This window comes from Bacillus rossius, chromosome 16 (assembly GCF_032445375.1).
Source record: "Bacillus rossius redtenbacheri isolate Brsri chromosome 16, Brsri_v3, whole genome shotgun sequence".
Classification (NCBI taxonomy): domain Eukaryota; kingdom Metazoa; phylum Arthropoda; class Insecta; order Phasmatodea; family Bacillidae; genus Bacillus; species Bacillus rossius.
The window spans coordinates 28106180-28349688 of NC_086343.1; the positions used below are offsets into that span (position 1 = coordinate 28106180).

Here is a 243509-nt window from a genome sequence, read left to right on the forward strand (position 1 = left end):
CTAAAAACATGCGTGGAATTTGTATTTGGAAGAAAGCCTTTATACAAAAACATTTCATTTCTTACACGTGCGTTAGTAATAATCTGCCTATAAAAATCACATTTTATTTTCCGTTTCACAAAAAAATATAAAAATTAGGGTGTTATCTCAATTTTTTCACTAAAATAATTTTACGACAGCGACAAGTTTTGCAGTGGTTGTAGGACCATGCAAAATCTAAAACCACATCCTGAACCCTACGTTCGGTCATACTGTGTTATATAATACTACACTTTACAAATTCAATCATCAAACTACTTTTCTCTTGTGTTCCAAATAAAACTTAAAAAATGATAATTTGTGGTTTATTAACAATATATTACTGATATTAATAAAACTATTACTCATTGATTGCGATGATAATGTACAGTGATTTTCATTATGTGGAGCATACATACGTCCATCAAAAGGCCAAGCTCATTTTATATCCAGTCGTTTATTTATCACTGTCATTAGGTTAAAAAGAACGCGTGTTCACTAACAATGTGGTTAAAGCGTTTTCTGTCGCATTTTGACCTTCATACCGAGCCCCGTTCATATATATTGTGATTACACTATGAGAGAGGGGGACGAGAGATAAAGAGACAGAGAGACACAGAGAAACACATGTACAGACTGAGGCAGAGAAAGAGACAGAGAGAGATAAAGATTATAAAAAGACTAAGAGAGATAAAGATATATAAAGAGACAGAGAGAGATGGACAGATAGATAGAGAGAGACAGAGAGATATATCAACAGAGTAATAGAGAGAGACAGATAGAGATATGGACAGCGAGATAGAGAGAGCCAGAGATATATGGACAGCGAGATAAAGACAGAGAGATATATGGCCAGAGAGATATATAGAGATTTGGACAGTGAGATAGAGAGAGACAGAGTGATATTTGGACATAGAGAGATATATAGAGATCTGAACAGTGAGATAAAGAGAGACAGAGAAAGATATGGACAGAGAGATAGAGAGAGACGGAGAGAGATATGGACAGAAGGAGATAGAGAGAGAGGAGACGCTGATTCTACTGTCGACGGCTGCCACGCAGGGACTGTGATCCACATCGTGGTAACGTTGGTGCGTGGAGGGGGTGGGTGTTTGACTCAACGGTTTCAATTTCAAGACGCGGTCACGATACGGCCAACTCAGCAACAACATGTATATGTTTTTCTAATTCTATATTTCTGAATAAATGAAGAACCTGATCACTAAAGCTATTTTTAATTTTAAAAAAAACACGTGAACGAATCTTTTGGTACTCGCCAGAGATGTGTAACAATCTAACCTCGGTAACGAGCCAATTCATGTGCTCTCATGATGAAAATACACTTATAATACAAAACTCTGGCCTCGGACATGCAATTTAACGTAGATTTTTTTTAAAATAATGCCTAGCATTATAAATATACGCAAATTGTGTTTTGAATTACATCTCTGTACGCGAATCACACGTAGTTTCCGCAACCGCCGCTAGAATTCGCTGCCGGAGCAGCTACGTCGACCATCGAATCAATCGATTTGCAGACTTGAAATTTTAAAACTTTATAATGAAACGGCTCCGATAAAACCGAAAAGACTTGAAAAAAAAAATACTAAACGCCGGCTTTGGACCTGATTTTCGGCAAAACATTTTATTAAAATATTGACTATCTAGTTAACATTAATCAAACAGCTTATACTATAAACTTTCCCTTTGTGAACTTTGGGTTGCGCTATCCCCCACAGACGGCAGCACCGGGTTTACACATTTCCGTTCCATGCGACTTTTGTTCCATTCATAAAATTACTCCTACCAGATGCCGTATGCCGAGATGTTACACTTGAAACATTTTACCTTCTTGGTATGTAAGCGAAATAATTGTGGAGTCACGATAATGCGCCAACAATGACACAGGCTTCACATCGTCGGTGTGGTGAAGCCGTCGTTGGGACTTTGTGCTTCCCTCGCAAAACTGTCCGCAAACCACAAACATGTCCATGCTTGTCGGCTTTTGTCTTGTCTCGAGCACGCAACCACCCCGGCTGGAGATTCGCGGCGCAGACGACGACGGGTTTCTGTGAACAGCACGTTCGCGAAGCATGCCGGAAAGCGACCTCTATGGATTCACCGGTTGCGTTCCATAGCATGCATTACAAGGTGACTTGTGCTCGTCCATGCCGCATCTCATACCTCATACTGCAGTGTGCGTTCAAAATGGGCGTTTACTTTCTCTTTACAATTCACGACTTCTGCTATTAGCACTCACTATTTTTTTCTTTCGGAGTGCCGTGTTGCCAAATGCACGCCATAGAACGCAAATTTTTCAGACTCAACTTTGTAATTTAATGATACATTTGTTTTTAATTTATCGGGAATTTTGTATTTTGAAAGGTGGAAATACAATTTTCTGGTGTATTTCAAGAGTATTATGTGATAGTTTTCATTTTTATTTATTTATAAGAAAATGTAATTAAATAAGCCATTTTCATCTCAAACTTTTTGTTAACATGTGTTTTATATAATTTAGAATAAGGAGTTTGGATCTTTTTCCCAATGCATATACTTTCATTGAATGCCTTGTTATTGATAATGACTGACAGTTACAAATTAATAGTTTCTCCTGTAAATTTATAATTAGCGTTTAACATTTAATTATTTTTCTGTAAGAATGACAACTATAATAATACTGCAAATAGACACTATTTTAATGTCTTAGAAAAATCAAGTAATTGTATAATTTAAATATTGTATTAAAACTTATTACAATTAACGAAGGTATAAGAACTAAGACATTTAATTTTAACAACCCACGTAGTGTCAGTCTGACAACGGTATGCGCCATTTACTGTGTATTGCAATCCAAACGCGACGCAGACTATAGTTGCGTTCTATGAGGTATAAATAAAGTACCGTTTCGTCATTTTAAAAAACTCCTGAGAAAGGTTTTTATTGGCAGTTTTAGTTTACTACATATCTAATTCATTTTTCTCCATAGTTTTGGTAACCCTGCACCAGTTTCTTTAAGCCCTCTGCATAGAAGCTCTCAGCATGTGAATTAAACCGCCAGTAAGTACGGCTACCCGCAGTGCAGACGAGTGGTGCGGGAAGCCAACAGACAGGGGCATTACACAGGGGCAGGTGAGGATCCTTCTACACACAAAAATCTAATCACAACGCTCGTACTCACAGATGACCTGGCTTTCCTTGTAACCCGCGGTGCTGGAGGAGTAGCCACGCCTACCTTTGCGTTTGAAGGATGCCACCGGCTTGGTCGTCGCCCGGGCCCGGGGCGCTACGATAACTGCCCCTGTGAGCTGGCTTCCCGCTTAACTTGCCTGCACTGCGGACAGCCGCGCTTCCCGGCGCGTGAATCGCCTGTTGCCGCTTTGTGGGTGACGATGAGGAACTCAAGACTGCCGTTGTCACCTGTTTCAATTCCCAGATTGGTTAACGAAACGAACGCAGCGTTACGAAAAGTGCTTAGAACTGAATGGAGATTATGTGGGGGAAAAAAATGAAGTAGATATGTAATACACGAAAACTGTCAATACAAACCTCTTTTTTTTCACAAGTTAATTTTATAATGGCCAAAGGGACCTTTATGAATATCCCTCCTACCATCCCGTAACTCATTTAGAACGAATTGTGAAACATTCTGTACACGCGATAAAAATTAAATATTATCTGTAGGTAAGTCCCTTAAAACCAAAAATAAAATAAGGACAAGAAAATTTAACCACCCAAGATAGTGGGAAAGACCATGCTATTAAAAGTATAAAAAAATTGCATATATGTGGTGGAAACTCTACAGACATTAAATAAATAGTACAATTACTTTTGTTTCCTCGATAAATTATTATCTCTTGATTATTTTTTCGTTTGGCTATACCTTATTGCGTAATTAAATTTTAATTCGTAGTGCACCTGATGACAAAGTAGAATTTAACCGAACAATTAAAAAGGGGAAAAAAAAACCATCAACTACTCAAAACCAAGCCTTTGCCGTTTTTGGTGGACCAGTGCATTCGGTCCGCTTGATTAATCATATACTTTTTTTTATCGTATATGCAGCAGAAACAAATATGTCGGTATCCAAGATGGCAGCCTCCAGCAGACCACAAAAAAACAAGATGGCGGACGTATCGTTATCCAAGATGGCGGATCCAAGGTCAAAGTAAGGTCAAATGTCAAGGTTAAGGTCAAAGGTAAAGGGTCAAGGTCAAATGTTAAGGTCATCTAGGATGGCCTCACTGACGTCACAATCCAAGATGGCGGTCTGCTCCTCCGGTTCCTCTCCGGAAACCCAGTCCCCGGATCGGCCAATATATACTACTATTGGTCATTATAAGAATTTAATAGATATTTACCTAAATATTTTTTTATCGTCTGTACGTCACATGAAGGAATCTCTGACTTCAAGTTCCTACAATTCTTTCTTCAACAAGACCCTGATATGCAAGATATGTCTTCCATGATACGTTTTCGCAGCTGCACTATAATTACAGAATCGCCGAAGGTCGTAATTAAAAGGGTAAGAACTTGTTCCTAGTAACAAGTGGAAAAAAAAAAACATATGTTTGGTTGTATCAGTGATATAGTCAAATACAGCAGTGTGTCAAATTTCAGCATTGGTTAATCCTATCTCCTCCCATTTCACTGACTTCTCCTTGGCTGGCATATCATAGAATATGTAAGAATTCCATTACTTTGATTAATAGGAAATTATTTCTACATTTTATATGTTACTTCAAGAATTAAATTTTTTCTATGTAATCGAATAATTCCTAATACTTACTATTCAGTTGTATGTAGTTTATATGCAAATTATATGCTAAGTATACTATTGATCGAAAAAAAAATTGTGTAATGCTTATAATATACATAAAGTAAAGTTAAGCTATGCATGTGTTTTGTTAACTTCTCGATTCCTGGAAGTTTTGTAGATACTTATATAAATGGCTTTATATTGTAGTGTGTGTATATCCACTAACATGTTGATGAATATGTGATTTGTGAACTGGGAATGATGATTGATTCATTTTTTGTCATCTTTAGGTCCATATTTGTAGTTATAGAGAATTGTTATCATTAGTGCTTGTAATTTGTCCAGGCATTTGCATTGGTCGCATACTGATTGCTATTTAAGTAAGAAATTTGTTTCGGAATCTCTATGACAAAATCATTACGAGTATTTTGGTAGTGATAAGGACGATTGAAGTGTATGATGTGTAACGAAAATGGTTTTTTTACTGGCCTTGAAAGTTCAGGTAATGTATTTTGGTGGTTTATGGAAAAGGTTGATATAAATGTGATTTCCATATGTCTTATGGATCGGAGGATCTGAAACTTTTGATTTTTTTTTTTTTGCAGTGAAGACATTGGCTGCTGCAATTTACACTTCAGACGATGTGAAGCAGTCAGTTAAACAAAGTATCAAAAAACTCTGCATGGAGAAAATGAGTACATGAGTAAAGGATCTGCTTGGATGCTGACTTCGGTGAACCTCCTGGAGCTGAGAATTAGTCATATATAAAATATAAATAAAATGAGGAATTTGGTTTGAATTTAATTAAAGTGAATAATTTATTAAAATTAGCTTAATAACTAATATTATAATATTTTCTGTATTTTTTTTTAATTTTGTCTGTTGTATCAGATGTTTGGTGCTTATTCTTTTCGTGGTATGAGCCTACTATCCTTGGTAAAAATTATTTTTAATTAGTATTTAGGATGATCAGATGATGCACTCTTATATTTTATACTCTGCTTGGGTCTTTAGGCAAATGATGAAATAAACAGCACTCTTTAGTATGCTAACCTACTAAATGATGACTATCGAACCAACAGTACTACAAGAACGAATAATACATTAGCATACTCTAGCAGAGAATACAAGTTAATTTTATAGATTATGATTATATAAACAAGTATGATGATTTGAAATGAGTATGAATTAAATACATGTAAATATGATGATAGTGGGTAGAATGGATGTGAGCTATTAAAGATGACTCATAGGTAAAATATGAAAGTAATGAATCATAGGTGGTACTGATGATGCCGTGGGTTAAAGGTCATATGACGAAATACAAGTTGGTGGTGGTGACATCATAGGTTAAAGTTGATGATGACACAGTCGAATATGACGATGGCAGTGACGTAAACCCAGATGGCTGCGGTGGATATGTTATAAGTCAATGTTGATGATGGCATAGTACAAGATGGTGTCGTATGTTAAAGATGATGATAAATAAAAAATGACTGCATTCAGCAGACAAAATCAATATGGCAATGTTACCGTAACGAAAATTGCAACGCACATAATAATGGGTACTCGATGATGTTGTCGTTACGAAAAGTGCAACACATAGGAGAGGGGCACTTGATTACAGTATGATAGGTGTGATTACATAATTCAGAATGGCGGAAAGTTCTAGAAAACCAAATGGTAAATCCAATATGTCAGCAGTGATTTCATAGGTTAAAGATGATGATGAAAATCCAAGATTGTTGCCTCCAGCAGACTAAATCAATATGGCGGTGAAATGAAAAGAGCAACACTCAGGAGTAAGGTGATCGGTTCCGGGGTGGTAGTTTTGATTATATAATTAAAAATAGCGTAATCCAAAATGGTGGAATCTAAAATGGTGGTCGTGGTCGAGGTCATACAAGATGGCGGTGGTAATGTTACTGTAACGAAAAGTGCATTCATAGAAGAATGGGTACCTGATGATGTTATCATAACGAAAAGTGTAACACACAGGAGTGGGGCACTCGATTCCGAGATGGCGGGTGTGGTGTCATATTTCATAATGATAGAATGTTCTAGAATTCGAAATGGCAGTCGGAAGTAACGTAATCTAAGATGGCGTCCGGAAATTACGTAATCCAAGATGGCTACTTATCTGTTTTCCCATTTTGTGGAGTAATCGGGAGTATTCTGCCACACTGGGGAGATTATCATTTCACTGAAATTTTTATAGTTTTAAGGGAAATTTTGTGGAGAAAATGGGGAAATTAGTGGGGAAATGGGACATTTTGAGAAAAAAAAACCAGTAATTCTTTAGGAAATTTGGGGTGAATAGAGAAATTTTCGGGAAAACGTTGACGTTCGAGGTCGATGGTCACGAGTCCTGAATCCTACTCCAGGCTCCTCTGTCCCCGGACCTACTTAATCATACTACTGTCATAACTCTCCAAATAATTTGGCACAACATACTGGAAGATGTTTGAAGCGAAAATTTGACCGTGTGACAGGGCCTTTAACAACCATGGACATTTTAGTCTATGGAGTGGCTGTCTGTTTTTAAGTTGAAGTCAACTCGTGGTCAGCAGTCGGATAGCAATAACAAATCGTAGCTGCATATAGGCCAATATGCAATAAATTTGTTTTGAAAGCTTGAAAAAAAGAACTCGCTAGGAAGAATCGTAAAGATGCCATAATGTGGTGAATATCGCTAAACAAATATAATACCAACACGTCTGCAAGAAATTAGCGTTAATCTTCATCATAAAAAAAATTGGTTGTCTGTAAAGTCGGTTTACGGACGATAGTTTAACGTGACGTCATAACAAAACATTGACGAAATGATTGCATACTTTCATGAATAAACTTGAATCAATTTTATTGAATTATCACTATTTTGTATGGATACAAAATAAAATCTACAATTTAATTGATAAATTTACTTCTATTTGCACTCATTAATTCAAATATGTTTATTACTTTAACGAAGAGATTATTTGAACTATAACTTTTATACATATTCGCTATTTAACTTCTTCCAATCTGTGTTATTCTGTTAAGGATACGACGATGACAGGAAAAGTAGGAAACGAATGGGAGTGTTTCAAGTTGAATGTGCCTCGATAAAGTCAAATCGATGGTTGTTCCAATCGAGTGGAAGAGAGATATATGCGGCGCAAGCGTACAATGAGCGTAACGGGACAATGTGCGTAACGGGACACTTTTTTCTCGCGTGCAGCCGGCGTTCATCGATTTATTAGACGTTGTCACGTCAACAAAAAAAAAAAAAAATTGTTTTGCTGTGCAGATAGGAAAAGAAGGGAGGCGAGGGGTCGTTCTTGTTTCGACTTCGAGAATGAACACGGGCAAAGATTGCACCCGCCAATCAATCCGCTCACTTCTAGCCGCCGCGCCGTGTTCACAGCCCTTCGCCGCTGCTTCGCTGACGTCACCTCGGATGGACGAGGCCGCTTCGGACGGTCAGGACTCAGGACGGATCCCTCTTTGACTGACGCCGCCGGGCCGAGAAGCCACGAATAATCATGTTTGGTCGGCAAACACAAAAGGGTCTCTCTCCCCCACCCCCCTCCGCCCAACAAATCCCGCATCCATTCTGAACGCCCTAAACTCGTGCCTGCCGAAATCGTCGGCGTGAAAAATCGCCGTATCTCCTTTTTTTTTTTTTCCCGTCTGTTCGTCCCGTTTTTTTTTTTGTGCGCCTCGCGATGTCAAAGGTGGTGGTCCCCGGGGAAAAAAAAAAAAAAAAAAAAAATCCCGGTTCTTGTGATACGAACCCTTCTCTAACTCGACTGCCCGAAAAACTATTGAACCAAAGCGAACACGTGTCTAATTATCGATCCTAGGGTCGTCTGTGTCCGACGAGACCAGCAGGGTCGCACGGTAGAGTTACATCAGGAGAGAAGTGAGAATTCCTCACCCCCCCCCCCCCCCATCTGCAATATACCTATACCTCAACTGAAATAACTTTTTTCAGCGAGGCTGAATCGAAATACACACGATGATATGATGCAAATGATGGTTTCCAAACATCTGGTTATACAAGAGTTGAACATTTAGGTTTAAAATGGTTTGGTTCGAAACAGTGGCGTAGCCAGAATTTGTGTATGGGGGGGTGTTAAGAAGCATGCGACCCCCCCCCCCCCCCGTATTAAAACGGGGGGCCCGGGGGTCCTCCCCCGGGAAAATTTGGATTTTAAGGTGTAAAATAGTGCTATTTTAGCAGTTTTCGGCACTTAAATTTAAATATTGTAATGGTAAAAATTTTATTAATTTTAATATTAAATTTTTTGAGTGATGTTGAGTGATGAATAAGAAATTAATTAAAGATTGGGTGCTAGGAGGGGGGGGGGGGTTGTACCCCTTAACCCCCCCCCCCCACCAGGCTACGCCCCTGGTTCGAAATATGTTTTTTTTGTCTTTAAAATTTTTTGACTATTCGAAACACTTTCTAAAGCCACTTCCAACTGAACTCACAGAAATTATTTTTATTTTTTTTTTTAATTTATTGCATTATTTTATTTTTACTTTGCTATTGTTTTAGTATCCAGCTTAAAATTTGTCTTTATCAACACCTTATCTCAAACATAACGTTAATCATTACATTAGTACTCTAAGTTCATTCCATAACGTTGAGTAAACAACTAAACAATTATTATGGATAGTCTTTCGATACAGCAATTGTGAGAACTCTTAAATGAAACAGGTATTCTCTGGAATAAAGTTGAAATTATAGTTACCTACAGTAGACATATATGAAGTAAAATTATGTACGTTAGTTGAATTAAAATAATTTAAATGAAAATAAATAAGTTAATGTACTACCACAAAGTGTCCGTACAGACATTTAATTCTTATTTAAATGTATTTTCAGTATTATTTATATAAATTCCTATTGTTTGAATTAACCTTCTCTCGTGTCAATGCATTTTTACGAGCACGCTATTGTTGTATTGCCTTAACTTGAAAAACACTATAGGTCTAACCTGAAAACAAGAACTTATAATAAGTATTTTGAACCTTATTATTATGAACTTATTTTTCCTATGTATTGTTGGAAGTCCTACTGATTTTTCATGTATGTTTCATCCTGTTCACATTTTTTATTTGGAATCTTATTGTTTTTCGAGATATTACTTACCTGTGATTTAACACTATTGTTGTGACCGAAGGCCATGAGATGCTGCTCTGGATCTCCCAGACAGGGTCTTCACGGGATTCGGCAGCACCGGAACAGGAAGTAGATTAAAAATTAAGTTGGAAGGTTTTTTTTGGGTTACCACGTATAGGCTGAGGCCTAACGCCTTGGTGATTTAAAATCTATAAAATATGGTTTTCTTGTTATTGTTGCTTATATGGTGTAATGTAAAATTGTGCATCTAGACCCAGACATCGACAGTGAGTAAAGTTGTTCTGGAACTAAGGAAATTATTTTAGATGAAAATTGACTTAAGTTTCACTAGTAAAGGTACGCCATAAGCAAATAGCGTCGCCATTGTACTAAGCAAGGGGCTTATAGCAAAAGTGATTTTACGCCCGCGTTAATTGTTGAACTGTACCGTCACGTAAACTATGTAACCTTAAACATTATTTGGAACGAAGATCAAATATTTTTGGCTGTTTTTTAAAGAGAAGTACGTTTTCCGAACACTCAGTGGTCCTTCAGATCGATTAAAAATTGCTTCTACTGAGTAATGCCGTGTACCTTAAGTAACTATTATTTTCTGTTTTCGTTATAACTATCTCTTTGAATTTAAACTGTATTAAAGTATCTACAAACATTTGAAATTTATCTGTGCCTCCGTATCTTCCAATGAGTTTAGCTACAATTAGACTCCAGAAGGGATTGATCACATGTAAATTTTAAATATTCAAAATAATTATAATATATTATTTTTTTTTTGCTCAGAAATAAAGCCTGTAAAATATAATAAATTTTCTACTAATCCTCAATTACGTCATACACCAAAGAGAATTGTAAACTTAATGTAAGATTTTCATGTTTATTAATCTTAATATTGTTTAAGTAAGATTTTGAAGGTTTTCAGTAATAATTATTTGGTTCTGTGTGTCAGTGTTTTGTTGTTAGTGAAAGTGTTTGCTGTGTTTTGCCTCCTGTTTATAGTCATTCTATATACCATTTCCACCTTCACAACTACATTTTCATCCAGACTGCTCTTAATTTTAAATAATAAATCTTCCACCATTAATTTTTTTTTTCATCATAATTCTCTTGTTGTTATTTCTTTTTCTAACTGCATTCCTACCAGTATACTATAGTCTAGGGTTCCATAGCATACTGACCATATCATTTACAGTTTATCAGCAACAGGAGTCATTTGTTGTTGGCTCATTTATTTTAATGTATTTAGTGTTCAAGGGTTTTAGTTCAAATTAGTTTTAAATATGTCAACGAGTCATCAACACCACAGATTAAACATTTTCTTCACCTCTGTGGTATCACCCATCATACTCAAGTATTAATTCTGTAAGCTGAAGTATAAGGTTAAGTTCCGAGCTCAGAAAATAAATAAATATATATATATATATATAGGAGGAGTGGGGACTGCCCATTAAATTAAATCAAATAATTATATAAACGGAGTACCTAAAAACTAGATGCTAATATTCAATGCAAACACATTTAGGTAAATGAAGAATTAACATATTTTTAAAAAGGTGAATTGGAAGCATTTTGATTAATGATTAAATTAGCACAATTATTATTACTGTGAATCATCTCTATAATGGTTTATTATTAGTGTAATATTATGAATATATTAAATAAACTACATTAAAGTAAACAACCAGTTCCCTCGTATCCTTTTAGTTTTATGTAACTAGGGTTTCAGATCCAATCTGGTTTTGTAACAGACAATCATAGGGGGTAGGTCATAGACACATACAGTGAGTTTGTGTCATTTCTCATGTTCATGTTTCTCATGTCCGCCACACGGTCATATAGTAAGATCTGGCGACTTTCTATCCTTCTCCTTGGCGAAACCCACTCGCTTAGTGAAGCTCGCGGCTGCTAGCGAACTAAAGGCGCTAACAACAGTTTAGTTTAGTTTATGGCGTTGACTTGAGTTTGTAACGTTCTATCGTTTGGTGCGTCCGTCACGTTTTGCCTAGGGGTTACCCGCCTTCTCACGAAATGAAGCTAAAGATTGGCGTCTCGGTTTTGCTGATGCGTAGCCTTGTTGCACCGAGATTGTGCAATCGATGGGACTTCAAAATCCAAATTTCCTCTTTTTTTCTCTCCAAGTGTATGTCCTACAGACTTGAAACTCTGTAGTGGCGTTCCTTATGATGTATTTAGCCCGGGCAATGCTGGGTACCTACTTCAGCTAGTATTTTATTATCTAACGTTTACCTTGTTATGGTCCGAAAACGTGTTCATTAGACGTACGAACAAAAATTTGAGCGTATTAAATGATTCAATGTAGTGAAATTATGAAAAATTTAATTTTAACAGGAAATAAGTATTTTCATATTTTTGAAATCTTAACTTATGATTTGTTTAGAAGCTAAACAGATTCATTTGAAAAAATCAATGAATAAAGCGTAATCTAGCTACAGATCTAATTATTGTGCTCAGAGATTATATAATTTAAATAACACAGCACAATTAGTAATTTTTTATAAGAAAATTAAACCCAACCTACACTATACCAAATTTCCGTAATATCTTTTGTTAGCTCGGCGATGCTGAGCTCTTCCGTTTACGTTGCTCCGTGCGACCAATAGAAGCCGAGTACTTGGCTGCGGTGATAGCCATGTTTTTTTTTGTTCGAAATACCTATGTTTCAAATTGTTTCAAGTACAAAAAAATCTGGTGTTCTATTATTACTTATTCATTTATTTTTATTATGTATGTAAATTCTGCCCGTGCTATGTATTAAAAAATATAATAGTAAGTAATTGAAAACATAGAAAAATTATTAATACATTTTCCCTTAAAGCTATATTTGTTTTATTCAATATTCTGTAGTATAAAAAAAATTAAAGTTTCGCAAGTTACTAGATTTGAACCACATCACAATCATTACCTCTATGTCCAAAACAGCATGCTTTTACCTTTGAATATATATACTGTATAGAAGTCGCGAGTGGATAGGATTTACTCTACGTTTTTCAGAAGCGTATGATGAGCAGCTTGGGAACTTCACCGCTGCAGTACGCTGCCGTAACGCCCTGCATCATCTTAGTTGTTATTTACACGTTAGAGCGCAGCTCTGTCGCCCGCTGTCATTCCCCGCACCCCTCACCTATCATTCACTGCAGCTCGTGGTCGTTCAGGGGGTGGGGGAAGGGGTGTTTGAAGAGTTCGACACTTGTCCGCTAGGGACCACCACAAGTCGATGCCCCTAGAGATGGTGGCGATTGCGGCGGTGAATTAACCAACTACCTCAAAACCGTATTAGAAATTTTAACCTGGGCTGGCGACTTCTATACAGTATATATATTCAAAGCTTTTACCAACCAAAATTCTGAGAAAATTATTAAGGTGATTACTTCTTATCAAAAGTGTAATGCCACAGTTTTTTCTTATTATTTTTAATGTGCTCTGGGTGTAACGAAAATAGATTTAATTTTTCTGACGGTGACATAGGTATACATCGTTAGGTAACCTTCATTAAACGCATCGTCTTCCACCTCCATTGTACTCTTTCTACAATCGATATGTAAATAATTGTTAATCACTTGAAAATTTAACCACTCTTCACAAACACTAAACTCATTTAAAGCACATATCAAATTTCTTCAGCAATTTATACAGGATTTATATCAGTTTAAAAATACGATGTTCACGAGAATCAGCCATTTTCTACACTGCGATCTGAACAAGCATTTGCTTGAGCATCGGTCTTGGCAAAGACGAGCTTAGGCTGGGTTCACAATTAAAAAAATTAAGCGAGTGCATAGCAAGCCATGCACACGACATGTGCACACGACCTGTGCGAACTGTGAAATCGGTTCACAATTGAATTCTGACTGTTAATTTCAGCCAATGAAATTTCGCGAACTATGCGACATCTGTTAGCAGTGTTAGTAAATAAACATATTAACTTTCAAAATAACGATAATACTATTATTGTCTCGACATTTTCTTACCACAATATGGTTAATAAATATAAACATATATCTAGTCCCGCCTGCAAAAACACCCTGCTGTTCTCTCATTGGCTGTTGTGCCATGCGTACGCGACCGAAATAAAATATATTCATTTCACTCCAATGCGCACGACCTCGCTCCCATGCACACGACCAACTTTCTGCTATTGTGAATTGTTAGGTTAGGAAACATGGCGTTCATATCCTATGCACACGACCTACTGTTACTGTTACTGTTATTTTTTCAATTGTGAACCCAGCCTTATTCGTTTTGTTAACCACTGTCTCAGCGACTATGAGACAGGAGAATGCCCTCTCAAAAATAAATATGGCACTATCACAAGAGAATCTTTATCACGGTCATATAGATAGGGCTGGCTACTTCCTATCCTTTGTCTTAGCGAGTCCCATCGGCTTAGTGGGCTCAGGAACAATACTTGCTAGGATCTTTGATTTTTTACATTTTCTTCTTTAATTATTCCCTCATAATCAAACTATAAATTACAGAAATTATAATATGGTTAAACAGTTAAATTACATAACCAGGTGGGATTTCGAATAAAATAAACATTTACGAAAATTCTAGCAAGTCATTATCCACTTTGCTTTTTATTGATCATTAGAAGAAACGTTACATTTTGCCACTTTCCAATAAAATAATACGTTTTCAACTGTTTGAATAAAGATCGAACCCGAGCCCGCAGATGATCAGCCCAGGAATGTATTTTACCACTAAACCAAGCCTCTGACTTAACAAATGAATAATCAATATCGGTAAAATATTATTTTTGTTAGATTAGAACTGACAAGTGCGGCAAAGTTACACGTTATTGCTATGTTTTCAAACCATACAAAGCTTCCAAATAAAATTTAAAAAACTAAACTTTACACAACGTTTAAAAAAAAACTTTTTTTTAATATACCTACTTTTATCTACCCATTTAATCCAAGTTTAATAAAGGGGACACCTTTTACTAGTGCTGTTAGTTCACAGACCGCTGCGAGCTTCACTAAGCCGATGGAGAATGACGGTAAGTTGCTAGACCTATCTATATGACCATGTTCTTCATTAATATGCCTTATTTGCAAACACTTGTGAAAATCTCAAGCAAGGTCTATGGCACACTAATATTGAAATAAAATGCATATAAGACATTCTTGAGGAAGAGTACTGCTTAAGTCATAAATATGAATATCAACCAAAGCATCTTTTTTTACAATGAAATCGCCATATTGTAACGCCCAAAACATTGTGGTCATGGTGCTTGACCACTTCTAAGGATGGTTAATAAGGATTAATTCGAATCGCCGTCATTAAATACAGTAAATACCATCCCTTGTTAAAACTGTTTTAACAAGGCAAACACTACACTTCAGCCACTTGAGCATCCAACCAACATGGCACAGACAATAAGCTGATAAAAAGACAATTTTCTACATGGTTACCACGTAATCATGCAGATGTGGCCATCCCCTGCATAACAAACACAGCTCTATGTTGTAGTACTGTATGATGTCATGGAGATAGGAATTGTCAAGAGATGGCAAGCTGTGATATAGTTGAATCACTTTTATACCTCACAATCAACACACTGCAACGTCCAAAATGTTGGTTGACCAAGCCTGATGAAGATTAGTAATAAGTATGAATTATCATTTACAACATTAAAAATTTGACTTAGATTAATTACAGCGCTTTAAAACTGTTTGCAAATGCAAACACTGCACTTGATCCAATGTTCTATGCATCCTGCAAACATGGTGGAGACCATCAGCTGGACAAAAATTGGTTTAATGAAGTATCTGTGTAGTATTGCTTGCATGGACACCCCCTGGATGTAGTAGTAATTTGCTACAGTTGTGACATATATTGATAATTTGCATCCCTTAAAATCCCTTAAATATTAAATTTATTTTTAAAGGCTTGTTTATTTACCTACAAAAAAAATGCTTGTTGAATAGTATAGTGTTCATACTTCATTTATATATTAATATTTTAATATATTTCAAGTTAAATATTTAAATTATGGTTTTGTGAAATATACTACATAATATATTAAATATGTTAGTAAACAAAAGTGTTAAAAATACTTTGGTAATAAAATGTTTAGGGATTCCGGATGCAACTCGCTTTTTCCTGTTATTTAGGTTCCCCCCTAATGATTGTATCCCTCCTAATTAAAATTTTATCTGCGCGACAAATGTAATGCAGATTTGTTTGTTTATGTGGTATATAATGACGTCTACAGCCTGTTCTGGTATCGAGGTGGTGGTGAATCTCAAGGTGTCAACCAGTTTACAGACATTGTGCCTGTGTGTGGTTTATCATAGGTGCGGCAGTATATCGCACTGGTATCAGAGATACCCATGGGGTACGCATGAAATGCAAGATGCAAAATGTTAAATAATTTTGTCCAAATACCTGTTTATAAAACACAAAAATGCGCGCAAATATCTGCTAACTTTCGACTTCTTGTGTTTCGGCTTGCATTTCCACCTTCCACTTTTTAAGTTTAGTATTCCAAATACTTTTAAATACTCAAATTTTATGTGTATAAAGGCTTTGGTGTGGTTTTATTTTATATATATTATGTTTTCACTTTTTAAACTTTCTAAGTAAAAAGAAATAACTCTTCTGTAACAAATTATTTACAGTTTCATATGTTTTCATAACAATATTAGAGCTTTACAAACAATCATGATTTTCTTGTGTTAACTGTAGGTATGTTGCGTTGTTGTGTCCATTGTGTATTTTATAATCCTGGTCCTAGTCCACTAGAAAATGTGCAGAGTAATCTGGCAGAAATAATTTATTTACACGTAGTGTCAATTAAGTGTCAAGTATCTGAAACAGGTAGTGCAGGTCTGGCTACGGAGCTGGTTACCCAAGGTTTGGAGCACTATTACTTTGGACAAGTTGCATGATGCTTCATGCATCCAGCCCTGTCACGAGTTCAGTTAGTATTTACACTCTCTAGCGGGAGATAACTTCACCATAAGGTAGTTTCGGCAGGAGATGAGTATCTATATTAAAATAAGTCTAGGCCATGTTTGCAGAGATTTTATTAATGGTTTATATTGTGACATGTTTTAATTGAGGAATACCTAATAGGTTGTTTCTTATAAGGTAACTCTATAATGTTCATTAAAATCAAACATCCTTAGGAAGATTGTCGCTGAGGTGACAATAGATCCATAACTACATTCGATACTCACTGCTGTGCCGTGTGCATTTCGTCACTTGCACATCACCCACTTTGTTGGAATGGTGATAACACATAATGGTCTGTGCAAGTGGAGGGACAAACCATAGGTTTCACAATATGCTTGTAAATTCTACACCGATTATTTAGTGTAGGCCGATGTAAATATAACTCCATTGGTAATAGAAAAATAATATATATTTTTTGTGACAAATGGCACTGTAACTGTAATTAGGAACACAAGCGACATAAAAAGGGCAAATAAAGCCTTTGCGATTAGTAAAGGAAAATTGTGTGAGGGTTTCTGTGAAGCAGATGAAGTAACAACAATAAATTGTAGAAATTATTTGTTAAGCAAAAAAAAAATCTTATATATTGCCGCCATCCGAATTCTCGTGTTCGAGACAGGGCGTGTATCCTAGCAGAAAACTGGTTCTTATTGAAATTGTGTTCCGGGAGGGCGCCAGGCTAGCTCGGCGTCTAACCTAATTTGGGTTTCGTGGGTGCGTTGCCCCTGCGTGGCCCGCTAGGATCGTCGGCGTAGCTCGTGGTTGGATGGGTCCCTAGCTGGTATCACATCACAGGCCCTGTGCAGCATAATACACTGATTCCTAGCTGGGGCAGGGAGACTCAATACGAACTCGAAATTTATACTGTTGATGACACGTCGCGCACGGAGTGTGCGGAATGGTGGTTTAATCAGGTGGACAGTTACAGTCGCAATTACACTTATATTATCTTGCACGGTGCACAAGGAATTACCCTACAAAATTACACTTGGTTAAAAATAGTGCTCTGATGCACTGTCCCTACTTTAAGCCCACACGCCAGCCGAGGTTAGGGGGCAAGTTGATTGGAGACGGCCAATCCCGAAAGTTGCTAATTTGGCGGCGTCCGTGTTCACCTGTGTGAGTCGCCGTTTCCTCATATGCTCGGCCAGGAGCGTGTGACAGTGATACCAGGAACTCTTATGTTCCCATAACTCGCGGCCCGCAGTTAAATTAGATGAAAAGTTTTTTACACGTAGTTGTCGTCGGCGCCAGTGCACTCGACATTTAGTAAACGTTCGTTGATAGTGGGATTCGGCCCGTGCCGTAAGGTGAACTACCCCGCATAGTGGCTCATGCGGGAAGTTTAAAGTTAAGCGGCTGGGTTAGGCCTGTTATGTATCTATGTGTTTAGTGCATGTATCTATGCACTTCCAGAACATAACAAGGCCCTACACCGTAAAAGAACCGGGGACGCAAGGGGAGTTTACGTAAAACGAATAAAACAGGTTTTGGTTGATGTCTATAATTACCAGAAATACTGCTCAGTGTAGAACAAAGGATGATGGCTCCCAGTGGAACATATGTCCACCCCGGTCCGCGAGTCGCTCGGTACTGGCTTCTGGCCTTGGCGCGAGGGAAGGTATCGGCGTTCTCTCGTGCCAAAGTTGCTGAAGTTCTGTTATTCAAAATTTATTTTAGTAAAAATAAACTGAGAGCAGCTCTAAATTCATACATTAATTATTCTTAATTAATCTGATAGGCAGATGGCCTTTAATAATTATGGTTTATTAATATGAGTAAATTAAGTTTTACTGTTTAGAGTCACACCAGAGACTGTTCGTCGCTTGCTGACAGCTCCAGTGGCTAGTTACACATAAAAAACGGGGAGGTAATATTTTTCGTTAACACAACACTATAATTAATTAAGGCTGAAGGCCGCAAGGGAGACACTCACAAACTTATTATGGCAAGTTCACACATGAGTGACTCGGGCACTCCTGCATCGCACTTTCCCTGGGCGGGGGCTTTAATTAATAGTGGAGTTACCATTAAATTAGGTCTGATTATTAATGAATTGGGGTCGATGTGTTTGATTAATTAGACACGGCCCTTGGTTCTACCTTGTCATCAGGGGCTCGCCTGACTCGGGCAGGGCCATGGCTAGGGGTGCGTTCCGTTAGCGGGGTCGGATACTGGCGGGTGCAGGTTGGGCTTTGGGGTGGCCTTCGGCCAGACGACGTCAAACATGTTCAACGTTTACATATTGTTACACTAACTCTGAACATGTTACATTTGAGGCCATTTCTTATTAAACCGAAAAAGGTTGGCAAAGTAGTTCAGAACGACATATCTTCTACATAAGCCTGTGACTAGCTGTTGAGTGTTTAAAGTACAAACATTACTTTGCGATAATCTCAAGATGGAGTGTATTCCTGGCCCAAGTTAATGTAATATTTTACTGACTGCAACAAATAAAGCTAAACAGGTTAATATTTAATTCTTTTAAAACTGATGCTAATGGTAATTCTCTAACAGACACATATTGCCTTAAATAAGAAGATTTCACAACATATTCAATCAATGACAGTAGACATTCGGTTTTGGAGTTGAACACAAATTAAATCAACTGCCGTGTAACCGTACGTTTTCGCGTTTGTGACATGTTTCCTTAAACCTGTTCACCTGAAGTAGTTCGGCATTCCTTGTGACTACTCTTCAATTTTAAATCATATAGGCTAACCTTTGTTTATAACACTGTCCAGAGTTAAAAGAACTACGTTTGAAAGGACGCAGAGACCACTTTGCAGTAAGTAGTTAGAAATTATAATTATAATCTTTTCTGAACTTTAAAGCTTTTGACAGTTATACCTGAATAAAAATTTCTACAAGAGTTCTATGGTTATATCTAGAGAATATAATTTATTAAATAAAATGGCCGCCAACTAGGGAAATACTGATTCTAAGTTGGTGGAACTGTTTGGGATACAAACCCGCCCAAGATGTTATAAAACATTAAGTTTTTATGCCTTTTAGAGTAGTTTTACATACATTATTTATTAATATACAAAGTGGTTATGAATCCAAGTTGTGGGTGAGAACGTAAACATAAGGAATTCATCACACATCTATTGGAATTTGTGAGTAGAATCGTAGTAATGATAATTCTGACTATACTTCTAGATTTGCTCATTGTTCTAATTTTTAAAAACTCTTATATGATTGTTATTTCTGAGTATATCTGTTTGTAAATGTTATTTTAGTTACGTGTTATTTTTTTTATTTTCGTTTATTTGGATGTAATTATTTTCATAACCTAAACGTATAGATTGAGTGCGCCATTTTGGTTTATCCCTTGCACTTCTTGAGTTTTCGCACGTTTGTTGTGGTTCTTGTTTAATGCGAAACTAAAATTAAATAAGGGCTGTTATTTGGTTTTTGAAATTAAAGGAATTATGCATTCAAGGGCTACATGGTTAAAATTGATTCTTAAATTGCGCTATTATATGCTTTTAGTTTGTGATCATATCGTTGACAGTTTTAACGACGTTAACGATTACAAGAGTTCAACTGACTTGTAGATATGCACATAAATTCATACATTCTAACTTTTAAAGTGAGTGGATTTAACTCCTTGCCAGCCACTCTTAAAAGTTAATCAATTTAAAGCTATAGCTTCTTACCTGCAGATTTATGTCAGAATTTAAATGCTCAAATTTGTTTACATTTGTATTTATACCAATATTTGTATTTAAATTCTTTAGATTTAGCCAAGAATTATAGATTAACTTGTTAAATTGTCAAAATAATGCTAAACACAATCATTACCAACTCTTCTAAGAGCATTGAAATAATTCACTGCAGATTTATGGTGTAGTACATTTAGATAATGATCAGATTAATCTGAAGGAGAGCTTATTTTCTACAAAAAAAAATGTTTTCTTACTCTTTCTCTAAGAGGACATTGTGGACCATTGTAACAAGTGGTTAGATTAAGTTTATATTTTACAAATACTGTGATATTGGGAATTTTTTTTTTGTTTGGTTAGCTACATTAAAATTATGTGAGTGGTTGGTTTGTTTAGCTGGATTAAAAATACTATGTGGTCATTTGAAGTTTTAGCTATGAATTACCTACCAATTAAAATAGTAACCATTGTAACCACACAACACAATTTAAAATTTGTTTAATATACCTAACATAGTATAATCACTTGTTAAAATGATAAACTTCATGGAGTATCACAATACCCTCTTAGGGCCGGTTGCACCATTGAAGATTGCTGGTCGATCTGAGATCATACTATGTAATGAACCAGGATCGACACACAAACGGATTGCACCATTGGAGTTCAACTTTTGACAGAGGATTGAGGTGAAACTCTGTTTGAACCACTGAAATTGATGGTTCAGAGCAGTTGGATCCGAGATCTTGTGTATTTTTCGTTGGTTTGTTGTGTTTTGTATTCGTGTTCGCATATAAACTGGTTTGTTTGCAATTGATATTTTGATGGGCTACAATAGTTTACAGGAAATTTAGGCCAATATATTTTTAGGTATGCCCAAAGTATGGTAATTGTCATCATAACGTTATTTAAAATATGATGCCAATTCTTGCCAAGCTTCTTCCTTCTGCTTACAAAACACGCCATCAGTTCTCTTACACTCTAAAATATCCAGTCTTTCTTGCACCAAATTGACAAGGATGATTTTTTTTTCCAGAGAAAAAAACTTTTTTAGGTACTGAAATTTTCTTTTCCATCATCATGTGTACCCGCGTGTACCCCAGTCAACTCACAACCGACCACAAGTTTGTAATCAATAAACAAATAGGCTTGTATGTAAATATTAAGGCTCTTCCCTTGCACTTCAAGACATTGCGTCTTGAATTCTGTAATCACGATGCCAACATTTACAGCAAGATCTTCAAACATGCTAAAAAATATTCTCTGTGACTAGACGGAATTCAGTAGCCAATAGAAAACTTGCTTTCATTTTACAATCGATCTTTACCAACCTAAACCTAGATCGTGAGATCGAATGTCTGAACTTGTAAGTTCACTTTGGTGCAACACATATACACTGGATCTCAGATTCGACTTGAGATCAGACTGAAACAAAGATCCTACGATCTCGGATCCGAACAGTTATTGGTGCAACCGGCCCTTAGTGAATGATTGTGAAATAAGTGTTGGTAAGTATTTTTTTTTTTATATGGAAGAATCTCTTCTTTCGATGATACGTAATGATAATGTCTTTTGTTCACTGCTGAGTGTGTTGGAAACAACCACACATTCATATGAGGTACTGTGTAAGACAAGGTAACTAAGCGATGGTGTGCTCTTACTTCTTTCTATAGCATATAAGTGATGGGGCACAGCACTCAATCCTGAACTGTTAAACATATAGGTACTTTTAATAAAAAAAAATGGAATGGTATCCAGGTTCGGGGATCATGATCATTGGGCCAAGTTGCAATAACCTGGTCTACAATTCAATTGTAGGTCATGAGAGTCCGATGTTACAGTACAATAAAAATTTTTTATTTAAATTATCCTCGAGAGGGGCACAACTGTAAAAAGTGCAAAGAAAAATCCATAAACACCTTTTTATTTACTATGTGACATTTTATAATTATTATGTAAACATGATTGTAATATTTAAAGTATTGTACCTGTAATTAAGTTTTAATATGGTTATGCTGGTTTAGCTACATTTAAAATAGGTACATACTACAAATTTGTTTGAATGGGCAGTTTTGTTGTCTGTTACATTAATGATGTTTTACCTATTCATTTAAATATTAAATATGTGTTACTAATGTAGCTAACTTTAGCCAACAAACCTTTCTTTATTTACAAGAATCTGCAACACGTGCAATGATATAAATAACCTCAGAAACATATATTAATGAAATCAAACAATCACTACTACAATATACAAACAAAGAAACATTAAATAACTTTCGTAAAGACTTAGGTACAACCATTCACTAATTGCCAATGTTTCATTTCATGGTGGAAATCATAATATGAACGTGCTATTGGAAAATATTTCCTTCTTGGGAAAGGAAATAATATAGTTATAGCTTTGAAGTTTGACAGAATGATTAGAATAAAATGTCAGGAAGTAAAAAAAAAATACATTGTATGCACTCCTTTCCTAGATATTTAGCAAGTTTACTTTTATTTGGTTATAGTTATTGCATCCATTAGATTTTATTTGGGTCTGCAAGTTCAAAAAGATATTGGATAAATTATGTTACATAAAAACACAAAAATACGACCGATTAAATAAGCAAATAAAATATTTCATTTTCTAAACAGCCTTACGTTCTGCAGCATATGTAGCCAATCAACAATTTCTACATTAATAAAAAAAAAGAGAAAATCTATAGTAACACAATTTATAGTACCTTCACATTTTTTTATAAATGTTTGTAAGGACTTATTAACAAATTAGTGCTATGGAATATTACAATTCATCTTGGACAGGAAAAAAGCTGTACTTTTTGCAGTTATTTTTGAATATCCATAGCTAGTAGCTTTGCTGGTTAGTTCCTTGTGTCTCTTCAGTGCTGATTGGTTAATCCTGGCAGTTGAATTTTGTCCCAACATTTCGACTTTATGACTTCTGTTTTGATTAATGATTGTAATTGTAGACAGTGTGAAAGTCATAGTCTTAGTGTTTTATTATCTACCACTGTATCAAGTTGGAGGTCAGAGTGCTGTGCTTGCGACTTTATTCGTGCATTTTCTTCCATGGTTTATTGATTCTTCTCTGTTGGATTAAAGCTATCATTTGACGAGTATTGCTGTAAAGTTATCACAAAGCTCTCTTGGTTTGCCTCAAATTTTCTCAACAGCTATTCACCAAATATAGGTCAAACTTTCCAAGTTTAGCTGGTAATATTCTTACAGGGCAGCTTTTCTGTGAAGTAATAATAAAATTCAGAAAATACTTTTTTCGAACACTATAGACGTTCTTGTATTCACTCTGAAAAGGGGTCTTTATTCCTATTGGTTTCTGAGAAATCACAGTTTATTGCTTACATTACAATACTTGTGCATGGTCGCCACAATTTGTTTACAGTTTATATCTTATAGTAGGTAGCCTGTGCAGTGATGTGGCCACCATAATTTTGTTTTAGCACAGCATCATTATCTTCAAAAAAAAAAAATATATATATATAAGTACGTGTATATTTTGTACTTGGATTTTGTGATGCAGTGGAAGGTAAATAGAAATTTTAAAAAAATATGTGAGTTTCTCCTGAGCATCTAAACCCAAGCAAGAACTGTTGACATAGATTTTTTTTATCAGTATGGAAGCGCGAAGCGCCGACCTGTTACGTGTGACAAGCATGTAACCTGATGCGCAAAAAGGAATTGTTATGTTTGTTACTTGTGATATTTCCTTTTTATGCGTCAACTTACATGCTTTCGCAGGTAACAAGTCAGCGCTTCGGCCTCCATGCTAAGAAAATCCCTGACAAGGGTTGACACTTGAGTTTGGATGCTCAGTTGGGACCCAAATTATTATTATTTTTTAAAATTTTTATTTACCTTCCATTGCATCACAATATCCAAATACAAAATATACACATTATTATGTCCATGAACAACCACAGGATCAGCATTGCAATTAAAGCGCAACATGATGACGGTCAGCTTACTGCATAGGCTATGTAATGTGACCTATAAATGGAAATTTCTCAGAAACCAGTAGGAATTTAGAAATGCTGTTTTCAGGGTAAATACAGGAATGTCTCTGGTTTAAAAAAACGAACGTATTTTTGGAAATTTATTATTATTATTATTATTATTTCACGGTAAAGCCACACTGTAAGAATATTACTGTGTAGTTTTTCCGTGAAAAAAAAAATTGAAAATGGTGTTTTTGTGTTTGACCCGAAAAGGATGGTTTGGAATGCCTCATGAATACTTGAAAACACTGTAACCATTAAGACCAGATATCCTGTGGACTTGATACTGATTGTATGATCGTGTGTACTTTGGTACTGTGGTATGTGATGCTTGCGGTTTTAATTTAGTACTGTCAAACAATCTGGGACATGACAAATACTCAATCATCACAACACAAACAAATTACGTCAGGTCATTATGGATTTAAATTATTTTATTTTATATTCATGTTATTTCACAAGTCTTTGTTATGTCCATGATTTTTTTGTTGTATGAAATTAAAACATTAAGCGTCATGTACCCACAGGAGAAATGCTTACAGAATCATGCCATTAGGATAAAGTGCACAGGATCTCTGGTCTTTCATGTAACATATAATAACAAAACTTCAGCAAATGTTGAACAACGGTTATCTACGTTGGAGGCAGGTACAACATTTTTCATGACCTTTTTAACTGAGTGCTAGGTTTAGTAAAACTATGTCCCATTAAAAAAAAAAAAAAAAAGATTGAAATTACTTGAAATTACTTTTTTTTTTTTTTTCAAAATTTTCTTTCATACTTGAGTCAACAGCTGACATACAAACACACCTCACTACAAAATCACAGTTAATGTTTAAATTTAAATTACATTAGAGTTCCGCTAATCGGAACTAATTGGGGTCGAAACCTGTTTGAATTATCATATTTTCGGATTAGCCAAATAATTACCGAAATACAGGAGTATATAGTAAACTACATATCTCAGAGTTCGTATGACTCCTTAATATCCTCGAAAAGTCCTTAATTTGTCTTTAATTGAATAAGGTTCCTTGAAAATACATAATTTTCATTTATAATCTTTAATAAAGAATGATAGCATGCAATTAAATGATACATGCGGATATATTATTAATGTTACTTGTTTTCTACTTGGCAGCAAACCATGCATGCACAGTTCAATTTGCTAATTTCAAGCCATGTGTTTAGATTTTATGTATTAAAAATGTTTTGAATTAGTTTTTCATAATTAGCATCTCATCTTTAAACTAAAAAGACGTTGTTTACTGTCTTATGTTGAACATATTTATTTTATAACTATGCTTGGGTTATTTTTTGTTGACTATTTATCATTATTTTTGTGAGGTATTTTCTGACATTACAAATGATTTTCTACCTCTGTATAGTCCTTAAAAACTCCTTAATTTTTGGTTGCACAAGAGGGTACGAACCATGTATATCTATAAACATCAAGTTATCATGTAACAAACACGGCCTATAACTCTCTTAAATGCACAAAATCACTTAACATGTTGATAATTGAATTAAGACATCAAAAATATTTTTTAAATACAAAACAAAGTTTTTTTTTGTATCACTTTCACCATAAACTCATTCTAATTAGTGGAATTCTACTGTCTTTACCCAATTTAAGAATGCTTAGGAGGAAGAAACTTTTAACTTCCACTGAATCACACCTAGAACAGACCCATTCACTGACACACACTCTTCGACACTTCCAATAACAATGGCGCTTATCAATGAACAACTCTTTTGAACCGTAAAATAAAATTTATGTCGGGTAATTAACTACTGAGGATTGCAGTGCCCTTCAACTGATACATCTGTGGTAGGAGTAGAAACTAAATAATACCAGTTTCTGATTTTTTATATTTTTTTAACGGTGAAGTACCTAGCAATTGTTAAGGCCGGCCACACACGCTCTGGTTTTCCTCAGAGGTCTGCCTCAAGGCATACCTGAAACAGGGGTTGTGCCCACATGTTCGGGTCTACTAGAGTTACCTTGAGGCGTGTGTGTCAGTAGTATACCTGCAATTATGGCGTGAACAGACGATGCTCTTGCTGTCGTTGGATTGCTTATAGCAATGGGTATAATGAAGACACAGAAAGTGAAACGAAACTTGTGGTGCAAAGACTAGTTAAAAAAAAGACAAAAATATTCACACATAAATTTGTTGAATGAGCTGAGATTCACGCCAAAAGATTGGCTTAATTAATTACTTAAGGATGGATGAAGATACATACTTGAAACTCCTGTCGCTCGTGGCATCAATAATTGGGAAATAGGACATCCAACAGGAAATTAAACAGATGGAAATACCACTATGCCGGCTCATAAACTTCATTGGCACCACTTCCACTATTCTTTGAATTCACTTTTTTCGCTTCTTTGTGTGTGTTGCTTCTAAAATTATTATTTTTTTTTTTAATTACTACATCTTTGTTGGCAGTACACTCTATTTCTTTAATTTTTTCCACTAATCATCCGTATGCAGCCCCCCTCATTCCGCAATCATGATATTCTTTAACTTTACTTATCATAAGCAAGGAGAATCCTTGTACAGATTAATAAATTCCTCCAATACTTTGTGTGTTCGAGAAGAAATGTTTACCACAGAAAGTATTCGGACTGACCTCACTCGCGGATGTAGGGGCAGGCACTGACAGGTCGCCTCAAGGTCTGCCTGATCTCTGGTCCACACGCACCGGAAACGTGTGAGGAAGGGGCGTAACTTGAGGCGAACGAAGGTATTTTCGATCTTCACTCCGGTCGCCTCTTTCCGGGAAACCTCAAGGTACGATAACATACACACACTCCGGTCTACCTTAAGGTTCTGTACCTTGAGGCAGACCTCTGAGGAAAACCGGAATTTGTGTGTGGCCGGCCTAAGTATTACCATATATAATAGAAGTGAAAAGTCTCGCAAGTCTTGGTCTGATCACTTGCTTAACTAATCCCTTAAATAAAGGTACTGATAAGAAAATGAAATAACTACATGGCGTGTGAGACCAGGCCTTAATGTTAAAAATGAATCCAATTTGTGTATAAGTTTAGGGCTTTCATACAACCTAGTTGTATCAGCTGTTTTCATGATTGAACTATTTGCATCACTAATTATACCCTTATCGTGTCCGCATGTTAACCCTTTGTCACACTTTGTCAATTCTTAAGTTATACCTAATTTAAATTTTTTTATTATAGCTAAACAATTTTTTTTAAATATTTTTTTTTTGTGTAGTAATAATTTTATGCTATATTTACAATATTGTGTAATAATTTTATAATAATTAATAAAAGTAAAATAATAGCCATAGCTGTAAAGTATGCGGGTACACCTTAACCCACACATTCAGGGTTTGATAAACTCCATGTATCATTGAGACATAAATATTCCACTTCGGTGGACGAATAGACTGAAAGGTTATAGGTATATTTTTTTATCACATATCTGGGCGCACATATGGTGCGCAGAGCTTCAGAAAAAACCACGCAATTCAAAAAATGCTCAAGCTATCCAAGTGGTGTGTATTTACTAAAATCATTTAAGAATGTCCTGATGTTTGATGTTTAGTTCTATTTCCGTATTTCGTTTTGAAACTGTATTTTGGGGAGAGGGGAAATGGCTTAAAACACATGTTTTCAGAATAAATTTTAGACATGAAATGCCCAGTTCAGATTCTTGAAAGCACTCTAGGATTTTGTATTGCTCCTTTTTTCATTTCTCCGCTATCTGATGTTATGGTTTATGAAAATCAGGAGTCAAGATAATTTATGCAGTCTTGTTCAAATTATTAAGATGCAGTTTTGTGTGATTGATCTGGTATATTTAAAGTTTTTTTTTCATTCAGTTGTAAATCATTTTACAAAAGAGTAATTTCCCTTAAGTACAGTTAAAGAGATAGCATGATAGGGAGAGATATGACCATGTAAAAACATTTTGGGGTAAAACTTTGATGAAAAGGGGTTTTAGATCTCATAGTTGGCCCTCTGCGCGACGAGAAGACTGCGCGCCAGTTCAGAGCCGTGCCCTTAGAGGCGACACCGCGCTAGAAGCACCAGCGAGCGTCGCACGTATCATCCCGTCTCACTTGCGCAGATACATGGATCTCTGACTAGACAGGCCCTGTAAGCAGTGTAAAGTAAAGGTTAAATAGTGTGATTACCTTAATAAGGGGTACTGGCAAATGGCAGAGCATATATTAAGGCCAAATAATATTTTTGGTAGTGATGTGATTGTTAAGACACTTCATTGGTTATCTGTATGCCAGCTATCTGCAGTAACTCAAGCTGATTAAGATAGTCTGGTTAGAAAGTAAACAACTACCTCAAAATTGACAGGAAATACTAGGAAATTTAACAGTCATGAAAAAGTTTTTTTTTATATAATTTCTTAATAACCAACAATTAAAATAATATACTTAAGTTTTAAGTTACATGTGATATTTATGCAGTCAAGTGTTATATGGGAAAAGTTTTTGTAAGTCATATTAAATGGTGTTTCTGTATTCTGTTGAAAGTATTTTTATGGTAAGAATTTTTTTAAATCCTTAGCCTTCCAACTTAGTGGCCAGGAAATAAATAATTAGTGGTTTAATAGTGTAATGGTGAATTCATTGGCATGGCATCATTTAGAAGAATCCAAGTGCTTTTGCTAGTGATCAAGTTTGAGACTGAATTTTTTTGATGATGTGCTATCATTATGTTCATAATGTCTGTTAAGTTTCATCGCTGAGTTTGTTTGCGTGCCTTTGTGTGTTCGGGGTTGCTGTTCTTCTGTATTAACTGTCATTGCAGCTGTCTTTTTGTGGTCAGCCCACGTTGTTCATCCGTGCTGTAATATTTTTCACTAAATTCCTTTTACAGAATCATCTGTGCTGTTTAGGCATGTAAAATTTGGAATCAGATTACATGGGCTGGTTCTCTGTAGGTTTATATATTCACACGTGTGGTCTATTTGTGAGGTTTTTCTATGACAATTATTTTTAATCAGTCTTCACCATTGCAAGAATAATTAAAAAATGTATCCTAGACATGTTTGTCAACTAACATCACCTAGATTTCAGCCCAGCCATGTAGGTACCAAGCCAGCAAAAAAATATGTTAAAATGGCAAAAAAGTATTATAAAAAGTTAGAAACAGAATAATTTAGGCAGTGTGTCACATGTCATGTTGTTTATTTAGTTTTCTTGTAAATTAATCACAAGCTGTAAAATTTAACACAAGTGATCATAGTTATAAAAACTTGTGTGCATTTTTACTGCTATTAGCTACTAGTACATGGACAAATTTTTGGAACAAAACTTTAATTGTAAGAGAGCTATCACAATAAATTCTTAGGTATAGTCCTTAAATAATAGCAATTACAAAAAAAAAAAGGAATTACCAATTACTCCACATGAGATTGAGTCTTAAAATACTACCTATGTAGGAATGTTGCGTGCAAACTAATTAGATAGGTGCTTGAACGCCATTGCTATTTCAAGCTGTAAGTTTTCTGTTATAACTCAACTTGTCAATTTTCAAATGTTGAATCAGGGATTCTCTAGGTATGGAGAATCTAGAAAATGGGGGATATTCAGGACATGGACATCTTATTTACAAAACAGTGTCAGTGATATTTCATACTATACAGAGTCCTAATATCTTAAAACTTGTATATGCCTACTTTAATCATAAATATATATATATATATATATGTATTAGTCCTTTTCTCAGTTTTTACTAACTTTAATTAAACGTGAGTGAAGTCGGTTGACACCATGCAGAGTGATCGATAATGTGTTCAAATTTTAGGTGCTATTTTTTGTGCCTATCACAATTCCAGGCCAGCGACGTAAAAAAAAAAAGCTAAGGACACCATCGCATGATACGCTTTGGCTGATTTGGGAGGATTTGCATGTTTACGTGCTGTTCCGTCGCCCAGCCAGTCGGGAGGGGTTGAAGAGGACTTTTCTGACGCCTTGTTGGGCGCAAGCCAGACTAAATTGGGGAGGTTAGTTAGGCGCCAGCTGCCCTTCCTGTAAAACACCTCTTGTTAGAGAACCCTCGGAACTTGAAAACCTCGACCAGAGCCCGAGACGTGGCAGTTGTTATACAATGGTCAGAGTTTTGTGGCTTCGCGTAGTGCACTCGCTATCCCTGCTTGCCCCCCTTAGCTCTCAGTGCCAAACTAGTGTGTGTAAAAATGAACACACTTTTATGAAATGCACTTCAGTATCTTTCTGAAATTTTGCCAAAGATAGTACAAAGAACTATATATTTATTGACTTGATGTAAGCTTTTGGACATAACGCCATTGCTAAACACATGTATGTCTGTTTTAGAAAACTGTTGTTTGTTTCGTCTTTCCGTTTTGCTGTGTTTATGTCTCGTTTCAACTGTTTTGCTGAATTTTTTGGTTCGGTATTTTTTTTTGTGCTGTCATCATTTGTGGGTTTTTTTTCGTTCTGTTAGTCCATTTTTCTTTGTTTTTCTTTGTTTGTTGACCATATTCCTGTTTTGGAGTATTGTGTGGTGGTTATATCCTGACAACAGCAATTTTTTGCTTAATTTATGTTTTTTGTAGTTTTCTTCTACAGACATACATGTGTTTAGCAATGGCGTATGTCCAAAAGCTTGCATCAAGTCATGCACTCCCATTGCACAAATCTTTCAAATATAATATATATTTATTAGAGTTTCTAGGAATACATACATAAAACTATATAACTTCTTTTTTTTTTATGAAAATCAGGAGTCAAGATAATTTATGCAGTCTTGCTTAAGTGATTGATCTGGTATATTTAAAGTGTTCCCCCCCCCCCCCCCCCTTCAGTTGTAAATCATTTTACAAAAGAGTAATTTCCCTTAAGTACAGTTAAAGAAATAGCATGATAGGGAGAGATGTGACCATGTGAAAACATTTTGTGGTAAAACTTTAATGAAAAATATTTTCCAAAACAGTTTTCATTATTTTCTCACAATCAAATTGGCTAGAATCAGGCATGAACTCAAAAACAGTCTAATGGGGCAAAATCCAAGCAGGTAAATAAAAACGTGAAGATAGCATTTAAAAATAGTTTTACTTTATATGCTTGGAATACTTACCTGTACACATTCTATTTATTAATTGGTAACAATAAAATTACCAAAAATTAAAATAAAATTTATTTATAACACAATAAACATGAATAATGAAATTTTGTTCAAAAACCGTGAAAAAGAAGGAAAATTATCACCATTTTTCATTCATATCTATAGTACAATTTTGCATGTTAATTTTCATATTTATTGCTGAAGGTTAAAGCTTAAAGGAATAGCTTATAACGAACAATCAATGGTTTTGATGTCATTCAAAACTCGGGATTAGATATTTAAACAACTTTAAAAAACCAAGAAGCAGAGTTTATTCAGAGATTTGCACTTAGTCCAATAAAATATTAATAAATTAACACGAGAAGAAAATAAAAAATATATAATTTCGAGGAATGAGGAGGATTTTGTTACTGGCCTGGATAGGCTTTCAAGTAATACTGGGCTCTTGGTGCCAGAGATGGTGCGGGAAACTGCATAGTTACCTGTGCCGTACGAAACACTTCACAAAACGTTAAACTATGACATTAAAGAGACTTTAAAACTGCTCATTTAAAAAAGAGAAAACATTCTTAGTTAGACCCTGGAGAAGAAAACATAAACTGAGTGTATTCGCTTAGATAAAATGGGTGCACATGAGTCACATGTTGGATAGGATTGGCATCAAAGTTTGATCAAAGAAATTGGACAGGTAATTTTATATAAAAACACAATAATTCAATGACAGAAAATTAAAAAAAACACAAAATAGTTTATATTTTATATATTCCTTTTCCTGAAACTACCACTGGTTCTGTAGTGAGTGTAGCTGGTCCATAATCTCCATATGTGGAGAAAAAAAAGTAAAATGTACCAAACACAATTTACAATAAATTATTGATTTATATTGTTTATTGGTTATAACTGGGGATGGACCAATTAAATCCTCAAATACCATATATAGTTCTTAATATTCGAAGGATTAAATATTATTAGAGGAAAAAGATTTGAAGAAAAATATTGGAAGAAATAAAGTTAATTAAAAAAATTTGACACTGATGGCCTCTGAGTTTACTAGGTCATTACTGTATTTTTAACATGTATTCATATTAATAAAGTTACAATACCTGTTGATTCTGGAAACTTAGTTCATGAATGAAACATTTAAATTGTTAATTGTTTCAACACCATAGTTAATATATATATTTTTTTCATTTCTTATGCATTATTTTATTTTTGACCATTGAGACCTAGATTCTGATTTGAGGGGTATATTCAAAGTACTTTTAGGGATTCAAATTCGACATTCAGATTTGAGAAATTTTGGATTTGACACATCACTTATCATACTCTTACGTCAGGGGGAAAGGTTTTTTTAAAAGGATAGCCCAATTAAGTAAGGAATATTTTAATAATTACGAATTAACATTTTCCTCAAATTACAACAGTATAATGTTTATCTAAAAAAAACCTAACTAATCAAATGCTTGTGGTCCATGTCTGCTTACCGTCTACACACTTGTCCACCGCTACTCACGTGCGCTGCAACACTTCACCTCGGTGATATTGCCTCGGGTCTTCTAAGACGCTCGTCGCAGAAGAACTCTCCTGTTCGCTGCCGTTGCCTCGCGGAGAACTTGCTGGCGTCACCAACACAACTTGCACCTCTCGTGCCTTCTGCTCCTTTCTTTCCGCACTTTAACCGTCGTTTTACTGTGATTGTTTTGGTGTGCAGCAAGGTTTATGTTTGATAACGTCATCATGGACCCAAACATATTTGTAGACAGGCTTGAATTGATCAGTAAGATAGCTTTGGTAGACGTACGTACTTCCTTGCTCGGGCATCGAACAGTGAAATGATGTTTGCAGACCTGCCAACTCTCACGATTTTGGTGTGAGGCTCACGATTTTAAGGTCCATCTCACGCCCTCACGTCAAAATAGTGTTTCCTCACGATTTTTTGGGGCCCCAAGATTTTGTTTGTAAAAGTTACAAAACAAGTTTTACGAAAGCTTACAGTAACGAGTTTCCATCAATACTCGAGTCACGTAAAGGAAGCAATTTTGCGTTTTGTAGCGTGTGCCGTGCTGATTTTTCTATCTCGCATAGCGGAAGAGGAGACATTGTGAAACATGTCGCTACAAAAAAAACACAACTAACACGTGAAGTGTATTGCTTCCAATAAAAAAAATAATTTTGCTGTGAACAGTGATAATAGTGTTACACACAAGCAGAGTGTTATTTTACATCTTTTTTTAGTTGCGGCCCTGCGTGATCACTACACGACAGCGCTAAATTATGTTCAACTAAATTAAATCTGCAACCTATAATTTGTTGAGATAAATTTTGAAGCAGAGACCATGTAACATATGTACAGGTATGTCACTTAAATTTCAAGATTCTCATTTGTTGTTTTTTTTATATCTAACCTGCATTTATGGGCCTGGAAATTTTTATCGAGGACCTCATGATTTTTTAAATTTGAATGTTTGGCAGGTCTGTGTTTGAGCGTGAGCGGTGGGATCACTGGCGTCCCGCGAAGGTGACCCGGGGTTGTGTGACGGATGTGCAGATGGAGCAGGCGCGGCAGTGAAGCGAGGGCCGGGAACGCGCGGACCGTCGGGATGGCCCAGAGCAAAGAGCCGTCGCTGCCCGTGGAGAAGTCGTTCGGCCCCGAGGATGCCGGCTGCCTCGAGGATGAAGCGGACGAGCACTGCCAGGCCTCGAAAGGTAAAGTCCTCCTCTTATCACTCGCTGCTCGGCCCATGCAAGTCCCAAAACCAAACCTGTGTTGTAGACACATCTAACGGCTGACATAGATGTGTAGCATTTGGTTGGCAAACAAACAAAATGAATGTTATTCACCTTGCATAATTGGAGGACATTTTCATTGAAGTGGGAGGAGAGATTATCACCAATTGAAATAACTTTTCCTTCCAACCTTTTTGCATGAGGTAGAAATGTGGAAATAAACCAATCATGGAATGTAGCAGAATCAATCCAACCATGCTTGGTTCTGTTGTATCGAAAGCCCCTCGAGCAACATGAATCTGAACAGCAAGGTTTGCCTTTCAACCCTCCTTCTTTCCAAGTGTCATGAAATCCTTCACTCCTATAAATAATGTAAGGTGGCAACAGAATTCCGGAAGCAGAACCACACATCAATACAGTTGTTGCAGATTTTAACTGGATATTTTACACCTCTTCTGTAAATTCCCTTCATCTTACCAGGATCGTCAGAAACATTGGTCTCGTCATGTTACATGGTGGAACATCCTTTAGAGTTTCAACAAGATTTTTAAAATACTTGTTAAGTATTTCCCGGGAAACTTCTGCCTTTGAGGTTTTTAAATTTTATGCCATTCTTTGGCCTACTTTTATCTTTATGTCGCTTTAATAAAGACAGGACCCAATCCTTTCCAGGCACATTATTCTGAAATCTTGGTTCAATGAGCCCTTCAAGATCTAAATGCATTTTAGTAAACATCTGCACATCTTGGACACTCAGTGGAAAACCCCAGTCACTACACGTAAGAAGCCCATTAATAATAGCCAGTTCTTCAATTTCGGAAAACACTATTCTTCGCCCAGGCTTACCTCCGTGCTTTCCATTAAATTATTGTGTAAAGTACCATAAGGAATGTTGAACTCCCTTGAAGCTTGGCGTAACGACATCTTATTATCAGCAACTGCTTCTAAAGCCTCTTCTAACTTCAATTCTTTGTAGTTTTGGTAGCATTTAGAACCTAACTTCCTTTTATAATCACAAGGCATCTTGCCTGTCTTGGCTTGAACTTATGAAAAAAAGCCCTGTAGCCAGATTAAAGTCGGAACCTGAAAGTAGATACAATACCAGTACATAGACATTCTTATTTTTGCCGCACCTAGTTCTTGGTAATACAATTTTACTGTTTTTATTTTAGAAGCCTATTTGTTTAGTTATTTTAACATTGAACAAAAATATGTGTAATAATGCTTACATGGTTTAAATATTATGTTTACAAAAGTACAGTAGGTAGGTACATGTTGTACTTGTCTTCAAACTAAAGTGATCAAAGTAATCCCACAATAAATTATAGGTTATAATAAACATATGGGTATGCATAAATTTGTACAAACCACAAAACTATAACATATATACCATACATTAAACATTTAAACTCTTAAAAAACAGTGAGAACAAGCTAGCAGTATTTATAATACTTAACCTTTTTGGGACAAAAATTAATGTATGAACTGGCTCCCATCAACAAATAGGCATTCCATTTAGAAAACAAAAACAAAATGGCACCAAGAAATGTTATTATGGCCTAGAAAATACTTGTGCTGCCATCTACTATGAAAGCAACACTGCATTCAACTGTTTGGCAATGTTATGGAGCCAATTTAAAATGAGTAGCACCTGATCAAAGAAACCCCTCAATATCAAAGTAACCCCATTCCACGGTAACGCTCGGACCACAGCCACAAAATTCTAACATTAATATGTTATTTGTGAGCCAACGCCCGATACATGACCTCTGCCTCGTTCAGCCAATGACTAAAGAGGCTACGTGCAAATGTGTGCCATCCGGAGGAAGTGGCAGGTGATGGACCTCTCCAGCCAATCACAGCACATCCCTCACAAAATCTTAGCGGAACACAAATTTCCTGCCCCTCGCACCGAGGCTTTTCCAGCAAAAATTACGACAAGAAAATATCACAGATCCTGGTGACATCGTTTTTGGCCAATCGAAAAAATACCTTGAAAAAGTATCAGCCAGTACTGGCGCCATGGCAACAGCACAGAGTCCTTTCTCACTGCCACCGAACTCTGTCTCTGTCTCTCCATTACGCAACTGGCAAACCATCGCACCTGCTCGTTCAAACAAAGGGCCATGGCAAAAAAAAGTACAAAAGAACTTACATTAACACTCATTTACGAATAAAGCTAAAACAAGAAATACTTAAAAAATATATGTTAATAAAGCTCATAAAAAAAACTACAGAAATAAAGAAACAGGTAAAAAAAAAATCTAGGGTCTTATTCACTTCAAAGCAATAAAATCGTCAGAACAACTTAAAAATCATGAAACAATATAAATTATTTTTATGAAACGTATGAAAAAAACAGGCTTACTTCTTATAAGGGATAAAAAGCTGTTATTTAAATATCAGAAAACCTAACCAATGTACTGAATATGATGGGACAACATACGTAATCATTAATGAAACCATTTAAAAAGTGGGGTGGGCAGAAGCCCAGATTGTTCGAAGCGCTGTGCTAAATGAAATCACTTTTCGAGCAAAACCTGTAGAGTTGTTCAAATAACATATAATAATTGTGTGTTAACAAAAAAGAGCGGTATATCCGTAATGAAATGGTGTAATAGAGTAACTATATTAATTTTTATATCTGGACATATGTTTATATAGCATACCACAGGGCGGACCTAGAAATTATCTAGGGCGCACCAGTGCACCGTAACAAACACTTTGAGAATCACTGATGTACAGTGTGATGTATTCAAGCAGTTACTTGTACTTTCCCATGGTTAGAATGGGGATCAAAGTGACAAATGTTTTTTTTACGGATAACGCCACCACGTGTCCATTGAGACAGATTTTTTTTATTTGCATAGCCATTTTGAAGTGGTCAGAAGTGACCTGGTCAGTGCAGTTTTTAGTTAGTTATCAATTGATTCTTTTTGTAATGTGTGACTTTGGGAACATTAGTCTTAACAATTCATTCATGGAAAAATAAACGGTATGTGCAGCAGCCTTTATGTGATTGTTTGACTTGCAAACACCAGTACCTTTTAAGAGAGGATTTATAGTGTGAACCAGAGTGTTGTTTTCAGCGTGAGGATGAGAAGCAAGAGCAGTAAATGGGAGGAAGGGAAAGTAATGGAGGGAATATGCATTAGTGGGGTGCTGCCAAGAAATGTTGGAAAATCTCCTTGGGTACAGCATTTTTCTTCGAGAGCTATACCTGTTCAAAATATGTTAATCATGTAGTGCTTAAAGAGCAATAGTTAGATACACACACACACACACACACACACACACACACACACACACACAGCCACAGGCATCATTACGATGAGGGATGTTTTTAGAACCGTTGAAGTGTAGCCGGGTTGTGTCAAGATTTATTACTCTCTTTCGTAGGGCTTTGTAACATGTTTTGATCGAACTATGGAGCCTAGCTTGCAAGATGTTTAGCCCACACATTCACTGTGTTAAAAATATAACTCTGGAAGTTTTACATTATTGAGGTTGGGTGGGATAACAAAATGGATGTTTTGGTATTTAAGAGCTAAATGTTGCTACATTACAAACTCTTATATTGAGTTGCTTACCTTTGAGGGTTTCCCAACTTAACAGGTCAAATGGCATGTCATTAGCTTTTTGTTTATTTCTGGGAATATGTTAACAAAATCTAACAGCCTGGAATTTAAAAAAAAAGCTGTTTTTTTTACTCCAACCTATTATTTACATTGTCAGAAATATTTTGTATCTCACTCAATCCAAACTATATTTTTAATGCATGTATTGGGCAAAGTCATTCCTAATAACATAGATTGAGGTAGTCTCAGCATTTCTTAATCGTGCATATCTGTGGTAATTGCTGTTTAGTTCTGGTATAAAGCAATTTTCTTAATCTGTGAACCTTATTTTGTGGGTAGCATACTGGCGTAACAATTTTTTTTATGGGACATATGTAAGATTACATGTTTATTCACTATTTCATGATATTAGTATGCTTTATTCATACAGTTAAAACTTATTTGCAAGCTTCATTAATATAGTCAAAGTAGAGAGCCTGTGGTCTTTGACTCGAGTGTGCCAGTCTTAGCTGTCTAGCTGCTTCTGCTTGAAGCTACGTCTCGCCAAGTTTTCTGCCAGACTATTGAGTAAGCAGAATTGAATGAGCTGTATTTCCGATGGGTCATTCGGCACTGCCTTCAAATTGCTTTTCGCGGGTCACAGTGGTTGGGTGTCTGATTATTTATTTCTCACCAAGGCCATCTGGCTGAAGGGCCTTCGAGAGAAACTTAGGACCCAGGGGCAAATAATTTGGTTGATGTACAATTTTCCAAACACAATAATTAAACAAAAATCCTGAAGACTAAACGTTACTGAAGTCGTATATGTAAAAGTGATCTAAAAAGAAATTGCTGAAATTATAAGGTTTCCAATGAATTTTGTAACAGTAGAATTGTAGTTTTTGTTCTGCTATCAGGATAATCATAAGCATAGAAAACATGTTGGAACTCAACTGTGCTCTCCCTAGCACTTGGACCCCAGGAATGCTGCCCGGTAATCCTTCAGTACAGTCGAGCCGGGCCAATTCCTGGTGCGGTCGAACCTCGACTTTGGGGAAGTGAGAAATGTAATGTTGTGTTTTCTTGGCTTACTCCCGTTTTCCCCTCCCGTTCGTTCCGCCGATCCACCATTTCCATCTTGTCACCTCTCTTCTGACTACGTCAACTTGACTTCAGGCTTTAATTAATTAATTTTTGACGTGACAACGTCTAATTAATCGATGAACGCTGCACGCACGAAAAAGTGCCCCGTTACGCTGTGTCCCGTTACGCTCATTGTACGCTTGCGCCGCAACTATCTCTCTTCCACTCGATTGGAACAACCATCGATTTGACTTTTTCGAGGGACATTAAACTTGAAACACTCCCATTCGTTTCCTACTTTTCCTATCATCGTCCTATCCTTAACAGAATAACACAGATTGGAAGAAGTTAAATAGCAAACATGTATAAAAGTTATAGTTAAAATAATCTCTTTGTTAAAGTAATAAACATATTTGAATTAATGAGTGCAAATGAAAGTAAATTTATCAATTAAATTGTAGATTTCATTTCACTCCTTCTTTCTATCCATACAAAATAGTGATAATTCAATAAAAATGATTCAGTTTTATTCATAAAAGTATGCAATCATTTCGTCAATGTTTTGTTATGACGTCACGTTAAACGATCGTCCGTAAACAGACTTTACAGACAACCAATTGATTCTGTTTGGTTTGAAGGTACGTTCAAGATCGACAGCGCCATCAGTTGCAAGTTCAGCAACGGCCGCAGCAGCGAGGAGGCAGAGCTCACCCCGTGGGACGGCGGGGACGGCGAGGATGAAGGCTTCGACCTGGTCGCCAACAGCGAAGCGGTGAGCGAGCTACCTATCGCCCGCGGCAACACCGAAGTCACTTGCTTGATTCAAGCTTTGCCGCCTGTCCTGTGCGGATATCAGTTCTATAGTTTGAATCAGAATATCTCGAATACAAACATCAAGTACATAATAAAATTTTCTTTTTAAACATTTTCATGACATTTCTAAAGTCATGTTTAAAAAATCTCATATGGGTTTTAAATGGCAATTAATATTTCACTTTAATTGTTCCTTTTAATAATACACAGTATGATTTTGAATTTTTAATGATTTTTTTTTCTGGATGTTGCAAACTATTAACTGTTTGCATATTATGAACTTAACCAAAATTTTCAGGTGATAGATTATCCCATAGTCTGAATTCAAACCATTCTGCTGGCCACTGTGCATATGTTACATTAAAATCGTGGTAGTTATATTAGGGTCATTAATATAGTTTAACTGTGTATGTTTTGAGGTAATTGAATATTCGTTATTTGGAACTTTGGATATTTAAAATCGAATCAAATACAAATACTAATTTATTTGTTATGATATTTGATTTTTAAAACATTTGCACAGGCCCAAAAATAATATGTTACAATTTTTTTGTGTGTCGTTATTTACCAATGAAGCAGATGGCTGCGGGTAGATGACCACAGTTAAACTAGGGTGGGCTAGATTAAATGGTTTTACGATGTTTGTCGTTAACTTCTACAGTTTAGAAGGTTCACTGCTGGACAGTTTTAACAGTAGCACTTGAAGAGCTGAGTGCTCTTTGCTGTACATCACAAGAAACAGGGTGGCCACCAAACCGGGAAAACGGGAAAAACCGGGAATATGTCGGGAATTTGAAAGGGCCCGGGTAAAACCGGGAAACTGTCTGGAATTTTATTTCTTTCCTGGGCAAATGCTGCGGTGTAAATGCACACAACTTATATAAGACGTACATCGCGGCGTCTGATAATCACGCGGCAAATCTGTACAGTGTCATGTTGGCAGAGACTGTAGTGTTCCCAGGCGTGTCATGTTTCTTCTTTCCTCATAGACGCAATACGTCACTAAGGTGGGGAGGGGGAGGGGGAATATGAACCGCACTACGGCGTGCAACACGGGGTGTTGTTCTAATTTGTTCTGTTCAGTACAAGTCTTCGAGCGGTTTTAGTCTTACGCTGTGCAGTTTGTTAGGAAGCTATTGCGGCAATGTCTACTAGGTATTTCTGTCGTTATGAGTCTTGAGGTTCCATGGGCGATGCGATGCGAAAGACAGAACTTGTGCGAGATGCAAGATATGCAATAAAAGTTTCAAGATCGATACGATGGGTAGGGGAGCATTTATAAGCCATGCCAAATCTAAGAATTACAATAGAGTTATAAATAACCAATCAAGAAACCTGCAAGTTACAGAATTTTGTTTCCACTCAACCTGCTCAGGATGAAGCCCACGCTTCCTGTAACAAAGTTTTATTAGTACTTTAATTTATACTAGTAGCTTCCAACGGTTTAGCGGTGTTATAAACTACGACGTCTTGTAATCCATCGCTTATCAATAAACTGTCAAATATGTCCAGTAACTAATGACACTGCACGTTTTTTTATGAATATTCGCAGCTGTGCGTTGAGGCCGGCCGATAAACCTTCCGCATTAACTTACCTTTAACGTCGGTAATGCTATGTTCACTTAAAATTTGTAAAATAATAATACTAAACATATAATTATTATGTACACCAGATCCCCGATTTAACGAAGCAGTGATTTTACGAGTACATTCTCGGGAACCGTAAAAAAAAATTGGAAATTTTGACCAAAATGTGAAAATCAGAAAAAAATATTTTTAAAAAAACGCAATGAAAGATCATGTATACAGAATAAAAGCATGTTGGACCTCCTGCGGTCACCAGCAAAGCATAAACACGACCCAATGCGTGGTGCAACTGCTACATCGCTTCGTTATTGCTCGCGCGAGAGGCGAGACGTGGAATGTTAGAAGAAAGGAAGGGGGAAATGCGGGGGATGACAGACAGCAGCCAGTGTGTTTCCTGCGTGGGGAATAAGTGGCGTTGCTCCTTTTTTTATGCTGTGTGAAGCGACCTTTTTCTATACGGGAAAAGATAATTGCTTGAGCTGTCAAAATAAACATAGCTGCGACAGTACAAGACGCGGGCGAGCATCCGGTAGGTCGATGTGTATATCTACTCGAAAAACATATCTCAATTCATGATACTAATAAGATTCCTTATAACTTACACGTATAGCCTGATGTTTTCAGCCTGATCCAAGACAAGCAGAAAAGAACCTCAGGGAACTTAAGGCAAAAAAAGTCAAAACAATGAGTGATGCCTTAAAACAGACCGCTCTCATAGACGAAGAAATTTTAAACACAAAAAAGGTTAAAGTTATGTGGCAAATATATATTTAGTAAACTGCCACCTGTTTTTTTAGTTGGGTATGTATCACATGTTGTGCATTTTTGTTTTATATTTAGTACTATACAGTTCCGTGTTTTAAAATGTGTGCTTTGTATCATGTATTACATAAATAAAAACATGTCATTTTGTATATACAGTAGAACCCTGTTATAATGTTCCTGCATATAATGTTTTCCTGCTTATAATGTCATATTTTAAAAGTCCCAATATTTCCCCCATAAGGACAATGTATTTATTTCCTGCATATAACGTTCATAAATAGTGTAATTTCCTGCTTATAATGTTTGCTTTCTAACATTCAATAAATAGGGAAAAATGTTTTAAAACCAAATTATTCTAACACTTACGATAAAAAGTTTCCTTTATGTATGTTTATGTTTACAATCACTGCCATACAATACAAGAAGTTTGTTAAAATACAATTTTATGCAATATACTGAAGGTACACAATGTTCATAGTTACATGTCAGTTGGCACCCTTAGTCAACTCTTCTCTTCCTTGCCATTCCAGTGGGTATTCAGATGCACGTACATAGTCCTATGATATTTAAGTTGCCAACCATTGAGCGAGGGCATAACTAAAAGTGTTTTCTATTGCTTACAAATAATTTTTTTTTTTTTTTCATTCATACATAGGAATCCCAAAATTAAACATTTTCAGGTAGCGAAGGAGTAGACGTTCTCACTCTTAATGTTGTCATCATGAATCGTGAGACAATTTTACAAAAAATGTGGCAGTGTATCTTTAAAGACAAACAAAATTTAACTAGGGAACAAGATGCAGTTGAAAAATTGTTGGCTTGTTTCAGAAAATTCATGTATCAAGTATACTATCTTTGGTTTTAACATTAAAGTTGTTTACATAGCTTGGTGAGTCCATAGGTATAAAGCTCGAACATTGTTAAGTGCTAAATTGAGATTTCCTGCTTATAACATTTTCCTGCTTATAATGTTTTTTTCTTGTGCTCCCTTGAAAAACATTATAACAGGGTTCTACTGTATATTGCAAAACCTGGAAAATACCTGGAAAAACCTGGAAAAAACCTGGAATTTTTTATCACAAATATAGTGGCCACCCTGAAGAAAGATTTCACGTGTGACAGAATCTTATTATAATTACAGTTTTTATAGCAAAAAATTGGCACTATTGTAGATTTTAATGTAAGAACCATATGTAAATTATAATGTGCTGTTTTAATTTAATAGTTGTTAATTTTTACATCACCGAGGAAGTTGTTTTGAATGTTAGAAAAGTACTACTGTTAAAACTTATTGATCTCTAAGTCTAGAATCATCACAGAAAAACTTCTGAAGAAATGCGAGAGAATAAAATAATGGAAATTTCTAAATTGTAGAGTGAATATAAAATAAGTGTGCTCACAGTCTGTCCGGCAAAACCATTTGTGAGCTCGACATTAAACTGGCTATTGGGCAAATTACCAACTGTGTGTCGTGACAGTTGTAGTTTGGAACTCAATTCGCTGTGCTTTGTGTGTGTAAATTTCCATGTAGAATGTATTTGAAAGTTTTTAAGAACATATAATAAAATAGGTCCTGCATCAAATGTTACTTTATGTCTAATACTATTTTCAAGCTGTATGTATGTTTGTGTACCAAATACATACAGCCCTGGGGTGTTAAAATGAGATGATTTTGACAGATAACTAGCTAATTCTTAAAAATATAATAAACCAAGTAATATTCTCTTGTTTATTATAATTTTTAAAGCCTGTTATTGGAGTTATATTACAGTACAGTTTAAGATACATAATAATAAATATTTAAAAAAATGTTGTTTTAAGTAGCGCTGCAGTAGTTCAATATTTTAGAAAAATTTTGATTTTATAGTCAAAGAAAAAATTGATAAGACATAATTATTGCTAGGCCTACAATTTCTTCTGCTTATATAGATAATTCAAAACAGTTTTTTTAATGCTTTTTCTTGAATATATGTAAAGGAAAAAAAGTCATGTTTCCAGTAATGATTCCAATAAGCTTTAGTCAATGATAATGTTGAAGCCAAAAACACGTAATGGTTAGCATAAAAGATCTATATAAAATAAAGCATTGAATCTGAATAAATATACCACTTTGAGCATGACCACACAGCAACTTAAATATGCATTATAAAATTGTTAACTGTTGTTAATCCAGAATTTCTATTTTTCAAGAGAAATGTGTAGTTTGGGTGTCATGTTGCAATACAGTCCACACATATAGGTATTGTTTTCAACTCTAAGCAAATATGTCTTATATGATGGTGTTTTGAAAAATTATATATTTGCAACAAAACCGGAGGACTAATTTAATTTCACTGAAACACAAATTCAAAGAGATGCCATCTTGAGTTGGACTGCTTTGTAGAGGAAGCCAAGTATGGAACTATTTGCGCGCACCAAATTATTAATGTGTACAAATGTCATTTTTTCATGTGTCCAGATGTTTTCAAAAGCACTGCATATTAAACAGAGGGTTCTTATGCAGCTTTCACATAAGAGTCTGCAGAAATGGTGGTTTTTATGCTGCTGTTGCACAAAGGGAGATGGGAGGAGCAATTAAGAAATGACTTGCCTATCTTCAGCAGCTTTTTACCCATGCATACTTACAACTTGTGCCAGCGGGGTTAGTGTTTTGTATTACACTTACGGTTATAACATGGTCTTTTCTTTTATATGTACAGAATTTAAAAGCAAGATATTTAAAAATCAGTTTTCCACTGTGGTAATGAAACTGCTGGCCGACAAGTTACAGGACTGGCTTTCGCCTTCATTTTTCTGCTAAAGTGCGGTAGAAGGCTGTGTACAGGTCAGGAAGGGCATGAAAAAGCCCAAATAAACCGTTTTAAATAAATCTCTGCTTCTCCAGCCGCCATTACTGCTGTCAAGTGTTGGATCATTATCTGAGAGTGAGCTAGTTGAAGTTGAAAACGATAATCTTTTTTATATCTCCTCTCGTTCACGTAATCTATATACATATATAAAAATCTATGTGTGTATGTATGTTCCCTATGGACTCCAAAACGGCTGGACCGATTTCGATGAAATTTTCAGGCAATCTTTAGATTAGCCCAGTGGATGATAGATCCTGTGAGTCTGGAAGCAATTGGGTCAACAGAAATTTTTTGGTTGTTGATTTTGTGTCATATATTCAATTCAAATTAATACAAAGTCAGATTGTTTTTTTTTTGAACATTCACAATTAAAAGCGATATTAGGGTCGCTAGTTTACTTATAAAATTTGTCCTAAAAATTTGTTAGGTTGCGTGTGGATAAGCCAGATTGTGCTTTTTCCATGCCCAACACTAAATTACCTCATTCTTCTAGGAAGGTGCAAATTCAATTACTGAAAAGTTGAACTCAACTTAAACACACAATACATTTGTATCTAGTCGAGTCCTAGTTGCATGGTATTTGTTAGTGATGGGTAGAGTCAAGATTTTGTGGTGTTATTTTAAGACAAATTTCGGTGTAAAGAAATAAAGATTTCAGTGTTATATGGTTTTATTTTTTTGCTCAAAATACCCACGGCAAAATTTTCTTGCTTTTCTGTACGACATGCAAATTTATTAAAACAAATATTAATATTAATAAACACTAAAACCTCATCATCTAATCACAATTAAGTTCATTTGCAAATTCATAAATTCAAACTTTTAAATAACTACTAAAAATTTCACGACTTAATTACAATCACATACACTACAAAATTACACAATTAAGCACTTCCAAAGTTACTATTAAGATGGTTTTATTGAAATGCTATCATAGTTAAATTTTCCGCATTTTCTGGAGTGAGACGTTGTCTTCTGTCACTAACTACCAGTGAGTACCTGGAAAATGAACGTTCTGCATCAACATTTGATGTTGGGAACAGGATTGCCCTTAAACTGGCTTGAGCAAATTCACTCTAGTCCCCTTTAAGGGAGCACAGTACCTTTGCAACATCAATTTGACTTGTATCTGGCAATGAAAGTTCATTCTCAATTATTTTTTTGAAAGCAACATAGCCATGTATGAATGTATCAATGGGAAGATGGGAAACACAAGGCAAGTTATGCAGAGACTTCTGTAGGTTTGCATCTTCTATGCTAACCCTACTCACATTTCTTGGGTTGAACAGCAAATTAATGGCATTAAAGACTCTAGACAAGGATGTCGTTTAACAGATGAGTTTTGCCTCAAACGCTTATGTCTCTCACTCGCGACATATTTCACAATCGTATCGCGTCTCTCGTAGTCTAGCCTGCAGTTACAGAATTTGCACATTAAAATTTTATCACTGAAATAAAATCCTTCGCTGGAAAATTCTTTTGATCTGTCACTGGCAGAAACCTTCGTTTTAGGCTTTATCAAAACTTTTTAATCACATAGGAAGAATTTAACCTCTTAATATGCAAAAACTTGCCGTGCTGGAAAGATCAAAACAGTGGAGAATAGATGCGAATACAAACGCATACCGAATACCAACATACGTACGTGAAAATTAATACAGACATAACATGTACTATTTGTTATTTACAATCGTTACGTTAAGCAGGGTTAATTTTATTTTCGTACCCTACCTACGTACTTTATTTTAAATAAACAGTAAAAGCAATGCGCTTTAGTGTGTAATATTTTAATTATTAAAAACGTAATCTTAGAAAAACATATTTTGGACGTTTGTTATTTTTGTATTTACAGAAAGTGAACGGCGGCCATTGTATCAATAGTTATCAACATCTTAAATTATTATGGTACACAAGATTACCGGTTGAAAAAAAGTATTACGTTAATTCCGAGACTTCATTTTAAAATCTATAATGAATCACCGTCGCATATAATATATATGGCTGCTAGTTACTGTCAGAAATATTTGATTGTGCTGAAGATAGTGAATTGTCCTTACAGAATGGGAAAAAAAACGTAAATAATCAGGATAGACGAAATTTCGTGACATATCGCGGATTACGTACAATTTCGTTTTATTTCGTGTTTTCAAGTGGTTTTCAGTGTCATTTCGTTTTATCGCGCATTACCATATAATCGTGCCTCTAGTGATGGGTCAAATCTCAATTTTCTCGAATCTGAATCTACGTCTCAAGGATTAAAAAATAAAACTATGCACATGAAAATATATACTAAATGTGTCAAAACATTTACTTCTTGAAATGTTCACTTCAAGAACTAAGTTTTCCGAATCGGTATGTTAATAATTTAGTTAAATACCTCGTTACACATTATAAGTACAATATTATAGCGAATATTAATAATGTAGGTTCAAAGTAAAACACAAATAGACTTAAGTAAAGGTCAAATTTGTCAGAGTGGATTTTTTAATTTACTACTTTTCCTCCAGAATTTTTTTCATATCTGTTTCCTTGAACCTTAAATCTTTCAAATACCTACTAGTGATTCAAGGATTTGACTGGCCCATTTTTGATATATATTACAGTAGAACATTTTTATAATGTTTTTCAAGGGGGCAAAATGAAAAGTTATTATAAACAGGAAATATCAATTGAGCACTTTTCAGTGTTAAAAATTTTTAATGATGGATACAATGGATGTAAATAAATTTTATGTTTAAACCACAGTTGGAAGCCTTAAAGTGGCTTGAATTTGTTTAAACCAAGCCAACAATTTTTGTTCAACACTACCACATTCTTTGAAATTGCCTCACAATTCGCGATGATGGCGTTTAGAGTGGAAATTCTTTAATCACTTGTACGTGTGCATTTTGTGGATTCCTCTCTACGAATGAAATATATCAAACTCTATTATCAATAGAAAATGCTTATTTTTTTTTTGTGCCATTGCAGAATGGTTGACAAACTAAAATATTGCATATCTACATTAGTACATCTGGAAAAAACACCAGAATTGCAAGGAAGAGAAGGATATGTTGTTTTGTTTTCCAATAGGAAGGTGCCAAAATACGTGTAACTGCGAATGTAGCAACCTTCGTAAATATGCGCCACATTAGCCAGCGATAATGTGTAGCGCTAGTGTTCTGGTGCACTTCCATTATGTTTTTGCATACAATTATATCAATGGTAAAACAATGATTGTAAACAAAAAAAACAAGTGTAAAGTAACTTTACAGATGGGATAAGTGTTGGAATAGTTAGGTTTTAAAAAATTATTTTTTGATGTATTGAATTTTATGTTTAGATAGCAAACATTGTGAGCAGGATATGCAATATTTTTGAAACATTATACACAGAAAATAATTACATTGTTTTAATGGGGAAAATGTTGGAACTTAAAAAATATTTTGTTATAAGCAGAAACATTATAACAGGGTTCTATTGTAATGCATTTCCAGTCAGCTTTAAAGTATATATTTTTTTTATCCTGCAAACGTTATTGCTATAACTGCACATTAGTTTTCAAAATGCAGTGAAAGGTCTTGAAACTGGCATTCTGTAGTTCAGTACTAATCAAACCACTCACGTTCAGATAATTTTTTTCGTGGATTCTGCCAGCATTTTTTGTTTGCTCAGAAGTTTAACATTGTTGTCAGTTTACATTTTAGTACAGTGTTTCCTGTTTTCTAGCAGGTAACATTTTACATTTCACATTTAGATATTTTTTGAAGAATAGATCTGAATATGAAATCAGAAAGTAAAGCTGGTATTTTTTCTTTCTGTAGAGAAACTTATTACAACTTGTTTTAGGTGCTATTATACTGTATTGATTTTATTTTGGTATTATTATTTAAAACAACATTGAAGTTTGCTGGTTGGTCGCAATTGCTATTTTTGCACGGCCATGGTCCAGAATGTGCTCGGTTAAAGATCTTTCACTGTACTTTTTGTCTAAAATGTTTAGAATTTTTTTTTTTTTTTTTCATTTACTTTCAGTTGTACAAAATTTCACTGACTGTTTCTGTAGGCTTCACAGTTCAAGTCTAGATGTACATGTGTGTGTCTCTTAGAACGGACTGACTGTTTCTGTAGCTTATTCATTCACAGTCAAGTGAAGATGTACATGCGTGTGTCTCTTAGAACGGACTGACTGTTTCTGTAGCTTATTCATTCACAGTCAAGTCTAGAGGTACATGCGTGTGTCTCTTAGAACGGACTGATTGTTTCTGTAGCTTATTCTTTCGCAGTCAAGTGAAGATGTACATGCGTGTGTCTCTTAGAACGGACTGACTGTTTCTGTAGCTTATTCATTCACAGTCAAGTGAAGATGTACATGCGTGTGTCTCTTAGAACGGACTGACTGTTTCTGTAGCTTATTCATTCACAGTCAAGTCTAGAGGTACATGCGTGTGTCTCTTAGAACGGACTGACTGTTTCTGTAGCTTATTCATTCACAGTCAAGTCTAGAGGTACATGTGTGTGTCTCTTAGAACGGACTGATTGTTTCTGTAGCTTATTCATTCACAGTCAAGTGAAGATGTACATGCGTGTGTCTCTTAGAACGGACTGACTGTTTCTGTAGCTTATTCTTTCGCAGTCAAGTGAAGATGTACATGCGTGTGTCTCTTAGAACGGACTGACTGTTTCTGTAGCTTATTCATTCACAGTCAAGTCTAGAGGTACATGTGTGTGTCTCTTAGAACGGACTGACTGTTTCTGTAGCTTATTCATTCACAGTCAAGTCTAGAGGTACATGCGTGTGTCTCTTAGAACGGACTGACTGTTTCTGTAGCTTATTCTTTCGCAGTCAAGTGAAGATGTACATGCGTGTGTCTCTTAGAACGGACTGACTGTTTCTGTAGCTTATTCATTCACAGTCAAGTCTAGAGGTACATGCGTGTGTCTCTTAGAACGGACTGACTGTTTCTGTAGCTTATTCATTCACAGTCAAGTCTAGAGGTACATGTGTGTGTCTCTTAGAACGGACTGATTGTTTCTGTAGCTTATTCATTCACAGTCAAGTGAAGATGTACATGCGTGTGTCTCTTAGAACGGACTGACTGTTTCTGTAGCTTATTCTTTCGCAGTCAAGTGAAGATGTACATGCGTGTGTCTCTTAGAACGGACTGACTGTTTCTGTAGCTTATTCATTCACAGTCAAGTCTAGAGGTACATGTGTGTGTCTCTTAGAACGGACTGACTGTTTCTGTAGCTTATTCATTCACAGTCAAGTGAAGATGTGCATGCGTGTGTCTCTCAGAACGGCTGGGACCCTCACGACATGTTCTTGAAGAACAAGGTGGAGTACGGGGTGCGCACGTCGTTCCAGCCGTCGCTCGAGGGATACACTGTGCAGCTGCAGAAGGAAGACACGCCAGAGTACAGGTACGGCTCTTGAAGACGGGCGCATGCAAGAGGGGTTATATCCCCCCTAAATCCTAGGCCATCCTGTAAAATCTATCAATCCTCCCCACAAAAGGAAAAAAATAAATTAAAGTGAACAGGTCCAAAGAGGTTCTCTCTCTGTCGCTATCTCTCTATCTCTCTCTATCTCTCTCTATTTCTCTCTATCTCTCTATCTCTCTCTATCTCTATCTATCTATCTATCTCTCTCTCTCTCTCTCTCTCTTCCCCCCCACCCCCTCTTCCTTCCCCCCCACCAAATGAAATTCTTCTTACATTCTTGTCTTGAAATACAGGGAGATAAGATAAACAAGAAATGCTCTTTGATACTACAAACTTTTCTTTGCAGTTCAAGCAGTTGGTATTTATCGTTGTTTGTAGTGGTAGCCTTACTCTAAATAAAGGTAGTTTTGTTTTATTATCTAACTTTACTGTGCTGGTTATATATTTAATTATGATGTATTATATTCAAGGATGTTGTTAAAACATAGGATGTTTTAAGTTTGATATGTACAGCTGGCACACGTAGCTAAGATGATGTTCAAAGTATGTAGTCGTATGAAAAGTGAAATGGGTACTGGTGGATTTTTGGGTTATGACAGGCACTTTAATTTTTAAAATAATATCGGCCGAAAATTAACAAGCATATCGAGAATTGGAAGAAATGCAGAGTCGACTAAATATCAGCAAAATCTGCTTCAGCCAATTTGTATCGGCACAGCTCTAGCTTAAAGTGTCTATGCTTCCCAAAAAAAAAAAAATTAAAAATAAATAACATCTCCATTTAAAAGTTGGATGAGCTTCCAGCTCATTCCAGTCTTTTGAAAGTAGTTGCCAATTGATATTTTACGAACCAAAATTACCAAATTAATTAAAATAAAGTTATTAATAATAAACTAAATAAACTAAACTATAAATGTAATTAAATAAAACTAACATAACTTAAATAATAAACAGAAAATAAGTACAAAAACAAAAATCACAAAATAAAATACAGTGGCAGGCCCATGCCACAGTATGACATGTCGGCTGGTTGGCTTGCCTGCCCGGACGTAACCATAATTTTCCACGACCTTTTCAAACCATCCTTTACGGGCAAACCGATATTACTCTCAGGATATTTACATATTAATTTTTCAAAATTTAAAGTGCTTATTCACGTATCACTGCTTGGTTCACACCAATCCTGCCAGGCCCGTGATATTATTTTTCATTGCACCGTTCATTTAACAACCTTTTCCATGTTAATCATTGTTCATTTCAGTTCCTGTATATGATTCCAACCGCAGGTGTTCGCGTACATACAGTTACCGGCAGAGAAATGGATAGTTTTTGTTTGTGCGTGCTGGCTAGACTGAATTTCATCTCAGTCCGGTCTGTGGCCGGGTGACAACGGTACAGATTCAGCGGCATACGCGCGGACGTAAAAACATTTCGTTCTTTACACTCCATAGTCACAACTGAACTTGCCATAGCTGATGTTTGTACAACAGCCGGAAGCGTAGTCAGACCTGCACGTGCATTTCTTCTTCTGCCTTGGTACATTTGTTGTTTACCGAGTTTAGACTTTGTGGTGTCATGCCCAACTTTTTTTTTTTTGGCCTGTGGTGATTTCCTGCTATCTGAAATCTACAGATGTGCTATTCAAGACTGGGGCAGTAAAATTAACATTGCGCTAAATGAATTCACACAATTTGAAAACGTGTTAAGTGAGGGATTGGTGTACATACTAATATATTATTTTTGTATCTTTGTCTACACTTCAAAATATTTTTCTTCCTATATGTAAAGTTGACCAAAATTTTATAGAAGACAAGTTGTGCTAATTGTAAATCTATGTTGTAGTTTTTCAGAAGATTTACAATTGCCTTACTACTCCTTGAAGTTGTACACTATGAACTTTGAAGCAGGTACCAATATAGACAGACTCTATGAGAAGAATGTGCTGCAGTGAAGGATGTAGAGAAACAATTGGGTGAAAGTGAGTTTATCGTGGAGGAAGAAGAAAAGAAAAATAAATAAATTTTGGCTTTTGTTGGAGGGACATCAAAATGTAAGGGTCGACTAGCGATTGAGGATGGCCTCTATTTCGATGGATACAGTATTTTCGTAGTTTTTTTTTTTTTGCTTGCTATTCTGTGTTCACTATCTTCTAAAATTAGGAACAGATTAGGTCATACGTAAAGCTCTGCTTTGAGATCACAAAACAAAGTGTTCAAGATTAAAGACAATGTAAGTAACTTTCATTGTATGGCAGACTTTATTCGCAAAACTTTTAACGATGAAAGCATACTATCAATCAGCTTTTTTTTATGGATATGGAAATAAAAAAAACAATTATTTGAAGATGTGTAACTAATGGGAAACAGAGAAAATCAAAAATAATTTTTATTTGGCAGGCATTGTGGGGAATGGATTGTCAATTTTCTCTTGGCTTTGTGGATTACTTTTCTAATGATGATGAAGGGTGTGTAGGGTTGTTATTCAGATGTGTGTGGCACAGGAACGCAGAGCAGAAGGCGACGGAGGTGGCCAACGAGATCCTCAGCAACCCCCGGCGGAGGAGTCAGATGGAGACGGTGAACGGCGAGGACGAGGAGGACTGCCACGCGGCGGTGGTGCGTGCCCAGAAGCCGGCGTACCAGCACGGCACGGGCAAGTATCCCCCCGGGAACAAGACCAAGACCTTCAGGCCGACGCCGCCCTCCACGCCCCCGGAGTCCCTGAGGCGCACCACGTCTCCCGGCGGGCGGGGCTACGCCTCGCGCGGCTACCACCACGCGGCGCCGGCGCCGGCCCAGGGCCCCGGCTCCCGGGGCTACTACCCCCGCCACTACTACCACCCGCAGGGTCCCTACGACCCCGCGCGGGGCACCCCGCCGCCGCCGCCGCCGCCCGCCGGCCGGGTGTTCGGGCCCCGCCCCTGCGGCTACCACAACACCCAGCCCCCCGCCCCCCTGCAGGGACAGCTGCCCCCCCTGCCGCAGCGCGAGCCGCGCGTCAATGGCTTGGAGAGGCGGCGCCACCAGCCGAGTGAGTGCCGTGCTAGCTTAGCTTGTTACATTGGTTACATTGCAGATCTGTTTGTCGTGTCTGGTTTAGTCTGATGATTGTACCGTATTTATTGCATTACAATTAATAAAACAAATAGAATAAACTCTTTCAAAATATATTGTGAAGCACAAAGACTAAAATATGTTTATCCAGTTGCATTGTAGTAGTTAAGGACTTTAGATTTATGATGTTAATTTGGAACATTAAAATGAAAACAAAATTTTCACACCGACATCATCATTTTATCACTATTTTTAAATATTCAAGGTCTTCATTTGCCCTATACGATATACGCCCAGTACAAGAATATTCAGGGTGTAGTATGTACAATAATATTGTGCTTGTGCTCTGTGGTTTAAGTTGCAGTGCCTTAACGTTTAATTTGTCCAATATATATATATTTGTTTTTTTACGGTAACTATGGTTCGTGTGTGATAGTTATTGTGCTTCTGCAGTAATTAAGGTGTTTCTACATTAACTAGGTTTTTTTTTATGGTAATTCTGTTATGGAAACTATTGTGTTTGTGCTGTAACTACGTTGCTTCGTCTGTGTTTTTCATGAGTCGTCATTCATTTGTCTTCACATTACATACATGTGCGCTATTTTTATTTTAAGCTAGGCGGATGGTAAAGTAGGTGTTTATTTCGTACGGTTATTTCTTTTCATTAACACGTGGTATGAATCATATTCATTTAGAACAGGATATGCGAAGCAAACTTTCAGAAACAGTGGTTACTGCAGTAAATTCTGCAAACTTTGGAGTATGGCGCTTGCATAGAAATTATATTTATTTTTTGTATTTGTAGTATAGGTTAACATAAACAAAAATGTGAATTAATAAGATTTGTGTTAAGTATGTTTCATGAATGTTTTATTATGTCCCTTAACTAAACAGTTATTTTTTTATTTTTTAAATCGGGATCGGGCCGAGTACTTAAAACTAGACTCAATTCAAAATTTTGAATACTCGTGCACCCCTACTAAATAGAATATTTAACATTAAAGTCCTATATTTTACATTCTGTATAAAGTATAGGTTAGCATACATACAGTATATGTACATAAGTACTTTAATATTTTGATTAGCAATTCATAGTAACATCCAACATTTACAGGTTAAGAATATTAATAAAAAATACAGTATTTAATCATTACACAGCTGCATTTCCTTCAATGATTTCGTGATTTTTCACAACTGTGTTCTTAGTTGAAATAGACACGCCTAACTCTCAGCGAGTGAAACCGGAGTACCTTTGTGCTCATACACGCACTCTAAAATGTTAAGTTTTTCATCAATCGAAAATATTTTTCGTCTTTTACTTGGTGCCATCTCAATAAAATACAGCGAAACCCCTTATTTACGTTACCGTTATTTACGTTTTCCCGTTATTTGCACTATATTCTTCAGGTCCCGTTTGGTTCCCATATAGTCCAATACAATACTTTCCCGCGAATTACGTCTCAAAAATCGAATCAATCCCGCTATTTACGTCACGTAACAACCATAAACAACCAGAAAATACCGTGGAGCTAGTAGGCAATGAACATTTTAAATAGCAAAATATACATATTTTATAACATGAAAAGTTGCTTTTATTTCTAAACATGTAATAATTTAAGCCTAGGCGTGTAAAAGTACGAGTAATTATAGCAGGAGACAATCTAAAATGCACGAGGGAAAAACGTAAACTCATGAATGTACAAACATGGCTGCTTGTAAGTTCTTATACTGTATTTATGTCACAACTTAGCCGAAATACTGGTACGAGACATAAACTTCACAAGATAAAATGAGCGGTGTCTTGGTAACTGTTTTATACGTCTTTTATAATTTGGGAAGTATTGTACAGTTGACGCCATATTTTTTAAACTAACCATTTATTTCTGGGGATCGTAAATAATTAATTATTGGTATCAAGACATCATGATAAACGTAAACTTGAACATGTCACGGCAGCGAGAAAACTGGTGCGTATACCAATAAACTGGTATTAGAACTGGATAAAATTGGTACACGGGAGGTGGAGCTTATATTTTTTTCCGCTAAGCTCGCATCTATTGGTTGGCGGCTGATGGCGTCATGAGTCTGGGCGGAGCATAGAGTGCGCATGCGCCGCCGCGTCGTTACAGCAGCTGACCGAGTACAATGACCTTTCTCCGCGTTTGGCGCGCTATTGACGGTAAATATTCATCAATTTGCGGCCTTTTCTTAAAATTTTTTTTACTGTGAGCAATGTGTATGTAGCCCGTATTTGTTATAAACCCTGCCGGTTGCAACTGTATTTATAATTTGGAGAGGCAAATAATCTCCTTGAACAGCCTAAAAAGCAAGCAGAAGAAAATTTCAAATTTATTTTTTAGGAAGTAATCAGAAAAACATTTTGGCTTTCATTCTTTTTTTATTTTTGTCAAATGTGGTAAATTAATAATTGATTAAATACTAAAGTAAAATTTGTTGTTAGTGTGTTTGTACCTGCATTGTAGTATGTGCTATTAAACAAAAGGAAAAAAATTCTAAATAAGGTAAACTGTACTCCTTTTTATACTTTTCCCTTTATTTACACTTTCCCGCTTTTTACACTTTTTTACTTTGTCCCCATGAAAAGTGCAAATAAGGGGTTTTGCTGTAGGTACAAATAAAAATTCAATATTTACTCACAGTAAAAGACAAAGTTTTATGCTTATCAACATTTAAATTTGTTACAGACCACATTATTTTTAACGGACGTTTGCAAAGATGATTACCATAATTATATGCTACGTAATACTGTATGTATAAGTTACTGATGGAGTGTCAGAATTTCTATTAATAGCATTAGTATCTCGTGCTAACATTTTCACGTTCTGCCATTATCGGGCATGGAAGAGTACATTGAAAAATCCAGGAGTTAAAGCATTAGTGTTCCCAGCAGCATTTTGGATTTGGTATTTCAAAGAAATTGTCATCTTCAGTTCTTCACATGAATTATGTACATGACAAACAAGGGAAATAAAATTTACGTAGGTAAAGCATAAACAAATGGTGCAAATTGCGGTAAGCAAACTGTAGGCATGCTGTAATCAACTGGAATTTATTGCATTATATCAAATGAGGGTTAAACAGGACCAAAATAAAATGGTGCAAATAACGGGAAAAAGTTAAAACCAGTCATCGAAAATCAGGGGTCTGCTGTAGTGCAACAATATCTTAAACAAGTTGTAATAAGCTGTTCTGTTGCAAGAAAAAAATTACATGTGTGTTATTGTTTAAAAACTTACGTAATACCATGTTGCTTTCATTGTCAGCAGTCTCCCAAATATACTTGGAAAAAATCAGAATGAAAGCGGCTCAATTGGTGCCAGATTACAGTAGGTGCCGAACCAAAGAATTTTAATTAAAGAATGCATACTATACAAAGATATTTAATTTTTTTTTTTCACTGAAGTAGCTTGGCTTTTGGATTGTAGCTGCGTCCAAGGCGAATGTATCACCAACATTTTGGTCGACATTACCTACTGTAGTTAACTCTACCCTGATGATGGCGACTGCAATGCCGACTGAAATGTCTGTGATACATCCGCCTCGGATGCGGCTACAACCCAGAAGCCAAGCTACTTCAAGACAATGCCCGCGAAAGCCTGCATTCTTAATTTTTTTTCACTGTTGTTTAAAGTGTTTTTTTTTATAGTTTATATATTTAATTTGGTTGAGTAAACTTTTTCTGTAGGAATAGTTATTGTTAAGAGTAGCATGTAACAAAGAGGGAGTCAAGTCGTATATATCTGAGAGATTTCCCAAGGAGAGTACGATTTGTACCCACTGACATCTAATTTGTGTTAATTTGGTACATATTTTTAGCAAGTTTTTTTGTAATTTATTTTTGGCCTGATAGTTTTTTGAGCTTTAGCCATAAATTAAGAGTGCAAACACATGTTCCCACGTTTCGTGCGTGGAGTGCTACGGTGGTTGACCAGCATGCGAAGAATGTTGCGAAGGCGTGGTTTCAGACGCGCTACCGTCGCCGCCGGACGAAGTGTCTCCTCCCCCGGTGGAGCGGGAAGAGGACGGGAGGAAGGGACAGGACCCCGAGGGTGCCGGGCCGGGCTACCCCCAGCAGTACCCGCAGCTGCCGCGCCCGCACCCGGGCCAGCTGCGGCCGTACCGCGGCCCGCGGCCGGCCTGGCGCCCCCAGGTGCCGCGCTTCGCCCCGCAGCACGAGGCGTTCCAGCCGCCGCCGGCCGCAGTGCAGGTGCCTCTGATGGCGGCCAGCGCCGAGGGCGCGGCCCCCGTCGGCGAGCTCGACGCCAACAAGCAGCGAGGTCAGTCCGACACCATCAGTTTCATTCCCAACCCATACTTACAGAACAATACCCATGAAAAAAGTACCGTATTTGCTCACGTATACGCCCCCCCCCCCCCCTTCCTATTTTTGTAAACATTTTTGAGAAAAAATTTAAAAACGTGTTTTTCTGGGTTTATCTGAGGGCAGAGCAGCTTGGCATGCATCAAACAGCAAGCCACGTATTGTGAGCGGCGGGAGGTGATTTTGTGAACGGCAGTGATACAGAGACTGGTATTACAGTACAACCCTGTTATAACATTCTCCAAGGGACCAACATAAAAAAATGTTATAAGCAGGAAAATGTTATAAGCAGGAAATCATCTTCACTTTGTAAAAATTACGCATGGATTGATTAAATTAAAAAGTATAGGTAAAACAACACAAAATACAGGAGTATTACACTAAGTACAGCAATAGAGTGGAAAATTGGTTAATTTTATTTATAGATAATACCTAATAATATGCTAAAGAAAAAAAAATGTTTTGTACGATACAGTTCAGAGTCGAAACAGAAATATTCAACTGTTTTGCAATCACAACACGCGTTTTGTTGGGGTTCCTGTCCACTTGGTTAATAAACTGAATTTTTTCAGCTACAGAATATATTTTCGCTTATATTTATCGGCCATCATAACCGTACAAAAACCTGAATAAAATTTCAATACGGCGTATTTTAATTAAATACGACCGTGACTACAATAAGTAACTAAAAACCAAATAAAGGTTAACCACAAACAAAAGCGGGAAGCCTACATTTCACAAAGGGTTGAGGACCAACCCGAACATGCCCGAAGACTTCACCTTCGGCCAACTTCGGGACTTTGTTTTTCTTTTAACAAGACGCGCGGGAATTTTGATTAGTGAAGGCCCACCGCCCATACTTAAGGACAGAGGCTATTCCTATCTTGCAGAATCTCGTCACTGTTCAACTATGTAGCAGAACTTAACTGAATTCAACATGTTTCAGGATAATTATTATATTTAGTGTTGTATCTATAGCATGTTTCAATTGTTTTTCATGGAAAATTCAAAATCACCTTTATATATTTACAGCTTAAAAATTTTATTTTCTTTCCGGGAGGGTGCCAGGCTAACTTATGCAGCTGTTTGGTGGGTCGTCGGCCCCAGCTTTGTTCATTAGGATCGTGGCAGTGGTTGAATTACTAACTAGAGAAGTAGTATCACACTCCTCAGGCAGCATGGTTGGCTGATGCCTAACTTAGGTAAGGGGGCACTGGAAATCACTGTCAATTTGTTCTCGCATTTATTGGCATGCTATGCATTGCGGTGTTACACTATGCGTAGAGACATGCAGTTTTGGGGTTTATTTTATAGCAAAATTCGTTGTTATTTACCCTTAAAAGTGGTGTTATCATACATCAAAAGCGGTGTTATTTTTTAAATAGTTTTAGCACTATAAATTAAAAAAATTAAGCTAAGTATACCTTGAAATTTTGGACACATTCTTGCATTGTACAGTTGCACTAGCAGCAGTAATTTACAATCGAATTTACACATCACTTTTTACATACAGTAATTGAAAATATTTTAGTACCTAAACCAGCAAGAATAAATATGAAGTCTCTAAAATAGTGACATAAACACATGGAACAAAATCCTCAAACTTTAGCTCTCGAAAGCAAAAGTAGCCATGATACACAAATTAGCCTCACTTAAATTTGTCCTGCGGTCTGTTAAGACTGTGTTATATGAGGACAAAAATCGTTCACAGTCAACGTTTGCAGAAGGCATCCAGATGTCTTCAAGGCAGCTGGAAGCAAACAATGGCTGTGACAGCTTTACTACATTCAATGACTTCACTACGTCCACTGAATTGTCTGTTTCCATTTGTTTTGTAACAATGTCCTGAAGCTGACCAAAACCAGCTGTTAATTCTTCAGTGCTTATGGAGTAGAGACTATGGACAGTTTTCAGTTTCTGCACCATTTCTGGGTTTAATTTAGCAAGCAACAAACTTTCCTGACTAAAAATTTGAATTGCTTCAAATCTCTTTCTACTTGGGTCAGTTGTCATGAGAGAGTTCAGTTTGGAAAGGGCTTGTGTTGCTGTTCTTGTGATGGACACTTTAGCTTCAGCAGCTTTAGCGGGGGGCATGTTAGACAAAGCTCTACTGGTTGCCTCAAAATAAATGGCACGAGTGATGTTTTCACATTTTTTTTTTATACCTTGCAAGTCCCCATATAGTGAATGGGCAGTTGGATACAAAGAACCTTCAAGTTTCTGTATTAGCTCTACAAGGCTCTTGGAATGCTCTTTCACAAAGACAGCTTGACAAAGAATGAGAGAAATGTCATTTTCTGTGAGTGAACACAGAAACTCAACCCCTGAATTTTGTGTTGCCTTTAGTTCATCTGTTTTTCAGAAATCAACAATGTCATGTATGTAGTCTGCTACATAAAAAACGCTGTTGAACCAGGAATTCCATCTAGTAACAACAGGAAGTGGGAACAATGGACGTTTCTCTCCATGCTTTTCTTCAAGAAAGCTAGCATAGGTGCCTTCTTTTCCTGGTGTTGTTGAACACATTTTTTATTTTGCTCATAGCATTGTTCAACTCAGGCAACTCTTTCACCCAGACATTGCCAACAAGATTTAACTTATGTGCCCAGCACTGGACATGCGTTAACTGGTCTCCAAGGATTACTTCGAGAGTACTAACAGCCTTGGTCATATAACGAGCAGCATCGGTTACTACTGAGAGCACATCACCATACTGTACATTGTACATTTTGAGTGAATCTAAAATTGCCCTCACACAGTTTGTGGCATTAGCAGCTTCAAGAAAGTGAACTCCTGCAACAAATATTTCTGGTTTATCCTGTTGAAGATTCATAATTCTAAATAAAACAACAAATACACACCTACCCATTTTATCTGTTGTTTCGTCGCACAGTATGTCAATTTTTTTGTCCTTTAATGCAGTTTTGGCATCTTCAATTCTGCATTTGGCTATGTCCCCTACATATTTCTCACGGACTGTTCTCGCAAGTGGCATGTCTCCAGCACCTTCGATGTATTTGTTCAGCCATGCCCTGATATTAGGATCATCAAGCTTTTCAAGGGGTATATTTGCCTTTATAAAGGTCTCTGCTGTTTCCTTTATAAATTCCAACTTTTTGTCTTTTTGGACATTATTTTTTGCTGTCTGAAACGCTGAAGATATTGACGACTGGCGTTCAGACGCACTAGATGAGCCTTGCAATGAAGAGAGACGCTTCTTGTGTTTTTCACTGCCTACATGTTTTTCACATGAGTCTTTCCTATCCCAAGAGACGGTGACATTACAGTGACGACAAAAAAGTGTGGTTGAATCACTAGCATAAAGTCCGTGTTGAGAAAATTCAGAGGCTCGCTGTTTTGCAGTTACCGGCACTTTAGGCATTTTAATAGGCCTAATGTTTTAGCCGACCTTTAAATTGTACACCTTTAATTTATTTCACAGACGTTGAAAACTATCTGTAACAAAATTCGACCCGTTAAACTTTAACTTGCGCACAACAGAATGTTACGAATCGTCACCGTGTTTGCATTTTAAATTTGGTATTTGGTTAATAAAAATGGACGCAATGGACAAACAACGCTAAAGACTATATAAGAGAACAACGCTTCGAGAAACAACCTGCTGAAAACACCGTGATAATCGACTGTCCAGGCGAGCCGAATATCAAAATACAGCAAAACCCCTTATTTGCACTTTTCATGGGGACAAAGTAAAAAAGTGTAAAAAGCGGGAAAGTGTAAATAAAGGGAAAAGTAAGAAATACGTTAAAGTTAATTAAAATACAGTCGCATCCTGCAGCGTTCAGAACGGGCTACATTACACAGTAAAAATAAATAAAAAAGGGGCGCAAATTGATGAAAATTTACCGTCAATTGCGCGCCTTGCGCGGAGTAAGGTCATTGTACTCGATCATCTGTTGTTACAGTGCGGCGTCTGTTCTCTGAGCTGCGCATGCGCAGTATAACTCATTCAATGCTCCGCCCAGACTCATGACCTTCCATCAGCAGCCAGCCAATAGAAGCGAGCTTAGCGGAAAAAAATATAAGCTCCACCTCCCGTGTACCAGTTTTGTCCAGTTCTAATACCAGTTTATTGGTATACGCACCCGCTTACTCGCTGCCGTGACATGTTCAAGTTTACGTTCATCTTGATGTCTTGATACCAATAATTAATTATTTACGATCCCCACAAATAAATGGTTAGTTAAAAAAATATGCGTCAACAGTATAATACTTCCGAAATTATATAATACGTATAAAACAGTTACCAAGATTCCACTCATTTTATCTTGTGAAGTTCATGTCTCGTACCAGTATTTCGGCTAAGTTGTGACATAAATACAGTATCGGCACTTACAATGTTACGATCAGCCACGTAATATTTCCGACATTTCCGTTACGTTTCTATATTCGTGAGTTTACGTTTTTCCCTAGTACATTTTAGATTGTCTCCTGCTGTAATTACTCGGACTTTTACACGCCTAGGCTTAAATTGTTACATGTTTAGAAATAAAAGCAACTTTTCATGTTATAAAATACACTGTGTGGGTAGTTATCTTTGGTTTTTTGTTGGTTCACGTTTGTTACTGTATTTACAAATTGAATTGCCGTGTTCGAATGAGGAAAATGTTCTGACTGTTCGCCGAAAATTCAAGGATTTCGCGTTATTATCCAAAATGTGAGAAATTCGCGTTATTCTTAAAAATGTACTCAAATTTGCGTAAAAATTCGTTTTATCGCAATCGCGAAATATGCATGTCTAACTATGCGTTATACCTTATACTTTACCCTGACAAAAGTTTCTGATTGCTTCATTATGTGCTTACGTTACATCTAACAGCAGTCTTATTGGGGATTTGCATGGAGTCGGCCATACCCGTAAGTTTTTGAATTACGACTCGAACAGGCTCTACGAGCCGTGAATCTACAAGTGCTTTAATGTCTTTGTTTGGGCCAGCAGACATATGCACGGCTACATTAAATTAAAACGCTTACCTCTGGAGTCAGCGAGTTCCATAATTGTCGACCCTGCGGCGTGGTCACGTGGCAGGGTTAAATCTAAGGCGGTTGGGATAAGCCCGGCTCCGCAAAGATGACCCAGGGATGTGTGGGTAACGAGAGAAAAAAGATTTAGAGGTGAGAAAGTCTATAAAACATTTACCACAATATTTCAAGACGTGTGTGAAAATGCTGAGAGTTAATATTGTGGTCATTCACTAAAAACTGGTTTCATTATATTTGTGAGGTTCATACTGTGCAGCTATACTGCACGACTATTAAGTAAATTATATAAACAATTATTTTATGCACAAATTACTACAGTATGTTTCTCACCATAAAAGTAATTGTCCATAAAGGTACATACTGAGGTTGTTTAAAACAATAGCATGTTATGAGACTTTGTAGTGTCACCTGATGGTATAATGTAAAGAGGAAATATTACTGTGTAAGCTCTGTGTTGGTAATGCTCAGTATAGAAATTCAGTAATGTATGAGACATTTGCAGCCTAGATTGTCACTAAAGAATATTTTTTTTATGAAAAAAACAAACATAAATATTAAATTTTTTTTGAGTCCACAGTAATCTCTTTCCATTGTATTATTTTATCCGTAACATTCCTGTATAAAAAACCCTATCATTGTAGCTTTCCTAATTGTTCGTTGGTTTACTTGATATGTACCAACACAGTGGGTGAATGTATCTTGAAAGCGATACCACATAAAAGGTTACATGTTACATTTAAATTTATATGTTCACTTTATAAAAAAAAATCATTTGGTATGTGCTGTGGAATGAAAAAAACGAAGACACATTGAATATTTAAACACTAATATTTTAAAGGCATAAAATCTTGCACTTTCTTTCTTGTACATACTAATAACTACAATGTGTTTTAAAGATAACTGACATGTCAAAAGGTAAAATTATTTATTATGAACGTTCAGCAAAAATCTTTACACTTTTCTTTCCTTTAAATGACAGCATTATTTTTTCCATATGAATCACCCAAGTTTGGTAAGTTTTGAAGATAGACAATCATGAAATATAAGGTTGTAAAAATACTCTTTATTTCTCCAAAAAAAAATTTATTTCACTTTCTTAGTTACTATCAATTAACCGGCAATGAAATAAAATTCTAAGTGAAATAAAAAAAGCACTATTAGTAGTATAGGATAGCCGGTCCGAAAACATGGCGCTGGCGCGTGGATTGTGATTGTCGGTCCGCCATATTGGATTGTGACGTCACGGCGGCCATCTTGGATGGTTGTGACCTTGACCTTTGACCTTGACCTTGACCCCGGCGGCCATTTTGGATCCGCCATCTTGGATCCGCCATTTTGGATGACGTAATTGTTTTCTCGAAAATTCCGGCATTGTGTTTTCCGCCATATTGGATGATGACGTCACCATTGCAATTGGGACGCAATCTTTAACTTTTTTATTTATTATCCGATTTTAATGAAATTTTTTTTAAAATTTATAAAAAAATTCAATTAATAAAATTTTAATAAAATATTTATAAAAAACCTACATTAACGACACGGAGTTTGGAGTCCTCGGTTCGAACCTGACGAGGTCAAAAAATTAAAAATGGCGGCCGATCCTTCCTCAATGGTGGGTGCTAGCAGACTGACCCCCACCACTTCTTACCATGTGCATATACGAACTTACACCCCCCCCCCCTCCACCCCCCCCCTTCACCGCCCTCCACCACCTTCCTAAAAAAATTTTTTTTTTTCGCACACGACGACCAACCCCTCCCCTTTTTTAATTTATTATTATTTTTTATCGTAATAGCCACCCCCCTCCACCACTACTCTAGTTTTTTCCCTTCCCTCCCTCACTTTACCGTCATTCCCACCCCTACCCTCCTCCTCACCCCTATTCTACCTTTTAAAGTATAAATACCGGCCGCAGGACCCGGGAGCCGTCAGTTTTTGCCTCAGTTCCTCCTCACCAGCATCGTGGTCCTTGCAGCAACTAACATGTCAACGAAAAAATCAATCTATGACCCATGGATGCTGGAGTCCTCGACGCAAATACGTAGTGACGATATGAGCGATGAAGAAGACGAGGAAACGTACCTTCACAACTGGTATGCCATCGAGTGCTGCAGACGACAGGGACGTCGCTGGTCGCGAGACGAGCCATGGGGTCGATCCCCCGATCGTGACCACTCACCAGTAGAGTCAGTCCGTCAAGTGTTTGGAGAGGTGGGCTCTCGTCAGTTCGTGAACCATGAACCATCACGTGAGGCGTCATTGTCCCACACCACCATTGCTGGTGCTGCCCGAGAGCCTGATACATCTCGTGACGGATCTCCATCTTTGTCATCTCCCACACCGTCGAGACCATTAACGCCACTAACGTCAATTGCATCACGCCGAATGTCAAGTTCTGCAATGTCTACACCGTCACCATCGCTACCTCATCATCATCCCGTGTCGAAGTGTACGGATAACCATCGCTCCATACCAGAGTCCACAGAAGAACAGTGATCTGCGTGACGACAAGTATAGCGTGAAATAGTTACAGTGTTCAAGTTTTGTCACTCCTGTTGCGTCAGTTATTGTTCCGTAGCTATATCAAAACTTTTTATTTGAATCAAGTGTGAACTAAATAATCATAATCAGCAGTGACTCAAAATTACGTGTTATATTTTTTATCACCCATAAAAATTTATATGTGGTGTGTAAGACTATAAAGAAAATATACAATCAGAACTATATGTAATGAACTACACTTCATCATTGTAATGCGTCCTCTGTAATCGTCTGGTACCGGACGGGGAATTGTTGGAAATAAATTTAATCCAATTTATGTGTGTATGTTATATTAATCCGCAATCACTATACTAAATTAAAGTTTTAAAAAAAATATTAAATATTCTTGTTTCACTTTAAATACTATTAGTTATAAAAAAAGTAGCAGGGAAAAGCGTCAATATAAAAGTTATTTACATTTATAAAAAAGTTCATATTTAAAATAATAAAGAGTTACACGTATAAAAAAAATTGATATTTAAAATAATTAGGTGTACATTTATAAAACAAATTTTTTCTACATTTATAAAAACATCTACATGAATACAGTTCAGCAGTGCTAGGAGAGGAAACGAATGTATACCACGCATACGGCGGGTGATGACCACAAAGCACGTGCGTGTGCGTCTTAGGCGGAAGGAGTAGAAATTCGTAAGAGCATTTCCGCTCACCGACGGAAGCGATAGCCCCGCCTGCCCCTCCAGGACCGCATGGAGGGGGAAGCTACTATCATTTCTCCGTTGGACGCGCCAAGAAACACTGCGCGGAGGACACCGCTCTGACCATGCACACAATTTACAGCAATTAAAAAATTTTACTATGTACATGAAACGAACGATCGACACACACATTCAACCATAACAAAAACCACAGGGAAAAAACACGCAATACACACAGGAAACGGAATGTACACACAGGAAAACGGAACGTACACACAGTACACACAGGAAACGGGACGTACACACAGGAAAACGAAATGTACACACAGGAAAACGAAATGTACAAACAGGAAAACGAAATGTACAAACAGGAAAACGAAATGTACACACAGGAAAACGAAATGTACACACAGGAAAACGAAATGTACACACAGGAAAACGAAATGTACAAACAGGAAAACGAAATGTACAAACAGGAAAACGAAATGTACAAACAGGAAAACGAAATGTACAAACAGGAAAACGAAATGTACAAACAGGAAAACGAAATGTACAAACAGGAAAACGAAATGCACAAACAGGAAAACGAAATGTACAAACAGGAAAACGAAATGTACAAACAGGAAAACGAAATGTACACACAGGAAAACGAAATGTACACACAGGAAAACGAAAGTACACACAGGAAATCGGAACGTACACACAGTACACACAGGAAACGGAACGACCACACATACAGTAGCGGAAACACAGACTTATTTGGAAATCAGGATACAAGAAATAAAACATACTTTTTTAAAATATAAATAATTCATTTTATTTTTCATTAGTACACACATGACAGTTAATCAAATGATTAATGTATGGAGCCAGCGTTCCGAAGTTCTTTAAGTATGATCGATACTTCCACGATATGCGAGTAGTTTCCTCTACGAACAGATGCCACCATCAGTCTTAGCCGGTCAACCAATATGTTTGGATCTTTCCATGATGTGGAATCAATCTCTTCTGCCACCATCATCCTTGCACGTTTATTATAAATATTCTGATCTCTGCTGTCCTCCGTTTTAACACCAACCTCAGGGTTACTTTCATCATCGAGCCAGTGATCATCACAAGCTTGATCAGATTTATTTATTATATCACGACGTTTCTATCGCTTCGGTCTCAGGACACCACCACATTCTTCGGTCTTGTCAGCTTTAGGTTCTGCATCACAGTCCTCGATCACGTCGCCAGCTTCAGAGTCACTGTAGCAATCACCGTAGAAGGCATCGTCTTCACCCAGATTACCGTATAAGAACTCGTTATCGTCGATGTCGAAGTGTATGCATTGCCTTCATGCTTCCTTTTTAGGAGTCCATTATTTTTACAAAGTATGGAGTATCTGCTAAATATAGGCTTGAGTGTATTTTCACTTTTCAAGGTGTTGATACTTCCATTAGTTTCAGTCTTCCCGAAACCATCAGCATCCTTCAATATTTGTTTCTCGTCACGATCGACGTGCTACGGCTTCCATCATTTCTATATTAATAATATTATTTGTCTTAAAATCTCCGCGTCCGTGTCACTATCACAGACGTAAAGACATCATATTCGTAGCTGTCATCAATATTGCCATGAGCTGCATCAATATCACTCATTTTATGATATCGTTTCCACATTTCAGTTGTCAGTGATTTACCCGCAATCTATGATCTTGTTAGCTCCATTCTCATTTTCTGTAAAAGCCTATCAGTCCAGTTATATTATTTAATCCTTCAACCCATCATCCCAAACCCAATTAAATCATCTAGGTATATAGAAAAAAATCATCAAAGTTCCTTTCATTTAATCATAGGAACCGCTTCATCCCTTTCACCTTTAGTAGGTATAGTTTCTTGAGCCCAAGAGTCTTTCATTATATACCATGCAGTGTTCTTCAAGAGATGTGGTATACCACCATTTCTACATACATATCCATACTATCATTAATTTGTTTACACAAAAAAAAAACCTTCACGTTAGTTTTACATGTTTTATTAAATTACCACTTTGACTAAAATAATTACCACACATAGTAATTTCTACAAAGGACACTTTGTCCAAGACATTTTAACCAGCATCTGCCTGAAAACAACCATGTCCCATCTATATCACAAAGTAAACGAGGGTTAGTGGAGATAGGTCAAACAAGTGCTAGTCACTCATAGGGTAAGAACCATGTGTTCGATACCTATCTCAGTCATTGTAGCATCTATGTATTTTTCTGACCTCATGTAGAAAAATATGTTCCAATGCATACGAATTTAAACTTATTCACGTGCGACCAGTCAAAAGTACATAAATTCAAGCACGTCAACTGCAAAAAAATTTCTCAAGGGTAGAGGCAGAGACTACACGATCGAGACACACATACCATCACCTGCAAATGAACATTGACCCCTCGCGCAGGAGTTGCAAGCTTGCAGAATGCTGCGGCAGTCATATTTTTGCTCGAGTCATACACACTTCACGACGCTAGTCTTTCCACTCATTTCACGTAAAACTCCAGTGAAATCGTAATCCAGCATACGTAAAGTACTTGCTGGAACCACTTCAAAGTATACATCACTGAACCAGAGCAGAAAATCAGCCTACGAATGTATATCTTGCTACCTACAAAAATAAATGTATAGCACATATACGAGAGGAGTCGATTCCTACATACCATACTCAATACTCTGATAATTATAAGCAGCAAAATATTTTAAATCAAGACCTTAGCCAGTATACTTTTTTTCTGTTATGATGTAAAAATTCATGTTAGTAGTCAGCAACGAAGGAGTGAGTAACTTGGACAAAGAACCGCTTACCAAGTATCCGGAATCTTACTGATACAGCCCATCCAGTGCACCAACATACCCCGAAGTGTGGTCAATTGATAAACATTCTTCAATTTTTTAATATCACCTCCGTAGTGTACACCAATATATGACAGGTTACGATTAAAGACCATAAATTTCCCACAAGTCTGTTAGTTTTATTTCGGGAAGTAATAAATTATTTCTCAAAAAATAATAAATCAAGTTCTTAGTCAGATTTGCTCTAATGCTACGGTATTACCTGTACCAGCACTTTACCAAAACATCTCCCATAAAAAATCTTAAGAATGCAGATGACATACACAGTCAAAAATAATTTTAGCAAAAAAAAAACAGTCTTCATCATTATTGGTAAAACAAAATAATACACACAAACAAGACAAAACGGACATTACAAACCCGACCTAAATTACGTGTCACATGTAGTTTATTACATTAAGATAAACAATGTAGGTTAGGGAAAAATAAAAAAAATTCTTTAATTCTATAATTTATTTAAAATTGTACATTTATACACAATAAAATCTGACATGGTATAAATATCGTATACATTTCTCAGTCCGTGCGACATTCATTTTTATTAAAATAAATTATTATAGTTCGTATTAAGAATGACAAAATACAAATAATTCATACAGATCACGATACATCAGTTCAGGAGTGTAACACCTTAGAGGGCCTGAAATTATGCTAGAGACCTTCCTTTACAAAATTTATAATGTTTTTTCAAGTAAAATTTTCGTGTAACCTGTATACCGCACTTCTCACACAGAAATTTTACACGATCAAGATTTCTTCTGCAGCCATGCTTTTCATGCATGCGTGTACTTCGTAGTCGTTCAAATCGTTTACCACAGTAGCAGCACTCATACAGATATTCATCGCAATTACCATCGCTTCCCCGATGTACAACTTGCAAATGAACTTTGCTTTTACAATGCCTAATCAAATTACTTTTGTTTGTGAAATGTACACCACACAGGTCACACGGAAATGTCACACGATTAGCGTTTCTTCTACAGACATGATTTTCATGTCTTCTTGCATGTTGTCGGTATTTAAAACTTTTGTCACAGTACGTACACAGATGTCTCGTCGTTAGACCTTGAGTCACCGACGGCTCGGAAAGTATCTTACTTTCAATGTGCACTGCTGTTGTAGGCGACGAAGTCCCGTATGTTGCATGAGCTGGAGATTTCCCAGTCGAGATTGACAGATCATCTGTACTGGATGCCAAAGAATCTGATGTATACACGACTGATGCAGAAGCTGGGAATTGCTCACAAAATGTTGTATTTACCAAATGCGATGTAGTTGCAGGTATCGGAGTCTCCTCTGCGTTCGATAATGCACACATTAAAGTCTCTTGGAGTGAAGAGACAGTAGATACAGCCATCATCGGGATCTCTGGAGATGGTAGCCTCGTTACCATCGGAATCTCTGGAGCTGCTCTCATCGTTGTCATCGAGATCTGCTTCGTCATAATCACCTCAGTCGTCAGGGACCCCGGTGAAGACACGAGACCCTCCGTCAAGATCTATGCAGTCGTTGACCCCGCCACCATTGGGATTTGTACCGATGTCGACGTTGCTACCATTGAGTTCGGATACACATCAATATTCATATACAAGACTTTGCAGACAAGCCAAATCATCAGATCTGCACTGCACCACTACAAGAGGTGGACTGAGGGACCTGCTGTCTAAGTCTCGCTTAAATAACCATGTTCGCTTGTATAATACGCAAGTCAATACATCATCCATTGTTATTACTTAAAACAAAATTAGGAATTTCAAGGAATGTGAATTTAAATTATATATACAATCAACTAATCACACATCCTACATACACGGTTAATTTAGACTTAATAGAGGAGCAAGAGTCTGTAATCAATGGAACTTTCACAACCCAAACAAAATTTATAGTAGGTACCCAAATTTAAATATTATGTAGAGCTACACATAACATCCAACTGACTCCAAATGACTACAACACATGACTAAAATAATTTATACGATACCAGACTAGGTCCAAAGTCAATTTTTTTTGTACCTCTCATCTATAGTTCAGAGGACCTTCAGTGTTGATATAGCTACAGCCAAGACATGTCCAGCACCATACATCTTCAAAGCTTTCAAAGTCGATCCTTGTTAAGCCTTACGACAAAAGTCTCCGAAACAAGAGACCTACTCTACAAGTTTACTGGACATTTTAAGCTTGTCATAGCACACATCGATAAAAATCTTCGTAAATAACCCAAAATATTATCAGTTCACTAGCATTCGATTTATGCACATACAGTAGGTCACCAACATATTCGTCAACACATGACCATTCTACATTAAGCTCCTCACTTACTTATATCAGCCTAATCGACTACACTCAGCACACATAAACTAAAAGAAGTCAAATAACATCCTATTATTTATTTACATTCGAATATTTAACAGCATGCCGACTGCTAATTAAATAAGCCTGACAGTGAACATGTTAGCAAAGTTTACTTTTGTATAGGACCAGGAATCCATTGAACCTTCAGAACCGAGCTACACATACACAGTGCTGGATGCAAGGAATTCTACACTCATTTGTCATCACTGACACTCATATTACATCATAGGCACTTGAGTCAACACTCATTTTCCATCATTAACATTCACACAAACGCAAATTAACCACCATCGACACTCAATTCAACACTCACTTTCCATAATCTAAACTCAATTCGGCACTAATTTTCCATCATCGACACTCAATTCAACACTCACTTTCCATAATGTACACTCAATACGGCACTCATTTTCCATAGTCGACACTCAATTCAACACTCATTTTCCATCTTCGACACTCATTTTCCATCATCGTCACTCAATTCCTCACTCATTTTCCATCATCGATACTCAATTCGACACTCATTTTCCATCAACTACACTCAATTCGACACTCATTTTTCATCATAGACACTCAATTCGTCACTCATTTTCCATAATCGACACTCAATTTCCATAATCGACACTCAATTCGACACTCAATTTCCATCATCGACACTCAATTCAACACTCATTTTCCATCGATGACACTCAATTCAACACTCATTTTCCGTCATCGATACTTAATTCTACATACTCCTTCCTTCTTGGACACTCATTTTCCATCATCTACATACAGTAAAATGGAAACTTTCCACACACACACAGAGATATATATTAATATATTCATACTCAACTCAATTATTTAAAGTAGCAAACACATGAACTTTATTAGGGCATGAATAACGACACATTTTAATAACAATTTTTAAAATTATATTTATATCAAAAAATACAAAAGTATAAAAATCCGTCAGTCAATAAACATTACTAACTTATTATATATACCCTGAAATTCTAAGTTCATCAAGAATAGCCCACGTTTCTTTGATAACTGATAAAATTTCGTCATCTTGCGAAACAAGTAAAAGTCGCAACCTGTTCACCAACACGTTCGGGTCTTTCCACGATATATAATCAATTTCACTTGATGACACCATCTTCTTCGATTGTTTGCTGAACATATTCTGAAAATCGTTGTAATAATGATTATGATAATTTGTATCATCATCATCGCTGCTGTCCACATCTTTATCAAACACACTGACATCTTCATCTTGCATATCCCGGTATTTCGAATTTTTTGACATTGGAGTACCGTCATTGGCATCAAGCTTACTTGCTAATTTTCCAAAAAAATATTCCAAAGTCCGTAGAAGTCTACTATAAGACGTCTTGTCACTTTTTCTGGAGATGTTACTTTCATTATCTTCTACCTTACTTATATCTCCAACACCATCTAAGATATATCCTTTCTCAAGACCTGGAGAGATTTTAACACAATAGCTTTTAAGACTAGGTCGATCAATTTCATTGTAAGACATACTGTCCCCGAGCATATCGTCTCCATCTATGTACTTTATCTCCTGAACAAGCTTGGCTTTACAAGTTTTATAGTATCTTTTTAAATTCTCTCTTCGTGTCATCCGCCTACCACACTTGCCACAACTTAGTATTTGACGGAATGGACTTTTAACACAATCGTTCTTTTCATGTCTACGAGCATTATAGCTTTTATCAAAGTATTTGCTACAGTATGTACAATGTCCTTCAGATCGAGATCGATATTTGAGTATCGTACCTTCACTAGACTGTACGTACTCCATAATGGTTGAATAGCCACTAAAAGTATTATTTAGGTACTTCGTATTTTTATGTATGAACATTCATCAATTATTTACGAAAAAAGATTATTTTTTTTCTCATTTTGACTAAAAAACTCATGTTCCACGTAGTTTTACTACCCACCTTCATATTTCCTCATATGTTATGTTGTAAAAGCAGCCAAAGTTGGTTGTAGGTTACGGAATGCTCACTCACGATCTGTTGAAAAAGGTGTGCTTCCCTAGATCTCAAGAGGAAGAACATTGACCTTATTTAAAAATTAGTGAATAATATCATGGCCTAGCAAGAATCACAAGATAATCTATTCACATATTAGCAACCATCATGTATCAGTTGTCTGTATATGCAGTCTCTGTTTTCTGTATAAGTAGTCAATGTTTTGTGTGGGATGCGGGATGCTCCCTAACGATCGCAACAGAAGGAGGGCTTCGCTAGAACTCAAGGGGAAGGGAAATCTTCGTGTGTGATAGCTTTTCCCATTTGTTTCAAGACATAGTAATCGTCTGATTAATGAACTTTGGTTTTTGTGTGATTTCCACCTGTTAAAATTATTTTTTAAGTGTTGATTTGATAATATGACTTCGGAAATTTATACGAAACTCTGAATAAAATTACCTGTCTTAGACACCAAGGACAATACAGTTTGTCTTTCATGTTAATGCTTCTCAGCTGTCTCAAAGCATATTATTTGTCTGAGTAAAGTTATTATTTTTTAAATCCACTTTGATAAAAATATTGTAAGTGCTGATTTATTGACAGAATTTCACTGATTAAATGTAACTCTGAATAGAAATGACATGACTCAGTAAGTAAAAAATTCTTCATGCAGAGATAGATCTCTCACAAATAATCTGAAGCACTCGGTGAAAACCATCAGATGTCTAGTTAGGTATAATAAGAAACACTTGGAGAAAGCCATCAATATAATAACAAGAATAATCTGAAGCACTCGGAGAAATCCATCAGATGTCTAGTTAGGTATAATCAGAAGCACCCAGAGAAAACCATCATAATATTGTCAAGAATAATCAGGAACACACGGAGAAAACCACCATAATATTGACAAGAATAATCAGGAGCACACGGAGAAAACCACCATAATATTAACAATAATAATCGAAAGCACACGGAGAAAACCACCATAATATTGACAAGAATAATCGGAAGCACACGGAGAAAACCACCATAATATTGACAAGAATAATCGGAAGCACACGGAGAAAACCACCATAATATTGACAAGAATAATCGGAAGCACACAGAGAAAACCACCACAAGTTTTCTTTGATTTCATAAAAATACAGAAAAAAAATATTTAAAAATAAAAATAAATTAATAAAAATTTAAATGACAAAAAAAATTTTAAAAAAAATAAACAGATTCTGCTAGCTTGTTAACTTCTCATTATTGAGCAAAGATATAGTTATAGTACAAGCCAGAATTTTATTTTTTTTTAAATTTTTTTTGTCATTTAAATTTTTATTAATTTATTTTTATTTTTAAATATTTTTTTCTGTATTTTTATGAAATCAAAGAAAACTTGTGGTGGTTTTCTCTGTGTGCTTCCGATTATTCTTGTCAATATTATGGTGGTTTTCTCCGTGTGCTTCCGATTATTCTTGTCAATATTATGGTGGTTTTCTCCGTGTGCTTTCGATTATTATTGTTAATATTATGGTGGTTTTCTCCGTGTGCTCCTGATTATTCTTGTCAATATTATGGTGGTTTTCTCCGTGTGTTCCTGATTATTCTTGACAATATTATGATGGTTTTCTCTGGGTGCTTCTGATTATACCTAACTAGACATCTGATGGATTTCTCCGAGTGCTTCAGATTATTCTTGTTATTATATTGATGGCTTTCTCCAAGTGTTTCTTATTATACCTAACTAGACATCTGATGGTTTTCACCGAGTGCTTCAGATTATTTGTGAGAGATCTATCTCTGCATGAAGAATTTTTTACTTACTGAGTCATGTCATTTCTATTCAGAGTTACATTTAATCAGTGAAATTCTGTCAATAAATCAGCACTTACAATATTTTTATCAAAGTGGATTTAAAAAATAATAACTTTACTCAGACAAATAATATGCTTTGAGACAGCTGAGAAGCATTAACATGAAAGACAAACTGTATTGTCCTTGGTGTCTAAGACAGGTAATTTTATTCAGAGTTTCGTATAAATTTCCGAAGTCATATTATCAAATCAACACTTAAAAAATAATTTTAACAGGTGGAAATCACACAAAAACCAAAGTTCATTAATCAGACGATTACTATGTCTTGAAACAAATGGGAAAAGCTATCACACACGAAGATTTCCCTTCCCCTTGAGTTCTAGCGAAGCCCTCCTTCTGTTGCGATCGTTAGGGAGCATCCCGCATCCCACACAAAACATTGACTACTTATACAGAAAACAGAGACTGCATATACAGACAACTGATACATGATGGTTGCTAATATGTGAATAGATTATCTTGTGATTCTTGCTAGGCCATGATATTATTCACTAATTTTTAAATAAGGTCAATGTTCTTCCTCTTGAGATCTAGGGAAGCACACCTTTTTCAACAGATCGTGAGTGAGCATTCCGTAACCTACAACCAACTTTGGCTGCTTTTACAACATAACATATGAGGAAATATGAAGGTGGGTAGTAAAACTACGTGGAACATGAGTTTTTTAGTCAAAATGAGAAAAAAAATAATCTTTTTTCGTAAATAATTGATGAATGTTCATACATAAAAATACGAAGTACCTAAATAATACTTTTAGTGGCTATTCAACCATTATGGAGTACGTACAGTCTAGTGAAGGTACGATACTCAAATATCGATCTCGATCTGAAGGACATTGTACATACTGTAGCAAATACTTTGATAAAAGCTATAATGCTCGTAGACATGAAAAGAACGATTGTGTTAAAAGTCCATTCCGTCAAATACTAAGTTGTGGCAAGTGTGGTAGGCGGATGACACGAAGAGAGAATTTAAAAAGATACTATAAAACTTGTAAAGCCAAGCTTGTTCAGGAGATAAAGTACATAGATGGAGACGATATGCTCGGGGACAGTATGTCTTACAATGAAATTGATCGACCTAGTCTTAAAAGCTATTGTGTTAAAATCTCTCCAGGTCTTGAGAAAGGATATATCTTAGATGGTGTTGGAGATATAAGTAAGGTAGAAGATAATGAAAGTAACATCTCCAGAAAAAGTGACAAGACGTCTTATAGTAGACTTCTACGGACTTTGGAATATTTTTTTGGAAAATTAGCAAGTAAGCTTGATGCCAATGACGGTACTCCAATGTCAAAAAATTCGAAATACCGGGATATGCAAGATGAAGATGTCAGTGTGTTTGATAAAGATGTGGACAGCAGCGATGATGATGATACAAATTATCATAATCATTATTACAACGATTTTCAGAATATGTTCAGCAAACAATCGAAGAAGATGGTGTCATCAAGTGAAATTGATTATATATCGTGGAAAGACCCGAACGTGTTGGTGAACAGGTTGCGACTTTTACTTGTTTCGCAAGATGACGAAATTTTATCAGTTATCAAATAAACGTGGGCTATTCTTGATGAACTTAGAATTTCAGGGTATATATAATAAGTTAGTAATGTTTATTGACTGACGGATTTTTATACTTTTGTATTTTTTGATATAAATATAATTTTAAAAATTGTTATTAAAATGTGTCGTTATTCATGCCCTAATAAAGTTCATGTGTTTGCTACTTTAAATAATTGAGTTGAGTATGAATATATTAATATATATCTCTGTGTGTGTGTGGAAAGTTTCCATTTTACTGTATGTAGATGATGGAAAATGAGTGTCCAAGAAGGAAGGAGTATGTAGAATTAAGTATCGATGACGGAAAATGAGTGTTGAATTGAGTGTCATCGATGGAAAATGAGTGTTGAATTGAGTGTCGATGATGGAAATTGAGTGTCGAATTGAGTGTCGATTATGGAAATTGAGTGTCGATTATGGAAAATGAGTGACGAATTGAGTGTCTATGATGAAAAATGAGTGTCGAATTGAGTGTAGTTGATGGAAAATGAGTGTCGAATTGAGTATCGATGATGGAAAATGAGTGAGGAATTGAGTGACGATGATGGAAAATGAGTGTCGAAGATGGAAAATGAGTGTTGAATTGAGTGTCGACTATGGAAAATGAGTGCCGTATTGAGTGTACATTATGGAAAGTGAGTGTTGAATTGAGTGTCGATGATGGAAAATTAGTGCCGAATTGAGTTTAGATTATGGAAAGTGAGTGTTGAATTGAGTGTCGATGGTGGTTAATTTGCGTTTGTGTGAATGTTAATGATGGAAAATGAGTGTTGACTCAAGTGCCTATGATGTAATATGAGTGTCAGTGATGACAAATGAGTGTAGAATTCCTTGCATCCAGCACTGTGTATGTGTAGCTCGGTTCTGAAGGTTCAATGGATTCCTGGTCCTATACAAAAGTAAACTTTGCTAACATGTTCACTGTCAGGCTTATTTAATTAGCAGTCGGCATGCTGTTAAATATTCGAATGTAAATAAATAATAGGATGTTATTTGACTTCTTTTAGTTTATGTGTGCTGAGTGTAGTCGATTAGGCTGATATAAGTAAGTGAGGAGCTTAATGTAGAATGGTCATGTGTTGACGAATATGTTGGTGACCTACTGTATGTGCATAAATCGAATGCTAGTGAACTGATAATATTTTGGGTTATTTACGAAGATTTTTATCGATGTGTGCTATGACAAGCTTAAAATGTCCAGTAAACTTGTAGAGTAGGTCTCTTGTTTCGGAGACTTTTGTCGTAAGGCTTAACAAGGATCGACTTTGAAAGCTTTGAAGATGTATGGTGCTGGACATGTCTTGGCTGTAGCTATATCAACACTGAAGGTCCTCTGAACTATAGATGAGAGGTACAAAAAAAATTGACTTTGGACCTAGTCTGGTATCGTATAAATTATTTTAGTCATGTGTTGTAGTCATTTGGAGTCAGTTGGATGTTATGTGTAGCTCTACATAATATTTAAATTTGGGTACCTACTTTAAATTTTGTTTGGGTTGTGAAAGTTCCATTGATTACAGACTCTTGCTCCTCTATTAAGTCTAAATTAACCGTGTATGTAGGATGTGTGATTAGTTGATTGTATATATAATTTAAATTCACATTCCTTGAAATTCCTAATTTTGTTTTAAGTAATAACAATGGATGATGTATTGACTTGCGTATTATACAAGCGAACATGGTTATTTAAGCGAGACTTAGACAGCAGGTCCCTCAGTCCACCTCTTGTAGTGGTGCAGTGCAGATCTGATGATTTGGCTTGTCTGCAAAGTCTTGTATATGAATATTGATGTGTATCCGAACTCAATGGTAGCAACGTCGACATCGGTACAAATCCCAATGGTGGCGGGGTCAACGACTGCATAGATCTTGACGGAGGGTCTCGTGTCTTCACCGGGGTCCCTGACGACTGAGGTGATTATGACGAAGCAGATCTCGATGACAACGATGAGAGCAGCTCCAGAGATTCCGATGGTAACGAGGCTACCATCTCCAGAGATCCCGATGATGGCTGTATCTACTGTCTCTTCACTCCAAGAGACTTTAATGTGTGCATTATCGAACGCAGAGGAGACTCCGATACCTGCAACTACATCGCATTTGGTAAATACAACATTTTGTGAGCAATTCCCAGCTTCTGCATCAGTCGTGTATACATCAGATTCTTTGGCATCCAGTACAGATGATCTGTCAATCTCGACTGGGAAATCTCCAGCTCATGCAACATACGGGACTTCGTCGCCTACAACAGCAGTGCACATTGAAAGTAAGATACTTTCCGAGCCGTCGGTGACTCAAGGTCTAACGACGAGACATCTGTGTACGTACTGTGACAAAAGTTTTAAATACCGACAACATGCAAGAAGACATGAAAATCATGTCTGTAGAAGAAACGCTAATCGTGTGACATTTCCGTGTGACCTGTGTGGTGTACATTTCACAAACAAAAGTAATTTGATTAGGCATTGTAAAAGCAAAGTTCATTTGCAAGTTGTACATCGGGGAAGCGATGGTAATTGCGATGAATATCTGTATGAGTGCTGCTACTGTGGTAAACGATTTGAACGACTACGAAGTACACGCATGCATGAAAAGCATGGCTGCAGAAGAAATCTTGATCGTGTAAAATTTCTGTGTGAGAAGTGCGGTATACAGGTTACACGAAAATTTTACTTGAAAAAACATTATAAATTTTGTAAAGGAAGGTCTCTAGCATAATTTCAGGCCCTCTAAGGTGTTACACTCCTGAACTGATGTATCGTGATCTGTATGAATTATTTGTATTTTGTCATTCTTAATACGAACTATAATAATTTATTTTAATAAAAATGAATGTCGCACGGACTGAGAAATGTATACGATATTTATACCATGTCAGATTTTATTGTGTATAAATGTACAATTTTAAATAAATTATAGAATTAAAGAATTTTTTTTATTTTTCCCTAACCTACATTGTTTATCTTAATGTAATAAACTACATGTGACACGTAATTTAGGTCGGGTTTGTAATGTCCGTTTTGTCTTGTTTGTGTGTATTATTTTGTTTTACCAATAATGATGAAGACTGTTTTTTTTTTGCTAAAATTATTTTTGACTGTGTATGTCATCTGCATTCTTAAGATTTTTTATGGGAGATGTTTTGGTAAAGTGCTGGTACAGGTAATACCGTAGCATTAGAGCAAATCTGACTAAGAACTTGATTTATTATTTTTTGAGAAATAATTTATTACTTCCCGAAATAAAACTAACAGACTTGTGGGAAATTTATGGTCTTTAATCGTAACCTGTCATATATTGGTGTACACTACGGAGGTGATATTAAAAAATTGAAGAATGTTTATCAATTGACCACACTTCGGGGAATGTTGGTGCACTGGGTGGGCTGTATCAGTAAGATTCCGGATACTTGGTAAGCGGTTCTTTGTCCAAGTTACTCACTCCTTCGTTGCTGACTACTAACATGAATTTTTACATCATAACAGAAAAAAAGTATACTGGCTAAGGTCTTGATTTAAAATATTTTGCTGCTTATAATTATCAGAGTATTGAGTATGGTATGTAGGAATCGACTCCTCTCGTATATGTGCTATACATTTATTTTTGTAGGTAGCAAGATATACATTCGTAGGCTGATTTTCTGCTCTGGTTCAGTGATGTATACTTTGAAGTGGTTCCAGCAAGTACTTTACGTATGCTGGATTACGATTTCACTGGAGTTTTACGTGAAATGAGTGGAAAGACTAGCGTCGTGAAGTGTGTATGACTCGAGCAAAAATATGACTGCCGCAGCATTCTGCAAGCTTGCAACTCCTGCGCGAGGGGTCAATGTTCATTTGCATGTGATGGTATGTGTGTCTCGATCGTGTAGTCTCTGCCTCTACCCTTGAGAAATTTTTTTGCGGTTGACGTGCTTGAATTTATGTACTTTTGACTGGTCGCACGTGAATAAGTTTAAATTCGTATGCATTGGAACATATTTTTCTACATGAGGTCAGAAAAATACATAGATGCTACAATGACTGAGATAGGTATCGAACACATGGTTCTTACCCTATGAGTGACTAGCACTTGTTTGACCTATCTCCACTAACCCTCGTTTACTTTGTGATATAGATGGGACATGGTTGTTTTCAGGCAGATGCTGGTTAAAATGTCTTGGACAAAGTGTCCTTTGTAGAAATTTCTATGTGTGGTAATTATTTTAGTCAAAGTGGTAATTTAATAAAACATGTAAAACTAACGTGAAGGTTTTTTTTTTGTGTAAACAAATTAATGATAGTATGGATATGTATGTAGAAATGGTGGTATACCACATCTCTTGAAGAACACTGCATGGTATATAATGAAAGACTCTTGGGCTCAAGAAACTATACCTACTAAAGGTGAAAGGGATGAAGCGGTTCCTATGATTAAATGAAAGGAACTTTGATGATTTTTTTCTATATACCTAGATGATTTAATTGGGTTTGGGATGATGGGTTGAAGGATTAAATAATATAACTGGACTGATAGGCTTTTACAGAAAATGAGAATGGAGCTCACAAGATCATAGATTGCGGGTAAATCACTGACAACTGAAATGTGGAAACGATATCATAAAATGAGTGATATTGATGCAGCTCATGGCAATATTGATGACAGCTACGAATATGATGTCTTTACGTCTGTGATAGTGACACGGACGCGGAGATTTTAAGACAAATAATATTATTAATATAGAAATGATGGAAGCCGTAGCACGTCGATCGTGACGAGAAACAAATATTGAAGGATGCTGATGGTTTCGGGAAGACTGAAACTAATGGAAGTATCAACACCTTGAAAAGTGAAAATACACTCAAGCCTATATTTAGCAGATACTCCATACTTTGTAAAAATAATGGACTCCTAAAAAGGAAGCATGAAGGCAATGCATACACTTCGACATCGACGATAACGAGTTCTTATACGGTAATCTGGGTGAAGACGATGCCTTCTACGGTGATTGCTACAGTGACTCTGAAGCTGGCGACGTGATCGAGGACTGTGATGCAGAACCTAAAGCTGACAAGACCGAAGAATGTGGTGGTGTCCTGAGACCGAAGCGATAGAAACGTCGTGATATAATAAATAAATCTGATCAAGCTTGTGATGATCACTGGCTCGATGATGAAAGTAACCCTGAGGTTGGTGTTAAAACGGAGGACAGCAGAGATCAGAATATTTATAATAAACGTGCAAGGATGATGGTGGCAGAAGAGATTGATTCCACATCATGGAAAGATCCAAACATATTGGTTGACCGGCTAAGACTGATGGTGGCATCTGTTCGTAGAGGAAACTACTCGCATATCGTGGAAGTATCGATCATACTTAAAGAACTTCGGAACGCTGGCTCCATACATTAATCATTTGATTAACTGTCATGTGTGTACTAATGAAAAATAAAATGAATTATTTATATTTTAAAAAAGTATGTTTTATTTCTTGTATCCTGATTTCCAAATAAGTCTGTGTTTCCGCTACTGTATGTGTGGTCGTTCCGTTTCCTGTGTGTACTGTGTGTACGTTCCGATTTCCTGTGTGTACTTTCGTTTTCCTGTGTGTACATTTCGTTTTCCTGTGTGTACATTTCGTTTTCCTGTTTGTACATTTCGTTTTCCTGTTTGTACATTTCGTTTTCCTGTTTGTACATTTCGTTTTCCTGTTTGTGCATTTCGTTTTCCTGTTTGTACATTTCGTTTTCCTGTTTGTACATTTCGTTTTCCTGTTTGTACATTTCGTTTTCCTGTTTGTACATTTCGTTTTCCTGTTTGTACATTTCGTTTTCCTGTTTGTACATTTTGTTTTCCTGTGTGTAGATTTCGTTTTCCTGTGTGTACATTTCGTTTTCCTGTTTGTACATTTCGTTTTCCTGTTTGTACATTTCGTTTTCCTGTGTGTACATTTCGTTTTCCTGTGTGTACGTCCCGTTTCCTGTGTGTACTGTGTGTACGTTCCGTTTTCCTGTGTGTACATTCCGTTTCCTGTGTGTATTGCGTGTTTTTTCCCTGTGGTTTTTGTTATGGTTGAATGTGTGTGTCGATCGTTCGTTTCATGTACATAGTAAAATTTTTTAATTGCTGTAAATTGTGTGCATGGTCAGAGCGGTGTCCTCCGCGCAGTGTTTCTTGGCGCGTCCAACGGAGAAATGATAGTAGTTTCCCCCTCCATGCGGTCCTGGAGGGGCAGGCGGGGCTATCGCTTCCGTCGGTGAGCGGAAATGCTCTTACGAATTTCTACTCCTTCCGCCTAAGACGCACACGCACGTGCTTTGTGGTCATCACCCGCCGTATGCGTGGTATACATTCGTTTCCTCTCCTAGCACTGCTGAACTGTATTCATGTAGATGTTTTTATAAATGTAGAAAAAATTTGTTTTATAAATGTACACCTAATTATTTTAAATATCAATTTTTTTTATACGTGTAACTCTTTATTATTTTAAATATGAACTTTTTTATAAATGTAAATAACTTTTATATTGACGCTTTTCCCTGCTACTTTTTTTATAACTAATAGTATTTAAAGTGAAACAAGAATATTTAATATTTTTTTTAAAACTTTAATTTAGTATAGTGATTGCGGATTAATATAACATACACACATAAATTGGATTAAATTTATTTCCAACAATTCCCCGTCCGGTACCAGACGATTACAGAGGACGCATTACAATGATGAAGTGTAGTTCATTACATATAGTTCTGATTGTATATTTTCTTTATAGTCTTACACACCACATATAAATTTTTATGGGTGATAAAAAATATAACACGTAATTTTGAGTCACTGCTGATTATGATTATTTAGTTCACACTTGATTCAAATAAAAAGTTTTGATATAGCTACGGAACAATAACTGACGCAACAGGAGTGACAAAACTTGAACACTGTAACTATTTCACGCTATACTTGTCGTCACGCAGATCACTGTTCTTCTGTGGACTCTGGTATGGAGCGATGGTTATCCGTACACTTCGACACGGGATGATGATGAGGTAGCGATGGTGACGGTGTAGACATTGCAGAACTTGACATTCGGCGTGATGCAATTGACGTTAGTGGCGTTAATGGTCTCGACGGTGTGGGAGATGACAAAGATGGAGATCCGTCACGAGATGTATCAGGCTCTCGGGCAGCACCAGCAATGGTGGTGTGGGACAATGACGCCTCACGTGATGGTTCATGGTTCACGAACTGACGAGAGCCCACCTCTCCAAACACTTGACGGACTGACTCTACTGGTGAGTGGTCACGATCGGGGGATCGACCCCATGGCTCGTCTCGCGACCAGCGACGTCCCTGTCGTCTGCAGCACTCGATGGCATACCAGTTGTGAAGGTACGTTTCCTCGTCTTCTTCATCGCTCATATCGTCACTACGTATTTGCGTCGAGGACTCCAGCATCCATGGGTCATAGATTGATTTTTTCGTTGACATGTTAGTTGCTGCAAGGACCACGATGCTGGTGAGGAGGAACTGAGGCAAAAACTGACGGCTCCCGGGTCCTGCGGCCGGTATTTATACTTTAAAAGGTAGAATAGGGGTGAGGAGGAGGGTAGGGGTGGGAATGACGGTAAAGTGAGGGAGGGAAGGGAAAAAACTAGAGTAGTGGTGGAGGGGGGTGGCTATTACGATAAAAAATAATAATAAATTAAAAAAGGGGAGGGGTTGGTCGTCGTGTGCGAAAAAAAAAATTTTTTTAGGAAGGTGGTGGAGGGCGGTGAAGGGGGGGGGTGGAGGGGGGGGGGGTGTAAGTTCGTATATGCACATGGTAAGAAGTGGTGGGGGTCAGTCTGCTAGCACCCACCATTGAGGAAGGATCGGCCGCCATTTTTAATTTTTTGACCTCGTCGGGTTCGAACCGAGGACTCCAAACTCCGTGTCGTTAATGTAGGTTTTTTATAAATATTTTATTAAAATTTTATTAATTGAATTTTTTTATAAATTTTAAAAAAAATTTCATTAAAATCGGATAATAAATAAAAAAGTTAAAGATTGCGTCCCAATTGCAATGGTGACGTCATCATCCAATATGGCGGAAAACACAATGCCGGAATTTTCGAGAAAACAATTACGTCATCCAAAATGGCGGATCCAAGATGGCGGATCCAAAATGGCCGCCGGGGTAAAGGTCAAGGTCACAACCATCCAAGATGGCCGCCGTGACGTCACAATCCAATATGGCGGACCGACAATCACAATCCACGCGCCAGCGCCATGTTTTCGGACCGGCTATCCTATACTACTACTATTATAACAAAAATTCACAAAATAATTCATTTTCATTGAATGTCCAAAGAATTTAATCTACAAGAAAATGTTCTAATGTCTTCACATGCCAGCATTAAACAGAAAATAATTCTTCCTTTCTATGGAGTGGCCAAAGAGTTTAATGTTTCAGCTCATTTTCTAATTTCCTTACATACCTGCAACAAACAGTAACAATTACAAGTACTGAGAATGTAGAGAATAAGTCATATAAATGGCAATCTGGAGACAAAGTCCATAACAGAAACTGTAGAGCAATAAAGTAATACATAGTATTTAACAGAAACTATATAGCAGAAAAATAATATTCATGGCAACATGATACACACCAGATGGTCAACACATTTCATTTGGTAAGTATATGTATAATTTGATAAGCTCAATAGTTTTGGTAGGCCTATCTTATTTAAATGTATACTGTTCTTCATGTATTCACAGCTTTCAATATTTTTTTTTTTGTTTTTAATATTTGTCAAACATTCAGTTACATAAAAAAATTGGAAATATCGTATACCTACATCACAAAGAGTGTTTGGGTGATTTAATGCAATGGCAAAATTAGCACCTACACACATTAATTTAAAAAAAAAAACTACTACTGCTTATAAATACAAATGGTAACAAAAGTTAACAGCACTTAGCTCTTAATGTTTCTCAGGTAGATGTATAGAATATAAACGTGTGGTGATTGTAGTAGTGACTACATTTTGCGATACTGTATGCTGCAACACTAAGTGAGATTAATGGCAGAACAGTAAATATTTTTTGTGTAAACTTAAGACAAGCAGCCAGAAAAGTAGGTGGTTTATTTTTATGATTTAATAAAATGTTATAGTAATTAAGTAGTAGTGTTTTGTGTTCATTGTAATTTTACAGTTTATCAGATTTTTTGCAAACAAGAAAATAAAAATTACAAAATACCTTTTGCTTCCTGAAATGCTTTGGAATCATTTTGTAAGACAGCACTGTGTTACATCAAGCAGTCTACCAATATTTTTATAGTTTTAACATTCATGATTGCGATATCGCAAGTGCCGCCATGTGCGAGTCCCTGCTGTGCTTGCAAAAAGCTTGCTTCAATAAAAACAAGGGCCTCATAATCAGATTTTGTCACATATGGAGTTATGTGTTTCTTGCTGCAAGTATTGCTCTCTTGGGTAATGACTGAAAAACATATCAGGAAGTAAAAAAAAAAGTTATAATTTTTACTCTTCTTACTTTTCTTGATTAAAACAAACTTAATAAAATCTTGTGCAGTTTTAAAAACGATAAACAACTTAACGTACCTCAACATTCTCTTGGGAAATATTTCGATACATGTCAGGATGTGAGAAAACGTTTTTCAGAATTTTTTCTTTATTCATTTAAAAGCCGCAAAACAATACAATTACTCTGTGCATTTTATTTGCTGTTAGGAGAGAGGTGGGTAATAATCTTACGTTGTGGCTTTTCCACAAACTAAAAAAAAATTAGACAAAAACTTTTTTTGACACTAGTCATAGCCCTGAATTTATCCTGAAAACAGACTTTAAATTTCTACAGGTTAGCAAGTAATCAAAGTTTAAAGCTTACATTATAATACCTGTGCATTCACACATACCTGTACGTTCTTAAAGTACAAACACTGGGAAAAAAACTTTTGGACGGAGGACATTCATATGCTTCTGTTACATCAGATATATATCTTGAGAAATAATAATGAAATGTAATATATCTTCAGTATGGTGTTCTATTATACTAGTACAGGTAGGGCTTGTTCTTAAGTATAGAATATGATACCACAGGTAAAATATATACTGTACTAGGTATGTTCTAAATCTAGAATAAGCATGGCCATAGCATAAAATACGTTACCAGAAAGCTAGTTTAATACACAAACACATTTTGTGCAAAACAAGCATTAGAATACTCCCAAACTAAAACCCCCAATAATCATGCTAGTCACATAATAATGTAGAAATGGTAATGACATAAATGTGCCATGTTAATGTCATCATTAATGTGATAATGATATTGTGATACATACTTGTCCTGAAAGTGAAATTGGTAAAAGTTCCATATAACATATTCAAATTCATCCCTTGATCCAGAAGGCATGATCTTGTATACATTGTTCCTTTGGTACATTTTGCTTGATGTTTTGATTTGGTACATTGAAAGAACATGGGCATACTAACTTGTGTTATTACAATTTATATATGAATGTAAAACAGTTACAAAAGAAATTATTTCACAACACCTGAGATAATTTGTTTGTCTTGTGATGTTCTAGTATTTGTTATGTCCATACTCTTTCGATGTAACAAATTAAAACAGCAAGCATCTTGTACCACAAAACCAAGGGATCAATTTGGACACGTGATACGAAAAAAATTACGTCAACCTAGGCTAAACTTTAAAACCTGTAGAGAGAAAATATGAACTAAATGATGATACATATCTCTTAATTTACACGCAAATCTGAAAGTTAGTTAAAGTTCAGTATCTCATATCCAAGTTTTTCACTTGATCCCGAGGTACATGATGCTTGCTGTTTTAATTTAGTGCGTTGAAAGATCCTGAACATAACGAATACTTGTAATATAACAGTGAATAATAATCTTAAGATTATTACTAAATATGCACTTTCTTTCTATGAATTAAACACTTAACCTCACAATTATTATTAATAAGTGTTTTTGATATCCACCAACATGGTCGTGCTGTTATGAAAATAAAAACAAAGTCACGAAGTTGGCCGAAGGTGAAGTCTTCGGGCATGTTCGGGTTGGTCCTCAACCCTTTGTGAAATGTAGGCTTCCCAACAAAAGCCGTCAATATATCCATAGAACAGTTAACCACCTCAAGGTGTTAAACCTTTGAAACAAAAACCAGCACCATAGACTATAGTAGCACTGTTTCCGACCATGTATCAGTGCACAAAATGTGCATCATACGTATAAAGGAACAAGTCATAGGCTAACAAGCGCGAACAGGACGCCATATTGATAGTCGATCCGGTGCAAGTTGTGGAGTGCGTGTGTACCACGTCTATGGTGAACTACTCAAATGTAAACATCTGATGTTTGTATATGCGTGCTGTATTTTCTAGCTATGGTTTCGCTCTAAATTATGACTTTGAAGGAAGGGATACTGCAAATTGTGGCAGTTATCAAAGCAAATTTGAACGTTAAAGGCGGGAATGTAGAAATTTTAATATTGTTACAGGCGGGAAATTAAAGCATTGTGATAAATGGAGAAATGACGGGACCATGAAATTATGGTGTTATAGGCGGGAAAATGTTAAAAACGGGAATGTTATAACCGGGTTGTACTGTATAGTTTGTCCGTTCTCGGTAGGACTGTCGTGAGGCGTGCCAGACCTAAGCAGTTAGTCCTATCTCAAACGACATAAAGATAAAGAAAGCTGGACTCACGGGCTTGTGTTGATGTGCAGTGTTGTCGGAGAAGAAGAGGGGAAGTAGAGGGGAAGTGAAGGAGGAAGGGAAGTGGGTGGAGCAGGTACCTACACTCCTTTGTCTGGATGCTGGTTAGCTGGCAGGAGGGAGGTTAAGCCACGCCTCTGCCTCTCCCCCCCCGCCACAGCGCTGCCTCTCCACCCTCCGGACTAGCTGCCTCTCTCCCCCTCCTGCGCGTTGCTGCCTCCATTTATTTTTTCCTCCAAATTCACATATAGGCCCCCCCTCCCCTTTTTGGAGTCGAAAATTTGGAAAAAAAGGGGGGCCTTTACGCGAGTAAATACGGTACAATAATATCATCCATTCAGGTTCCATCCATATACCTGTTTATAGTTCTGTAATTTATGACTTTACTTAATAATTTTTTTTTTATTATTATTTAGTCAAACGCATGATGTATATATTGTGCCATGCTTAAATTTTATGCGGTTGAAATCATAATTTCTGTAGTAGGTCGAGCCAAGTTTCAATAATTTGAGCCGAGCTGAAGTTATTCAGGAATTTTTTAAAAATAATTTTATGATACTTGTGTTTGTTATTTTACCATGTAGTTAATAGAATTCTAAAACAGGTGATTTTTTTTTATCAAGGAATAAAATATAACTGTTGAACATACTTATGATTTCTTTCAAACGTGATTACAATAGAACCCTGTTATAATGTTTTTCAAGGGAGCACAAGAAAAAAACATTATAAGCAGGAAAACGTTATAAGCAGGAAATCTCAATTTAGCACTTAACAATGTTCGAGCTTTGTACCAATGGACTCACCAAGCTATGTAAACAACTTTAATGTTAAAACCAAAGATAGTATACTTGATACATGAATTTTCTGAAACAAGCCAACAATTTTTCAACTTTGTCTTGTTCCCTGGTTAAATTTTGTTTGTCCTTAAAGATACACTGCCACATTTTTTGTAAAATTGTCTCACGATTCATGATGACAACATTAAGAGTGAGAACGTCTACACCTTCGCCACCTGAAAATGTTTAATTTTGGGATTCCTACGTATGAATGAAAAAATAAATTATTTGTAAGCAATAGAAAACACTTTTAGTTATGCCCTTGCTCAATGGTTGGCAACTTAAATATCGTAGGACTATGTACGTGCATCTGAATACCCACTGGAATGGCAAGAAAGAGAAGAGTTGACTAAGGATGCCAACTGACACGTAACTATGAACATTGTGTACCTTCAGTATATTGCATAAAATTGTATTTTAACAAACTTCATGTATTGTATGGCAGTGATTGTAAACATAAACATACATAAAGGAAACTTTTTATCGTAAGTGTTGGAATAATTTGGTTTTAAAACATTTTTCCCCATTTATTGAATGTTAGAAAGCAAACATTATAAGCAGGAAATTACACTATTTATGAACGTTATATGCAGGAAATAAATACATTGTCCTTATGGGGGAAATATTGGGACTTTAAAAATATGACATTATAAACAGGAAAACATTATATGCAGGAACATTATAAAAGGGTTCTGCTGTATTTTATTCCCCCTGGATTCTGGAAAACTCGGTATATGTAAATACCTTTGAAGTCAAGGAAAATTGTATGATAATTAAATTTGAGAAAATATTAATAATTACTAGGGGCCGGTAATATTATCATCTTGCTATAGATGGTATTTTTTGCTAATTTCCAACATAATGCTATTTTAGTTAATTTTCTAAATAAATTCTGTTTTAGCTTTTCAGCTAAATATGTTTAAAATGCCCATGATTTGTAAAAATATCCTTTATATAATGCCGTATAACTCCTACATATTTAACAATTTTTAAAATTATTATGCAAAGTAAATATTTTAACATTTAGAAAAAATTATTTTTATTAATATCTCTTACATAAGACTTATCAGCACTTCAGTTAATACACAAACATAACACGCCCACCATCCTTGACCCAGATTGTCTCACCTCACAGACCAAAACAACAGGCTGCACCTCCTTGCATTTTGCTTTAGTGGGAGTGTGCAGTAAACCACAGCAGTACTGCAGGTACTGATATTCCCTGAGATGTTACACTGGTAACTGTTCTCTGCACTAGTTTTCACGACCATCGTGATTCGTGATATTTCCATATCTCTGTGATATCCAAAATAACTTCAATAAAAATGTTTTGCCTAAGCCCTATTATATAAACAATGCAGTACGTGAATGTTTAAAACTTTAAATTTAATTTTAGGTTATTACAGTCAAACCTCATTATTACAAACCTGAAGGGACCATAATTTTAGCACTTTGTAATAACGAGGGTTTGTATTAACCAAACTATTGGGATATCATGACAAAAAAAAATTGATTGAACTTTAAATGCCTATATTTACAACCATAAAGAAAATTATATACACTGTTGGTAGATGGTAGTATAAGCTGGCTTCACTACATGCATAACAATTTGTAAACACTGAAGAAAACAAACATAATGCAACACTTACAGAATAAATCATAATACAAACTTGAATAAACTTCATTCATGACACATTTTCTATTCAAACATTTTAAAAAAGCATCAATTCTGGTTTGCACTATTTTTTTCTTATAGGCATTGTTTACCACATTACAAAGCTTATCAAAGGCCAGAAGTGTTTCAGTGCTAACATCATCAACATTTGAGAGAAAATTTTCCAATGTGGCTACAGCACTGTTGGCAACAAGATTGATGCGATCCTTAAACCGTTGTGATCCTTAAACCGTTGTGGACGACAAGATTGATGCGATCCTTAAACTGTTGTAGCCAGCCATTGCTGAACTTGAAGTCTGAAATTCCTAACCTCAATGCTAGGTAGTCTGCCTTCTTCTAAATCATAGGTCCAGAAATTGGCAAGTTTGCTGCACTCATTTCTTCAAACCACTGCAACAAAGTAGCTTCCATTTCTTGATGTTTTGGGCCTCGCATTATTTTTCTTGTTGATAATCTGCACGAACTCGCTAAAGCCGATTCAATCTTTTTACGATTTTTTAGTATTGTCGACGACGTTTGCGGGATGTTAAATTCTCTCGCAATTTCAGTTTTCGTTCTCTCTCCATTGTCTACTTCTTTGATAATTTTAACTTTATATTGCAATGTAAGGTCGTTGCGTTTACGTTTCGCAATTATATTACAAAACAACTCACACTCAAAATTGAGGTTAAGACACGTGCGTAAACAATGGAAAATATCAGAACTTTTTTCCATAGATTGTTTAAACTTATACGTACGTACACTTCCGACGACTAATATTAATAAGGGATAGAGTACTTTCCTTTTCGTTTTCCGTTTACATGGCATCTTTTCTAGTTTAGTTACTAACATCGCCACTAGAGTTGGACTTTTCATCTTGTTTTTCGACCATTTTGCGCTGTAGGATACATACATCTATCTTTGGAGAAACGTTTGTTTACATGACGGTTATGAAGACGTAATTTACTTTGGACTACGGCGGTGAAATTTGTATTAACCGTTTACTTATACACGTTAACAGCTACTTGAGGGATCAAAACAACTTCGTAATTCATATTAACCGTATTTCGTATTAAAAGTACTGAATAACATAGGAAAGCATACTTTATTTTCTGGGACTGTGAAAGTACTTCACATAAACGGGAATTTCGTACTAAGCGGATTCATATTAATAAGGTTTGACTGTAATCTCTAAATTTATATTTACACCTCTCTCTGTTCGTAGAGACCATTTGGATGCACTGTTTATTCAAAATTGCTACAACTCTAAAATTCAATATAATTTTATCCTTGATAACTCCGGCTTGAGAGCACCTCAATTTAATAGTCGCTTAAAATCCACTTTATGTACTACAGTAAAAGTCCGTTATAACGTAAATTTATAACGGCGCCAAAAGTTTGTTATAGCGAATTTTCGTTATAGCCAAAATTTAAAAAAAAAATCTTATTTTTGAGCATTGTAGAACGTGGTATATTTATTTATTGAAATTGGGCACCTAATTATATGTATATATATGTTTCTCCAGAAATAAACAATTGATTATGATTCGTGTTATTAATATTGTTTTATCCAAGTTATTACACTCATTTGTTCCTGGCTAATTTGTTTCCGCTTACAAGACATGTAAGTGTCTAAAATGTGTAATACGGAAGTGTAGAGTGAATCATAAACTAAATTTTCATTTATGAATTCGATTTGTAAAATGTATATTTTAAAAGTAATGCCAAAGGTTAGGAATTTGGCGTAACTAGTTATACCTTCCAAAATATTAGTGTTTTTTTTATTATCTTGACTTAAATGAACAAGCAAACATAAATGACATCTATTTAGGTGATCAAATAGCCTCAATAACATATATACTATATCAGTGATAGTTATCTGTATGCGGAAATATATTCCTAGAGAGCCAAAAATCTAAGTAAAGGTATTTCATACTAGTAATGTCTCGATTCACGTAACCTTACGTCTAGTTTAGTTGTTCGGAGACACTACAAACTCTGCAGCACTGGACATCTGGATTGTGGTAACCAGAGACAAGGACGTTTTCGACCAGCTGAAAACTACGAATACTACTGTTCTAGTTGTAAAATTAGATGACGGCAGTCCAGCATCCTCCTCTGATCCTGAAAAGTCTTTATAATTAATTTGAAACGATCTCACCGACGTAGACCACATGGAACCTTAGATGTATGGTCGTCATGGTTGTGTCGGAAACTCAGGCCTCAGAATTCTTGCGACAGCGACTGACGGCACCGACCATCGTCCTTCAGGGATGGAAAGTACGAAGATTCGAACCCAGGATGGTCAGGAATGTAGATATCGACCGAAGAGTAAGTTCTTTCTTGAAGTTTGGATAAGTCCATAATTCTGTCAAATTAATGCGGAATTTCATGAACCGAACTTGACGTCTATCAAAATTACGTAACTCCGCTGTAGTCTCTTGTGGGCTGAACGGAAATGTAAAGAGAAGTACGACCCTCACTCAGTACGTATCTTCCTCTCCAGATAATTTTTCCTTATTTTATTTGCTTTTTACACATCCATATTCGAAAAACCACTATCGAACGAATACCTGTTATAGCAACCATAGATGCAATGGCGTATGTCCAAAAACTTACATCAAGTCATGCACTCCCATTGCACAAATCTTTTAAAGATAAAACCATAGATGAATTAACCAAAGCTGGAATTGAAAATCCACAGACTTATGCAAGTAGGAATAACGAGAATTTAAACCGCGCTAAATTATAGTAATGGTTTTATAAATGCATAGATAAAATAGCTTTGCAATAGTATCATTAATTAGATTTGAGGCTCTCTATTCACATCTTCCTCTTACTTTTTTTCAACATAAAACATTTTAAATAAATTACATCAACTTTGCACACATAATCTCATAAAAAAAAAGAAAAAAAAGAAAAACTGTAAACATAGTGACGGTTTACAGCATTTTTAAAATATATTATTTTCTCACTTGTTTTTACTATGGAAATACACAACAAAAGTAAAGGAAATATACATAAAAACTTACTAAACTACATCAGCACTTGCCGACTGCGAAATATGAGACCGCGTGGCCGTGATAAGGCCGTCACGCACATCGTGGCTAAGTGCACAGCTGTTTGTTTACATGGGGACAGGCGGGTGGGGTTGCGCAAGGTCATGCCGGCCGCTTCCTGTCGCTTTGACCGCATCTGGTTTGCTGGAGACATGTGCGCTAAGCTGATGATATCGGGTGCATATTTGCGGAGTTTTGAATACTTACTAACAATACGTAAACTCAAAGATTTAGTGAAATTTATTTTAAAATTTGTCACATTATTACTCACGTTGAGACCTATGAAAAATGTCGAACACAAAAAAAAATTTTAAAAAATCTCCAAGTACGTTGGACAACCATACTAATTATGTAAAATAATTTTTCCGACAATTGGTACGTAACACAAAAATAATCACGCGTACAGACCCTTGGAAAATAACACAAAATTAAAAATCACTTTTTAAAAAATGAATAAATTTTTTTTTGCCTTTATTTCACTGGACTTTCGGACAAAATAAACGACTGGACCTCTTGGAAGTTCATCAAATCTTTCGTCGAAGCATTTGTATGCTGATAAAAACGACTGATTGTGTCAAGTGCCTCCATCATTGACGTTTTCGACGGAACAGATACGTCACTTGGTTCGTTGTAATTATTGTCATCATCTTCAGACGCCGCTTCGTTTTGATTAGAAGAGACGAGCTCTACAAATTCCGTGTAAACAACAATGCGTGTAGTGCCGTACACTGAAACTACACTAGAGCTGTAGCAAACCGTATGTATTCGGTACTGAGTAACGGGTAACGAGTAACGAAACGTTACACATGGCTGGATTTCGTTACTCGCATTTTTCGAATGTTTTACGCATGCGCGCGCATATTCGATGAATTTACGTTACAAAGAACAATATTTATTGGCTTGTAACATTACCTAGTGGTTTGATGAAGGGCTTGAAATATTACAAGTGATATTTATCTGTGAACATTGTCAAGTGGCTTCTAGGAAATAAATAGTAACTAACGGGTTGATTAAGTTAATTAAGCTACATTAATAAAACTTACCTTTTGTTAAAATGGTAATTTACATATTATTATTGTTGCTTACTTAACCTAGCAAACCTTTTTTTTTAGTTCATATTTGCCTTCATTTCCAGAAGCTGAAAATCAACAACCTTAAAAAAAACACACTAAGCCTGTACACGAAAAAATTTGTTTCATTAATTTTAGTGGCGCACCGATATGGCTTTACCGATTACCGATTCGATTACCGATTATGAGAGCAATAATCGGCAGATACCGATTCAGTTACCGATTATAATGAAATAATTTTTTTAAGTGTAATAATGCACACAAAATTTTTATTCCCATGTGAATTTAATTACAAGAGTAGGAAATTGAGAATACAGTTATAATAACAGTATAAAAATATATAAAATACACTATTATGTCATTGCAAAGAGTAAATTAAATTAACTTCTATTGATATCGGTTTTTGTAAACAACTTGAGTCTAATAATTGTAATTTACAATGGGTAAGTTTTTGTTGCGGAAAACTAGCATTATTATTGACTATCACATAAGGTTGCATCGAGAAATTACCGTTTAACAATGTAAACATGTTGCTATATTTTGTTCACTTGAGTTTAAATAAAAATGTTTCCGCACTTCACTTTTTTTTCCCTAGTCGCCATCTCACTATAATTATATAAAAATGACTCAAAACCAATTCTAGCACATGTGATTTTATTAATGTTGACTGAATGTATAAAATTATAAATACTTTTTCACTTTTCACGTCACATACAAATAACACAACAACGGATAATGTTACCAAAGACGCCCATAACGAGTTTGTAAAACGCAGTGATAAACTCTGAAAGGTATCGGGACCACGATTTTGAACCGCTACTACGACTCGAAAAGATCGGTTCTCATAGAATACACTGCAACTGCTTGTGGTATTTTGATTGCGTGCCATCTATTTTACATCTCTGGCTGTAGGTAATGTACAAGGCCACTAAACAAAAGACGAAACGTAAATAAACGTGTTGGAAAAATGTATTTTTTATTGTTAGAGGCAATGAGATTAATTAAACTTAACGAAATATCTGTAATCTTGATATGACTGAGTTAGATGAATTTTGTAATATATACAAATATTACCGTATTTCGTCCTAAAATGTGTAACAAAATGTTACACGGTAAAAACCTACTTAATTACGCCGGGACGTAGATAATCGGCAAAGTAATCGTCAAGATAATCGCCGATTACGATTAATCGGTAAGTACCCATAATCGCCGATTACGATTCATCGGTATCCGCATCGGTGCACCACTAATTAATTTATCTCACATGATTTCAAAAACCTGTACTTTCAACATTTACCCCTATTTTTTACTTTTTATATAGGTAGTTAAATTATGGCTAAACATAATTTGAATTTACATTTAGAATATTATGGCATTTTACAGGATATTTAAAGTCTATGAACAATATTTGGAAACAGATCATGGTGGCAGGCCTGGGTTAGGAGTTATGTTGCCATGGTGTTATTTAGCTGGATATTTATTTACCAGATATATTTATTTGGAGTAGCATTGCCACAATACTAGTGAAATTTATACCTTATAAAGATAGTACAGTACTTTAAACTGAAACATTTTTCCATTGCAAATGTATGATGTTTGGCGGGATTTTAAAAAAAAAGTATATGTTATAGGTGAGAACGTTGTACTGGTATTCTACTGTAGTTGCCGCGTGCACGACAAAAAGACTCGGTTCACAGCCTTGTGCTTAGAAGCGATGCCACGCCGGAAGCGCCAGCGAGCATCGCACTTGTCATCCGGCCTCACTAACACAAATACACCCCTGACTGGGCGGGCTTCTTAAGGGCTTCGCCTACCTGGGCACACATACGGTGCGCAGAGCTTCAGGAAAAACAACGCGATTTCAAAACTACTCAAGATATCCGAGTGGGGCCTATTTACGAATAGCATTTAAGAATTCGCTGAGGGCCGAAAAGTACTTTTAATTTCGGATTAAGTTTTTAAACTGTATTTTTAGAAGAGTTAAAATGCCTAAAACGCATGTTTTCAGAATAATTTTTAGGCATAAAACAATCAGTATAGATTCTTGAAAGCACTTAAGGGACTTGCATAACACCTTTATCTTCATTTCTCATAATGTTACGGTCACAGCTCAAATTTCACAGTTATCCTGTGACGACGAGACGAATGCGCGCCAGTTCAGAGACTTGCGCTTAGAGGCGATACCGCGCTAGTAGCACCATCGAGTGTCGCGCCTATCATCAGGCCTCACTAACACACATACACCCCTGACGGGGCGGGCCCCTTAAGCCCTCGATTCAGTAAATTCGTTGGTCGGAGTCTCCCAGACGCGGAACGGTGTGGCGGCGGTGTTCCAAGCGTGCGGGTGGGTTCCGCAGAGATGGACGACATGAAGAAGTTCAGCCAGGACTTCAAGCTGGCGGCCGGGGCCGGGGACCAGGAGGACGGCAAGGGGCAGTCCTGCCCCGCGCCGCCCCCGCCGCCCCCGGCCGCCCCCGCGGCGCCCGCCCCGCCCGAGCCGGCGGAGGACGTGGCCCCCGTCGCCGACGCCCTCAACAAGTCCACGCTCAACCCCAACGCCAAGGAGTTTGTCTACAACCCGGACCCGAAGCCCGTCGCCAGCGTGCTGAATGACAGGGTGGGTGCTCAGGTATCTGTCTGCAGGTCACTTAGAGGACTGTTCATGAAATTCACAAAAAAAAACACACAGATACAAACAGCGGTGTTGCCGGAAGTCACAAAAACTTAACAACTTCCAGCAGGCGTTTGCTAAGTTGCGATTTGATGTTTTGCTTCAGTTTGTAGTTTAGTTGCATATCTGATATAAATCTTTGAAGACTGTCTAGTGTCTACTTAAATTATATGTGAAATCAAATTATCTTGAAAAAGTCAAGCTTGAAAAGGTAATATTTCTGTAAATCGTAGATTTTTTTAGGTCAGTTTGTACAGATACAGGCTGATTCTGAATTAGACTTAATACTTCTGTAAATCGTAGATTATTTAGGTCATGTTTGTACATAGATACAGGCTGATTCTGAATTAGACTTAATATTTCTGTAAATCGTAGATTATTTAGGTCATGTTTGTACATAGATACAGGCTGATTCTGAATTAGACTTAATATTTCTGTAAATTGTAGATTATTTAGGTCATGTTTGTACATAGGATACAGGCTGATTCTGAATTAGACTGACTAACTTCAGGTGCAGGTTCATCAAGACGTTAAGCGTTTTAATTTAGAGGACTGATGGTCTATAGTGCTTCCCAAGGCTGCTATACGCCTTTGAAGTTGAGGCTGAATAACATTTTTATTGTAAATAACAGAGTATTTAAGATTGTTCATTGAGCATTTTGTCATGATGAACCCGCAGCTGAAGTTTGTCTGCGGAATTCAGAATCAGGTTGTATGCGCACATGTCGTATCTACTTTATAAGAATTGTAAGAATATTTTACTTCAAGGTACTGAAATTTGTTTACCAAGTATTTTTTACACACATTTCAATTGTTTTATTTACAGATACTTGATATGCTGCAATTAGTTGTGTATGCACACAAAGAACTCTAAAGTTTTGTGAATTTATTTGTGTGTGAATAGTGTCTTCTTCTCTCGTGATGGCTTCTATGGAGTCAAAATGAGTGTCTTTAATCTTGTTTTTTCTTAACTTGTGTCTCTTTAGAAGTCTCTACTGTTATTATCAAACCGAGAAAATGTATTTAGGAAAAACATTATTTAATGTGGTGATTTCAAAAAAATCACATTTGAGTGTTAGGTAATTATTGACTATAGGGTATGTACCCGAATCTAAAAGGACCCCCAAACTACAGTCTCATGTTTTCAGGAAAAAAAATTTTTATTGTACATATTAAACACATGCCAACAAATAAGATATAAAATTGAAAATATGAATGTTACAAAGGATTTCAACCACCACTTTTGAAATACTGTTAACAGTTTATGTACAAACAGAAATAAATACCTATATGGCTGCTACTGTAACTGTTGGAAACTGTTAAGAGTTTCATTATGCTGATGCATCATCTTCATTGTTATCAATAAAATAATCACAGCAAGGAAGTACTGTATAACCTAGATTAATGTTTTTGTACAAGAAACTAGTCTATAAGATGGGCGCCGCCCATCTTGTGCTACAGAACGTTCCAAAAACATCGGTCGTAACATGTGCAGCCAATAACTTACTGCACAACCTGAAAACATTGACCCAAAATTGGTATGTTTCCATGAAAATCAGTGTATCTGAATCTAATGCGACCCCTTTTGTTTTGAATGATAATTTATGGTGAAAAATTGTCGTCTTAGATTCGGGTATATGTAGGGATGGGGCGAATCCTGATTTCCTCGAATCCGAATCCTAACTCGAATCCTCGACTGGAATTGCCGAATCTCGAACCCAAACCCGAATCTTTTAATAGATGATGTCCACATATCTAATGTAAGTGAGATGTATTCTGCTTGCACTAAAAGTCCCTTGACTTTATCACATGTAGATTGGTACATTTCTGGTATAAGTATATATAAAGACAACAATTTTTTCTTGAGAAATTTCAGTTTTAGTACAGATTAGCGGTTAGGATTTTTTCTATAAATAAGCTAGAGGTCTGCGAGCCTAAGAATTTTACTTCGAGCCGAGCTCGAGCTTTTGTGGTACAGTTACACTTTTGGGAAATTATTTTTATCTTAAACTTAATATCATGTTTGAATGAAGTATTAAAATGAAGTGGGCTTATTAATTTTGGGTAACTATTTGCAGAGTGTGTTTACATTTTGCACTGCTAGAAAAAAAATAACATTTTTTTTCATTGAATCTTACCTGTTTCGATTTGTTCATTAGTAACTGATATCATCCAACTAACATAACCAAGTAACTTATATGTTTGTGTAAATGTAACATATCTTTGGAAAAATTTCACCCTTGTCAATTTTTCTGGAGTCCTTACTGAGCTTCAACAAACTTAGCACCAAAAATCATGTTGTTTGAAAAGTACATTCACATTGTTTCAACATTTCCACTTTTCAGCACAATAATTCTGAGAGAGATTGTCACAGAGTATTCAATTCTGTTCTTTAATCTATCATTCAGAACAATAATTTGTTCTGCACGTTCAGGAGTTAAATTAGCTCTACGATTGGAGATAGTGTTTCCAGCAAAAGAGAAGCGTCTCTCGCTGGCAACCTGCTTGGCTGGAATGCTTTAGTAAAATTGCTTAACCTCAAAATTAGTATCACAAATATCTGTAACTGGTCATTAAAGTTTAATCAATTGAAAGTAATAAAAATAAAAACATTTTACTTCATTCAATTTACACTTGCAAAAAAAACATACACACAATAAATCTACATGGAAATTAAAGTCTTTTTCAATATCCTGAAGTCTGAAATATGTTTACTCATGTCATCAAATGTAGAGCTGTACTGAAGAAGCCGATTTTGCCAATATTTAGTTGAATCGGCATTTCTGCCGACTTCCGATACAGTACGCTCGTTAATTTTCGGCCGATATTACTGAAAAACGAAAGAGACTGCCATAACCTAAAAATCTACGAGTACCATTTTCACTTTTCGTAGTAGTACTGCATTCTTTCAGATCGCATTATTTCTTAGCAACATGTGCCAACCGTACATATCAAAGTTTAACATCCTTTTTTTTTTTTTTAACAATGTTCTTTAATTTAATATGTCATAAATAAATAATACATTACTATCACGGTAAATATACATCTCAGTTGTTACGGTAACTATAGTGCAAATATGGTAGCTATCATGCTTCTGTAGTAATTATGGTATTCTACAAAGAGTCTTTAGTTCTGTTTATGGTAATTATCTTAAAATAACTATTGGGTTTGTACTGTAGTTATGGTACATCATCCATATTTCTTCGTATGTTGTTGTTCATTTGTCTTTTCTTCATATTTACGTGTGCCATTATTTGAGACAAGAAGTTTCAGAAAAAATTTTAACGGACATTATATCACACATTTAATGGCGTAAATGACGAGACCTCGGGCAATTTAAACGCTTTATACGGAAAAACCTACCATGCGGGACCTCTTAAGCGAGTTTTACTGTATTTTTTTCCCGTAAATAGTGTTAACCGAATCCTTTGACGAATCCTATATCAGACCCGCCGAACCTTCGAATCCCTAGGATTCGGCGGATTCGGCGGATATTGGATTCGGTCGCCCCATCCCTAGGTATATGCGGTAGGTGTGGTCTGGGGGAGTGAGAGGGAGGGGCCTGTGTCTTGTCGGCAGCAGCCGCCCAGCACCCCCACCTCCCCGGGCCAGCGAACCCCGCAGTACACGCCCAGCCCAGGCGTGCCAACGCAGGTGATGCCCCCGTACATCGGTGGCCAGCGGGAGGCGATGTTCGCGTACCAGAACAACTCCCGCACCACCAACAGGTTTCGCAGATGTGAGTCCTGCCGTACGGTGCCCGTCCGCCTCCGTTTACCATGGATAGAGACCTGAAAAAAGTGGGTTTATTTTTTCTCAAAAGTGGTGTTATTTTCCCCAAAATTCGTGATATAAAAGCGAGGTTATTTTATTTAAAATTTATCTTTAATTTGACAACGTGGATGTTTCAAATGAAGTATTCTAAGTATTCTGAAGTATGTCTGATTATTTGATTAAAAAACAGTGTTATTTTTACTTTTGAATACATATGCTGATAACACACAATTGCATAGAAAATAACAAATTTAAATCATCATTTAACAAATTAAGTACTTACTGAATACAAGAAATTTCACTAAAGGAATTTTGTTATAGAGCACTTTAAAAATGGAAAGGCTAGGGTTAGTATAATGCTGCACTATTCTGATAGTGATAATAAATATTTACAAAAAATCATACTGTAAGTTACTTGTTAATTTTGGTCACCAAAAGAAAGCATGGTGAAAATTTCAATGTTTTTTTCTTTAAGGTTTTGTCGTCTGTCTGTTACGACATTATTGTAATGACTAAGCAGTCGCTCACTGTCTACATTGTTTGTGGGTTTCCAGACAGCATGCAGCACTGCCAGTGCAAATTCACTGGACTTAGCACTCAGAGCGGTCAGAACTTGCACAAAATCTATACTCTTTTCAGTCTTGATTATTTCTTGAACCTCTTCTCTTAAAGCTTTGTAACCCTTAAAAAGTTCTGTCTCTTCAATGTTCTTCATTTGAGTGATACTTTTCAAAGTGGAAATAACATTTTCGGTCTGGTTCAGGATTATTTTTTTTTGGGTTGAACAACTTGCTCAAAGTTTTGAAAACTGGAGCTGAGGGGTCACCATTAAATAACATTTGGAGTTTATCCATCGCAAGTGCTGAGGCCTTCTGGCATTTGTGTTTGACGTGAGCTTGCTCACTCGTAGTCAACTTACTCATTGCACTTTCTAGAGATGAATGGAAAATTCCCTTTGAATTAGCTTCAAACCCGCTTTTTACACTTTCCACATCTCCATACAAGGTGTGGGCAGTGGGATACTTCGCTCCTTCCAATTTAGTTAGCAAGTTCACAAGCTCTGATGCATGGTGCTTTATAAAAATACACTGAGCCAAAACTAACTTTAGATCTTTATCAGAAAGTGAGGAAAGGTATCTTATCCCAGTATTGCTAGACACCTGGTCAGACCCCTTGAAAAATGAACTGATGTGAATGAAGTAATCTGCTAGTTAGAACACTGCCTTGAACCAGGCATTCCACCGGGTAACTACTGGCATAGGAAATGGTGTGGCGGGCTGTGGGGTTTCTTCTTCCAGATACTGGAGGTATTGGTGCTTTCTTTTTCTAGTATTTAGAAAAGCCGACTTAACATTCGACACAGCATTGTTAACATCTGTAAGTTCACTACTGAGCACATTCCCTACAAGAGAGAGTTTATGAGCCCAACACTGAATGTAAGACACATGCTCACCAAACAACACTTGTAGACTTTTGATACATTTTGTCATATATCGTGCTGCGTCGGTGACAAGTCCCATGATGTTTTGTTACTGAACACCATACTTCCCCACACATTCTGTGATGACCTGAGCGCAAGTTGTAGCATCTGCCTTCTTCAAGAAATTAACAGACGCCACTACAAGTTTTGGCAATGCAAATACGTCTGTAAACACTTGAAATAATACAACAAAAACACATCTGCCCATGCGGTCTGTCATTTCGTCACAGAGAATGTAGAGACGATTGTCAGATACTACATCTTTGACACTTTTGAAGTGATCTGCTGCTAGTTGGGGTGTGTATTTTTCCCGTAAGTTTTTCACACATGGCAAATCTCCACCACCTAAAACAAAATGAAAACTTTGGGGTAAGTAATTCTGAAGAATAGAGACTTTTGCAAAGTTGGGCTCACTGTCTGTAAAAGGATAGGCCTAGACCTACAATGCTAAATCATTTTATTACATTAGGATTTATTTTTACATTTATTCTGCATTCCAAGAAACCAAATAAGTTAGTGTCAATGTTTGTGGGGTAAAAAAAAAGTAACCTAACCTAAAATGCTACAGAAAAAGTAAGTGGGGCCTAATTACTTTAATACCACAGTAGAGTGGCCTATTAACATCAAGGAAATTAATTCACACACTTTTTGTAAAGAAATTGCGATGACATATTTTTGTACTTTGAGTGATATTTGGTGAGTAATTCACCGAAATAATTTTAGGAAACACTTTTAATACTGCAGGTATGTTGTGTACAGATCGAGGTGGTGTTTTCACACATTGCAAAATGCAAAAAAAGAAACGGAGGAGGGTGGGGAATGAGTTGAGTTATACCCGGCCTCGTGAAAGAAAATAAATTGATGCCTTCAGCTTTTCAATTGGCATTATTTTTATTAAAACAGCGAGTTTCACCGACTCTCCGACATGGTTAGGCCTATGTACTGTAGGACCTAACAATACGTTATTTAATGACCTAGAGTTAATAAATACAGAAGAGCTTAACTCAGAATGCAACGGGGAAAAATCCTACCTTCAACGAACTCATTTAACCATGACTTTAAATGTGGGTCTTCTAATTTCTCCAGCGGTATATTTGCCTTGGCGAATGCCTCTGTCGTTTTCATTGCCATGTGTTCAATGTCGATTTTACGTTGATTTACGCTGCCGAAATTCTCGACAACAGACGTCTGGATTTTCCTTTCAGAAGAACCACTCGTGTATTTTCTTTTAGAGTTGACATGTTTTTCACTTTTTATGTGTTTTAAACGGAATCTTTCCTCTCAAATGCCACTCTGCAGTTGCTGTATTTACACATAAGCGTTGACGCATCTGACGCATAAACACCGGCACTTTTAAATTCGTCGGCTCATTGCCGTACACTGACTGGAAGTTTTGGCATCTTTAAACTTATAATTACGGCATGAAACTTTAGATAAATCACTCGTATGCGACAATCACGTCAAAACCCAAGAAGTGAAATCTTAAATGGCGATAGTTTCGCGTCGCGTGTAGATGTTATACTCCGAATCGATTAGTCGAACTCATTTAGATACAGCGACTAAGAGAACACATATATCAAAAGAAAACGATAAATATCGATGTATTCAATAGGAAATATCGCCAGCTCGTAAATTCGTTAAATGAATCGTGAATAGTTATTTGTTTACAACAAATAAGCGTTATTGACTCAAAACATAAAAAATCGCGTTTCTACTGTGAAATAAAGAAATTCGTGTTATTGTTCGGGTTTATCGCGATCGCGAAATTTTCAGGTCCCTAACCATGGAACATTCTTTTCAGGCCTATGCGGGTATTCAAGTTTTTCGAATACGAATACTAATGTCTTATCATCCGTATTCTATTTGACTTAGAATTCTGACACTTCAGTATAATGAATGTTCAATTAAAAATCAATATTGTACATAGCATATCTTGTGAGTTTGTCATATAGAGTCAGATCTCATTAATACGAATCCTCTTTTACGAATTTCCTGTTTATGCAAAGTACTTTCACAGTCCCAGAAAATGGAAGTTGTGTATGTAAATTACAGCCCAAAATGGTTGGAAAACAAGATGTAAAGTGCAACTCTAGTGGCGATGTTAGTATCTGAATTAGTAAAGATGCCATTTTGTCAACTGAATCTAAAAGGATCGTACTCCATGCCGTATTTGTATTAGTTGTTGGAAGTGCACATATGACAAAGTATAGATAATCTATTATAATAAGTTTGGGTATTTTCTTTTGTTCACACGTTTGCCACAACCTGAAGTTTGTGTGTATGTTGTATTGTAAAATGACTGCAAAATGTAAACGTAATGATCTTACATTGCAAGTTAAAACTAAAATTATCAAAGTAGTCGACAATGGAGAAAAAAAACCAAAACTCTAATCATTAGAGATTTAACACCCCACAATTATCCTTGTCAACATTAAGAAAATAAATTACATATGTTGTGAAAGATTGAATCAGCTTTTGCAGGTTCTTGGGGTTATCCATTATAAAAATTGTCCTAGGTCAAAAAATGAAATATGTGCAGAAAATTTGCCAATTTCTGGATCTATGAACTACCGTGTAATATCACATAATCATTGCTCATTTTGTACTAAAATCAAGTTTATGCAAAAAAAATAAAATAAAATTTGTTAGGCAAAGTTATTCATAAAAACAAAACCCATTCACGGAAAGTACGTTTATTTAAAAAGTGGAGTATAAAAGCACGCCGAACAATTTTAATTGATAAGTCATGCAACTAAAACCTTTCTTCAACTTTAAATAGAAAAACAAAATGCAAATGTGAGCCTGATCTAACGCATAACTATCGTCGTAGTAGACACCACGAAAGAGTGCAGGCCATCAAATGTAGTTAACTCGGCACTCAACAGAGAGAACGCGTTGCATGCACTCGGCGAGATATCGATATTCGACTACGTGTGCGTGTTCTATACGGGAAGCAACATAACCATCATGAATGATGCCAACTAGAGCTGGCTACATTTTCATAAGCGGTACACCACGGCGACGCAGACAAACAGATAAAGGTTATAATGTTTAAATTAAAGTTAGTTTTAAATGTAGGAGAAAAAAAATTTAATATTTTCTTTATTCAAAGAATCTAAAATTTATTTATTCGTGTGGAAAAGAGTTATTTCATTTGAGTTCATACCCGTGTCCTTACTATTCTCAATTATTATCTCTTGTTCTATTAAAAATATTAGTAATTTATCTCTATCTATAACTAATATGCAAGAAGTTTCACTTGTCATGCGTGGACTCCACACACATTTTTTATAACAGACTGCTTGTGTTTTTAACATAGGCTGTGTAAAAATAATGTTATCGAGATTTCCGGTCCAAAATGTTAATTGCTCTACAAAAAAAAAATCCCCAAAGTGTGGTTAGTGCAAGGCAACAAGCCGAGTTTAAAAGTGACGGTGTTTATGCGTCCGATGATGTTACTCTAATGTGTAAATACTGGAACTGCTGAGTTACATTTGAAAGAAATCAAATCAAAATTCCATTGTAAAGCATGTAAAAGGTAACAAATATGTGAATGTCAGGCAAAACTAATCTAGTGGTAATGATGTACAATGACCCTTCCGCACCAGTAGTATTCAGGACTGTAAATAAGCGTTTCAATTAGGGATGGGAAAACCGATTCCCAATTTCATCGATACCTACTGATTCTACTTAAATAATCGAGAATCGAGAATCGATGATAAAAGTCGATTCCCGCATGTAGCAAAAAAAATCATTTCACAACATTGCAAATCTGTCAGATACAATTATTTAACGACTCTTTGAGTGGGGTTATGACTGACTAGACGCATATATAACAGTCATATTTCCCCAAATAAACAATATCTACTGACTAGACGCATATATAACAGTCATATTTCCCCAAATAAACAATATCTAAAACTTGGGTCGATGTTATGCACAAGTCAAAGTACAAAAATTATTTATAAAAAAATTATCACTGCATATTAGTAGGGGCCTGTTCTTTTCGCGATCGCGATTAAACGACGATAAACGCGAATCACAGTAAAATACAGTTTATACGCGAAATCGTCACAACACGGCGTTTTTCCACGAAATTTAGTATTAAAAAGCGAAATCGTAATGTTTTTACAGGAAATTTAAATACTGGGTAAAATACTTGTCTCGTCACTGGTAAAGAAACACCGCAACATGGCCGCCACTGAACATTAATCATACATGCACTAAAGCAAACAAAAGCTTACACACGCTCACATTATAATGTTAAACCCAAAAATATACTGTAAAAATACGCAAAACTACGGCGTTTATTTTTCTTTCCGGCATAATGTTTGGATAGATACGACAAACAGGCGAAGTTTTAAAGCCTACGCACACCGCTCGGGGCACTGACGTCAGCTTGGAACAGCGAAAACGGATAAATACAAAAGCAAGCAGATGATTGGGCGAACGGTGTTTGGAACAGCCTTACGTGAGTGGCCATACCACGTCAGCCGGGGGCGCTGGCATATAGTTGGAACAGCGTCGTAGTATCAAGCAGATGATCGGGCGAATCAGGTACCAGGCTCTGGAAACTCTTATAGGGGACCTTGGGAACTATCTTTACTTCGTCACCCAGCCGTACGGGGCAGCACAAGCATTTTAAATCGCGCCAAAAAGCGGAAAAATATAAACAAACATCCATTTTCGAACGGTGTGACGATGATGATTAGTTGGTCAGTTTTATAGATTTTGTTGGGTCGTTACCACAACGCCGAAATAACAACGAATGAATTTGTGTTTCTTAAATGTAACTTAACTCCGAAATACCACAATCAAGTACAACACTCATTTGCTAGTTCTCTAGTTGTTGCTTAATTTTGTTACTGTTTCATTTCACAAATTTTTTAGTTAATTTGTACCCTTCTCTAAGTTAGGCAAGTTGTATGAACGAAAATAATTTATACTGCTCAAGGAAAGCTTAAATTTTTTTTTATAGTTTATTCCGTATTACAAAACAAATTTTAGATTAGTTGACCCCTTTGACATATGAGCCATTGACTCCTAATGATGTAAACATTTATATGAGTTAATGTTAATAACTTAGTTGTGTACTCAAATTTGATAAATATGAATTTATGATGTATGCTACATCATTAAATGTATTGAAAGATGAACAAAAAATGTTGCAAATAGAATTTGAATTATTTAATATTAAGTTAACTAGGTGAGTATCGAGAATCGAAGGATTTTTTAAGGAATCGATAATCGGGTATCGGAATCAAAAATTTTGGAATCGTCCCATCCCTAATTTCAATCCAAAGAACATCATCCTCAACCAGGCAGAAGATGATATTTCACTAATGAAAACAATTCCCAAACTCCATAATTTTGAGAACACCGAACTTTTCAAGGTTTACGAAGCCCATAAAAAAAATGAGCATGTGATTTGTAAGATAGAAAAGCACATTGACATGATTGAGTATAAACAACAATCATTTACACTAGCAGAGTCCTGTTTGCTGTTTGTAGAACTACGATGTTGAAAGTTAGAGTCTGTGAGTACTCAAAAATTCAGAAATTTAATCAAATTATTGTTAATTCAACATTAATAATTTAATAATTTTCTTAAATTATTTGTTACTCATTGATACTAAACACAACTGTCAATAACAACACATAATAAATCTTGTCCTTGCGGGTAGTAAAATGTCAAAAATAACAATATTATATCTAGAGCTGTACCGATTCACAAAATTTTGCCGATGTGCCGATACAACAACTATTGCCGATTCAGTGATTCTGAACCGGTGCAGGAGAAAACACATTTTGGTTTAAATTAACGATTACATGCAGGGCCGGATTTAGGGGAAGGCAAACCGGGGCGAAAACCCCGGGGCCTCCACAAACAGAGGGCCCCCCACAATAATTTCATATAGGTAATTCTTGTCTCCGATTTATATTTATGTATGTTTTTTTAAATACTAAGAGAATCTACTTGATTTCACAGTATATTATTTATCAGAAAACTCGACTGAAAAAAAATTGTTTGTTTTTATTTGGATAATAATTTGGGGGCCAGGAGGACTGCGCTCCTCTGTTGCCCCCGAGGCCTCCGGACCTCTAGATCCGGCCCGGATTGCATGTGTGTGGTATAGTATTTGATGTGTTGGAGAATTGTTGTCGGTGCGTGACAGGGTGTGGACTGGTGGCGTGTGGTTGCAGACCAGGGGCCCGGGGTGCAGCCACGGCCGACAGCCCTGCCCGTGCCGGCCGTGCACATGGCCGCGGCGCCCGGGGGCCAGCCGCTGGTTCCCATCCCGTCGGCCCTGCAGATGCCCTTCCCGCTGCCCTACGGCCCGCAGCAGCTCATCCCGGCGCAGCCCTACCAGCAGGTGCGGAACTGAACAACTCTGTAATTTTTTTTTTTACTGTGCTTCAAATTTGAAAAAAAAAATTGTTTGCGTAAAATTTGCTGCAACGTGCCACACCACCAGTGGCGTAGCCAGGATTTGTGGATTGGGGGGGGGGGGGGGGGGTTTTAAAGAAACATGGACCCCCCCCCCCCCTGTATTGAAGCGGGGGGGGGGGGGGGTCCTGGGGTCCTTCCCCGGGAAAATTCGGATTTCAAGGTGTAAGATAGTGGTGCTATTTTTTTAGCAGTTTTCGTACTTAAATTTAATATTGTAATGGCATAACTGCCAACCTTTCATGCCAGTCATCAGTAATCACTCGGAGGCATATCCAGGATTCGGTGTGGTTAGATGAGGGGGGGGGGGGGGGGGGGTTTTGCCACGCCATCCCCAACACCCTTGTTAATAACAACACTACAGAACATACATTAAGCTACATTTTTCAGCAAAGGCCTACAGCATTTTGAAATGAAGAAATGCACTCTTTACATAAAACGTCAATGTTGTCTGTGTCATACACTTTAAACTAACATTAAACTCTTTAAGTCAGATGTTTCGTTGCATGTTTTCCAGCCTGCAACTGTTTTTGGGGAAAATGTTTTTTGTGAACAACAACTCTGCATTCGTAACATCCGTATCGTCACTGTTTACAAAAAAAGACGAAATTGATTTATTGTCTGATTTCACTTTCGCATAATCTCGGTGTTTCTTGCAATCAAAATGTCTTCGGCAGTCGTCTCTACTTCCGTGGGCAACCGAAAAATCACTATTACAGACGTTGCAGAATAAGTGATTCTCAGACACAGATGAACGTGAAAAACACGGCCATTCACTTGCATAAATGTCCCGGTATTTTTGTAATAAAGGTGTTCTTTTGCTAGTACTTTCACTCCGCACAGCATCACGCTTCATTGTATTTTCAATGCCACTCTTAAACGGTAAAATAAGTGACGCGTAGCCCACGCAATCCAAACATAACGGCCATGTTTACAGTTAACTCGAAAAGGACGCCAAGACTGCTTGAAAAAATCGCCGCAACAGCGCTACTATTGCAAGATATCGACAGCGATAACTATCGTACTCACAGCGTCACCGATATCGTTCTATAGTAAACAAATATCACTTAACCGGCTTTTTGTGGTTTTTGTAAAAAAAATCCGTAATACTTTCTTACCGACCCGTAATTCAGTAATATATGTCACTACACCGTAATAATTACGGACAATCCGTAATGGTTGGCAGCTATGTAATGGTAAAAAATTTTTTTAATTTTTTAATATGAAATTTGTTTTGAGTGATGAATAAGAAATTTAAATAAAAGATTTGGTTCTAAGGGGGGGGGGGGGGGGGTGTTTGAACCCCTAAACCCCCCCACCCCCCACCCCCCCACCCTTCCTGGCTACGCCCCTGCACACCGTGCCATGTTTCCCATCTCGAAAAACACGGGGTTTGCTTCCACGGGTAATCGAAGTGGGCGAGAGATCCGACTCTGTAGCGAGGCAGTAATATGTGTTCCAGCTGGTGAGCGTGGTGGCGGACCACGGGGGGGCGGCGGGCATGCTCCCCCTGCAGCCGGCGACCATGGGCTACTTCCCGGAGCTGCAGCACCACCACCACCACCACCACCACCTCCCGGCCCAGCCCCCGGCGCCGCCCCCGCCCCCGCCGCCCCCGCAGGTGCTGTGCGCGCTGCCCGCCCAGCACTACCAGTTCCCCCCGCAGCAGCAGCAGCAGCAGCAGCAGCATCAGCATCAGCAGCAGCAGCATCAGCAGCATCAGCAGCAGCAGCAGCGCAGGCAGCAGCCGCCCCCGCCGCAGCACTACCAACACCACCACCACGAGGGCCAGCCCCCGCCGCCCGCCATGGTGCCGTGGCTGCGCCCGGTGCTGCCGCCCTCCATGCAGCCGCACCTCTTCCACCACCAGCACCCGCACCCGCACCACCACCAGCAGTGAGGTGAGCGCAGTGTCCAGGAGAATATTGGAGTGCACATTTAAAATAAAATAATTTTTTTTAATTATTCTTTACCTATATATTAAACAAAGTAACACTCGGTTAAAAAAAAAAAAATATTTTTTTTCTGCAAGGTTATACGTACGAGGTATGTTTAAAAAGTATCAGAAATTTTAGTTTTTTTTTTTTGGAAGAAATTTATTTCTTCATCTATACAGTAAAAGTCCGTTATAACGTAAATTTATAATGTCGCCTAAAGTTTATGTTATAACGAATTTTCGTTATAGCCGAAATTTAAAAAAAAAATCTTTTTTTTTTGTAGCATTTTTAAAATATATTTTCTCGCTTGTTTTTACTATGGAAATTCACAACAAAAGTAAAGGAAATATACATAAAACTTACTAAAATAACATTTTTAAGCTAGATCAGCACTTGCCGACTGCGAAATATGAGACCGCGTGGCCGTGATACGGCCGTCACGCACATCGTGGCTAAGCGCACAGCTGTTTGTTTACATGGAGAAGGGCTGGCGGGGTCACGCAAGGTCATGCCGGCCGTTTCCTGTTGCTTTGACCGCAGCTGGTTTGCTGGAGACATGTAACGCTGATGATATCGGCTGCATATTTGCGGAGTTTTGAATACAAAAAAAAAAAATTAAAAAATCTCTAATTACGTTGGACAACCATACAAATTATATAAAATAATTTTTCCGACAATTGGTCAGTAACACAAAAATAATCACTCGTACAGACCCTTGGAAAATAACACAAAATTAAAAATCACTTTTCAAAAAACTGTGCCGTTTCAGTGCTAATTTCAGGCACAAATGTACGATTTACTTAATTTTACAAAATTTTAAACCTTTTTTTACTTTATCTTCCATATGATGTCCCACTCGTTTTTTTCCCCTCATCGAGATTTGTTCAGTCGAGTGTACTGACAGGTTAGTTTGTTTAGCAGTTCAGTGCTCCCAACGCCGTTCTCAGCGATTAAGGCTGAGGTTTGCTGGCGACATGCTGGGCCAGCGATCGTCTCGTCTGGACCCTGCTAGGTGTCACGCGTCGAGCTGTTCACCCTAGACGGTAGCGTGACCAGAAAAGCTGTTCTCTGCTCCCAAAGATGCTAACTCCTCTTCTCGGAGCTGTGCTGAAGCTAGCTGTCCCTCTCACGAAACGGTGTTCCGTTCATCAGCCCAACAACATGTAGCGTCGTGTCAGACCATCCTGTTCCCAGGCCGGGTCAGTCACCGGTCGTAGGCCCCCCCCCGTTTCTTCTGGTCCACGCAGGTCATAACCCACAGCCGCGCCAATGCCCGGGATGAAGGCCACAGCCCCTCGCGCCCCAGATGGACCACACACGACATCTCGCGGGAGTTTCGATAACTACCGGGCATGATCCCTCGCCTCTCCGCCAGAGGACAGCATAGTCCCCTGCTATCCAAGCCAGCCTTAAGGATCGACTAGTATCCAAGTCGAGAGGTCGTTTAGGGCTTGTAGTTCTGTGCGCACTCGCCAGAACGCGCTAGAGTGCGGCTACTTCAATGGGAATCATTCGGGTTCCCTTTGGGTTTTCCGAAGCCCCTCCCGTGGACAGGCGACCAAAGACAGTTTTAATTAGGCGAGCCAGCGCCATTTTTGACGATTCGGCGGGCACAACGCGGTAAGGGCGAATCTCTCTTCGCAGCCCGAGACAACTCGCTTCTGAAATGTCTTAAACGGCTTTCTCTAAAGCATGTACACTAGAGTCCCGTTATAGCGAGGTGTCACGGTTCCGGGTTTGATCCTCGCTATAACCGTGTCCTCGCTATAACCGAATTGGACAAATTTTGGCCCCCAAAAATTAAAATTAACCGAAAATAGCATAAAAATTGGGTTTAAACCTGTATAATTGGAAAATAACAGGTTATATTAACGAAATCTTAATTTCTGTGAGCAGATGTGTGAATTCTCTTTAAAACGATACCCCATAAGTACGGATTCGATCACCGATTGCGTCAAAATAACCAGAATACCCTACCACGCCACGTAAGTATAGCATCTCAGCCCGCGGCCGACACAGCATTGTCCTGCTATCTATCGTCGACGCGGGCTGTCTGCTGGCGGCCATGTTGGTTCGGGATGTTGCTAACAGGTGGTGCTAGTGTAGCGTGACGATTTAATTCCTTACAAAAAAGCAGGAGTGCGGCTGCGGCAACGCACGTACGCCTCAAACGAAATAGTCGCTGGAAAACTATACTTTTTTTCATTTAAAGAAACCTGTCAACTTTTTTTGAAAATAAATTTGGGATTAAACTCAAACCATCACCACCCCTTTCCCGGACAGATACCGCAACAACTGACCAAAACAAAAGTTACAGGAAAACTGCCCTAGCGATTCGAAAATAAATACGGTAGTGCCTACTAGAGGTGTAAAAGTATCGAAAAAAATGTGTACCCGTATGTATTCGTTACTGTAATTAGTACTCGTTACTATCGTTACGTTACTCGTTACTTCTGATACCACATAACATGCTATGTTATGTTGCAGCAACGAATCCAGTCGTATTGCGTACGCGTACAGTATGCCGTCGCGTAAATTATAATAAATAGAATATAAACAATTAACAATATTTGATAATTAATAGTTTTTGTTAACCAAAAAACAATTAAATCTCATTAGAGCGGCTTTTTAATGTTATCTCTTTTAAGATAACAATCAAAAAAACGTGAAAATACGGGATTATAAAAACAAAAACATATTTCTAATTTGTAAAAAATACTTTCTTACGTTGTTTCTGTTCCAATCTCAAACTTTGTCTACACACGGCATACGGCACAGATAACTAACGGAAGTTGGATAAAAGAAAGAAAGGATGGGATTCTATTTTTAAAGCCACGCACTTAGGTGGCAACTGCACGGCTGAATAATGTGACAGGCGTCAACGGCAAGATGTCTAGTGGCGAGCGAGAGGGGTGGAGATAAAGCAGACAAATAACAAAAGCGCGCTTCAAGCGCTCACGCCGTAAATTCCTCAAAAATACCTCGTTATAGCCGTGTTCTCGCTATTACCGTGCTTGCTATAACGAGATTCTACTGTAGTTGGTTATCGACAAGGCCATGTCCCTTAGCACTAAATTTTTAATTTTTTAGCTGCTTGAAATAGTTTAGTTTTTGAAATAGTTTTTTTTTTTTTTGGTCTTATTATTTTTCATGGCGACCGCGAACTTCCGCGTCGCGCATCACCTGGCCATCTCCAGAGACCGACCTGATCTACTCCACCCCGCAGCTTAGGCGGGGATCAAGAATTAGGACGAGAAATTCCGCTCCAAATTCAACTCCCGAATGTGCAGTTCATGAGTTAGTTCACGAAATTCATCGCCTCCTGCAATAGGAGAATTTCTCAAGAGTTCCAGCTTTCACCATCTTTTTCCCTGAGTGGAAAAACCACAAAATAATTTATAATTCTAAACAACCAGTTTCAGGACACTTTTATTCATTTAACGAGTAAATGTAATTTTTTTTATAATTTGTCTTATGAAGAGCCTGCGCGCTCAATATTCAATGGCCTGTAAAGTTAAGAGACCAAATGACCTTAGATTCAGTCAAGTATAACCATTGTTACTTATTATAATATCTCGCCCCGGGGCCTCCCACTTGGTTTATTGTTTAACAAGATTTAATGTATTAAGTATAGCAAATAAGGTCAACAATTTTCTTGGTATTTTGTTTCGGCTGTAATGCCATGGGTAATCTTCAGTGGAATAATGTTTGTAAAGTCAAAAATACCAGCAACAAAATCATTAAGTAAGATTAAGTAAATGCCTATATAAACCAAACCAGATCTTATTATTTTCTTATCCTTGATCACGATCCACATAACCTTACCAAGTTTTAAGGAGGTTAATCATAAATTTTGTTGTGCGTGCGCTGTGCCCCTATGGGTAATGTGTTTAGTACTGTTTCTGCCTGGCGCTTCCACTGCCAATCTATATTTGTTCTTTAGACGAAATGTCATATTGAGCGCAGCCGCACGTTACAAAACGAATCAATTTTCATTTGCCTTGATTTCACTAGACTTTCGGACAAAATAAACGACTAGACCTCTTGGAAGTTCATCAAATCTTTCGTCGTAGCATTTGATTGCTGATAAAAACGACTGATTGTGTAAAGTGCCTCCATCATTGACGTTATCGCCGGAACAGATACGTCACTTGGTTCGTCGTCATATTGTCATCATCTTCAGACGCCGCTTCGTTTTGATTAGAAAAGACGAGCTCGACAAGTTCCGTGTTCGTCAACTCGTCCCACGCTTACGATGCAAGTGTGAGGTGTGAGACGAGTTATGCGCATTTACGGGCTACAATCGGCGTGATTCTAAATAAGTAATGCTCGTAGCGGGGCCCTGTCTTGCTTTTGTCGTCGCGAGGCAAGCTATGTTCGCTGTGGGGCCCCACCTTGTTTGGTGTTGCCAAGACGGCCACAACATGCGCATTGTTTCGTTTGCCGGATGCGTGGAATTGTGCGAAGCTGTTTTTCATTTATTAAGGAAATTGTAGATGTTTTCTCATTGTTTTAGAGCAAAATTACAGGTGTGTAAACTATCGCTATAGCGAAAATGAGCCCACGCTGCATTTGTTATTTCCGAAATTTTTATCCTACGCAGCATATGCAAAACTGACGGTGCCGATGGCAATTATCATTATAGCAGACTTTACGTTATAGACCGTACTCGCTACAACGGACTTTCACTGTTTTAATGTTATCCCCTTCAAAATAGTCCCCATTAGGTATTTTACACTTATTCCAGCGATTCTTCCAATCCCTGAAACACTTCTGGAACTCGATCTTAGAGACAGCATTTAACTCTTTCAGCAAAGTGCTGTTAATATAACCTAAGCTTGTAAAACCATGGTCCTTTAAGGTTTTCTTTATTTTTGGGAACAGAAAAAAAGTCACATGGGGCCATGTATGACAAATATGGTGGCTGAGGCATTAAACTAAAACTGTCAGTAAAAACATGTTTATAAGTTTTTTTTTAATGACAAAACTACTTGATCCGTCTCGCACCGAGCCCTCTGGGGTGAGAGCCAGGTATCCTGTAGAGAAGGTCGAGCTGGTCTTGCGGCAGGATTCGCAGTTGGCTGGTGAAGGCGAATAGCTAGTGGGGTGAGGGATGGGGCTAGGATATTCATTGAAAATGTTGGTATTTTACAAGGAACTTTTATTGACCTGAATGTCCAAACAGTTCAATTGGTCGCCTGCGTCAGCTTTCACTACATACACAGAATTTATACACGGTACATCCTATCGTCAAGAAAGGGGGGGGGGGGGGGACAAATTCCCTAGGCCGAGATAGGTCCTCGGATGGCCTGGCTCGCGAAGGAGGGGTGCGAGCAGCAGAAAACGGATAGCCATTTGTTCTGCTGCTCCCCCTATGATCGTCCTATGGTCAGTGGGCGGATTCCAGCCTCACTGGCCGTCGGGCCGATCAACTCACTTCAGGTGGATGACCTCGCCTTTATATAGGGAGAAATGCGCGGGAACGAAGAAAGGAAGGGAGGGGCGAATTAACTCCTCTTTGGAAGGGATGAGATGCGCGCGCATGAATCTCGCTGAAATTTCCCTGCCCTGGTGGTGGAAGTATAAACTAGATATTAATAATTAAAAAGAAAAGATAAACTTGACATAAATAATCATATGTACATACATATATATTCAATCCTATGCATTAAAAAGTATTTAAACTTGCTTTCACAACTTAATTTTATACTTTTATAAAATATAAATATAGTTGGTAGATCACCGGTCACATGATGGCGTCCCAATGTACATGTTTAGCTGTGGCAAGAGAAAAATATACATTTGTGTACATAACTCGTCCATATTTACAATTATATTCTGAAGTACATTAATATGTGTGGTTATAGCGACGTAAAAAATAAAGGGCGAAGATGGTTGGTTGCTTTAATGAATTATTCTATTGTTCGTCGCTTTGTTTATAACCTACGACGTCGCACAGATTCCTCGCCGCATATTACGTGAGTAGGCCTACTGCCGAAATACCTTTTTCCGTGAATTGCTTCTGGGCTTATTAAAACTCGTTTTGGGTTTAATTATAACGTAAAGTAACGTGATATTTAATATAGAGAGGGCGGGCATGCGTCATACTGTTGTTACCAAACGACGTGAGGGCTGGCCTTCCTAGTCCTCGTTTTTCCCCCACTCCGTGCTTCATCCCCAAGTCAGGCTTTCCGCTTCTCCCCTCCCTCCAGAAGTTCAACAGCTGTACAGCTTACTATGCGTCCTGAAAGCATTAGACCATCGGTTCAAAGTGCCTTTCGTGTGTTCTTGGTTTGTAAAACCCGATAAAAAAAATGTGTTCTGTTGCAAATAATCCTTCAGTCGACACAAAGTCAAGCTATAACTTATTTGTCATTCCAATATTTAATTTTTCGAATAAATACATTAACACATTGAAGCTCTGCATGAAAAACTGTAGTGATACATTTAGTTTAATAAGTTCAAGCGGTAATGTAATGGTATGACCATTCGTTTTCCAGTTTGGCGATCCGAATAAAATCCACTGCTCTCAAGCCACGCTTTTTAGCTTTGATCAAAACCTCTCCACTCCGTTAAGCTGAGTAAATGTAGAATATATAACAGATATGTTCATACAGCTGTCATAAATCATTTTATAACTAGACTATAACATCCATCACAAACTGGAAACATATATATGTATATATATATATGTGTGTGTGTGTGTGCGTGCGTGCGTGATTATTCGTCACAAGCTTCAACAACACTCATTATTTCTCTTTCCTTGCTATGAATAACTTTCTTAAATCTCTTCGGCCACGCGTTACTTGCCATTGTTCACAGTCCTGTCACTACTGCAGCGCAGACAAAGGTCAATGTGTTTTAAATGGCTCCTAGCGCAGCTTGTAGGGGGAGCCAACTTTCTCTTCTACCCCGACCTCCCCTCGCAAAAGGGTTTCCTTACCCCTGCGCTGGTAGCCCTCATGAGTTCTGGCGACTACAGTAAGTGTACTTTAGAATATTCCACATATTTTAGATACCCTCTTTTATCGCATAATCATCACACGCGCGTAATCATCGCACCTATATTTTGGCCGTCAAAATTGGGATAAAAAAACTTCTTGCTTAAACGTTGAATGATGTTTTTGGTTATGCCGAGCCCTTTGTGTATCTTTTCTGTATGAAACGATGTATTTTAAAGTAGAAATATAATATTTATTTGGAAATTACCACTTACTTATTTAACAGAAATACGAAGTTGTCTGACATTTAAATTTTCTTTTAAAGACTTTTTAAACGTTATTATCTGTATCTGATTGTCTGCATCGCCGCGGTGTACCGGTGTAGATATCTTTTCTGTATAAAACAATGTATTTTAAAGTAGAAATCTAATATTTATTCAAACATTACCACTTACGTATTTAATTAACGGAAATACGAAGTTGTCTGACGTGTAAATTTTCTTTTAAAGATGTTTTTAAACGTTATTTCCTTTATCTGATCATCTGCGTCGCCGCGGTGTACCGCTTATGAACGTGTAGCTAGCACGAGTTGGCATCATTCATGTTTGGTTATGTTGCTTCCCGTATAGAGCGCACGCACCTAGTTGAATATCGATATCTCGCTGATTGTATACAGCGCGCGCTCTCTCTCTCGAGTGCCGAGTTAACTACATTTGATGGCCTGCATTCTTTCGTGGTAAGTGTGTACTACGGCAATAGTTACGCGTTAGTTCACGTCGCAGATTCAAGTGGCTTGCGTTACGGTTTGGGTTTTCTATTTATAAAGTTGAAGAAAGGTTTTTGTTTAATGAATTATTAATATAAATTGTTTGGCGTGCTCTTGTATACTCCACCTTTTTTTTTTTTTTTTAAATAAACGTACTTTCCATGAACTGGTTTTTTATGAATAACTTTACCTAACAAAAAAATTTTCCGCATAATCGTAGCACCCCTCCTTTTCAAACTTGATTTTAGAATGAAATGTGCTACAATTATGCGAGAAAACACTGTATAATCTGTGGTTATGATTCAAAATTCCTAATAATGTAATAATAATAATAATAATAATAATAATAATAATACTAGGCTGTGCGAATATCAGTTTTTTAGTTCGAATCAAGTACCGAATTGTTCTCAATTACGAATTTTGAATTCAAATAATTAAAAAATGCTACCCTCTTTTATTGCATAATCGTCGCACCCATATTTTAGGGCGTCAAAATTTGGATTAAAAAAAACCTCTCGCGTAAACGTTGCTTGATGTTTTTGGTCCTGCTAATAGAATCAGAGTCCTTTTTGTGGGTACCTATTTTTTCCGTATAGAACGATGTATTTTAAAATAGAAATCTAATATTTATTTAGACATTACCTCTTATTTAATTAACGGAAATACGAAGTTGTCTGATGTGTAAATTTTCTTTTAAAGACTTTTTCAACGTTATAACCTTCATCTATTCATCTGCATCGCCGAGGTGTACCACTTACAAAATTGTAGCCAGCGCTCGTTGCAATTATTAATGTTTGGTTATGTTTCTTTCCGTATGGAGCGCGCACACTAGCCAAATATCGATATCATGCAACACAAGCTCTCTTTTTGGTTACGTTACTTCCCGTATAGAGCGCACACACATAGCCGAATATCTATATCTCGCCAAGTGCATGCAGTGCGCACTCTTGTGTCGAGTGCCGAGTTTACGTGTATACGGCGATAGTTACCCATTCGTTCGGCTTGCATTTGGATTACAAATTTTATTTTTCTGTTTAAAGTTGAAAGTTTTTTGTTGCATGACTTATTAATTTAAATTGTTTGGCATGCTCTTTTATACTTCATTTTTTAAATAAACATACTTTCTATGAATGGGTCTTGTTTTTATAAATAACTTTATCTAACAAAAAAATTTTTTTCCAGCATAATCGTCGCACCCCTACTTTTCAAACTTGATTTTAGAATAAAATGTGCGATAATTATGTGCGAAAACACGGTAATTAGAATCCTTCTAAAAAAATTTTCACTTTATGTAACAAATACATAGGGAAAGAAAAATTAAATGTGTAGTGTAGTGGCTTCTGGGAAATATGATAAATAATGCTAAAGTGAAAGGTTGGTTAGGTTAAAAATAGGGATGGGTCGATTCGATTCTCCGATTCCTCGATACCACCGATTATTAAAAAATTTGGGTACTCAGTATCGGGTACTAAAAAAGGGCAAGGTAGGTTAGGAATCGGTTAAGTTAAGAAAATACAGTAGTAATATATTTTCGTCTGAACTTTACTTACTTATTTTAATATATCTTACCTGCCGTATGCGCATTAAATTCCTAATAATCCTCATTATTATTAAATATTAATTTTATACGAATAAAAATAAATAAAAACAATGTTACCGGGCATGTTTAACCTCTAATTAAAACTCCACGATCGAAGAACATTATTCCTCACTCATGTATTAGACGTAAATAAATTGTAAAAAGACTTATTAATTTTATTTGCAGTTAAGAAAAGTCCATTGTTTTTTGTGAAGAAAGTGACGGTTATGAAACGAAATCACATCACGTGTCGTCACCATTTTAGTTGTGAGCCATTCAAGGATGATGGCCTCCACAAAATCTTTGGTGGCCATAAAATATAAAGTCAAGTCGAAACGTATCGATTCGTTGCGTACGGGACAGATTGTATAATGAAAGCAACAATCGATTTTAAAGAATTCTCTGGCCATACCGCCAACAGAGGCTCATGTTTATTTCTTGCAAAGGAAATCCGTAATAATTACTAGAAAAACACTTGAAAATAGTTTTAGCAAAACAATATTTGTGCCAAATAAATAGCATAAATGCGCAACAATTCACAGTAACCTCAATAGCACGACGGTGAATTACGGCGGCGTAATTCACCGTCGTGCTATTGAGGTTACTGTGAATTGTTGCGCATTTATGCTATTTATTTGGCACAAATATTGTTTTGCTAAAACTATTTTCAAGTGTTTTGCTAGTTTGTTAGTAAAAAAATGTTCGCAGACTGTCGTTTCAAATTACGATGCGAATGGTCTGATATTGTATCAACATGTCTAAAGTTTGGGAACATTTTCGCATCAATAGTGAAAATGACAAATATGCAATTTGTAATCATGGTAGTGCGCAAATTTCACGGAGCCGTACTTACAAATCTACAAATAATTTAATGAAGCATTTGAAATCCCGGCACACATTACTACCAGAAAAAATAGTCTTTGAAGAAAAACAAACTTTTGTTTACAGCACTGTCACCAACTAAGTCAAAAGGTACCACAGAAAAAAGTAGTGCTACCTTTGAACCCATTTTGAAAAAAGATGTTATGTTATCGGCGTTATCGCCTGTTAAAGAACCCTGTCTAAATGTTGAACTTCTTTGTGCACAGCCTAGTACTTACTAGCAAACAAACTTTATGTGAAGATGCTTCTTCACTGGTAATTGAAAAAAAAAACCCTCAACATTTAATCCTAAGTTTATAATTATCCTTTATACATGTTATTATCATTATGTAATGCATTAAATTCTTAAGTAGTTTTAATTATGTGACCAGAATTACCAGGAATCGAAAACTGGAATGACTCGGAATCGAGAATCGAAATTTAGGAATCGGTACCGGTATCGGAATCGATAAAAATGTGTACTCAACCCATCCCTGGTTAAAAACTACAATAATTATAAGTAAAATTTTTGTTAAAATATTTAATTTATGAAAAAAAAATTGGGTTTTTAATTATGCTGCCCCTTTCAGTTCCTAATTGCCTTATTTTCCAGAACCTATTACCGTATTTACTCATGTATAGCGCGCCCTCGTGTATAGTGCGCACCACGATTTTTGCAACAAATTCCAAAGAAAAGAAAAATAAAAATTTTTTTCCCATAAATAAATTTTACTAACAGTTTGTGTTACCTATTAAGTAATTACTTATGAAACAAATGATTATTTAAATTGATGTGTGGTGATGCGTCAGGAAAATACTTAAATTCTGCTGTGTAGACGGAAGATAATGAAGCGCTGTATCATCACAACTGGTACGTGGGAGGGAGGGAGGCAGGCAGGAACGGGACTATGACCATCAAGTAACTTTGACAGTTGACAGGACTAAACACCACCACTCCCTGATAGTTAACACATTTTTAGGGACACGCAAAATGAAGCGTGCCACACGAAGGAAGTGGGTGGGGGACTGGTGACAACATTCTCATTCTCTCTCTCACTCTCACTCTCTCTCTCTCTCTCTCTCTCTCTCTTTCTTTTAATTTACTTGCTGCTGTGCTGGCTTTCTGTAGAGGGGGAGGTCTAAAAATAAACAAGAGACCATGATGTGCGAGCTTGCGTGCGCACGTGTGTGTGTGTGTGTGCGCGCGCGTGCGTGTGTGTAAGAGAGAGGCATCGTTGCTTGTGCGTGTGTGTGGGGTCACCCATCACCCGGCAGTAAAAGGGCGCGCTATACACGAGTATATACGGTATTTAACTATTCATACAGAAATTTTTTTGAATTGCAAAATTCCTTGAAATAGAATGCAATCCATTTCATGAAAAATGTAAAAATAATTTTTAAAATGCTGTATTACTAATTAAATGGTTAAATGAGCTCATATTTTCTTATTTACATCCCTGTTATTTACTTGTTTTCTTGTTAACTGCAGTCAAGTAAACTGTATTTTAGTTCAGAAATATTATAAACATATTTCTGCTAATTTCATTTGGAATCCAAAACCATTATTTACTTTTTTATATTTTATTTTTGAGTTGCAATGACTGTTTTATGGCCATAGCAATAATTATTTTTTCCTGCTACAGGTGCGTGTGATGAAACAAATACAAATAATATTTTGTTTTCAAGTTTTAAGTGACAAATTTACCATGGTTTATATCATTCACACAATTTTTCTGTTACTGTTTAGCGAGACAGTAGTGGAAAAAAAAAATACTTTGAATACTTGTTGCATCACTATAAAATATCAGTGATTGGTCATGTTTTGATTATTGAGTCCTATTAAAGCATCAGAAAAGGATATTTATTTCACTTAAACTATTTAACCTCAAAATTGTTATGTATGACAATCTCACAACGTATGTATGATTTATGAAATATTTGTAACTAAATAATGTTTGTTATTTCGAAGTGTTAGTATTTGAAGTTGAATTGAGTACAAATAGCTTATTATTTGTATTAGAAAATTTGAATATCCACATAGGCTGAAATAATACTCTTTATGTTTATGCATGTAATCTGTTTGATCAACAAAACAATTTTCAAACTTAACATATTATGGTTTTAAGAAAAGGCATTGCCAGGATTATTTATTTTCTTTCATTTTATATTCATCTATCATGTTTCCATATACATTTCTCTTTTTATTTATTTTACTTTTTTTTAATTTAATTTTTTATTTTTTTTTTGGATTTGCTACTTGCTGTGTCGTGATAATTAACACGAGTGAGAATACAAAAATGCAACACCCAATGCGATCTATGGTTTCCTCACGCAGTATCACCACCTTTTGTCCTTGTAATAAGGTCTCGGCAGCTTTCACACAGGGAATGTTTCCAGAACCTGCAACATATTGGTCTAACCGTTGTTATTCACATTGTCTTAACATTTATCATCATTCCTCTGTCAAGTGTAAACTCGGGGATTGGAAGAAGCGCATCGCTGAAAGAGTTAAACGCTATCCCTAAGTTTGAGTTCCAGAAGTGAATTCTTCCTGGTTTTTAGCGATGCAATGGAGTTTACTACATAAATTTGTTTTGAGGCAGCATTGGAATCACTATATACTGCTTTCTTTCTTTCGTTTCTGTGTTTATACAGTAAACTCCCGATTATCCGGGGATTATCCACAGATAACAGTAAAAAACAGTTAAAGCAAAGTAAGAAAACTTAATAGAATTTTTTTTATCCCAACTATGTAAACAAACACTGTAACATCCGTCCCTCAAAGTAACACTCTAATTCATTTCAGTAAAACAGAGTGCTAAACAAAACAACATTAGTCAAATACATTTTTTTTCCCCATGAGATGGTATTTAAATCAAAATAATGTTTTCCAAACAGGTAAGTGTGATTTCTGACTACCATTGTAATCAAGACACTACTGCTGTTACAATTAATTTACAGTTCTAATATATATCTAAGTACATTTGAAATAAATAACATTTAGAGATTAAAAAAAAAACTAGGGCTGGGCCGATCACTAAATTTGCCGATCATTCCGATACCGATCATTTCTGCCGATGACCGGCGCCGATCATTGCCGATCACTGATCAGACAAATTAAGAATTATATAGCTTGTTTGATGTTAGTAATAAAAATCTAAAAAAAATTTAATAAAAAAGTTACCTTATGATAACTTACCATTTATTTAACACTTCTGACAAAAAACAATTTGTTCATTGGTTTTTAAAAATGAACAATAATATAATGTAAACTAAGTATTTCCTATTTCTACTATTTCTAGATCTCTCTCTCTCTCCCCCCCCCCCCCCCTTCCCCCCCCAACAAACCAAAGTACCCATACGACACTTTTCACAGGTCTTGAAAATAAGTGCTTTAAAGAATCACTAAAATAGACCAAAGTCACCAAGCCTAAATTAGAAATAAAGAAAAAAATATCAGAAATGTTTGTTTGTTTTTACAAACAACTTTATGCTACAGAACTATTTTCAATAAAATTTTAACTTTAGAAACTTAGAATACAAAACAATCAGATCGTAAGGGAACAATAACAAACAGGTATATTAGTTCAAAGATTAATGAATGCACAAAATATGAGATCCATGCCTTGGTAAAGAGCGTGCGCCGTTTTCATAATCATTGCTAGTTTGCGCCACTAGTCTTGCTTCGGTGCTGGCCATAGATGCTACTAGCGAAGTGCACACTCTTCCTGATGCTAACCATATCTATGGCGCAATAAAGTTATTTTCTTACGTTTGTAAAGGTAAACAATGGACGTTTTTCAAAATAAAAGCATTTAAACGTAGTTTATGAGGAATAAAAAAAAACATTTGTGAATTTTGGGACTTTTTGCTTCGTAAAACCGTATGAAACGGGAAATTAAATATTTTATTAGTGTATGTTCCAGGAAAATAAACCATTGTAAATATATTACTTTCGGCGGGACCAAAATTAATCGGAGTATGACACGGGAAAATGTATGAAACAGGAACGTATCATCGAGGCTCTACTGTACTGTAAATTCGTGTTTTTTTTATACGCGATTGTAGCCCTACCTTATTTAGTTATTTTGTAAGTAAATTTGAAACGTACAACTGTGCATTTTTAAGCTTAATTCAGTATTTATTAATTTTGATTTAGTATGTAATGATCAGCGTTTGGTGATCGGTATATAATTTGCAGATCGGTACCGATGCCGATGTGTTAAAATCGGCCAATTATTGTGATCGGCATCGGCCCAGCCCTAAAAAAAAACCTAAAATGAAATTTTAAAAATCACTTACTGCTTAGTTTCCATAATAGAGCCTGGGCTAACATTTTTTTTTGTCCTATGTAGTCATTACGAACATTTCTGAGTTTCAAAATATCAATTTTATTGATATAGGAGATATATTTCAGTTCTAATAAGAATTTAAAAAGCTTAAACTTAACATTTTCTATTATTAGAAAGATTATTTAACCTGTTAACGTAATTCCCGACTCTGTTTACTAAATGTGATTTTGCCATGATTTGCCACTAGCACATCCTAGTGGCTCAAGATAAACTAGCCCTGAGCGCTTCTGGTTTTTTTCTTCAGAGCTGCTGTTGACATGCAGGATGGCGGAATATAAACGTTTGCTGAACACTTGGGCATTGTCGGAAATAATTATGCAATGAAGGAAGAAAATTATTAATTTGTTGCTTTACTAATTCATTGCATTGTATTTAATGCTACGCAAGTGCCGTTGCCACTGCATGCACGGCAATGTCAAAAATAATATGTCTTTTTATGGTTTATGAAAGTGAAATATGGTACAGTAAATCAGAAAACTGGATAACCTGCATTTTTTTATATTGTTGTAACTGTTATTGATTACTAAGTGTTACTTTACGACCTTAGAACATTTTTCAAATGCAGAAATACTTAACAGTTTTATTTTATTTGTTCTGAAAAGTTATACATGCATATTACAAATCGTTATATTGAGAAAGTGCATCATGTATCAGTCAAAATGGCACTGTTTTGTTAAAATTAATATAATGAAATATTTAAGTATCTTATTTGTTCAGTAATATGCTATGTTTTTTTAATAAACATGTCATAAAAAAAAGTAACACCAAAATCTCCAGATTTAAAAACGAAATTCACTTTAGGAAATAAACAATAAGATTGTGTATCTAGTAATAAGTTGTGAAAACTACAATTTGCAAAACATCATGTCTGAACTAATCCAGATGGCTGTGGTCTCGAACATGCCGGATTAAAGACCTTTTACTGTTTTTCAAATGCTGTTGGTGTTTTCTGCGGAAGATTTTTGTTGGTGGTGGTAATTTTTTTTTTTTGTCATCTTTGTTGCAGGGGTGGCTTTCACATGCAGCAGCTTACGCGCACATGAACACTTGTTATCGCTTTTAAAAAGTTTCTGAGAAGATTTCAAAGCTTCTACTCCTAGCTCCAGGGTTCGCTGTAGAGAGGGCAGATTCTGTGTGATTTTGTTATTGTTCGCGTTTGAAAGTATCGCTCTGCATAAAGTGATCGTTAAAAATTGTGTATACCGTTTGCTTCAGTTTTTTATGCAGAGGAAAGACGTTTTGTTCTACTACTTTGCCATCGCTGGGTTGCTGTTGATACCGAGCATCAGCATGATCTGAACGTTTTTGAAAGCAATAGACATGTGCTTGATGTGCGGTGCTTTGGACGAACTGGGAAGGGTAGTTTGGGTTCAGCATGTCAATTAAATTGGCATACTACCTTATTTCGAGCACAACAGTAAGTTTGAATGCATTTCACACAACTTCTATTTTTAAAATTTTGAAAACAATAAATAAATACAGTTTACCAACAGGGCATACTAGTAACATCAACAGATTATCACAGTAAAAAATTATTTATATTTCCATTATCTGACTTCTCTTAATCTGCAGGTCTTCTATTTTGTACACTCAGTGAGGGAGTTCAAAATCGCCTGTAATTTCACCGTGGTAATAGTTTTTGAAATTCAGAGTAATAAAAAATTATAAAAAAAATATTTATGGTGCAGTAAATTTAAATGCCGGAATAATTAATCATTTGTAATTTTTTTTCAAGCCATCAGTGTGAATGAAAATACTTTCTTTCTTAATGAAGGTTCAATGAAAGTGGTTTTCAGAATGTCTGTGGTGATATCAGTGTTGGCCGATTCCTCTGTCCCCTCCCCTCTTTACCCTCTGTTACTCTTCATTCTTTTCTTTTGCTTTGTGAACATTGAACAGCAGAGCCTGGGCTGCAAACAAAAATCTCTTTCAGATTAACTTTTTTTGCTGGTTTAAGGGGCCCGCCTCGTCAGGAGTGTATCTGTGTCAGTGAGGCGAGGTGATGAGCGCGACGCTCGCTGATGCTTCTAGCGCGGTGTCTCCTTTGAACTGGCGTGCAGTCTTCTCGTCGTCACAGGACAACTGTGAAATTCAAGCGGTGACCGTAACATTATATGGCGGAGAAATGAAGATAAATGAGTGATGCAAGTCCCTTAAGTGCTTTCAAGAATCTGTACTAGTTGTTTTACGCCTAAAAATTACTCTGATATACTCAGCCATTTTAACTCTTCTAAAATAGTTTAAAAACTTAATCAGAATTTAAAAGTACTTTTCAGCCCTCAGTGAATTCTTAAATGCTTTTCGTAAACAGACCCCACTCTGATATCTTGAGTAGTTTTGAAATTGTGTTGTTTTTCCTGAAGCTCTGCACATCGTATGTGCGCCCAGGTAGGCAGAGCTCTTAAGTGGTATTTAAATTCACTCGCCAGAAATGATCTGGCAAACACTCAAAACTTTACACATTTATAAAGAAATGGAAATCTTGATTGGTAGTATCGGTGTCAAGCATTCAAAATTATTTTCCTAGATGCTGTTGGTACCATCAATATCTGCCGATACTGTGGTATCGGGATGATCATTAGACCTAGCCCTAGTTTTCAGCACTATTTGATATAGTGTCGCAGATGTGTGGTATTTGATTATTTAAGTTTTAGCTTGTTATCGAATAGGCACAGTTTTTCTCAGGTTGTAGCTACCATATCCAACTCCAAACTAGACAAAGATTTTTGCATACTCGGAGCTTAAAAAATTCAAATTTGTCTTCAATTCATAATGTTGGTGTATTTTTCCTGCTTGCCACTTGAATTTAATGCCGATGTCAAGTACTATTTTTCTAACTTATGTCAACAATATCTGTGGTATAATTAAATAAAGTTAATTTACATGTGTTTAAATTCATACAAGATAAATAGGTAAAGATGAGTTGAAAAAAGAATAAAAATCCATTTATTTATTTTCATCAATAACCAAATTTGTATTTTATGCAGAGGCATTGCAGTCTTGTAGTGTAAATATGGTACTATAACTGTAAAATAAACAAAGAAATTTACTCATTTTCATCAAAATTAATTCAAGAATATGTTTAAGTAGGCTAAAAGAAAACAGAAACCACTTTATTAGAGATTCAGGTGTGCTTTATATTAAAGTATTAAAATGGTGCAGTATTAAAGTGAGGTTAGAAATGTTGACTGTAATTACCAGGATTTAATTATGTTTTTTTTTCTTCATATTTGCACTTTATTTGTTACAAAAAAATATATCTAAGTTCTTTAAAAATATTTCTACAATTCCCAAATTACGTGACTCAAAAAAAAATTGGTGTGGGTAGCATCACTTCTATACCACAATTTGTTTTGCATGAAAACGTCTGTCGTGGACCATCAGGTATAATTTAAGAGGAAAGAAATTAAGTTTTTTATGAATGTATTTATTTAAATTTTTTCCAGTTAATTTAAAAAGATATTTTACATTTATCTAACTTTCCACCTGATAACACAACCACTGCTGAATTTCGCACGTAGCCGCTCAAGTAGGTCGACTTATGCACAATGTTAACATTTCAAATTCGTTTTAAAGGCATAATCGTCGTGGAGTTACCTGGTCGGGCAGTGTATCATGGACTGAACGTCTGCGGGCACATTTATCACTTGCCCCACAATACTGTAGCTTCCCTAATGGCGTAAACAATGTATTTTCATATAATGAATTCTCTGCTAGATCAGTCGTTCCGTTGTCGGATCAAGCTTGTGTAGATGAACGAGCTCGGGTGGATAGACGTAGCCGTTGGTTCTGCTAATTGTCGGAATGTTGCCTGTTTTGCACAATTTGAGACAGTTGTTGCAGAGCTGAAAGTTGACCACATGTTCACCGGGAAAGTATATGGCAATAAAGGCTGCCACAGTCGTATTCATCAGCTTGAGATCTTTCTTGAACCATAATTTATCGCATATGCTGCACACGTTACTCGAATTCATTCCCTATAAAATGGCACCTAAAATGATTATCAGCACGCTGCCAGAGCGTACGATAGTGGTCCGGACACTCGTATAGAATGAGTTCACTTGGCTGTAGACTTGTTTCAGAATCCCTAAGAATATGAGGTTTCATATTTCCCCGCGTAGCAGCTTGAGGTATTTCATTTGCATAGTTTTCATCCATCTGTATCAGGTCTGCACAGTTTGAGTTGATTTCAGCCGTCCTAGCCTCTGTGCTGGTCGACACAAATGTAGTCTCTGCAACAGCGCCCAATGCTTCAAGTCTACAGCAATCACGAAGGTGCCTCACTTGTTCTGTTGATAAGTTCTGGTGCTATGATTCAGTAAGAACCGGCGTGAGCGCATGAGCCCTTTCCCACCGCCTCTGGTGCTGAATTCTTCTGTAATTTTTTGGCATCACCTGAAACAAGCAATTTTAGAATGTTTTGTAAACTATTTCAACTTTTTACTCGACAACTTATTTTTTTTCTGCCTAGGTAACCTTTTTGAGCACTACTCGTGTAACCCTTTCCGTTGCAGAGTTATGATTAATTCTTTATTTGCGCAGAGTTAATTTCGAGGCCATCTTTCAACCCCTCCTCCCTGCTCAATGACGTGGGCACACAATGGCGTAAGTGTACATACTAACAGGCAACGTACAATTGTCTATTTTCAGAATATATACAACACTTGGCGATACAACCCTTCAGTCACGAGAGATATTAAAATTTTTGGCAACAACAAAAGTATTTCATCATTTCCTCTGGAGGGACCTTAGTATGGAAGCCTTTTTAAAAATTTTCTCATGTTAAAATAAAATTCTCCTGATTAAAGAGTAAACTTAACCCTCATCTTGCATTTGAGTCGCCTTGTATTCAGATAAATGGGGTATGTGAGAGTTGCATATACTTGATAAGCAGCTGGTAGCAGTTTAGAATGTCACAAGCTCAGTTGAGGAAAGGGAGCTAACTATGCTACAAGAACTGAGCCCTTGTGGTTGGCATACACTCAGATAAGTAGAAGAGAATCGCTTGCCGTACTACCTAGAAGAATTTTAGGAACTAGTAGTTATAAAGCAAACTCTGAAAATATTGTATTTTGATCCAGTCAAAATTCATGGAATATGTGTTATCATAAGTTTTTAGAGTTCATGGAAAAAATTTGAATTTTTCTGCTCAAAGCCTATGTTACTTATTTTTTTAAATTTAAATTCTGTGGTTTATTTATGGGGTTCTTTTTTCCATTAATCTACCTTGGAAATTTAGCCATGTATTTATGCTACTGTACTAAGCCCTTAAATGTCTTGTCTCTTAGGACTAAAATTACAAAGCTCAAAAAGCAAAATTAATGTTTGAAACTGCTCTGTTAAGTCATGTGCTGTAGAGTAATACTGTTGTCTGGCCTACTTCATTTCAAATAAAATATTTTAATTAAATATATAATAAACATTTAAGATTGTGCAGTTACTATTTTTTTTGTTATAGACATGAACTAAAATTATTTATCTTGCAACAATCATTGAAATATGCAAGACAGGATTGTAGAACTTATCTCACCCAGTTCTGTTACGTGATGTTTGGACTCATACCGTAAATAACTAATCTTTAAATACGCAAATGTTATTTGATGGTGTATGTTTATCTTTATTTAATGTAGATATTGTTCATTTCCAATAGAAATTAGTACTATGTGAGAATGGAATTTTCAATTTGGGAAATTTTCTGGCAGGAATTAATGTCACCATGTTGAAGTTTAGACTCATAGGGGTAGCTTGGGGCATTGTCTAGCAATACAGTTGCATGGGGTGGTAAGTTTTTTTGATTTCAAATATTTTTTGACAGCCGGAACAAATGCATCCAAAAACCATTCTTTAAACAAATTACCAGTCAAGTACTTTTTTTGAGCTTTGAAACAAACAGGAAGTGCTGACATGTTTTATGTTTTTGAAGGCTCTTGGTTTCTTAGATTTGCCATTTAGAAACAAGGGCAATTTGTAGCCGTCACTTGCATTGCTGCATGTTGCAATGGTCGGCCTGTCCTTTGCTAGTTCGTGCCTATGACTTTCATTCTTTGAGGGAGTATTTAATAGTTTAGCCCCATCTCATCAGTGTTCTATAATTGATCAGCTACAAGTTTATTTTCTGAGACTTTTTTTTTCTTTAAATTTTACAACAAACTCCCTACATGCATCATTATCAGCAGAAAGTTTTTTTTTACCTGAAATAGCAAGTTGCCTAATGCCATGAAGATTTTTCCACCGGTGAAGCCATTCTTCACTTTCTTGGAGTTCGTCTGCTTCACCCCTTAGTTTTTGGTGCAACTAAAAAGGTTTTTCTTTTATGATAGGGCCTGAAAATAGGGTCTCCTTACATCTTTCCCGGTTAAACCAAACCCACATGGCGTCATCCAAGAGCATAATTTTTGGTTTTTTTCAATGGTTTTCTGGTTTTTAAAGCATTTTCTCCATTTGCAGTTAACGAAATAGCTTCCAAGATATTTTCGGTTCTTTTTCTAGTCTTCAATGATTGCCACTCACCCATCCATTTCAGAGGCTTATTTAGTAACTGACTCACCTTGTCAGTCTTTGCAGAACACTTAGTTTCTGTTTGTTTGTGCACACAACACGTTTCCTTTTCTTATTTGTAGCAATTTTTAGTCTCACAGAATCCCTTAAACTTCTTGATCACAACTTAATGAATTGAGCATGCGTGGGGAGCGTGACTTATACGTAAAATAAATGGGTGGACACATGGTGGGATAATCTGAGGAGTTGGTTAATCGAAGGTCTGATAATCAAGGTTCTAGTTTGTATTAATACTAAGTGGAAGTCTATCCCACGAATGAGTGCACTTACTGATAAATAGGGCCATGCAGATTTCGCGAAAAGATTCCGAGATTAGTTATAAGTTAAAACACTGTAGCATCGCCTGTGTTTCGTGATTGGGTGAATTTCTTTCAGGCGCATGCCGATTGTTACAACACCAATCACAGTAATTCAGTGCGGAAGCAAACCCATCCTGAGTGGCTCGGTCAAAAAAAGAAACGACTTCTCTTGCAGACGGCCGCCAATCACAAGGAAGAAACCTCTGGTGCGGGTATACCTTGTTGCAGTCTAAAGGCGTTCAGATTTATTCGCGAAAATTGCCTGCCCCTACTGATAAATGAAGTTGGGTTTGTCGACATTGTCACTCAAAATGGTTTGTTGGGGGGAGGGGGGAGGTGTGGATGAGTTTGAAAGTGGCTCACAGCAACATCTGTCACGTTTCGAGCTTGCGAAACATGTGAGCTGCCTTTGAGCGCACTTCAGGTTTGTGGGAGGCGGGTAATATGCCCCCCCTCAGCCATCGTGACCATTAGTGCATTAGTTTGAGATCTAGTATGAGTGAGTTAAGTTCTGCAAGTAAAAATTTTTAGAATTATAATTGAATAATTGCATATTTGGCTTAACATTTTGGATAGCTTCATTAGCTGTCTTAACTTGCCTGTAACACAACATAAACTCTTTCTGTCAGAAATTTTGAGTTATTTTCTGAAACATGATAAAAACATGCTTTTATATGTAAAAGATAATACAAACAAAAATTATTGAAACTATTTTTTTTTTAATGTATTTTATCAGTACAATCAGCAAAAATTTTTCCATCTTTAAAGTTTGTTCTGGTTTATAATTTTCTTTCATTTTACATTACTCTATTGTGGTTCCATATAAGGTTTATACTGTTCATATTTCTCTCTTTTTATCATACTCTTTTTGGCAACAGTTTTTCTTGGATTCCTCTGAAATACAAAAAAATAAGTTGCACTGTTTATTTAAAATCTATTTGAAATAAAAATTACATTTTTGTGAGTAATTATATATTTGTTTTGAAGTGAAAAAAAACTGCAATCACAGAAGCCTATGAGTGAGTTCGGTCGAGCCAACTTCAGTCACTACTGGTGCCACGCATCAGTCCGTGGTGAGCCGTGCAGTGGTGCCTCAGTACACTGTAGTCAGGCTGTGAATAAATGTAATTTTAAGACCTACGAAGTTACTTAGCGGTAAAAGACCTACTCGTATAACTGAATTTCTAATATTTTTTCTGTCATGCTTCAAAATCACCATCTTTAATTTTATTCTTTCTCTGTAATATGGTTGGTGTTCCTATATTGTGCCTCTTTTAAGACATTCGTGGAAAATTCAATGGTTAGATCATGGAGATATTAATCAATGGAGTTTATGAGGGCTTTCTTGTTAGTGACTGGTTAGCAAAACAAACTAGCTGTATAAAGGCAAATGCTTGAAATGTATTTAATAGCCTGAAAAATAACTCTGTATTAAGAATTGTAAAAATTGCCATCATGAAAAGTCAGATATATATCAGATATCCCTCAAACTCTACTTTAAAATCTTTAAAGAGCTTTTTCTCTCTTCCTAGGGCCCACTCAGGTGAGAGATTTTAGGACGTTGAAAGGGACCCCTACCAGCTTCTAATCACTCAGTTTAAGCCAAATCCGTAAGTCCTTATGAAGCTTTATAACTTAAAATACAATCTTTTGGATACACATATTTTTAATTACTATTCAGCAATGGCTTCAGCCTTCAATTGATAATGTGGTTTAATAGTATTAACGCTAGTCCTTTCTTTTCATAACCTAATCTCGGTCCTTTGCTGTTTTGTTGTATGTTCTTCAGGAAATTGTGTGAATTTTTTTTTGTCTGAAATTGCTTGTTCAGTCACTCAAAGGATGGATTTTCAGCTGATAATACAGAAGCACCTTCCTAAGGAGCTTCCTACATCATTATTTTTTTTGCAAGTTAGTAAATAGTTAACTATTTATTTGTGTGTGTTGACAGTATATTTAATGTGCTGTCTATGCAGTTTAGTTTGCTACTTGTTTCTTTATTTCTCTGCCCTTACTTTTTTTTTACATTTACTTATCTTATTTTTTTCTTGGTTCCAATGCGTCTTTACCTGGGGTTCTGTTTGTAAACAGCAAATTACAGTCACCAAGTGAATTGAAACATGAAGTTGTGTGTGTTCAAAGCTTCTGGTTTGCTGTTGGTGCTCGTTGACTTGAATGTGTCTCGTATCACGTGTCTGTACTTCCAGGGTTTGACCGGTGCTCTGTCGATGCCAGAGGGTGGCGGGAATGATCACAAGGGGCAGGAGGCGGTGCTTGAGGGGTAGGGGGAGTGTTCGGCGAGTGGGTTAGCGGTGCGGACGTGCGAGATAGACTCTCGAGGCGCGGACTGCGACGGTGCTCTGCCCCGGTGCGAGTGTTGTGAGCGGCGGGTGTGAGGGGGACCCCGGAGATCCAGATGATGTTCGCAGGGACTGATGCCATGTGGTCACGCTCGTAAAATTACAACTTTCCTTTCATATCTGTTGATTTTTACTATATTTTGTAACTAGTGTTTTTGAAACTGTCATTTCTGTTTGTCATTGTCTGCTTTCCAGCACGTTTTTCTTGCAGAAAGTGCTATTAAAAAAATTTTTAATTCATGATTTTAGGTAAAAAAAAATTTTTTACTTTTAAGTCTGGTGTTTTTTAGTTTTTAAGAAAACTGTTTAAAGACCCTAATATATTTTCTGTGGAATTGGCAATGCTTATACATATTTTTAAAAGTAATTTTTTTTAACATGTACTGACTTATTGTTGTTACAGTCATTGGCAAGTAGCAATGTTTTAACTTTTATTGAAAATAATTGTTTTCCTGAGAAAGTAAAACTGCAATAATAAGTACCATGATCTGTATGTGTGGTAATCTTGTGTGATAAAGAGTTTAAAGACCTAATTTGCTCAAATTTTCCTCTTGACTGTGCTTGTTTCAGCCATTCCAGTAGAACTTTATGAATATTTGCATTCCATTCATGATTGAGCTTCCTTACACTATGTAGTAGCTTTTGCTAATGTTACTTATGTTATTTTTTAAAATAAATTTTGTTGATTTATTTTAAATTGTTATTTGTTGTACAGTTCACATTGACATGTGTTGTCTGCTACTTTCCAATTATTGTATTGCAGTACATTTGAGACGGAAGGCTCACATGAATCGGGAAGCAGAACAGTCATTAGTTCATTCTGTTATTTAATTCATGCCTCAAATTAAAGGTTGATTGTTCTTAGGATATTATTTTGGTTATTTGTGAGCTAACTTTGCTGATTTTAGCATGCAGAGTTCCAGTTTGATTAAATTCTGTCTGAAAGACTTGGCGAGATTTTAAAATAACTAGGTATTTCCTCAGCTGAAATGTATCTGCTAATCAATACTACAGAAGTTTCCTAGATAATGCAGTTTTTATTTGGAAAGTGTGTACATGACTTCTTAGTGTATGTGGCCCTGAAAAAAAGACATGTAATTTGAGCAAACCTATTATCTGGCAAAATGTGAGAGATATATTATTTTTTTGGTAAAAATTCATTGGCAGTATTCTCAAACCTAGTATCACCTATGAAAACATCTGGACCATAATATCATGTAAAAAGATTATTGTGCATCATTTTATTTCTTATTGAGTTAGTTTTGAACTACATCAATCAAGAGGTTGCAAACTCCCAATGTTTCTTAAAAGATTTCATTTTGATCTGTTTGTTCAAGTCAAGGTATAGGTTTGAATGTTATCTAGCTGATAAGAGCCAGATAGAAGTGTGCAGTTAAGATTCAAACTATGTACAGTATTAAGTTTTTAGATTTTCCATGTTTGAAAAATGATTTTAGTTGGTTTTGAATGTCAGGCAAGGTATTATCGTGATTTTTATGATTATTTTGAGGTCAAAATATGTGGGGTTGGTGCTATCATGACTTGTATTCGCATACAGTGAAATACCGTGGTATTTATTTTTACCCGTAGTTGACATTTTTTTTAGGCCCCAATTACATATCATGAAAATGTAATACAATTACTTCCCCTCTAATTACATCGCAAAAATTACTTTCTTCCTGCCATTCACCTCTCGTAAACAATGTAAGAACTGGTTTTTATTAGCTCAAAACTCATTTCAAACATCCTCACGCATTCAGATTTCCCATCAAATATGATCTAATGTTTCTGTCCCGCCATTTTCTCCATACAATGTATGATTGTACGTCATTATTTCTCATGTTAAAGTTGCCCAAAAACTAGGTTACTTTTTTTTTTTCATTGAAATCCATTATTTTGTAGGAAATTTCCATCTACTTATTTAATTGACAGGAATGCAACATTTTGGGAAGTGTAAATTGTCTTTCAGACACATTTTCCGTTATCAGTTCCATCACCGCTGTGTAGCACACGTGAAAATTTAGCCAGTGCCGAGTTGATACAAAGTAATATTTTAGTTTGATAATATTTGTTTGAGATGTAAATTCTCTTTTGGAAGCTTTTTAATCACCTCAATTTTTTGTATGTTTTTTCAAACCTTATAATACAAGTAAGAATTAATTAAATTAATAATAAATCTAAACATTTTGTTGTTTTTTATGTACTGTATTTTGGGCATGGCTTGAGTAGCATAGTGTATTATTCGGACACATATATTAGATAAGTTCTAGAGTTTTCCCTCAGTTTGCACTTTTCCGTAATTTACATTTTTTCTTTGCTCCCACTGAAAAATGTAAATAATGGGGTTTTGCTGTAGTTTACTTTTAACGTAACCAAATATATTTTTCCAGAAAAATTATGATTGAGACACTGCCGTAAGCGTGGATTGCACAAATCTCTTTCAGATGGAGTGGGTTATGCATCTTGTTTTAGTACTACTCACTGTCTTCATCTCAACCATAGAACTATTGTTTGGCCAAACTAAGCTGAAATTTCCTCATGTTCAAAGGAAACGTGTATCAGTGTGTTGAATTACAAGGGGTTTTACTTACGTTTATTTTCTTTGTAAGCCAGAATCTTTAATCCTTATGAAATGTTCAGAAATGATATATAACTTCTTTCATGATATTTTTCTTCTTATTTTTGTCTTGAATTTTCTCCAAAAAAAAAAAATGTTTTTGTCGGGTATGCTAGACAAGCTGGTCTGCGTAGGTGAACACACATGCCTGCAGTGATACTTGGCTGGCTATAAGCAGTTCTTATTCGTGTCTCCCCCTGGGTTGTCCAACTTGTATCTACAAATACCAACCTTTGAGTACTTGTTTCCCACCCTATACTCTTAAATTTTAATTTATGTAAAATGAGCGAAAATTTTATAATGTTTCCATTTTGTAATGTGTGTTTTTTTTTTATTATAATTTTGGTTAGTCTTGGACATTTTACTATTTGTTTTATATTTTTGTAACAAATATATGCATTCATACTCTACTTGTGGAAAAGAACTCTGCGATTTGAAGCTGAGGTAATCTTTATGTTGAAAATGACCTGTGTGTATCATTAATGCTGTTTTTTTGAACAATGTGATTCTTAGTGACATGAAATAGGAAAATAGTAATAGGCAAGTATTCCATTCAACTGGAAGGAAAATGAATATGAATACCATCACCTGTCACTTAAAAAATTGTTTAGTAATTATGTAATCACATAGTCTTTTAGAGGTGCATATTGTACAAAAGTCCTCATAGCAATTTAAAAGTGATTATAATGGAATTAAGTAGTATTTGCTCTTTATCAGCAGCAGGTATGGATTTTGAGTGTGAAAAAAAAAAGTTCATTTCTGGAGCATATGTGTATTCTGTTACCAGCATTGACTTGATTAGGGAATTACTGTACTCACTATGATAATGAAATTACTGAATTTGCAGCTAAATGTAGTTGTAGATACAGAAGGTTTAAAAAAAAAAAAAAAAATCCTTATGCATATATTAGAGGGCTGTTGCATGGGATTATTTCTCAACCTCTGTGATCAAAATTACAGTGTACTGAGTGGTATACATGAAATATTGTACTCCTATGAACATTTAAGTTTTTGGATCAAGCGTAATTAATGTACAGTATGTTGTAGGGGTGATAAAGTTTTTTTTTAGGGTCTGAATCAAAATTTGAATTTAAAAGTAAATAATCTTTTAATGTTAAATTTAATTTAATTTTAAGGCATAGTAAAAAATTTACTACTGACTGACTACTTGGACAAATTTATTTAAGTAAATGAAATGTGGCCATATAAAAATATTAAATTGGCAGTGTCAGCTATGTGCACGTATTCATTCTTTTTTTTTAATTTTTTTTTTTTTGCAAATTTTGCACACTCTTTTCATAGTTTGTTTACTAAATGAAGCTAAGTATTTTTACTGTTAGTGATATTGATTTTTTAGAACACTAAAACTTTTGGTCATTTTTAGAAATGTCTACATAAATGCTTTTAAAAACTTTGGTGTTCCCTTCAGTTTTGAACAATATGCAACATATTTTAAATTTAAATGGTTTTGCCATTGTTAACTTTGTTCCTCTGTATTTTTTTTTCTTAAAGTTAGAGAAACTTTATAAATGTTGGTAATATCTGTGCTTGTGGACGGGCAGATCTAACATATAGACTTCTGGGGGAGGCATCGGGAGTCTAGACCTAGTATAGTACCGGTTTATTTCCTCAGTAGTACTATTACCCCGTGCAAATCCTGTTGGCTGGATCCACTCTTGCTTGTGGAATATGTATGTTACATTTTCAATAAAGTTGCGTTAGTTAGGGATTCTTTTATAATTGCTACAATTGACATTTTTTTCTTGCAGTACATTATAAGTGTGTTAACTGAGCAACATTATGCTCACAAGATCATAATTTTCTTCCCAAGTTCAGTTTGTTTCACTGGCTTGTACGTTCATTGGCTAAAGTGTTGCACGTGTTTGCTAACGTAGAGCAGAAGTTTTGTAGAAACTATTTTGGCTCTGTTTTTGAGTATTTATGTATTGTGCCATTAGTGTAGGGGTGTGCGGAGATGTTTTGTTTCAGTTCCAATGGAAGTCAAAATTCACATAAATATTTTGTTACGTTATGAAAATTCCATATATACAACTTTTGAGTGCTTAAGTGAGTGTTCTGTCAGTACATTCTGCATATCACACACTGAATAAAAAAAATGTGGGAAACATTTAGCATGGTAGATGCAAATGCTGTTGCATGTAATTAAATAGCAAAAATTATAAAAACAAAAAAAAATCATGATAGTGAGATTAACTTACTTAGCAATATTTTACATGTGAAAACATTACAGTTATTGCCTTTGAATAAGCATATTTTCAAAAGACTCTCTTTGCTGTTGTGCAAATCCTGAAAAACCTTGTTAGGAAATTTGCTTAGTCTCTGTCAATTATATAAGTTTAAAGCATTACCTAAATAAATATAAACAGTGTTAAAATTTGGTATGAAGAATTTTGCCAGTTCTTTTGCTTTTATTTGTGTACAGAGATTACAGATCATATGAACAAAACAATTTTGACAGTTACGTATACTTGGCAGAATCTTACTCTTCTAAACGTCTGTGTTGTTTTTCTGTAGACTGGATAGGTTCATTCCTGATAGAACCCCATAACGTAAGGGTAGTTCTGTCCTCTGACATGTGTTTCCCAGGCACCTGCTGTTGTGTGTAGTACAAGGATTCTCCTTCGTTAGTTGGACTCTTATCCCCCTTCAGATGAGGCATCCAGTTGGGAGAAAGAGAAAGGGAGAGAGGGAGAAATAGCTGTGTCTGAAGTTAAGAGACATAGTTAGTTATTTGTGTATCATTTATAGGATAAGCATTTGGAAGCAATTCATTTCCATCTGTTCCTGTTGCAGGGTCTTACAAATGTAAATCTGGTTCTGTTAGGTAATACAGTGCAAATGACAGAGACAAGCAAATTTACACCACTAGTTTAGTATCTTTTAACATTTGTGGGTTATATTTAGATTTATTAACTAGAGGAGGAAATTAGAAGATAGTAAAAGCTTATCACATTCCTTTGTTTTTTTCCGATGCCTCCACGCTTGTGAAAGGTGCCAACAATTTTTTTTCTCATTGCAATATGTCTGTCATTCAGGTGAGAGAAGATACATATTTGTCAAAAGATAAATATTGCAGGCAGTAATTTTTAGACTTCAGAACCTTCAAGATTTTCGAATATACCCAAAGTAAAAAAAAAAAAAAAATTGTTAAAATAAACTTTGATTTTTTAAAGCTTCGCACACCCTTACATCGGTGAAACAGTGTGTGCAGTTGGACGGTGAAATTATAAGCACAACAGGGTGTCCACATTCTGGAAAGTCTGGACATTTGAAATTGGTCAGGGAAAGTCAGGGATTCACTACTTTAAAATCTGGAAAAGTTGAAGAAATTCCTCAGTGGTAGTAATTTCATTTTGAGGGATTCATGTCATGCTCCGGTATGCCATCTCCCAGACTTTGAGCACAATTTTTTTTCCAGGAGGTAATTATGTGCATGATCATACACACTGTAAAAATGGTGTGTACAAGTTGTTGTTTGAACTATGTCAACTAATTTCTAATTTGAGAAAATTGCGAAATAGGTTAATTATTTTAGAAAATACATCAGGAAAGTTTGTAATTTTGATCATGGAAAGTCGTGGAAATTTTTGTACACGTGTCTGTGGCCACCCTGGAACATTGTCATGTTTCATGATAATGCTGGCAAAGCAGTGTGGATTTTTGTTACACTTAACTTCAGAAACTGGTCATCATCATCATTAGTTGTATTGTGTTTATGTTTACATGTATGGTCTTCAATAATAGAAATGTTTTAAACACATTTTTTTGCTCTTCATAATTGGGTTTTTAAGTTTCAGTATGTTTGATGCTTCCAGAGTGTGAAATAATAACTTTTTGGAGGGGAATATACAACCTTTCACATGAGATGAAAAAAAAACCACTATCAGTACGTAGTAGAATGTAAGGTATTTCCGAGATGTTTGTAGGAGTGTTTTTCATAATGTGTTTTTGGCATTGTTTGGGCAAGGTTGCAGTGGTGATGGTGTTTCTGTTCTGCTGTCCCGAGAAACTATGGCCTGCCACGTCCGAGCCTGTCGCCCGAACTCGCCGAGCACCGAGCACCGAGCCAGCCACCGGGCTTCCGCGACGGTCGAGCTCGAAAAGCGCCCGGGGTCCCCCCCGTCACGTCGGCCGAATGCGTGTGTGTGCTTAAACATATTATTCTCTGTATCCAGCGTGTGTAAAAGTGCCTACCGCGGGCAGGTGTGACCGTTCTCGCTCCGCCGTCCCGGAGCGGACGCGTTCGTCACGACAGTTCTGCCCCCTGGAGCTAGACGCTAGGGTGATGTCTGTGCAGCTGTGAATGTCTGCAATGTGTTGTTGAATGAAGTGAATTGTGCGTTATAATGTTGTACCTAATAAAAGTCTTTTTTTCTATAAGAGGTATTCTGTTTTTCCATCCATTTCCTTAAAAAAAACATCCAGGTTTTCCACAGACAGGCTGAATCTGAAAAACAGGAAAAATCAGGTGTCTTTAAAGCCCAGGAAACTCAAAACTCATGGAAATCATTATCTTAGTTACAAAACTGTATTAGTTATATTATTAACTTGAACGCTATACAAAAAAACTTTGTATTAATACAGGGTTTGTATGCATTAATATCCTTAAAAATCCTTAATTTTTCTTTAATCGAATAGGGGCCCTAAAAGTCCCCAAATTACAATAAGGATCCTTAAAAACTCCTTAATAAAGACTTATAGGTGCAAGTAATGAATAAATGAGGGTATATTAATGTTCTTTTGTTTATGACTTTTCAGCAAACCACACTTTGCAAATGCACAGTTCAATTGGTGAATTTTGGGCCATGTTATATATACATATAAAAAGCTTTTTTAATTAGTTTTTTGTACCTCACCTTTAAATTAAAAGATCAGGTTTACAAATTTCTAATAGGCACTATGCTTGGGTTAGATGTGTGTGTATTCAAGACAATAGGGGCTTATCTGTATATACCAACAACAAAATTATTTTTTGAACATCAACTGTGTAGCATTTTTATTTTCTTGAGGTTTTTGTGATATTACAAATATATATCTAAATCTTGATAGTGAATGAGATGAAGTAAAAGGTTCTTTTCATAAAAAAAATTGATTGCACAAGAGAGTACGAAAAATGTATTTGATGTCTAGTCAAATATCTAAATATAGCATTTCTTCTGATCATGATCAATAATGAATGAATGGGGGACAAGATTATAAATTGAATTACTGAATTGTGATAAAAATGAAAAGCATATCAAAATGCAGTATAACATAAAAATGCAACTTCGGTAATACACCATAGACCATAGAGCACCAAAGTGCAAGTTATATGATGGAATTAAGTAGGGCTGTGCGAATCCTCCATTTTCAGTTCGATTCGATTCAGAGTCTAATCCCTACCAACTATTTGAAATTTGATTCCAATTTCGAATCTTTTCTTTCGTTTTTAAGTTTTATTATCATAATAGTTTGCATTAAGTTTATATACTCATATTACTGAAGGATAAATAGTTTTACAAACAAAAGAATTGACAATATTTTATTACATATAATTTCCAGTTGGCAGTTGTATAAATGATAATTAACTTGAATGTAAGAACTTCTTCAAATGCTATTTGTTACTTTCATATACAACATTCACAGATTTATATAGGCTACACTGCTACAGTTTACATACGAAATAAAACACTTTGACATAAGATTTATGGTAGGCTGTATATACATACATTGAAAAAATGATTTTACAAAAATAAGAATTAGGTAGACATACATGTTAAAGCTACTTATTACTTTCACAAAAAGCTAAAAATATAGGCCTTTTTTTTTTAGAGGTCTGCGAGCCTAAGAATATTAATTCGAGCCGAGCTCTAGCGAGCCTACTTGCAAGTTCTTGAGCTTTGAGCGAGCTCGAGCTTTTGTGGTACAGTTACACTTTTGGGAAATTATTTTTACCTTAAACTTAGTATAATATTTGAAAAAAGTATTAAAATGAAGTGGGCTTATTAATTTTGGGTAACTATTTACAGAGTGAATTTACATTTTGCACTGCTAGGAAAAAAAAAAACATTTTTTCATTGAATCTTACCTGTTTCCATTGGTTCATTAATAACTGATATCATCAAACTAACATAAGCACAGTTTACAAGTATATGTTTGTGTAAATGTAACATATCTTTGGAATAATTTCATCCTTGTCAATTTTTCTGGAGTCCTTACTGAGCTTCAACAAACTTAGCACCAAAAATCATGTTGTTTGAAAAGTACATTCACATTGTTTCATTTACACTTTTTAGCACAACAATTCTGAGAGAGATTGTCATAGAGTATTAAATTCTGTTCTTTAATCTATCATGCAGAAAAATAATGTGTTCTGCACGTTCAGGAGTTAAATTAGCTTTACGATTGGAGATAGTGTTTCCAGCAGAAGAGAAGCATCTCTTGCTGGCAACCTGTGTGGCTGGAATGCTTTAGTAAAATTGCTTAAGAGCGCGTGGGAGATAATATTTTCTCGCGCGCGGTCAGTTGAAGTGGTTCATTTTTTCCTCGTAGGATAGCGCAGCGTTCGGCCACGGGCGTATAGAGCATATCCAATCCAAGTGGAGACCCCGCGAACTAGTAGGAAAACGGAATGTCACCCGTGAGAGGGAGGGGGGGGGGAAGTGAGAGACATGTGGGGACATGTGAGAGACAAGACGAATGTGGGACGGCTGATAGGGGTGGGATGAGTCAGCTCTAGCAGCCAACGCAACGGCTTTGTGATGTGCTGAGAAGCACAAGACGACACTGGACTCATCACGCCCGTTTCATACATAACCAGACAGAGCGGATAGAACATTTTTTTTTTTTTCGTTTAAAGGAACGCCGTTTTTATGCTTAACTGTTTTGGCGCCCGTGGATGTTACTGTGTGATACAACACCACTTCGTTTAAATAAAAACCGTACAACAGTTCTGGTACATAAAATAATACTAAGTAAATTTATCACTCATGTTTATTTTACATTTTACTGCAAGCGAAACAAAAAAAAAATAGAACTTTAGATACAAGGTTACACTACATACCTAATAGTTCAGTATTGTCATCTGCCTGACAACTTCAGAACGAAGCTTCTTATTTATACCTTTTTTAATACACTTGAAGTTTCTGACTCGTGTTTTGTAACAAATGTACCGTTGATTTGTAGAGAATAAAAAACAACATAATTTGTTAATAGTTTGAGAAGATAACAGCATATTAAACTCTGTAAATCGCCGATGTCGGCACTTTCCGCATTACAAAATATTGGCTTGACCTCAACTTTTTCTGCTCTTATCGCGCGAGGTTGCGTTAATACCAATGGCGCGTCCTGATAGGCTGGAACAGTTTTCAGCTCTGTCTGGTCAGCGTTGTCTGGCTGACCCGAATTACTAGGCACTGGTTCGGGCAACTGAAGCTGAACTACTCCAGGAAATATTATTCTAATCAGTTTCTTGTGTACTATTTTCTACATGAACATTTGCTAATTGTTTCTCCAAATTTTGTTTCGAAGTTTAAAAAAAACATGAAGTCCGTATAGTCTACTTTTTTGATTGAAAAGTCAAACAAGAATTTGTCTTTTTTTTCCCCCGCAATGGACCTAGATACTAGTTTCTATATTTTCTCTAAATCCAAATGTCCATACTTTAATTTTAACTTTAATTTAACTTTTATAAATGTATGTTGTGTATAATTAAGATTACCTTTTTTTATCGATCAACATAATATTTGCTCCGTAACCAATTAAGTGAACTTAAAAGTGAATGTTACTGGCAATACAGTATATTACACATAAATTATTATTATTGCAATCACAACTGGTAATCATAATTTAAACAGAACTACTATAATCTATTTCATTGTACGAATTTTGACGTTTAGCTTGTGAGAAAGGTCTCTGTAAACAGGATTGCAAAGATCTTATTTTACCAGAAAACTATTGGACTGCCAGAAACTTTCTAAAAAAGTGAACGTCAAAATTCGGACAACATGAACTTCATCTCAATGGAAGTTATATCTGTTTTTCGAAATTGAATGACAGTTCACTATATAATTATTGTGTTATGTTGAAATTCAGCCAACTTCTCGCTACAGAAAGAAAACTTATGTCTCTTCTCATATAACGTAGTTACGTAGAACATGGTCGTTGTAACTACCCACCTATGTATATACTACCTCTGAAGGTTCAATTACTGAACTCGCATTCGCGTTGGCCTTAGTTTCAATCCTTTTCCAGTGAGTCTTGTTATATTTTAAGTAGTGTATCTATATTGAGGCAAATTTTAGACTAAATTATATGTGTCGTTAAGAGTGTCTATGGTGGAAGGCCGCGGCCTAAGGTATGGGAGGGCTTGCTGCCTGTCGCTCAGTGGCTATTCTGTAATTGAAGCTACGGTATATCTAAATATGATACAGAGACTATAACAGCTAATGAGCGACAGCCATTAACCCTAGCACACCGCAGCCTTCCAATAAAGATGCCCACGAAAGAGCCCATCGAAAATTAATACTGAAACATGTAATTAATTTGAGTGAAAAATTATGTATTACTTCAGATTTATTTTCGTTCATGTTACGTAGCGTTTTCTTTCCATAGGCTAGTCATAGGTTCAGCAACTTAACCAAAGTAAGTTTACTCTTGGTTATTGAGCAGACTATATAAAACATATAAAGTTGACATATATACACAACGAGTATTTAAAACATAAGTACAAACTTCGGCAGGCTGTTTCTGGAAAGAATACAAGACGAAAGCCTAATAACCACTTTACTCATGTCGTGGTTGGCACCCCCTGTGTCACATCACCACAAGTCAGACACCCGTCTGGGAACAGCCTTAAACACTCCACGTAAATTCTTAATCTTTTACAAATTATAATTTTGCGGGCTGCTCCAATAAACGGGTGCCCCAAAATTCTTAAGTAAATTATTCAAAGACCTTTTGGAAAAGGAAGAGAACAGAGTAATAGTATTTAAAACGAGATAGGGGCAAATATTAAAACTAAAATTACGTAGCAGCCATAATTCAAAATTAATTAAAATAAATCTAAAATCAAGTAGCCTTGCCGCCTATGGCCACACTCATAAATCGAGTTACGAACCTCCGAAAATGGAATTTTCTATATCTTGAAATTAACATCATCAGTAAGTAAACTGTGGCATATGATTTTTTAGGAAGGAAACTTTACACCTTGCAAACGTGCTTTGTAATGCCTGCCCTGGTTTATTTTTTTATTTTTTATTAGCTTTTCAGGTGATAAAATTTGCTAAAACAGAAATGCCGTTATATTCATTGAAGGATGTTCATTACAACCCACGTATCTCGTGGTGAACAATTTGTGTTCTACAAAATCATCAGACACAGTGCAAGTTATTCAAGAATAGGAAAATTTTATTTTTGGGGGTTCAAAACTCCGAATCCATTTACGAGAAAAGTATGGTACACAGGTTTTCGTCTTGTATTTTCGCCAGGAATAGTATGCCAGAATTTGTCAGTATGTTTAAGATACACGTTGTACATATATAGAATGCATTAGAAAGTTTACACACACACAAACACACACATATATATAAATAGAATACAGGAAAAAAATTGGTTGTCTGTAAAGTCGGTTTACGGACGATAGTTTAACGTGATAACGTCATAACAAAACATTGATGAAATGATTGCATACTTTTATGAATAAAATTAAATCATTTTTATTGAATTATCACTATTTTGTATGGATACAAAGGAGTGAAATTAAATCTACAATTTAATTGATAAATTGACTTTTATTTGCACTCATTAATTCAAATATTTTTATTACTTTAACAAAGAGATTATTTTAACTATAACGTTTATACATGTTTGCAATTTAACTTCTTTCAATCTGTGTAATTCTCTTAAGAATATGACGATGATATGAAAAGTAGGAAACGAATGGGAGTGTTTCAAGGATGATGTGAAGGAAAATGGCTTACCCAACACCAAGATGCTGTCAAAAATAATATATTTGCACCACGGACTCTGCAGCAATGCTAGGAGGAACGGGTTAGCAAAGAGCAATGAAAATGTTACATTGAAATGCATGAAAACAGATTTACGCCACAGACTCGGTCGCAATGCTAGGAGGTTCAGGTTAGCAAAGAGCAATATAAAATGAGCGTAACGGGACACAGAGAAATGGGACAATGTACGTAACGGGACAACGTGTGTAACGGGACACTTTTTCGTGCGTTCAGCCGGCGTTCATCGATTTATTAGACGTGATCACGTCAAAAATTTTACACATATAATATATAGAATACATTACTAACTTAAAAAATGTATATAGAATACATTAGAAAGTTGACATTCCGTGTTCGGCCCTTGCAAGAATCAAAGTTTTACAATTCGCATCCACAAAATAATAAGTAATGTGTGCAGAAAAGATAAAAGATAAAAGATTATGGAGAATATATTAAGTTAACGATATGAAATGAATTTACAGTAGGATAGGTCTTACAGTAAAGCACACAAAAACACATTTACTATGTACTTCTTGCATCAGAAAATAGCTTTGGCGAAACCTTGTATTCATTCAAACCTTCTTTTGAAAGTTAGCCTATCTTGTGTACATGCATCGTAGTTGAAACAAATTTTTGTTTCAATTTATACCGTTAAAAATAGTAAGGAACATATTCACATATCATTATAATTTAGGTAACTATTCTATATGTAAATTAATCATGAACATACCTTACCAAATGGCGGGTTTTAAAGCATGCTTACTTATTATAGGCCTACTTATACATTTTTATATTGAACCCTAGAATACCGCACATAACATATATTTTGGGTTAAAGTTACAAGAACAGTGAAATACTTAATTACTAACAATATGTAGGTTACACTGATACAATTATGATTGCTACAATGAATATTTCAAACAACATAAAAGAAAACATCTGTTGTTTGATTTAATATGTACACAACTGGCACTTGTCAAAGCTCAACTAACCAAAAAATGTTTTCATAAATCGTACGCATCTAGGTACATAATTACATAACGAAGTAGCCGTTTTATTACATTATTCCACTATAACTGGGAAGTTACTCCACCTGGCTCCACTTGTATTCAAACATGCTAAATGTTACTTTCTTGTGTAACTAGAGAATTTGACTTGGAATAAATTAATGTTGTAGATAAATTCAAACCTATAATGTCGATTTTTAAATAAATTAAATGAAATTATACAGATGCTTTGAATAATAATAGACCATTAGCTTCATTTTGAATACAAATAGTGAACGAACGGTGCGCGATTGTTAAAGTCGCTAGTAGCTAAAGTATTGGCGCCTACGGAGCTGTATTTGATGTTCTGAAACATTGTTAGATAGTGTTATAAAGATAAGTATTAGTAACGGTTGTTCTTAAATTTCATTAAGATCTTCGGGGTATTGAATTGCTTCGAATCTGTAGGTTCCAACAAGTCTTTGAGCGATAAAATACATAAACGTTCAAGTTATTTTCCACCAATAAGTATTTTAAATTTACTATATAAAGTAGGTCAAAATTTATTTTGAAATGAAGCATAATCTTTGTAGAAAACCACATATGATACCACAAATTAACGATTAATTGTTAAAGAAGCTGGAATAGTACTTTAGTAGTCATTGCAATTTGTTTTCTATTCATCTGTTCATGCGTATTTATGAAATTTTTAGACACGTGAGATTTTTTACAATGTTCTCCAGTATCAGTCTCGGTGAAAATTACGATTATTGTAATGTATTCGCACAAAACAGAACAAGGGTACAAAAAGGCTTCACCACCAAAAGTAGTACACATTAAATAATTGAAGCTATAGCATCTCGTAAGATTCGTTTACCGTGCCCAAAAGTTTGAAATACTCCTCACTTACAAATAAGTGTAACTATGTTACACTGCGTACTGATACAAACATTTCGGGACCAATAACATTTTACGATGTAATTATAATATTCTATTAAACTGTACTCCTCCCCCGTACATTCATTTTCCCCTCTGTCAAACCCATAACACCCATTCACTTGCATTTTATGGTAGACACGGTATTTGCTTACAGCGCTACACCTTATCTTTCAGGTCGCACGTCGACCTCGGCCGGCAGCTAGTGCTAGATAGTGAACTAGAAATGCAGTTGTGGCGTATACCTATATTTTGGACGTTTAGTATTTGTTTATACTGTGTTATGTGATGTCAGCAACAATTAACATTAATGTGTGTCCAGATGTAGCAATCCCAAATATGTAATGACCAAAAAGAGACCTGGATAAATGTTTTAAATTCTTTAAACTAATGTTTTTAATAGATGCGATATATAATTGCTATGCTACGCTTATTTGATAAGTTTCCATTCACGTGTGACATTTGAAGAGTAGTATTGCATTAGGCTGTACGAACGTTCGAAATTTCGAACTCGAACCGAACTTTAAAATAGTTCGGTTCAAGTTTGTGTCAACAAATTTGGGTTCAAGTTCGTTTTTTGTGACAACACTAGAATTTGTTAGTTTCCACATTTTAATAATACTAGAACTACGATTTTATGTATGCTCACGGCAAGGGCGCCCATATAGCAGTTTGTAAGGGGGGCCAGACTATAAAATAGTTTGTAAGGGGAGGGGGCAGACCTTCAAAAATTGACAAAAAGTGTCAAAAATTACAATTTGCCAAAAATCCTCAAAAACCCATACATTTTTTCCTCTTCCTGAAAGCTGGGGGAGGCGGCCACAGCCCTACCCTGCTCATGGGTATGGGCGCCCTTGGCTCACGGTTCCAAGGATGGCATTCGTAAAATCGCTGCCTTTGTAAAATCGGGGCTGGCCCATTTGCCCCCCCCCCCCCCCCCTCCTTTTCACACCATTTAATTTCTTTAACTTTTCGAACTAAATATATTTGGTATTACTTGTGTGTATTTTGTCGTTATGAACAACATATAATTAAATATTAACGACTATTACTGCAACGAGCGGGAAAAAACCTCCGGCCGTAGCATGTGAACTAGAGCTGTAGCAAACCGTATGTATTCGTTACTGAGTAACGGGTGCGCCGTCTATATACGAGTAACGAAACGTTACACACATTTCGTTACTCGCATTTTTCGCATGTTTCACGCATGCGCGCGCATATTCGATGAATTTACGTTACAAAGTACGATGGTTGTTTATTAAGTAAAGTATAATTTGGAAATTCGTCGTCCAAGTTTTTTACTGTTTATTAAAGGTATTGTGTGTGTAGACAAAGTTTGAGATTGGAACAGAAACAACGTAAGAAAGTATTTTTCACAAATTAGAAATATGTATGTTTTTGTTTTTTATTATCGCGAATTTTCACGTTTTTTTATTATCTTAAAAGCGATAATATAATAAAGCCGCTCTAATGAGATTTAATTGTTTCTTGGTTAACAAAAACTGTTAATTATCAAATATTGTTAATTGTATATATTCTATTTATTATTATTTACGCGACGTCATACTGTACGCGTACGCAATACGACTTGATTCGTTGCATGTTATGCGGTATCAGAAGTAACGAGTAACGATACGATAGTAACGAGTACTGATTGTTATAGTAACGAATACATACGGGTACGCTTTTTTTGGTTACTTTTACACCTCTAGTGTGAACGTGGAATGCGCACTGGCTTCGCCAGCCCGGCGCCGCCCGCCCTTTCCCGCGCTATCTTCCCACGCTGCGGCCGGTCTCGGATGCTACAGTCTCTGCGCTGCTGTTATTTGAAATATTCAGATACATGGAAAGTGTTATGCAATCGTTTTAAAGATTTTGCAATCAAAAACAAACTAATATCATCAATTTAAAAATAAGTTACCTAACTTTTATTTTTCCGCTTTGCAGAAAGAAGCAGGTTTCCTTTGTCACTATTATTTTTAAAACGCGTCTTATTGCCACCAATTGCAGCGTTTCCCACCTATTTCAATTTAAAAATGAGGCTTCGTGGTAGCGCGATACAAAAAAACAAGTAGTGACGACCTCCGACATGTGCGACATGTTATGTGTTACTGCAATGAACCTCTGCGTGCGGGGTGCCCGACATCTGTGTGTGGACGCGTGAACTACGATTTGTAAAATTCGTTCTTCGTCTGCCGATTACAAAGGTTACGGCGGAACAGATTTTTCAGCTGGTATTGCTTCTAAATGCATCCTGCTGTTTCTAACTCATGCACACATATGTGTTGTAAAATATTTTTATTTTGTTTCCCATTTCCAATCAAATTATACTAGCATTCGTCTACTAAACTTCGCCGTTTTTAGGAATAATTAGTTAATAAAATAAGACTCATACCGAAATTTCGAGTAATAACATTTTTATGATCCATCCTTACTCTGTAAATAATATTTTACCAAAATCCATTTTATGTCATGGCATTTACAGAATCTGCTCCGCCGCGAACGTCGATTTTGCTGCTCGGAACCACATGTATCGCGCACTCTTAACCTCATAATTAGTGTCATATATCTGTAACTTGTCATTAAAGTTTAATAAATTGAAAGTAATAAAAATAGAAGCATTTTACTTAATTCAATTTACACATGCAAAAAAAATATACAATAAACCTACACATGGAAATTAAAGTCTTTTTCAATATCCTGAAGTCTGAAATATGTTTCCTCATGTCTTCAAATGTAGAGCTGTACTGAAGAAGCCGATTTTTCCAATATTTAGTTGAATCTACATTTCTGCCGACTTCCGATATGCTTGTTAATTTTCGGCAGATATTACTGAAAAACGAAAGAGACTGTCATAACCTAAAAATCCACGAGTACCCTTTTCACTTTTCGTAGTAGTACTGCATTCTTTCAGATCACATTATTTCTTAGCAACATGTGCCAACCGTACATATCAAAATTTAACATCCTTTTTTTCTTTAATTTTAATATGTCTTGATATTACTATATAAGACAGGAACTTTCAGAAAAATTTTAAACTGGACTTTATATCACACATTTAATGGCGTAAATGATGAGACCCCGGACAAATTAAACGCTTTATACGGAAAAACCTACCATGCGGGACCTCGTAAGCGAGTTTTAATGTATTTTTTCCCGTAAATAGTAAAACACCGTCACAATGCTTTCTCCCGTAAATAGTAAAACACCGTCACAATTCACAATGCTTTCCGGCCAAATAACATGCTGATGTTGAAGCTCGAAATTTTCGAGCCTAACATTTTTTTCGAGCCGAGCTCGAGCTTGAGGTAAGTACTCAGCTCGAACTCAATTTTCGAGTACTCGCAGACCTCTATTTTTTTTATTTTTTATTCTTATTTTTATTGTTTGGACTCGATGCATTTTGAATCTATTAAAATTAATCGGGGCGAGTTCGGGTATTCATGGAATCGAACCGAAATCGAACATTTCGGGTACCCGCACACCCCTAGAATTAAGTAGCATTTAACCAATACTTAAACTTTTAATCTTTGAAATTCAAGGAGTGTTGTTTATTCTGTACATAAAATTTAACCAAAGTACATGGATCAGAAAATTTAATTTAATGTGTGTTGTTATGCATCTCTTATTGAATCATTTGAAACCACTAATGCTCATATTTTTATTCTGAATGTATTTATTTTTGACCAATATTAAAATTTATTTTATTGTAAAATTCAGCATATAAATTATACCACTATTTTGGTGAAGTAAGTATTATAAAATATATTTTATAAAAATAACACTTCAAACACTTGTCTTTGATAATGAATTGTAAATTTGATGAAATCAATATATTAATTTTGGGTGCACAGTGTTGATGTAATTGGTAACAAGCAATGCAGACTATAAAATTTGGCAGGAATAAATTTTGTAGTCTGTTCTGCACCAAGTGTGTGTGTTTTGTTAACTTTGAAGTACCTATGTCAAGGGAAACAAGGAAGAGGACTGAAGTGATAGTGTGTAATTACCATAACAAGAAAATTGCTACAGGTCTATGAGATCTGGAAAAAATTAAGGGATCCAATTTACACCTAGCTAAAGAACTATAAAAATGTTATAACTTCAAAAAGCTGTACACAAGCCATTAATAAAATAACTACTAGGATCACTGCAACAGCTACCTTCTGAGTGCTGGCGGGGGTGGTCTCAGAACCGGGCTTAGTGTTTATTTCCCCTGACTGTTTCCTGATTTTCCCAGAAATGTATCTTATCCTGAATATTCTAATATTTCTACCATTCACCCTGAATGATAAGACACTGTGCATCACTTGTTAATGGTCCTTCGCCTACCCATTAAAAAATATCATGTTAGGCCATTGATTTGAATGCAGCTACTTAAAAAACACTTTAAAAAATTGAGGATTAATTGAGTAGTATGACAGCATCAAGCTAGGCTTATGTAAAATACTATAATCACTATCATTGTATAAAATTCTGGAATAATAAACAATAGGCTAAACCGTTAAACATTAAAATATTTTTGATCTGTTCTACTGCAGCATGATATGGCTACATAAAAATTAATAGTTATGGTTATGGTGGTGGTCTAAAATGATTTACAGGTTTTAGTTTGCCAAAATTTTTCCACTATGTATTTTTAATTTTTAAAAATATTTTTATAGAACAAGCATCTTTGAGTTTTATAATAAAAAAATCTCTATCGTACTGTCTCGGGACAGTTTGAAATGAGATAACTGAAGTGACCACAAATTTAAGAGAGCATTGTTGTTAAAAATAAAACACAATTCACAACCTTGAACCCGGTTTACGTAGAGAGGCCGAACGGAATGACCCTTCAGCCATAACATTGTCGAGTGTTTGTCTCATTGTCTGGTGCATATCTTTAAATCCTTATCAGTTAGGTTTTCAAAGATAGACAAAGGTAACAAACAAAAAAAAATTAATTTATTAAATGATAACAGATAAATGGAACGTTAACATTGTCGTGAGGAGGGTTTTCGAATCGGAGTATGTTTATACCTTGGGCGCCACCACGTGGACCCGGCTACCGACTCTGTCCCAGGGCCGTGACGTGACCCATGTGGAGCTAGGCTCGACTTGCCCCCACTAGCACTCACCGGCCCGCTCTCAGCGGCGGGCACGCTATGTTACTGCTCGTGGGGTCTTGCGCCCCACACACCTCCGTCTCTGTGCTGGGAAACTCGTGGTCGAGAATTAAGTGCAACGAGTCTACTGAATATTGAGCTTTATTGGCGCCGACACGTACACTCAAGATGCACACAGAAAACAGCACATAGTCCAGGTTTCTTGCTGACCAGGACACCACGTGGCCCGGCTCCGAAAGTATAAGTACGCGATTAATCTAAAACGCTCCGGGGAGCTTTAATTAATTAAGTTAAACAGTCTGCCGCCAGGGTAGGCCTTGAAGGTTGATTAAAAAAGGTTTAAAAAATAGTTACGGCGGCGATGTTAACGGATCGGTTACCTACAAGCAAAAGTTGAAGTCGTCGAGGTGCTGAGATGCGTCCTACCCCGCACTGCGAACGGAAGAGACTGCCTGGGCCCCGGGTGTCATGGCCGCAGGAAGTGCTGAACCTACCGTTAGTACATTAATATTAAATACAATTTGACGCGGGGGGTTCGATCGGTCGGCTTTACGGTGGATTGTTAGTGGGCGCCACCACGTGGTGCGGCACGTGGACCCGGTGAGACTCCTAACTCAGGGCGTGCCGTCGCCCATGTGAGATGTGATATTCCCCCTTGAAAACATCTAGCACTAATTCCTGCCCGCTCTCAGCGTCGGGCACGCTTTTCCCTACGAATTGGGCTCTCAGGCGTCCCACACGCCGTCACTCTCCACGTGGTCACACAGATAGAAAATAAAAGAATAATACGTGAAATTCACACACCTGATTTATTCCGCTAATTCCGCTCACACGTACACGGTTGAAACTATACAAAACGCCCGCGGCACGAGTCGGTTTATAGGTGATGAGCCACCACGTGGTCACATTATAATTACGTAATACGAGGAAAAAGACCGAGACTGGTCGTAAACTAATTAATGAAACAGTCCCCCGACCGAGAGTAGCTCCGAGGACTAAAAGAAAGTGATTGAGACGAAATTAAAGTTAACAGAATTACTTGGCAGAGAATACAAGCCGTGAGGTCCCCGGAGTGCTGATGCGTCTGCTGTTGGTCGTTGATGGCGGAAGACTGGGGCTGTACCTGTCAAGCTGTCATAGAACTACTTACTAGTGGGGTGACTCTGTGGACAGCGCATTAGTGCGCACCGCGCGCTTTACTCAGAGTGTAACTGCAGGAATTATCTCACTTTATAAAAAAGCCGGACATTTTGGAGCATTAAGGAAAATCCGGCCGGACGCAAAAAAATACATAAAAAGGAGGACATGTCCTCCTTTTGCCGGACGTCTGGTAACCCTAGCTGCGATGGCAGCCATGTTTGTTTATATTTCAAAAACCGCTAAAAATCGTTTCAAGCACAGGCATATCTAGAGGTCTAACAATAATGTGTTGTTTATTTTTATTGTTTTATTTTTTTGTTTATCCTGATTGTGTTATGTTCTCGGAGCTCAATATGTATTTTTTTTCAATGTACTTTATTTATATTTCGTTGGTTGCCATTTGTTACGTGAATTGTGTGGGAAGCCTACAACTCACGTAGTTTCGGTTCCCTGCAAAGAATTTCCGAAAATTTCCGAAGTTTTGCGTTTTGGTATTAACGCCACTTCAGCCGCTAAATCAGAAGTTTCCAATGAAAACAAGCATGTTGCGACTGACCTAACCTAACCTAACCCTTCGATTTTTTTAATTTCAATTTTTGAGAGAAAACTGAAGTTGCACGAACGTGGTAGGGAACCGAAACTACGTGAGTTGTAGGCTTCCGGAATTGTGTGTGGGCGGCAGCCGCGATAGTGAAAATGTTCCAGGAGATCCGTGTTCGCCTGCGACGCGGACAGTGGCGCCGCGGTGCGGCGCGCAGAGGAACTAGAGGAGCGCGCACCTCGGGAGCCATCCAGTAGGGGGTGCCCACGGACGTGTTGCGGCGACCCAGCGTCGCGCACAGGTGCGACGACACGCCGAAGTCCACGAGCTTCACGTCGGCGCCCTCCGTCAGCAGGATGTTGTGGCCCTTCACGTCCCTGTGGATGCAGTGGTTGGCGTGCAGGTAGATCAGCGCCTGCAGGGGGAGAACAAACCAAGAAACGAGCTCGTGGTCATGTCTGCGTGATTACACCCGGGCCCCCACATGGCCGGTGCTACCGTTGCTATGGCAACGGGGCCCATGGGTCTAGGGGCCCTGCGAAGGAAAGAAAAAAAAACTTAAAACAAAAAAGGAGACAATTTTAAATGAATCATAGAAAACAATTAAACAGTAAGGCCTAAATTTAGTTACCGATGAAATATTACACCAGAGTAAATATTATTCGGAATATGCTGTGCGTACAGAACGTGTCTGAATCTACAACTGTGAGTAACAAAACCACCACCAATTGACGTGACACCATGTTGACAGTGCAGAACACTTACACTCATTTATTTGCCATTATTCAAAATCAATTTACGTTGACAATCGAAACACTGACTTAAAACTAGTTTAATGTGTTTTAAAAATAATTGTGAAAATGTTTTAAAAAAACTAAAACAATAAGTATACATAAAATAAAAGAAAACATTTTTTTTTATCTCTGTTAGAAAAAAAAAAGGGGGGGGGGGGGGGCATCATGACTTCTAGCAACGGGGCCCACAGGATGATGTGGGGGGTCTGGATTACATGCTAATTATGTGAAGCCATGTTCCAAACTGCAATATACTGTCTGAGGCGCCGCAAGAAAGAAAGAAACTCGTCGCCTGCTGTCAAAGTGTTCTTGTTTTGCTCGGGACGATGCGGCGGTGTCTAAACGGCTTGTTTTAGTTCGCTGTGCCTTTCCTCGTGGCGCTGTCACGCAGTAGTAACGGGAAACCTAAGATGTACATCAAGTTCTGTCCCTGCCCGAACACGCCCGAATATTAACCCTCGGCCAACCTCGGGTTTATTTTATATATATTTATATTTCTCTGTTTATTTTAATGTAGCTATACTAACCTAACTAACCGACCACTTTTAATATTTGAATTCATTTTTCCTGCGCAAAAATAAAACAAATCCCGAGGTTGGCCGAAGGTGAATATTCGGGCAGGGACAGAACTTGATGTACATCTTAGGTTTCCCAGTAGTAACAGTCAGTGGTGCTTACGGGCTTTCACACGGGCGACTTTTTGTCGCTCTTGTCGCAGCAACTTTAAAAGTCGTTCTTGATGTAGCCAATGCTTTCTAACTGATACGTGCACACGAGCGACTTTTTTTTTATTTATTGCCGCGATGAAAAAAAAGTCACACCTGGTTCCATTCCTGTCGCGAGTCGCCCCGTCCACACAATCACAGAGTATATAAGTGAACCAGAGACGAAATAGAGGCGCGGTTTCTTTGATCTTGGCGAACTCGACAGCAGACAGTCGAAAAGTTGGCCGCCATGTTTGTGGCGTGTGCGCTGCTCATAAACACATGTTGGTTGCTACGTTTTCCTGAAGTATGGATCATTATTCCGTAAAATTTCTACTCGACACACAATTATATTCAATTTGCCATTAAGGTTTAATGCGTGGACCATACATAACGAATGCATTCAGTTACGATTCATGCGTAGATTGGCTAGTGGTGAAGTATTATGAGACGGTGATTTTTTGTTGTGTTAGAGCGTGTTTAATTAAGTGACGAGCCTATTTGTCCGTGTGTGACGGCGTGTTTGCATAGGCAACTTACGAAATATTTTATTTGCGTGAAATCAGAGGTTATACAGCACAAAATCCATGACCATATCTGCACACAAGAAAAAAAATAGTGGGAAGACCTATTTCAAATTTGTAGCATTTGATCCTCCAGAAATATTAAAATATCGCCAAAGACAATGAAACAGGCGTGTTCAGACCTGTCCCTCCACACGGGCGACGTAACTGTAGCAGCGACTGCCGCGTCAGTACCGACATGCCAGAAGAGGGTGTTCGTGCCTCGTAGTGCATCGACACGGCTTTCAACAATGAAGGTAGAATCGCAACTGTTACTTTCAGAGGAACTTTATAACTGTGGATTAAAAAAAAAAAAATGACAGTAATTTGAAAATGAATTTGTGGGCAGATATACGTAAGAGTGATATCACAAACGGGAATAACCTGGGTGTACAACATAAGAAAGAGAAAGTAAAAAAAAAAATATTCATCAGACGTTTTAATAAGTCGCTGACTTACTAGCGGATCAACCATTGCAATAATCTTTATTTTTCTTCTTTTAGCACGTACGTTTCGAACAAGGAGTAGGTACAGAAAGGCTTGCCAACTCTACGAAATCAATCCTGATGCTGCGACAGAAAAGACGCTCGTGTGCAAGGTCAAGCGACTGTCGCCTGAAGCTGCGACTTTCTGTTGCTCAGTCGCTGCGACAGAAAGTCGCCCGTGTGTTAAGTGGCCTAGGCCCTTGTCACACTGTCAAACTTTCACTACCAACACCTTCCAATATGTTGTGTCACTGGGGCAACCATGCTTGTTAGACAAGTTGAATGACTTGAGTTCCAATCAAATATTTTGCATATAAGACGGCTTGTAAAATATGTTGGATGTTGCATGCGATCAGCCAATCAAAATCGCGCCTAACGAAAACGGAAATGATGCCCGTTTCCGTGACAACGAATCCTTAAAATGGCGAAGAACACAATAGGTTATCTAGATGAAATCACGAAAAAATATTGTTAGTATGAATGTGTGCGAAATAATTTTTTTGTGCAAAAAGCTAATTACGTGTCTATAACTTTACAAAAAAAAATTATAACATTTATATTATTATGTTACAGGTATTATACGTTTAAAAATGCTCAGAAAACAACAATTTTAAAAAAAAATTCATCCAACAAAGTGATGCATGATCTAATTTCAAAACAGTGGCGGATATGTCTTAAAATTACTAAATATTGTATTTAATCTACTCACACTACACGTAACATCCAACCAGGGGCGCAAAAACAGGGGGGGGGGGCAAGGGTATTTTGCCCCCCCCCCCTTCTCTGAAACCTTGAAATGGGGGCAAACGGGGGCAAAGAAAGTGCTGTGCAATCAATTTTTAGATTATAAAACTGCTTAAATAGCACCATTTTCCACCTTGAAATACAAATTTTCCCGGGGGAGCCCCCCACTTCAATAGGGGGATCGATGATTCTTTATAAAAATGTATATTGCCCCCCCCCCCCCCCCCTTTTGGAAATTTAGTTGTTGCGCCCCTGCATCCAACCACCAGATTTTATGATTCTACAAGAAATTCATTAATTATATTTTAAATATTTTACTAGTTTCAGAAACAATCATTTTTTGTCGGCAATATAAATGCAGCAGACAACTGGTTTTTCGGTGGGGAGGGGGGAGGGGGGGGGGCACTTGCCCCAGGTGCCCCCCCTTGGATCCGCCGCTGTTTCAAGACGAGATGAAAAGTGGAACAGTATGAGATATAACTCAGACAGAAAGTATAAACTCTGATAGTGCGGCACGATGACGGGGAACACTGGAAGGCAAGTATATTCGACTGTGACAGGGCCGAGGTCTCGCCCAGAAGGGCGACGCGCGGTAAGGTACTCACTTCAACGGTCTCCCTCAGGATGTAGGCGATGTGGTCCTCGGACAACCGTGCGCCCCTCTTTTTGAGTCCCTGCACCAGGTCCGTGACTGAACCCCCGGTGCACAGCTGTGGAACACACGGGGGTCCCGGAACCACGTCAGACACTCGGAGGAAATCATATTCTAGGTACAATATCTGGACTATCTAATTATTAAGTCATTTATTCTTAATATCGAAAAAATCGCTTGTTTTTCTGTCGTACCTTTATTTATTTGTCATAATTTTTATATATATAATTTTATAACGTTCTAAAGGATTTCATGTATCTGAAAAAAGCAACGACCTTCATTGGTTTTTTAGGTTTTATTATATACTCTTAGTGCATATGTCCCCCTTTTTCCTCTGCCCAAATTTCAGTATTTTATAAGGCTCTACCAGTACATATATTAAATGATTTTTTGATGCATACAACGTGACAAAAGGTTTTTATAACCCCAGTGTAGTGCTGGCTGAGGTTCCCCACGGATGTTTTTATATATAATTTTTGACGTGACGTCTAATAAATCAATGAACGCCGGCTGCACGCACGAAAAATTGTCCCGTTACGCACATTGTCCCGTTACGCTCATTGTACGCTTGCGCCGCATCTATCTCTCTTCCACTCGATCGGAACAACCATCGATTTGACTTTTTCGAGGCACATTAAACTTGAAACACTCCCATTCGTTTCCTACTTTTCCTATCATCGTCCCATCCTTAACAGAATAACACAGATTGGAAGAAGTTAAATAGCAAACACGTACAAAAGTTATAGTTAAAATAATCTGTTCGTTAAAGTAATGAACATATTTGAATTAATGAGCGCAAATAAAAGTAAATTTTATCAATTAAATTGTAGATTTCATTTCACTCCTTCTTTGAATCCATACAAGATAGTGATAATTCAATAAAAATGATTCAATTTTATTCACAAAAGTATGGAATCGTTTCATCAATGTTTTGTCATGACGTAGCCAGGGCCGGCGCGTCCACACAGGCGAACCAGGCAACCGCCTAGGGCGCCAAGTAGCTGAGGAATATGTTTAACGATTATTGAAACTAGATGAAAATGGATTTTTGTAACAGTTTGGAATGTTTATATTGATATAAGTAATTATTTAAAGTCCACGGTGACCTGTTTATGATTTGTAATAAGTAATACAGTAAAAAAAAAAACAAAAAAAAACACAAGCCTGTTTACATTTGATTGTTGACAGAATCTTAGGCTTACGTGATGTATTTTGAGCAAAGGAATTTTTTTTTGTGTGTCTGGCCCGGGGGGGGGGGGGGAGAGAGAGAGAGAGAGAGAGAGAGAGAGAGAGATTAAGGTTTTTCGCCTAGGGCGCCAATTTACCTTGCACCGGCCCTGGACGTCGTCACGTTAAACTGTCGCCCGTGAACCGACTCCACAGACGACCATGGCCTGACCTCCATGACGAACCACAGCTGGTCCTCCTCGCGCGACGCCCCTCGCCGCAGGAAGAGACCGTGGAAGGCCGGCAGGTTGGGGTGCAGGCTGAGGTCGCGCAGCACCAGGTACTCCTCCTCGATCTCCTCCACGTTGTCCGACACGTTCTCCAGGATCTTGACGGCCACGCGACACGTCATCTCGAGTACCACCCAGCGGCGTAGCAGGCGGGTGGCAGGGATGGCCCCCGCCCGCCAGGGGCGCCGGAGAAGTAGGGTTGCGCGCCTGGGGAAGCCTACAACTCACGTAGTTTCGGTTCCCTGCAGGAACTTCCGAAGATTTCCGAAGTTTTGCGTTTTGGTATTAAGGGGCCCGCCTCGTCAGGGGTGTATGTGTGTTAGTGAGGCGGGATGATAAGCGCGACGCTCGCTGGTGCTTCTAGCGCCGTGTCGCCTCTGGACTGGCGCGCAGTCTTCTCGTCGGCACAGGATAACTGTGGAATCTGAGCGGTGACCGTAACATTATATGGCGGAGAAATGAAGATAAAGGTGTTATGCAAGCCCCTTAAGTGCTTTCAAGAATCTGTACTGATTGTTTTATGCCTAAAAATTACTCTGGAAACACGCGTTTTAGGCATTTTAACGCTTCTAAAAATACAGTTTAAAAACTTAATCCGAAATTAAAAGTACTTTTCGGCCCTCAACGAACTCTTAAATGCTGTTCGTAAATAGGCCCCACTCTGATATCTTGAGTAGTTTTGAAATCGCGTTGTTTTTCCTGAAGCTCTGCACACCGTATGTGTGCCCAGGTAGGCGGGCCCCTTAACGCCACTTAAGCCGCTAAATCAGAAGTTTCCAATGAAAAGAAGCATGTTGTGACTGACCTAAACTAACCTAACCCTTCGATTTTTTTTAATTTCAATTTTTGAGAGAAATCCGAAGTTGCACGAACGTGGTAGGGAACCGAAACTACGTGAGTTGTAGGCTTCCCTTCGCGGTTACTGAACGCTCCCCCCTCCCCACTGTTTTAATCCAAGAAGGGGGCGCCATTTTCAAGTCTGGCCAGGGGCGCCAGTCACCTCAGCTACGCCACTGGTACTACCATACACACACACATATTTATTTTCACGTTCCATTGGCAAATATCGTGATCCGATGCCGGGCCCCAGCTAAGGCCGGGTTTATAAACTACACAAGAATAGCAAGAAATTCAAATAAAAAAACAGTCAAATTAACGAAGATATCAACTAGACGTAAAAAAAAAAAATGTGACGCAAGCATCTACCAACTTACAACTTCTTGCGTTTCGGCATGTATTTCCGCCTTCCATATTATAAGTAAAGTGTTTTGAAAACTTGTCAATACCAGATTTTTTTATTTTTTATAATATGTGGATTTAGTTTTAAGTTGTTAAAACTTTCACACAGTGAGATTAAAAGCATTTATCAGATTCTTAAGCCAATGTAAAAATTGGTACGTATCGTACCAATTTTTTTTTTTTTACGATTTCAAGTTTTAGGTTTGGTTAGGTATTGTTAATTTCGTGCTTTAAAAAACGTCCGTGATTTTCTTGGGTTGGTTACGTGTTGAGTTCTATGCGTGATTGCTTTCCTTGTATAGTTTATAAACTCTTCTGAGCAATATTAGTTGTACCAATTTATTGGTATAAGTACCATACTTTAGGATCCCATACCATGGACCAAGTAAATATTTTGTTGGTAAGTAAAAATGTCAATTTTCTGACGATCAAGAAATGTTTTTATCATTAATTAGGAATAAAATTTAAGTAATTATAATTAACAATTGCCACATCTCATTAAAGTATCGTATAACTTTATTATAATATAATCTATTATCAAATTTAAAAAAAACTGAAAAAAGCCTATCTTTCGTATTTATTTTATTTAATCAATTATTTATTCAAGAAAAATATACAATTTTCAGCACTAGAACATTTTAACAATTTTTTCGTGTTACTACACAATACAAAAAAAAACTGTGATAAATAAAACACGAAAGAGCATAATGCTGACTTACGTGGTGTATCTATGAAGATTTTTCTCCAGCTGTATTTATTATCTTTATCACTTCGAAGTTACTTAAATAAGATATTTGTTTAAATGAGAAAAGCAAGCGGAAAAAGTTTCGTTTAGTGATGTTCTGCAATATAAAATTTTTTATTTGAGGTTAAGATTATTCACTTTACAATTAAAACAGACAACTGGATAGCCGACAGTTCACATGGATGAAAGCCACAACCCAAACAGTTCCGAAGTGTAATGGAATATTTTTTTTTTTTCGGGAGGGTAGGTTTAGATTAGGTATCGTAACTAAAAAGAAAGATTAGTTAGGTTAGGTTAGGTAAGTTTAGGTTAGGTTGGCGTAATTTAAAATACTATATGGCCGTTTTCGCCAGCATTCGGCAAACTTCGGAGAACTTCGGGCGTGGCTCTCACTGCTGCGAACCTTAAAAAAAACTGGGCTCTTATACAAAAGTGTGGCAGTTGTTTTTTTATTTTTTTTTTTTAGCGATACCCGTGAGGGAAGTCTTCTTTTCACAGACGAGAGAGCCAAACTCCCGATCGAGCATCTTGAGGTTTTTTTTTTTGTTCAGTGTAAATAATATTAAAAATTCGGGAATACTTTTATTTTGTGCTACAAAAATTCCTCTATTTAATACAACTTGCGGAGATACGAAATTCCAACACGTTTACGAGAAATCGCCGTTTATTCATTAACATACATCTGTTCATTGGTGCAGCCGCCGCCATATTTTTCGTTTGCCGTGTGTCCGTGAATGTTTATTTTGGACAACTCATGATAACTAATGGTCAATTAGGTTAGGTTAGCTACATTAATGATACTGTGAAATCATGCAAACGGTTTCCTAGCCCTGGATAGCTACATATTAAAAAGTGATTTGCTAAAACAACCATAAAATGATTTTAACAGTATTTTTAATTTAGTTATACTTACCTAATATAACCAACCATCCAAAATGTATTAAAGTATTTATAATGTAGATAACCTATCATATGCTTCTTTTGATTTAAAAAAAAACAGATACCGTTTTATCTTCATTTACTGAATAATTCTTTAAATTACTTCTTGCTAATTCAAAGAATGACATCTTATAAGTTAAACCCGCGCATTTGGAGAATAAATGGCCGCGAATTTTTTTTTTCCACCCAAATAAATACACCTGTTGTGGTACGTAAGAAAAAAAAAACGAGCATGAACTTCGGATAACTTCAGGCGTGGCTCTCATTGCTGCGAACTTAAAAAAAAAAAAAAAAACTGGGCTCTTATACAAGAGTGTGGCAGTTGTTTTTAGCGACACCCGTGCCGAGATGTTCGGGCCGGAGACAGCGGGAGCGGTCGGGAGCGGTCGGGAGCGGTCGGGAGCGGTCGGGAGCGCGGACTCGCCTGGGACTGGTCCTGAGTTCGCTTCGAGCCTTGGCCGAGGACGGACGCGTCAAGCGGAGCTGCGAGATTCCAGGAACAGCCTGTTTACTCGCGCACAGGCCAGGTGGTATTCCCAGGTTTTTTCTAAGAAGTGTAAGCGTGCAAAACAACCCGGGTTGTAGCTAACCCTACAGCCTAGCCACAACCCGGCTTAATACCGGGTGCGTGGTCAGTGGGTGTTAGTGCGTTGTAGGGTGTAACTAGCGACATGACTGACCAGTTAAGTGACGAGCAGGCGATGCAGGAGTGCATCGATGTGCCCCTGCCGAGCGACGACGAACAAGAAATGTCTAGCGACGACGGCTTTACAACAGTCGTCTCAAAAAAACAAAAAACGGGAGGAAAGAACGAAAGACTGCGCCCCCCACTGACGAACCCCGCGATCGCCAGGCAGCAGGCCGAGCGACTTCGCAAGCAGCCCGTCAGAAGGGCAAACAACTCGGCCAATCAAACGGCCGCCAACACGCCCGCAGGTTCGAGCCCTGCCCCGCCAAACCCTGCCCCTCAGGCAAAGAAAATGCAGGTGAAACCCCTGTATGTATTTGTTGATTCTGGCCACAGCTACCCGGCCATTAAAACAGTGCTGGATGCAGCACTGCAGGAGCGCTGGTCGTGCGTCAGTCGCGGCCATGACCAGCTCATGATTCACACTGCCACTGTGGAGGAGTACCACAGGGCAGTGCGTGCACTGGAGCAGGCCGGAGTGCAACACTCTGTGCTGCTGCAACGGGACGAGATCCCGAACAAGTTTGTGTTTTGTCGAGTGCATAGCAGCACCGACAAACAATTCATTCAGGCCGAGTTCGCCGCAATGGGTCTTCCAGTGCAGAACTTCTGGTTTCTGTACAACAGGCAGACAAGGCAGCCTATAAATAAGTTAGTCGTAGAGCTCCCGAAGGCCGTAAATCCAGAAAGGATTTACGGCCTGAAGTCATTCGGAGGCCTCAGCATTCGTGTCGAGGACTATCGACACCCCAAAGGCCCCCTCCAATGTGGCAACTGTCAGAGGTTTGGCCACCCCGCAAAAGGCTGCAGAGCCTCCCCTGTGTGCCGATGGTGCAGCCAAGGGCACAAAATCGAGGTTTGCCCCCAGGGAGGTGACAGGACGAAGGCAAAGTGCGCGCGATGTGAAGGCCCGCATTGCGCCAATTACAGAGGCTGCATGGCCTACAAGAGGGAGAACTGGCGTCACCTCCCGCAACAGGAGCGGAAAGACAGAGAGCTGCAGTCCAAACGCGCATTGCGCGAAAACAAGCGAGCAACAGCCGCGGCTCAAGTCCGCCCGCCCCCACAACAAGCCGGCCCCTCAGGCTACTGCCCCCAGCCCCCAAGGCAGCCGTGGCGAGCCCCGAGCTACCCCGCCCCCCCGCAATGGCAGAGCCCTAATCAATATTCAGTGTTGAGCGATAGACATGAACTGGAGTACCCTGTCTTGGCAAACCCACCCAGGTCTAGAGGCCAGCCCCTGCCCCAGAGGCCCCCGAAGAAACACCATTCGGGGCACAAAAACGGTAAAGGCCGGGCGCAAGGTCAAGTGATGGATCAGCCAGGTACTAAGGCGCCAAGACTGGTAGAGAAGGAGGTTGGCCCGAGATGGCCGGTTTGAGTAACGGTACTTCCAAGGGCTGCTCGTGACGTCACTGCGGCGCAGGAACCGGCCAGCTGAGCTCTCAGCTAAGGGCAAAACCTACATCTTTCACTCGTTTTCACGCCGATACAGCTACTGTGTTGGAACATATATCAAACAGTTTCTTTATATCTCACACAGTTATGTGGCTGTCACAATTTGGAGAGGAAAAATAAATAACTTTGTTACGAGTATATATACATAATAACAGTTTCATGCGCATCGTGTTTCATGCTCGTGCAAGCGATTCGTCGGACAAATTCTAATAATACCTACTCGTATTTGTTTTTTTGTTTGCAAGGTAATTATATTATATTATAATTATACTATGTATGTTTGAAACTTATTTTAAGGATACTCCTAAAGTGACTAAGTGAGCATTTCTGAAGACGGTCATACAAATACCAATAATCTAATAATTTACTATATTGTAGACTAAGACGTTCATTTTTAAGTAGTGTAGAAACTACACGCTATGTTTATTACCAATTCGGCCTTACTGATATGAACACGAGACGGGAGTGCATAAATTGACTAGAAAAAGAAATAAACCATGGCTCGAAAAATGCGCATACCATTGTATATTGCTCATATGCATGCAGTTATAACATTTTGTCACTCAAACAAGCACATTGACGAATATTAATATATCAGTTACCTTAATTTCTGGTTTTCTGAACAAGCTGTGCAAGCTTCTTCTGCCTTTTCTTTTCCGTGCTTGCAATTTTTGCTTGACGATTTAAATGCCGAAGTCTAATAAAAGTTCTGGTTCTTGCAAACTTCATTAAAACTTTTTTGTTAACATCTGGAAAATGTTCTACTAGTTTCACGAAAAAGTTTCGCACAACACCTTTTCCGTTCTGTAATCCTAACCCGTGATGTGTTTTAAATATTTCTTCAGCATGCTGTACAGTTTTCACAAATTTTGATGACGGGACAGTCAATTTTCCGCGACTCAGTATTTCTATCCATCCATCTATAAAAATCAAAACACACAATCCTACAGTAAACAGAGAATAAAATAAAATAAATCATAGCAACAAATAAAATTATGATAATTACCTTTGTTTTCTGTTTCTTCAATACTTTTTAGATTAGCGTCCTCGCTTGCATGAATCAAATATCCAGCTACATATCTTAATGCTTCATTCTCTTCCCATGACGTAGTCAAGGACGTGAACAAATCATCTTGAACCGCCTCGTTTTCTTCGTTCTTGTTTTCTGGAATGTTTAAATTCAATTCGGTGAACATCTGGCTGGTCAGATATGGTTTTTGCTTCAAACTATCGTCTTCAACACATGCGCCTTGTGGCAGAGGAAGTTCAGATCCTAGTAACATTTGTCTGAACCTGTACTTGAAATCTGTTGGTGTAGGGTTATCGTAAGTACCGCCGATGCTTCTGAGGCGCGAAAAAAAACTTTCAAGTAAGTCCTGGTTTAAGCGACAAGTTATGATGTATTTCAGTGAGTTATTTTTCTGAAGATAATTGTGTAGACCAATTACAGATCGCACAGAAATTAATAAACCTTTCTGAAATGGCATCAATGTTTTGTGACCTACGATTCTCATGTTAAGAACCATCGCCTCCATTTCTGTAATTATTGACAATTGTTCTTCAATTCGAAAACCAAAAGCACTGTGCCACGGCTTACATTTATCGTGAATAAATCTTGAATTCATAACATCAAAAAACTTGTCAACTAATTCAAAGAAGTTACAGATTTCTGGATGTTCAGGATATTTCAAGGAAAGCCGTGTCGCTGTGTGATGCGAAAACAGCTGAACAGCAAATTTTACTTTCTGGCGAGTGTTCCCTTTTAGCTGAATATGAAGAGGAGTAAGTTTTGGAGACAATTTCAATTCTGTGTTTTCAATTATGGCTTGCACATGATCTTTCCTAATAACTGTTCCACAAGGGAGCTGTATTCCATAATCCAAAAAATTATTTCTCAACAACTTAATGGCATGTGGCATGTCTGCAAAAACCCACACAGGGTGGCTACTATGGGGATTTTCAAACGTTGTACTAGCTGGTGTTATATTTAGTTCTTTCCACAAGCCTATATTACTTCCGCCCATGTCACTGACCATCGCAACGACACAAAATGACCGTTCCTCGAGCGCTCTTATAACATCGAAAAGAAGATCTTTTGTTATCTTTCTATCGAAGTCGTAAAATATTGGCTGTTTCCACTTTGAAGCTAGTCCTCGAGCCATTATTACTTGTGCGTTTATATCTGGCCCAAGTATTCTATCGTCACTTTGGTCGTAACATTATCTTGAATCTACACTCATCTCGTCAAATGACAGAATTGTTATGCGCTCTGTTTCAGTCATGATTTTAGTCGTAGCTTCAAGGACTGCTAACACTTCAGTTTGAATTCCTGGCATACATTTTAAATTCCTGGTCCATTTTCGAAGAGTTGACAATCCCGGAAGTGGCAAGCCTACTTTATTTTTCATGTAAAGATAGGCTTTCCGAGAAATTGATCTTAGAGTAATTGCTGCTGCTATGTCTTCTTTTCCCCAGCAGCATTTCTTTTTGGTTATGAATCTTTCAATTTGTTTTGGCGTGAAAACATTTTTCAAAATATTCCGCAATTCAGTTTTAACTAATTTTGGACATCGCTTATGCAGAATTTTAATTTTCAATAACTGTTGTTTCAACATTTTGTTTTCCATTTCCAAGCACTTTTCAGATTCTCGCCTCCGTATTATTTAATTTTCCAGGTCAGATACTTTCATTTTTAATATCATTATTTCATTTTCCATGGCTTGCATTTTCGCTGACAAATAAGCCTCTGAGTTCACATCGTCTTCTGCAACTAACTGACAATTCGGAGTTTTTTGTTCATCATGTACAGTGTTACAATGCACCGAATCGTCCGATTTTCGTGCCTTTACAGATTTGTGTAATTCTTCCACAAGCTTCCTCTTCACGCTTCGCGAACGAAGACGTTTTCCTCTATAGTCTGAAGTGCATTCAGTTTTATTAGGTATGTTTGCATGTGGCACAGAACATTTTTTCAAGACTTTTCTTCTCTTCTGACCGGTCAGTTCCGCTTGTAAGTCTCTTTCAAAGTCTTCGGAAACGAAGTGATCCGAACAAATGCTAACATTCCTCGGATTGAACTTGTCTTTTCTCTTGCAAGCTAACACCCACTTTATTGAAATGTCTGGATCTTCAGGAAATCTATAAAAACATAACGCACTGTCACCACGACCTGAAACGTTTCTGCAGGTCGCAACTGCACAAGCGGGCATTTTTATTACACAGTCACATCCACGACGAAGCACGAAAAAAATCCACTACGGCGTGCGACTACTGATCGCAGCAACAAAAAACTCGCAGCTCTCCCGTTTGTGGGGTTGTAATACCATTAAACTCCGAAACATAAGTAGGATAAGGAAACTACTATAAATAAATATAATTTTAAACCACTCAGATCTAACTACGAACTCATGCCGAAGTAAGGCGGGTAAAAATCGCGGTCTGGAACTGGCAATGCGTGGCAGTCAGCCCTAGACTCGGAGAGGGATGCGCCGCGGTGACGTCACGCGCGACCCTCCGGGGTACCGTTACTCAAAACAGGCGAGATGGCCCAACCTTCTTCTCTACCAGTCTTGCTAAGGCGCCACCCAACTCCACCACTCCCCCCAGTGATTCCAAGAAAGTCGCGCCTGGGCAACAACAAGCCAGCCCATTGCAGACTGACTCACCAACAGTAATGCCAACTGCTTCACCGCAGCTAAATCCCGCGGAGAAGCCAGCGATGGACGCGAGCGACTTTCTGAAGCTCGTAGGCCAATCGGATGCCATTACACAGGACCCTAACCTTGCACACGTCCTGGAACCAATGTGCATTTTAATGGCTATTTGGTGTAATCCGTCCAAGTCAATAGAGGACAAAATAAAAGCCACCACGGGCTTCGTGACAGCATTAGCGGCCAGCTTTAATGCCGCACACCCTTAATTTAGGTTCTGCCATTAATACTACCCCCGTAGACAGTAGATTAAGTACCATCCTTTACTGGAATGCACGAGGAATTAGAAATAAAATAATCGAATTTACCGATCATTTAATTAAACATAATATTAGAATCGCGGCGATAAACGAAACACACTTAATTCCAACAGATCGTCTAACTATCTTAAATTACACTATTTATAGGCGCGACCGCGATACCAGAAGTGGAGGGGTTGCCCTACTAATCCACAGAAGTATACAACATAGTGAATTTCATTTACCTGAATTTAATAAATTAGAAGCTGTGGCAATTACTTTTAAAGTCAATAAACAACAAATTGTGCTTATTTCGATGTATGCACCACCGGGCAGGTCACTAACTGAAAACGAGCTGGACATCTTATATGGCTCAGCTCCCACATTCCTAGCAGTCGGCGATATTAATGCCAAACATAAAGACTGGAACTGTCGGAGCAATACAGCCAATGGCCTACTGCTGCAAAGACACGAGTCTAACAAAAATTATCAAGTACATGCTCCCTCAGAGCCCACTCACGATAGCGGAGTACTAAGGCACAACCCCGATATTTTAGATATTGCATTAAATAAGAGAGTTCAAACGGGATTCGAACTCAGAGTCTTTCACGAAATGTCGTCTGACCACTTTCCAGTACATCTACTATTCGATGACGTGGACACTGACATCAGTCCTCCGAGAAAAATTAAAGACTACAAGAAAGCCGACTGGAGAGGCTTTCAGACGTATTTAGTCGATAATTTGCCTGCAGCCGATGCTGCCAACTTCAAAACAAAAGATAACATCGAATCAGCAGTCACTGAACTTACAGTTAAAATTCAAACTGCAATTAACTCGTGCATCCCAGAAAAGGTGGTTAGATTTAAGCAAGATGAACTGCCGGTGTATATTAGGGATTTAATTTCTCAGAAAAATAGATTAAGGCGCGAATATACTCGACGTAGGCAGCGCGACATTAAAGCGAGAATTAATGAATTACAGAAAATAATTTCCGATGAAATAACTCTATGGAGGAGCAGCCAATGGGAGAAGAAAGTCTCTCAGCTACAGGTGCAAGATGGTAGCACCTGGAGTATGACAAAGCGATTCCTTCATAAGATAGAAAAAATACCTCCGCTAAAAACACGCACTGGGTTCGCTTTTACACCGACAGACAAAGCACAAGCCTTCGCGAATACCCTTGAATTAGCCTTTCAACCTAATATCGAACCCTGTGACCCGCAATTTAATGCCAGAATATACAGAGACCTTACAATTAAACTTAATCAGCCTTTAACCTCAAAACCTTACTTAACTCAATCTCAGGAAGTTAAACAGGCTATCAGGCGTATGAAACCACGTAAGGCACCGGGAAACGATGGCATTCAGGCAGTAGTCCTTAAGAAACTGCCCGATGAAATTTTGGAATACCTAGCTCAATTAATAAATGGAATACTTAAACTACAGTATTTTCCATCGCAGTGGAAAGAAGCGAATGTGATAGTTTTTCATAAATCCGGAAAAGATAAGACACTGCCCCAAAATTATAGGCCCATTAGTCTGCTGAGTACATTGTCAAAAGTAGCTGAATGCATAATTCTACAGCGACTAAATACTCACATTAAAGAAAATGACGTACTGCCGGACGAACAATTTGGTTTTCGCAGCGCGCATTCAACAACGCATCAACTGGTCCGTATGACAGAACAAATAATAACTGCGTTCAATCAGAATAGCTATAATCTCGCAGCGTTTTTGGACATAGAAAAAGCCTTTGATAGAGTACTTCATGAAGGCTTAATTTATAAATTATATAAAACTGGCTTCCCCGATTGTTATATTAAATTACTGGCCTCGTATTTAGAAAATAGATCGTTTAGAGTCACGACAGAAGGAGCACAGTCCGATTTAAAAATAATTAAAGCAGGAGTCCCACAAGGCAGCATCTTGGGGCCGGTTTTATTCAATATTTATATCCACGATATGCCTAAGCCCGCACACCGATCAGTTCAGTTTGGCTGCTACGCGGACGATATGGTATTGTTTAGCAGATCTAGTATTCTAGAACTCGCAGCAGACAGATTACAAACCGCGTTAAATTCAATAGAACAGTGGTGCACAAAATGGCGAATTAAGGTAAACCCTACTAAATCAGAAGCTATAGTTTTTACGCGTAAACATCTCCCGCCACTTGAAGATAGACCACGACTAACACTTTTCAATGAGCAAATTCCTCACAAAAATGTGGTTAAATATTTAGGCGTACACATGGATAGGAAACTACTATGGCGCGATCACATAGAGGCGAAAAGAAAAACAGCTTTCACTAGGCTCATGACCCTCTACCCCGTCATGAGCAGACGTTTAGGTAGCTCTGTTAAAAACGGAATAATAATTTATAACGCACTAATAAAACCAATAATCACGTATGCAGCGCCGGTGTGGGCAACAGCAGCGGAATCTCACTTAATCAAGCTACAGAGAATTCAGAATAAGAGTATTCGTATTGCGACAGATGCGCCTGTGTATTGCCCCGTAAGGGCTATGCACAGAGAGCTCAAACTCGAACTTTTAAAACATTATTATTTCCGAACTGCGCAAAAATTCTATGATAAATGTGCCATAAGCAGAAACCCATATATTTCATCACTGGGCGAACAAGATCCAGAGTTGCATGGAAAATATAAAATGCCAAATTCAATCTTGGCTCACAGACCTCCGTAGTGTGCTGTGGCTGGCTGAGCGATCGGCCAATCAGTCTCCCGCGAGTTGAAACTTAAATTATAGACATTAACGAATAATTTGCTTATTCAAAATGGTCCGAAGCACGCAGGTGTAGGTTCGGCTCCCGGGAGTTCACTGCCTGTTGTGTTAGGGCTGACTCCCTATGTACGATGGGCATGGCCCGCCTGGCAGGCTTCACCTCCAGTGCCGGTTGTGTTTCTGAAAGACATGGGAGTAGGGAGAGCGTGCCGACTCTGGAACATAGACGAGGGGGGAGCGGGGTAATCCGGGGATTATCCCATTTTTTATGGTTTTTTACGCATTTTTTATGGTTTTTTATGTGCAAATCCAGTTTTTTATGCGCTAATCCAGTGGCTAATCCGGAGATCCGCAAATCCGCAAATCCGCAAATTCGCAAATTCGCAAATTCGCAAATCCGCAAATCCGCAAATCCGCAGATCCGCAGATCCGCAAATCGCAAATCCGCAGATCCGCAAATCGCAAATTCGCAAATCCGCCATTTTGTATTTCTAGAAATTTCCACCAACTTCGAATCGTGACGTCATGATTCTGTGTCGTCTGCTGGAGGCCGCCATCTTGATTTTTCCTGGTCGCCATCTTGTTTCGGCTGCTGGAGGCCGCCATCTTGTGTGACGTCATATAGTTCTGTTGGTCGCCACCAGGTAGCAGCAGGTATTATTTTATTTTAACTAAAATATTTTCAGTGCCGAGGCTGGGATTCGATCCATGGGACGTGAAAACGTCCAGAATGTCGTGGTTACGAGGCGGACGCCTTGACCACTAGACCACGAGACCAATTGGAATATGGTGGAATAAATAATCTATATATGCTATGTACTGACGGCAAGTTTATGATAAATGGGGGGGAGGGTGTTTTTGCCTTCCTTAATGCATACCTAAGGTGCCACATTTGAAATTAAAAATTATTATACAGCCGCCATCTTTAATTCCAGTGCAGACTACCAGATGGCGCCAAATTCAAAAATTAGTTGGCAGAGGCGCCGCCATCTTGGTTCTCAAGTTGGCTGGTAGATGTCGCTAGTATCGCGCGGCAAATTCAAAAATTAGTTGCCAGAGGCGCCGCCATCTTGATTCTCAAGTTGGCTACCAGAGTGTGCCACCGTCGCCATCTTTATTTCATATTTCAGCTGCCAGGGCACAGCACCATTCGATAGGTCGAATGCTAATCGATATATTTACTTTTATTTCATATTTCAGCTGCCAGGGCGCAGCACCATTCGATAGGTCGAATGCTAATCGATAAATTTAGTAACAAGTGTTGCTACCAGAGGGCGCGATATTTAAATTTAAAAAATATTACAACCTTTAAACAATTCTCCGCCATCTTGGATTCAACAGCCCCACCATTTTGGAAGCACATGATACACCCAAGGACTCGTTCCAATACATGCACAGAGTGCACCGAAAAGATTGTTCCCTTACATGCACAGAGTGCACCATATTGAATGATCATGATATGTGTTCCTTTATATGCATAAGAAGCAGGCATAAGAAATTTTTTCTTGTAGGCATACTTTAGTGTTAGCTTTCCTGTAATGCATTTAATAATAGTGTAAGCTCATTATTATTATTTAGTGATAGTGAATTTATAACTATGATGTGTAGTCTCATTCTCTTCATCTCGACGTGGCGGAAGATTCTCTGGAGTGTAAGCTGAAAAAAAAAATAAATAAATAAAAACTTGTGTTTGAATTTATAGTGGTATGCTGCTTTCCACATCACCTTAGAGACTATGTCTCAGGAGGTACAGCATTAGATGCGTTAACTCCTTTTTTTTATACATGGCGAGTTTCCCCGAGAGGCCTATTTTCCATGTTTAACAAGGGCGCAAGCATTATGCTTCACCGTCACTCTCTCCCAAGCCGCTGTCCACTCCATCATCTGGCTCCACTTGCTCTTGAGCCTCCATTACAGCTTCAAAGCATGCTATAATACCGTTGTAAAGGTATGTTAGAAACTCGTATTCCTCTGGAAATGCAGCGAACAAATTGATCGCGGAGACCTCTAGATGGTGTACTATCGCATCTATATTCATGCCGATGCAAGCATGAAGCGCATATTCAATGCAATCGCGCATTTCCTCAAAAGCAGCCATGTTCATTATGGAATTGTCAGAGACAGAATGAAGACTATAGTTGACCTGGTCTTGACGGAAAGATGACATGCAACCCCGATGTCGCGCTACACATTCCAATGAGGCGCCCAGCGCGGGCTGACGTCACAGCTTGTTGATCCCAAGCTGCAGAGTGCTGGGTCGTGTTCAGGAAGTAGTCCACACATTATAAATACATTGCAGGAATAGAATCTCAACAACAGCCCACACAAACGATTACATAGAATATGCTTCGATTGAGAACAAGCAATAAGGTAAAATAAAATGTGTATATGTAATCTTAAACTCCCATATCCTTTCTCTTTACCCATGTCCTCACGGTATCGGGAAACCCCTTCCAAGACACCTGGAATCTTTCACCACACTTTCGATGAATTTTATTTACCAAGTATGTATCGGGGTATTTTGTAATTTGAATTTCTGAAGCATAAAAAACACCTTGTATTTCATTTCCATCCATATCACTCAAGTTATACACACGCGGAAAGCTGGACCTCATAGCTGTTACTTTAAACACTTCGTGAGACCAATTCGGTGTAAACCCCTTTTCAAAAACTTTCTTGTTTCGTGACACGCGTACATGATCCCCCACACGAGCCTTAGGTTTTCTAGGGTCAATTGTCTTTACATATTTGTAAACACTTTGTAGCAAAGAGTCATCCTTCACTTGATTCGGAGCCATGCCAATGGTGCGGTGGAATCTGTTATTGTAGACACGTAGAACTTGTGGTAAAATTTTAAGCCACTTATAATTTCCTTGTGCTGAAAACTCGCGAAAAAGCAGCGATTTTAGAGCTCTATTAAACCGCTCTACCACACTTGCTTTAATCTCACTGTGAGTGGAATAATGATTAATATTTTTTCTTTTCATAAGAGCTCTGAAAGTTGAGTTATAAAATTCTGTTCCCGCATCACTTTGAATACTTTTAAAACTTCCTGCTTCTTTCAAAATACTTCTCATGGCAGCAGTAACCATCACACCTGTCTTTTGTTTAACTGGAACTGCATAAGCACGTTTGCTGTACACATCTATGGCAGTCAGGATGTACTTGTAACCACTGTTCACTTTACTGTATGGTATCATTTCTACCAAATCAATCTGTAGTAAATCATGGAGTCCATATGTTAAAACCTTTCTGCGAGGAAATATAATATGTTTGCCTCGGTGAAGCTCGTATGCAATCCCACGCTGTGCGTCGCTCATTTTGCAATGTATCCTGATTCTTGTAACTCTTCAAGTATCGAAAGGATTTCGTTATTGTGTCCGGTGTGGCCAGAAGCCTGCGAGGCCATTAACAACCTGAGTCGATCTACTATCTCATTCGGATCATTCCAATAAATGAACTCTCGTTTACGACCTAAATCCAATGTTTTATGTAACAATCCACTTCCTCGTTGCTGCGAACCAATATGTGGAAACAGTTGCTTAATGATATCAAATTTCGCATGTGACGTGCTTTTATAGAGATTTGTTGCAGGATCATTCTTTTTAAAATAAGCATTTGTAAGCTCTAGTAGATTACCATATTGTTTAAGGGCCGATTCCGAGTACGTATGCGGCTCTCTGCGAAATAAAAGTTCAAATAAACCAGGAGCAGGTTGTATTAGTTCATCTTTAACGCGAATCATATTGTTATCGTGAAAAAATACTTCCGTGTCCCCTAAAAACCAGCGGTTATGTCGTTTAGATACACCATAGGTTCCATCACCAGAGCGAAGGTTGTAGCTCTGCAAATAAGACTGCACTCCACCTAAAGAATCATCATATGGAACACCGTGATGTTTTAAAGGAATAGCGTTCGAGTCATCACTGTCGCTTGATTCTAAATATTGTTTCACAGTAGCTTCTTCCGCAGAATCCTGCTTCACAGTATCGATAGACTGTGCGAGCGATGTAGTAGGTCCAAGTTTATCCAAACGCGAATTAACAGACTTGAATATTTCTTCATTAATTGCATCCCTCTCCAAACGAGCTCGTTTGGCAAGTAGATACTTTGCACGAACATTTTCTATGACGCGCTCCAACTTACTAGCCTCAAGAGACATGACTGCAGAGTTAGCGATAGCATATCACCCTTTTATAAACAACTAGCATCAATACGTGAGTGATCTAGGCATGTCTAGAGCTTGATGGTTTTGGAGGTGCTGGTTTTGGAGGTGCTGGTTTTGGAGGTGCTGGTTTTGAAGGTGTTGGTTTTGGAGATGCTGGTTTTGAAGATGCTGTTTTTGCAGGTGCTGGTTTTGGAGGTGAAGGTTTCTTAGACAACACACCGCGAGAATATTCATCAGGAGTAATCGTCAAAACACCAACAGTGCGATTCATTTGTGAAAGCTGTTGTACAATTCCAGCATTAATTTTCAATACCATCTCAACCATGTTAGCATTTAGTGCATCATTTAGTTCCTCTATAAATGTTTGTGCGAATAAATCTAACCTGCTCTCCAACGAGGTGCACATATCACCCAACTTTGTCGACACAGCTGAAAGACTTTCATTTAATTGAGCAATTAAATGCTGTTCTTTAGCCTCCATATTGCGCAAGAACTCCATAATCCCCACTTGCACATCTCTTGTTACAGTAAGTGATCTGTTGATATCTGTAACTTGTCGTGTCATACCATCAGTCATCGAATGCAAAGCATGTGTAAAAGCCCCGCTTACTGCGTCAACATACTTCTTATTAGCAGCATCACCATCTTGTTTAGGATCACCAACTCTCTTCAAATGTTTCCAGCTTAAGTCGCAGTCCCCTTCACGAGTAAACGTCATGCATGAGTCGTGCGATCGTTTAAGTCCACCACCACCGAACTTTGACATCATGATTCATGAACCTATCACAATAAACTGATCAAAACCACATCTGTAACGCCCTTTATGTAGAGGAAAATCTTTAGCTATCACAATGAAACCATGCTCATTAGGACTGTTCCAACAGTGACCGCAAAGAGTTTTAAATCTCTCAAAGCTCATATCTGTACCGACATGGTCGGAAAACACATGTTTTAGATTAAGATCATCCATTTTAAACAAAATTATTAGATTACAATTATCTCGCACTAATTGCTTTCGGGTTTGGGTATAAGTTTGTACCAAGTAGAAACAGTCGATCTTGTGGTGTCGCCCCATAGAATAATACTTTTGAACAATGCTTTGTTTATCACAAGCAACATCATCGAAGATTAGCACAGAGTTGGGGAGGGCTTGACTGGGGTCTAAAACATCAGCATTTTCTCGAAATTTAAAAAATTTCACTCCCCCGACATTTTCCAACACATGGGCTAAACGTTCATATTTTGGTTGTTCTAGGGACTTGCTATATAAATACACATTCTCAAAACGTATCCCATTGGGGTGTTCTAGAAGTGAAAGAATAAGACAAGTTTTGCCAGAATTCGAAGGACCTGACACTATACACCGTATGGTATTTGGTAACAGAGATACATGACGTTCTTCAGTTTTACTAAACACATCATCATCAATTAGTGAAATTGGTAAAGCGAGCTGTTGTTGAACAACCTCCATTCTTAATACTAAACCTAAACACTATAAAACAGTCATCCTTATAGTGAAACCACTCAGTGTCTTGATATGTCTTGTATGAGACGGAAGAGAGGTTCAGGCTTAGTTAATTCTGTTATAAATAAGCTACCATTCGAGGCACATCTTCCGGGCTACAATTTCTGTGGACCTGGCACGAGACTAGCCGAGAGACTAGCAAGAGGTGATCGTGGTGTGAATGCACTAGACGAGGCGTGTCGTCTTCACGATATTGCGTATGCGAATAGTAATAACTTGGCTGAAAGACATAAAGCGGATAAAATATTAGCTGACACGGCCGAGAAGATTAGAAAGTCTCCCGAAACTAAATTTGGACAGAGAGTATCCGCGTGGACCGTTAACAAGATTATGAGAGTGAAACGTAAGCTTGGTGCAGGTTTAAGATTTTCATCATCAAAGAAGAGAAACCGTAAATCTGTCAGGAAAGCCCTGGGGAAGAAGGGTGGTCTATTACCATTTATATTTCCAGCACTCGCTGCATTAGGCAGCTTAATTGGTGGAGCTGCGGGTGTTGCTAAAACTGTTTCCGATGTCCGGAGTCAGGCACGTATGCAAGCGATAGCACGTGCAGCAAAAAACGGTTCAGGACTTTATCTACGCCCCTATCCACAGTCGGGTGGTGGGGGAAAGCGAAGAGGAAGAAGAAGAAAGAAAAATCGCGGGAGCAGGAAGCGATAATCAAAAACTTACCAAAGCGAGCTCTTACAAACCTCGAGTTAATGAAGGCGATAAAAGAATTGAAAATACCATACTTTAGACAAATATACATGCGCGATTCGCTACCTAAGAAACCATTGCGTAATGAAAGTGCTATTTTGAATCTAGACTCATCCAAAGGACCGGGAACGCATTGGACTGCTTATGTCAAGACCGGTCCTAACGTTGAATATTACGATAGCTTCGGAGACTTGCCTCCACCAGTGGAAATGATACGATATTTAAACAAGTGCAACATAACCTATAATTATGACAGGCAACAAAAGTTGCATTCATGGAATTGCGGTCACTTATGCTTAAGATTTTTAGTATCAATATATAAGAAGCATTAGTGTTATCATAAGCCACATATGCGACAGAGTGTTTATAGAGAGACCACACACAACGCGAGACGCAGTGTAAACTAGACAAAATGTCAATAACATTAATTTTAACTGGGAAGAGCTCGATTATGAGAACCTACTACTTCCCTCCCTTGCAATTGGATGGAGAGTGGACAATGGCATTGATCGATCTGACAACATATAACTCGATACCGAACATTGATGAAAATAATCAAGTTTTTCGATACATCGCAAACAATGAACATCATGAAATGAAATTACCAACAGGTGCATATGAAATAAGTGACATGGAAGCTTACATAAAACAGAACCTACCTGCAGATTCAACATTTCTATTACGAGGCAACCCCAACACCTTACAGTGCATAATGTTCAGCAACAATATACATGTGGATTTTAGTGGAAAAAATACATTAGGTGAAATGCTTGGATTTTCTTCTCAAGTATACAAAGCAGGTGAGCTGCATGAATCGACAAATCCTGTAAATATATTCCCCGTGAATGTTATACGAATTACAAGCAATGCTGTGGGACACACATACTTGAATGGTAAATTAAACAATACTATTCATGAATTTTCCCCCATAGTACCTCCGGGATATAAGATAAATGAACGACCTACCACGCTCATTTATGTCCCAGTTACCGTTCAATCTATATCGGAGCTCGACATTCAAATAGTCGATCAGGAAGGACGCTTAGTTAACCTAAGAAAGGAAGAAATAACTCTAAGACTGCATTTGAAAAAACAATGGGAGTGAAATATTTTTCTAAGCATAAATGGAGCGGTTCAGGTGTGTCCTTATCCAGTAGACGACGAGACATCAAGCGGCTAACATCTGTTAACGTGAGATTCCTTAAAAAACTTGGATTTAGAGTTTATCCTCATGGAGAACACCGTTCTTGAAGTAGAGCAAGCACCACAATTTGAGGATTCTATTTCAAAAACTGAACTGCATATTTACAAACCATACTTAAATGGACCCTATGCCCCCAACTCTGAAATCCGTATAGTGATTCAAAATCATGATGCATACACAAACATCTCAAAATCCTTTTTGCGTATACGTGGAAAACTCGTAAAGGCAGACGGACGGAAACCGGACCATGCAAAGATTATAAACAATGGTGTATTACATATGATCAATCGGATAGGATTTGAACTGAACGGCGTTCTTATAGACCAGACCAGATCACTAGGAGTGGTATCTACAGTGAAGAATTATCTTTCACGAACTCGTGATGAATACGCCATCAGCAAAATGGAGGGATGGTGTCTCGAGGAAAACTATAGCTTGCCTCTAACAGCCGATGGTGTTTTCGAAATCTGTGTTCCGCTAAGCCATCTCCTTGGCTTTGCTGAGGATTATCACCGTATACTTCTAAACTCCAAACAAGAGTTAATTATAGTTTTAGAAAATACGTACATTAACTCGATCGTAGATGCGAGTGCGCAGCCTCAAGCAGTTAATTTAACCATAAACTCTATCGATTGGGCCGTACCACACATCCAAGTGTCTCCAGCGGAACGCACGCGACTGCTTAAGCTTGTGGAGAAAGGCAGAAATATAGATATAGCATTTAGATCTTGGTCTGTTGAAACATATCCCAGCATGCCACAAGCACAAAATGTCAGCTGGTCAGTAAAGACAAGCTTCTCGATGGAAAAACCACGATACATAATAGTCGGCTTTCAATCGGCTAAACATAATGTAATGGCTGCCGATAAATCGAGGTTTGACCACTGCAACATAAAGAATATAAAACTATTCTTGAATTCAGAAAGTTATCCGTACACGGATTTGGACATAAACTTCGACAATGGATTTTACTTAATCGCATATGATATGTATTCAAATTTTCAAGAGTCTTACTATGGAAAGCAGAATGCACCTTTGCTTGACCCTCATCAGTTTAAGGAACTGGCTACGTTATTCATGTTTGATGTAAGCCGTCAAGCTGAGAAAATACCTTCGAATATCATAGATTGCAAGTTGGAGATCACAAGCTCAGCCAACCTACCGATCTTAACACAAGCATTTGCAATAATATTGCACGACAGACTTGTCTCCTATAATCCACGAGACAAAGCTGTTAAAATACTGAGTTAAGCATAGTAGAGGCTCAGTCGTGTCTCAGCCACCATGAAGTATGTTAATCTGCAAGGATTTTTCTCTCAGTATGGCTTTATTACCAAGGAACTTAGCATTGCTGACTCTGAGGGGAACATAATTACGCGAACATTCAAACCGCCGTTTGAGTGGAGAGACATTAGTCGTAAATACCGGAGAAGTAATGCGTGGCTCACTAAAAATTTTCATAGTTTAAAATGGGAACACGGATTGTTTCCCTACAACAGTCTTTCCACCATCTTGACAACTCACTTGAGTGGAACTGTAATAGTTGCTGGAAGCGAACAGAAAAGATGGTTGGGTAAACACTGTCTCAAACACATGCACATAGTGGATGCACAAGAGGAATATGGCTGCCCGGCATTCAAAAAATTAGACATAATGTATGCTCAAAATCGTGACAGCATAAGACCTGTATCGTCTCGCCGTAACGTCGCATTGCTTAGGGCTTGGATGCTAGAACACAGCGATCCTGGAATGTTGGATGACGCGCTCGAAATGGAATCAACAACAAGCGAAGCAACGGTAAACATGTCTGGACTGGAGGCGCTATAAATTGAGGTCATCGTCCCGGGGTACGACAGTCAGCGTGCCGATGGATCGAACGTCATTTTTCTTGAATATATAGTGAGTCTACGCCCGCACGACCGCGAACTGTACGCTGACTGTCGTACCCCGGGACGATGACCTCAATTTATAGCGCCTCCAGTCCAGACATGTTTACCGTTGCTTCGCTTGTTGTTGATTCCATTTCGAGCGCGTCATCCAACATTCCAGGATCGCTGTGTTCTAGCATCCAAGCCCTAAGCAATGCGACGTTACGGCGAGACGATACAGGTCTTATGCTGTCACGATTTTGAGCATACATTATGTCTAATTTTTTGAATGCCGGGCAGCCATATTCCTCTTGTGCATCCACTATGTGCATGTGTTTGAGACAGTGTTTACCCAACCATCTTTTCTGTTCGCTTCCAGCAACTATTACAGTTCCACTCAAGTGAGTTGTCAAGATGGTGGAAAGACTGTTGTAGGGAAACAATCCGTGTTCCCATTTTAAACTATGAAAATTTTTAGTGAGCCACGCATTACTTCTCCGGTATTTACGACTAATGTCTCTCCACTCAAACGGCGGTTTGAATGTTCGCGTAATTATGTTCCCCTCAGAGTCAGCAATGCTAAGTTCCTTGGTAATAAAGCCATACTGAGAGAAAAATCCTTGCAGATTAACATACTTCATGGTGGCTGAGACACGACTGAGCCTCTACTATGCTTAACTCAGTATTTTAACAGCTTTGTCTCGTGGATTATAGGAGACAAGTCTGTCGTGCAATATTATTGCAAATGCTTGTGTTAAGATCGGTAGGTTGGCTGAGCTTGTGATCTCCAACTTGCAATCTATGATATTCGAAGGTATTTTCTCAGCTTGACGGCTTACATCAAACATGAATAACGTAGCCAGTTCCTTAAACTGATGAGGGTCAAGCAAAGGTGCATTCTGCTTTCCATAGTAAGACTCTTGAAAATTTGAATACATATCATATGCGATTAAGTAAAATCCATTGTCGAAGTTTATGTCCAAATCCGTGTACGGATAACTTTCTGAATTCAAGAATAGTTTTATATTCTTTATGTTGCAGTGGTCAAACCTCGATTTATCGGCAGCCATTACATTATGTTTAGCCGATTGAAAGCCGACTATTATGTATCGTGGTTTTTCCATCGAGAAGCTTGTCTTTACTGACCAGCTGACATTTTGTGCTTGTGGCATGCTGGGATATGTTTCAACAGACCAAGATCTAAATGCTATATCTATATTTCTGCCTTTCTCCACAAGCTTAAGCAGTCGCGTGCGTTCCGCTGGAGACACTTGGATGTGTGGTACGGCCCAATCGATAGAGTTTATGGTTAAATTAACTGCTTGAGGCTGCGCACTCGCATCTACGATCGAGTTAATGTACGTATTTTCTAAAACTATAATTAACTCTTGTTTGGAGTTTAGAAGTATACGGTGATAATCCTCAGCAAAGCCGAGGAGATGGCTTAGCGGAACACAGATTTCGAAAACACCATCGGCTGTTAGAGGCAAGCTATAGTTTTCCTCGAGACACCATCCCTCCATTTTGCTGATGGCGTATTCATCACGAGTTCGTGAAAGATAATTCTTCACTGTAGATACCACTCCTAGTGATCTGGTCTGGTCTATAAGAACGCCGTTCAGTTCAAATCCTATCCGATTGATCATATGTAATACACCATTGTTTATAATCTTTGCATGGTCCGGTTTCCGTCCGTCTGCCTTTACGAGTTTTCCACGTATACGCAAAAAGGATTTTGAGATGTTTGTGTATGCATCATGATTTTGAATCACTATACGGATTTCAGAGTTGGGGGCATAGGGTCCATTTAAGTATGGTTTGTAAATATGCAGTTCAGTTTTTGAAATAGAATCCTCAAATTGTGGTGCTTGCTCTACTTCAAGAACGGTGTTCTCCATGAGGATAAACTCTAAATCCAAGTTTTTTAAGGAATCTCACGTTAACAGATGTTAGCCGCTTGATGTCTCGTCGTCTACTGGATAAGGACACACCTGAACCGCTCCATTTATGCTTAGAAAAATATTTCACTCCCATTGTTTTTTCAAATGCAGTCTTAGAGTTATTTCTTCCTTTCTTAGGTTAACTAAGCGTCCTTCCTGATCGACTATTTGAATGTCGAGCTCCGATATAGATTGAACGGTAACTGGGACATAAATGAGCGTGGTAGGTCGTTCATTTATCTTATATCCCGGAGGTACTATGGGGGAAAATTCATGAATAGTATTGTTTAATTTACCATTCAAGTATGTGTATCCCACAGCATTGCTTGTAATTCGTATAACATTCACGGGGAATATATTTACAGGATTTGTCGATTCATGCAGCTCACCTGCTTTGTATACTTGAGAAGAAAATCCAAGCATTTCACCTAATGTATTTTTTCCACTAAAATCCACATGTATATTGTTGCTGAACATTATGCACTGTAAGGTGTTGGGGTTGCCTCGTAATAGAAATGTTGAATCTGCAGGTAGGTTCTGTTTTATGTAAGCTTCCATGTCACTTATTTCATATGCACCTGTTGGTAATTTCATTTCATGATGTTCATTGTTTGCGATGTATCGAAAAACTTGATTATTTTCATCAATGTTCGGTATCGAGTTATATGTTGTCAGATCGATCAATGCCATTGTCCACTCTCCATCCAATTGCAAGGGAGGGAAGTAGTAGGTTCTCATAATCGAGCTCTTCCCAGTTAAAATTAATGTTATTGACATTTTGTCTAGTTTACACTGCGTCTCGCGTTGTGTGTGGTCTCTCTATAAACACTCTGTCGCATATGTGGCTTATGATAACACTAATGCTTCTTATATATTGATACTAAAAATCTTAAGCATAAGTGACCGCAATTCCATGAATGCAACTTTTGTTGCCTGTCATAATTATAGGTTATGTTGCACTTGTTTAAATATCGTATCATTTCCACTGGTGGAGGCAAGTCTCCGAAGCTATCGTAATATTCAACGTTAGGACCGGTCTTGACATAAGCAGTCCAATGCGTTCCCGGTCCTTTGGATGAGTCTAGATTCAAAATAGCACTTTCATTACGCAATGGTTTCTTAGGTAGCGAATCGCGCATGTATATTTGTCTAAAGTATGGTATTTTCAATTCTTTTATCGCCTTCATTAACTCGAGGTTTGTAAGAGCTCGCTTTGGTAAGTTTTTGATTATCGCTTCCTGCTCCCGCGATTTTTCTTTCTTCTTCTTCCTCTTCGCTTTCCCCCACCACCCGACTGTGGATAGGGGCGTAGATAAAGTCCTGAACCGTTTTTTGCTGCACGTGCTATCGCTTGCATACGTGCCTGACTCCGGACATCGGAAACAGTTTTAGCAACACCCGCAGCTCCACCAATTAAGCTGCCTAATGCAGCGAGTGCTGGAAATATAAATGGTAATAGACCACCCTTCTTCCCCAGGGCTTTCCTGACAGATTTACGGTTTCTCTTCTTTGATGATGAAAATCTTAAACCTGCACCAAGCTTACGTTTCACTCTCATAATCTTGTTAACGGTCCACGCGGATACTCTCTGTCCAAATTTAGTTTCGGGAGACTTTCTAATCTTCTCGGCCGTGTCAGCTAATATTTTATCCGCTTTATGTCTTTCAGCCAAGTTATTACTATTCGCATACGCAATATCGTGAAGACGACACGCCTCGTCTAGTGCATTCACACCACGATCACCTCTTGCTAGTCTCTCGGCTAGTCTCGTGCCAGGTCCACAGAAATTGTAGCCCGGAAGATGTGCCTCGAATGGTAGCTTATTTATAACAGAATTAACTAAGCCTGAACCTCTCTTCCGTCTCATACAAGACATATCAAGACACTGAGTGGTTTCACTATAAGGATGACTGTTTTATAGTGTTTAGGTTTAGTATTAAGAATGGAGGTTGTTCAACAACAGCTCGCTTTACCAATTTCACTAATTGATGATGATGTGTTTAGTAAAACTGAAGAACGTCATGGATCTCTGTTACCAAATACCATACGGTGTATAGTGTCAGGTCCTTCGAATTCTGGCAAAACTTGTCTTATTCTTTCACTTCTAGAACACCCCAATGGGATACGTTTTGAGAATGTGTATTTATATAGCAAGTCCCTAGAACAACCAAAATATTAACGTTTAGCCCATGTGTTGGAAAATGTCGGGGGAGTGAAATTTTTTAAATTTCGAGAAAATGCTGATGTTTTAGACCCCAGTCAAGCCCTCCCCAACTCTGTGCTAATCTTCGATGATGTTGCTTGTGATAAACAAAGCATTGTTCAAAAGTATTATTCTATGGGGCGACACCACAAGATCGACTGTTTCTACTTGGTACAAACTTATACCCAAACCCGAAAGCAATTAGTGCGAGATAATTGTAATCTAATAATTTTGTTTAAAATGGACGATCTTAATCTAAAACATGTGTTTTCCGACCATGTCGGTACAGATATGAGCTTTGAGAGATTTAAAACTCTTTGCGGTCACTGTTGGAACAGTCCTAATGAGCATGGTTTCATTGTGATAGCTAAAGATTTTCCTCTACATAAAGGGCGTTACAGATGTGGTTTTGATCAGTTTATTGTGATAGGTTCATGAATCATGATGTCAAAGTTCGGTGGTGGTGGACTTAAACGATCGCACGACTCATGCATGACGTTTACTCGTGAAGGGGACTGCGACTTAAGCTGGAAACATTTGAAGAGAGTTGGTGATCCTAAACAAGATGGTGATGCTGCTAATAAGAAGTATGTTGACGCAGTAAGCGGGGCTTTTACACATGCTTTGCATTCGATGACTGATGGTATGACACGACAAGTTACAGATATCAACAGATCACTTACTGTAACAAGAGATGTGCAAGTGGGGATTATGGAGTTCTTGCGCAATATGGAGGCTAAAGAACAGCATTTAATTGCTCAATTAAATGAAAGTCTTTCAGCTGTGTCGACAAAGTTGGGTGATATGTGCACCTCGTTGGAGAGCAGGTTAGATTTATTCGCACAAACATTTATAGAGGAACTAAATGATGCACTAAATGCTAACATGGTTGAGATGGTATTGAAAATTAATGCTGGAATTGTACAACAGCTTTCACAAATGAATCGCACTGTTGGTGTTTTGACGATTACTCCTGATGAATATTCTCGCGGTGTGTTGTCTAAGAAACCTTCACCTCCAAAACCAGCACCTGCAAAAACAGCATCTTCAAAACCAGCATTTCCAAAACCAACACCTCCAAAACCAGCACCTCCAAAACCAGCACCTCCAAAACCAGCACCTCCAAAACCATCAAGCTCTAGACATGCCTAGATCACTCACGTATTGATGCTAGTTGTTTATAAAAGGGTGATATGCTATCGCTAACTCTGCAGTCATGTCTCTTGAGGCTAGTAAGTTGGAGCGCGTCATAGAAAATGTTCGTGCAAAGTATCTACTTGCCAAACGAGCTCGTTTGGAGAGGGATGCAATTAATGAAGAAATATTCAAGTCTGTTAATTCGCGTTTGGATAAACTTGGACCTACTACATCGCTCGCACAGTCTATCGATACTGTGAAGCAGGATTCTGCGGAAGAAGCTACTGTGAAACAATATTTAGAATCAAGCGACAGTGATGACTCGAACGCTATTCCTTTAAAACATCACGGTGTTCCATATGATGATTCTTTAGGTGGAGTGCAGTCTTATTTGCAGAGCTACAACCTTCGCTCTGGTGATGGAACCTATGGTGTATCTAAATGACATAACCGCTGGTTTTTAGGGGACACGGAAGTATTTTTTCACGATAACAATATGATTCGCGTTAAAGATGAACTAATACAACCTGCTCCTGGTTTATTTGAACTTTTATTTCGCAGAGAGCCGCATACGTACTCGGAATCGGCCCTTAAACAATATGGTAATCTACTAGAGCTTACAAATGCTTATTTTAAAAAGAATGATCCTGCAACAAATCTCTATAAAAGCACGTCACATGCGAAATTTGATATCATTAAGCAACTGTTTCCACATATTGGTTCGCAGCAACGAGGAAGTGGATTGTTACATAAAACATTGGATTTAGGTCGTAAACGAGAGTTCATTTATTGGAATGATCCGAATGAGTTAGTAGATCGACTCAGGTTGTTAATGGCCTCGCAGGCTTCTGGCCACACCGGACACAATAACGAAATCCTTTCGATACTTGAAGAGTTACAAGAATCAGGATACATTGCAAAATGAGCGACGCACAGCGTGGGATTGCATACGAGCTTCACCGAGGCAAACGTATTATATTTCCTCGCAGAAAGGTTTTAACATATGGACTCCATGATTTACTACAGATTGATTTGGTAGAAATGATACCATACAGTAAAGTGAACAGTGGTTACAAGTACATCCTGACTGCCATAGATGTGTACAGCAAACGTGCTTATGCAGTTCCAGTTAAACAAAAGACAGGTGTGATGGTTACTGCTGCCATGAGAAGTATTTTGAAAGAAGCAGGAAGTTTTAAAAGTATTCAAAGTGATGCGGGAACAGAATTTTATAACTCAACTTTCAGAGCTCTTATGAAAAGAAAAAATATTAATCATTATTCCACTCACAGTGAGATTAAAGCAAGTGTGGTAGAGCGGTTTAATAGAGCTCTAAAATCGCTGCTTTTTCGCGAGTTTTCAGCACAAGGAAATTATAAGTGGCTTAAAATTTTACCACAAGTTCTACGTGTCTACAATAACAGATTCCACCGCACCATTGGCATGGCTCCGAATCAAGTGAAGGATGACTCTTTGCTACAAAGTGTTTACAAATATGTAAAGACAATTGACCCTAGAAAACCTAAGGCTCGTGTGGGGGATCATGTACGCGTGTCACGAAACAAGAAAGTTTTTGAAAAGGGGTTTACACCGAATTGGTCTCACGAAGTGTTTAAAGTAACAGCTATGAGGTCCAGCTTTCCGCGTGTGTATAACTTGAGTGATATGGATGGAAATGAAATACAAGGTGTTTTTTATGCTTCAGAAATTCAAATTACAAAATACCCCGATACATACTTGGTAAATAAAATTCATCGAAAGTGTGGTGAAAGATTCCAGGTGTCTTGGAAGGGGTTTCCCGATACCGTGAGGACATGGGTAAAGAGAAAGGATATGGGAGTTTAAGATTACATATACACATTTTATTTTACCTTATTGCTTGTTCTCAATCGAAGCATATTCTATGGAATCGTTTGTGTGGGCTGTTGTTGAGATTCTATTCCTGCAATGTATTTATAATGTGTGGACTACTTCCTGAACACGACCCAGCACTCTGCAGCTTGGGATCAACAAGCTGTGACGTCAGCCCGCGCTGGGCGCCTCATTGGAATGTGTAGCGCGACATCGGGGTTGCATGTCATCTTTCCGTCAAGACCAGGTCAACTATAGTCTTCATTCTGTCTCTGACAATTCCATAATGAACATGGCTGCTTTTGAGGAAATGCGCGATTGCATTGAATATGCGCTTCATGCTTGCATCGGCATGAATATAGATGCGATAGTACACCATCTAGAGGTCCCCGCGATCAATTTGTTCGCTGCATTTCCAGAGGAATACGAGTTTCTAACATACCTTTACAACGGTATTATAGCATGCTTTGAAGCTGTAATGGAGGCTCAAGAGCAAGTGGAGCCAGATGATGGAGTGGACAGCGGCTTGGGAGAGAGTGACGGTGAAGCATAATGCTTGCGCCCTTGTTAAACATGGAAAATAGGCCTCTCGGGGAAACTCGCCATGTATAAAAAAAAGGAGTTAACGCATCTAATGCTGTACCTCCTGAGACATAGTCTCTAAGGTGATGTGGAAAGCAGCATACCACTATAAATTCAAACACAAGTTTTTATTTATTTATTTATTTTTTCAGCTTACACTCCAGAGAATCTTCCGCCACGTCGAGATGAAGAGAATGAGACTACACATCATAGTTATAAATTCACTATCACTAAATAATAATAATGAGCTTACACTATTATTAAATGCATTACAGGAAAGCTAACACTAAAGTATGCCTACAAGAAAAAATTTCTTATGCCTGCTTCTTATGCATATAAAGGAACACATATCATGATCATTCAATATGGTGCACTCTGTGCATGTAAGGGAACAATCTTTTCGGTGCACTCTGTGCATGTATTGGAACGAGTCCTTGGGTGTATCATGTGCTTCCAAAATGGTGGGGCTGTTGAATCCAAGATGGCGGAGAATTGTTTAAAGGTTGTAATATTTTTTAAATTTAAATATCGCGCCCTCTGGTAGCAACACTTGTTACTAAATTTATCGATTAGCATTCGACCTATCGAATGGTGCTGCGCCCTGGCAGCTGAAATATGAAATAAAAGTAAATATATCGATTAGCATTCGACCTATCGAATGGTGCTGTGCCCTGGCAGCTGAAATATGAAATAAAGATGGCGACGGTGGCACACTCTGGTAGCCAACTTGAGAATCAAGATGGCGGCGCCTCTGGCAACTAATTTTTGAATTTGCCGCGCGATACTAGCGACATCTACCAGCCAACTTGAGAACCAAGATGGCGGCGCCTCTGCCAACTAATTTTTGAATTTGGTGCCATCTGGTAGTCTGCACTGGAATTAAAGATGGCGGCTGTATAATAATTTTTAATTTCAAATGTGGCACCTTAGGTATGCATTAAGGAAGGCAAAAACACCCTCCCCCCCATTTATCATAAACTTGCCGTCAGTACATAGCATATATAGATTATTTATTCCACCATATTCCAATTGGTCTCGTGGTCTCGTGGTCTAGTGGTCAAGGCGTCCGCCTCGTAACCACGACATCCTGGATGTTTTCACGTCCCATGGATCGAATCCCAGCCTCGGCACTGAAAATATTTTAGTTAAAATAAAATAATACCTGCTGCTACCTGGTGGCGACCAACAGAACTATATGACGTCACACAAGATGGCGGCCTCCAGCAGCCGAAACAAGATGGCGACCAGGAAAAATCAAGATGGCGGCCTCCAGCAGACGACACAGAATCATGACGTCACGATTCGAAGTTGGTGGAAATTTCTAGAAATACAAAATGGCGGATTTGCGAATTTGCGATTTGCGGATCTGCGGATTTGCGATTTGCGGATCTGCGGATCTGCGGATTTGCGGATTTGCGGATTTGCGAATTTGCGAATTTGCGGATTTGCGGATTTGCGGATCTCCGGATTAGCCACTGGATTAGCGCATAAAAAACTGGATTTGCACATAAAAAACCATAAAAAATGCGTAAAAAACCATAAAAAATGGGATAATCCCCGGATTACCCCGCTCCCCCCTCGCCTATGTTCCAGAGTCGGCACGCTCTCCCTACTCATGGGATTTTGAATTACAAGCTTGCAACCATGCCAGAATGCGAATAGGTCTTGACTTAATTCACCTGTAACTTTATACACCGACAGTTCCTCTATATATAACTAGTAGTATAGTAGTAGATATTAGAGATTTGTAAATTAGTAATAAGCCCTAGATACTAAGTAATAGTCATCAAAAATATATATTTCTAAAATAATAATAAAAAATCTAAAAAAAATAAAAAAATAAAAAAAAATTAAAAAAAATAAATATATATTTTTAGTTCTTATTTTAGTTTTATCTTAAGCACTGCACGTCCATCCCTGAGTTGGGTGTTTGCATATTTCGTAACGAAATGCCTAGTTTGTAAGTCATTTATCTTTTTTCTGTTTTAGTTTCTTAGTTTTTTAGGTGCTGACTGGCGGCGGAGTGAGTGGTCAGTGCAACCACTCACCACCAGGGGCGCTTGCGTCCCTGGTCACTAAATCCAGTCCTGGATAAAAAGCAAAGCGGACTACGAGTCCAAGTTCCCAACCCCCGCATGGTAGACTCTTTTCTACTCTGTCCAACACTTCATCCAGACCATCCTCTGTCTCCTGTAAACTCCTACACGTAATGCATGCCAATTTGCATCCCGCATGAATGTGCCCAGGGTTTTCCCTGTGTCTATGCAGGTTTTACCTGGGCCCAACCTATCTCTAGTTATAGTCTAGATTTAAGAGTGAGGGGAGTTAGTCATGGCGCCAATCGCTGCCATGGCTGGCCAATCCCCTCCTAGCACATGATGCATGCGACCCTCTCCTTGCATGGCTAATCCCAGCATGACTAGGCGTATAGGCTTCGGCCTGAGACGCACCTAGGTCCCTCCCTAACCCGGACCCCTCCAAAATACACTTAGTTTTAGTTAGGTTAGGAAAAAAAAAAAAAAAAAATCGGGACTGGTCCTGCAGCTCGAAGCGGTCGCCCGGCTCGGGCAGCTCGTCGAAGCGCACATGGCGGCTCAGGCCCTGGTAGGCCATCGCTCATCCCCTGCGAACAAGCCCGCGCGCCGCCATCTTTCACACTTCCTCTGGAATCAAGCGCGGCTCCAGAAGTGGGCGACAGCCCCTCCCGAGACCAATTCTATTGATTAGTGTGTATTTATGTTTACTTAGGGTGCGTTCACAAAGAAAGCTGGTTGCAAGCGCTTGCTAACAAGCGCCGACAAGCGCTGACCGGCCGAGAAAAAGTTTTAATGGAATCAAGTGTGTGTGTTCAGAGAGAAAGCTTGTTCCGACTTGCAAGCGCCTGCTACAAGCGCTGAACGGTAATCAAGAACCTGTTGATACTTGTTTTTCGGCGCCGGCAGCATTCAGTCGCTGACAACTACTTGTACAGTCAACATGGATGTCGATGAAATTATTTCACAAGTGTTTAGAAGAGGACCTATTTGGGACAAACGTCTCAAACAAAATGCGAATAGAGTTTACGTATAGAAGTGTTGGAAGGAGATAGCTTTGGAAATGAACATTGAAGGTAAGCAAATTTATTATTTCAGAACATGTGCTGAAGAAGAAGTGGAAATATTTACGAGATCAATATTCCACTGAGCTGTCAAAGATGACTCGTCCCAAATTTGGAGCTAGAGGAGATGAAATAGTTACGTGTAAGTGGCAGTATTTCAAAGCACTTTCTTTTTTTAAAGACATTGTTAGACCTCAACAAAGTTCAGGTAACTGTTCCACACTCAAAAGCCCAGATACTTTTGAAGATATTGAAAAGCAGAGGAACTCTCCAGATATAGGCGACAAGGAAGAAGTTATTGGGTCTGAAGATGTGGTAGTAGTTCAGCCCCAGCAAGATAATTCCGTGGATAATGACGATATATCCACAATAGCTGATCGTTTTTGCGGAATTCCACAAACACAAAACATTAGAAATCATACAACGGATCGAATCAAACGTAGAAGAACTGATGACTAGTATATGTCGTCAATGCTGTAAATCGAGAGAAAAAAACTAGAAATTTTAACACAAAAGAGGAATAATAAAGAAGAAAAGGAACCTGAAGACAAACATTCATTATTCTTCAAGACGCTTTTACCACATGTCAGAAAAATTCGTCCGGAACAGATTTTTCCATTTCGTGAAAGGATTCAGGAAGTTGTTCAGCAATTTGCATACTCAATGTCTTACAGTGTTGGATCTACACCTAGAAACAGCACTCAATTTTCACCTTGTGGCACTTTTAACCAGAGCTCATCCATGGATGAATATGAGGCAACACCAATTTCTGCAAATGAGGATTTTCACGGACTTGACCAATTATTAAATCTCAAATAAAAATAACTAGTTAAGGAGTTTTTATGCGTGTAGGAAACAGTAAATATTTCCAACAACATGCCTATTATATTTAAATTCACAACTATTTGTGTTTCCTCTAATTAACTCATTGTTACGTTCTTATATTAATAAATAATTGAAACTCCAACTATGTTGTGTTTTGTGGTACCTACTTTAATTAATTCACTAGACATAAATAAAACCTCATTACTCACTCCGACACCATTACATAATTAATTCAATTGATCTGAGGATATAAGTGCAGTATATCTTAACAATTCAAGATCCATAATAGACATTTCCTCAAAGATAAAATGCAAAAATTTTAATGTGTTTATATTTAACTACAAATTATTATTTGAAAGACTTTATTGTAACTGTGGTAATGTAATATAAAAAAACCACATATTAATAGTAGTTTTATCTTAAAGTGCATAGTAAAAACTATATAAAAATTATTATATAGTAAATGGTTCCTAAAAATAATTATTATCAACCAAGACTTACCTCAAACAAATAACTAACCGTTCTTCGGGATGAATTGGTTGCTTATGCCAGTTTCCCCAGCATTTGTCCAAATTAGTTTCAATTTTCTTGAGGATATAATTGAACGTCCTCAACTCCATCCTTACACAAGATAAAAATCTCACCTTGTCCAGTTTTAGCTGAGGAAACAGATGGTGGTATTCACCAAATCTTCCTCTACCGCGTTTAATTACATGTCTTCGCACTTTTAAATCTACATTTTCTAGTGAAAATAATATTCTTCATCACTAGAGGAAGATTTATCGCAATGAGATTTGAAAGCTTACTAAGCTTTTATTGTGAACACCCAACACTAACCACAAGCCCTTGAAAGCGCTGGGAGCAAGCGCTAGGAACAAGTAACTTGCTACCAGCTTTCTCTGTGAACGCACCCTAAAATATTTAATTTCTAGAGACTGGAAAAATTCGCGCTTTGGATGACCTCTAGGATAGACTCCACAATCCCCTACACACTCGGGCAAATGCCACCTGCTCATTGGCCATCGACTCGTGACAACCTGTCAACTGGGACCCTTGCAATTCGATACTTTTTTTGGTTGAAGGTTTTTCCATCGGCTCAAAGTCCTTCCGATAAACTGTGAGAGCCAATCAGAGAAGCAATATAAAGGTACAGTTGTTTGGATTATAGCATATCGTGAAATGAATCCGCGAATTTTCCCGGTCTCTATTGATTTCATATGTTAAACTTTTATCTCATCGAAAGTTGCGTGGAGCTACTAAGGTTCTGTATTTGAAACCTGTAATTTTGTAAATAATATTCCAAATCCAATATCTGACCACTTTCATTTTTTTTGCAACTACGACCTTTCTTTGTGCGATAGCCCCTCCCGAAAAGTCATCCTGAAGTCGCCATTGACTGGAATATTCATGAGAAAAACTAGAGACATTTTTTTGTAAATTTGTACATTTACGTGAGAGGAAAAAACAAACTCTTATCACTACAAAATAGTGAACACTTTATGCTTTGTGTTGTCTCAGTACCTAACAATAGTTAACGTTATTTGTTTGCAAACCATTCCCTGATTAAATTTCAGGTATTAATTGCGTACATTAATTAATAAGAATAATAACAAATTTAAGTCAAACTGTTGAATATTCGATTATCTTTTCCATGGTTCAACAATTATGCTTGAATGAAACATAATTTAAAATAGAAAATTGTGTGCTAATTTACGTAAGAAAATACTCAATATTATCTCGAAAAACGCACGTTATATATGCAAAAAAAAATAACAATAGCCATGTGTTGAACAAATTTACAATAAATTTCTTGTAGAATTACAAACTATTTATTGGCAACTACTTTCCGAATGAATTTTTTTTGTAATAAAAATTTAAAAAAATTATTTCACGACTGTCCTGCTACGCACAAGCGTCGCTATATCCTCAAAGCGATCATGTGTTTGAAAACAAAGCTGAATGCAAACTGGCTGACTCGTCAATGAATGGAAGCATAAGAAATATATTCAATATATCTAGAGTTATATTTTACACATGAGTTATTACACTCCGTTTTATATGATTTAAAACTATTACTGCAATAAAAAAGGCGAATTTTTTTTATTTGCGGTAGAACATGCATAATTGTATGCCTACAGTTTTTGAGAAAAACATCTGTAGTATTAAATTTTTGCAGTTTTTTTTTAATTATCCATGTAACACTCTTCCTTTCCTCTCGGACTTGATCGTGTTTTGTCGCCTGTAAGCAAACACGGACTATTGTGTCTTTGTTCAGTTCATCCCTGAGTGGTTAGGCTTCCAAGACGTGTTTCACGTCAGATCTCGTGGCCGGAAACTCCCGATCTTTTCCGAACGAGATTTCGGGAGATTAGCACCGGACGAGGAGAACCAGCCAGAGACAGTTTTCAAGACAAGGTAACTCGTCGGTACTAGCTGTCGTAGTCTACTCGCCGAGCGAGTAAAACCTGAAAACTCGCTCAGCGGAATATGGTGCTTCTAGTACTATAGAACAGCTGAGGGTATGTTGAAAGTTACTCACTGTTTTGGGTGAAATATTTTTTTCTCTCACTCTCTGAGAGAGTACGTAAGTGATAGGCGAGTTGGGGTGAGCGAGTACACACAGGGCTGTAAGCAAGAGTGAGTCAAGTACCAGAAGGTCGACGTGTTAGTAACCTCGGCCATTCAAGACAAGTGTGAGCAGCGGTGTGATAGCCGAGTTCAAAACAAGGAGTTGGGCTCTTTAGGGCTCTAGAGGTCAATACGATATCATCGCCTGGTCACTAATGAGTGAAGAAGGCGTAACTGGAATTAAAGGTCTCTTTAAAAAAAAAAAAAAAAAAGGTGTGTGGCTGTGTCATGGACACGGCCGTGTGTTGTAGGCCTACGTGAATACGTGTACGTAACAGGTAATATTTTTTATACAAAATATGAAATACCTTATTTTATGTATGTTATAATGTTTGAACACTAAGAAGTCGCGTATAGGCTGACATTATATTTTTTTGATTTTTTTTTTTTAAATTTTAACACCATATAAATTCACTGTAACTATTTTACACTAATGTTTTATATATGCAATCGAATTATTTTGACGAGAGTTGACGATTGAAACTCAAAAGAACGTCGTAGATTCTCCGAGTCAAAAGTTTTAGACTAAATGGAAATCTCGAAACGCAGCAAAATAACCTCAAAATGGCGGCGCTTCCCCCTCCACCGCGCGCGATGCGTCACAGTCCTCACTTAGCGTGACGAATTCTTTGATCCTTTAGCTATCCAGAGGTGTAATTAAATTTTGGATGGAGATGATATATATGTAGCTGCAAAACCAAACTGTATCCCCAGATTTTGTTATCATTCGTTTTTTTTTTAATTGCCTCCCACTATGGAAGCAATTTTAAAGACGTATTCAAGTCAAAAAAAAAAATTTTGCAGTGTGGTGATGGAAGCGAATGAGCGCATTCGTCCCGGGAGCCACGAGTTGAGTTCAGCAACAAGGCTTCGTGGTGTTGCCGGAGTCGTGTCTTCACGGGGTCTCGCCACCGAAGTCTTGGCGTCCGTCGAGAAGGGTAAGGAGGGAAGGAGGGCGGACGATGGCAGCTGAGATCGTCCGTGGCGACCATCTTCAGTTCCCCTCGGGGCAAGCAAGTGTCTAGGACCAGGCGTTATACCTTTGAATATATATACCTACTGTATAGAAGTCGCCAGCCCAGGTTAAAATTTCTAATACGGTTTTGAGGTAGTTGGTTAATTCACCGCCGCAATCGCCACCATCTCTAGGGCATCGACTTGTGGTGGTCCCTAGCGGACAAGTGTCGAACTCTTCAAACACTCCTTCCCCCTCCCGTTGAACGACCTCGAGCTGCAGTGAATGATGGGTGAGGGGTGCGGGGAATGACAGCGGGCGACAGAGCTGCGCTCTAACGTGTAAATAACAACTAAGACGATACAGGGCGTTACGGCAGCGCACTGCAGCGGTGAAGTTCCCAAGCTGCTAATCATACGCTTCTGAAAAACGTAGAGTAAATCCTATCCACTCGCGACTTCTATACAGTATATATATTCAAAGGTTGTACTGTGCCGGCACAGTAAAACATCCCATCAAAAGTTGGATGGGGGGGCAGGGGCGCAACAACAGAGGGGGGGGGGTCAAGGGTATTTTGCCCCCCCCCCACCCCTTCTGAAACCTTGAAGTGGGGGAAAATGGGGGCAAATAAAGTGCTGTGTAATCAATTTTTAGATAATAAAACTGCTTAAATATCACCATTTTCCACCTTGAAATACAAATTTTTCCCGGGAGAGGACCCCCGGACCCCGCTTCAATAGGGGGGATCGATGATTCTTTATAAAAAGGTATATTGCTCCCCCCTTTGCAAATGTAGTTGTTGCGCCCCTGGGGTGGGGGTGGGGGGGGGGCTATCTTCGGTACAATATTTACGTCAGCATTTTAAAGAACGATACCGCAATATTGGTAGTCTACTATTGAATGATTTCTATAGTTGTAAATGATCATGATTAAACCAGTTTCTAAAGTGTTTGGTGTGCGAGAGTCACTTGTTATGATTAATTAATTCTGAGACTTTATAATAATTTTTCATAAAGTAGTACAATTAAGTGCCTGTTGAGTCGCGTCAAGGCTTGAAGAATTGCCACCTCAGTTTTACTCTCATTAATGAAGCACCCAGTTCTAGTGAGTTATATTCAGTATTATGAATAATATTTAGTGTGGTAGTTACTGCGTGTAAATATAATCAGCAAATAATATTTGTATATAGCAGCAGTAAATGAGATAGGTAGTGCTGTTTGCTTGTTTGGTGTAAATATCAATTTTCGCCTTTGGTATCATTGTTACCAGTTGGCAGTCAACAAGAGAGAGGAATGGGAGCAAGTTACATTGACAAGAGATTACGTGCAATGACCAGGTATCAATTTCTGTTATTTCTTTAACTTGGACTTATTTGTTAATAAATTTATTTGCTTTCACACATTGTTCGTTAATAAAAAATATATCCTTGTTCCTTTCGAGGGGCAACAATATGATAAATACACGCATTCTAGTTTAGATCGTCCGTTATACTAGTACTGGTAACTGGTATGAAACACTAGAATTTGTAATTATGATCAAGGCAACGTAGAAAGTCGCATTGATTAAGGGGCCCACTTAGTCAAGGGTGTATTACTGTTAGCAAGGCGGAATGCTAAGGGTCAACGCTCGCTCGTGTTTCTAGCAAGGTGTCGCCTCTAAGCGCAAGGCTGTTGACTGGCGTAGGATGAGATTAGAGCGGTAACCATGACATTATATGGCGGAGAAATCAAGATAAAGATGTAATGCAAATCCCTGCTTGAATGAAACATTAATTAAAATTTAAAATTACGCACCAATTTTCGTAAGAAATAGTATCATATGGAAAAGCGCATTTTCAAATATGCATAAATAAACACCATAGTCACGTGTTGCACAAACAGTATCTTTCTTGCAGTACAAGAACAGATTTTTTTTTCTTCTGTGTACTTTCTATATATAACCCTCCGTTCATCCCCCCCCCCTCTCCCTCACCAAAAAAAAAAGGATGTGGCTGTCTCATAGACACGGCCGTGTGTTGTACGTGAATAAATGTACGTAATAAGTTAATAAGTAATATTTTCTATACAAACTATAAAATGCGCTATTTTATGTTAACAAAATATATATTCACTGTATCTATTTTACACTAATGTTTTATATATGCAATAAATAGATTCTGACGAGAGCTGACGATTGAAATTCAAACGAACGTCGTAGCTTCTCCGAGTCAAAAGTTATACTAAATGGAAATCTCGAAACGCAAGCAAAATGACCTCAAAATGGCGGCGCTTCCCCCTCCACCGCGCGCGATGCGTCACAGTCCTCACTTAGCGTAACGAATTCTTTGATCCTTTATCTATCCAGTGGTGTAATTAAATTTCGGATGGAGATTATATGTATAGGTATATATAGCTGCAACACCAAAACTGTATCCCCTGATTTTGTCATCATTCGCTTTTTTTTTTTAATTGCCTCCCGCTGTGGAAGCAATTTTAAAGACGTATTCACGTCAAAAAAAATTCTAAGCTGGATCTTCCCGATTGTTTTTAATAGCTATGTCCCGGCGGGAAGCCTACAACTCACGTAGTTTCGGTTTCCTGCAAGAATTTCCGAAGATTTCCGAAGTTTTGCGTTTTTGTATTAACGCCACTTCAGCCGTTAAATCAGATGTTTCCAATGAAAACAAGCATGTTGTGACTAACCTAACCTAACCTAATCTAACCTAACCCTTCGATTTTTTTAATTTCAATTTTTGAGAGAAATCCGAAGTTGCACGAACTTGGTAGGGAACCGCCACTACGTGAGTTGTAGGCTTCCCATGTCCCGGCCAAGGAGCATGTAAGAAGATCTGGAGTGGACATGTGTAGGGCATGGAGCTAATATACAGTAATACATCTGGAGAGGACAAGGGAAGGCCAGCAAAGGATGCGAGGTGAAGCCGGGTATCGGCGTTTGTTCCCTGCTTCCTACGCTGGAAGAAAACGAAAACGAGCCAAACTTGTCTCGCGCGGCCGAAAAATCCTCCAAACTAAACTCGCAACAGCTCCGAAACTATCAAAACAATCAAACTGAAAATTTTACTGGATTATCTGTAAACATTCTTCCCCACATCGCTTTAATATTTTTTTCGAAACATGAATACTTTCATTTTTAAAAATTAAATACCTATTTACTGCCAAATTTTTTTGTGAATACGCAGAGTAAATTTCAACATCGGGGAAAAATTTTTGTTTGCAACTATAGGTGGGGGACACCTGCGAATGAAATTAGGAAGAAGCTTCAAATTTTATTTATATACCACTCTAGACGCATTCAACCCAACACTTTTATTTTTACAGAGAGTTGAAGTGGGAATAATGTTTCAGTGGGTAACACTACCGACATATGTCTTCGTAACGCACTTCTTTTTGTTATTATACTTCTCAAATTTTATAATTTCATACACAACGTTTATAAAAAACGAATTCTTACTTACTTCATTTAATCTATTACAAATCTCTTGTAATATACGTGTATTAGTAGAAGTTAGAAGTCTTTTCAATATCATGTTCATGTTCCAGTCTACTTACTCAACCAACGTAACATGCAAACCTTAGCTTAACACTGGTAGAGAATTGTTTGTAATAACTGTAATGCTATGCATATACTGACAATGTAAGAAACTTTCAATTTTATTAATTGTTTGCATAAGAATTAATAATTTTAAAAAATCATAGAATAGGCCTTTATAGACTGAAAACCTTTCACGTAGTTTCAAGTAGCGTACATAAAAGTTTTTAAATATATATAATTACCAAATATTGTTGAATATATTTAACATTTTTATACATGTTACAACACACATATAATAACAAGCCTATACAGGATATAAAAAGACAGACGCCAAATTTTAGCATTTTGTATTTCTTTTCTCTGTGTGAATAAAATAACAGTTCTTAACGTAGTTGATAATACATACTGTACTATATTTCTAAAAAAAAATACGAAAACCCCTGACATCGTCACCATAACAATGATAAATTTGCAAAATAATTAAGGCACGTCTTTTAATGCTACGAAGCACACTCTTAAGAGAAATGTTTTAAACTTATGTTGGGATTTATCTAATATCTTAAAAGCATTGTGAAACCGTTCCTTTGAGGGAAACCTTAATATACCGAACACCATATCATCCTTTAATCGAGTTAGATTTTCGCTTCTTAAGACCCATTTGTCTTCAAAATGCACTGTACACAATGCATGGTTCGGAGACGCAGTCCAATTTTTCCGCTTTGTCGCTTTTTCCCAGATCTGTCGTTGATCGTCACGTTTTGGAAATCTATGAAAAAAGTAAAGAATTATACAACTGAAACTACTTCTCTTTGTTAAATAGTTTTCTTAGGTTTTTCGAAAAGTTCGAAGATTAGTTACTTCTGTTTAAAACATTTGCCACTTTTTTCTGATGCTTCAAAAGTTTTGGGAATTAATTTAGTTAACAAATGAAAAAAAAAATTGTTAATACATGTGAAAAGCAACGCCATCCGGCTTGGAATTCCATCGATTTGTACAGCCATATGCGCTACAGGAAATCACCATTGTAGCCGCACACCATCGCCACTCAAACCTCAAGGACAAGTGGGCTGGGGCTGCGTTTGCAGTAGAAATACGCTCTCCTCCTCTTTCTTTTCAACCCTTCTTCGCAACCGGCTGGCTTCGCTCTCGCCCTACACATGTCCACTCCAGATCTTCTTACATGCTCCTTGGTGTAGGGCGAGAGCGAAGCCAGCCGGTTGCGAAGAAGGGTTGAAAAGAAAGAGGAAGAGAGCGTATTTCTACTGCAAACACAGCCCCAGCCCACTTGTCCTTGAGGTGGAGGCGCTGGTGTGCGGCTACAATGGTGATTTCCTGTAGCGCATATAGCTGTACAAATCGATTGAATTCCAAGCCGGATGGCGTTGCTTTTCACATGTATTAAAGATTTTTTTTTTCATTTGTTAAATAAATTAATTCCCAAAACTTTTGAAGCATCAGAAAAAAGTGACTAATGTTTTAAACAGAAGTAACTAATCTTCGAACTTTTCGAAAAACCTAAGAAAACTATTTAACAAAGAGAAGTTGTTTCCGTTGTAAGTATAATTCTTTACTTTTTTCATAGATTTCCAAAACGTGACGATCAACGACAGATCTGGGAAAAAGCGACAAAGCGGAAAAATTGGACTGCGTCTCCGAACCATGCATTGTGTACAGTGCATTTTGAAGACAAATGGGTCTTAAGAAGCGAAAATCTAACTCGATTAAAGGATGATATGGTGTTCGGTATATTAAGGTTTCCCTCAAAGGAACGGTTTCACAGTGCTTTTAAGATATTAGATAAATCCCAACATAAGTTTAAAACATTTCTCTTAAGAGTGTGCTTCGTAGCATTAAAAGACGTGCCTTAATTATTTTGCAAATTTATCATTGTTATGGTGACGATGTCAGGGGTTTTCGTATTTTTTTTAGAAATATAGTACAGTATGTAATAGCAACTACGTTAAGAACTGTTATTTTATTCACACAGAGAAAAGAAATACAAAATGCTAAAATTTGGCGTCTGTCTTTTTATATCCTATATAGGCTTGTTATGATATGTGTGTTGTAACATGTATAAAAATGTTAAATATATTCAACAATATTTGGTAATTATATATATTTAAAAACTTTTATGTACGCTACTTGAAACTATGTGAAAGGTTTTCAGTCTATAAAGGCCTATTCTATGATTTTTTAAAATTATTAATTCTTATGCAAACAATTAATAAAATTGAAAGTTTCTTACATTGTCAGTATATGCATAGCATTACAGTTATTACAAACAATTCTCTACCAGTATTTAGCTAAGGTTTGCATGTTACGTTGGTTGAGTAAGTAGACTGGAACATGAACATGATATTGAAAAGACTTCTAACTTCTACTAATACACGTATATTACAAGAGATTTGTAATAGATTAAATGAAGTAAGTAAGAATTCGTTTTTTATAAACGTTGTGTATGAAATTATAAAATTTGAGAAGTATAATAACAAAAAGAAGTGCGTTACGAAGACATATGTCGGTAGTGTTACCCACTGAAACATTATTCCCACTTAAACTCTCTGTAAAAATAAAAGTATGGGGTTGAATGCGTCAAGAGTGGTATATAAATAAAATTTGAAGCTTCTTCCTAATTTCATACGCAGGTGTCCCCCACCTATAGTTGCAAACAAAATTTTTTCCACGATGTTGAAATTTACTCTGCGTATTCACAAAAAAATTTGGCAGTAAATAGGTATTTAATTTTTAAAAATGAAAGTATTCATGTTTCGAAAAAAATATTAAAGCGGTATGGGGAAGAATGTTTACAGATAATCCAGTAAAATTTTCAGTTTGATTGTTTTGATAGTTTCGGAGCTGTTGCGAGTTTAGTTTGGAGGATTTTTCGGCCGCGCGAGACAAGTTTGGCTCGTTTTCGTTTTCTTCCAGCGTAGGAAGCAGGGAACAAACGCCGATACCCGGCTTCACCTCGCATCCTTTGCTGGCCTTCCCTTGTCCTCTCCAGATGTATTACTGTATATTAGCTCCATGGTCCCGGCCAGGAAGCGCAGCAGGTGGCCAGCAAGTTACATTATGTTCCGCTTGACAAAGAGAGGGGCAATCGCACCGGAGTTCCAGGGTGGAGGGGGAGAAAGAGGGGGTGAGGATGGGGCTGGTATATTTGCGCAACGAAGACGGTGGCGCAACGGTGGGGAAGCGAAAGGAAAACGACGGGAACATGAGAAAGTAAAGCAATGACGCGGAAATCCAAAAGAGCGCGGGGGTCTCGCTCAACATGAAATGCGTTGCGCCGGTTTCAACGTAATACCGGAAGACTCCGAACTAATTTGCCAACCCAGGACGAAAGTCGTTAGAAGAAGAAAAAAAAAGGGGGTTGTCTGTAAAGTCAGTTTACGGACGATAATTTTACGTGATAACGCCATAAGAAAACATTGTTGAAAAATTGCATACTTTTTTAATTTTCAAATATTATTTACGGTTTTTTGCAAATTTAATTTAAATAATTTGTTCAAATGTAATCAAGAACAATTAGTTAAAAAGCCAGCCTTAACCTGTTTGATATTATAGAAGATTTTCTCGCACGGTGGTTGGCCGGTTCTTGCACGCTCCGCTCAGGCGGAACGTGACAATTTTTCGTGCGTGCATACGGCGTTCAACGAATTATAAGACGTTATCACGTCAAAAAAAAAATCTCCTCTTCGAAAATTTACGGAGAACACCGGTAAAAAGTTATCCAGGGATACTCGAAGACGAACGGAAGTTTTCGTAAATTTGCGCGCACCGAGTTTACTCACTTAGAACGTAGAAGCACAAGAATCATTTTGGAATACGGAAAACGCCTTTTAAAAAAAATCGAGAAAACAGCAGAAATACTCTTTAACTTCTTCCACGTTTATATCAGCTATCAGCCCTGTTTACAACAGAACACAAAACTTATGATGACTGAAGTTTCTACGAAGCTCTAGCTATCCGGAACTACAAAGAATTATTTTTTGATTAGAGGAATTTAGGGCGGTTCCAGTTGGGGGGGGGGGGGGGAGGGATACCAGGGGTCAGTGTACACCCCGCCTTCCTAAAACATCAGTCTTTTAGATCCATAAGTACCTACCAATATACTCGCCAGTGATGTGTTACATCAAACCTCCATAACGAGCAAATTCATGTGTCCTCATGTTGCAAATGAACTTGTAACACGAAATTCGGACACGATATTTAACGTAGAATTATTAAAAATAATTCCGAGCGTGAAAAATATATACGCAAATTTGTGTTTTCTACTACATTTCTGAATGCGAATCACGCGTAGTTTTCCGCAACCGTCGCTAGAATTCGCTGTCGGAGCTGCTACGTCGACTATCGAATAATTCGATTTGCAGAGCGAAATTTTGACCGGTATAACGAAAGAGACTCAGATAAACGCGAAAAAGGATTGGAAAATATCCTACACCCAACCTTTGGATCTGATTTTCGACAAAGAATTCTGTTCAAATACTGTCCATTCTGTTAAAAAAAAAAAAAAATTCTTTCAAAAAGTTAATACTATAAAGTTTCCCTTTGGCCTTGAGAACTTTGGTTCACGTCATCCGCCGTAGATAGCAGCGTCGTCTGTTTCACTTTTACGTTCCTTTACTTCCGTCGCTTTCACGAAATCATTCCAACCAAATATGCAGGTATCACCGTAGGTATACCAAGAGCTTAGTTGTTAACGCATTAAAAGACTGAAACCGACTTCAAAGATCAGATGCAGGCTGGAAGAGATTACCTTTGGTTATCTCTACAGATATTGTCGCTCTAGGAAGAGCTGTGTCCATAGAGGAAGGTGGGTTTCGCTCCACGACTCCTCCTATAGGACTGTCACTGGCTTTGATTCTGATTTGTTGGGGGGGGGGGGGGGGGTGGTTTGCCTTCGACAACGCGGGGGGCGGGCGGGCCACACCACAAAACAACGAAGACAACAAAGAGTCACAATTCAATGCTATAGCAGCTAACGCTCTTATTTTCCTTTGTGAATCAACGAAATGTGAGGTATTTATCGGCAACCTAACAACTTTAAGAAAATTTTGGCTACCTTGATATATACTTATATATATGTATATATATACTTATATATATATATATCGTTCGTTGCTGGGAATATTCACCAAGAAAGTTCCATATTATCTAATATTTTTCCAACTTGGAACAACCAAAACACTACGTTAAAGTATCTTTTGTTTCAAAAATTTTAAAACTGCACAGCCGCAAAGTATAAGTGTTGAAAATCATAAAGTTCAGTTTCAATTGCAAAAAATATAGGGTAAATCCAGGAGAGATGGACCACCGGGTGAGATGGACCGGTGGCATAGTTCACGAACCTGCAAATAGAAAGCGCCATGGTTGGTATGAATGTGTAGTGGCAACTGTATTGCGCGTGCTGTGTTGTTTTAGTTCCTTTGTATGAGTAAATTGAGAAGATATTAAAGAAAATAGAAAACAGGTAGGTCAAAAATTTTGTTAATGTGAACGCAGTTGTGTCGTAGAGACAGTATTTTGCAATATTTTTGAACCATCATTCCTTACAACATGTAAACAAGCTAAACGTATCTTTTTAGTGTTCTGTAGCTACGCTGGGCACAACAGGGACGTAATGGCGGCCTAGTCCATCTCTCCCTAACGATCGGGATAGATGGACCAAAATAAAATGGGAGAGATGGACCATCGTGGGAGAGATGGACCATCGTTTTAAATGGGTCTACGTATTATTAATGAGTATGCTGTAGATTTGTAATGTCATTTCTACAAAAAAATTAGTCACAAAACATATTTTAAGTAATTTGTAGGTTCATTTCTAAATTTTTAAGGTAAATTCTTCTCTCCGTTAGGCCTAATTAAAAAACAAAAATACAATATAGGCTGTATGCGGTAAAGTGAACACATTTGAGGCCATAGTTACTTTTATCATTCGATCAAATTATTATTTTTCGGCCACTTTTAAATAGGATATTAATAATAGCTTATGAGCCTATTACATGAAGTGTTTGTATTACTCGCGTGTTCTTGTTCGTATTTAAAAGTTGCGAAGTGCTCACTTTACCTCGTACAGCCTTTAATAATTGTTTACAACTTTTTGTAGTCATTTGAAATCCTCATTGTTGGGCACGGAAAATGAAAAAAAGATTGTACTTCACATTCAGAAACTACAAACACATGGCTTTACACCATCGCGGGATTGTGTGTGGTCAATGGCTTTCCAGCTAGCCGAACAAATGAAAATTAAACACAACTTTGACCTAGACTCCCAAAAAGCAGGTTATGATTGGCTGCAATCGTTTCTGATTCGTAATCCTGAACTCTCAGTCCGAAAGTCAGAGGGTTTTTCTAAGAATAGAGCTCTCGGAATGAATAACATAGTTGTAAAACAGTATTTTGACCTACTAGAAAAAGTTTTGACTGAAAATGATTTGATAGGTAAGCCTGGGCACATTTAAATTGTGGACGATAGTGGGTTGCAACTAAACAACAAACCAGGAGAGGTTGTTGCAATAAAAGTATCAAAAAATGTCAGCACTGTTACGTCTGGAGAAAAAGGTGAAACCATTTCCGTTGTATGTTGTTTCAATGGCGAGGGCAACTACATTCCTCCCTATTGCATTTTTAAAGGGAAGAATAAGAAACAGGAGTTCAGTGATGGCATGCCTCCGGGTTCCATGATTGCAATGAACGTGAAATCTGCTTACATAACCTCTGAATTATTTTTCTACTGGTTGAAACATCACTTTTTTCAAAGAATGCCTGCTGGAAAAGTACAGTTAGTTCTTGACGGACACTCCTCCCATTGCAGCAGTGTGGAAATGCTTGAATTCGCTGTTGAAAATGATATAATTTTGCTTAGCCTTCCTAGTACACGACCCATTTCTTGCAGCCACTTGACAGAAGCTTTTTTAAATATTTGAAGTCTAACAATAACAAAGAATGTAATGTGTTCATGAGGAACAACCCATTGCGGCAAATTACGAGACTGCAATTTGGCAAGTTGCTAGGATGTGCTTGGTCCAAATTAGCGACTGTATAAAATGCATTTTCCGGCTTCAAGGCATGTGGAATTATTCCACTAAACATGTCTGCAATACCAGACTACGTTTACCTGACACCTAGCGAAGATTCAACAATCATTACCCCTGACACAAGAGGTTCTAGTGAAACGTCACTTTCTGAAGCTACTGAAACGAACTTTGTTCAACTACACTCTCCAGACATTGGTTTGACATCAAACCAAGAAGCAACCATAGTCACCGATAGGTCTACCCCTCCACTCGAATCTGCTCTGCCTATAAGACATTTCGAACAGCCTATCAGTGATGAATGCCTGGCGACTCCTGGAACTTCGTCAGGGCCCACCAGTGTCTCCGGAGTCAAAGAGGTCGACAACCCCACGCCAATAAAAATTTTGGGATGGGGGGGGGGGATTTACTTCGTTAAAAAGTTCCTTCACATGAAAATGCTGTAAAACATTCTTCCTGTAAGTTTAATTCAATGATTGAAACAATACTTGATGAAATCTCCTTTATACCAACGACATTATCTAAAGATGGAAAGATTTAACGTATATTATGTATGATAGAATATATTTTGATACATAACTGACATTTTGAAATAGGCTATGTTTGGATAGTTCTTGTCACAAACTATTGTAAATAATAAACATACATTTATAGATGGGATATAATTTTTCTCCACAAAAGTTGTTAAAAAAAATATTATGTTATCGTTTCAAATTCTGTTACACCTCAACACCAAAAACCAGAATTTAATTAATGTTGGTTTTTAACCTTTTGTAATTCCATTGTATAATAAAAAAAAATATGAATTTATTTAAGAAATTTCTAGCTTATGAACATGGGAAAGGGTTTATATAGATATATAGTAATAATCGCATCATTGTGCAAAAATTTAGATCTTCCAGATATGTTGACTTAAGTAAAGTGTCGGTTGTTATTTTATCTAACTTAAACATGTTCAGAAATAAAATTTTCCTTAATATCTCATAATATAAACTTAAAAAATTATTATTTTAAATACTTTACTAGCACACATAAATAATACTAAAAAAAATAAAATATTTTGGCAGGAAAAGTAAAATTACATTTATTAAAATAAAAAAGACAAACAGTTCCAGCATACAGATAATTACATCACGACAATTCATAAAACTGGGCCAAAAACACTTTCTCCGTCTGGGCTGCACCAATGTAATACAGTCCCATCTATACAATTTTGATGTCTGATCTGGAAAAATAACATCTTCAACCCACTTAGTCTTCGGTAAAAACAACAAAGCTGTTTCCTCAGAGTTTTCAGAAAACCACCTATCACATCCTTCAAGCGCAATTCCCTTCGGTTTTTCTTCACTTTGTTTGTCTTCGTAATAATCACTGTCCTTAAGGTACAATACCTTACAGACATTATCTTCGGAGAACCTAACCGTAATCTCGTAGGCTATCTTGTTCATCTGACGCGTATTCTTCACAAAAAGTCCCAACAGTGCAAAGCCATACTGTACGAGTTTAAAAAATTCCTTTTCTTTTGCCGAACAGAATTATACGCCGCCACTAATACAGCACTTCTAAATAGTGTGGTTTGGTTACAACTTGGTTTTTGTGGTCATGTTTGTTTCAAACATCATCTGCAAAAGAGAGCGCGTGTTATCACGACCCAAAAATTTTCCAGTGCAAGTTTCACTCATTCTCTATTCTCTCTCGCCCATGTCGGATATTGTTGGGAGATCCGAGGCAACTGACTTTTAGAAAATATCGCCGAACGTTTGTGAGACTAGAGTCTATCGTGTTAATACGGAGATATTCGGCGATATTAGACAGTTCCTGCGATAATTACGGTCGTGCTCTACCCGATGCATCGTGGTGTTAAGAGTTCCCATGGCGGATGGCAGCGGGGAGAGTTTTGAGGTACTTGACGAGCTGAGACGCGGCGTCTTCAGCACCGTGCACCTGGTGAGGAAAGTCGGCGGCGAGGACGACGGGCGCAGCTACGCCGTGAAGGTGCTGCGGAAGGGGCCGCATCACCAGACCCAGGAGGCGCTGTCCAGGTCCTTCCTGAAGGAGCGGCGAGTGCTGGAGGCTGTCGTCGAGGCGCCCTTCCTCCTGCACCTGCACTATGCCGGCCAGGCGGAGGAGGTGGCGTTTTCGTGATCGACCACGCGGCGGGAGGCGACCTCACCGCCGTGCTGGAGGACCTGGGGTTCCTGCCAGAGGACCAGGCCCGTCTGGTGCTGGCCCAGCTGTTCACGGCCCTGCACACCCTCCACTCGCTCGGCATGATGCACCGCGACGTGAAGGCTGGCAACGTGCTGGTTGACGGCGAGGGCAACGTGGTGCTGGCAGACTACGGGCTGTGCTCGGAGCCGGCAGAGGAAGGCTGCCTGGTCCGCCGCACCTTCTGCGGCACGATTGAGTACCTGGCGCCCGAGGTGCTATTGAGGACACCGCCCGGCTACACCGCCGCCGTAGACTTCTGGAGCGCGGGCGTGCTGGGGTTCGAACTGCTGACGGGCAGCCTGCCGTTCGACCCGGAGGACGAGGGCGACCGGAAGAAGATTGTAATGAACATAATCAACCAGGAGCCGCAGTACCCGCCATACCTGTCGCCCGAGGCGGCGGACCTGCTCAGGAGGCTCCTGAGCAAGATGCCCCACCAGCGCCTCGGAGGGCAGACAGCAGACCGGGCGGAGGTGATTGCGCACTATTTCTTCCGGGGCCTTGACTGGACTGAACTGCCGCCCCCCTTCGCGAAGATAGACGAGCCGGAGTGGGCCACATCAAGCTCCGAGGACGAGGACTCCTCAGAGGACGGCGAGGTGGCAGAGGAGGAAGGATACCTGCCGGGGTTCGACCTCGCTCCGTCGAACTACAAGCATTCCTCGTCCAGCGTCGTGTCCTCGGCCAGTCCGCAGCCTGGCTCGTCGGCGACACCATGGAGACACAAGAAGATAAATAGGAGCATGGCTAGGTCTTCTGGTGGTTATGTGTGTAAGGGACTGAACCTCTACGATAGTGACTATTATGAAGACAAACAGAGTGAACAGAAACCAAAGAGAAGGCGATTTAAGGAAGTGATTGGTGATTTAATGAAAACTCTGAGGAGGCGGCTGTGTTGTTTTTAAGCGAGGACAAAAAGGGAAGGTGTAAGAGACGAGCCAGAGTGGGTCACAACAAGCTCCGAGGACGATGACGCCTTAGAGGACGGCGAGGTGGCAGAGCTCAAGGGATATCTCCCAAGGTTCGTCCAGCGACAACTCCTCTACCGGTACGCAGTCCTCGTCCAGTCTGGTGTGCTCGGCCAGTCAGCAGCCTGGCTCGACGGCGACACCATCGGGAGCTTCCCCCCCCCCTCTTTACCACTTCTATATCATTCCAATTATTATGTTATATTTATGTGGTTTCCTAACAAATGACCTAGTTACTTCTTTTACCTGTAAGTAAGGCCGCTCCTGACGGGTCTGGGGCTAGTTGATATTCAGCACCACATACAGTTCTGATTGTAAGAGTTTATTTGATGTTGGTTTTTAACAGTCTGTAATTAATTGTATATTGGAAATTAATATTAATTTCTTTGCGATATCCTGCTTATGAATATGGGCGAAGGTTTGTATATAGAGTAAAAATCACATCGTTGTGCAAAACGTTTGGCCTTTCGAGTATGTTGTGGTGAGAATAGTAAAAATTCATTGGTTGAAAAAAAAGACAAACAGATCCATCATTCAGAAGGATAAATCATCACAATTTAGAATGCAGGGAAAAAAAATTTCTCCGACTCATCTGCACCAATATAATATCACCATAAGAATTTCTCCGACTGAGCTGCACCAACATAATACAGTTCCATCACCACTATTTAGAATGTTGGGCTAAATCAATTTCTCCGACTCATCTGCATCAATATAATACAGTCCAATCACCACAATTAATAATGTTGGGCCAAAAACCTTTTCTCCGACTGAGCTGCACCAATATAATACAGTACCATCACCACAATTTAGAATGAAGGGCCAAAAGAATTTCTCAGACTGAGCTGCATCAATATAATACAATCGAATCACCACAATTTAGAATGCTGGGCAAGAACATTTTCTCCGACTGAGCTGCACCAATATAATAAAGTTCCATCACCACAATTTCGAATGCTGGGCAAAAACCTTTCCTCCGACTAAGCTGCACCAATATAATACAGTCCTATCACCACAATTTAGAATGTTGTGCCAAATCAATTTCTCCAACTCATCTGCATCAATATAATAGTCCAATCACCACAATTAAGAATGAAGGGCCAAAAACCTTTTCTCCGACTGTGCTGCACCAATATAATACAGTCCCATCACCACAATTTAGAATGAAGGGCCAAAAGAATTTCTCCGACTCATCTGCATCAATTAATACAGTCCAATCACCACAATTAAGAATGAAGGGCCAAAAATATTTCTCCGACTGAACTGCACCAATATAATACAGTTCCATTACCACAATTTAGAATGAAGGGCCAAAATAATTTCTCCGACTGAGTGGCATCAATATAATACAACCCAATCACCACAATTTAGAATGCTGGGCAAGAACTTTTTATCCGACTGAGCTGCACCAATATAATAAAGTCCCATTACCACAATTTAGAATGATGGGACAAAATAATTTCTCAGACTGAGCTGCACCAATAATACAGCCCCATCACCACAATTTAGAATGTTGAACCAAAAATATTTTTCTTTGACTGAGCTGCACCATAAGAATACAGTCCCAACAACACAATTTAGAATTCTGTGCCAAAAAACACTTTCTTAGACTGGGCTGTACCACAAGTATACAGTCCCAACACCACAATTTAGAAAGATGGGCCGAAAAACTTTCTCCAACAAGGTTGTACCACACGCATAGTCCCCTTATTCACAATTTGAAACTCTGGTCCAGAAAAAAAACACCTTCCCTTTTTGTCCTCGCTTAAAAGCAACACAGCCGTCTCCTCAGAGTTTTCATAAAATCACCAATCACTTCCTTAAATCGTCTTCTCTTTGGTTTCTGTTCACTCTGTTTGTCTTCATAATAGTCACTATCGTATAGGTTCAGTCCCTTACACACATAACCACCAGAAGACCTAGCCATGCTCCTATTTATCTTCTTGTGTCTCCATGGTGTCGCCGCCGAGCCAGGCTGCGGACTGGCCGAGGACACATCACTGGCCGAGGACACATCACTGGACGAGGACACATCACTGGACGAGGAACGGTTATCGTTCGACGGAGCGAGGTCGAACCCCGGCAGGTATCCTTTCTCCTCTGCCACCTCGCCGTCCTCTGAGGAGTCCTCTTCCTCGGAGCTTGATGTGGCCCACTCCAGCTCGTCTATCTTCGCGAAGGGGGGCGGCAGTTCAGTCCAGTCAAGGCCCCGGAAGAAATAGTGCGCCTTCACCTCCGCCAGGTCCGCTGTCGGCCCTCCGAGGCGCTGGTGGGGCGTCTTGCTCAGGAGCCTCCTGAGCAGGTCCGCCGCCTCGGGCGACAGGTATGGCGGGTACTGCAGCTCCTGGTTGATTATGTTTTGGACAATCTTCTTCCGGTCGCCCTCATCCTCCGGGTCGAACGGCAGGCTGCCCGTCAGCAGTTCGAACCCCAGCACGCCCGCGCTCCAGAAGTCTACGGCGGCGGTGTAGCCGGGCGGTGTCCTCAATAGCACCTCGGGCGCCAGGTACTCAATCGTGCCGCAGAAGGTGCGGCGGACCAGGCAGCCTTCCTCTCCCGGCTCCGAGCACAGCCCGTAGTCTGCCAGCACCACGTTGCCCTCGCCGTTAACCAGCACGTTGCCAGCCTTCACGTCGCGGTGCATCACGCCGAGCGAGTGGAGGGTGTGCAAGGCCCTGAACAGCTGGGCCAGCACCAGACGGGCCTGGTCCTCCGACAGGAACCCCAGGTCCTCCAGCACGGCGGTGAGGTCGCCTCCCGCTGCGTGGTCGACCACGAAGAACGCCGCCTCCTCCGCTTGGCCGACATAGTGCAGGTGCAGGAGGAAGGGCGCCTCGCCGACAGCCTCCAGCACTCGCAGCTCCTTCAGGAAGGACCTGGACAGCGCCTCCTGGGTCTGGTGATGCGGCCCCTTCCGCAGCACCTTCACGGCGTAGCTGCGCCCGTCGTCCTCGCCGCCGACTTTCCGCACCAGGTGCACGGTGCTGAAGGCGCCGCGACCCAGCTCTTCAAGCACCTCAAAACTCTCCCCGCTTCCTTCCACCACGGGAACTCTAACACCTCGATGCATCGGGGAGAGCTCGACCGTTATTATCGCAGGAACTGTTTTATTCGCAGAATATTAACGTATTAACTCGATTGACTTCCGACTCACAAACTTTCAGCCAAATGTTCTAAAAGTTAGTTGCCTCGTAACTCCAACAATAGGCAACATGAGAACGTGTCACTTTGTTTACAGCAGTACTGCTCTTGGAGGTTGTAAATAAACAAATGACTACACCTTGCTGAAACGATATTTGCGTCAGTTTTAAATTTTTGTGCTTACACCAACAACTGATAGACACTGTAAGTCTACATTTGCGGCCTTTGTAACTACGTGTATTGCGACTTCTCTATTAGTCCTTCCTTCCGCATGTGTAAAAATAATCCTTAAAATTTTGACCATTTTATATATTAAAATATACAAAAGATTTCATAAAAATCACCCAAAATAAAAATAAATAATAAATATAATTATAAATCACATAAGAAGTTTTAACTCTGTATCCATTTAGTTATTATTCCTGGTAAGCATCTAGGAAATGTGAAAAAAGGATTTTATCGTCCGATAATGCCAAAATAACGACTTTTTTTCCTCACAACCCTTAGAAGAGAAGTCTCTTAAAATTCTACAGTTTTAACATTGTGTTATTTAATTATTAAATAACAACCTGAGATATGGTAAACAGAGTGTAGACTTTACTTCCCAGATGGATTTTATTTTTTGTTTTGCTGATACCAGATATCGATGAAGAGATGTTTTTTTTTAAAAACGAGAGCGAGTCTTTCAGCACTCGCCAGTGAAGTGAAATAATCTAACATCGTAAACGAACAAACTCATGTATTCAAATGTTGCAAATAAAATTATAATATGAAACTTAGGCATCAAATTCAACATATAATTCTTAGAAATAAAGCTGAGCGTGATCGATATTAAAAAAAAAAGAAGATTCATTTTAGGGGAAAATGGTAAAATGTTTCCCCTTTTTGATACCTATCTATAATTATGTTTATAACAAGATGGTGCTATTGATTTCTCAGAGCTAGCTGTACCTAGTCGTACAACAGAGGTACCGAATGCGTAGTAAGTAAATGCTTCCACGCTGAACATGTCACATTTCCCCCTGGATCGGAACTAACATTGCCTGCGTTTTTGAGGTTATACTTATTTCGGAACACTGAGGGTGAACTTTTAGTATGCACCAGAAATGCAATAATATAAACTCGCATCACACAACGGAAATTTGACAGGTCGAAAGTCCAATGCGCATGCGTGCAGAAACTGCTATAGCCACGAGCCGGAGTCGTCAATATGGCGGACCCACGTGTGGCAACATGGACCCCTGCATGTTTTCCTTGAACATCGGGGTGGGGGGGTGGAGAGGGGGAGGGGGAGGGCACTAAGCGTATTGGTGTGCCAAAGTAAATGTTATCGCAGTGAAACTATCCTGGAATACATTTTGTAAACATAAAAAGTCATAAGCAACTTAAAAAATACCTATAATTAGAGACCGGAAAAATTCGCCGAATTCATTTCGCGATAGGCTAAAATACAAATATTTATACCTCAGTGCTGCCTCTGCTATTGGCTCACAACTCACCTGAATGACTCTGAGCCAATGAGAAACACTCAACCAAAGCTGTATCGAATTACAGGCTGCTACGTTGGGACGTCTCACAAGACAGCAGCCAATGAGTGGGTGAAATTTGACCGTGTGTACGAGAACTATGGAGTTCATCCTACAGGTCATTGAACCCACGAATTTTTCCGGTCCCTACCTATAATTTATTAGCCAAGAAAACTGTGTTGGCTGAACATGGCGTCAAAGATATTTAACACTGTGTTGGTTTTTCTAAAACATTACAAACGTAGAGCTATATTTAGTTTTAGTCTTAGTTTAAACCTTCAGGTTAACAAGCGCACGTTATACCATTAAACTATTAGGATGGTTTGGGTTTTGGAGGACGATACTATGTACTACCAACAGTCTAATTTCATTTTGCTAACGTTTGTTAAAACTTGGGATTATATTTTACTATAATTATTTTACTATACAAAATATATCCCAGGGTACTTTCACTATGATGAAGTTACATTTGGCACACCAATACGTTGGATATGTATTTTTTTTTTTTTTTACGAAATTACTACATACAGGTTTATGTTGCTACATGTGGGTCCGGCTTCTTTGTCCCACATTTCCGTTCATCGACTTCGGTTTCATTTTCTGAAATTACCTCTACCGAATGCCGTACAGTAACGAATGTATTTCTCAGTTTACGGCCTGTGAATATGAAAAAAAAATTAATTAATAAATAAAAAAGAGTTGGCAGCTTTCTCTTTGAACGCGTATTACGACACAAACATAAGCAGTAGTACATACTATAAGGATCTACCGTTCATAAGTGTCACGTTTTACTAAAAAAAAAAAAAATAATAAAAAAAAAAAAAACTCTTGAATGTCATTAGATAGCCAAAAAAAGAAAAGCCTATTAAAGCATATTTTGAAAACATTTCGAAGGGAGGAACACCGGAGCAACCGCTTTTATGTGGATGGAGAAGGAAAAATGCCCCCCCCCCCTCCCCGACTCCCCATGGACCAACAGAAACAGGTCTATCAAAAACTGATTCTTGTTATAACTTCATTAGGCCCCCCTCTCCCTTAAATCCTGGCTACGCCCACGCACGCAAGTATTCACAATTGAAATTGTACAAACTACTTTTTTTGACGTGACAACGTCACTAAATAGAAGAACGCCGGCTGCACGCACGAAAAAGTGTCCCGTTACGCACTTTGTCCCGTTACGCACTTTGTCCCGTTACGCACTTTGTCCCGTTACGCTCATTGTACGCTTGTGCCGCATATATCTCTCTTCCACTCAATTGGAACAACCTTCGATTCGACTTTTTCGAGGCACATTAAACTTGAAACACTCCCATTCGTTTCCTACTTTTCCCATCATCGTCCTATCCTTAACAGAATAACACAGATTTGAAGAAGTTAAATAGCAAACATGTATAAAAGTTATAGTTAAAATAATCTGTTCGTTAAAGTAATAAACATATTTGAATTAATGAGTGCAAATAAAAGTAAATTCATCAATTAAATTGTAGATTTCATTTAACTCCTTTGTATCCATACAAAAAAAGTGATAATTCAATAAAAATGATTCAATATCATTCATAAAAGTATGCAATCATTTCATCAATGTTTTGTTATGACGTTGTCACGTTAAACTATCGTCCGTAAACCGACTTTACAGACAACCATTTTTTTTTTTGTTTTTCAAAAAAAAATAAAAAAAAATTCTCATCACGGGAATCGGGACTGGGCTGAAATTCTCGAAGTCCGGCGTGGCTGTGGCCGGCGTGACACTTCCGGGCGCCCTCCCACTTCCGGTTCCCACGCGGCGGAGCGAAGATGGCGGTGGTGATGTGGGGTGTGGGGAGGGGGGGGGGGCAGGCGTGTTTCAGTCAGGCTCGTCCACAGCCTGTCCCACGCGCTTAGTGCGCAGCGCAGGGCAACTGGCGGACACCGCTACTACCCGGCTTGCTACCGCTTCTTGAAAGTATAAATTTGTATGTCATCGTTAGAGACCTGCAAAAATTCGCGGGTTCAGTGACCTCCAGGACGGACTCTACTACACTCTACACACTCGGGCAAATGCCAACTGTTCATTGGCTGCTGACTTGTGAGTCGTCTCGACTGGGTGGTCTGTGATTCGACACTTCTTTGAGCGAGGGTCTCTAATTGGCCCTCATTAATCCAGATTAACAGTGAACCAGTTGTAGAAGCAGCGCTAAGGTATAATTATTTGAATTGTAGCATATCACGAAATGAATCCGCGAATTTTGCAGGTCTCTAGCCATCGTTAATATTTATTTTTTATGATACTATTTGCTGATCTTTCTAAGACCATAAAATATCTATTGACAGTATTATTACAGCCGTAGTTTTTCTGACAGAAAAAAATAAATTAAATTCTAATCACCAATTATTATTTAATACGCAGAAGAAAATATTTGTAAATCAAGTTTGGTGTCTTTGTATCACGTCTCCTTATAAATAATAATAAAAAAATAATGTCAGATAACGATTTCGCTGACAACGGAACAAAGTATTTACCAAATTCTCATTTCAAATTTTATTTTGTTACAAAATACAATGTTACTGATAACATTGAAAAAAAAAATCATTACATTATTAGGTTATGTCTAATATTTTGCGCTCTATGACATATATTTGGAAACAGAGTAAATGACCTCTTAAATTAACACTGCACTCTAAGGATGAGATGCGCTACAGTCTAGTCAGTTCCACCTTTGAATATATATACTGTATAGAAGTCGCCAGCCCAGGTTAAAATTTCTAATACAGTTTTGAGGTAGTTGGTTAATTCACCGCCGCAATCGCCACCATCTCTAGGGCCTCGACTTGTGGTGGTCCCTAGCGGACAAGTGTCGAACTCTTCAAACACCCCTTCCCCCTCCCGTTGAACGACCTTGAGCTGCAGTGAATGATAGGTGGGGGGTGCGGGGAATGACAGCGGGCGACAGTGCTGCGCTCTAATGTGTAAATAACAACTTAGACGATACAGGGCGTTACGGCAGCGCACTGCAGCGGTGAAGTTCCCAAGCTGCTCATCATACGCTTCTGAAAAACGTAGAGTAAATCCTATCCACTCGCGACTTCTATACAGTATATATATTCAAAGGTTCCACACAGCAGCGTATCGGACAGGTAGGAAACCTCACTATTCATTGACCCCGAATCAGACGCCCACATAGTCATCGTTAGGGTAAATTCAGATTAGTTTTTTTTTGTCGCTGTCAACTTTTTAATTCATACCATCCTCTGTATCCTGTATTATCCTTCGATATTATTCGTGTGTATGCGCAAAGATTCCCCCCCCCCCTTTTTTTCCCCCGTGTCTACGCAGGTTTTACCTAGACTCAACTTAACATTGTTTTAAGGTAGAATTTTTAAAGACAGGGGAATTAGTAATGGCTTCAATCGCTGCCATTGCTGGCCAATCTCCAAACAAGGCACACGATGCATGCGACCCTCTCCCTGCATGGCTGATCCCAGCATAACCAGGCGTTAGAGGTGGGTCGAAAAGTATCAACCTGATACTTTGTCATTGATACGCGCCTGTATCAGGAACGGCAAACGAGTACACTTGAAATGTATCAAGAACTTTAGTATCAGTTCAGAATTCGCCTGGAACAACACCACGGCCAATGTGCGCGTGCGCAGAACCCGATCGCAGATGACGGTCACTTGGGCGGAGCTTGTGAAAGGGGAGGGAGCAGGAACGACGAATAAGGGATAAAGAAGGGAAATAATGTAGGGGAGGAAGCGCAGGGGAAGGCGTTGAAGGAGAGGCGCAGAGCGAAATTGTTACGAGTCGTTTGGTTATTGTTCCACATCAAAGTACGCTCAGTGCGCAGTGCGTAGTGCGTGCACAGTCTCGTTCAATAATAAAACTAATGAAATTTTAATATTAAAAAGTACATTAATACAAGATATAATATTTATATTTGTGCACCTAACAGCTATGAAAATGCAAATAAATTCTCAGTTGACACTAATAACAGATGTAATCAACATATGGACTTTCTTTTCCGAAAACAATTAGTAACTAGTGTTTTCATACATTAAAAGATTACGATTTTATCAAAAATTAAAAATAAAAAAAACAGATACGTACATTAGTGAGCATACTATATCAATGTTTACGTTTCAAATGTTTCTTCAGATTAGTCGATGATGATTTATAACTCAGTTTTTGTTTACACAAACAATTAGCAAACTCATTTTCCGTAAAAAAATTCCACACAAATGAAGTCTTTTTCCTGCACTTATTCATTCCTTATTTCACTATAAAGATACTAACTACAAAGCATGACAGCCCGCAACAATGTACATGGTGGTAATTAATACACGGCCAGGACGAACTGCAGTGAATGTTGAACTGATTGATACTAGCTGTATCAGGCGGGCATGAGAGTAACAGAGGTAGAGAATTACCGGGCGTGATAAATAATGTATCAGAGACACCGATACCTTTTTACGCTGGTGATGACGGCACGGAGGATGTGTACCCTGTAACGAGAATGCTGATACCTTGTCGCTTCCTGGGACCGCTACTGCTCTGATACAAAAGTATCAGAGACTTGTAACTAGGTCCATTACTGTATCAGTCTCAGGTTGGAACAGATACCGAAAATTGCTGTAACAACCCACCTCTAGGCTGAGGTCATGGCTCGCTCGACTAACATGGCGTCCTCCCGCCGAAACAATTGCCGTTAAAAGATATTTGCGTATTCGTGCCACGGGAAACTAAATTAACATGAAAAGAATGCATTGAAAATTATGTAACAATTTTTGAATGAAGAGAAAAGATTGTACAAATAATAATTATTAAGATTGAAACGTAATTATTGTCTGGCTTCGGGTTTCCTCGGGAATGTCCGGAAACGCTATGATATTTTGATACATTATTTAAAAATAAAAGTACATAAAACCCTCCCGGCCGATCTGCCGTCACGTTGCACTTAGGGAATATAAAAACAAACAACACAATTATATATACTTATGCTTTTAGGGGTGCGGCGCACTGGCTCGACAGCGCCCTCTTGCCGGGCGAGCACACACGCACGCACACGTACGCACGGGTAGGCGGGAGGTTTGAATGGAGGTTGGATGGTGTTTGGGCGGTGGCATATCGGACTTAAAAGGGGCCGTAGGCCCGGACAATGTCAAATTAAACATAACTGTTAAAACCTTTAAAAATGACAAGTTAACTAAGATTTAAGGATTAAATATTACAGATATTTAAGAATTACATTTTTTAAAAAAACACGCAGTCTCCACTGCTCCAGTTAGGGTGGGCGCCGAAAGGGTTCGCGCAGGGCGCCCAAACACACGCACACACGCACTTGGCGGGAGGCTTGAAACATGTGGGGATAGGGGGTCGGCAGTGGCATCAGGCAATCAGGCTTAGGGAGGGCGTAGCCCTGGATGACGTGAACATAAAGAAAAACAAGAAATTAAGCACCACATTTATTTACTTTAAACATGTACATGAAAAGTTATGCTTCTAGTTGTTTTATATCGAAGGACAACATTTAGTTTTCTGAATATAATTACTACAACACAAATATAGTTTGTCATTTGAGCCTGTCACTAGGAAACTGGGGCGTGTGGTCACACGTAGTAAAGCCCTGCACCAGCCAAATATTTTTTGAAAACAAAATACTGAAACTGAACTACTCATACGTCCTCAGTGTATTCTTAAATAATATTATTTTTTGTGAAGCTCTGCACACTGTGTGTGTGGCCAGGTAGGTTTAATACAGACATTCCACAAGTTGTAATTTTGTAGAGTAAGTTCAGATCCTATATACTAATACACATGGTCACAATGTGATATCTTGTAAAGGATAATTTTGAAGTGAAATTCTTTAATTCTTCCCCCTTCCTTTTACACTAACCACTTTGACAAACACCTCTGATATTTAGCGTACTAATTTATTTGTTATCCTTAATATAGTTGATTATTATTTCCCTTTTTAAAGGAAGAATAATTTGCCATAAATCTGACCCATCTTAACTAATAAAGCTTAATCTTAATGTCTTTATAATGACTTAAAAATTGCTTGATATTTAGATTAAACTCCACCATGTTCATTGCTTATTACTTTTCATCCTATATAAATCTACACTGACTGATTCATTTTGTGTATATTCTATAATATATTACAATATTGATTTTCTTTAAAAAAAAAAAAAAAAAAAAAACTTCCACCCCAGGCAATGCTTGCTTCTTTTCGATTAAAATGACTGTAGGGTTTCGTGTATCGCATGTTGCAACCACAGCACCCTGTATGATAATTTATCTTCTTCCCCCAGTCAAAACCCAGTCAAAAGTGGAAATGAGTTATCTTTTAATGCTCACACCACATTGAGGGACATTTGCTCATTTGACCTGACAATGCTCTGTGGGTGTTATTTTTCTGTTCGAGTAGGCATTAAACAGCTGTTACCAGGAGCTGTTTCAGACCAATTATAATATTTTCTGGGTTTGCATCCATCTGTGAGTAGATGAGATGTCCATAATGTAGCCTGGACATGGTGGACTTTCATACATCTTTGGGCCATCTTCCAACATTCCAACCAACGACGGTGTAACTTAGATGATAGGTCAGTCATCGCCCAATAACATGGTCTGTTTGTCACCGTGCCAAAGTTGAGGATTAAGGCTGGGTTCACAATTAAAAAAATTAAGCGAGTGCATAGCAAGCCATGCACACGACCTGTGCACACGACCTGTGCGAACTGCGAAATCGGTTCACAATTGAATTCTTACTGTTAATTTCAGCCAATGAAATTTCGTGAACTAAGCGACATCTGTTAGCAGTGTTAGTAAATAAACATATTAACTTTCAAAATAACGTTAATACTTTTATTATCTCGACATTTTCTTACCACAATATGGTTAGTAAATATAAACATATTTCTAGTCCCGCCAAAAAAGCACCCTGCTCTTCTCTAATTGGCTGTTGTGCCATGCGTACGCGATCGAAATAAAATATATTCATTTCACTCCTATGCGCGCGACCTCGCTCCCATGCACACGACCAACTTTCTGCTATTGTGAATCGTTAGGTTAGGAAACATGGCGTTCATATCCTATGCACACGACCTACTGTTACTGTTACTGTTATTTTTTCAATTGTGAACCCAGCATAAGAAGTGTAGCCACTGGATTTCATAAACTAACCTTTGTACATGCTCTTTTTTTTGTGGGGAAGGGGGGAAGGTTGTCTACCCTTCTAAGTATATCCGATAAGGCAGTTAACAGGCAAAACTTGTCCATGCATGCAGTGTGACTACGGAAAAAATGCCCTGTCGTGTTGATGCGATTTTGTAAGAAGCACTCATCTGCAGCGTATTTTTCCAGTATAAAAGCATTATGATGCAATAATGTTCTCCCGACCAGGGTGTTACAATCAAAACATCACACCTTACTGCTTTACCAACACTAATTTTCAGTGCCTTTAAGTAAATAAAAAAAACTGATAGTCACAAAGTAAACAATTTAATGAAAGTTGTAGAATATTGTTGGGTAAACACGTATGATGTTTAATTTTTCTAAGAACACACAGTAGACAGTTTTTAACGTTAAGAATTATGGTATCGGTTTTCTTTAAATTATCACTGCAGGTCATCACTGGATCCATCCCTGGTCGCTCTAACCTATTTCAGCAAACACGTGACAATGTTACTTCTTTTATTTGTTGGCACAAATTTGTGTGGAGACTTATGACTCACCCAGTATTATGGATTATGTTTGATTTTGTTTATTATATATAAAAAAATTACCATGTGACGTAAGAACATTTTAAGAAATTTTGTTTAAAGATCCTCAAAAGAAGTCTTGAAATTGTTTCACCAGGTATACATCCTGGGTTGAAACTAACCTTGAAACTAGTGCATGGTGATGGTGCTGGTGCAGGAGAAGAGCGTGGACCCATACAACCCGTTCCCGCTGACTCTGGAGTACCAGCACCAGCAGGGCTCGGAGGTGTTCCTGCCAGAGGAGCCCAAACAGTTGCTATCCATGCGTGTCGCGTAAGCATCGTACAAACCCATTACGAGAACATGCAGCGACTGAGCAGAAATGTACTTACTTTCCACTGGTTACTCACGACACAGGATTAATTATGGAAAATGCAGAATGCCACTATTTTGTTGAGGAGCGGAGTCGTGGACAACCAAGTGAAAGACAGAAAGACACTTAAGGGCCCAAGAGCAAATAATTTTGTTGGGCTCCCTCCACATTACCTAGTGCACAACTTTACACATCCCACCATTAAAAAAAACTAAGACTGTCATCATTACCCTGGCCAAAACTGTAAATGCGATCAGTGTGTATCACAATATGTGAGGTTTCCAATGAATTCTCTTATCCCCCCACCAGCTCCTCCCTCTTGACAGCCGTGACAAAAATGCAGAGTCACCATCAGGAGATGGTTTGCGTGCCCGCTCTGGATTTGTGCTAACAGCTGGAAGTATTTTACCCAAAACCGGGTGTGACTATAAGGTTTGAGTGATGTGGTAGATGTGATTTTTTTGGCTTCCCGGCCGGGAGGCTTGCGGAATTTTATCAGCGAGGCGGGTGCACCTAGAAACCAACGTGGTCGTCAGTTGTTCCTGCCGGCACACGCTTCCATTTCAGTGCCGCGGAGTGTCCGCCTCCGCCACTTCGCAAGCAAGCACGGCTGACGGACGGGCGCGTGGTCCTTTCAGAGTTCATCAGCAAGCCGGAGCTGTGGAAGAATGTGGACATGCAGCGCTTCATCCCCGACGACCGGCACCTGACCAGGAACTCCAAGCTGTCCGAGGAGGTCGCTGCCGAGATGAAGAAGTTCTACCTGGGCACCGGGACCCCGTCCGCGGCCGAAATCAGCTCCCTGGTCGACGTGCGTTGCAACCTCCAGCTGTAGCGATTGCGACCGACACAGCGAGACAGGCAGACTGCTCACGGCTATGCTGAGCCTTAGGAGTTTTCAACTGTTTACTCCAGTAAACGTGTCGTTAGGACACTGATACGGTACTACGTGATGTTTTAAAAACATTTTACACTATTAAAATTTTTTCGAATATTTTTGAATGAAAAAAAAGGATATGATATATTCTGGTTCAACTGCTCGTCAAATCACTGGTCCAATGGGTAACATGTCATGTTTTGTTTATACGCCTACCTATGCGAATTGTCAAATTTTCAAATACAAATAGTTTATTATGTGATCGAAACAACTTGGAAAAATAACACTTCAAAATAACAAATATTAAATTGGTGACGAATATAGGACATAGCATACCTCATGAGTGTGTGGCCTTTTATGGGAAATAAGGTGTAAAACTGAAGTGCAAGGTAGGTTAGGTTAGTTGCTAAAAAGGTATTTCCCAAATACTAATTCATTAGCAAATATTTTAAATATAATTATTGTACCTGACTACCTGACTTCATACAACCGAATCTTCACTTAACAATTATTTTCTAATTTTTCAGAAGCAGAAGCCACTACACGATATATTTATATTTTTCTTTCCCCGCGTGCAATTCCAATTCTCATTTTTATTATTTGAATTTGATATTCGTATTCGAGAATAATTTGGCATTTGTATTCGTATTTGATTTAAACTAAGAAGCTGGAATTCACATAGGTTTAGTTTTCTCCCTGTGTGTGTTTTCTAATAGCAGTAAGTTTACTTTTCATGTAAAATTGGTGTCAATTTTAATATGTGTTAATATTCATTAAAATAACTTCAATAAATGTAGCTAAAAGGAAGACCTATTTTTACAAATAATCATAGTAATTATCTACAGCACACTAGTTTTATGTGATAAATGTTTGTATGTATTAAATTTTTTAAAATAATTATCTTGTTATCAGTTTCCCATTATTATCATCAGTATATCTTTTAACTGTAGCAAGGGCATAAAATAAGTTGGCGAATAAATTGTGTGAAAGTTAATTCTGTCAGCAAATTCATGAACTGTAATTTATTTTCTAAAGGCGGATTACTGGCCCTAAGTTTTCGACAGGAATCCACAGGTCAATTAAAAATCGACTAGCCCACGGCAACTCACAATTGTATTTTTACAACTTCTTCTTTGTTGGTAATCTAAACCCAAACAGTGGGAACTCCCCGGAATAAAGGTAAGGTTGCTGTGAATTCTCGGGAACACTGTCTCCTAACCAGTAAAGAGAAAATGTAAACATTTTTGAAAGAAAAAATAAATAAAGGTTTGAAACTGACTGGTATGGGACTAGAACATAGGGTGAGGTTTGAGGCTACAGTAAAGTTTTGGTGCTACGGCAAGTTTCCTGGTCATTCACATCATTTGTTAAATGTATACCTTAGATTTTTCACTTTATTCTTGTAGAATTATTACATTTTTCAAATGTTTATATTTTAAAAAATGACTCATAATAATCTTACTAATATTATAAATGCGAAAGTTTGGATAGATGGATGTTTGTTACTCAATCACACCAAAACCGCTGAACGGATTTGAATGATTACCACATAGACTACATATTAATCCAAATTTCCATCCCTTATAGAGTGAGAAAGTGATAAATTTGTTTTTACAACAGAAAAAATCATAGGTCATAGACATACAAATAGTGAGTGTGTGTCATTTCTCTATGTCTACCACACGGTCATATAGTAAGGTCTGGCAACTTCATATTCTTTTCCTTGGTGCGAACCCGTCTGCTTAGTGGAACTCGCTGCGGCTAGCAAAATAAAGGCGCTAATAACAGTTCAGTTTTGAACTTCGTCAATAGATGGTGTTGCCTTGAATTTTCGTTTGTTTGTCCCGTATGCGTTGCTATAACATTCACATTCGATTGCGATGAAATTTTGGTAAGTTGTTATGTGCATGCCCGCGAAGGTTTCTGAGTTAGTAAAACTATTTTACAATAGGTAGCACATGAATTGTTTCAACAAATGTGTGTATTTCCTATAGTTTAGCAGCAGTTTGTGTGTTTTCTGTGTATGAGTGCATACACATTACAGTATTGAAATGAATTAAATTGAAATAGCGGTAATTCAGAGAACTGAATTAAATAAAATACAAACAGCAACATTTCAGTTTGTGTGTGATATAAATAAAAGGTAGCCCAAGATTTGTTTCAACAAATATGTTTATTTCATATTGTATAGCGGCAGTTCGTCTGTTTTCGTTGTATGAATGCACACGCATCACAAAATTAAATTAAATTAAATAAAAAAGAGAGAGAGATAGAGTGAGACAGAGGAAGATAGAGCCAGGTATAGAGAATGAAATGGAGTTAAAGAGATAAATATATATATATATAAATATAAATAAATATATATATATATGGAGAGATAGAGAGATGCTTTGTATATGTGTACCTATTTCAAACAAATTACAAAACAAAATTGAATGAGACATTGACACACATACCAAAACCATTAGCTAGATAATGGAATCTTTTCAATTATCAGTAATCTTAAATTTTTCCACTTTTTTCTGTAGTGCTTTATAGAGTCTAGATAACATGCATACAATCCATATAAACTTCTGCCGGGTTCTACCAGTCATAAAAATAACTTTGCACACTTGACATTCAATTAAGAAAACAATTACTATCTATATCTGATTTCGAAAAGAAAATTCCCCTTCACCCTGTGTTCAGCCCGGGCAACGCCAGGTACTGCAGCTAGTAAAAATATAAAGTATAGTGCCCATCACTAGGCTACACTGAAACTAGGGACAACGTTATATGGTGAATTGCTATAAAACCAATATTACACATGTATACATTTTTAATATTTGATTTGACTTTGCCAGGAAATTTACTATTTGTTTTATTTGAGCTTCGGTTTTGATGCAAAGCTTTGAATCTGACGTGAAGCTTCAAATTTGTTGCAAAGCTTTAAAACATTGGATGCCTAAGATTTATAAATGAACATATTTAGTTTTTTTTTTCTTCTGTTGTGTATGTTCTACTTCAATAAAGTTGGTTATTTAAAAAATTCAGAAGGTTGCACTAAGTTTGCTTTTATGAATGCTCAATATTTATATTATGCATGGGTATTGTATAATTTTTATTGAAAATTGTTATAAATAAGGCTCAAACATTAAATGATTATTTATTTTTTTTACTTCAATCCTGTATTTTTTTTAAAATAAGTGTAATGCAGCTTCGCTTAGAACAATATTTGCAATTTGATTTGACTTCATGAGTAGGTATTTTAAACTTTCAATGTTATATGAGCTTTAATTCAAAAAACTAGTTTTCGCACATGCCTAATATTCATGTTTGATAATCTGGCAAAACTGCTAATCCAGCATGTCTGTTCTCCTAGCATGCTGAGTCAAAAATCTTACACTGGATTTATAAAATTAAAAAGATGAGGTTGAATGGCTTTATCTATTATCCAAAGAATGAAAGAAGATAAAAGAGTATCTAAATAGTACATGTTGTCTTGGCGGAGTGTAGGGCAGTGTGGCATTTGGGATGTAACAAAGCTGGCTTTGACGCAGCAATGCCACATTTCAGCACACTGGCCTCCTGCTAAGTACCGTTCTACGATAACGTGGAAGCGGAGATGGATCGCGTAACCAGAGAGATTTCACGAAACGAAGTATCTATAATGGCACGCATGTGGACATGAACTGGTACAGATTAGCTTGTCAATGCTCAGCTGTTACGTTTTTACGTTATTCCGTGCAACCAATAGAAGCCGAGTATACAAATATTTACCAAAGAAAATATAAAAATAGTTTTGATAGGAACATAGATAATTCAAAAATCATAGGTGTACATAAATAGCAACATACATAAATAACTACAAATAATAAATAACATTAGGCACCACTACTTTGCACTGAACTTAAAGTTAATTTTACCATTTCAAACATAGTAAAGGTTTTTCTTTTATTTAAGTTTCAATGAAAATATACCTTTCAGAAGTTTTAAAAACATGTGTCTTTATTAAAATAGTTAAATAAATTAACCGAGGAATTCTACCTAGCAGTAGCGTAGTCAGGATTTGTGTATTGGGGGGGGGGGGGGGTTAATAAGCATGGTCCCCCCCCCTATTAAATCTGTGGATCCCAGAGTACTCTCCGGAAAAATTTGGATTAATAAGGTGTAAAATAGTGCTATTTGAGCAGTTTTCGATACTTAACTTTAAATATTGTAATGTTAAAAATATTATTAATTTTTTAATAAAAAAATTGTTTCAGTGATGAAGTAAGAAATTAATTAAAGTTATTTTAATCAATCCAAGTGCCTTGTACACGTCCACTCAAAATCATAAGTCATGCTCGAAGCTCGACAATACAAAAAAAAAACAGGAATAAAAATGGTTGGGTTTCGGCAGAACTGGCCTATGCCTGGAAACAATTAGCTTTAGCTTAAAGAATTACCCAGTCACCACCTGCTTATAATTACCGCGCTGGTTAAATACAATAGGTGTAAGATATTTGAAAACTTGGGACCCCTCACTGCGTCACAACCTTATAGCTTCTGCTCGCGACAGGGGTAGGGGAAGGGAAGGAGAATCAGTATAAAATAGGGCTCGCTTACTCTTCCCCTCCAGTGAAGTGGCCAGTGATAGCAGTAAGACACCCAGGCTTTTAGCTAACCTGCTTTCAGATAAGAAAAAAATTGGGGCTAAGGAAGGGGGGGGGGGGTTAGAACCCCTAACCCCCCCCCCCTGGCTTCGCCCCTGCCAACTAGACATCCTTGCAAACATGTGACTATTAGACTGCCTAGTGTTAGGTTGGACTCTGCAACTCAAATGTTTTTTTACACTTAAATCAATAATACGGGAAAATAGAAATATCTTTTAAACATTGATAATCATATAAGGTAAAGTTACGGTTGTTCAGTCTGGTAAAACACAAGAGGTTATGAACATGACCTCTGGCCTTGGGTGTTGTAACGTGTTCCAGATAAACATAAGTACTTCTAACGTACTGGTAGTGTGTTTTACACCTAAAAACATTATAGCATCAGTAAATTGTGTACACAAGATGACCTACCTTTGTGGCCGTTGTACTGCACCAGTGCTTATTTCACACGTAGACCACTTACTTTTGATATCACACACAAAACAAATTAGTACAAAAGGTCACTACACCATCTGTGCACAGTGTAAGTCACTAATTTTGCATTTGCACGATGATATTGCACAGTTTTTAATCTTTTGAAGATGCACCTATGTGCGGGATGCCGACCGCACCTGGATGAAGATATTTTCTGTCCAGGTTTTCTAAATCCCATGATGCAACGAGCCGGACGTTTTAAGGCGATTGGTGCATGGAAAATATTACGACAAAACTAATTTAACTGTACATATTTGTTTTTGATGCTTCTTTTTAAGACATAATATACCTAGGATATTTTTAATAAACTTTTTTTTACTGAGTTATGTCATTTTAAATGCATTTATTTTTATTCCAAGCCAGAATTATTTAGAAAACACATAATTATGTTAAACTTAAGTATAGTTCAAGAAACGAGTGTACGAATAGGTTTCTGCACATATAAAAGTAAGAAGAAAAACTTTTCATCGTCAAAATTACAGTTTAATATTGACAATTTCCATTGATCACTGCTGGACTACTTCAGGAGCGATTTAAAGAATAAATTTAAATGAAAATGAAAACATAATTGGCAGAACACTATTGAGTAATGTATATATTTTCATATCCTTTTGTTTTTGATACGATCCGACTCAAAACATGCCCTCTGGAGTGACAGTTCTAGTGCTGCGTGTAAAACTCTCGCCGCCGGGAAGAATGTCCCCGCGACGTGGCGCTGAGGGCGGCGCTTGTCGCAACCAGGTAGTCCGGCGGAGCTCCGGCCGGCGGGCCGCAGCCTGCGGGTGGGGAGGGGGAAGAATGGGGTGTAGAGGGATGACGAGAGAGGAGGCTCTGTCAAGGTCGCGCTCATGCAGCTAATATACAGTAATACATTTGGAGAGGACAAGGGAAGACAAGCAGAGGATGCGAAGTGAAGCCGGGTATCGGCTTCCTACGCTGAAAGAAAATGAAAAAGACCCAAACACGCCTCGCGCGGCCGAAGAATCTTCCAAACTAAACTCGCAACAGCTCCGAAACTATCAAAACAATCAAACTGAAAATTTTACTGGAGTATCTATAAACATTTTTCCCCACATCGCTTTAATATTTTTTTCGAAACATAAATGCTTTCGTTTTTAAAAATTAAATACTTATTTACTGCCAAAATTTTTTGTGATTACGCAGAGTAAATTACAACATCGAGGAAAAATTTTTGTTTGCTATTGAAAGTGGGGGACACTAACGTATGAAATAAGGAAGAAGCCTCAAATTTTATTTATATACCCCTTTTGGCGCATTCAACCCCATACTTTTATTTTTACAGAGAGTTGAAGTGGGAATAATGTTTCAGTGGGTAACACTACCGACATATGTCTTCGGAACGCACTTCTTTTTGTTATTATACATCTCAAAATTTATAATTTCATACACAATGTTTATAAAAACGAATTCTTACTTACCTCATTTAATCTATTACAAACCTCTTGTAATATACGTGTATTAGTAGAAGAACAAACGTAACATGCAAACCTTAGGTAAACACTGGTAGAGAATTGTTTGGAATAACTGTAATGCTATCCATATACTGACAATGTAAGAAACTTCCAATTTTATTAATTGTTTGCATAAGAATTAATAATTAAAAAAAAATCATAGAATAGGCCTTTATAGACTGAAAACCTTTCACGTAGTTTCAAGTCGCGTACATAAAAGTTTTTTAATATATATAATTACCAAATATTGTTGAATATATTTAACATTTTTATACATGTTACAACACACATATAATAACAAACCTATATAGTATATAAAAAGACAAACGCCAAATTTTAGCATTTTGTATTTCTTTTCTCTGTGTGAATAAAATAACAGTTCTTAACGTAGTTGCTAATACTGTACTATATTTCTAAAAAAAAAATTACGAAAACCCCTGACATCGTCACCATAACAATGATAAATTTGCAAAATAATTAAGGCACATTTTTTAATGCTACGAAGCACACTCTTAAGAGAAATGTTTTAAACTTATGTTGGGATGTAACTAATATCTTAAAAGCATTCTGAAACCGTTACTTTGAGGGAAACCTTAATATACCGAACACCATACCATCCTTTAATCGAGTACGATTTTCGCTTCTTAAGACCCATTTGTCTTCAAAATGCACTGTACTGTGTAAGTAATAAATCAGTCTTAAAATCAGTTAATTATTTTATCTTCCTATTTCGTATTCTAATTGAAATAAATATCAGATAAGCATGTGTTACTTGTATCACGACATCAAGGTATTATTTATCAGTAATTAATATTTCATTTTATTTTTTTGTTAACTAATGTGCATAGGGCAGTGCACTAGACATCACTACCTGTGTGTAGTGTTGCGTTACACTTTTTAACGCATTAGAGTTTACATAAAATGATAAATTCAAAATTTCGTTTAAAAGTATAAATATCAGCGATCAATTTAATTAATGTCCAGTATAACTCAGTCAGTAAAACATTCGGAAATATGTATAGGACCTGTTAACCTAAATATTTGTTAATAGTTAAACTGAACTAAGATGTGTTAGAGTGGTTTTTTCTCTGTCCGTATATTAGAGGTATGGAACATCAATAAATATAGTTTAAAAAACTAAAGAAACATGCTTTTAAAGATTATCAAACTAAAAAGTTAAAAATAATTTTAAAATTTAATTTATGACAATAGTATATAAGCAATACTAGTATAAATGAGAAAAAAAACTTGAGGCGCTTTGTGCCATATTTTTTGTATATTAAGCGCCCCATGCTTTTTTCTCATTTATACTAGTATTGCTTATATACTATTGTCATAAATTAAATTTTAAAATTATTTTTAACTTTTTAGTTTGATAATCTTTAAAAGCATGTTTCTTTAGTTTTTTAAACTATATTTATTTTTAACTTTTTAATTTGATATTCTTTAAAAGCATGTTTTTTTAGTTTTTTAAACTATATTTATGTATAATTATCATAGGGAAATGAGTTACCGACACTACCTATTACCATCTGAGATAACTATTTGGAGTCGCAACGTCACAAAGAAATGGTAAAGTCTCTCCGAATCATTTACAGTTAGATGTATGGATATAATCTTAGAATTTACCAGAAAAAAAAACATTTTTTTTTCCGGCGTGGCCGGGAGTAGAACCCACGATCGCTGTATACGAAAGCTGACGTCTCAGAAGTTGCCTTAGACCGCTCGGCTAACGAAAGTGATGAAATTGGTGGGACATTTTACACTGATAAGCCACTCACTCTTAGTCGAAAGAGTTACAGACAGACAGACAAACAAACATACAGGTGAAGCTAATATAAAGCATGTAATAAAATACGCATCTGTCACCCATTTACTTTAAATACAGAATTATAAACTACATATTGTGAAAACATTCTGCAGCAGTTTTTGCTGAACGGAAATACACGGATGAGAAGACAGACGAAATGTGTTTGGTAAGTGATTTTTCGTCAAATGAAATGGAACAGGACAGTGCTTATCAGAATGAAATTACAGAACTACTTTTGTGCAAGGAAATGTATTTTACAAAGACATTTCAAGAGAAATCACCTTTAAATGAAATAGATCTTGCTGACATGGAAGAAATAGTCTTAGATTTAGAGGCCAGGTCCTTTTCAAGTGACGAAATTTCTCTTGAAGGGCTGAAATATGTTTCTGGCTATATAGCTCATCGTTTCAGAAATAAATATCCTGACCTTGGCCCTACGGATTTCAATTCGGAGGACGATAGCTGGATACATGTACAATCAAAGGGTAACTTAAAATGTCCCACTAATGAATTTTTGGAATTAATAAAGATCGCTGAAATGTGTTTTGATAATGTTCATGGCAACAATTTTTGCAAAAAAGAGCGGATTTTTGAATCACTGACTAAAATTATTTGTGGAACTACCGAAAATAAATATCCAGAATAAGTTATATACTGTTTTGTCAGGACAAGAACGTATATGCGTATCAAGTATTTGAACATGAAATATTTTAACGAACAAGACCAAAAACGCAAAGAAAGAAATAAGATGAGGAAAACTACCCTCTAAGATTTTTCAGTGTGATAGTGTCCACTTTCCTTCACCATAATATGTATGTTCATAATTTATTTACGATGTTTTTTAATTACTATATTTAAGAAAAGCATTTATTGTGAATATCGCAGCAATTATGTAGGGCTTAAGGTATTTATTGTATTCCAAATATTGAGTATGCCATTTTTATTGCCTTTATTAAAAATAATATATATGTTAACAATGTAACAAAATTGCGATATTTTTGTATTGCTATTGCAATTTCGTTTCTTGTAAACATTATTGTAGACTTTTTCATTTTGAAATTAAATTTGCTATAGGGTTGTTTGTATTTTAATTTTACAGTTATAAGATTTTTTATATGTTGCTTACTGTTTACAAACATTTGAAAAATATTTCCTTAACCATATTTCAATTTCCATGGCAATAGTCTTGTTAGCTTTTCGGGTAACTCTTCTACATGGATGATAAGATGGTGCGACATCTAAAACATATCACACCACCTTTACATAACTATAAAACTAAGAGGTGTTTTCTTTACATAATATTAAAGCACAATGTTTCCTTGTTGCGTAGGTGATTTAGAATTTCCATTTATCTAGAAAAATGGGCTTTCAGAATGTTTTTTAACACACAGTGTTTCGGAAGGTTTTTGAAGAAAAAAATTGACTACCCGTTTTATTTTTTTGCAGCTGAATTCGGGCACGTGCATGAAATATAATTAATCCGTAGGAAGCGCAATGGTTTAAAGTATTGATGTTGAATATTTGAAAAGATTTATTGAAATAGTGTGAGAGAACGAGCGAGTTGAGTGAGAAGATGTGCGCTCTCAGCCACATGACGTGCGCAGTTGCGAACAAATAAATAATCCATTCCGCCTCCCCATGGCGAAGGATGAGTGAAAGAGAAAACCTGCTAACCCCTTCCCCTCCTCAAGGCACGATAGAACCGTATCGGCTGTGTGTTAGAGGGAGAGGGAGATAAAACCTTCGAGGTTCTGTTAATTCCTCCTAGATGGCAGGCCGCAGAGCGACCACCAGCAACACCCTTCCCGTATGAAGGCCATCTCGCCACTGACGAGCTGGAACTAAGCTCCTGACCTCCCTACATAGTAACAGTCACCCACATAGGCATCTAGACTCTTTAATGATCATATGATACAAAATTCATTGCTTTCGGGCCTGTGACCGTTTTTTACCGTGCACCAATCGCCTTAAATGCCCCTTTGTTCGATATTTGAAACGCCGCACTGCCGAGGCCGCGGCCAATCACATCATGTCATCCAGGAAGCTAGCCAGAGAACAAAATGGTGTATTAAAAATAAACCAAACGTAAAATAAATTAGCCGAGAGCAATTTCTAGCTTAAAATTCACATAAAAATAGTTTCGAAACAAAGAATCACTAAATATTAGCATAGTTTCAAAAGTAAACAAACAATCTCTTTATTGCTGGTGGCTAAGTGACAGTGTGGGCAAAGTACATATTCTTTTTTATTTGTGGTTAACGGCTTGCGCCCACAACCACAACTATGTGAATCTTTATCATATCGTAGCAATCAAATCTCGTAATGTAAATTAACACCCATGCCTTACCCGGGACTCGAGCAAAGTACATAAACACATTTTAAAAAGTCACCAGATATCTTTACTAATACACAGGAAATATAAAAACATTAATAATTACACTTGAGATAAATTAACAAATGCACAAAGAATTATCACAAATAACCGTGGAATCTTTAATATTCTGTATCTGCTCTATCTAATCATTTGCTTTATAGTGGTTGAAATAACCTTAGTGCATTTAAGTGCAAATCGGTGATGATATTTGGTAGTATGGTCAAGAAAACTACAAACTTCAGAGCTTTGTAAGGATCGTTAAGTCAAAAGCACAGTTTGGTTAATTAGCTGGTGTTTTGACACAATTCATTTTTGATTAAGGACATTTTAAACAGAATTGGGAAATACATTTTTACTTTGTCTACATTTAAAAACTTTTGTTTATTATAAATTTATTTTGATGTGGACCTTAACTTTTGTTGATTTTTCAGTCCCTAGGCACCGCCCTAATTTCCAGGGTGGGCCTGCCACGGTGTCTCTCTCTCCCCCCCCCCCCCCTGAGCTAGCAGTGTTTCACTATTACCAGCACTTCTGGCCATGCACCGATGTGTGATCCTGCGGTGCTTCGAGCATGTCTCGTCCCTGCGGTACTTGCTAGCTTCAGCATGGCCGCAGCATGGTAGCATAGCTGTACAGTGACTTACAATCACTGTGGATTCCTGTAACTATAAGCCGTTGGAGTTCAAACAAAAAATAATTCATGACTAAGTCGAATAATATGACTTGAGACAGATGAGCAACACTATATTGCAAGACAAACTTCTTTCTCCTTGTTGTCAAGCCAATCCCTCTTTCTCTTGCGATCGTGTGTGAGCATCCCACATTCCACATAAAAAATAAATATTTACCTCAACAAAACATGTAATGACATCTGTTGGCATGAATAGGAAATACTTGCAACAAGTTTTTTGTATGAGATCAATTAACTTCTGCTGACGAAATATTAAAAGTTCTGTTTAAGTAATTGTTCAAATTAATAAATCACAGAGTCGGTGGTTGTCTCTCGGGGTGTGCGCATCTAGCCTGTGGGCTGTTGGGTAACCGAAGGCTGGCAATGCGCGAGGGATTTGTGGCTGCCTGTGGGGGGCTTAGCAGTGTCATCTGCTACTGACTGTGATCTGCGGGTGGCGGATACGGGATCCCAGCCCGAGAGTTGCAATCTCGCTGGGGTGACTGTGAATAACCAATAACAGTCCGCGGACCACTGGCTGGCCTGGCAGAGTCGTTATTATGGCTATCGGGGTGAAAGGTAGCCTGGATACTGCTCGGCGCGTGGCAGGAAGCAGTTCTGTCGGCGAAGGCACCGCAGGGGAGCTCGATGTGCCCTGGATGCGAAGTGTAGACGAACTGCAGGCTGGAACATGCGGAGCCGCGGAATGCTGCGCGCGCAACGGAACTGAACAGCATCGGAACTCGGAAGTAAGACTTCAGGGACCTTCGGCTGGGGCTACTGTATACTGGCAGTAGTAGCCTCGAGCGGCGCGACCTTCAACCGTCTCGGGGATTTTGGGCAGCGAGGTTTGGGGCCCTCCCCCACCCTGGCTTGAAAGTTTCACTGCTGTCGATTAGAAGAAGGAAGAAAGATGGCTCAGCACCAGGCTGCCGGCACCCCGTGCGCCTGCAGTTCGAGCCGGTTTACTGGTTCGTCTGCCCACCGTCCAGAGCACTTGTGCTCTCGGCCATCGCGCCAGGCCTAGCTGCCGGCGAATCAGTGGGTTTACCCGCTTGCGGAGCTTGCTCTGCCGCCTTCTGCTGTTGTAAATATTGCTAGAACCGAGGCTGTCCCGCTGGCCTAGCCGCGGCTCTGGCGCTAGGGGAAGGGAATATTTACAGCAGCCCCATTCTTTTTTACAGGTGGCTGCCTGGGCTGACGAGTGAAGTCGCCCACCCCTGGGAGCGCATGCACCCTTGGTTAATAATAACCCTAGCATGCCCAACTCTAATAATGCGGTCCACAAGGCCCAAGCGTCCAACCACTGCATGGTTGTTTTCTTTGCCCTGTCCAACTCTTCTTACCTGAACCTTTTTCCCCCTTGTCCAGTAGTTTTCTTTCTTGCTTTAATGCATGTTTATTTCATCCCCGCATGACCCGGCCCAGGGTTTTCCCTGTGTCTATGCAGGTTTTACCTGGGTCACTTTAGTTAGCTTTAGTCTAAGGCAACCTAAGGGGTGTCAGTCATGGCTGGCCAATAAACCCCAATAAGCACATTATGCATGCACCCTTTTCTGCATGGTTAATACCCCGCATGGTAGAGTGTATAGGCTTCGGCCTGAGACACACTTAGGTCCTCCCTTAACCTGGACCCTCCCCTTACACACTAAGATTAACTTAGGCTATTAAAAAAACTAAATCTCAGATGCATGCTACCCCTCCAGCATGGCTTAACCCCTGCATGTTTAGAGTGTATGGGCTTTGGCCTGAGACACACTTAGTCTCCCTCCCTAACCCGGAACCCTACCCAACACACTTAATTTTTAGTTAGGTTAGGAAAAAAAATTAAATCTCAGTAAGCATTAAGTATTTAATATGTATGTTGATATAGCTCCTAGTTCTATGTAGTGTTGTTATAATGACAAAGGTGTAATTAATACTGCAAGTTTACCTTAAATAAAACAGATTAATGTTATGAGAAGATTCTTGGAGACCTTGTGTAGTTAAAGAACAATATATTGATTTTTGTTGTAAATTCCCTGGAAGCTGCTATGAGTGGACGAAAGACACTATTGTATACTCAGAGGTACACAAGAGAGAAACATTAAAAAAAAAAAAATACTTACTTCTTACAAGAGGAAGTAGGAAGTGGATTGCATTTCAAGAAATTATAAAAAGATTTGCTTAAAGCTTACCCTAATTATTGTTAGTTATGTTTTTTATTATTTTCTTTTGAAGTTTCAGGAATTACAAAAGTACACAGATAAAAGTACTGGGGCCCCGGCCATCAACGATTACAAATGTATTATTAATTGTACAAATTTAACATTTTCCTTTGACAAACCAAGACATGTGATAATTAAGTTTTCACAAAAAACTTACATAAATAATTTAATTAGAAAGTAAAATGTTTGTTAGCCCAACCAGTGCGGGACTATATATAATTTGATTCACTATTTTGGGTTAACAATTTCTTATCGTTGGCTGTTCACTGGCGGTGACAAGAAGTGAGGAGAATAGGTGGCGGCTCTAAGGTTAGCCGGCTGGAGAGACGCGTGGGATTCAAGTCCATTCAAGAAGGAAACATGTTAATTTAGAAGAATTTGGCGATGGACTTGAGCTGGAGAAAAACCCGAACTCTTCGACTATTACTTGGACCCCCAGTGAAACCAAACGAAAAAAGGAGGTCCAGTGATCAAGAATAGAAATTAAGGTGACAAGCAACAGGGGTCGAGAAGTCAGGGCAAAAGTTAAGTAGAGAGCCAACTATAGGCGAAAAGGCATCCAATTTCCCACTTACCATTCTGGGGGAGAAATGATGCAAATCACTTCCTTGAAGCTGCACACATACTCGCGGAAGCCACGTGCGAGTCATGCTGCAAGATTACCTAGTAATCTGAACCAACGTGACTAACAATATAGAAAGAAAAGAAAAAAAGGGAAATAAGAGAGAGGTGTGGTGGTGGCCAGAAGAGGTATCGCTACATCACCAAAGTAAAGTAGTTGGCATCTTCACCACGAGGTGGTAAAGGCAGGCATTTCACCGGCCAGTGAGATGTCCTTGGTATTCCGGCTCGCCGGGAGACAGGATTAAGCACTGGTCAGTGCCCTGGGCGAAGTTCCTGGAAAATATGGAGGGGTGGGCTCTGCTAGCTTGTGATAAATGTACTCGGGCGAGCGTCTATACATGCCCAACAGCCCTGAACATTAGAATGGGGCATGACTATACCTGCTAACCTAAGCTGAGCTCTGGGAAGAGGGCTGCCCTGGAAGGATGCTGAGAAAAGCACTCTCAGTCACGAAGCCAGGCACAGTTACTCGTCACGTTCGTGGCCTGAGGTGGGAATAAATAGATGTCTTATACTTGGCTGGCGAAATCGCACCAGGCTCTCGGTTGCGGAGTTGGGAAAACATAGCAGGATTCCAGTAGGAAAAATTTGATCAGGATGATCTAAGAGCAGGATGGTCTAACAAAGTTGATATTAGGGAATTTAGGTTAAAAATAAAATTTTGCCAATTATTTCAAATTTGCGGAACGTAATCTCCCTCTGAAAGGCGGAGCCAGGGTAAGCGACCCAATGAGAAAGAGATGAAGCACATGTAAACATATACTTATTATTTATGCCAATAGTTTAACTAAACTATTTCATATTAAAAGTTAGCTTACATATTAAAATAGGTAGTAATGCTTTACCAACAAGCTTAATAACTAAGTGGCACCACCTAAAGCAAAATATTTCTATAGAACATCATAATTTAAATCATCTTAATATGAACCTCTTATGGTAATATCTTATTTCAAACATATTTTGCTAGCACTTACAAACTATAACCATGGATTTTTATTACTTATAATTAGGACCTAGGATTTCTTGTTTATGTTTTCAACCCTAAGTGTTGAGAATGGCATACCGAAGTTTAGATTACCACTCCTTGAATAGGAGGGAAGAAATAGGTCCTTATTTCATAATAGTGTACACTTTGTTCAGGTGAGAAATGTGTACATGTGTAACATAGTCACCAGAACTGGGGTCGGATAGTGCGACTGTTACTGGTGTTAAAAAGTGTTGGATTTGCTATGGGCCACTCCAATGATAAGCGAGCTTGGCTGACTGTTTATCGATCGCCTTGCTTTGTGTATGTGCTCTGCACAAAACCATATCACCTACTATGTGGGGATTGGGTGAGTTTCTGGTTGTATTTTTTCCTGCTAACCTCATGGGCTAGGTTCAGGTTTCTTTGAGTTCCTCTCCAGACCTCTCGCCGGGAGCCAGGATTAAACACCGGGCAGTGCTCTGGGCGTAGATCCTATAAAAGATGGAAAGGGGGCTCTGCTAGCATTGCGCTGAGCGCAGGTTAATAAATTAAGGACAAGGGCTCCCCTTGCCATGATATTCTAATGATTACCAAATGGGAAGACAAAAGTCCCTAAAAAGGCTTGTATTTCCCCACGCTAAGGGATTTCCCTATGATGATGAAATGGCGGCAATCAGAGAGAGGGAGTGAAAGAGTACGAGAAGCACGCCTTCACGAACATCGTCCTGCCACCGCCCTACTAGACCGCCTGAATAGTGTCACTATGCCCGACAGTGCACCGATAGGCAGAATTGGACGTAGTGTCTGTGACTGGTAAGACGAACAGTCGTCGACGAGGGCTCCCGGAGTGTAGTGCTGTGGACAGCGACAGTCAAGAAGGTAATGGTCAACGACTTGAAGTGTCAACTCGCGCCGCGAGCTGGGGACTCGTTGGGCGAGTTTTATTTTTTGGTGAGAAGTCGCTCGGCAGTTTTGGGCCCTGGAGAGGTGTGTAGTAGCACCAAAGGTCGTAAAATGCTCGCCGTCGACGTGTCAAATTTTACTCGCTGGGCGAATAGCAGGTAGTGGGCAGAACGTACGAGGACAATGCCAAGGGCTTAGGTACGTGAGTGCGTGACGAGAAACAATCAAGGGTGGTTGGTTTGAGGAAGGCTTGCTATGGCTGTGTATAAGTACAACCGACTGTGGCACTTTTTCCCCTTAAAATTGACTCCAGACTTTCGAGCAGCTATTGTGTTTCGCCGGTGTTTGAGTAAGAATGTGATGGGTGTACGACAGAACACTTGTTCAAAGGAACTGGACTGAGACAGAGTGACGGGGGGCGGATGTGCTTGCAGTTGATGAAGAGGGCTGTGGCCTGTCCTTCGCATCGCGGAGTCTCTGTCGTCGCGGGAACTCGGAGCACGCCAAGGAAGTCCGGCTCGAGCGCTGTTGGGGCAGGAGAGAGCTACTCGGCGGGCGAGCTGCTACGGGGAGACGAGTAGTGGAGCGAGCCCGGGACAGGACGGCCTGCAGACACTACTAGGTGAATGTTCGGCTGGCTCTGACTCGCAGACACGAAGGGTTTATTTGGAATTGGTTGTGCGTTGATGATGTTAGCATTTGAAACCATGTTCACCCTCCAGGTGTATTATACACAGTATAAATATTTCAGGCAATCTTATTATTGTAAATAATTTGTTTGTTTGAATATTTGTTTTTCGCAGATAATTTCATCTTTTTGTATTACTCGCTCTGCCTTGCTCTTTTTTAATGTTCAAGCGAGTTGAGTGCTGCTTATGACTTGTGAACTGAGCAAACAATAATTATTTAACCCTTTATAGGGCAAAAGGTTGGCAAAAAATATTTTATGTTTATATTCAGGGAACATCTTCATTGCTCCCTAGATCCTCAGACAGATGCTACAGTCGTCCAAGCTACTGTGGCTTTGTATGCTATCTGTTGGTTGCCAGAGGAACTTGGAGGAGCTCAATAAATTATTTTACTACTAACAGTTTAGCTGGTAAAGATGGTGGTAAATATATATACCAGTAACCTATAAAGGGTTAAACATTATTTATCCCTTTTTAATTTAGTAAGAAAATGTTATTCAATCGTCTTGTTTGTGCTATGGTAATGTTAGATTATGACTTGTTGTTAATCTTTGAAATTTGTTTTTTGGCAGCCCCATGCCGTAAGTTAGCTTGAATGATTCCAGAAAGAATGACCACGTTTACAAGACCATATGAGTGCTACAGTTTAACATGTTTGAAACTGTTCAATGTTTATTTCCTGTTAATAAAATGTGCGACTCTGACAATGCATTTTATTTGTGTTGCTCTAGCTCAGTCCCTTGTTTCACCTCTCGGGGAGCAGCAGAACAATGTAATAAGAAAAGGTGACAAGATCACATCAGGATAGTAAATAAAATTTGATAATCTTAACAATATCATTCTTGTTATGTTAGTTTTTTCAAAGGAAACAATAAAAACCACAGAAACAAGTTTATTTTTTATACTCTGATAGTTTTTAATCATCATTTTAAAGTACAATTAGTACTGATACTTTCTAATGAATATTATTGACGTGACGTCAAATAATTGATGAAAGCCGGCTACACGCACAAAAAAGTGTCCCGTAACACACATTGTCCCGTTACGCTCATTGCACGCTTGCGCCGCATCTATCTCTCTTCCACTCGATTGGGAACAACCATCAATTTTACT

At 37.8% G+C, this 243509-nt stretch overlaps 4 protein-coding genes across 6 annotated transcripts; 2 read left to right on the forward strand and 2 right to left on the reverse strand.

Annotated features, from left to right (window-relative positions):
• The first annotated feature begins 19789 nt into the window (after positions 1-19789).
• On the forward strand, positions 19790-142069 carry LOC134539931 (ataxin-2-like protein). 2 transcript variants are annotated; one of them, XM_063382294.1, is made up of 11 exons: positions 19790-20002; positions 34191-34348; positions 39648-39781; positions 50302-50426; positions 52948-53477; positions 57475-57798; positions 97383-97654; positions 101276-101435; positions 109155-109324; positions 110861-111299; positions 126841-142069. In XM_063382294.1, the coding sequence occupies exons 2-10, from the start codon at positions 34243-34245 to the stop codon at positions 111296-111298; spliced, it is 2259 nt and encodes a 752-aa protein (XP_063238364.1). In that variant the 5' UTR covers positions 19790-20002; positions 34191-34242; the 3' UTR covers position 111299; positions 126841-142069. The 2 variants fall into 2 exon arrangements, with proteins under 2 accessions (XP_063238364.1, XP_063238365.1); XM_063382295.1 differs by lacking the exon at positions 19790-20002 and adding an exon at positions 20013-20478 and having other exon boundaries at positions 57487-57798.
• Positions 142070-154364: 12295 nt separating this feature from the next.
• On the reverse strand, positions 154365-162634 carry LOC134539942 (mitogen-activated protein kinase kinase kinase kinase 4-like). Of its 2 annotated transcripts, XM_063382314.1 has the most exons (4): positions 162591-162634; positions 161728-162002; positions 160282-160386; positions 154365-156801 (listed from the first exon to the last, which is right to left on the reverse strand). In XM_063382314.1, the coding sequence occupies exons 2-4, from the start codon at positions 161905-161907 to the stop codon at positions 156412-156414; spliced, it is 675 nt and encodes a 224-aa protein (XP_063238384.1). In that variant the 5' UTR covers positions 161908-162002; positions 162591-162634; the 3' UTR covers positions 154365-156411. The 2 variants fall into 2 exon arrangements, with proteins under 2 accessions (XP_063238384.1, XP_063238383.1); XM_063382313.1 differs by lacking the exon at positions 162591-162634 and having other exon boundaries at positions 161728-162177.
• Positions 162635-210671: 48037 nt separating this feature from the next.
• Positions 210672-211915, forward strand: LOC134540343 (ribosomal protein S6 kinase beta-2-like). Its single transcript, XM_063383015.1, has 2 exons — positions 210672-210915; positions 210963-211915. The coding sequence occupies exons 1-2, from the start codon at positions 210672-210674 to the stop codon at positions 211913-211915; spliced, it is 1197 nt and encodes a 398-aa protein (XP_063239085.1).
• A 72-nt stretch (positions 211916-211987) lies between these two features.
• On the reverse strand, positions 211988-215048 carry LOC134540344 (ribosomal protein S6 kinase beta-2-like). Its single transcript, XM_063383016.1, has 2 exons — positions 213962-215048; positions 211988-212052 (listed from the first exon to the last, which is right to left on the reverse strand). The coding sequence occupies exons 1-2, from the start codon at positions 215046-215048 to the stop codon at positions 211988-211990; spliced, it is 1152 nt and encodes a 383-aa protein (XP_063239086.1).
• Between the last annotated feature and the right edge of the window lie 28461 nt (positions 215049-243509).

Coding starts and splice junctions, on each gene's coding strand:
- LOC134540343 (XM_063383015.1), top strand. CDS start 210,672: ATGGCGGATGGCAGCGGGGAGAGTTTTGAGGTACTTGACGAGCTGAGA. Junction 210,916..210,962: donor CCTGCACCTGCACTATGCCG/GCCAGGCGGAGG, acceptor ACGCGGCGGGAG/GCGACCTCACCGCCGTGCTG.
- LOC134539942 (XM_063382314.1), bottom strand. CDS start 161,907: ATGACGTGTCGCGTGGCCGTCAAGATCCTGGAGAACGTGTCGGACAAC. Junction 160,387..161,727: donor AGCTGTGGTTCGTCATGGAG/GTCAGGCCATGG, acceptor TGTGTTCCACAG/CTGTGCACCGGGGGTTCAGT. Junction 156,802..160,281: donor TCCTGAGGGAGACCGTTGAA/GTGAGTACCTTA, acceptor CTCCCCCTGCAG/GCGCTGATCTACCTGCACGC.
- LOC134540344 (XM_063383016.1), bottom strand. CDS start 215,048: ATGCATCGAGGTGTTAGAGTTCCCGTGGTGGAAGGAAGCGGGGAGAGT. Junction 212,053..213,961: donor CAGTGATGTGTCCTCGGCCA/GTCCGCAGCCTG, acceptor GCGTACCGGTAG/AGGAGTTGTCGCTGGACGAA.
- LOC134539931 (XM_063382294.1), top strand. CDS start 34,243: ATGGCCCAGAGCAAAGAGCCGTCGCTGCCCGTGGAGAAGTCGTTCGGC. Junction 39,782..50,301: donor TGGTCGCCAACAGCGAAGCG/GTGAGCGAGCTA, acceptor TGTGTCTCTCAG/AACGGCTGGGACCCTCACGA. Junction 53,478..57,474: donor GAGGCGGCGCCACCAGCCGA/GTGAGTGCCGTG, acceptor AATGTTGCGAAG/GCGTGGTTTCAGACGCGCTA.